The 214,795-nt window shown below is 41.4% G+C and overlaps 1 protein-coding gene across 6 annotated transcripts; it reads left to right on the top strand.

Annotated features, from left to right (window-relative positions):
- Positions 1 to 18,272: 18,272 nt before the first annotated feature.
- Positions 18,273 to 209,643, top strand: DYNC1I1 (dynein cytoplasmic 1 intermediate chain 1). 6 transcript variants are annotated; one of them, XM_082043896.1, is made up of 17 exons: positions 18,273 to 18,522; positions 34,263 to 34,377; positions 36,556 to 36,670; positions 39,048 to 39,138; positions 57,466 to 57,525; positions 61,552 to 61,667; positions 121,188 to 121,277; positions 130,071 to 130,233; positions 131,340 to 131,439; positions 136,378 to 136,503; positions 157,773 to 157,919; positions 162,816 to 162,929; positions 165,702 to 165,835; positions 168,467 to 168,611; positions 183,678 to 183,818; positions 189,971 to 190,096; positions 208,669 to 209,643. In XM_082043896.1, the coding sequence occupies exons 2-17, from the start codon at positions 34,270 to 34,272 to the stop codon at positions 208,777 to 208,779; spliced, it is 1,887 nt and encodes a 628-aa protein (XP_081900022.1). In that variant the 5' UTR covers positions 18,273 to 18,522; positions 34,263 to 34,269; the 3' UTR covers positions 208,780 to 209,643. The 6 variants fall into 6 exon arrangements, with proteins under 6 accessions (XP_081900022.1, XP_081900023.1, XP_081900021.1 ...); XM_082043897.1 differs by having other exon boundaries at positions 34,260 to 34,377; positions 39,081 to 39,138; XM_082043895.1 differs by having other exon boundaries at positions 34,260 to 34,377.
- The last annotated feature ends 5,152 nt before the right edge of the window (positions 209,644 to 214,795 follow it).

Raw genomic sequence — 214,795 nt, 5'->3', positions numbered from 1 at the left:
ATGCACAGAGGAGCTAATTTACCAGTCTGACGTTTCCAAGAACCACTAGTCTTTCATACCCACAACTACCAGCCTGTTTGATCATTACTTTCCTAGAAAGGTTTACATTCCTCTCTGAATGTTTTAGCCCTTTCTTTCCCCCCCAAACATTATATATTTTATTGAATACTAGTAATTTTCATTTTACATCACTTCTGCAAAACCCCCAAACCAGTCAACTCCCAACCAGCAAATGCAGTGAACCAACCCAGAAAGCTCTCCATCCTTTAAGTACTGCTTGTGGTTGGATTTCTGGTGGTGATATTATTCTCATTGACAGGGAAACAAACTCTTTCTGATGTGGAAAGCTTTATGATTAAGCTTTTGTAGAGGAAAAGCAAGATGACTGGCTAGACGTGACATATCTCCAGAAATTATGTCAGATTTGAACTCCCTGGCTAAATATTAGATTTCTGATAATTTTTACAAAACAAATTGGTAGGATGCTTTATATGAATATCATATCACGTAACATAATAGGCAGCACCCAGAAGAATAATGTCAAAATCAAAACTATAAAATTTGAGTTCCTATGGGTTATGAGCAACCTTTGATGTAACAATGTGGTTTCTCCAGGTTCTGGTCTGCTAATAGGTAAAGATGTACCACTGTCAATTTAGCGAACAAGATGATTTTTGAGGATATAATTTTCTGTAAATATGAAACTCACATAAATGCTTTCCTTTCACAGAATGGTGGTGACAACTGACCCTAGTTCTGCAAGGAGCTTCAGTGGAATTGTGCACTCGAGGCACATTGTGGGTAGGACAATGAACAAGGTATCATAGTATTATCTGATTTCCAAGCAAACAGGCTAAGAGCATTTGAACCAAGTCTAGACATAATTAGAATCTGGATTACATCTGCTGCACAATGTAAAAACAAAGCTACTAGCTCACATAAATGGAAACTATTTAGTTTAAGAAAGGTATGAAAGAGGTATAAACATAGATCAGACATATTAATTTTTGTCAGAAGCATGGCAGTTGTGGGTGCTGATTCTTTAGAAACAGCGTATTTATGAAAAGTAGGCAACAATACAACTCTATGCCATTCCTATTTTACTGTGGAAGACAGTATTTAAATATCACTTTGCAGCTGAACATAATCAAATGAGAAGTATTATTTACTATTCCATGAACCTCTCCCCTTCTTATGTCTGACTTTGTTGAAGGCACATTGTTTTTGTCATTGACAAATGTCAGCATTTCTATAACATATGAATCTTTCCCAGCATGGAAAGAAGCAGTTCCTGATTCATCTGCGTTTGTCTGAGAGCTTGGCATGCCTACATGTGACCAAGTATCCATGTGCAGCGTGATTTGTGTTTTGACTTTGAGCAGAGGTGGTAAGGGAAAATATGATATAAGTGTACAGAAATAGATTAGGCTTTTAGGATTCAAAACAAGTCATTGTCAGATCTAATTTAGGCCTCTGGTTAAGCTATACATATTTTCTCTTTTAACACAGACAAATTCTGTAATATTTTGATGGAAAACGCTGCAGAGTTGAAAATGAGAACTTCCATAGGGATTCAAGATTATCCTTCTGAAATTATTCTATACATTCAAGTTTTCCATGTAAAATTTTCAAAGCTGTGCCAGTTTGCACTAACTGGAGGTCTGTTGCTTTGTTTAAATGAATACCAGCTAAGAAATTAATAGGGGAGAGTATTGACACTAAATTTCTGTGTATGCTTCTTGGGCAAAAATGGAAAGAAATGTTTTTAGAACTGACAAATGCCTTTTATATGCCCAAGTTTCTGGAAGTGCAGCTCAAAGCATCTTAAAGGAACAACTGATCCCTCTTTCAGAAAGCTGACTTCCAGACTTAAACTGAGCAACCAGACACTACTGTATCCCAACCTTTATCATTGTGCAAATATCTGCTAGGGAAGCTGCTGCAAAACATAAAGGCTTGTTCTTCCTGGCCCAGAAACTTTCTGCCAAGTGCTTTTAACAAGATTTTAATCCTGAATTGTGGAAGATCTTGGTGTGCACTGTGCAAACATGATTTATGTAGCTGTTAGAAGAAATGTATGTTGTAGGCATTCTTGGTAAATAATCAGAGAGAAAACATGGAATTCAGCAAACTCCATAAATTAATTGTATTCTAATAAATTAAAAAGAAGGAGAATTTTGTAAAAACAGTGTTATTTTGTCTTTAAAGCAAAAGGTTTTGAAACGGACAGTAAACACTGTTACAATGCATGAATTCTGGCTACATTCTTCAAGACATCCCAGCCCAGCAGATTTCTCTGGCAGTGCAGGATGTCATGACAGTAAATGCAGTCTAGATTAGATATGTCTGTGTGGAACTGTCTGAGCTCAAGGCTATTGCTTGCTGAGATCCTGAAATACTTTATTCTTACAATGCTGATCCTTTATTTTGCCTGGTTGCTTTTAGTCATACTTAATACTCCTATTTGCAGATTTTATTTTTATTTGTTTTCATTTTTTATAGTTGATCATTTGAGTGTCTTTTGCTGTTCACCAAAGGATATTTTTTTAAGTTTCTTTGAATCATAATTGCAGATTTCTGAGCAGAAATAATGCATTTTTAATAAAAGCTTTGAGGCTGCTTTAACAATCCCTTATTTTTGCTTTTTACATTCCTGCACTGTGTCACCAGATATACAAAAAAAACCCTGTCATGGCATCATATATATGACCAACAGGTGGTCTTACAGGGTGTGGAAAGTCTGTAATTATTTTGGAGGTGACTTTATGGCAAATTCTAGAAAAATAATATTTCTTTTTTTCTGAACATTTTTCCCATTGTTTCCCTTATTGGTTGCAGGCCAGCTCATGTTTCTGATGGTGGCAGTGACAGCTTAAAATGAAACAGAAATCTTAGCTCCAGCACACATAATACTAAAAATATAGTAGAAAGGGTCCAATCCCACGTCCCAAGTCCAGTCCCCACACACAAAGAGATGACCCTCAGGTAACCTGGCAAAAGGAACCTGGGGTACTTCTGTGGATCCTGCACAAAGGACTGCCAAACCCATGGAAGTCAGTTCATGTCAACAGAATAAAACATGTTGCATAATGGGTTCAATATACAGCACAAATTTAGATAGCAATATCTGCAAAATAATAATGATAACAATGCAGTAGGACATAAACAAGCCACAAGGTTCCTGAAATACATTGATGGTAACTCCCTCCTCTAAGTGACAGAGGAGCCAACAAAGAGAGGTGCTCTGCTGGACCCCAGGCTCCCCAACAAGGAAGGGCTTGTGGGGATGTGAAGATCAAAGGCAGCCTTGGCTACGGTGACCATGAGATGGTGGAGTTCAGGATCCTGAGGACAGGGAGGAAGATGAAACACAAGCTCATGACCCTGGGCTTCAGGAGAGCAGACTCTGGCCTCTTCAAAGGCCTGCTTGAAAGAGTCCTGTGGGATAAGTCCCTAGAAGAAAGCAGGAGGGCAAGAAAGCTGATTAATGTTCAAGGATTACCACCTGAAGGCTCAAGAGTGTTCCATCCCAATGAATAAGAAATCAGGCAAAAATTCCAGGAGGGTCATGGGGATAAAAAAGGAGCTCCTGGCCAAACTCAAACACAAAAATGAAGCATACAGAAGGTGGAAGAAAAGATGCGTAACCTGGAAGGAATACAGAAATGTTGTCTGAGCACCTAGGGATGAAGCTAAAGCCCAAATGGAGCTGAATCTGGCCAGGGATGCCGAAGACAAGAAGAAGGGCTTCTGTAAGTACACAGGTGACAAGAGGACGACTAGGGAAAGTGTAAGCCCATTGCTCAATGAGAAGTGGGACCTGGTTGCACAGGACATGGAAAAGGCTGAGGTACTGAATGCTTTCTTTGCTTCCATCTTTACTAGCAAGACCAGCCTTTAAGAGTCCCAGGTCCCAGAGACCAGCAGGAAAGGCTGGAGCAGAGAAGATGTACCTTTGGTGGAAGAAGATCAAGTTAGTGAATACTTAAGCAAGCTGGACATACATAAATCCATTGGTCCTGATGGGGTCCACCCATTAGTTCTGAGAGAGCTGGCAGATGTCACTGTGAGGCCACTCCCAGTAATTTTTGATTTATCATGGTGACTGGGAGAAGTGCCTGAAGACTAGAGGAAAGCAAGTGTCACTCCTACCTTCCAGAAGGGCAAGAAGGAGGACCCAGGGAATTGCGGGCCAGTCCCTCAGTCCCTTGGAAGGTGATGGAGCAGCTAATGCTGGAAACCATTTCCAGGCACATGAACAATGAGAAAATCACCAGGAATAGTCAGCATGGTTTCACTAAGGGGAAGGCATGCTTAACCAACTTGATAAACTTCTATGATGAAATGATTGGCCTGGTAGATGAGGGGAGAGTGGTGGATATTGTTTACCTGGACTTCAGTAAGGCCTTTGGCACTGTCTCCCATAAGATCCTTATAGACAAGCTGTTGATATATGAGATGGATAAACAGACAGTGAGGTGGATTGAAAACTGGCTGAATGGCCAGATCCAAAGTGTAATGATAAATAGCATGAAGACTTTGCTGGACTCTTTCCAGTATATCCATGTCTCTCTTCTACTGGGGAGCCTTGAACTGGACCCATCACTCCAGGTGTGGCCTCACCAGTGCTGAGCAGAGGAGAAGGATCATCTCCCTTGACCTGCTGGCAACACTCCTCCCAGTGCAGCCCAGGACACCATTGTCCTTCCTTGCTGCAAGGGCACATCACTGGCTCATGTTCAATTTTGCATCTACCAGGAACCCAGATTCTCTTCTGCAAAGCTGCTTTCAAGTTGGGTGGGCCCCTGCATATACTAGTGCATGGGGCTGTTCCTCCCCTGGTTCAGGACTTCACACTTTCACTTACTGAACTTCATAAGGTTCCCATCCAGCCCTTTCTGTCAAGGTCGCTCTGGATGGTGGCATAACCCTCTGGTGTATTGGCCACTCCTCCCAGCTCCCAGACTTGTGTCATCTGCAGACTTTCTAAGAGTATGCTCTGCCCCATCATCCAGATCATTAAAGAAGATGTTGAACAGGATCCCAGTTCCTGGTCTTCAGTTACACTTTGTGCCACGAACCACCACTCTCTGGGCCCAGCTGTTCAGCCAGTTTTCAGCGTACCTCACTGTCTGCTCATCCAGGCCACGCTTCATCAAGTTCTCTGTGGCGATCTTATAGCAGACCGTGTTGTAGGCCTTACTGAAGTCCAGGTAGACAATATGTACTGTTCTCCCCTTGTCTTTATACTTTCTTTATACTTCTTCCCCAATTTCTCTTGGTAACTCCCTCACTATGGTTACCAGGGTGGCAGAGCTGAGTGCACCAGTATACAGAGTTTTCACAAAAGCAACCTTGTCAAAGAGAGGATCAATTCCACTACAGCTTTAAAGCCACTAACTGAGAAGTGTAAGAGAGTAGACAATATTATCACTAAATCTTTGGAGGACGTGAGTAAGAACTAAGTTGGATAACCTGTTATTCTGATGGAATGAATAGTTGCCCTGCCACCTAGTGGCAACACGTCACGGTATCGCAGTAATTCTGATGTTAGCTTTATTATGGTTCTTACACTTCTATGAGGTGTTTTATTTTGCTTTTCTATATATTAAAACCCTTTGTACTGATGGAAGATCAAGCACCAATCAATGTCAAGAGACTTAATGAAAGTTCTTATATGTAATGAGAAGCGTGAATAAATAGGAGGAAAAAGAATACTGAATAGCTGTATTTTACTAGCAGTGTTATCAAATACATCAAAACGCCAATATTTGAAGAAACCCAAAATACAGAGGTGAGTAAGGAAATAAAAATAGTGGTTTTGTAATAAGTAATTTAGGGCTGTTTTTCTTATCTCCTTCATTAAACATAAAACTGTGCTTAAAATAGAATTTAAATGGGAAAAAAATGAAAAATGGTGGCTGTTCCAATCACTCTGGTATATCATGTATATGCTCTACCCTGGAATATACCCATACCCTCTCATCCACATGTCATATTTTCCTGAGAAGTATGGTGATCAATGATACAATGTGTAGTGAAACGATTTCTCCCATAAGAATTAAAGGGATGTGTTTATGGGCTAAAGAAGCATTCATAATGTAACTATGCAGGGACAGAATCCATGGTTTCCATGATGGAGAGCAGGATCGTCAACTGGATGAGATGCTGGCTTTTCAGGGGCTGGTGTTGCAGAGCAGCTCACTCTTCTGAAAGATCCCAGCCACTGCACCTGGGCACTGAATATCCAAGCGCTTCCCACTGGCTGACTTGATTGATACTGACTTATCTGAAGAAGATGGTGATGACAAAAATGTACTGTTCAGACAGAGATACCAAAAGCACTTACATTGGACATCTCTCTATGGGGAGAGATCACACAACATGAGAGAGGCTGCAGCTTTGGGTAGCAGTACACAGAACTGATATCAGCAGCATGATCCGTTTATGAGGTTCCCAAATGCAGGCCTCCTTTTGGCTATGTGAATGGCCATGCCAGACTCATCTCACAGCTCGGTAACCACTTTGTACCTTTGTATCTTGAAGGATGGCGGTCATCTGAAATAAATGCTGAAGCATGGCAGTGGTATGTAATGAAAAAGCTTCTCCTTCAACATGACGCCTAGATGGTGATGCTATCTATCTGGTATGAAGTTTTTCACAATCCATGTTATATGTGCTCTGAGCAAGGAGGATTTTGGTACTATCTTCAGTGTAGTCAGCGTTGTCTCCTACACACAGACATAGGCCCTGGGCTATTCACTGCAGTGTTGCATGCTCACTTGTCCCATGGAGCTCACTCACACTTTTTGCACAGTCTGTTTCACAGGCTACCTATATGCCAGAGGTTTTGAGACAATGATAGAATACTTGTCAAATGTGAATGAAACCCATAAAAATCAAAATATATACTACAAAAGAATAGAACTATCTCAGCATACATTGAAATTCATTGAAATTAATCTTTTTTATAGACAGAGAAACATTCTTCAGGTAAACAGGGAAGATATCATAGTAAAACCTTTAATAAAAAGTAGAACCTTAGCTATCTTTCTTTAGGACAGTCATAAAAAGACGTACATATATAGGATGAAAAAGTGGAAAGCAGATTATCTATCTGGTCATGCCCTCTAAATATGTTTATATTTATATTTATATTTACTGGAGAGCATTGTATGTATATTGTGTAGACACATACACAGAACTACTTTTGTTTTCATCATAGTCATGGTGAGAAACCCATGCTGAGGTGAGGATAGATTTATCTTCCTGATGTGGAGCATGACACATAGTTAATGGTTCCTTTTGCATAGTTTGACATTTTTTCACAGATATTTACTTTTCTATAAACTCTGTATCTCCTTTATAATAATACCACAAGGGGTTTCTTTTAGGGGATGGGGGAAAAGTACTCCATCATAATAATATAGTTATAGTGTAAAATCAGCAGTGACCTTCTAGATCTTTATATGATTTTTTTATTATTATTTTTTTTTTCACCTGTGTAACCCTGGAACAGAATTTCTGGGTTGTGTAATAGTTTGGGGGACAATCACAGCACCTTTGTAAACTTTTTACTTCTAAGCTGTTTACAATGCTTTCAACATAAGTCCGTGTTACCATAACTTTGCCTTGGTATAGTCATATTAATAGGACATTAATAAAAGCTGCCACTGGTGAGTAGGTCTTTACATCTGTACTGTACTGCAAAGCCTGACAGTTAAGTTTCAAAAACTAATTCCTGCTAATGAGTTACTACTCCTGGATGCTTTTGGAGATGCATTAACAATATGTGCCAGACCTGCCAGCTGCGCTGCTAGGAGGTTGTGAGATCCAGGAAGCACACACGGCCTGCCGGCAGCTGACAGGCAATTACGTAAAAGCAGGTATTATAGAAAACACTGCACAACAGGTGCAGCCTAAGGAAGAAGAGACAACACTAGCTGCTGACGTAGAACTGGTAAGGGTTGCTGAGACATGAACTGGTGGCACGTCATGGCTGCCCAATGAAATGCACAATCCCAAGGCTGCAGTAAAACGTCTTCCTTGCTGTTAGCTACGAACGACTACGCAGGAGCAGGCTGTGAGAACTGAAGTGGCTAAAAGCCAATCTCTCACAAGGTGCATTTACATGTTATTTTGCAACGGATGGGTAGAGTTGATGTGTAGCTCATCTGACTAAAAGATGTCATCCACATTTAGGCTACGTGCATCTCCCAAAGCTGAGGCCTGTGTTCAGTCATGCAGCACGCATCTTGCTGCTCTGCTCATGCAGGGGGAAGCTCAGAGGCACGGAAGGCTGCAGGTGGAGCTGTGCAGTGCTCCAGCAGCCCTGAGCTGTTTGCCAAGGCGTCTGCAAGGCAGCCAGTGACCCTCTGCCCCATGTGCCATAGCTCTCCCCCCTCAAAAAGGTCTTGGAAGCCCATGCTCTTCCCTGACATATGGGATCCCCGTGTAACACAAGATCCGGGAAATGCCAGCACCATTGCAGGAATGGAAGGCAGCAGCACTGTTAGAAACAAGCGGATCTTCAGCCTCCTCTGCATTCCCACCACTCAGCCAAATCCCTGCCTTTTGCCAGTCGCACCAGTGGCAAGAAGAAACACCTTATCTCAGGAATGACTGGGGTAGAGTGGGATTGCTGTGAGGTACAGCAGCATCTTGGGCAAATACTGCAGTAGAGTCAAGACAACACTGTCAGATTTCTCTGCTGACACACAAAATGTAATGGGCAAAAAAAATGATCGTTAGTTTGGTTTAAGCGTTTTCCCCTTCCCTATATCCCCAGACTCATGGCACCATGCAGCCAATTAGACCCATGGCAGCTCTGCCTCAGTCCTGGTGGATCATGCCAAACAGCCCTGTTGTAAGCAGGTCAAATAGTGTGCAGGCATTAAATTAGTGCTTGTCTTAGCCTCTCCAAAGCATGGCTTCTGCCTCCTACACCATGAAACAACCCTTTCCAGGAGGTGTGGTGTGAGGCCTCAGAGATGACAGAACTCTGGCAAGAACTCCCTTTTCTCCTCCACATTGGGCATCATGAATAGACAGACAGTCTGGGGACTGTCACATTCCCTGAACTGTGCTCTCATGGTCCCACAAGGAATGTGAATCCATGGGTTTCCTACTGTGGTACCTGACTAGTGCTCCACTCTCCAGCATACAGACAGGGGTGCAGGATGTGATTGCATTGCAGCAGCTAGGGACAGGGTTCATAGGGCAAGAAATAACTAATTTAATACAACTGGTTCCTTCTAGCATGGCCAGCAGTAAGGTATCAATGCAGACATGAGGTATCTACTAGTGACACCTTACTACTGATCTCTCATCACTCAGGCACCACCAAGACAATGCATGGTACTTCTTTTCTGACCAGACCGTACATTTTTCCTTTCTCTGTGCACACCATTGCCAGATGTCTCACAAGCTACATGGGAATATGGCCTGTGGATGGGCACTTACATGATTTGGCCCTCACAGAATCTGGCCACCTTTAGCAGTCCAAGAGGTAAGAGAGACTTATGTACATGGACCTTGACCTCCCTAATACTCACCGCCTCTCCCTAGTCTCCACTGTAGCCTGTCACTCCCAAGACACAGTCTTCCTGCAGAAAGCATACTTCTTCAAAGATGACCTTGGTCTTCTCAGTCAGTGTCTCAGATTTTGCACTGTCTTCTGAAGATGTCCAATGTGCTGCAGAAAACTGAGGCCAGCAACTATTGCACATTAAGATGTGCTGAGGCACCTTGGCACTGCAGCGCACTATTGCAACAGTATGATCCCTCACGGATATTTTTCCTCCTGTCAGTTACTATCCCAGCACTTTCTTAATGATGAACTCTGTCAAGCTGGTGTGCAGAAGCAAAGCCACCACTGAAGTGAGACCCTGCTGTACTTGATGATCACAGTCCCAAAGGTAAAACAAGTTGCCATTATTTGGGGCCATGAATTTCAGGCAGATATCTCCTTTTTCTTGGGTGGAGACACAGACATAGCATCTTTCCTCCTTCCATCACTGTCTCAACATATCTGGGCTGTGCTAGACTCCTAAAGTTGACATCACAGCAGCAACATCTTGGGCTATCACCACCTCTCCCTTCACTGCTCATGGAATGATTGTGCTGTGACTGCTGTCATTTATTCACAGAGAACTTACCCTGGAGCTACCACCATTTCAGCCTCTGCAGCTCCTGCCAGGTCCTCCCTCCCCAACAGGCTTAGGGGTGAGTTCCTCCTCCACAATCCTAGGAGACAAGGAAGGTGCAGTAATCTCTTTCAGACCCTCCTCACTCCTTTGTACTATTGCTCTTGGACCCTCACCTGTATCTTGCAGAGCTGCTTGGTCTGACCCTGTCCAGACCTAAAGTTAATCCCAGGCCTTAACTCTCCCTAGTCCTTGTTTACTCTAATTGACACTGGCTTTACACCCATCTAGTGTACAATTTCCTAAAGAAGCCTTCTTCCTCCATCTCTTCTGCAGTCTCCACTAACCTCTAGGCTAAACAGAGTGGGACAGGAGTTTTTATTACCCGTGGAAAAGATTCATTCTTGCCCCAGCACCTGATTCTAGAGATGCCTTTTTGGTGAAGACGTAGTTCTGTGATCCCTGAAGAGAACAGGCAGGCAGACCTTGAGAATGGCACTGGGCACGAAATGCCTACATCACAGGGGATGAATTAGAGGAGATGTGTCAGTTGTATATACGTGACAGTGACATAGGCATCCCTCAAAGCAAAAATGTTGGAACTGACCTGCCTACCAAGCATAGACATCTCAATGCAGGAGATGGGTGTGTTAAATAATTGTGGGGAACTAGTCAAGATGAATCCTTGTCACACACCACAACGTCTGAAGTGGCATTAGATGCCTGCCTACTTTCAGCCCCAAGTCATAATCTTAGTGTCCTGTGAGCTGAGGGATCCCAAATCACCTCATCCTCTTTATGCCACAGACATTAAGCTCTCTGTTCAGTCATAAAGTGAGGGCAGATAGCCCTGTTCCTTGTGCTATTCATTTTGGCTACATGGAGCAGCCTCCTAACTTGGAATTGAAATGCATAAGTGATCTGATTTTCCAAAAGCCTGGGTATGAAGGCCACTTGTCTGCTGAATTTTAGTTTGCATTGTCTTGGTGGAACAGTCTGTGCTGCCATATCTTTTCCCTTAGGCTTCCTTACTGAGATGGTTTCTGTGTCTCAAAGCTCATCACATTAATTAATAATTTTCTCCAACTCCTCCACTATTTATTTTTAGATTTCAAAGAGAAAAAACATACCCATATACAACTTTAGACACTGACAGCTATTTGGGATCAGAAGCAATGCAAAAGTAATCAGGCTCACACACTGCAACATTAAATTCTCTCAACCAAGTAGCAATTCAAAGCAATGGAACAGGCCCCACCTTGGAACTGTTTTATCAGCTATCTGCTTCTAAGAAGATTAAACTGTTATATTTCTCTGCTGTTGCTTTCATCTTCTCTCTGTGAGTGGCATCCCGGCCCCCAGGCAAGCAGAGCTGCTTATCCTCAGCTGCAGACTTGGAGTCAGGAAAAACAAGGGAGAGAGAGGCAAAAATACTGGCCTATTTGTTAACAAGCAATGGGTATGTATGAGAAGAGGATGGTTAAAGAATGGAAGCTGTGGCCAGGGCTGGATGTCTCAGGCCTGGGATAAGTGGTCTTCTAAGACTATTGAATAAACCCAGAGCTAAGACCATGTTTGGAAGCTTTTGTTGTGCACCGACACATTGACAGCTACTTCTAATGAGGTCCAGAGCACTACTATAATTAGCACCTATTATTGTTTTCTCTGCAAATGGGACATCAAGGCCACAATTTCCTATTAATTTACACCAATTTGTCCATCCAATTCATCATTAAGACATAATGGAGAGAACAGAAAAGATGACTGTCTTGGGCATAAATAAGTATGAAAAATAAGGCGCATTCCAAAGAGACATTTTAGAGAAATATTTTCTTTTAGGATCTTCTCTCAGTGCATTTCTTCTTTAAATCATATGATAATTTGCCATAAGTTTAAATTTGTGGTCAAAAATAGCACTTAGCTGGTTTCATACATTTTAATACATCTTCAAGATGACTTAAATTAATGGATCACCTTGTATGTACTGCTGATTTTAACTTTGACTGGTAAAGCTAAGCTTCAAAATAATATTTGGGGGGGTCTCAGGAATCCTATAAAGAAATGTAGCATACTTTGATGTTAGTAAAATGCAAACTGTTGTTTTAAATCCAGCATGAAAGATTGGATTTCAAACCAAAAGTGATGTGCGGAAAAGAGGCAGCATTTTGTAAAAAGGACCCAATAACTGTGTGCTGCCAGTAATTCTATAAACTCAGCCATTTCTTTTGCTCCCTTCAACGAAGTTCTTGAGTCATCAGGACCTTGAAACAGAGCTGAATAGAGATCTCTGTTTAGTTTGGTTTTTAAGAGAGTATTTCAATGTTCCCTAAGCCACTCATCCAGTCCTGCTACAAGCCCATTTCTCTTCCAGGTCCTACCATACAAGCTGTGGAGCTCCCCTTTTGCAGCTTCCTCAGTAATCCAGAACATGAGCATGGTAAGAGCACAGTAAACCCCTCAAGCCTGAAGTCCTCCACAGGATGCTGAGTCCACAGGACCACTGCCGGGAAGCTTGGGGAGGTGTCTCCCAGAACCTTTCAGTTCCTTCCCAAGGCAGCTCCTTTGCTGCTATGTTTCCAAGCCCTTCCCAGTACACTGAACCTTTTCAAATAAAAGGAACCAGTTTCATTAGGTGGCAAGCACCCACTATTTGCAAAGGAAGTAACAAAATTTCCAGAGGCTTGCTTTCTTGCATGCCATTTTCATACCTCAGTTACAAGTGCAAAACCAGAAGCCTGGGTAGTAATGTGTTTTAATGGGCAGAGTCTCAAACATGAAGTCATGTTCATGATTCCTATTTCAGATGTATAGTACTGTTGCATTCTAGGGCAACACAAAAAAGAGTTTCTTGGAGAATGATGGTTGTCTTTTATGGAAAGATTAAGATTCCTTAGGATGAATTATACCTTCAGAACCAGATTGAATCCACAGTCATCCTGCTTACTGTTGCTCTGCTAAGGTTTGATCAATTTGTAGAAATGTAGCTCTAACTTCCAGCTAATTGCTATTTTAGTTGATGCTTATTATTATCACTTCAAATTTATACTACAGCTCACCAAGCTTTTTCAATCACAGTTGACACATTAATCTACTAACTATTGTATAGGTAGATTGACTGAAGAATTTATAGTCTCATATAAACAGCAAATATAGAGTGTACATCAGTCAAAATATATAGTTAATATTGTGAATGTGTTTAGCTTTTTATTTTTCAAAAGCAGGCTGGAAAGGACGGCATGCTGCTACTCCTCTTGACCCAGACTGAGGTTCCTCTAGAGGGTATCAGGCCATACATTATTCTCCCTTCAGCTTTGTAACTCCACAAGCTAAAGAAGCTGAGAGAGCTCTCAAGGTGAAGTGAACCTGTCAGAGGAGACAAGCCAGGGCTACAGAGTTGTAGCTGTATGAATGGCATGGATGGAGCTAAGGCTTTCTGGGAAGAGAAAAAAAAAGGAAAAGAAAAATAAAAAATCAAACAACAACCAAAACAAAACCCCCACAAAACAAACAAACAAACAAACCCCAAAAAGAACCAAAAAAACCCCACAACCAAACCAAACCAAAAAAACCACAATCAAAACCAAAACTAGCTCCAAATGGTTGTCTCAGATGCTGGGGTCTGTTCGAGCTTGGAAACCTTGTCCTCTGTTGCAAGTACCTTGCCCTCCCTTAATTTCCTTTTCTGTGGCCTGAAGAGCAGCAAAAATAAAATAACACTGCTGCAGCCTTGCTGCTCCTTCCCTGGACACCCCAGACATCAGGTGGGCCACTGCAACTGGGCTGATTTGCAAATCCTTAAACCAATACATTCTCTCTGCTAAATCCCTCAGCTACCTACCCATGGTCCTATAGAACTTTGTTGAAACTATTATCTCCTGTCCTTCTAACTAAAGCCTTTGGTCCCAACATTGTAGGAAAGTGTGGAACAGAGCAAGAAAAAAAATTTAGAAAAGAGCCTGTCATTAAAATCACTTTTTTTCTAAAAGCACACAGTTGCATTATCATTGAAGAGTAAACCAAATCTGGAAAAACATGGAACTCATCCATCTGCCACAGATCCCCCTTTACCTTCTACTTGTATACCACATCTCTTATTTTTGCTGTTTCTTTCTGAGAAATAATTTGTACTTTTTAAAATATGTGTTCTTTTTTATCTTTGCACATGTGTTTGTGCAAAGATCTTAGAACTGGCAATGCACCAACAGCAAATCAATTGTCAGAGGAATTATTTATGACTGTGTAGCAGACACATTTAAACTCTTAATTTATATTCTTGCACCTATTATGCATATTCAGGCTTGCAGAAATATCTAAGTGATCTGCCTGGAGAACTAACTGTTTTCAGGAAATAGTAAGAAAAGCTCTCCAATACTTTAATACTTCAATACTTTAACTTTTTCATAATCAAGTAACAACCCACATGTTTCTTCTAAGACTAACTAACTAGTTCATTTGTGAAGAAAAGATTTCTAAAGCCATATGGAATACTGCCCTGTAGTGATTTTACTGCTGTAACAATAAGCCTGACTTCAGAAGTAATATTCCACACTTTTTCTAAAGTTTGCTTTCATTTTTCATTCTGCCTTTTGATCCTTTGGTTAAATCACTGTATTTGGAAAACTGGAAGGCATTTTGTAACATCCTCTGTTATTTGCAGAGCCCAGGTGAAGCCTATCATGCAAAGTGTCTAAAAAGTGCTGCCATTTCCATTAAGCTTTAGAAATGTCTGCTTTGAAATTCATTTTTAATCTTCCAGTAGCACAAACTTCCAAGAGGATTTGCTTATTTGTTACCACCCTTCGTAGAGTAGGAGTTGCTGATGCCTAAGACAGGGAAATGCAATACACTAGGAATTGTCTCATTTTGCATCATAAATGGTTATTGATTTGTCAGAGCAACTTGTGCCAATCTTCATTAATAACTTACATGTGAACAGCTCTATATGAAGTAACTTCAAAAAGAAACTATGTCAATTTTTTTTTCCCTTGAAGTTTTTGAATCTAGTAACTGACCACATATTACACTTGTTAATGTGCATAGAAACCTCTAAGTTTTACAGATGTGTCTGTAAGACAAAAGAGGGGAGACAGGCAAACATTGCATGTTTGTAATTTTCTCAATAGCATTTTTTTCCACACAATCCATGGGCTGCAATGAGCCCCAAACTTCCCCCCAGTCTTTCAATTTCTCTTTCGATGACAGCATGGTTGCTGTGTCCCCACATCCAACTGACCTCTGCTGGAGAGAAGGCAGCTTGTCAGATGTGCGTAATTGCTCCCTTGATCTAGTAAAGCAATTTGAGGCTACAAGAATGACCTTCTGAATTCACAGAGTGAGAACTTTGAAATTTTGAAAATAATCTTAACTCTGCCCTGCTATACATTCACCTGGTAATTAAGACAGATAAATAATCCGATAATGCCTCCTGGCAGAATGTAACACGTTGGGCAATATTATAGATTTTTGTTTAATGTGAAAATGTAAAAATAGCACACATTCTGCAGTATACTGAAATGACTGGATGTTTTTCATTAAATGCTGTTAAAAATATGTTATTGATCATAAGGGTTTTTTAAAACAAAACTAATATAATCATACCTTCTTGCAATATAAAGATTTTATCCCTCTTCTAGAATTAGTGATAATACAGTTTACATCCTTGCAACAAGAAATCCACAAAAATGTTGAGAGCTTTTGCTGTAGAAGATTAAGGAAGACAATGGTGAGAAAGAGGTCAAAGAGAACAGAGCATCACTTGCAGGAAAATGAGTTCTTCCTTCAGAGAACTCCTGAACTGGTCTGGTTGTGTATTTTTCTTGTGTTCTCAAAGTTTACTGGTCCTAGGATCACCTATTAAGAATATAGAGCAAGGCTCATTTCTTTCCAAATTTCCTTACAATAGTTTATTCTGAGGAGAAATTGTGTATTTTTTATATTACCCTGGCCACTGAAATTCTCTTCAAACTCTTCTGTATAGGATTCAATAATAATTTTTACCAGATCTGTCATTATGTTTCATGAGGTGTTTTTTTACAGTTTTTCCTTGACATTTCCATTTTCATGCTTTATTTTTATACATTGAAAAGATTGGATCACCTCTAGCAAATGTGAATATAACAAATATCAAAATCCTGTCCCACTGAACTGGGGTTTACATTTTTTTTTAAATGTCCTGTATGACTTATTGGTGGAACATGAAATACCATTACTTTGTAACAAAAAAGGTAGGACTTAACAAGACTTATTTATGACATATATCAATGTGCCTGATATCATCATACAATGTGATGGCATGATATAGTGTATGATCCATGTTGCATGCATATGATACTGCAGCATCATGGTTATATGTATATGATAGGATGTGACAATAGCAGAACCTCATCGGGCACTGTGGACAACCAGCCTGATCTGTCAGTTCATGAATACTAAATGATGGCAAGGCTCTCTTGCCAGGAACAATATAAAGGAATCTGCTGAGTTTGCAGGGAATTTGCAAATGATGCATAATCCAAAGAAACCTAAACAAACCCTGTGGGATTTATGCTAAAGCTGAGACTAAGATCAACACTTCCAAAAGCAAACAACAGTTTCTGAAGCTCAATTTTGAATGTCTGATTTTGAAAGGGCCTTATTTTAATAAAGAGATGCAAACTAAGTGCCCCAAACTTGAAACTTTCCAAATCGTGCAATTAAAACCACGGACTCTTTTCCACGTGCTCCAGCCTGCACAAGCAGAAGATGTTGCTCTTTAAGGACTCTTACAGGAGAGCAACATATGAATCTTTCTTGCTTCAACTCAAATTAAATTGGGAAATTGTTATTTCATCACTGTGTCCTCACCTGCAATGGATGCCGTTGTCTTCTTCAGGGTCCTTTTTCTCCCAGGCAGGCGCAGTCCAGCTGTGTCCAGCAGGAACTGGAGGTGAAGTGAATCCTTGATGGCTTTTCAGTTGTCTGAATATACCTCACTCTTCCCAGAACAGGCCCTGCACCTGGAATGACGGTGGCTGGAGACAGTGTTTCCCACCAAAACAAACCAAACATGGCTCCAGGGACAGGTTTCAGAAGGGTACCTTCCCTGCTCTCTTGAACCAGATGGTTGGAGAACAGTGACTCGTATGTCCAAGTCATCATGGTTTTAAAGAACAAACCATAGCACCAAAGGGACATGTTTTCACCACATGTGGGGCAACATACCTGTGTGCAATAAGGAGGGAGAGGTAAGCTGGGTTATCTACATGAGAGGTGGATGTTTTCTGCAGGAATGTGGACTACCTCCAACAGCTCTGCCTGGCTGCCCTCTCCCAGGAGATGGATGTGTCAGTGTGGGGAAAGGAGCAGGTGTGCTTCCAGGAGTCTGGACCTCTACTCTGGTGTCTGTCACTGCAGGAGTGGTATGATGAAACGGGGACAAAACAAAACCTCTGCCTTTGTGCAGCCTTGCCCTTGTCTAACCATGAAAGCTGGGTAACATTTCCCTACTCTGAATCTCTCACTGTTCTTCTCCAAAGGAATAGGGCTTCACCAGGAGCCTGCTGCCCTTGTGACATTTGGCCAGACTGCTACAGGGCTGATGGCCAGGCCATGGCAGGGCTGATGGCTGAGATGCTGTGGGGCTGATGACTGGGCTACAGTGGGTGTGATGGTGCGGCTGGCATGGGGAACATATGTAGACACCTTCAAGGGTGATGGCTAAGCCATTGTGGAGCTGATGGCTACTGCCATAGAGATGGTGGCAAGGATGCTGCGGAGGTGGCAATGGGTGATGGCTAGGCTGTTGTGGGGCTGATGATCAGGTTGTCGTGCAGCTGCCGGCCAGGCTGCTGCAGGGGAAACCTGAGCCAATGTTGGGGTGACAGTCAGGGGTGACAGCGAGGGGACCTCGGAGCAGCCGGGGGAGCCCATTTCAGACCGCAGTTGCCGGGAAGGACCAGACGCGGCGGTCCAGGCCCGGCGGAGCCCCGTGCGGGGCGTCCCCTGCCCCAGGCGCTCCGCCGCTGCCACCTGCTCCACGCTCCGCTGCCCCGCCCCGGCCCCACCGGGCGCTGCGGGGCTGCCGGGCGGCGGCGGGGGTGTCGCTGCCGGGGGCGCGCAGGCGAAGGAAGAGGAGGAGGAGGCGGGAGGAGGAAGGCGGCAGCAGCAGCAGCTCTCGGGAGGAGCCAGTCCAGCGTGAGACAGCACATTCAGCCGGCGGCGGCCGTCCTGCTGCAGCGGCGGGCGGCACGGCACGGCAAGGCGCAGCACCGCAGGGCGCAGCGCCGCGGGCAGCAGCCGCTCGGGCAGAGGGGCGGCCCTGCGCTCTCCCGGCGGCGGGGGCTCAGTGAGGGCTGCGCGGCGCCGGGAGCTCCACCGCATCTCCCGGGCGCCGGCGGAGGTAAGGCACCCGCGGGGGTCGGCGGGGCCGGGACGTGGCTGTGCCGCGGTGGAGCGGGCGAGCGGGAGCTCCCCTTGGGAGCCCAGCTTTGGCGGCGGGGGAGCCTGCCGGGGTGAGGCTCCTCGGGATGCGCAGCGTCCGCGGAGCCTCGGCGCGGCCGCCGGAGGCGGTCCCCGGGCACCGGCGCCGGCTGGGATAGCGGGCATCCCCGGCTGCCTCGCAGGAACCAGCTGGCCCTTGCATGGAAGGAGGGCTTTTCCACCCTGGCAGCTCGTCTCCGAGGTGGGAGCGAGCGGGGAGGGCTGCGGTGAGCCCCGCCGGCCCCAGCGGCACCTGCTCCAGTCCCGGGGGCTCCTCCCGGCACCGGCGCGGCCCCTTGGCCGTCCCGCTGCGCCGCTCGGGCTGCCGCAGGCTCCCCGGCTGCTGTCTCAGCGCCGAGCGCCTTAAAGCAAAGGAGGTGGGAAAAAGTTTCCCATCTTTAATTCTTTGCACAGCGTGAGCAACAGCAGGTTTACTTAAGACTGCGATGACAGCACAGGGAGAATTAGATCTTTTCCTGTTCCTAAGGTGATTCCCTAAAAGGGTGAGAGGAAGAGGGAATCAATATGAGGCCTTTGTCACTCGTAGTCCATCGAAATACATTTTGAAAAGGATGTTATTATGGTTACATCACCCCAGGAATCCCCCTGGGTCAGCAGAGAGCATAAGGCTCCTAGATATTTCCTAGACAAAACCCCTGTTTTACTGTCTGGAAAAAAGTACTTTTTTCTGTCAGTATTGGCATTGTCAGAAAGTACAATTTTCAACTATAAATACATATAAAATAAGGATTTGCAGCAGATCAAGGAATCTAATCTGCTATTATAGGGGGGATGAAATGGAGAGACCTGAATTGAAGTTGGCACGTGGTTTTGGCACTTGCGCCTGGTAATTTATCCTGACATACAGGGTTTTGTCAGCTCTTTGCTTCTGCATGAGGACATTAAATTACCTCTGAAATGCCTCTAAATATCATGAAGCATAGTGCTGCAAAACCTCTTTTTCAATGGAAATGCAAATCCCAGGACCTTCTGTCTCCTGATAGATGGTAGTATCAGAGCCACTGAGGAATTTAATTTCTGTTACTACCAATGTGCTTTGTTGAAGTCTCTCATTGTTCTTGCTAAGTTAATGGGCAGAAGTTATATGTTTTCTTTTCTGACTCTTTTAAGTTCCTCTTTTTACTTTCTTTCCATTTGAGATGACATCTCTATAACAGTCTCCTTACTTAGTTGAGGTCGTTAAAATTCCTTCTACAATTTCTGTGTAGCATTCCTCAGCAAGAATGGGTTTCCTCAACATAAACTTTGAGGCTGCACACAGGTCTTTGCCCCTGGGAGTGCTCACTCTGATAACCATCCTCTGCTTCATTTTGTTTTTCCCAAACCATCTATTTATAATCCATAAAAATACAAAACGTGTTGTTCCTTCTACACGTTCTTCTCTGTACATGGACTGTTTTTATGATGGGGACTTGCTGTCCTCTTCCTTGATATATGCAAGACTTCTGAGGGTCAGGTATGTGGACATCCAAGAGATTGTTGGATTAGCTAGATTTCTCCTGGTTCTAGAAAGGTCTGCCTCAAATTAGTTTACCCTAAAAATGCAGAAACTGCAGTGCTGCCTTATCCACAGTTTAAGAGAGGAATCTTTAAAGGAGCAGCAATAAACCACACCCTCTACATGCAGTGATTATTGAGGATTTGGAAACCTGGCTACTCAAAGAACAGTCAGGCAAATACTGTTGTACCCTGCAGATCTTAAACTAAGAACTTGACCTTCCAGCACTTTCTATAGGAGGAAGGGCAGTGAACTGCCCTCCTTTGTGATGCCTTTCAGTGGCTATTTTTTCATTATTTAAATGCATTTGTTTGTTTTCCAGTTTGTATTTTTCCAGCTTCAGGTTCCAGGTTCCTGTTATGTCTCTCATAGATAAAAGCCTTGCTTTAGCAGCTGTCTTCAGGCTCTTCTAAATGATGCAACAAGAGTTCACTTGCTTTATTTTCAGATAAATTAACAAGTCTCTTGGTCTCCTTTTCTTTTGTAAGACAGGTTTCAAGAATCATTCCTTGCTGCAATCAGTTTTCCAATCTGCAAGAAGAGAGAGAGAGTACTAGACAGAGCTGCATGTGGGTTGTGGTAGAGGTCTCACCATTGCAGGATACTGGACAATGAGGTGAAATGGGCTGGCAGAGAAAAATATAAGGGAGTGAACCAGAAAAACATAAGGGTATAGAAAGGCATTGCTGTTTTTCAAAGCAATGATTCAGGTAATTGTGTGGTATCTTTCAGCTCCTCAAACTTGACTTGTTCTCACAGGGGTTTAAAATATGTTCACAGTCTTTCTCTAGGACTACTCATGCTTATTAACTAGTGCTGCAGCTCAAGTGCCCTGTTGAACTCCTTTGGCTTAGTTTGACCAACAACAGAATTGGTAATTAGGAATCTTTTAGAGTCACTAATGCCTAGTGCCAAAATGAGCTTCTGCTTGGAGGTGGTGGTGGGACGTTAACAGAAAGATCCTTCCTGTCCTACCCATGGGATTTAATTTCCGGGGAAGTTAGAGGGTGCTAACACTGAAATCCTCACTGAGGTGCATGGGGAAATTAATATCTACAGAGGTATGACTTTCTGCTGCTGTAGCCAAACATCATGACCTCAGTGCAATACTCATCTGATATTTTCATATTTTAATTTTAAAAACCTTGAATGTAACAAACCATAATGACTGTAGACGTAGTCTGCATGTAAAAGGGACATTTTCCGGCAGGAATACTGATGGAGTGTGCTGGCAAACTGCCCTTAGTACAGATGCATCTTGTATTAGTAAAACTGTGCTTTTGCCAGTGCAGCTTATTTTAGTTCATCTGAGCAACACAAGTTATACAGGTGAATACACATTTATGTGTCCATAAGGGGGCTTGCTTTCCAAATAAGGGATCTTACAGTCTTCCACGTGGTTGACCTATATAAGCTCCTCCTGAGCTTAAAACTCTACCCCCTCTGTTGTTTTGGGGTTTTTTTTGTTTTTTTTTTCTTCTTCTGTGCCTCTTCAGCATTTTTTGTCTTCACTTTAGAGGCAGAAGCATGCTGGTGAGTGTCCGGAAAGGCACTGTAGCAGCAAGAGCCACAGAGTAGGAATTACAGTTCTGGAAGTGTTTTATGGGCAGCACATCATAACTCCATGCTAAAGTTTGAAGGGCAGAGGTTTCAGACCTGTCACTGCTGACAGTGATAGGAGTTTCTCTGTGACTCTCTGGTGGTGAATCTAGTCTTTAGAGTGATGACAGGAGTCAGCTATGTACATTGTTTGAAAGCCATGAGACAAGCTTGAAAAGTAGGACCATGCAAACATCATGAGGTTCAACAAGGCCAAGTGCAAGGTCCTGCACCTACTTCGGGGCAACCTCTGGTATCAACACAGGCTGGGGGATGAAGGGGGGATGAAAGCGGCCCTGAGGAGACGACTTGGGAGTACTGGTAGGTGAAAGGTTGGACATGAGCTGCAATGTGCACGTGCAGCCCAGAAAGGCAATTGTATGTTGGGTTGCATCAAAAAGAGCGTGACCAGCTGGCTGAGGGAGGTGATTCTCTCCCTCTGCTCTGGTGAGACCCCCCCTGCAGTCCTGCAACCACCTCTGGAGCCCTCACTACAGGAAAGACATGGACCAGTTGGAGGGGGGCCAGAGGAGGCCACCAAGATGATCAGAGGGATGGGACACCTGCTCCATGAGCACAGACTGAGAGAGTTGGGGTTGTTCAACCTGGAGAAGAGAAGGTGCTGGGGAGACTTTATCGCAGCCTTTCAGTACTTAAAGGGAGCCTGTAGGAAAGATGGGGACAGACCTTTTAGAAGGATATGTTACAACAGGACAAGGGGTAATGGTTTTAAACTAGAAGAGGGGACATCCAGACTAGACATGAAGAAGAATTTTTTACAATGAGGTGTTAAAACACTGGCCCAGGTTGCCCAGAGAGTTGGTAGGTGCTCGATCCCTGGAAACATTCAAGGCCAGGCTGGATGGGGCTCAGACCAACCTGATCTAGTTGAAGATGTCCCTGCTCATTTCATGGCATTTGGACTAGATGAGCTTTGAAGGTACCTTCCAACCCAAGATATTCTATGATTCTACGATCTCCAAACTCCATTGAAGCCAATGAGTCTTCATTGACTTAAAAGATTTTAGATGAGGTCCTGTGTAACTGCTGCTTTGACTTGTGTGCAGAACATTGTGTTATCTGATGATGACTCTTGTGATTCTTGGCTATTAACATTAGATGTTATCCTGTTTTCATGTTTAACATGGCTTGCCTGACCTGGAGAGACAGGTTACATCAACCTGAGGAACAAACCTTCCTGGAGTCCTTCTGGACCAGTGCAGCTCTACCCTGTGTATTCCAAAGTGTTGGCTGACTGTCCTGGCTTGGCCCTGGGATAATTAATGAGTAATTTGGCAAAGGAAGAGGGCTCACTTACTGCCACTCAGCAGAAAACAGAGGGAATCTTTTAAGGACATCATAGCTTTTTGTTTCTGGTGATATTTTCATGTCTTCACATTCCTTTTCCTTCTTGCTGTCATTCTCTGAGGCTTATCCCTTTCTCTCTTCCTCAATACTAGTCTTAACACCGTGTTCCCTCCTCACTGGTCTTTTCTTGCCTTTTGTCTTTTCTCCCTGGGATAGAAGTAGTTTTAGTTCCTTGTTCTTTTCTCCCTCCACCTGTGGTGTGGTACAAGTAATTCCAAATCCTGCTCCTCAGTTATCAATTTTTCACTTCAGTCCAGTAGAAAGATGCAAAGTGTTTTGTGTTCGAACAATGGGTAGTTACAATAAAGCAAAAATACAAAGCTGCTGAGTATGATTAAATATAAATAAATATTATGGAGGATATATTTTTTATCTGTTTATATCCATATCTCTGAGCCTTTTCTAAGGCTTTAGTCTAATATTTTCAGGCCAAATTTGACAGTAAAAGCTATCCCCCCACTATGCTATATTAGTATTGAAAGTTAATCACTGCAGGTCCTAGACCACATGCAGGGAAAATATGGATCTCTCTTGCTTTAAACTGTTCAGCCCTTCCGTTCTGTATCCATTAACACAGATCTTAGCTTTTAAAGTGCATAGACATCAGTTTTAAATCCATACTATTCAAGGAATGCCCTTGTTTTGTGTTTTGCACATTAGGCCACCACTGTTAGGATCAGAGTGGTTACCAGGTCACTTGGTAATTGGGGCAAAGACATCTCAAATGATTGCTATTGTATATTTTCAGAAATTAAAATATGTAACAAAACAGGGTCACAGAAAGAAAAAAAAAATGGTTCCTTGTGATTCAACCTGTCTGTCCTGGTTTAAGGACCGTTCCGCTAACCAAGCATTGAAAATAATTACTTCTTTGATTCTCACAGCACAAAGAAAGCTGGGGGACTATCTAAACTCATGTGACTTGCTTCATAATACAGGTTTGTCTTCTCTTTAAGTAATATGAAAGAATCACCGTTTTCCTTAATCACACTATTCGAAGTCATATGACAGTGTTGTTTGTTTTTCATCAGTTTGTTACATTTTGAACAGTTGATGAACCAGAAGTTGGTTTGTATTATAATCGTGAAGGATTTCAAATCTCAGTTTGCCCCTAAATGAATTCTTATTTTATTTGTCTTTTTTAGCTCTGACTGCTGGTAGAGCTTTGTTACACACTCAGAGCAGTTTGTTACAGACTGTCAACTTCTGCCAGTCTTCATTGCCCAGGAACACAAATTACTTCTGCAAAAAATGGAGAAAAGATAGTTCATGTTATATATATGTGTGGGTGTAAGCTGTGTGGTGCATTAAACAATGAATGGCTTAAAAATCTATAACCTTTTGGAATGAAACAAGAAATTTGACCTAAATCATACCCCCTAGTGTGCAGTTAGCTATTCATGTACGTAATCTGCTGTACTTGGCAAAGCCCGTGAATGTTGTATTCTTGCCTTTCACTATCTCCATAGTAGTAATAATAATACAAAAAAAATTGTGCTGATGGAAGAGGAGGGTATTGTACTGGAAACAAAAAGAAAAAAAAACAAACAGTGATGCCCTTCTCTGTCTGCACTGAAAGAGCCTGTGGGAAAACTGTCCCATTCTTTCCCACAATATTTTCTTTTTCACAGAAAGTTGATTAATAGCAAGAAGACACAGGAAAGCCTAGTTTCTCAGCCTTTATGAACCTCTTCAAATATATTAAAAACACCCTAAACTAATTTAGTAGTATTTTTATCTGATAGTTGTACATTTTAGAGCTTTAGGTTTTTTTCTCATGTTTAAATCATAGAACTCAAAAAAATGATGGTAAGTTATATTCTTTGGAAGGGGATAAGATGGGGAAGAAAGGTGTTGCAACCTTACTATGAATGTTCTCCAGACCCTTTACAGCAGTCCTTCCTTTATGTACCTAGCACTTATTGGATTTTATTGTTTACTTATCAATGAATCGGAGGACAGGGAAGTAAAATCTATAGACAGCCACACTGACATACAAACATACAAGTGTTTTCAAACAAAATTATAATCTAATGCAATATTAATATTAGTCAATACTAGTATTGGTTGTAAAGTCTGTAAATGAAGATCATGCCTCCTCAGTGTTGATTCGGTAAACTTTTAATTAAAGTTCTTAAAGTTTAATTACAAGGTCTTCCAAAGAAAGTTTTTAATCTCACTAAACTAGGTGATAAATTAGGAATAGGTGTAATTAAAGTCAGTGCCCATTTTTTGTATTATTTTTTCTTAAACTACCGTATATATCTATAAAGGAATAAGACTGCTGTGCTTTCTCATATCACATACTGTCCATTTTTGCTTAAGGACTAACTGTATTACCTGCTTACTCTTGGGTTCTCCCCAGTTCTCTCTTGTGATGTTGTGATGATTTTTAGACTTTTTACACTACATTCCCCTCTTATTCCTCAAGACTTTCTGTTGGAACCAATAAGCCCTTATGCTTTACAATTTAATGAGGCTGGAACCCAGACATGGACCATTTCTGGTTGCCTTGTGGACCACCGGTGGTCCCATGTTTTGAGAGCCACTAGTAAGAGTTGATTTATTTTCCAAAAATATCTATAGCCCTGAGTTCTTTATTTGGAGAGAACTGATGGCATCTAACTGGTGTCATCGTCTCAAATTCTGGAGCCGGGTCCTGGTGCAGTGGGTCGTGCACTGAGGTTTACCTCTGGAGGAGTCCTGCAGTGCACTCCAGAGATGTGGTTGCCCTGTCATTTCGGCTGGGGACTTGTTTGCTTCTACCCTCGGTCAGCCCATTTGCCAAGTTTCTTCTCTGTGTAAGCCAGGGCATGTCAGAGATATGTGTCTGTATGGGAGAGAAGAGCTCTTGTGCAGCCAGCCTTGCCTTGGTAGGAGGCTGAGCTTAAAGTGCTGAGCATGCCCACATCTTGAACCTGGGATGTGTACCTGAATTCCCCACACTTGAAGTTCTTACGGTACCTGGGAAGCTCAGATAGAACTAGACTGACAAACTGGTGTAGAAACAGAAACCCAAACTGCAGTCCTCAAAAATCTCTGCTTGGCTGTCACCCAGCTCTTGAAGCACATGCAGTCTCTAAAAACTCCCTTTTTCACCCTAGAGTTCTGCTTCTGGATGTGCTCCTACCCTTGAACCCCCAGACTCAACAGCCTGAGTGTCTACTGTCTGCCTCTCCTGGGCTGCTTCATCTGGTTTGCATTTCTTGAGCCGATCTGTCAGACTGAGTGCTCCATGCCCATGTCTCAAGTAATTTTTGCCTTTGCTTAAAGAGATATTTACCTTCATCTATGCTTTAATCAACAAGCTGTGTGTCTTCTGCAGTAGGCACCTTCCCAGTCTGAAGTGTTAAAGATTCTTTGGGTGTTACAAAGCATGTGGGAAAAAGAGAAACGGCTCTTCAGCACCTTACTTCAAGTACTTGGTGAGAAAGAGTAGTGTTGGGCGCCAGATACTAAATACAGCATTGTATTTTAAACTAAACAGTCATTGCTTATAATGTAAACTAACCCTGAAACAAAGACTAGAACCCAGAGGCCTCAGTTAGGGACTAATGTTCGCTCTCCTGCATCTGCTTCTTCTGCTTCAATGAATCTTTGCAGAAAATAAATAAACAGAAAATTGCTTCAATGGTTAAGAATCCAATTTCTGTTCATCTAGCCTTTCTCACCCATTAGCCAACAGTCACCCTAGGGAGGTGGGTTTCAGTCCTCTCAGTACAAAAAAACCTCCAAAACACACAAAACCCGAAACAAAACACAAACCAAAAAAAAACCGCCAAACCATGTTTCTCCAATTTGGGTAGAATACTTTAACCACAGAGGAGATAAACGGAAGACATAGATTTCTTGGTTCTCAGTCCTCTTGCATATATTAAAATTCTTTGCAGTTCTTTATATGTCTTTTAAATTATTGTGTTAGACATCTCCATTTATCATCTTGCCCTTTTACCTACATCTATCTTTGTCCATTTACGTGAATCAACAGGGATGATTGGCTGAGGCTGGCTTTGATTGTTCATCTTGCTTTGTTAGTACAGCCAGAGAAGCCATGGAAAGTACAAAGGGAATGGTAGTGTTATTCCACTTTGCTTCGTTAAAAGTTACGAGAACTCATATGAGATAGTCTGTATATGTCTTACAGCCAGGGCTCTCCCCTGCTTTTTAAATCTTTAGGTGTTTTGACTTCAGAGATGAAATAAATGTGCAATATTTTTAGACTAATTACATCCTTGCGAACACCAGGTGCAAAGCATGGTTTTGTTTTAAGAAAGACATGAAATTTCAGTAAGTCTTCCAGGAAAACCTGTGTGTTGGCAGCATAGCTTGTTCCTTGATGTCTGTCTGGCAGTTGTCATAACTGGGTTAAGAAGCAAACACTAGAGCATGCATTTTTTATGTTTGGGTAAATGACTTCAAGCATCAGTTTGCTGGCCATATACCATAGGGTTATCTCAGGAGGAGGGTAGAAAAGTCAGAGGGGTCAGTTTCACCTTCAATAAGGAGCAGAAGTATGTGTTTTAATGTCTGAAATGTTTTCAGGATGGAGAAAATGAGTCTCTGTTCCAGTTCAGGAGAGACTAGCAGACATTTTGAAGTGAAATTCTATGTTAGGTCTTAGTAAGTAATTAAATATATTCCTAGGAGGTACTGTTATGATGAACCAGATATTTTATAGAGGTTTTGAAGAAATGGTGAAATCAATGATGGCAACAGATATCATTGAAATCTGAGCATTATATATGCAGTTCATACAAAAGAAATTGGAATTAGAAACATGAAATACAGGCCCCTTTGCCCCTTTTTTTCTTTTCTAGAGAAGTGACCTTCAGATTGAGGATAAGATTTTGTCATCTGTCTCACATTATCCATCTCTAAAATCTTATAAATTTATAGCTTGCATTTGGTTCTCTTTGAATGTCAGAAAACTTCTTTAAACTACCCTTCTTGGTCCTGCAGTTCTTCTCTGAAGCAAGGAGGGAAATTCACAGAAGATAATGTAGCACAACTGGTAAGATCCGTTAATGTGTGGGGAGTGTAGAGTCACAAAGATTCAGAATCATGGGAAGTCCATTCCCAGACATATGCAGAACCACATCTGGAGCCCTGTGTTTTACTGTAGACAAACACTAAAAAATGACCGAAGCAGAAGCTGATAGGGAATGAACTGACCGTGAATACCCAAAGACTTTGTGTTCCTCAAATCAAAATGTTGTCAGGCATACAGTTGATTGTTTTGTTAAAAACATCCACTCTTTGTAACTAGGGCATGATTGCTCAGTCAGATCCTGAAGGAGATACAAGTCAATACTGGGTGCATCATTGAGGATCATCTCCCAGCATGACATGTGAGATCACTGTGCAGTTACAACCATCCTCATTAATTCTTATTGAAGAAAACCTAAGACACTTTAAAAGATATTTTTACAATCTAGTTTTCTTGGAGGTGATACATGCAGTCAGTTCTCTCTGTATAAAGGGAAGATACTTGGTGGGAGATGTGCAGCAGCTTTTCTAGAATGACCTGTTAGCGTGTAGTATTTAAATTCATTCTCATCCTGGCTGGAATGTCATGTGTTTCTTACTTTTCTCCAGCGAGTTGGTGCCAGCAGCTTGCTCTCTTCAACCTTGATGTCTCTTCCATGGAACTGTGCTGTTGGAATGGAAAAGGTTGTGTTAAGTTTGACTGAGGGGGCATGAGAGAATGGGGTAATGAGAAAGTGATAATGCTTCGTTGACACTATGCCTGGTGCTGAAAGAATGGGCAATAGTAGAGCTTTGCTCATATACAGCTTTGTAGGGACCCTGTAATTCTGCTGCAACTGAGTTCATTTTGTTGAAGGGCCATTATGGAAGAACAAGAGTGAAAAGATTAAATGGTAATAGATTGTAAGGGATGTATAATTGAGCAGTTATGGGTGTATATCTTACACCCTGTCAGCCTCAAAATAAACAGGCTGGAGATTCACTGACCTGTTGCGTAGCAACCAGGAGGAAGCACAGAACCAAATCTCTGGGTGCTGTGATTTGTAAACCTTCACAGAGGTTTACACAAAGTCCAAGGCCTTTGCCCATCTGTTAGAAATGTTCAGAAGCTGAAGGATAAAAGTGGCACATTCCATGAAATCTAACACTTAACAGCCATTTTATTTATAGATAAATAGACAGATGCAGTGTAAAAAGCTAACTGTTTGCCTCAAGGTTATGTAGGAAAAAATATTTAGTCCATCAAATTTTGCTTGGTGTTTCCCTGAATCCATCACACAGGAGATTAGTTAAAATACTGCAAATGCTAAGTTTTTGCAGCTGCAAATATTTGCCCATTGTTGTGATCTTGTAAACACTGATATGCCTGTTTAGCCAAAGTATTTATGTTATTCAACTGAAGTCAAGTACAAGTTCTGATGCATGATGTAAAGAGGTATGCAAATGTTGACTTAAAAATTGCTGTCAAGAAAATGATTCTAGCCCCTCTTGTCCATTTGAAGTATGTTTCAAACATTATTTTCAAAGGAATACCATGGATTAGAATGCATTTCTGCTAGGGTAGCGGCTCCCTCTGGTTTCTTGCAGACCAAAGATGTTTATCTGCTCTGTACAATTTAATATTTCGCATGCATGTTCCACACTCTTACAAGTCATGGGTAGATCTCATGGGAATTTTTTCTATTGAAAAATGTATAATATCCCTAACTGTTGGAAATGTGTTAGTTTGTACAAAATAGAGGCAAATATGGTACATAATAGAAATGAATCATTTTTTTTTCCAGTAGAGAGTTCCATATGTAACCATTTCAATAGTAATACTACTCTCACTCTCCACACCCATTCTTTAAAATAAAAAATCACTGATTAATGTATTTTATTATGCAACTTCCTTTGCCTTTCAAACTAAAGACATTTTGCAGTTTTGGGCTCAAGAGTAACTGGCTTTTTGTGAAGTGACATGAATAATACATGTACATCTACAAGTACTAGATGCTGCCTATTTATTTTAGAAAAGTATCTTAATGAATCAATTATTTATAATTAGTTCTATGGGATGACTAATGCCATATGTAACAGTATTTAATGAACCCCTTTGGTAATTGCAATGGAAATGATAATGAAAAGGACAACATAGGAAGTCACAAACCGGGAAAGACTTTGAGGCTTATGAAGTGGTGCATGCAGTTCTACTCTGGTGCAGCCTACTGAATGAAGAGCATGTAAAAATCCCTCGAACACCAACAAGAAATAAAATTAGTAGGTTTTTTAATCTCCTACCAGATTTGGAAACAGGTTTCTTTTTAGATGAGCCATGTGATAGCATACAGGCAAGATGCTATTCTAGGCAATATTAAGAACAGGCTTTAAGAGGAGGGAGATGTTATATCTTCTTTTTCTGCTTATAAAAAGTGTGCACTGTAATAATTTTGTCTTTATTTTTATTTTATCATACATTTATTCCTTTATTTTATTCATCATACATCATACACTTTATGCTCATTTTCTCTTATATTTAGTCCAAGCTACATACATGTGTTGCCACTCTTTGTACCTCTGTAACTCTGTGGTCTGGGAAGTACCAATTTATTAGTTCTGCAATTGTGTTAGAGTAAATCTTTTTAGATTCCTGTGACTGTTTCTGCTGTTAAGTCCTCACATAAATGGTTGGAAAAAATATCTGCTCAAATATCGTGATACTGATCATCGATCAGACCTCGTAGCTTATTATAAAACTGTAGTAAGTCTATTGACTTGTACCTGTAAAAGCACTTGCATGGCTTTTAGTCCAGTCAAGAGGAAAATGCTGTTGTTTGCATCTTCCATGCTTGTGTGCTTACCACTGCCACTAATGAAATGGTTGTGGGATGTTACTACCTGCGTGATAAGCTTAGTGGAGTAGTTCTGCGTATGTTCTGTACAGCAAAGAAGTTTGTGCAAACACCGTAATTATATTAAAATTAATCCAAATGGTCTTTCAAAGATCTTCTTTCATACATTGAAAAGCTAGAAGGAACCACTGGGAGCATATTAAGGACAGGATTCTTGTCACCCAGTCTGAGACATTTACAATGGAGATTTCTAGAACTTAACTGGCCTTACTGTTTCCCTCTGACCAATGTCTTTTCCCAGGCTGGAGAAGATTAGGTCGTACATAAGCCTTGGGCAGTCATTCTGCACCAAAGACAATGTTAAAAGTTCATCTTCTTTACTGTTAAGCTTTACCTCTCTTGCTGTGGCATGCCTTTTGGCACTCAATGGCAGTTATTAGAAATTTGTTCCCAGTAATGAATATAAAGTGTTAACTCCACGGTTAATGCCATCTCGAGTGACGAGTATGCTTGCTACATTGCTCACTACTCACTTGCTGGCATCTGAGAAAGGTGGTTACATATCCTTGGTGTTCAAGTTATGCTAAAATTGTAAATAACTAGTTTGAAGGTTGGTAAGCTGTTCAGGGGAATAAGGCACGGCTGTAATATATTCCAGATGAAAGTAACTTGAGATTAATTTTTTTCTATAACTCAGCTCTGGCGACGTTCTTTGAAGGAAATTTAATGCGTCATCTCTGTTGTATGTAAGATCTGTTTTGTTAAAAATAGGGCAAAGTTATAATAGGATTTGATCACCCTGACTGCAGCATTCTAAAGAAGGGGCCAGGTAGTAAACCACTGATGCTCAAATAATGGAAAAAGCTAGTTAGCTTCCCTGACATTAAGGGAACGAATTTTTAGAAAGCCCGTTCATTGATATCTGACAAACAGCTTGAAAGGGATGTCAAACCCTCAGGGTTTCTGTCATGAGCTTTAAAACGCATTTGCATATTTTTTGCATAGAAACAGGAGCTCGCTTTTTGTTGCCAAACTGCAGAACTAAAAGGATGCAAAACCTCTATCTAGTCCAAAGGGCTCTGAGGGGAAACTTCATAATCAGAATTCAAATGTGTGCAACAGATTAGGAAAATGACTTCAAATGGGATTTCAGTCATATTTCTGAGAGACCCACAAATCCTGAGCAGATTGGTAGGCAAAATACTACCTGCTCTGCCATTAAAAAGCTTGTTTTCTTCTCTGGGTATTTATCATGCAAAAAATAGCTCACTGACGTCAACTGATCACACAGATTAATGTTCAAGGTGCTACTGCTTAGTTTTCTTGACATTAAATGCAATTTTTCTCATGTTTTTGATTTCTGTTTCTCAAATTGAAAACAATAGCATCATGAACAGGACCAGAGTGATGAAGGAATAAAGAAATAACAGTCCTCCACATACAGCCAGTGCAACTAGTGGTGCAATTTGTTAGCAGTTTGATGTCCCTCCTAGTTACACCATTCAGTGTGCGTTGTTGTGGATTGAACTGGGAGTCCCCAAGCCTTGAAAGGGCCATGGGGTATCTTGCCAGGATGGGCAGCTCCACTGAAGTGTGTGCAGAATCTGTGATGGTGTGAGCTGCCCTGGTGTGATTCCTGCTGGTGGGCTCCAGCTGGGAGTTTGACTGGGAAATGTTAGCATCTGTGGTGTGGTCCACACACAGATACAGTTGTGCTGGCCCCTCTGACATCTATAATTCTGCTCATCTGCCTGCCATTTTCATTGAATGGCTTCTTCTTATAATTACGCATTTTATTTTTTTCATTCATTAAAGGAAAATGCTTGCAAAGACAACAAAGCTCTTGAGGCTGAGGTTGCATTTAATGTGCAGGTGACGTTGGCAATATCTTCCATATCATGGGCCTATTATGCTTTTATCATTTTGAGGAGGGAGCTGATGACTACTGCAGAATTAATGATGGGTGAAAGTGCCATATAATTTTTAGCATATAGATTTAATCTCCAGCTGTCCATCCACCCAGGCAGTAATATGAGTGGAGTTCTCATTACCTTTAACGGAGAGTTACCATTTAAATTTCCCATGCATCAAGCAAACAATAGACTTCCTTTGCATATACATGGCACTGCCATTGATCTGATTGATTCTGGGTTGCAGTGATGGATGTGGTCAGTGATGTGTGAATTAATAGGAAAGGCACAGTTAAGTCTTCTCGTGAATGTCCATTTCAGTCAGGACTGTCTTTGAAGTAAAGGGCTAATAAGAAAATCAGTATTGATGCAGTTAGATGACAGCCCATAATGATGATGAGGTTAGAAAATAAATAAATTATCTGTGACTTAAGTTATGGATTTGTGCAACACTGTTAGGGTTTAAAAACTGTAGAAAAAGGTTGCTATCCTGTGTTCTTTAGAGATCTGTATGTGCTTCCTGCATGATGTTACCTTATATCTCTTTACCCTTGATTTTCATGGCTCACATAACAGCATGAGTTGAGAGATTTGAAACACAAAGTGTGTATGCGGCTTCATATCACTGTCCTAGAGAGAACCGTGTTTAAGATTAAATGGCAGGATGGTCTTTTAGTAGCTAAGAAGAAATGCTTTTGCCAAGTTTGTTTGATTGGAGTCATATCAGGAACGTTAGGCACATCTCCTGCCACTTGGAAAGATGATCTGGCAGAGTAATGTGATGCTTCATTAAAGAGAAGCTCAGGTTTGCTAGGTTGCCTGGTTTTGTGCCTTGTCTGCAGGCTTTTGGGGGGAATGGCCCAGGTTTCCCTGGAAGGGGTGGAGGAGGTTCCCATGCAGGATGGCCTGGTAGCTCGATGAGGGTGCTCCTCCAGCGCACCAGTGTCACCTGCGCATTAAATGCAACCTCAGCCCCAAGAGCTTTGTTGTCTTTGCAAGTGTCACACTTTAATGAAAGAAAATAATAAAACATGTAATTATAAGAAGAAGCCATTCAATGAAAATGTCCACTGATCCTGAGATGGAGCTGGTGGTCTGTGTGGGGCTGCGCCAGTGAGGCGGGAGGGGTGACGGCTGTTGCGTATAGAATTCTTACTTGCCTAAGATACATGGGGCTGTTTGGGGCAGATGTAGTTCTTGTACGTAAAACTGAAATCCATTTGTGGATCTGGGCCCTGCAGTCTGGCAGAGCTGCTGAAATAAAGGTTGTGAAACAAATATCCTGCTTTCTACAATGTCAGTGTAGTCCAAGAGCCAGCGTTTATATAGAAATAGATTTGTAGCAATGTTAGAAGCACTGTTTTTGATATAATTATATTTTTTAAGTAAATAGGAGAAACCTTTAATTATCTTTTCACCTTGGTTTCCATAATTTTGTTTTCAGCAGAGTCAAAATGTCAGACAAAAGTGATTTAAAAGCAGAACTTGAGCGCAAAAAGCAGCGTTTGGCTCAGATAAGAGAAGAAAAGAAACGGAAGGAAGAAGAAAGGAAGAAGAAAGAGGTAAATATACAAAAGCATCTTTTAGATAGCTCATGCTTGCAGAAGGGGCTTGCTGAGGTTTTGCCATCTCAGCATTTTATACCCCGAGGTACCCGTCATGTGGAATGAGATCCTCAAACCCACATCAGTCTAGCCTTAAAATCAACATGCTTATTTTTAGTTAAGAAAGTCGAGGTGAGGGATTTGCTTTAAAACCAAGGCACTGTCAGGTGACAACAGTTTAGACAACATGATGTGTATGTGTGTATAAAAGGAAAATTGGTTTGCCACAATGCTTTTTCTTGGGCTCTCCTTCAATGGAAAGGGAGTGGAGAGTGGGGAAAGACAGAAAGAGGGCTTACAGTTTTTTCAAGCCATTACAATCTAAATGTGTATTTTGAAGACTAGTTTGATTACTAGCTAAGGTAACAGATTTACAATTATTATTCTCCAGTAAAGTAAAACATAATTGCAATTGCATTTTCGTCTTCTGGCATGGGTGCATCTTTCAGTTCTGTTAAAGTTTGATTGACATATTACTGTATTTGTCCTTGACAATATGCATTAGGTTTTTCATTAAGGGATTTGTACTTTTTTATTCAGTCACTTAGTGGAATAGAGGTGAGAATTGACAGGGAGTGGATATTCATTTTCATGCAAAGTCAGAGAAGCATTAAGTGATTATGTTTCCTTTCCTTCAAATGTCAACACTTACCATAGTTTAAAGCACCTGTTATCCTTTACTAATAACTGGTTTCCTTTTTAACTGACACTTTAATATTGTACATTAATTTCATGGAATTACTGTGGAAATGTGATGTGATCCAAGAAATCAAGTGTTCCAATTTTGACTGTCTTTTAAATCTTTTTACATTGAAACCATTTTTGTGCAATTACCAATACATCCCCGAGTGAGGCTCCTAGAGTCACTAGAGGAGTCCCCTGTAAGCAGAACTTTACATGCTAACATTTCCAATGTTCATTACTAGCCTGTTAATTAATTAGAGGGAAGGAAGCCAAGATAATGGCTCAAGGAAGCTGTTAAGTCCTTTCCTTTGTCCCTTGCCTCTGATTTTATGCCTCGTGGTGATCTTTTGGTGGTTGAAACTTTCAGTTGATCCTGATAGCCAGATCCACCTTGGGACACACAGCTCGACTGTAGCATTTACAGTAGCACTGTAAATGGAAAAGAAAACCTCCCTGTGTGGAGGCTGAGTGGGACCAGTCAATTCTGAAGCAACTTCAGGATCCAAAGTACAGAGGCAGTTGCTGCCAGACATTCTCTGTAAGAACTATGCTGGGATTGCTGTACTTAAGCCATGATAACATTACAGACGTGACTGCTTGCATTTTGTTTTACTTGCATTACTGGTTTCTGCAATGGACTGCAAAGCGGCACATAGGTTCAGTTCCATCTTCTGCTCAAGAAAAAGGCTGCAAGCCTGGTTCTTCCAATGGAGCACTCTAACCACTAGGCTGACGTATTGGTGTGTTCCTTCCACCATACTAAACTGGGGAGTGATGAGCCAAATATAAGGGATTCTGGCTAATGCAGATGTTGCTCCTCCTGTTTCTGGGTCCCAGCAGACCAGAGTGTGAGGAGGCTGATGTGGGGAATCTCAAATGAGCTATAGGTATCTAAGCAAAGAGTGAAGGGTCTTGTGGACCATTAGTTTTGGCTGTTAGTGCCCAGGGCTGCCAAAATCCTGTATTGGACACATCAGTCCTTTCTTTTGCTCCTGTTAGATGTTGACGTTTATGACAAAGTATTTTTATTGCCAACAAGTGCGTGGGACCAAATGTACACCCTTAAGCTACGCTACTGAAGTCCAATGAAATTTTATTTATTGATCCTTGAGTAAGTAGGAAGGGGCCATTTTTATTCAGGGTAGTGTTACTTGTTATTCTAGGTCAGCTTTTACATTACCTGAACAAGTTGCATCTGATGAGTGAGAGGCAGATGATGTCCATTAGTGTACTGTAAAAATCCTTGCAAATATACTTGCAAAGATCAGTTTTCCCATGCATTCAGGGAAAAATATTGCTACTGAAAAGTGGAGTGTAAATTATCTAAGTTATAAATTACTGAAACACAACTACGTGAATTTCAAAGTGTATCTAAGCAGTGGTGCATGTAAATATTTTCCACACAGTTAATTGCTAGAGTTGATGAAACCTTTTTGTTTTGTTTTAACTCAGGCTGATCTACAGCAAAAGAAGGAGCCAGCTCAGGAAGATTCAGACCTAGACCGCAAAAGAAGAGAGACAGAAGCTTTGTTACAGAGCATTGGTATATCCCCAGAACCACCTCTAGGTATTTGAGAGAAGCACACTGTAAAGCATTCAGCTCTGCCACAATGAATGCATTCTTTCTACTAAAGCATGCTTGGCTTTTTGATTTTTGGCTGTATTAGTGAAGTGAACTCTTCTGTTCGAATGCCTGCCATACTATTCACATATACCAGTTCATGGCATTTTCAGTACTTGTCATTGCCAAAAACATCTGTTTCATTTCATCAGTAAATTTTTGTGAATGTAATGCAGGTTGGTTTTGCATACCAGCAGTGATTTCTTTTCTGATGGACTGTTTTATCTTCTCTCACATCTATCTGATGACCCACAAATAATATTATAAATTCTGTTTTTCATTAGCCCTAAGTTTTGTTTCAAAAATTCAGATTAAGCGTTTGCTGAGGAAGGAGGAGCGTAGTCATGTGGGAACTCTCATTGATTTTCTTTTACGATCAAGCAAAACTGGAGAAGGGAAATAAAAAGACAAATCACAACTAGCAAAAAGCCTATAATCAGATCATTACTGTAGATTTTAGATCTGGTTTCATGTGCTCAACCTCTTTTTTGGTTTTGATTTTTCAGTTCTAGAATCTGAAGTCCTCAGATTAAAAATACATGTGGCAAAGTTTATAGTATCTGAATATTGGTTACGTTGATTAAGTTCTCTCTCACTTATTGGGTGGCCCTAAAGTGAGAAATTTCCTTCCTTCCTTCCTAGTTATGATATAATGACTGAAGCTTTTAAATACCACTCCTCAGAATAATAGTCTGACAAGTAATGGTTAGGTTATTTTATGTATCATAAAATATGTTTTGTAAATTATATCATAATGTTATTAAATCAGATACATTTTAATGTTCTAGCATTTAAATACTTGTTTTTATCTAGAAATGATGATATATTTTATTATCATACTATTAACTAAACACATATATTCGGGTTGCACAATATCAATTCTTAGTTACTTATTTTGTGTTTGATGTTATCAAAAGAAGATAAAAATTCACATATGAGATGATTTATCTTAGTTAAACAATAGTATTTTGTCCTCTTTCATTCCCTGTATATACACTCACAATTAATATATGAAGGAGACTTTAATTCTGCCTTCACATACACATATGATACCCAGATCTCACTGTGAATATGGAATACATAAAGAACCACGACATACCTGTAACCTGCCAAAGGCCTGTCATGAAGATGAATTCACTTTTCATGCTGCAGTCATTTCTGTGACAGTTTCTAGTGAGAATCTGCATGAAATGTTTGACCACATGGAAAATCCAAGTCTCTTGACAGGTCTGTCATTATACATTATAGAGCGTAACAAAATAGTTTAAAGTTTTACTCTGCTAAATCTATAAAAGGAAATGCAAGGAAATGATTTAAACCAAATGGGAAACGTTGCTCTTGCACCAAAACTCCTTTTTGTGTTTTATTCAATGGGGCTTCTTTGAAGAGTACTTGCATTAAATCTTGACTGGAGCCATCTCTGCATTTTAAATATTTTTGAGAAGCCATTTTAAAAGAAATCAGGATTTTTTTACTTTGTAATTTATTATTTCCTTGCTGAAGAGCTTTAACTCAGGCTGACCTTGAGCTATGAACTTCCTTTCCTGTTTCAGGAAACAAAACTGCCTTTGCATGAAATACGCTTCAAAAGCCCTGGCAAGCCAAGCAGTCAATCATGTTTAGAACTTGGGCAAATAGCATCTGAACCAAGGGAAATTTTTCCTTGAGTGTTGAAATCATGTCCCACCCAAAACTGAAACTTTATATGACCTAAATTACTTAAGAAAACATGATCAGTGAGCAAACTAATATGTATTCTCACCATCTTTGGGAAATGATTTTAACTTAGCTGGATTTCCTTATTTAGCTTTTATTTTTGATGTTATATCCACACTGCAGCCATAAACCATATCTAATGGACACTGGCTTTTGATTAAAATTCAGATTTTGAAAAGTATGCTTGCTCTATTGCCTACTTAACTTTACCAGAAGAGTTCACTTAGTTTTTTGACAAGACAAGCCCCTGATATTTCTTCATACTTCTAAAATCTTTTGCAAGTCAACTTTAAGCTATACCCAATAAAATAATTACTAATTTATTTCCACAGATATCTCCTCCACTGATTAGCTGTAGATTCCCATTGGGCTTTCAGTCCTGTCTAAATTCATGTCAGTTTTAACACTTAAAAAAGACTTAAAATTCACTTGACTCTCTTCCTTTTCTTTTTCTTTCCTTCCTTATTTGCTTTCACCATTTCAAACTCTCCTACTCATTCATCCACTATCATTTTGGTCCATTGGTTTTGATTTGTCTGACACTGCTCTTCATCAGTGCAGTCGCTGCATGTGTTAACATGGGATACCTGTTATTTTCATTATTTAGTCCCAACCCCTATGTCTCCCTCTTCGAAATCAGTGAGCACACCCAGTGATGCAGGCAGCCAGGACTCAGGAGATCTGGGACCTCTAGGCAGGTAAGACACAGAGTCGATGGTGGCATTGAATAAATGTGTTTTTTTTCACGTTGCTCTTTCCCATTTTTACCTTTGCCTCTGTAAATGAGAAGATGCCATACCTAATGTGTGCCTTTGTTTCTGCATTATCCACCATGTGTTACCATCCAGTAAGACCAGTCTCAGGTGTGAGGTAAATAAATGCATGCAGCAAGCGGCTCTTAAGCTACGAGCCGCATACCTCATATTGGAAGCAAGAGCTGAATTTATACTTCTAGAACGGCCCACAGAAAGCTATTAATTCTGTGTGGATATGGGCTAAAAACGGAGGGAAGTGCTGAGTGGTAGAACCTGTTATTCATGTGCATTATCTTTGTTCACATAACCAGTCCCCTTTGAAGTCCTCCCAGGTCTAAGCTACCAGGCTACCACAGGTTCTTGCGTGGCTGCTCATCGCAGTATGTGTCATGGGTATTGGCAGGGAAGAGCTTGTAGAGAAACAGGCTGACACGCCGTGGGACCCGCTGGAAATTCTGCCTTGGAGACTGTGGGAGTCAGAGTTTTGTGCAGAATGGGAGGGAAGCAGCTCTTCTTCTTGGAAAGGAGTGGTGGGGTGTGTATAAGGGATGGGCACAAGGGCAACCTTCTTGTCTTTGTTCACGTGGCTGAAATAGGAAATGCAAGCGGCAATCACTGAATAACTGCTACTCTGGAGTAGCAGTTTTCCTGGAAAAGGAGGGAGGATGCTGCTGGTAAAGGAGCATATGTTCAAGTAAGAAGAGGTCCAAGCAACTATACTGTATATTTTGAGAAATCTAAAACATTGGTCCCAGTAGCTCTTTCTATATCAAACTAATTCAACGTAAAGCTGAGTTGTCAGCTCATCCGAATCTGTGAGCCAAGACTCTGCTAATCACTTGAAAACACAGTGATTGCTCTCTGCAATTAACAGTTGTCAAAGGTAGACACTGTACCTCTACAGACATCAACACTAATGTCACCATGCTTCAGGTCACCAGATTTCATACGACACTGGCCTTCTGCTTAGAAAAATCATGCTTCTGTAAGGTGAAATTATATTGTGTCCCCGTTCAGGCAGATGCAGTGACTGTGCGTTGTGATGTGGAGGTTGCACAGCTGCTGCTGAAATCCGCTCCACCCTTCTCCCAGGTCTACCCTCTATAAGAAATGGAGGGTGTTAAATAGGAAAGCCCTTGCCTGTAAGATATGGCAGTTCAAAACACAGAAAATAGTATAATGCTTCATTCGTAAATAAATGCAGCAGACTTTAGCAAATCAATGTACTTGCAGCAGAACAAATTTTTTTTTAAGCAAAGTACAGTCTGCTGTTCAGGATAAAGTTATTTCCCACAGTCCTACGTGCAGCCATGACAACACCGGCTGGAGACTTCTGAATTCCTGTTTTTCTTCTAAACCTTACTGGTGTAACTTTTTTACTATTAAAATAGTGAAATACCCTTGGAATAATTTATTTTACTGTGACCTACGCTAGCACTTTGAGTCTGTGTCAGCAATAAGCAAGGAGGGCAGGTGACCAGTGCCTTCACAGAGGAGAATGGTGCTTGTCCCCTTCTTCAAAGCTCACGATGTACTGCATTGTGGGTTTTCTTTTGGGATCAATTTTCTGGGTTGTTGTGGCTATACTAGGAATTCAGTGGCAATCCCAAGACCTTCCTGTGGTCCACCAGTTTGCTGGCCATCCTCTCTGGTATGGAAGGGGCTGTGTCGTGTGCCAGGAAGGCCGCTGGCAGGTGTTTGCCTGGAGTAATTGCTTTGTAGTAATGGAAATTTGATGATGTCTGGTCCAGGCCCTGGGGAATCTCTGTAATCTGTGGATAGTACTAGGTGGCAAATAGTCACTGAGTGCAAGTAGATGTGCTCAGTGTGTGGATGTGTGAACGAGTGCACTCAAGCATGTAGGTATGATAGTGCAGTCAAACCTGGAGAGCAAAATGTTGGTAGGCCTGTCATCACCGTGGTAAAAAGGATGAAACCACTTCCGCTCTTTTCTCTCTGAGAAATACCTAAACCATCTTTCTGACTTATTTTGACTACTGCATATATGAATGCCTGTATATCTGTATGAGGAAGGTTATTCTGCTTCATTTTAACCTATCCTTCCATTTTGCTCTCTATGATAGAGAGAACACTTTTGCTGAATCCCTTCTCATGCCATCTTGCTTGTAACATCCTCCCCTTTTCCCCATTCTGCTGCAAATTTGCTATACAATGGTAGACTGAGCACAGGCATTAGAGGAGAGCAGATTAGTTCCAAAGCTGCTAATGCCTCAATCTCAGAGATCAGGGCTTGGCTGTTGCTGCTGCTGACGCTGCTGCTGAAATAACAAGCTCGCGCAGGCTGGCAGAAATCCTGCATGCAGTCTGGTTATTCGTTGTTGAAGTGTCCTCCAGGGGAAGATATGGATATTAAAAAAAAAGCTGTGAAGTCATAGATTTTGGTTCAGTACAGGAGAGAGGCCCTGTTGAAAGCTTTGAAGAAAGCAAGAATTCTTTGTACATTGCCATTTGAGGCAGCAGTTTCTTGTGCAGAACTACGCTGGGTTATTTTGAGTTATTGGCACTTCTAGTAATTGTCAAACTTAATCTATTGGTCCCAATATCACCGAGTACATCTGAGGTATGTTTTGATTGGCAAGCATGTGATTTCTTACAGAATAGTGAACATAGTTTAGCCAGAAATGCAGGTTTCTAACATGTGCTTTTCAGGAGGACAACTCATAAATTGGTGGGAGTTTGGACAGTGGTAAGTAGTTGTTATCCTGGAACCACAGACATCACTGTACCTTACTTTACAAGATGAAAACTAACTGCTAACTTGATCACCAACTATAATAGTTATATGGGGAGCAAAAGGGCTCCAGCAGACGATGTACAACAGCAGCAAATTGTTTGGTATTGAAGTGGGACAAAAATAAACCAAGAAAAACTTTGTAAAATTGTAATGGTGAGATAAATCACTAAAGCTTTTTACTTAAAGACTCTATTGGATCTTTTATCACTGGACATTTCTCATTAAGGATAATGTGCCTGCTCAACAGACAAATAATAGGTCAAACAATAATTCATTCAGAAAAGTCATACATAATTTTTGTGGCACAGGAAGAAAAGATAAGTGGTCACAATGGTCCCTTTTGCCACACGATTTATAGACTAGTAGTGCTGTTATCCTGAGGGACCATTGTCCTTTATCTCCAGCACAATAGCTAGAGCAACATTGTCTTTTCCCTGATGCCGTTAAGCTTATTAAAAGAAGGTGTGGGGGAGATTGTGTAACATCACTAAATTATGGAACCTGCGTAGTCCAGGTTTTTATGTTTGTTTGTTTGTTTGTTTGGTGTTCTTTTGTTGTTGTTTGGTTGGTTTGTGTTTTGTGTGTTTGGCTGGTTTGTTTTCTGCTTGATCTTTAGTACCAGGTTGCTATTTCTCATAGCCTTTTCACTGGGGGTAATACTAGGCTTCCCAGTTTCCCCCCGAGCTGTGACAGCAACTGTAAGAATGAGCAGATGTTAGATGCATAATGGTACTAGAGACTACTGACAGTTATGTTTGAGTGCATTCACTTGGACAGAGAGCCAACTTTTGTTTTATTTTGTGGTCTTGGGGATCAATTCTGTGTAGGCAGAAATGCATTATACTTTGATTCTGGGAGATTTTACCATAACTGTGCACTTCAGAAACAGGTTGAATATGTGCTGCTCTTGGTTATCAGGCTGCTCTGAACAATCCATTAGAACCCTGTTGTTGCACAGCGAGCAACTTCTGTATCTCCATGTTGCTTTGCACACCCCACTCCACTTCTCTGATGGCAGTGTTGCTTGTGCTATGCAGAAAGGACAGGAAAATGACATCGCATCCAGAATGGATGCCTGACTCTAGACAGATAGGTTATTGGCTCACAGGGCTTTCTGTTATGATGTACTCAGACATGACTCATTTTTCACAAGGCAGTGCTGAAGGATCCCATGAAGATTCTCCTTGGAATACAGTATGTTGAGCTCTGTCAGGATAAGTATTTTGTTTAGGGACATTTATACCCAGTGTCTTGTTGCTGATGGTCAGCTTATGCAGACATGCATAACTCAAATGTAGATTTCAGCTAACTAGATTTGAGTAAATGTTTAGAAGAAAGGGGCTGAGTTAAAGCTTGTCCAGAGCTTTTGTGCTGTAGCATGGTGTGAAATACACATTTGCCTCTACTAGGTTATCAATATGGAGCTGCTTCATGATCACTATATACTTCTCAGCCCTCCATAGCAGGTAGCCTGAACTTTTGCTGCCTTAGGGTGCCAGAGAAGATGCTGTCATAGTACACCTGTCATAAAACAGTGCCTGTGGAGAGACATGTTTTACTACTCAACATACCTTAGACATTTCCTAAATGTCACCTCCTCAGCAGTCACAGCTGTGAACAGCATGTTTGTGTCACCTGGGATGGTACACAAGGACAAACCTGGTACAGTGCCTTGGAGCCAGGCAGAGCAATACCAGGTCTTGTGGGCTGAGCCAGCTCTCTGGAAAAGCCCTGGTGTCCTGTCACAGGCAGAGCCAGAGCACTTGGGTCAGTCCACGCTTTGCATGATGGCTCAACATAAGATAGCAGAAATACATCCATTCTGGAAGGATGTGCTCTTGTGGCTGGGTAGCTCTCGTGCTAATACTAGCCTGCATTGGCATTCATTCTTGGGTTACTCTCAGGATGTCCATGTGTTCATCCTGGTATATTGCACACCTGGAGGGTATTGCCCTTGTGGACCAAGGTGTGATTTATCTGTGTGGCCCATTTTTTCCCTGTATCCTTCACTGCTTCTGTGTATTCCCAGCAAGCTTTACTACCCTGCCGTGGTAGGCTTGCAGAGTAGCATCCCGCTTACTGTTGAGCTGGATTGTGTGAGTGTGTGTGCAGTAAAGTCTCATGTGCGCGGCACTTCCCTGTGTGCATTTTGTACTGGAACTTGAGAATCCCATTAGGCTGTGTATAAGGTTTCTCACCTTCCATCTGCTCAGTAAACTGCACCAGGCTCAGCTGTCTTGGATGTGTAAAGATTAATGGTTGCCTTTCTTTTTGCTACTACTTTTGCTACAGCTTCATCTGTGGTCTTCTGCTTTTGAACTTGCATATTTTGGTGCCCATACATTTAGATGCCTGATTATTTTGTGGCTGCCATAAAGACAAAGATGACAGGAACTATTCTTAGTCTTCTGATAGCTTATTTCAGAGAATGATTACTTCAATGTGGTGTCTTCTCTGCTGTAAAATGATGCACGGTGGATTATTTCATACTATTTATTTCACAGTCCATTGTTTTGAGTGGTTTTGTCTGGCTGCAGCTACTAATTCTATAGTTATTGTTCTTAGTTGGATTAGGGCACTACATAATACTTATTTTAAATGTTTCTTACCCTAGTTATGGTGTTGTTCCTTTGATGTCACAGTTTTTGAGATGTGTTTGCACTGAAATTGGTTATCTGCCTTCAGTGTGTGAAGTTTGCTTGCAGTAAAGCATGGTCAGTCCTTATTTAGATGAAGCTGTAAATATTTAATGAAAGTTCCAGTGAGAATGTTTGAGTGTAGCATTAGATAGCAAAGAAATGAAAAAATAAAGGGAAATCAGAGGTTTTGTAGCAGTAATGTGCCACTTTTTGTGACAGTAATGTGCTATAGAAGTTAGACTCTGGAATCCTGATTGCCTCATTATCACTGCAGTCTTTTATTTCTAGATGAAATGTGGTACATGAGCAATACTAGCAATAGAACAGTTGTCTGTAATGCTGGAGGACTTTTCTCTGAGGAGCAATATCACCTTTGGCTTTGGCTGTTGGCGTAATTGTTTGTCCGCTATGTCAGTCTGTCTTGCAGTTTATGTGACCTCTGAATGTGCTCCCAGTTGTACTCCAGAGAATATAGTAGCAGCTGTCACACTGGGTTGGATGTCCTCACTTGTAGGAAATCAAGAGCATGTCTTCTCTCTCATCCTCTTCTGAAGTTTGCTGACAATATTAGTCTGCATTCACATATGTTTTTATCAGATGTGATTCTGAGTTGCTTCCATCTACCATAGCCACTTAGAGCCATTAATATAAAAGCACATATAACATGTAAAAAGAAATACATTAGGATATGTTTTCTTTCACTGTACTGATGTCCACCCTCGGTTTGTATTGGCCTAATACAGGGAGAAACAGATGTAATTCCAGTCCTTTTTCTCTGCAGCATATTATTTACTCATTTTTCTATAGTTATTAGGTGTTCTGCTTTATAATGCTATAGCTAAGCAGAGACATGAGACTTATGTTAATGCTGCCTTGCTTCATGTCTGACATTCCAACACAAACAATTATTGTTTCTCAAATATGCAATCAAAAGGAAAAAGGTAGTTCTGGAGCATCTGGGCAGCAAGTGGGTCAGAGGATAACATTATTGTATTTACCCTTTTACAGTTTTTTATTTAATCTTGCTCACTCTCAGTCAAGACCAAAAAAAAAAAAAAAGAAAAAGGCATCTCAGTTAAGTGTGTTCTTACCATATGATATTTGCTGAAGTCTCACAAGTGTATCTAAATGTCACCAAAGTCTTTAGGTTGTGTGCTTTTTAGGTTTTTTGCCTGAAAAGTCAGACTTGGCAACTCAGCTTTTATTTTCACTGTTTTATTTTTAAACAGCTAGAATAGTAATATAACACATTGACAAGTTGAAGAAAGGGCATCAGAATGCCATTCACCCTTTTAAATGTATGCTTTGCTGTTCAATTAGACAGATAAAGGATGCAAAGGAAGAAGGTGGATCCTGGGCTCTCTATCATTTATACAGAAAGGAAGGTTTATTGTAGTAAATTGTCTTTTACAGTCCATGCAGTACATTTCGTATCTTGAGCTACAGAAGACATCCCTTGTAGACAGTAACAAAACCATGTTTCTACAAGTTCTGCTAAAAACACTGCTGACATAACCCTATCGCCTGGGGCTTAGCTATTTTATCATTAAGTAAATGTATTTGACAGGTTCTGTACAATAATGCTGTTTCATCACTGCCGCTCGGCTTTGCATCACCAGCATTTCATTGTGTTACTGCCCTCACAAATGAAAGGGATCCTTCTTCAAATGTGACCAGTACAAGTGAGCCTGCGTTGTATTGCCTCAGGAGCAGCAGCCATAGCTGTTATTAGTACCAGATTCTTTTTTTATAGTTTGGGGTTTTTTTTGAGATCAGTTTATGCGTACAAAGTGGCTTTTAAATGGCTGTTTTAGTGGCATATGTATTTCATAAATGGGCTGAGCCAAAGGGAAGCACAGAACAATGTAAAGACTCTAAAGGAGCTACAGGAAAGACCGAGGGAAAATAATTACTTTATGGCAACCTTCACTTGAATGGTGTTTTATTAAAAAAAAGAAGGATTGCAACCCTAGATTGTTATGTAGTGCAGACATGACTCTTCCACAGTGGAGATTCAAGACAAGGGTTTGCTTGGTGGCTAGAGGCAAGCGGGATAACCCATGGGATGCTGGTTTGGGGCTTGGTATGGGATGTTTGCCATTACATTGGTAAGGCAGAAATACACACCCCAGCTGTTAATTTTTTTTTTCCTTATCATTCACTATGACACCATTGTGAGGATCTCTTGGCACAAGTGTTTTATCTTACAGTTTTCAAAAGTGAGGCCAAAATGTGTCTTTCAAAAGTTAAGGCCAAAATGTGCCTTAAGCCTTCTTGACCTGAATGGTGCTGGCGTCAGTGAAGGAGTGATGGTGTTGACCCCGTCCCCTCGCCTGGGGGACCCTGGCTGCCTCACCTACCTTTGCTCTAGGACCTCTCCTGCTTTTTAAAGCGATGCTACAAATCTCTCATGCTTTCCACCGCCAGCCTATTTACAGGACAGTGCCAGGGCTGGCGGGTCTTCCCTCCGCAGAGCATGGCCTGCTTGGTATGGGCATCTGCGCTGAGCTGCTTGCACACCTCATGGCTCTCCCTGTTACAGTATATAAGGCTGTCACAGTATGTGAGGCTGGAGGAAGGCAGGTTTCTTGCAGTCTTTCCCTCCTTTTGTGCCTGCACAAGAAGAACTACAATCCTTCTCGTTTATATTCAATGTATATTTAGCCCTAGATATCTGAAGCTTCTCCCTGCCAATTTATTTTTATTTTAGCCTGTAAACATAAGCAGACACCTTAGGGACTGATTTTTGGCAGTTGCTTTCAAGTGTCTGTATATCTGACCTAGAAAGTAAGAAGTGTTTTTCAGTGTGTGCCAGTTACAAAGTCAGAATGGTCTGTATTAATTAGAATCATCTGCAATCCTTTTAGCATGTGAGCCTGAGCCTGTGGCATCATTAAGGATTTTCATGCTTTCATTCCTGAAGGATGGATAGAGTTCAGTCCTCCAGATCTTTGATTATTTTTCTCATTAGCAAGCATCTCCATGCTATAAATTAAAGGAGAAGGAAAGATTGCCATTCCCAGGGTGCTTCATAAAATGCCTTGGAAACCTGAGCCCCAGCTGCATCCAGAATAAAATGATATTAATGTACAAAGCCCCACTTAACCATTTAGGTTATCAGCCCAGCTGTAGTTACTTCTCTCTAGTTATTTCCAGGCATATCATGCATGTATTTGGTCGAACAATCAAATGATTTTAGGGACTAAAACACTAATCCTCTTAAAAAAAAACAACTTACGTGCTAATGCCAGCTTCGCTTAAACAGTTCTCTTGCACAGAAATTCATCTTGATTTAATTAAATTGTGTGAGATCACCTCCTATGTTAAATTGTTTAACATAAACTGGTACAGTTTGAACATGTAGATGTTTTCTCCTTCACTAGCCTATTACAAAAGATTCCCATTCACAATTTTATGTTTAATTTGAAAAAATAAAACAAGGCTCTGAGTAGCTATTTTAGTAACTAATTTTTAAGGAATTTTCTTCAAATGTGTGAAATTGGAATTGCTGCCACTGGAAAGATATTGATAAAAATCCACATAATTTTTTTTTCTTTTTTTCAGAAAACAACCTAAGCGTTCTATATTAAATTTTTCATAAGTAGAACATTTTGGTTTGCTTTTGAAACTGATTTTGATTCAGAAATTTTACTTACTTTAATAATTCAAAATCAGAATGTAATTTCTGAACTGGTGTGTTAAAAGTTAGATAATTGGGTCATGAAAACTTTTGACATTTTGACTGTTGATGTGAAAAATGTTTGATAACTCTCATACAATGAGGTCTTGTTTCAACCTAGTTATAGCAAAAATCTCAGCCCTTTCTCAAATGATTTGCTGTTTGTAGCACAAAATAAATTGCATAGAGGAAAGGAAGCACCAACTCTTCTTCCAGCCAGTAGTTACGGGATTTTAGCACTAGAGCAAAAATGAAAATTTGCTGAAGTCTTTCACTTCTTCTTCAGCTGAATAATATCAGACCTAGAAATTGTAAATTCCAGCCTTTGTGTTACCTTTGACTCCTCTGAAAGGCTACGGATTGTCTTTCCTAGATTTGACTAATAAATGTAACTTTGTCTTTTACGAGAACTGGGTCTCTTTAGTTTGGAGAAGAGGAGACTAAGGGGGGACCTTATTAATGTTTATAAATATATAAAGGGTGAGTGCCATGGGGATGGAGCCAGGCTCTTCTCGGTGGCAAACAATGATAGGACAAGGGGTAATGGGATCAAGCTGGAACACAAGAGGTTCCACTTAAATTTGAGAAGAAACTTCTTCTCAGTGAGGGTGACAGAGCACTGGAACAGGCTGCCCAGGGAAGTGGTGGAGTCTCCTTCTCTGGAGACATTCAAAACCCGCCTGGACATGTTCCTGTGCGACCTCACCTAGGTGTTCCTGCTCCAGCAGGGGGATTGGACTAGATGATCTTTTGAGGTCCCTTCCAATCCCAAACATACTGTGATACTGTGATACTGTGATACTGTGATTGTATCCAAAGCCTTGAAGTTTATGAGAAAACTTCTCTTGTATGAACTCTGGATCTAAGTGTCCTAATGTACTACAGTTCCTTTAAAGCATCTGCAGGAGCTGATAACATGTAAAACTTCTCCTACCAAGTTCTTTCTTTACATTTGTGATCATTTCAGTTCTATTTTGTCACTCTTGGTATAAAAACCAAGATAAAAATATCATTTTACAAAACCAATTTTCAGGGTTTGCTACAAGAACAAAACAACTTGTGCCTTCCCCCTCCTGAACATGCTTTTTGTTACTGCACTTTCAAAATGACTGTTCATACTCTCCAGCATTTACAGTAAATCTGTGTCAGTCCATAGGCTCAGCAGAAGCTTCTATTTGACCTTCTGTCCTCGCAGATCCAGCCTGCTACTGACAGTGACCCTCCTGGTAAACCAGCATGAATTTGCAGACCAAGATTTCTGTAGCTATAGCATATAAATTGTGAGAATGACAAGGTTCATTACATTGCCAGGAGACTGCATTCTGTAATGCAGACCTGAATCAAAGGACAGACTTTAAATATACCAAATAAGTTCAACAGATTGGATACATTTAACTGCAGATCTCATTAGTGGAATTCTGTGAAAATGGGAATCAACAAGGTGTTGGTCCTGCGATATGTCCTTAAAATTAAAGGCATGCCAGAGTTGTTCATTCTGATTTAAAAGTCAAGTGGATTTTGACCGTTATTAAATACATTCAGCAGCATAGCCTTGATTTTAAAAATAATTTTGAAATATACTTGTTTTAAAATTATTTGTCTGTGTTTTTTTATAAATATACCTTAAAAAAAAGAAAAAGAAAAAGTATTTTAACTCATGCCCTTTTGAGAAGGGCTGTTATGGTTGCCAGGCAGCTGAAAGATAGCGCTCTGCTCTCAGGGAGGTCAGAGTTGCTCTTTTTATTGGTGAAAACTGGAAGTCAGAGGTGTCAGCCTGCTTGGAAGTGTAAATGCAAGCCCAAGTATCTGGCTGTGCTCCAAGAGTGGTGCCAAACTCCTTGTTAGCTGAATGTATTATGGCATTTGTATTTTATGATTAGCAGCCCAGCTCCAAACACAAGGATGCATGGTAAGTCATGGCATTCTGCTCTACGAGCATAAGTGAGCGTCTTGTTGAGAGGCACAAATCCTCCCTAGCAGCTGATATCCATCTTTCTCATAATGTGCTTCAGAAAACAAGCAGCACAAGGAAGGTATTTTCTTTTTGCCAATCCCTTCAAAGTGGAACAGATCTGCAAAACAGAGCACAGATGGCAGCAGAATAGTGGCTTAAATGCAAAGCATCTACTGAGGAAAGTGGTACTTTTCCATCTCTGAGTAGTAGCTTTGAATCTTCTTTTCTTGATGTATTTTGTTTTGGAGACACACTTTAAATGTACGACAAATATCAGAAAGTGAAAATTATAGTGGAGAAAAATCAAGATTATAACAATCTAGAATGAAAGGCATAAAAACAAACAGTTTATCCAGACACATATATGTTTTTAAACATCTGCAGTAATTTCTCACAAACAGTTTCTTAGTTCAGATTTTCTAATTAACACCAAATAGGAGCTTTGGAGAAACTTAACAACATAGGTAGAATTCTTTAAAATTTTATAACTAAATAACTATGCAACATTAAATTATTCTGCCCTTTTTTCAGACATTAAAGGAAGTCTAGATACATGATACATGATTACATACTGAAATTTCAAATAATACTGGATTGTAATTTCGTGACAATATTTGGTGTGGCATTGAAAAAATGCATTCAAAAAACATCTTAAGTGTTGTATTCTACTGGTGATTTTAAAGTAGGTCTCATATCTCACAGTTGTTGAATCCAGTATTTTTAAGGAGATGAAAAGGGGAGCACAGAATCACACACCCAAGAATGACTGAAGTGGAAAGGCACTTCTGGAGATTATCTGGTCCATCCCCCACTGCTCAGAGCAGAGTCACCCTAAGCAGGTTTCTCAGGCTATGTCCAGTTGGGTTTTGAGTTTCTGAGGGGACAGAGACTTCACAAACTCCCTGGTGAACCTCTTCCAGTGTTTGACTACCCTCACAGTAAAGATATTTTTTCTTATGTTTAAGTGGAATTTCCTTTTCTCAGTTAGTGTCCATTGTATCTTGTGTTGTCAACTGGGCACCACCAAGAAAAGTCTGGCTTCACCTTCTTTACTTACCCTCCCAAATCACCCACCCAGGTAAGTTGGGCTGTCTCCAAAAATTATTTGTGGATAACCACATCTAAAACCACGTCACAGTTGGAGTTCAAGCTGGGTGCTCTGAACTGATTGCATGGAGCAATCTCCTGTCATTATGTTCATGAGCAGAGAGCCCATGGTGACATGTTTCATTGCTGGAGCACTTTGCTTAGGTGCCTGAAGATGATGTAAATACTCACTGCGATGTCAAGACTGCCTGCTACCACAGATAGGGAAAATGAAACTAGTCACATTCACATCATTTTAGAAGCATTACTCTGGTAAGCAAAGGTGCTTTGAGGATTTGATTTGTAGTATCAGGGAAGCAGTCAGAACTAAGTTGTCAGCATGTTGCACACTGGTTGAATGAAAAGTGTTGGACTGGGGCACTTACCAGGGCCAAGTTGTACTGCAATATGACCATGATTCCAGATATTAAATATCATTTTATGACGGTGATTTAGTAAGAATATGTATTGGTGCTAATGCCTCACATGTTTCATATACTATCCCTGAGGCCAGAATCAAAGTTGCTTAATTTAGCTGAGAAGTTCGCGTGGATTCCAGACGGTTTCAGATGACAGACTCCATGCTTCATTAATGCATTCCGAGGTTAGGAACTCTCCAAAAGAGTTCAAATTTTTTTTTAAATTTATTTTTATTTTATTTATTTTAGTCTTTTGCGCATTCATAATCTACATAATTGACATTATGCAATCAGAATAAAATCTTCTGGAAGATTCCACAGGTCATCGTAACAGATGGCGGAGTGCCTGGTTTTCCACGGTAGTAATAATACAGAAAAGAGAATGTTTCTGTTCAAATTCCTTTCACCTCCCAGCTAAAATTTTGCAATGGTCTCTGTCCTCTTAAAACTGTGCTCTGAGGATCTCCCTAATGCTTTGAACAAGAATTCAGAATACAAAAGCGTAACAAGTTGCTTTACTATCCAATCCTTTAATAAACGAATGACAACTGGGTCTCTTCCTTCTATTTATTTCTTTCTACAGGTTATTCCCCTACTGATGGGGGGAAAAAGAAGATGCATTGTATCAAAATTATCTGGTACTTTTTCAGTACTAAGAGCCAAAACAGCACCCACGTTAATACTGTCCTAAATTCAAGAAGAAAATAGATTATTGACATCACAGTATAGAGCAAATCGGGAATACTAAAATATGACTATCTAAAGGAAGAGAGTCAAAGCAGATCAGTGTAAAGAGAGGTTATAACACTTGTACCTTGCCTACTTAGTGCAAGATCTAAAAGCCCTCATTCCCTTCATGCTGCTTTAGAACAATTTGTTATTTGATAATAGTTACAGCTTTTTATCCTGCAATCAGCCAAGGGCAGCGGTTGTGCACCAGACTTGTAAAAGAAAGATTGATAGCAGGGCTATTGTTTGTCACTGTGTGGGAGACTTATATAGCAACCAGCTTTGAAACAATGTTGGGTAGTTCTGATTAAAATAGTGTCTGTGCTGTCTGGGTGGTGGGAATGGTCTGATCTGGCTTAGTCCTGACCAGGCTGCTTATGCTGGGTGTGTTTCCAGGGCCCCTTCCCATGCCCTGTGTCCCTGCAGGAGGATGCTCAGCTCTGATGGTCTGCAAGAGCTTTGTGGAAAGCACAAGTGAGCACTGCTTTCCCCCGCTTGGTCTAATGCTTGTCTCCTTTCCCAATAAAAATGTTAAGGTAAAAAGTTTTGTACCTGTTCTCCATAGATCTGTGCCAAAATCCATTTAATCCATTTAGAGGGACATTCACGAACTTGTGCTCTGAAAAGGTCCGGAGTGGGAGCACCTCTGCCTGAGTGCTGACCTACTGATCAAGCAGTTCTCTGGCCCATGCATTTGGCTTTGGGCTCTGTAACGTTACTCCCTCCAACCCTGTCTTTTAGTGACTGGAAGTCTCAAAGCTAATTTCAGTTTTCTTTTATGAAGAAGGAGGGAAGGAGGGAAAGAAGGGAAGGGAAGGAAAAAAAAGGAAAGAAAGGAAAGGAAAGGAAAGGAAAGGAAAGGAAAGGAAAGGAAAGGAAAGGAAAGGAAAGGAAAGGAAAGGAAAGGAAAGGAAAGGAAAGGAAAGGAAAGGAAAGGAAAGGAAAGGAAAGGAAAGGAAAGGAAAGGAAAGGAAGGGAAAGGAAGGGAAAGGAAGGGAAAGGAAGGGAAAGGAAGGGAAAGGAAAGGAAAGGAAAGGAAAGGAAAGGAAAGGAAAGGAAAGGAAAGGAAAGGAAAGGAAAGGAAAGGAAAGGAAAGGAAAGGAAAGGAAAGGAAAGGAAAGGAAAGGAAAGGAAAGGAAAGGAAAGGAAAGGAAAGGAAAGGAAAGGAAAGGAAAGGAAAGGAAAGGAAAGGAAAGGAAAGGAAAGGAAAGGAAGAAACAACGGCACCTAATCCTTTTCTTCATGAAGAAATCTCTGGAGAAAGAACTCACGTGCCAGATTTGAATAGGATTGGCACTGCTTTTTCACTGAGATCTAATGGCATTTCACAATCCCCCCTGAGAACTGTCCACAGGAGAACAAGCATAATGGTGATGCTCATCCAAATGGTCAAGGAATGTCATATGCTATGTCTGCTCATAACAAACAGATTAGCTTTAATTTCCTGGTCTGGATGACAGCACAGGCTATTCAACATTGTCTTTTGGGTTGCTAATCCTCAAAGAATCTTTTTCTGTGTCATTGCCATGGAAACTGGCTAAATTGCAGGTCCAGATTACATCTTTACTGTTCACTCACTTTCATTTTGATCTGCAGACATTCTTCAGGTGCCAGGAAGAGGAAAAGGAGAAATCAGTATTGTTTCTTGAAACATCTAGTCACTCCCTGTGTACTCCAGCCGCTCTTCTGTGAGCACAGCCACTTGCATTTTGTGTCTCCTAGGGCAAGAGACTTAGAACCAGAAGATCTGCTACCTGCAGCCTCATCTTCTGCAGTAACATTGCCCAGCCAAGCTTGACAAGACAACACAGCAGATTTCTTCCTTATCTATTTTTCAAGACATTGCAAGTGGTAACACAACAATGCAAAGAGAACAATTACCATTTGGAGCACAAATCTAGGAAATGTTTTGCAGATGCACTAAACCAGTTGAAAACAGTTGTAATCAGGAGTCAAAGAGAGTTGCTATAAAAAGTATGCATCAATATCAAGACTGGTGAAGACTCTATGTTAGAATCTAGATAATTAAATACTCAAGGCAAGAACATGTCTCCACTACATGTAGGGTCTGCATGTAACAAATGATGGTCTGAACCATAGATGTTGCTGTTCTCATGTTTTGGGGATTTGAGTTTTGTCTTGAGCATGGGAGATCTCTAAATTTATTTTGTTTAGGTATTCAGCTGAGTACAAGGTGAAAGTGCCCTCTCTTGTAACTTGGTCTGGATTCTTGGAGGTCGAGTGTAGGGGCTGTACCTCTTTAGACACCTGTTGGAAGCTCTTGCTTTCATCAGATGATAATAGAGATGATAATAGAGTTCTTTCTGATGGAATAGTCTTTATCCCTTGAGAAATTTTGTAGGTTTGAAAGTGGATGTGGGGCGGGGGGTGGGGCAGAAAACTGAAATGGGTTATGTATGTTTTCTTGTCAGTGTTTGGAAAACCTGGATATGCATGTATAAATAGCCCCTAGGCATCTATTAGATTAGAAACTGGCATTTACACAGCAAGTCCTAATATATGCTGCTGATCTTGGTGACATTATAAGAATCATTTTCACAAAGATACCATTTTTAATGGAGTATCTATAACGCATTGTTCACTGATGCCTTTGCTTTACATCACACATTCAGATCCTTATGTCTACTTTCCTTTCCACTGTACTTGAGCTACAGTCAAGTTACAAGGAAAAAATCAGCATTGGTGAGGCCACACCTGGAGTATTGTGTTCAGTTCTGGGCTCCTCAGTTCAGGAAAGACATTGAAGTGCTGGAGTGGGTCCAGAAAAGAGCAACAAGACTGGTGAAGGGACTTGAACATAAGACCTATGGGGAGAGGCTGAGGGAGCTGGGGTTGTTTAGCCTAGAGAAGAGGAGGCTTAGAGGTGACCTCATCACTCTCTGTAACTACCTGAAGGGAAGCTATAGCCAGGTGGGGATTGCTCTCTTCTCCCAGGCAGTTAGCAATAGGACAAGGGGACATGGGCTTAAACTCTGCCAGGGGAAATTTAGGCTGGGTATTAGAAAGAAATTATTTACAGTGAGAGTGATCAGGCATTGGAATGGCCTGCCCAGGGAGGTGGTGGACTCACCGTCCCTGGAGGTTTTTAAACTGAGACTGGACATGGCACTTAGTGCCATGATCTAGTAAACGGACTGGAGTTGGACCAAGGGTTGGACTTGATGATCTCTGAGGTCTTTTCCAACCCAGTCGATTCTGTGATTCTGTGATTCTGTGATCTGTTCTTTATTACTCTAGTGTTTTGTCTCTGACCCTTTTGTAATGCAGTTTCATTTTGGAGAATTCTTTCTGTATCAGTGTAAAGTCTTTCATGCCAATACACATCACTAGGGATCATAAGAAGTTTAGGGGAATAAGTGCCTTTTTGTTGCATGGAAAAGCACTTTTGCATTGCAATTCTTCAGTCTTTTTGTACATACAGGGTGTTGAGATTGATTCTGTTTCACTCTGACATGAGAGGGTGCACCCCATGCCCTTGTCTGTCTCTCCAGAGAATGAGTTAATGTTGGTAATAGAATGGGTGAGTTATACTAAGTGCAGGAGGTAGCATAATTATATGGCTTTAGGAGATCTATTTTAACCTAATTCAATAACTTGTTGGTTTATATGAGTGATTCATTGGCAGAGGTTGCTATTGTTGCAGAAAGGCTGGTGTAAATTGAGCATGGCTGGTTTTGGCTGAGTCTGGTAATATCATGTTCTCTGTATCCTCAAAACTTGTAGTCAGGAGAAATGAGAGGAGTTTTTAATTTTGAGGACTATCATTATCCAGTGTGTCTACATGACTTGCTTGCTTTAATGAAGGAATGCTCTCCTTTGCTTCAGCCTCTGCTAGTGAAAACAATGCATAATCTAGAGTTCATACTACAGGAAAAGGTGTTCAGGAGCCAAACTTGATTCCTGATTCTGTCACGGATTCTGGCAGTTTTCTTGCATATGAGATCTCTGGAGGTGTTTAAAAGGCATTTAGATGAGGTTCTTAGGGACGTGGTTTAGTGCTAGAGTTAGGTTATTGTTGGACTCGATGATCCTGATGGTCTTTTCTAACTGGAATGATTCTATGAGATGTATTTTCCCAAAGGAGGAAAAATAAAGTAAAATAAAGTGCCAGGGAACGAGTGGGCACTTTTGATATTGTTGGCCTCAATATGTCAATTTTTGTCTTTTTAAATTGGAGGAATGTAAGTATTTCACAGGACTTCAGAAAGGCCCTGTGAGTGTTTGCAAAGTGTTTTAGAGATGGTAGCATGGCAAGTTGCACTACAAAGCAAGGAACATCACTTCAGACCACACCTCTGGAGCATTTGGATGTTTGGCAACATTGCCCCATGACAGCAGTCCATTAAGAGACTGTCACAGATCTGATTTTCCCAGATGTTTCATTCCCCCCTTCCCCAGAAATTTTATCTGGAGGAAAAGAAGAAGAATTTGTTTATTTGTCCAAGAAGCCCTCAGAATACATCAGAGCTCGTGTCATTGTGCCCTTTGTTGGCATAGGCACTATGTGATGTTCGTGCCCAGAGCACTGATTACAGGATGGGTGACCATCAGTCTCAGGAGTGTGTGAAGGGCTCGACTCTTCAGTGGAGTTCATGGCAAATGCTCAGTCTGCCTTATTATAAAAACATGATGACAATAAATTGTGCCTGCACATTTTACTGATTATTGTGAATGCATCGACCATAGTTAAAGAGTTAGAAATCTTTCAGAAAAAGAAAAAAATGTTTCATTAACCAGTATCTGAAAGGAAACACAGCTTCTTCCCTTTGTTTACCAATAATATGTAATTTGAATAAGTTGCCTGCCCTGTCACAGTTTGACATACAAACCTTGTTTGACATACTATGGCTGTCCCTTGCACTTGGAGGTTGAATGTACTACATAGAGCATGTAACTAATGAGATGGGGTTTTGTTCATCCTTTCAGTTAATTCTGTGTGTTCTTTTTCCCCCCCTCCCTTTGTGCTGCACGGCTGATTACCACCCTAGGACCTTGCAATGGGACACAGACCCCTCAGTGCTGCAGCTCCAGTCTGACTCTGAACTTGGGTATATGTCAGCTCTTTTTGTTATTTGTTTATCATTTATTTGCAAGAATTATGTTGAAAATGCTTCCCAGTTGAGCTGGTTTTATATGATTTCCTTTGCTTTGTTGACTCAAAAAGACCATAATTTAAGTTTCCTTTTATTTAGTTTCATCAATAAGAAGCTTCAGCAAAGCCATCTTTGTGGAAAAACAAAACAAACCCAAAAACTATTTAGAGAAGCTTGTGAAAAGATAAGCTGCTATTTCTGTTGCCTGAAACACAATACAAATAACAATTTCATTACAGATGAAATGTTATTATTGTGGCACTTAAATGTGCATGTACAGTTACATTGTTCTTGTTTGTACCTATTGATTCAGACTTTTCTCTCTGAATCATTTGCAAGGTACTTTTTCTCCTCCTTCCTGCCTGCAATAGTTACGCTGTTTCCACATGCAGTAACCATTTCCCCTTTTTCCTTAGGAGCTGTGTATGTGCTTCTAATTGTGCACTTAGATATGATCATAGTCCAAGAAGAATTGCTGTCTTAGTTGAGTTCAGGCTAATCAAGCATTTTAAAAATTATTCTAGAGCTAAAATTAGTATTATTTGGTTTGGGATTGAACTACTCTACCCCAAGCATCTAAAAAAATTAGTTAATTTAAATAATTTAGAAATACCTACCTGCAGAGATATTTAGGATAAACTGTTTCTTTAAAAAAGGATACATAGCAGTCCCTCAAGTTCTTGAGAACTTGAGTTGTAGGCAAAACCAAATCTCTATGTTGAAGAAATTGCTCTGCCTTTGAACTTATGGCCTTACCTGTCTGGGTCTCCAGGCAAGTGTCTTATGCTTTTACTAGTCCACATGAAATTCATTCACCATTCTATAAGAAAAACAACCATTTCCCTTTGACTCCTCATTGACAGTGCTCCCAGCTGCAGTTAGGGATGTTAGGGCTGTTCACCAGGAAAGATCAGGAGGAGTGGAAAGTCTCCAGAGAGCTTTCTAAACAGGGTTTATCCACATCCAGAACTGTTAAGAATGTTTGTAATTTCCACCTGAGTGTGGCTTCAAATAGATCCAGCTTCTACAATTTTACCTGGACCATGCCAAAAAGGTAGAGTTTTTTGGTTTAATGTACAGAAGTTTTAGAAATCTCAGCTATCCTTTCCCAGGAGTTTGGATTAAAAGATGAGCACTGCTGGGAGCAGAGTTCCTCAAATAGCTGTGCAAGGCAAGTTCCTTTGTTTGACTTGAGAAAAGATAGCTCTGTGTATAGCCCCAAGACTTTGATCTTTTATGAGCAGTCAGTGCAAACACAGAAAAGAAGCACACCAAAGAGTAAATCCACAGGTATGCTCTGTAATGGAAGTCCTGCTGCTTTTGAAAGAAAACTGTCTTCAAAACCAAGGCAGAGTCAGAGAGAGGACCAGAATTTCCTCTGGTGCCATGAGACTAGGTAAAAAACAAACAAAAAACCCCATGAAAACCAAACCACAATTTAAAAAAAAAAGTTCTGCAGTCAGCAATTGAATTCTGTGTGTAGCGAAACACTTCTAGCACAGACATCTTTCTTGTGGCACCTACAGACAGGGAAATAAATTTTAATGCATGAGCTTTAGTCACTGTCCTCCTGCTGGCATCCCATAAGCAGTTTTGAAAGGAATCCTTCAAAGCTTTTGTGGTCTCTAAGATGAATATTCAGCGAACTGTAAATTATAAGAATTATGTGAGCACCTCAGATGAAAAATGGGAATGGGAAAGCAATAGGCAGCTTAGTGCTGCCCTAAAAAGAACTAGAGACTAGAACATTACAGTCCATATTTAGTAGAGTCCAGACACTGAAAGGATGCTCCAGTTGTCCCTAAGGGCTTTGGGTCAAGGGCTAGGCCAGCTTTTAGTTACATGAGAACCATGACAGGTTGCTTAATAGGGACAAAAAGAACTAAAGGGCCATGATCCTCCCTGTTTTCACCAGTACTTACCAGGATATGGGTGACACTAGATGTTTGTACAAGCATCAGCAATTCCTGAATTAGAAAAGTTTTAAGTGAAAAATTCCGCACATTCTCTCAGCACAAGGCTCTGGGATGGTTAGCAGTCTACAAAGAGGTTAACTCAACTACCAGTTGTACCCAGCTCTCCATTTGAATCAATGTTCCCCATCCTCAGCAGCTGAGGAGTTATGGCATGACCTCATGGTGGAACTGTTGTTAGAATTAGGTGAGGTTCTAATTAGTCTGGATTAGACACATAATTAGAGATTTTACTTAACCAAGACCACAGTCAAGAAGCTCTTTCAATGCAGAAGGCTTAAGAATCTCAGTAAATGGAACCAGCAGCCTGGGGCAACAGGGAACTGGTTACACAGGGAAGCCTAACTGACCAAGTAGGCAACAGAGATTGCACATCTGGTGCTGAAAGAGGGAAAAGCAATTGAGATTTTGCTGGGGTGAGATATTTATTAAAGCTTGAATTCACACAAACCCTCAGTTAAAGAAGCTACAAAAATGTAATGCTGCTAAAACTTCAATTAGCTGAAGTATATCACAAACTGCAGAAGTTCTTCTGTCCCTGGTAATGGCACAGAAGTTTTTCTGAAGGATTTTCAGACAGTCATAGCTTTAGTTCATATTGCCAAAGTCACAAATGGTTGTAAGGAGGAAGACTTGTTTATTTTTCCTTTTTGAAAAGGAAAAAGACTCAGAGCTGTAACAACTATTTTCCTGCTCTAGTGGTTTGTTATATGATAGGGCTAATTCCTACCAATTACCTGATGAATCTAATTGCATTAAGCTTAATAACAACTCAGCTGGTAAGACAGATTAGAAAAATATATAGCTGATGTAGTATGAACCACATGAAGAGTTCAGTAGGTGTCATCCAGTGATAACAATTTCCTTTTGAGACTCCCATTTCCTTTCAGACATCAATCTTAATTGAATACCTAAACCTCTGTAAATTAATTAGATCAAAACCCCTCTGACCTCTGTTCTTCTGACAGTCTTGAAAATGGAGGAGATATGGATAATGTGTATGAATTTTCTGCTTTTCCAGATTCCTCTCTGTAATGATATGGCAGTTCAGAAACATCATGTCCATTAATTTATTTCCCATAAATGTAAAAGTGTGCTTGCTCTTATTCATCTAGTTAACTGGATTTATGTCGTTGATTTGCATATTATTTTCTCTGCTGAAAGCTGGCATTTTTTCCAGTAAAACACTTGAAAGTAACTGTTTGTTTATTCTTCCCTCCCTACAGACAGTCAAATAATATTCAAGAAATAGAGTTTTTTTCCTCTCACTGTTGAGTGAACTGTGTATGACTAACACTGTTAATGACCACGTTCAGCTGTCTCTCTTCCTTTTCTCTCACTCATTTACAGTTAGTTGGCTTTACTGATTTATTTCATATGGTTTGTTTAAAGTTAGAGAAGTAGTAGAAGAAGAAGGCTATACTTCCATGTTCCAGCTGTGTCTCAGAGCTCCCCTCCAACCCTTGCATTAGGACTCTACTAATCATAAACCTACATCAGTTCCACTACTAATGACACCTGTAGAAGGGAGAATCTCCTTTATAGAAATCACCTACCTTGCCAGTTAAAGGCTCTATTATTGCTCTCAGGTGAACATCTGACAGTTCTAATCCAGCCTGGTTTACACCCACCATACCCTTTCCAGTATTGTGTATCTCAGGCTGAGGATTAACTCTGAGCAGGCAGAACATTGCAGTAATGATGGTATGAAAGGGAATCTTGTTGCATGTTACAAGGGGCAAAATCTGGTCATTTCTCTCTCCCATTTACAGTCCCTCTCAGCAGCATGATCTAGAGGTTCAGTAACTGTACTTTATTATGGCAAATGGTTCCCAGGTCATTTTTCTTCACTGCAATTAGGTACTTCTCATGCACAGTGTATTGTGTTTTATCTTAGCAAACACTGAAGTATTTTTTTTACCCTATTCATAAAAGCAAACACTCTCATTCTTGCTTCTGATTTACATTTAACACAACTAACCTTTTGATGTCATGTATTCCATCTTAGACGCAGACTGCACAAACTAGGGGTGTCAAAGATTACCCAGGTTGATTTCTTACCTCGGGAAGTGGTATCATACTCCAAGGAGACACAGACACCTCTTGCCACGCATCAATCTGAAGGTAAGATTGTTAGTACTTTTTTTCAAAAAAAACCATTTTCATAGAAAATAAGTATTTGAGTAAGAGTTAAAGAATGTAAGAAAAATAATAGTAAATCATAATATAGCTACCTCTCACATATTTTCTGCAAGCCAGGTATTGTTTGTGTGATTAATGACTGTTCTGGTGAGAATAATTATAATAATGACTTTAAATTCGGGTGGAGCCAAACTACTTCTGCCTTACAATGGGCTGTGCTTAGATAACAGTATAATGAGAGCATATTTTCAAATAAATCATTATGAATATAATTAAAATGGTGCTTTATTCAATTTTTCTTGGTTTCTCAAGGAAGTTATTCATTCTGTGCTTTGTAAAGAGGCTGTGACGGGAAGTTGCCCTTAGATATTTGATCAGTGTAATTGTGTCCCCCTCCAGTACATGAATCTTAGGACAAGTTACAGTTTAGTTTTGTGTGCTGAAAAAGGAGGTTTACATATTTGATGTGGACAGTCCTGCTTTCTCTCTGCTGACAGATACATATCTTTCTTTGCTGCTCGGCTTTCCTGTTGACAAGTAAACATGTGGAGTAGTTAGTAGGGGAGTGCTGATCTGTCTGTTCCTTAGACTACACACTTGCCAGTGTTGTACTGCAGAACACTGATTGCAGGTCAGTTGAAACCATTTTAACTGAATGCAAAAATGTACTTTAGCCTGATGTAATTTACACACTATAACAAAGCAGGTAGAAGAAGTACTGAAGGCAGTCTTGACTCTATTTTTTGCTGTTAACAATGAAGGATGAAGAAAAGTTAAACAATTAGGTGCTTTCCTGCAGTAGATAGTGTAGAACCCCACTAGGCTCCATACAGAAGAAGATTCATGTATGTTGCAAAAGGTGTACAACAAAATCTGTCTAAACATAACTTACTGTCAAGGAAGATACAGTGATAAACATAGCTAGGTTTTTTTCTGCAACTGGGTTACCAGGTCTGCCTTTACAAAACCAGAAATGAAAACTGCTGAGCTAGATACTCACATTCTGCTTTCCCAGACCACAACTTTACTCCGGTCATCTCTTGTATGAAATAGCACCTTCAAGCATATACAACCCTATTGCTTGGATGCTGCTTCTTGAGCAGCATGTCCTGACAGCTTTGCCTTCTCAGACGGAGAGGCTGCCTCAGAAGCCTCCCTGGTTCAACCCGGATAACCTCTGCTCACCTCTCTGAGGACTGCTGAAGCTTTGAGATGGGGTTTACCCCCAAGGCCTTGCCTTCCTGGCTTGAGACCAGTAGGTGCTCAACCCTGCAGCATTATCCTGGAGTCATTGTTATATCAGATGGAGATGATGCCCTTCCTCCCTGACACAGGGCCTCTATTCACTGTAAGAGCATATGGATACAGGGAGTTGAAGACACAGCTTCGATGTGTTCACCTCTCTCAGTCCTGCAACTCCAGCACTCGGTAGCTGACGTGCCTTTCTAAACAGGCCAACCTCTCTTGAGGAAGCAACTTCTTCCAATAAGTTCTTCTTTTTCCAAGGAGCTCTTCAACTGTTACAAAATCCTTTTCTTGAGTAGACAAGAGGACAGTCACCTACCTTTCAAGGAAAACAAAAAGAAAACAAACAAACAAAAAATCCCAAACACCAACAAAAACCCCAAACAACCAAAACCAACAGTGTGCTGCTGTGGAGCCTGGCAGTCAGGACAGCAAGCACAAAGGGCAGTGTGGCTTGTCTTGGTTCTCTCTTGTTCCTTACTTGGATGAAAGAAGATAAGTGCAAACATAAAAAGTGGTGGACTTTAAACTGCCCAGGCCAAACCTGTGATGGGAAATGTCAAATGGTGATAAGTGGTTTTGGTGACTGGATTTATTATCTTTCGTATTATCTGTGTCATCACAGGCAAGGAAAAACATCAACAAAAGTGAAATTTTAATACTTAAACACAGAGAAAATATCACCCGATCGCTTGTCTCAGATTTGTGGTGAAGGGAAAGTTTAACTTACATTTCCTTTCAAATCTGCTGCTGGGAATTCTCTGCACATAACTTGGACATGAATATGGCCCTGCATCAGTAAAGGAGAGCCAGGAAACTTTGGTTATTTCATTGAAATGGTATTTAATTGGAAACTCTCTAGGGGGTAAATAAGCTCTGTGATTTTCGTCTCCCAGGTCTGATGGAAATGACTTCTCAGGTTTTCAGTCTCCCAAGTCTCTTTGTGAATGCTGAGCCCTTCATGCTGTCACTCGAAACATGAACAGCAAACAGAGGGAATTCCTCAGGCGAGCAGTTTTGAGAAGTCTCTACGCTGTTCCTATGCATTCGTGTGATAAAATATAGCCATTATCTTTTCAAGATAAATTATTCAGCCATTACTATGGTTATGTGCTCGGTTATTCAGTGTCTGAAGATTTAGAGTTTGAGAAAAGAAAAAAGGAAACCACTTATTTACTTAGATAAGTCTGACTTCAGCTTTCAGAATTCACTCTTTCACTGCCTGCCTTGGACACTGGAAATGTCAAAATGTGGAATTTTACGATGAGATTGTCACATGTTTGCTTCTGGTTTGGAAGACGACTAATGAAGGGTACAGCTGGATAGAAAGACCTCTCCTGTATGATTAAGCCACTGAAAGAGGACTTTGAATCCATTCAAAGTTCTGCAGCTTTTTTGAAATGTCAGTATCAGGTTTTATGCACATTGCTTCTCTAGAAAGAAAGTCTGAGGTACCTTAGACCTACTGCTGTTCTGGAGTTCGGTGAATGTAGGCCTTTGTGGTAATGGCTATTCCCCACCAATCCTTGTAAAACTGGTAAAAGTAGACCTTCATTGTGGTAAGTACAGTGTGGTGCCAGAGAGCCAGATGCTATGAGAACTGAAGTCTCAGCTTGTCAGCTGCTAATTTTAGAAGAAATAATGTGGCATTATTCTTCACTGTGTAAAAACAGATTAACTCCTCTTTTCAGAATAGGTAAATCACTTTATTTCAGAGGAATAATGACATGTCATTTCCCCCACCCACTCTATTATTTAGGGAGATGTGTATATGCATCATTCAGCCCTTTGATCACAAGTACCTAATTCTTTTGCTTTATTTAGGTCACAGTAAGCTTCAGCCTTTTCTATTCTTCCTTGTAGGATGACTTCAAAAACACCCAGATCTTGGCTCTGGAGCCTAAGAAAAGAAGTGCTCTTTACTTTTCCCCTCCTCCTTCTATAATTGGACTTGAATTTAGGTATTCATAGGCATTGAGAGACATTTCACTTGTGCTGCTTTTTCCATTCTGGAGTTGATTAATACCTAGACTATGCCAAATGTTTTCTGAGTGGTCTCTGTGACACATTCGTTCACAGTACAGAGACTGTCACATTGCCCCAGAATGGCAGCCCCACATAGCCTGGGATGGTTGGACCCTCCGAAGCACTGCAGTGCTGCCCTTTGCTGAAGGCACACCTAGGAGAAAGCAGGAACAGGAAAGCCATGCCCTGACCTCTGCCAGGGTGGATCCCACACTGCTGTACAGTAGTGCAAGGAGGTCTATATGTCTGCCCACAAGCTGCCTTTGCAGATAGGAAAACAGCCTATACATTCAACTCTGCTGGCTGCCCACCTCAGCTCCAGCTCACTGTTCTCCTGCTCTCCAATGGGCCAGAATGTAAAATCTCGGTGAGGGAAACATCACACTGTACCTGCACTGAGAAGGGAGATCATCCTCTGGGAGAAGGGAGATCTGTCTTCCCTCAAAACCAAAGGGGGCAGCAAGAAGGTGAAGGTCTGTGAGCTCATTGGCTTTGCTGACCAGTGTCAGGGATGTTGTTATTCCTCTTCTGTGAAGCACAAACTACTTCTTCATCAATAAAATGAGATATTATAGTTTTTCTGGCTTACCAGACTGTCACTGCAAATAGGTTAGTTTGAAATGCATTTCTGAAAAAGTGGATCCCATATACAGGGGAAGAAGATCTGCCTTTCTAGAACAATGGAGGTCCTGTGTACTTCACCTCTTTATAATCTTCAAAAGATAGTTGTTCATGTGGGGAAAACAAATATGTTGTCATACTCACCTCCTGAGCAGGATAATCTTATCCTACATCACAAACGTTCACCCAGTTCTGGTAAAGAAAGCAATTCAGGCCCATGCTCCATCTGCTTATCTGCTGTACTCAAAAAATGAGGATGTTTTGACTATTAGGCAAAGAGGAAAAATAAGCCCTCTACTCCATTTGGAAGTGGACTGGAATGAAGTGGCAAAACAGAGGTGAAATTCCAGAAGCTTGGTTGGGTTCTGCATCTCTCTGACACTGTAATTCTCTGACCTAATGTTCCTGAAAGGTATCCTTTTTAAATCACTGAGGGAGGAGAGTTCTGCTCACAGTCTAAGACTTTTGAGGCCAAGATACGCGAGTTTAGGTATTTGTTTGTGATACCAAATGTAAGTGACTACTGTAGGGTGAACCAAAACTCTCTCTAGGTGCCATTGACTGCATTGACTGGTTCTTCACTGGCTAGCTTGATAGCAGAGCACTTCATGTAGGCACAATAATGTAGGTTTCTCATTGCTGAGTAAACTGCATATGACTAAAAGTGTCATACACTGACACCATGTGAAGGCTGTGTCCTACTTTGAGTTTTGGTAATCAGATGAGGAATTACATGTGATTAGGACTGAGAAGCCCCCACGCTGTGAAAACAAGTCAGGCATCTGGAAGTTCAATGATTAAATCCATAGATAAAGGTATTTTCACTTTGATTGTTAGGGACTGAGATTTCCAGGTTTAATCAGTGTGGAGCTCTGGCTCCGTCTTGTCCTGTAAGACAGCAGACCTGTAGCACAGCAAATTCTGCAACAGACCTGCTGTGCCTTCCCATGTCTGAGTGTAGCTCAGCTCTAGCTCTGTGAATGCATGCTGTACTTTACAAAAGCCAGTCCCAGAACTAAGCAAGATCATACTTGAGCTTTCTCATGCCCAATCTGTCTAGAGCTCATGGATCAGAAGGTGAGGGTTAAGTTAAACAGCTTATTTCGGCTTTTCCCTTCCAGAGAATCTTAGAGCTCAGATCCAATCTGAAAAGGACAAGACAAGTCTGGACCCGTTGAATAGAAATGCAGATGAACATTTGTGCATCACCATGCATGCAACATATGCGTCAAGATACGTGAAAATATGTGTGATGGAAAAGCATTGGATATAATTGCGGGGGGAGGGGAGGTGTGAAGCAGAGATCCTCTGTTGTAAACAAAAGGTGGTGGAAAGCAGAGCAGAATTGGGACAGAAATCACTACTCAAAAGAGGATACAACCTAAACATGAATCAGTGTTAAAGCAGAAGTTCTGTTTTTAAAGAGACAGAGCCTTATTATTAGTACTGATGAACACTAATTTTGTAAGAAATATTATAGTCTGTCCTAGGAAGTATCATGTATCACTGAGTGGTTTTAGTTAGCTATAAAAATCTAGTTTGCCTTTTCATCTCAAACCTTCATCCATCGGGGTCGTACTGTGGATCTCAATAGCTGGCATAAACACTCTAATTCAAAACTGCTTTGTTTGATTAAACCAACAAAGCTTATTTTGTACGGTTGTACCAGACTGTACAAGATTGGATGAGACTAGAATGAAACAGAAGACAGATTTGAGGTATTGCACTATATAACAGTCTTTCAATAATTCCTCTTTATGCCCGTCACAACTGCATCCTCTTTTCTAAACATGGAGATTTCAAAGGTGGAATATTTATTTATTTTTCTAATTTAAATTGGGCAGAAAAATCTTTCCAAGGTATTCAGACAGCTCCCTCTGGTGTTAAAGTGATGAACTGACTCGTCATCCCAAAGGGATGCTGGAGGAGAGGGAGGGATGCTGGTGTGACCTGCAGCAAAACACTCCCCTCATCTTTTGTCTGAAGCAAGAACTATACTTAATAGAAGATACTTGAGTCGTACCATTGAAAAGCTGTATGAATGTAAGTGCTGATGAAAGAAGTGTGAGAAGAGACCAAGTTGAGGAAAAAGATACTATCTAGAAACGTTTAAAAAGCCTTAAAAATTCAGTTACAGGCATTATGACAAAAATCCAGGGGAATAATACACTAGTGAAATCAGCTGCAATCCCTTGTTCTTACCCATCCCTTCTTGAAGTACAATTTGTAAAGTACAGTTTGCTAAAATACATATTCTCCAGGACAGCCACATCAGGCAGGTACCAGGTGTGGTGGATCTCTGTTCCACTCCTTGCAAGCTACAGACATTAGGTGTATACTGATAAAGGATTTCTTCGCCAGCTGGCTCATGATAATTTTATGTAGTACAGAATTAGGATAAGGGCTTGGCTTTGAAAAATGTGTTTCTGTGGTTTTGGTGTGCAGAATAATGTATTTGACACTGACAAGGGGTTCTTCTGGGACGAAGAATGAAGAGGCCATAGTCTGTGGTCCTGCACATTTTGGTGTTTGAGGGCAGGAGGAGACATCAAATGACTAATCTGAAATATGTAGCATGCATCAGCTAAAATAGGATTTCTATAAGACAATCCCACTCCATTCCTAAAAGGTGGCCTGTTTCCATCCACAGTCTACGAGTATATTTACCAGCGATCATTGCTGCAGTATTTGTTCCTGTTCTCTGTCTCTCCTCCCAGGTCCTCTCTAAAGACTTCTGGATGAGGGTTTTTCTTATAGTCAAGATGGTTTTCAGATAGTTTTCAGCAGAAAGCCTTCTTAATACTAAATGGTTTTGAACAAGCAGATCTAAGAATTTATTAAGCATCAGTAATTCTCAGGGGATTATCTACTAAGAACTGATTTAACAGAGGGAAGATTGGACCTGGTCGCACACAATAGGAGGTCTGTGGAAGAAAAACGCTTTAGGGATCTTAGACTTCGTCCCTGATCATTTCATTACGCAGAGACAGAGAAATTTGACTCTTTGCAGCTCTTCCACAATCCTAACAAAATCCTTGGAAGGTCTCCTGAAAACCAGACCCACATGCATGAGAGTTTCCTGCTCCGAAGTGGCCCAGGTCTTCTGCAGAACCTGGTTTCTCTTGCATGAGGTAGCTCTGCGTTAAACGCAAGCCCAGGAAACACATCTAATAGTTATTTGCAAGGCTGGAAGGAGAACAACAGACTTGTCACAACTGCCCTCACACCTTCTCTAAACCATTCAGGCTCCGGAAGAAGAGGAACAAACCAGAAAGGTTAACTGCCTTTCTCAATGAAACGAGGAGCCAGATTTTAGGTTATGGCTGCCTTGGAGGAGACTGGTGTGCAAGCGCCATTCTGTGCATGGAAGGAATACCGCTTCAAAGCCTCTGCAGACAGCATGGGGAAGATCCATGCTCTACCTTCCTTCCTTGCAGATCCTGCTTGATCGTCATGGATGATCCTTGCTCTGTGCTTTTGAGCAAGTGGATCCCATCCTCCACCCAAGAGAGAGGAGGCTAGTCTATCCTACAATAAACCAAAAATGTTGTACTCAGCCTCTTTGTGTGGAACCCAACCTGCTCCTTTAGTTGGCAGTGGGAAATCTGTAATTGAATACGATCCTGGTACATCTGGCGTCACTTGGTGGAAAACAAGAGCTCTGGTGTTAGCAGCCTTGACCTCAAGCTCCTTTAACTACCTGCAAGTCATCTCACAGTGCCTTTGACCCGTCTTTGTGTCCTGACATCTGAAACTAGCAGTGATCCATTAATTCAGAGAGAAGCCCTGTAACACCTGTATGCAAATGGAATCTTTTGTTGGCTGGAAATGAAAACTTTCCTCTAAGTCTTTCCTCTCTGGAAAAGATCCCAGCCATGTTTTACACATGAACAACTGCTGTATCGAACTGATTTGTTATGTGTTCCCCTCAAGCAACCAAATCACTGTGTTACAACTGAGCTTTAACATGAAAACAGAAGGAGACTCACTAATGAACAGCACCGTGATTTCTTCAGTCAGCAGACAGTGAAAAGACAGCGGCCAGTTTTTCTCCATTTGCCATTTTCACATGTTCCTAGTTCTTATTTTACCATATGTATCATTTCAGTTCTATTTGAATATGCTTTGAATTAACAATGTGTTGTACGTATTCCAGTGCTCAAATCAGAAGTTATAGATATGAAAATGTAAAAAGGGGGAAATCTGGATTAACAGTGCTTCTAACAGAACAATGAAGACATAGCTTTTTGTTTTCTTCAGAAACAAAGCATGCTTTTTCCTGCCATGCCTGTAATTCCTTATTTAGCCTGAAGGATGGTGCCTATTCAGTATATACCAGAAAACTAATGCCCAGCTCCTTCTATTACGTGTTTAGTAACCTTTGGCAAACTCTGGCTTTGTAACATGGACCAATCTCTGCTGGAATTAATGACAAGATTAAGAAAAACGTGCATTGCAGAAGTAGCAGTTATTAATCCTCAGTGGTCTAAGTAGCACTTAATCTTTCTAATCCTGTAAGTAGATATAAAATTAGGGCTGAAATAGACACAGGCCATAATGTGGAAAGCCCTTCATTAGTAGTGTTAAAAAGATGTACAAAAAAAAACAAAACAAAAAACAAAACAAAACAAAAAACCCCCACTGCTCTGTTACTTCACATTTCTCAATTTATTTCTTGGCACTTGTGGCTCAAAGAAAGGAAAAATATTCACATGTCAAAATCCCCTCCTCTGTTTTAACCCACACTGCTAATGTACTGGGTCAAAAATTATGCAGCCGAAAATTCTCCTGTTCATCACCTCTCTATCTTCAATTCTATAGCTGAGCCACAGCTTAAGAAGCTGGCTGATTGTGCCCCTCTGTAGTCTCCTTTAATTGGCTCATTGTCATAGGAGAGGCCACCTGCCTGCCTTGGCTGGAGGAGTGTCAGCTGCTTGCCCTCAGACCAACTGGAGAGGGAGCCAAATGGCTGGATTGGGCAGAATGAAGGGGGTTTGGCACACACCACATTATTACCCACCATAAAGCTGAATGGGGATGCATCCCAAGCTGGGTCTTTGTTCACCAAGTGCATCTTCACAGCCTGACCCCAGCACCTGGGCAGAGCCCTCCAGTGGCAACCCTGAGCTCCCCTTCTCCCTCCCCAGAGGCACTCCCAGGGTTGTGTAAAGCCATGCTGTATTTATGATAAAGATTAATTGTAGATCTCATCTGAAGTACTTGAGAATCCCTCCTTCAACATCAATGGTAGCTGGATCCTTTCTGGAGAATCCCTTTGCTTGTTCACACACATTAATAGTTACTACAAAAACTGAAGAAAGCATCTGTATGAAGAAACTTTTAATGAAATGGATATGTCAGTGAAGTTAAAGTCTCAGTGTGAATTCCCACTGGCCACTATTAATAGAAAATGGAATTCTCTTTCGCTGCAATACAATAGACTGTCTCCACAAATAATGTTACTTTTCAACCAGACCCTGGCAGCCACTTGCCCATCTATCTTATTTTAAATAAACTTAGAATAATTCACTCTGAGCCACAATTAATTTAGATGTATGCCCTGGCCGTAACCTCCAAAACAGTGCTAGCTCTTCCTGCAAGTGAATGTCCTACTTAAGGCCCACAGGAAGTGAGAATATAATAGTTATTCTTCTAAAATGTGTTACACTCGAGCCATGAAGTTTCACACTTAGTTTAAGCCTACAACTGCATGTTGTTGCTGTGGATACTCCTTTCTTTTTTGCTTTCCTCACCCTGCTCACATTCTGAAGTTTGCCACATCAGAGCTCAAAATGGGTCCAGCTCCTCAAAGTTTGGCACAGGCAGATCCCTGCACTTATAAATAGCACCACTGGTCTTGGTAGCAGCTGCTGGATTTTGAGGACTCTTTCAGATCTCACTACTTGGTTTGCAGGTGAACCTTTCCTGAAGGTCTGTCCCCAACTGCAGAGCTGGAGAATTTTTGAAATTTTGGCCCTTAATCATGGTTGTTACATATTTTGTTTCTGGTTATCTCCACCCAGATGTTCAGGTTTTGCTCTCCCTCTCCTAGGCACCAGATACTCAGCAACAACATGCTCAAAACAACCATTCATCTGCTATGAAACACAGAAAACACTGAAGATTTTGCCTGTGACTGTGTGAAGAGCTCTCTGTGTGCTGAGGCTGCATCACAGATTGTGTGCAGGTTGAGAACTCAGCTCAAACCAACCTTCAAGAGTGGAGTCCCAAAATTGCCTTGACTTGTTGACTTCACAAATGAAAGCTGGGGGATATATACATTGTGGTGGGATTACTTTGGTCGCCAACCCAGCCACTCTCTCACTCTCCCTTCTTGAACAGGGTAGGGCAGAAAATGAGATAATAAAGCTCATGGGGTGAAATAAGGTCAGGGACATCACTTACCAGTTACTGTCATGGGCAAAACAGACTTGGCTTGGGGAAAATTAATTTATTGCCAATTAAAATAGACTTGGGTGGTAAGAAGCAAAGGCAAAACTGAAATAACACCTTTCCCCCTTCTCCTTTTTCCCAAGCTCAGCTTCACTCCTTCAATCCCAACTGTAATATCTCCCCTCTGCCCGAGTGGTGCAAGGGGATGGGTATGAGGGGTTGTGGTCAGTCCATAGCAGCTCCTCCCTGCTGCTCCTTCCTTCTCAGACTTTTCTCCTTCTCCTCTTGTGTCCTGCCCACTGGCTGTAGTCCTTCAGAGTAAACCTACTCCTGCATGGCTTCTCCATGGGCCACAGTTCCTTCAGAAATATCCACATGCTCCTGTGTGAGCTCACGGAGGACCCTCCGTGAGCTACAGTGTGGATATCTGCTCTTGCATGGTCCCCTCCTTGGGCTGCAGGGCAGTACCTGCTTCACCATGATCTCTCCACTGGCTGCAGGGAATCTCTGCTCCAGACCCTGGAGCACCTTCTTTCCCCACCAGCTTCTTTTCTCATGCTGGTGCTCACAGGGCTGTTTCTCACTTTTTTTTCCTCGTTCCTCTCTCTACAATGTGATGTTTTGCCTTTTCTTAAATATTTTTTCCCAGAGGCACCAGCAGCGTGGTGGATGGGCTCAGCTCTGTCCTGTGGTGGGTCTGCTGTGGAAACAGCTGTGTTCAAGACAGGGCAGCCTCTGGTCTGCTCTCACAGGGGCCAACCCTGCAGCCCCTCCAATACCAAAACCTTGCCACCTACACCTCATACATACACGTATTCAGACAAATTGGTAGCTTAGTAGCCAAAATTCAGATGTTTCTTGTCTGACAGGCTTGGGATCAAGTCTTTGCTTTGCCAAATAGGTGAATGCTTTAACCAGTAAATTGTTGGGTGATTTGGGATAAGTTATTTGTTGGAGCAGGCACTAGAGTGTAGTGCTTAGTATTCTAGCTGAATGTTTCTTTATCATCATGACATAGGACTGATCTGTCTGTATATCTAGAGCAATCATCCTATCTTACCTTGGTATTTATGGATCTGAGACAAGGGCTTAAAGGCATTGGGTAATTTGGGTCCCTCTGGTGTTTTCTGGCAATAGAAAATCTGGTGATAGACTCCTTACTTTGGAGGAGATCCATTGCTGAGGATGCTGAGAAGCAATGGATGCTTGCCTATACCAGAAGTAGGAACTTGAATCTGGTCTGGTCAGCTACACAGGCTGTATTTTTCTGGTGGTGATCCCAGGGAATGATCCATGATGCCTGTGCCAAATGGTGTGGATTGAGTCATCTCACTTCCCATGTTAAGAACTCAGTTTCTCTTGGAGCAGCCAGTTGACCCCACGTTGCTTCTTGCTAGACTCAAAGCATACTGTGGTAGCCATCCTGTCAGCAGCTTATACAAGACAGCACAAACTCTTCTCGCATGCATTTTACAGCCTTCTTACCTGCGAGAGTGAGACATGCAAGGATTCACTTAAAGGGATGATTGAGGCCAAGAAAGCTGAACCCAACACAGCCTTGTGAAGCGGAATATGGACCCTAGCCCAGACTGTCCTTCAGTCTGTGCCCAGGTTTCCAGACCGATGGAACTACTTGATTTGATCCAGATGTGAACTGGGCTTGGTATAACATGCTTACAGTTTGGACTGATGAGAAATAAGGAACTCTTCTTTTTTACTCTTTGCTGGACTGTGGAAAGCTTGGATTCAGAGCTGTGGATTTCCAAACAGGCAGTGTTCCTAGGAGTTAGGCACTGAGGTGTTTGCATGAATTTTAAGAATGTAAGAGCTGCTTAAGTAAGTTAAGACACAACAAATTTACATCTGCTTCTCAATTATGCAGTCATGAAAAGTTGTCTGGTGAACAAAGTGAGGGCCTTTGGGACAGAGCAATGGAGTGAATGTCAGGAGTCTTATCTTTGTTACAGTCTACATGTGTAATTCAGATGAAATCACTAACTGAGCTACAGTCACCGCAGAGACATAGGTATCTCTCTTCATTTACTCCTAGTGGAGACCAGTAACATTTAAACACGAACTAAGTGAACTCACGGGAGCCAAATTTACTAGGATTTTTAACTGTCACAAGCTGTCTGATCTGGTAGCATGATTGATGCTAGTATCCAAGCTAACTAGTTGCATCCTTCTGTAGCTAATTCAATATTTCAGTGCAATCACATGCAATAGCTCTACTGTGAGGGACCTAGCCTATTTGTGTAAAATTTCTATGGTCAAAAGAGTGAGACAGACCCTTCCAGAAGGCAATTTACGCTACCTGTTGTATTTACCATGACAGTGAAATAATTGCCTTCTATTTGTCTCCATTTGTCTCCATTGCCTACAGGCCTTAGCCAGTACATTTAAATTGTAAGCTTCATTTTTAGATGTTGGAGGCTAGATGAGGTAATTCTCACAATTTTGTGATGGGAATATGGGCAAATGCATTATGTGGTGTTTTTCTGTTAACCCCTGAAACAGTTCTGGGACTATTATTGTTGCTATTTCTTGTTTTTCAGCTCCTTCGTCTCTTAGCTATTCTCCTTTGAAGTTGCTTGTTGTGCCTGTGTGAAAGCAAAGTGAAAAAGCAGGCATCTTGTTTTCCTCTGAAACTTATGTAATTGAGGACGGCACTTCTACAGCTGACATTTAAAGGCAATAGGACAGCAAACAAATAGAAAAATGGCTTTGCCATTTTGTTTATTTGGTTAAATAGTGTTTTCAAACTAGTAGGAATATTTCGTTGTGCAGATTCAATACTACAGCTTATGTGCTAACATTGATTTTGATCCATCAAGCTAATTTTTGTATTGTGTAGTTGCTCAAATGCATGTTTCTGTCACATTTTGTTCAAGGCATGTGCCTTACAGTAAAGACAGAACTACAGCCTGTCAAATTCCTTGCCCAAGGAGCACTGAGCATCGAGTGGATACAGATATAAATGTAAGATTTATAGCACTGTGACTATGAAATGGACAAAACCACACGTCTGTTTGCTGAGGTGTATATACACTTTTGTCTGCTCTTTCCTCACTTTCAACCATATCACACAGGTTGTAGGACTGTTCATTTGATGTGATGTTTCTTGTATCAGAGAGACTTGACGAAGTATGAAAAATTAATACCCAACCCTTATGTTTTAGCTGTGCAAGGAGCATGTTTTCAGATATAATTACTGAATTAGTTAGTACTAGTTTACAATTATCCTTAATAAATCTGTATTAGGAATGGTAAGTAAAAGTAACTTTTCTGTTTCACAGTTCATCGGCTTTAGATAATTTAGTAACAAAGGCTCATGTTGCAATCAGGGAAAGGATTCCCACCGGCTTCAATGGGACCTGGACTAGGACCAAAATTAAGTGCTTGCCATGTGTCTAAATAGCTGGCATTGTCACTGACTCATCATGTGAGCCCTTCAGTACATTGTAGAATCATTTTATTTGGATTTGATTAAACATAAAAGTATTTTGCAAGGCTTTCCAGCTTTGAAAAACAAAGTCATTTACATAAGAGCTAAGCAACCACATAGCTATCCTCTTTTAGCCTGGTTAGTAGGCTTAATCCTGCAAATATTTATGCATGCTCTGTACTCATGATTAGTCCCCTGGCAAATGTGATTGTCTGCCATTAGGCGTGTATGTGTGTGGAGGAAGAGGTCTGGTGCTGTAACATCTATTTGTTGTATCCTGCTTTGCTGATAGACTGCAAGCTCTGAAGGGCAGGAAATATAATTGTATATCATACTTACCAGTATGGGTCGTAGAAGACATTCTGCAATGAAATAATGATCATTTAAAATGTTTATATATATGTATATATGTTTAAAGGGGAAAATAAGGTCAATTCACTTTGACAACTGCTAAAAATGTGCATTTTATTACTAACACCTTTTATCAATCCAATGAACAATAGAAACAGCAACTCTGCTCCAAGACTGGCCACATCTTGCAATAATTTATAAATGTCCATATCAAAAATAATACACTTACTCCAATTTTTTCAAAATGTCCCAGGGTGAGCAAATGCTTTTGTATTATTATTAGTTTTGACAAACCTGACTGTATGCTGGCCATTGTTAAAGGGTTCTATCTGCCTCCAAACTCAATGAGAGACAAAGAATTTTTAACGAATTTAATTAAAACTTTATGTGGTTTATGGTGTTCACCTCCAGCTGGTGTGCCATTCTTCTCTGGTGAATGAAGTTTCCTCTAATGCATAATGATGTGTTTTATATGAGGGATGTTTGAACCCCCTTCCTCGTAGCCCTGAGGTAGTTTCCATGGTATGACACAGTGGTGAAGTATTTAAAAGCAGGTCTCTTAAACTTAAGTGAATTATGTATATGGTTAAATGCACATGCATGAAGACATGAATATGAATCTTAAAAATAAGTTAAAGAATTTTTTTTCCCAGAAACAATCCTTGTGGTCTTGCTTTTATGACCCATGCTGCTGAGCATTTGTCTGTACAAATGGCACATTTGACATGAAAGGGTCTTGTTATTTAACTGCTTATATTGGGACTAGGAAGTTGGATAATCCAGTCCCCTTTGGTTAACACACTGAAAACTGACATCTGTACCAGGCACAAGGTCCCAATATTGATGGACACTCCTAGTGCTGCTGTAATAAAAATGAACAATAACATGCAGATAGTCCTGTTAGTAAATGTTACAGTGTGTTTTATGAGACATGCTGAGACACTGCAATGAGCTGGGCCGTTCCCATGGATGGTTAGAGTTACTGATGGAATTCTAGTCTACTGAATCTCTCGTGCTGGTGGGGCTTTTGTGCAGGGTCCCTCAAAAGGGCAATGGCCTGTCTGCTTTCCTGCAAGCTGTGCTAGGACAATATTTCTTCTGTCTAGAAACAAGACCTTTCAAAAAGAGGTACACTGTTGATTTGTTTTAAGCACTTGCTTTTCGAAATCTTGGGCCGGGGTGTGACCGAACTGAAATACAGAGCTGTCTTTCTGTGGTTCTTTGGATGCTGAGATCTCAGTTGTGCAAGAATATTGAACAAGTTCCTCAGGGAAGGAATGAATGAAGCAAGATGTCTTGGACCAAAGAAACAGGGCTTAGAAGAACTCACATCTCTACAGGGAATAGTGTGATCCCTGGAGCAGTCTCAGTAATGGAGTCTACAAACTTCCAGTGGTTTTGCAGACACCGGAAAAACTTAGATGAATGTTGAAAGGCATCTTCATAAAAGATTCTTCTTGTTCTAATGATTGTGAGGAGTTGGATAGGAAACTGGTTACAAAATCACCATGTGCCAGCATCACTCTTTTATATCACTGACCAAGTCACTGAGGCCGGGAGAGCCCTTTACATGGCCCCCTTGGAAGTTGACTAAGAGGAGATGTTTTCCGGGAGGCGAACCTTCAGTGTATCAGCTGGAAGACTGATAATCAGTGGTTGTCTGGCGATAAGACCTTTTTCTTGGGGAAAGGGACTTCAGCTTCTGAATCCACCTGTGAGCTTTAACACAATTTTCCAAGGGTTAGCCAATAGTAAATCACCATATGTCTTGTTCCCGAGCTGATGAAGAAACAAAATCATGCAGGAGAGGACCCACCATAAACTAAATCAGAAAAAGTCTTTGGAGAAAATAATGAAAAAGATAACATTTGGCACTTGGTAGGATGGCAAAGAACTTAAGAGATGTAGGAGCATTGTAAGCTAAGGAATAACTCCTGGCAATAGGGATGGACAAAAAAACTCCAGATTAATAGAATGAGCAGGTGGATGAATAATAGATTGTAAAGAATGAATAAATACTGATGAGGAAGTGGAGGAGGTCCTGTAAACCACAAAGACATCTTTGTGTTTTCATAAGAAATTAAGAGGATGCTCCTGGAGGTGACAGAGGGAAAGGATGTGAGGAGCTGACATCCTGCACTGGAAGAAGTCTGACCACGGACTAGTGAGTCATTTTGTTGCATTGCTCCTGATTCCAGATGCTCTTATTGTAGTCTCCACTGCACTTTTGCCTCCTTAGGGTAAGTAAAAAATAAATTTGGTCTGATGAGCTGCGATGTACCCTTCAGTGAAGGCGAGGCTTCTCTCAGTCAGCACAGAGAGCTCTTGGACTAAATGTACCAGCAGCTGGGTGTCTGGTCATGTCCTGTCTTTGGGGTTATCTAGTGGAGTAGATCCTGTGCAGTATAAATCAGAACAACCCTGATTTAGGCTGGGAGGGAATGTGGCAGTCTCAGAACTGCCATCCTGTGCATCCCAATATGGGAAGTCTGTCTCTGGAGGTGAGCAGAGCCAGAGGAAGGGAAGATCACACAGTTACAAAGTCATAATTTAATTATGCAACATGGGGTGTGCAGTCTACTAAGCAGTATCAGTCAGTACATCAAAGGCTCTACAACTCATCTCCTGGTAAATCAGTGCTGCTCTTCACCTTTGGTTAATGTTGTCAAGTGATCAGTTTTTGAGGGTCCTCTCTGTATTCCTCTGGTCTCCAGCTCTAAAACAACATTATGCTTCACTAGTAACCTTTGTTCCCGAATCACTTTTGGCAAGCACTGTTTGGAACAAAGTAAAAGAAACCTGAGAAGGACTAAAGCTTGAGACTCCAGGGGTTGAGTTTTAGCTGCATATGCCAGTGATGCACAGCTAGTATTTCATCAGCCTGTGAACACTGACACTCTTGACAGTGGACCAGTGGGTTCTTTGCAGGCACAAGCAGAAAGGCAGGGCCATATGAAAGTGTTGGAGTCCAGGTGGTGGTTGTAGTCTTACTGTTAAAAGCAGAGAGAAGAAATCAAGCAGGAAAGAAGTAAAACCACTGAAACCAAATATTTATTTCCATGGTTTGTAGATACTTTGCACTTAGTGGCTATTTAACAAAGGAAGAAGATGCATGAGAGTCTGATTTATGGGAGGGATTATTTGCACATGAAACTGCCACAGCGACACTGAGGACTGAAGAATGAGCTTAGCTTGAAAAAGGGGAGTTTTCTCAGTTCAGCTGAAGGATGAAATGCAACCCAACCTGCCACAGTCCTTATGCAGAACAAGGGCATTGTATCATACGGTGCTGCTAAGAACACTGGGGTAGGTTGTCAAGGTACAACCAAGGTACATATCCAGGGATGTGCCATGGAAGACACTTGTACCTTCAAGGTACATTTCTAGGTGACCTGAGTGGGGAAACTTCTAGATTATTTGGGCCAGTGATAGACTTTGGAAGGAGATCTGTGCATGTATGTTCATAGTAACTGTTGGCAGGACGATACTGGGGAACAGAAACAGGAAATCTGTGCTGCTCACACTTTCACCCATTCTATGGACTTATTGAAGTACAAAGTGATTTAGTGCTAGAGCAGTCATTAGGAGGTATTTTATATACTTCTATATATGTACAAATGTCCATTTATTTTTCCTTGCTTACTTTAAAAGTGTCTTATGACTCAGCCCTACTCTTAAAAAATGAGTTTCTCACACTCTTCTAATCTTACTGTCACTGCCATATATATTGTTGCAGGGCAGCAGTGTGTGATGAAAGTGATTTTTGGTGCATTATTTCATAGCTTTGCAGTTGAAATATTGCACAATCATTTGAAAAGATATATATCTGCATGTACATAGACTGACATGTCATTTTAAGGTGAAATACTGTCATGATGAAGAATATGGACAATTAGTAAGATATACTATAGATAGCCTTTAAGTGTTTTTGGATTGGAAACACTGATTCTATCAGAACATAAAGAGAATCTTATAAAGATAAAAAATAATAGAAACAGACTTACAAAAATAATGGGCATTTAAGAAGTCTGCCTGTATTTTGCTTTGTCTCTGACTTCAGGCCAGATTATCCATGTGTGGAATGTCCTTAAAAGCATAAAGAAATTATACCATATTTTCTTCAGAAGAAATATGAGATTTGGCTCCTGTATCTTCCTTACACGCTTGAAAATCCCTGGATCAAAGCCCACAGAATCTCTCCTGAGGAGAGATTTGAATGTGGATAATTATGCAGGAAACTATGAGGACTTTTATGTTTTAGCTTCATGTACTATTTAAGTAGAAGTTAAAATGAAATAAAAAGATGTATCATGTCTTATCTTGACAGTCTTTTTTTCTTTGTTTTGGAATCCAGTGTTCACACTGTCTCCAAAGACATAATGAAAATTTTATGTAGGATTAGTTTAAGTCTTTCCTTCAGAAGTCTTTTCATTGAAAAATATTCTATTTGAAAAGCAAAACTTTATCAAAGCTTGCCACTATTGTCAAAATGACATACTTTTTGGTCACCTTTGCTAAATCTGCATAGTACTTTTGATTATTTTTTTCTGCAGTTTAGAAGATACTGTCCTATCTGTGTCCATGTGATGGGCAAAACTCAGGAGCACCTCCTTTTCTGATGGCAAATTTTTCTCTCCAGTACTTACCCATCCCTCTAAAAACCACAGCCTTCAGCTCTGAGCCCTTTGACACTCTTGGTCATTTCAGTGAAGGGACAGCAGGAAGCTGTTTAACAGAGGATATAATTCAGTTGTGGAGGATATAAATCAACTATCCGTGTAGGATATGAGTCAATCACTTTTTGGCAGCTCAAGACACTTCTTCGGTCACTTTGAATTGAATGGCACTTGCCACATCTGATTTACCTACTGCAGGCGTGTGTGATGTAAACAGCGAAAGCCATTCCCTTCTTGGACTCTAGGGCAGAAATACTCACTGAAGTACTCACAAAATCTTCATAGGCAAAGGTGAGATCAAGGATTTACCCCAGGGATCAAAATCTCCTGCACAGCCAGGCTGCTTTGCAGTGCTGTGTCAGACCATAAATCACATTTACATTAGCTTTAATGCCCTTCTGCAGTCCCAGTACCATATAAAACAACTTCAGTGCACCTGAAAATGAAACCAGAGCAATTTGCATCCATGTGAATGATTTGCCCTGAAGTGTCAGCCATGTGAACCATAATGCTGCAGTAGGAAAAACAGGAACCTAGCCTGAGAACTCCTGTCCCTGCTTGCCCCAGCTCTACCATCCCATTCCCAGACCAGCTTAATTAGGTTCTGCCTTAATAGGGAACACGGAAAAGCACCTAACCCTATAACTGAAGGAAGATGTTGGGTAGACTCCGAGTCTGCACCCTACAGTAAGAACTTGGTATCAAACAGATCTTCAGGCTTCCTCCCAGTGCACCACTGATTCATCTCAGTGGTCACCATTTACAGCGTGGGTTAATGAAGAAAGGCAATGTATGTATAATGATTAAAGTGCTGATTGTTCTGCAGCCTAAGGCTGACTCAGGAAATAAAGGTCTCTTTGCCTTGCTGCTGGGATCTCCTGCTTTATTGAGGTAGACATGCATGGGCTTCATGTCATTAGGCAGTGCTGTGTTCTGGAGTTGTTATAAATATGCTCGTTTTGGGTCAAGATTAAAAAAAAAAAAAAAGAACAGCGGTCTCTCTGATTTGTTGTAATGACGGTGTGCTGTCTGCACTGTGTCATTTTCTTTACCCTTGTAGTGGGATAACGTACAATTAGGGACTGATGTCAGCCTGTAAAATTTTGGTGTAAAATTTTGGTTGCACCAAAATACCATACTTCTTAACAAAGCTGGCAGACATGTCCTTTGGCAGCAGCTGCTTGCCATGTGATTTAAAACTTCCTGTCACTATAATTGATGTGTTTTTATTCTTTCCACTTCCTGAAGCCTGATCAGAATTAAAATTGCTGTTGGAATTTCCTGTCAAAGCAACTCATTTATTCGCTGAGCGCTGTACTGACAGTACTTTGATTGGACATTGCCTTCAGCTATTCTCGGGCAGAGAGATTGCTGTGAATTACGCTCCTTGCCCAGGTTTGACTTCCCTGCATGCCACATCTGCAAATATATACAGATTGTCCATCATGTGGTAACCTTGTCCTAATGAAAACTCCACATGTAAAATGTTAATGATTTGAATATCAAACTTGGCCACCTGCTGGGGCCCTGGCTTTTCTGTTTATTTAGGAAACCCCACAGAGTTTTTCAACTGATTGTCTCACCATAACTTTCATGTCGCCTACCAAAAAGAGCTCTGCTATATTTCTACACTAAGGAGAATTCACACTCTTTTCCAGTCTTCCTTTTAAACAGCTAATGTTACTGTGTCTTTTTTCCTTCAGTTTTCTGCTTCAGTATGCTATCTGCATTCCTTCCCAGAGGTGGCTGTGTTAGGCTGCCATGTAGCAGTCCTCAGTTGTTACTGCAGAGAGTTTGTCCAGTGCTTTGGGATCATTTGGGGTGAAAGATGCTGTATAGATGCAAGTCGTTATTATTTGCAGTGTGAGTGCAATGTGGTGGTAATTCTGCCCATTAAGAGAATACACCGTTAAATTCACTGAGGGATGAATCATTCAGTTGCCCTGTTTGTAACTTCATTTTCCTGTTAGAATTGCGTAGGGAATTACAGGTTATTTTGGGAAGCTGAGTAATGGATAAGTATTGGATTGTTCTGCAGTTCTAACTGACATAAAGTCATGGTCACCTCAGAGTAGAATAGATATCATGATACTTAACTGCCTTTGTAAAGTGTTTTGATAACCTAGGTTGAAAGGTACTTACAACCCTGCAAAGTATTATTATTTTTATTATTATTAGGGGCAATATATTATTTTTAAAGTTTTAACTTACATTATTTTGAGGGTGGAATGGGAGTCTAAATATTCATGTGCAACCTCCTTTCCTTGGCCAAATTGGGTGCCAAGTACTCTTCCAGTAGTTTAAGGAAATGATTGTGACTGTTTTGGCTGGTAGTGGTGGTACGAGATGTCTCTGGATGTGATTTGCACTTTACCTGCAGCTAATAGAAACAGTTCCCACTAGACTCTAGTTGGTGGTATAAGCTACTGTTGGGGGTTTACAATACTTACGGTTTCCCTACCTTAAAAACCAAACCAAACAAAACTACACAAACAAACAAACAACAACCATAATGAAACACCACGGGGTTTTTTTTCCAAATATTTGCCCTAAGAGTAGACTTGCCTTGTATTCATTATATATTCAGGAACTTGACTTTTCACCCAGCACAGAGGCAACTAAACAGCTTGCCCCCTTCAAGCCTCTGCAGTGCCTGGAGGAACTGAGTAGCATCCCTGGGCTTTCCAGCTGAAGAAGTGGGAATGGGGATGCAGGTGTTTCATGGCTGTGGGAGAGTAAGATTACAAAGCAGGAGCTGTGGAAGGGAGTGGGTTACAGGGGAACAGAAGTTCAGGGGGGGACAGTGGGGCAGCAGAGGAATGGCTTTGCTTTGAAGACCAGCACCTATCTCCACCCCACAGACAAAGTGTCAGGTCTCATTTGTATTCAGGGTCACTCTGCATTTAGATAAATTTGATATGTAGAAGAAAATATTGAGTAATGTGTTTGAAAAAATATGCCAAAAAGTAAGGTACAAAGTCAGTAACAGAAGTGTCCAACTGTGGGAGGCAGAAGCACTAACAGGACCACGAGGTTTCACTGACCAAGTGATACAGTCAGAAGACTGGAAAATTTGTATTTTACTGAAGGAAAGCAAAGGCAAAATTCTACTGGGAAAAGAGAATTGGCTCCTGCTCTGAGGGTCAGGGCAAGGCTAATGACTGCTAATGACTCATTTTAGTGCAGGATTTAAGGAAGACTCAAGCAATTCAAAGGTTGGTCTTTTGGGTAGGGATGCACAGATGAAAATTCTCACCAAAGGGATGCAGAGGGAAACATCACATTAAAGAATTTCAGCAGGTCTCTCACCCTAAGTAGACACCAATTTCTATATGAGAAGCTGTTGAGATGAGGCTACACATTGCAAAATGTTTGACAAAAAAGGTTCAAAGCAAGTCTCCAGCTCTGGGCTGGACTCCTGCCCGTGATGCTTGGCAAGGGAGGAGTGCGGGCAGACTTCTGAAAAGGAGGGGAAAGGATAGTCAAACTGAGCTCAGTTCTCCTGATGTGGGTTGTGTTGATTTTTGTTTAGGTTTTTGGGGTTTTTTTTTGTTGGTTTTGTTTGTTTGTTTTTTTTTTTCAGAAGGGGGGCCAGGATAAAGAGTGAAGTACAGTAAAAAACACAAACAAATACACTTGGTATGCTGCTTCTTCAGCCGCCACGTCAGCCCAGCTGTAAATGCCCAGTGTAGGAACAAGCCAAACCACCAGTGCCGAAGGCTCCAGGAAAGACATAATGCTGACACAACAGTAACTGAGTTCCCAACTGATTTCAATCACTAGATAAATATCAGTTTCAGCCCTAAATGATACTCTCAAGTAATTGTCCAATGCCCAGTTGGGCTGGAATGGTGTTCCTCTGGAACCAGCTCGGGCCAACTTTAACTGTTTGGGAGTGCGTGGCCAAGAGCAGACTTATGTGCTGGAGCCTGAAATGCCATTAAACAGGCTGTAGTCAAGAGGACAAAATGCCTCGTGTGTTTAGTCTAATGCACCCTGGGACTTGTTTGCTACAGTTACAGTATTAAAGCTGTAATTATAGTCAGTGAACCGCAGATGTACTGTAGCCATAGGGTTTAAACGGGGTGTTATTGCAGCAGAAACCACTCTCAGTAGGTTATAAGTTCAAAGGGTCATTTTTCTCTCTCTGTTTAATCAGATACTCAAGCCTACAAACTTCTTAGTAATCATCATCAGGTATTTAACATCTCAACCTGCTTTATGCAGTCCCCTTGTATTGATTTTAGGTTTTTGTTTCAGTTTCAAAAGTAGAGCATAATGCTTGCATATGACTTTGTAGTAAGTACTTAGTGTGAAGTGAAAATGGAATACCATTTTTATGATGTGGTGGTTAGACAGAGGTATGCCACCCTGCTGCAACACTGAGACGCAGTTCTCAGTAAATAATGATGTAGGTGCTTTGTACTGGAGCGGAGATGATTGAAAATAACAGCAGAAAACATGGATTTTAATGCAGGAAAGAGCAAAAATAATCTCTTTGAGACAGTGCAAGTACAGCATATTTGGAGATGGTATTAAAATATGATTTTTTATAATGTTAAAGCAAAGAGATTTGGAGTTTCTGACACTGACAGTGCCATTGCATGGTGGCAGTCTGTAGGGAAATGGTCTGAACATGAACATATGCATTACACTAGCAGGTATAGGTGTCAAGTCTCGAAGTGACACAGGAAAAATGTCAAAATTCATATTCTTTTTGCTGCCTGTGCTTGACAGACAAAATTTCATATTGAACCTAAAAGAGATGATAGCTGTATATTGACTTTCTATTTTAGCAGTGAGCATAACCTTTTTTTTTTTCCTGATTAAGCAGGACCGTAATGGTTACCATGTAGGAAAATATAAGTAATATTAAACTGAAATATGTCTGTCTAGGGATCCATTCATTTCCCCAAAATAGCTAGTTTCTATTTATATATGAATGTCTGTATGTTTATATATATTTAAATGCCCCATTTGCTACACTGGTTTTAGCTTCTTGTTAGCATCACTTCTTGTTAGCATGATGTTCTACAGCACAAGGCAGCTGGAAAAGTGAAACATGTGTTCAAGAATTTATGCGGTGTCTTTACTTTCTTTCATTAAGAGAACTAACAATAATAGGTGCATATTATAAGTTAGCAGTGTTAAGCAGTATGTTATAGCCATGTCTGACAGACATGTTGTTTACATTCATATTTTATATTGGTGAAACTGTAGCTTTTTTATCAATATGACATTTTTCAAATGCAATATTTATACCTCTTCTTCCATACAGAGGAAACTTAGTCATCTAAAAACATGATACGTTTTAAATCCATTTGTCTCCTTTTCAATAAGAAAATATTTCCAATTATTTCCCCAGCAAAATACATAAGTCAGCATGTTCTGTATTCCAGGCCTTCTATTAATTGACGAGGGGAAAATTTCTCACCTCGTACCAACAATAGCCCATCTTATTTTAACATGGCAAAAACCTTCTCTGTGGGTATGCACAGCCCTCCCCTGTTCCCCTTAGCAGTTTCTTTGGGGCTGTGTGTACCCTTATTTTGTATTTGCTGTCTCTGCCACTGTCCATGGGAGTTGTTCAGACCGAGCAGGGGTGGTGGAGCACATCCTACCATTTTTCCAGAGGAATAACCTTCACTAAACTGTCTGAACTGTGATCTCTCTGGCCCTCGGAGACAGCTAAAAATGCAAAATCTTTTCTGACCTACATGTAGCCCAGGGAGATCATGTGATAAGGAGCTCCAAAGTCTAATTGCAGTTTATGTGAAATTAATGTATATGTGGCTTGAAAAGACATTTCTGACACTAGAGTAAATAAATAAACAAATAGTTAATTAATTCATCTGAACATCAAGTCCTTAAAGAAACACACATTGCACACAGGATTATCTGACTGTAGTATGCAATCAGCAATACAACACAAAGCAGATATTTGGTAACATAAATGCCAGTCTGGATCAAATCTGTGATCCATCCAGTGTAGTGCTTTTATTTTCAACAACATCCAAAACGAGGTATTTCAGTGGAAGGTTTCAGCAGCTCAGAGTCGGCAGAGGTGGATAATTCCTCCCTCTTTTCATCACACTCAGAAAAGATCTCTCTTAGTAAATTGAGATTGCTCTAAATCCTGAAGCATAAGGTTTCATTTTTGTTCTCATACTCTTCTTTTTAGCATTAACTATTACAACCCTGGATATTACTACTGTTTCAGTACATGCTTATTCTCTTGTAAGACCACAACCCCAGCAACATCCTGTCGTAATGAGCTCCAAGGTCCAATTACACCTTATTTGAAAAAACTATTGCCTCCTTTCAGGTTTGAATTTGCTGGTGTTCAGTTGCACAGGCTATTCTCTTGTTACAGGAATTTCAAACTGCAGTATAGCAGCTCTGTGTTATAGACACGCCAATACCTGAAACATGCCCTCATTGTCAGCTGGCCCCCCAAATGTTGTAGGCTTTTCTCATATTCACCAGTGGATCAAATCCATGTAGATGAAAGTTCCAAGAGACAAGAACTGCTACTCATAAGAGGAGAATAAGAATGATGATGCCCAGCAGGGAGTATTCACCAGGTCAGTGGTTACAGTAAGAGAAGAATCTGAGGTGGGATGAGCTGTCTTCGGGGGATGCCTATCTCGGCCTGTTGACCACATGGAGAGCCCCGATAACTTGCTTAAACTGGACTGAATTTAGGTGGGAGCAGATCCACTCCAGACCAGCAGGCAGCAACTGTGGCAAGCCCAGCAGTGGTCATTGGCTCACCAAGACCACCACCGTGTTTTATTACATGTTGTCTGGCCGGCTCTGCAGCAGATGACTTATTTGAAAGATGCTTTGGGAAAGAGAAGGAATATATCTGTGGAACCGACTGTTTGCTTAGTAATCAGTTTCCAGCAGTCAAAGTTTTCTTCCATGCTTAGGCAACATAAGTAATGCTAGATAGCCCCTCTGATTGCTTCCGATTTCATAAAATTGCAGGTTGTAGCAACATTTCTGTTTTGCTGTGCTGCTGTTTCCTCAAGATTTCAAAAAAATACTAGGTCATAAGACAGAAATAGGTCCATGCATTTTTGACAGTTATTAACGTGTAATTCTGAATCTATTTTAGCAGAATATGTTTGTGTGTGTTTGATGATGAGCTGATGTGATAACTAGATTCAATCTCTACATTGTCAGGTTTTTTAAAGTCCTAAAGGGGAATTTGGTGACTCCGTGTATTGCAGAATTTCACTCAGTGATTACACAAAAAATTATCTGAACAAATTTGATAAAGAAACAGTAAAAGTTACAAACAATGCAAAGTGCACACAGCCTGTTTCATTTTCATGTGGTTCAGGCAATCTATTAATTAGAGTGGAAAAAGTATAAGCATGCAGAGATGTTAGTAGTAAGAGGTAAGTATATAAAATGGACTCACGCAATATTACTGTTGGGCTTAGACAAAGAAGAGAAGGAAATTAGTGAGCAGGAACTAGGAAGAAAACCACAGTGGCTTTGGTCATTGCATAGTTTTATAGATCTATTTTGTTATAGCCTTTTGGTTCTGCTTTTGAGGTTATATTTTTGCACATTGCATTCTTTGTAGTACTGAACTAAATGCAAAATCTTCCCTTGAACTGCTCTGCACAGCTTATTTTACCACAAAGTTACACATTTCTTCTGGATATGAAAAAGACATCAATAAATTAATGAAACTAATTTTTCTCTAGATGTACATACCGAACACATTTGATCCTTATCACATCGTTATTCTTTATAAACCTTCTCTACCATTTTATCCTGTTTATTCTGTTGTTAGACCCTTGCTCACAGGAGCATTGACCACATTTTTTCTGTAGTTCAGCAGTCAACTCCTTTGTGTTGCTCATTTAGACCTATGGGAAGTACCTTAATTTCAGAAACAGTGAGATGCAATGTGATTTCAGGAGATGCTTATATGGTCAAATGGCTTTGACACACATACTTGACATGGGAGAGCTGTTTCTGACAAGTGGCTCTACCAATGGTCCCTACCATCTGACCATTACACTTGGCCTGGTAACAATGAAATATAATTCTTTCTGGTGAGAATATGAAAGGAAAAAGGACTCTCAGATGTCACTCACACTACTCAGTGTTCCACTGAATAATGCATGAATGCTAGAGTACCATGGAGATGCAGATTATAGAAGAAAAAATAGAAAAGCAGCACATCTCTGAGAGGAACCCAGGGTTCTGGATGACATCCTGCTAGGACTCAGCCAGATTTAGAGACACTTAAAACACATATAATGGGCACAGTGAATTCTACCTTTGTAAATTTAGACTGATTGTAATTGCCATATAAAAGGAGACTCCTTGGGCATCCCACCTTCACTATTATATTTATAAGTATCTATTCTGTTAATTGGTGCCATTGGGATGTGCAGAGTCTTATGCCATGCAAAGTCCCCTGCTGGGAAGGCTCCGAGAGCCCGTCTCTGAGTAGGTCCCCTTTGCTGGGAAGGAACGCAAAGCTGGGAGAAAGTTGTTTTCTGAGATGAATTGTAGTTGTTTCCAGCCAGAACCTGGCCTTATTTTCTGTGAGTAAAATAAAAACAGCTGAATTAGTTTCTGGATATGAATTCCTTTGGCACGCTAAAAATCTTAGCTGTCTCAAGCCAACCATTCTTCTGAGCCCATTATGGAGATACGTCAGGGGAGAAGGTACAATAGATTGATGCTGTAGCCCCCCAGTTAGTTCTTTGGGAGATAATATTAACTAAAGTAATTTAGAGCAGCCCTGAGGCTCCTCTAAGCCATGAAACACGTACATTGGTTCCACGGTTTGGGAAGGAGGGAAGGCATAAGGGTGAATGAAAGGTATAGGAGCGTGGTTTAGGATCTGAGCCAAAGTTACTGCAGTCAGGGGAGATCTTGCTATTGACTTCAAAAGGTTTTGAATCAAGCCCTAAGGACAAAAGAATTGAAGTCTGACTGGTTGAATTATAATACTAACAGGATTTAACTTCTCTGACAGGGGTAAATTTCTTCCCTCCTTAGCCGTGAGACAGAAAGCAATGTGTGAAATATGTCGGCTGCCCCAAAGATGCCATCCTCCAAAAACTATTTTACCTGTTTTCCTGTGGTACTGTCTATTATCATATATGCTCTTGTATACAGTGGTTTCATGAAGCAAGCTCTTGTCCTGTTTCCCAGATGAAAGAATGGTACTCTATTCATAGGTGCCATTGGCTGAATGTAATCTCTTGTGAACACAGAAAAATAAACTTGAAATTCTGTTGAGAACTTGATAAAGAGGAGTTCAGTTTAGTGCCATTTATAAAGAGTCAGAGGTTTGTGGAGATGATATTGATTTGTTTTCATATAAACTAAAAATCACAACTGCACATAAGAGCCAGTTTGACTTTCAGTGACCCCGGGGAATTGTCTCTTTCTCTGTAGAATAAAAGCCTGGAAGTCTCTTGCAATCATGTTGTCTCTTTTGTAGACTCTGTAAGAGTTTAGTTATATTTCTCCACCTGCAAGCAAAAAAGGCAAAATCATGTTAAGTGAATTTATACTAAAGAAATAGTTTATTCATTAAAATGTTTTTGTGTAAATATGAACAAAAGTATTCACAGGATCTAGGGGTTTTGTTACTTCCTTTTTTTTTTTTCTTCCCCCTTCTCACTTAATTCTATGTATCCAGTTAGGAAGTTCCTTTTAATAGTGTTATAAGTAGCCTGTACATAAGCAAAGCTGTAGTTGGGGAATGAAGATACATTCTTTTTGAATTATAGAGAAGTTAGCATAGAACTGTGATACGGAAACAAAGATACCTGTAGTGGTGAAATACTACAAATTGTTGCATAAAATGAAAGTTACAGATTCATTTCAAACTATTGCAGTACACTAATGACTACTGATACTTGTTTGCAAAGCCAATGTTTTTTCTTTAGGAGCTGGGATTCCTTTTCTTCTCTTAAAAAAAAAGCAAAGTTAATGTATTTTAACCTGAAAGAAGAATTCACTGTGCATGACATTCAGGCGTGTGTGATAGATTTCAGTATGCAAGTTGGTTTTTTTAACAGCAACATTTTTTGAATGTACTGAATCGGTATATTTTGAAAGGAAAAACACTTTAAAACGATCAGTTGCATGAAACTGGATTCTGTGTACTGGGTGCTAACAGCAGAAACCTCACACAACACTGGAGCACCAGTTTGACTGTTTCTTGTGGTCTAACACACAACTTGGCATGTAGGGCATATGCCTTTGAGATGGACTTTTGATCAGAGTGAATGACATCTCTTTGTAATGTACTCCATGCAAAATCAGCAAAATAGCAGTCTTCAGTTTCATCAGTCATATACTTTCCAGGCAAAATCGTGTATTTGCACAGACACAAAACTAAGGAACAGAAAAAGTTTAACCACAAACATCTTGATAAGTATACAGACATGCATTCTCCTGAGATTGTGCTGCGCTAAAACGTGGAAGAATCTCGAACAACCGAGCTGCTATGAAAGATGAAATTTAAACCTCTACGACTGTATTTTCATTATTAATATAGTAACAACAGCACTGATACTCTCTGTGTGTGCCTCTAAACTGTGAGTCCATGTGCTTTGCAATGGTTGGTGTCATTCTCCTTATTCTTTTAACATGGAAACTGCAGTGCTGCAAGTGAAGTCATTTAGTCATTTACCTTGAGTAACATGAGCCAGTGGCAGAAGCAGAACTTGCCATCCATGTCCTTGAGTTTTCATTTTTTTTTCCAGCTGCTGTCTGTGATTGTATCAGTGGAACAGTAAAATATACTGATTTACAGAAATACTTAGGGCTTTGTCTAGAAAACTGCAAGGAAACAGCCAGTAGAGTGTGCTGCTCTCTTAGGATGAAATGAAAAAAAAAAATTCATTAGTTGTTGGTTTGCTAAAAACCTCCTGAATATCTTTTACTTTTATTATCTCTTAATGTAAAATTATTCTTGCCAGGTTAGAATTTACATCCCTTTACCACTGCCTTTTCTGGAGTGGCACTCAGAAAATTGACAGGTAAAACAACTTTGAGTCATGTAGAAGACACTGTGAACCCCAAGCCAGAAGTACAGTATAGGAGAGCCATGGAGTCAGATTATCTCATTTTTCTTTCAGCTTGACATTCCCATTCTGAGAGTCCCATTCATGAAGGTCCAAAAAAAGTGTTTACATTCCCCCTTTTCCAGCTGACCTTACCAGTTATCCTCTGACCCTATGTTATGATCTCAAAACATCTGTGAAACCCTGGCAACTTCAGCATTTGGGGGAGGGATGGGGAGAGGGAATTGATGTTGTACAGGATCTTTCATCACCTTTTCCTTCGGTTATACAGACTTTGCAGTATTTTCATGCCAGAGCTTGCATAAGAATATTTAAAGTAGTTTAATGAATTGTTTCTCAAAGACTCTGTGACACTGTTATATTATCTTTTACAATGTTGTCATAAGGGTTTGTTTTTCATTTGCTTTTTTACAAATAACTTATTAGAAACAGCATTTCTCCATGTGTCCAAACTTTTCCCTACATGGCACTTTCCTTCCAACTGGGAATGGAGGTGATGAGCATCCTTTGCAGCTGGTGGGTGCCACTCTTGGCTGGCTGATTAGCTGGCACAAGATGTATTGTGACAGCATGAAAAATGTCGTGCGTTGGCAAATGAACCCATGTCTTCTACCACGCATGCTGCTTTTGGACTGGGAGTTCAAAAGAAAAAAACATGAGTCATACCTCAGAATGGATGAGTTTTGCTGTTCACTAAAATTTGAATAAGCCTCTATCTTTAATAAAAAGACTAGGAGAAAAGATTCAAATAGCTCTTAATCTTTATTTCTGGTAAAAATCAATAAACAGAAAGAGGGCCCATATCTTCCTAGATTCCACATTATCGGCTTTACAATTCAGCTTGTTTTCAGACTTTTGTGTAACGAGAGAGGATCTCTCCAGATTACTATTTTGGCTTTGTATCAAAAAATATTGTCTGTCATTAAAACAATCTTAAGTATTTAACTAGAAACATGAAGCACAAAACATGAAACTAGAAACATGATTTTTTTCTGTGTTTATTAGCACAGAAAAAAAATCAGGCAGAAGAAATGTGATTTTAATGTTAATGAATTGAGATTTCTGGAAATGATGGGATAAGTGACCATAGTTAAAAAGATGGACTAAATAGGTAAAACTTCAAGTGTGTGTGAGATCAAAAGAGAACAGTACCCTACTGCAGACAGCTCTTTGTGGCTTGTATAAACAAGTGCTCCTGTTGTTACTACCTCTGTTGGAGCTGCAGGCATCATAATGATCACAGAAAACACCATGGAAAAGGGCAGATTTAGCAAATGCCTAAGATGACTGAGGGAAGATCACAGCTTTCTTAATGACATTTGTGTAACTTTTCCAACCATATATTTAGCAGGATAGGAGAGGGCTGGCTTAAGCCTTGATGAGCCTAAGGACTTAAGTGCATCAGTGCCAGAGGACATGGCAAAATCAGTGTGAGGGTCCATAGTGCTTCATGCAAGTGCTGTTTCTATTATCATAGAGGGGAAATATTTCTGGTATGATTTCCTATAAATACTCTAGCCATGGCTACACATTCAAAATTAGAAAAGTCAAGATTCTCCTATGTGCTTTACAGCAGGGAAAGCAATACAAATAGGGCATGAGACTTCTCTGAAACTTTGCTGGCTACATCTGTACCATTTGTGGGCACCTAGGGCAGGGGCTGAGCTGTAAAGCACAGCACTCTCCCTCACCTGTGTTCTCTCTATCCATACTGTGCACCTTGGCATGTATCGAGGGCAGCCATGCCCTCGGGGGTTACAGGAGCTCAGGCTTCAGCTCCTCTATGTTCTGGGTCATATACAAACGTGGCTGCACGGGGAATTTGAGCAGACCCAGGGACTCTCGTCCTACTCTTATCCCCTGCCTACTGTTAGTAATGTGCCAGGTAGGTGTACCATGATCAACTCCTTGCCAGAGACAGAGTTTACGTATCTCTGTTTTGACCCCAGTCTTGCTCTGAGTCTTTGTGACAGCACTTCATTCAGGTGTCTGGGCTAGAAAACTAGTCCAATTCTTTCTGCACCCTGTTAATGCAACAAGTTTTCCTTCGTTTCCCATCCTAAAACCAAAACAAAATAAAAACACAAACAAACAAAAAACCAACCAAACAAACAAATCCCAACACCAAACACAGATGCACACATGTAGATGCCACTTTTACTGTAATCTGTGGGAGGTGCACAACTGCCATGAAGATGGGATTTCATAGTGCTTTCATTTGGGGTACTGCAAGAATTGACTATATAAAGCTTTTGCAGTATTACTGTGTATACATATGACAAGAGTTCATTACACTAGAACAAATTGTATAGTGTTCAAGAGACATAATCAACCCTACCCAACTTAAAGTATTTAAGTTAATTAAAAATATGATGGAGCAAAATATACTAGATTGCTAAGTGAAGGTAGAATTTAGTACTGTAAGGATCAGTCAGAGAGATCATCTCAAATCCTGGCATTTTCTTCAGGGAGAAAGAAAATGGAAAGAGAGCATGCTTTGTGTGCTTGTCCTTTGCCTGCGTGCCTTTGTAATATAATTACTAGGTAAAAATGTAACAGCATAAGAAAAAACATGGCGTGTCTGAATTAAGTACAGCCTACCACATACATACATAGGAACAGAAGCTTCTGTTAAATTCCTGGTATCCCTGTGCAGCTTGTGAAGTAGGTGCATAATTTTTATTTAGCAGCGAAGTCCAGTACTTGTGGTGAAGACTCAGATTCTGCAACAGATATCAGCATGCTATAGTTGTTGCTGTATTTCTTAAAAAGTTTGTGAGAACAAATGTTCCTGCAGTACATGCTTCTAATAACACCCACTGTCTTTTTCCTTGGCACTTCAGCTTTCCCTTTCATATGGCTTGCTCTTGTTTAAAAGAACAATATATGTTTAGTTTGTTGCCAGAGCTATGCTTGAGTAATGCTGTTTGAGGTGGTAGACTTGAGTTTCCAGAGGAGAATCTGAACATCAGCCTCATTATCCCAGATGTTGACACAACAGTCACCTATGCCAGACAAAGGAAAGATGTCACATGAAGTGCACGGCCCTTACGGCAGCTGTACAGTAAGACTAAACAATGCGGAACACTCCAAAATTTAGAGAGAGAAGGGCTGTGGTATGCGTCTTTTACAAGGAAAGTGTGGTTGAACAGTGATCGCACATTGAGGGCTCTGATGTTCTGAGGTGGAAAGTCTGCTCTCTCCCCAGCAGGCCATTGCGTTAATGTGGTCAAGGTACAACACACAAAAGAACTTGTGGTTAAGTGCGGGTGGCTTTCGGCATCAGTCCAGAAGAACTCAAAACCCGTGTCTCTGTATGCATAGCAAAACACCTCAACTGCTAGGCTCTGTGTGCTCTCGTAAACATCTCTTATTTATATATGTGCATTTGCATGCTCCCAGTGTACAGGTTTTGTCCGTGTGAATGCCAGTATTTGCATGCTGGAGGGACAGTGTGTAAAAACTGCACCCACAAAATTATGTGTGTCTAAACCAGGCTATCTTGGTCTTTGAAAATGTGACATTTGCTCTTTACAGAGATGTATTTTATCATCAGAAGTAAGTGCAAAAGTTATGTTACTGCAGTGGGATCTTGGATTTCTAATAAGACCATGCTTTTTTGACCCGTAGGAGACTGTATAATGAACAGATTTTAAGACATTTATCAAGCTAAGTATAACTAGATCTGTGACAACTATCTGAAAAGATTTACCTAGGTTTCTCAGCACAGACAATTTACATTTTAACTAGCATATAGTTATATATATTTTTTTTCCCCAGGTTTAATCATTAAACACTGAAAATCTTAATTTCATCAAATGCAATCAAAGAATTTTGTATAGTAGCAATTAAAAGTATAAAACTAGCATTTGAGCTACAGCAAATTAAACAGCTGCACTGGAGTATTTTTAGCAGTCATACCAATCAAAATGCACAAAAGCTTTTTACTTTTTTAAGGAGTATCTGCTGGGTCTAGCTCTGGTTTCTGTAATTCAGCAACCTAAATATACTCATGTACTTTTAAAAATTCGGTTACTGATAAGCAAGAAACTGTATTTTTTCTACAAGGCAACTTGGGTGAAAAAGTTCAGAGGGCTTGTGCTGACTGAGTTGCTTTTGCAAAAGGGGAGCTTCCAGATGTAGTTGAAGTGTTTAAATAAGGAAACCAAGAGCTACTTTGTTGTTTCTGTTACTTTTACTGTACTTCATGTGTGGCATTGAGTTTTCCATATTGTAAATGCCACACATGAAGCCAGAGGACCTTGTTTCTCATCATTCCTAGCTCCTGCCACATTGTGGCAGTAGGTCTTTTTATTTATTTTCCTTTTTTTAACTGAAATGCCCAAGCTTTTGTGTGTAAGTCAGCCATCAGAGCCTTACATAATCAGCTATATAATTAACCAAGTGGTAGTTCTAAGCTTCAAGTACCAACATGTTCCACATCCCTACTCTGCTTGGAGACTGAATGAACAAATTTAGAGGAATTTTAGAAGCCTTTGCGATTCCGAGTTGCACTGTGGGAATTTGCCGGCACCCCCCCTATTCCAGGAGATTTAAGACACCCCAGTCTTCTTATGTGATGATACCTAGAAATACAGAAGGGGTCACAAGTTTGGCTTCTGTCCTGGCCTCTCTGGAATCTTTTGACCAAGTGCTTGAATACAGGATATAAGCAATATACTCAGAAAGGAACAAAGTGGGTCCAAGGTGTGAGTACAGAAAGAAGTTTTGGAGTAGAAGGGAGAAGGAGCTGGGTGGGAAAAGTAGAGATGCACGAGTAGCCCCATTAGTGTATGTGCTCATGGAGAAACCTCTGGCCCACCTCCAATACAGCCATGCAGTGTGGTGTAACTGTGAGGTGGGTTCACAGCTTCTCTGCAGTCTGAGCAGAAACCTGATAGCTTGAGATATCTTCAAACTGCTGTTGGTCAACAAAGACCATTTGAGCCATGGTATGTGAAATAGTCATAAACTGACATGGTTACATATCCAGTTCTGCCCTCAGCTTCTCCTTTTTTTTTTTTTCTGAAAACAAACAACAAAAAAAGAACATGCTAGGCGCCCATTGGGACAGAGATCCTACTTTGTCTCATAAACACTTACAGAACCTGCATCTTGTTCTTTTGTGTTGCCAGCCCTGTGCTCAGAGGCAGTATTGCCTTCCATTCTTCTAGCTTTCTCCATATTCCTTTGTTTAACCCTTTGCTTCATCTGGGTTTGGGGAACTCCTGATATTTTACAGATCATTTCTTGTTAATCAAAGCTGTTCTCCCTCCCCTAGTGATTCAGTTTGTTGTTTATCATGAAATGCATTAGCTTCAAGTTAATGAACTTTCACTAGAGCTCTTTCCTATTACTTGCTGCCATGAAGCATCAATCAGTATCACATCAGTAACTGCTAGTTTAGTGTGGATGACATCTCCAGAAGGAGCGATGCAGCTGAGGAGGTGAAGGGAAGTGGCTATTTAGAGCTCAAGCCATCAATTAAATTACTCAGTGATAAAGTCACTGTCTTGTTCTTCAGTGATGTTCATGTCATGTTGCTGTGTGGGGAGGTGGTGGCGCATCATTGTGCTCTAGTGCTTTGTGATGTTGTACCAGCGCTGAAGATATTTTGGGACAGTGCCAATATTCTGAAAGCTTTATAGGCATGAGATGCTATAATGAACAAGAGAAATAATTACCAAATCACTCCTCCCCTTACACTGGGAGCTGGAACTGGAACTCAGCTTTTATTTAGTGTGTTTTCCAGCGACAGGGATGGCCTCCTCACTGCTACCAAAAAGGCATTCTCTGGCTGGCTGGAGAACATGTTTTCATATGTCTTTATGCCTGCTTCAGGAAGTGACATTATTATTTTTACTGCACTTTTGAAAACTTTCAATCAATACTATAAATAAACAACACTAGTATTGCTTCTTGTTGTAGGCTACTGTTATCAAGCTGAGAGCCCTCCAGACCTCAGCATCGCTGTTTTAATCCCTGGCATCTGCCTAAAACTTTATTCTGACTTGAAAGGAACGGACAGGGTGTCATTGACAGTTCCCCTGAGAAGGTTCTGCAGAGGAAGTATTTTCTCAGAAGGTGTTTGGCAGCAATGGTGAGAACTGCAGAGCTGGGAAGATATGGACATTCATAATGGGGAGTAACCAGAAGGGAGGGACTCATGAGCCCCCAGTTTACTTCATGAACTGACTTGCTGCACCACACTGTCTGGAATGGTAAGCCTAGAAATATTAGTGAGGCTGCTCCTAGACACCTCTCTAGGAAAAAACATCTGTGCACTGTCAGCCAGTCTTGCCCGTAGCAACATACAGTGTGTTGTGTTCACCTGGATTCCCATGATTAAACGTTTCTCTTGCCCAAGACTGCTACTTCTGACTTTTGTAGACTTACGCTTTTGGTACCTGTAGCATGCACTGGAAACCATTTTGCTATTAAGTATTGGCATGAAAATACCATCCTAAGTATATGGAACACATGATTACAGTGGCATTAATTAAAAATATTTATCAGTCTACCCTGCTGCCAGTGCCTGAAGAGATTTCTGAGGGATTTCACTGGCAGCACTGTAAATTATTTGTCAGTGAATGATGAACACATTGGGTTGCTTATACTTCAGTGATACCCTCTTAAAAAGCGACTGCCTGCCATTGCTCTTAGGTTTTTTTTTTGTCCCCTTCAGAAAGGTGTCTAAGGTTAGACTCCACTGTGGGAGTTAAGATATCATGTTTATGTTTCAAAAAGCAAGCTGAAGCCCTTAGATTTCATCTCCAGCTGAGTGAAGCACACATTTAGAAATTACAACATTAGTATTGGCTATCTGGAGTTTTAGGAAGTGGCTGAGAGCTGGCAGTCAATTAAAACTGGGCTGGAGTTCAATATCAGAGTTATGCTGCCTGTTTTTGTAGGATGTGTTTGAATCCCAGGCTATGCTGCAATATGGTTTTGATGTAGAAGTATGTAAAAAGGAAATGTAACCCTTAAGAAGCTGTCTGCATTTTCTGCTATAGACAGGTTGTTCTACATAACTCCAGTTCAGGACCATATTTGGGCTGGAAAGCTGCACTCCACATACTGTGGTGCATGTTCTTATCCCATTTTTTGAGGTGTAAACATGAGGTAAAGCTGTTAACTTTGCTCCTCTGAGCAAGGAGCTGTGTTATGTGAATATCAGAGTGTGACTGAGGTCAGTCTTTCTGTCTCTATCTGAATGCTGGCTCTGGTATGCGTGCTGCGCGGTGGCAGAAATAAGAGATCCTGCCTCTCTCCAACAAGGAAAGATGTAACTTCTTCTTTCTGATTTTTTTTTTTCCTACTTCCAGAGGTTAGTGTGTTATTCTTCACTCACACAGATCAAGGTCCTAACTGTAATTTGCCTTGTCTGCTCACTGTGAGTGAGGTGCCCAGATCTGTTAGCACAGTCACATTTGGTGCTCACTGGAATATTCTTGCTCTTATCAGACAAAGTAGATCAGGTTCGTATTCCAGAGACCTGTTATTTTTTTTTCCCCCAGTATGGTTTGGGGCTTGTAATAGGAGTGCTTGGGAGCATTCGCAGCACTGTTGTGTATGCATGAAAAATACCTCCTCCCGGCCCCATCAGTTGGAGAACAAGTTTCAAAAAGGAATATTTGCCTTAAGGGCCTTCCCCAAAGACAGTGAAACTAATTAAAAGTCTCCTATTAACTTCAAGAAGTTTTGGATCCGATCCCCGGTGTTTTTGTTTTTGGAGAGCTGACTGTAGCCGCGGTTTTCAAGCGGTGGTGCGAGGCGGCTTAGCTCCAATGGCGTTCCCAGCAACCGATGCCCCTTGGAACATGCCGCAGATGTGTAAAACAGATTCTCCTGTTTACAAAGCCATTCTCAGATGAAACCACTTAAACTCGCTTTAAAAAGAAAGGAAATAATTGTTCCATTTGCTTTAAGGGTTAATTACACTGGCTAACTAGACTATGCAATAAGGAAAAGATCCAGGGATCTTAGACCTAGGAGTGAAGTCATGCCCCTGACCAGTAGAGAAAAGAATGGTAATTGCCTGCTGTGAGTACGAACATATTTTGCTGGCTAGCAAAGAAATGGCATTGACAACTCGCAAATCCACTCTGCTGAGGAAAAAATGTATTTTTGAGGCAGGCACACAGCCAGCGTTTTCATTTGGGAAGTCTCATAAGTGGAATCAAAACTCTTGCGGAGGTAACATGAAACTGTGCGTTAGAAGGTTGTTTTTTTTAATCCCACATTTAATTCTGTCAACATTTCATGCTGGAATAAGAAAAATATTCCTTAGGCTGGTTTTAGTCAATTCCCCTCATCTTTTTTTCCCCCCACTCAGTTTCTTTCTCCAGCCCTCTCCTCAAGATTTCTTTCAGCGACATGCTTGTTTAGAAAGCAGTGGTCCTTAGGAAAAGGACCATATGGTCTACTCTCAGACATGCCATGAGAACAGCAGCTCACACTTTGAACTTGGCCCCGATTTGAGGGATGCTGAAGACCAAGGATTCACATGGAAGGGATGGTCTGCTGGACGACTGGTGGGTCTGGGAAGCAGCAGCCCATCCAGTGTGCCTTTGAAGCACCCATGTCTTCCACAGCCCTTCCTGCCCTCATGGAGTGAGGGCAGTTTTGCAGTGGAATAAGAATTGCAAAGCCACTGTGTGTTTGTGAAATTCACTGGAGAGGAAGGGGCAGAGCAGAGGCCTCAGGGATGGGGCAAGTCTTATGCAGTCAGTGTCTAACAGTAGCAGGCACAGATATTAACTGGTTTAGTGTATTTCAGGATACAGTCCTAGGGTCTTATCTTTAAATACATTTAGGCCTTATTTAGGTCTAAGATAAGCAGACTTTGTAACTGATTCTCTACAGGCCTCAACATGGCTGTACTGGGAGTTCTTTGGTATTGTGGTCTTCTGAAAATCTTCTCTAAAACATAGATTTGCACCTAATCTTTTTTAATCTAATTAAGAACTGAACACTTCTGAAATAGTAACCATCTGCTTTTGTGCTTAAGGATTTATAAAGAGCTGGAACTTTGGCTCGTAAATCAGTATACATGTACTTAAACAAATAGCCTGGTTACCCAAAGTGCTGAGCACTCCACCTTTCCGGCTGATTTTCTAGGGTTTGGCCTAAAAAAGGGCTATAGAGCTGAGCTCCCATTCTTTCCCTTCCTCCCACACTTTTTAGTGGTTTAAACTGTATTCCTCTCTATAGGGCTTCACTTTGCAGCTGTGTGTGCTGCATTTTCTGTATGCCATTTGCAAAGCGAATCGCTAAACTCTTGCATGCGGAGTTTGAAATCACAGGTATCCTGCAGTTGCTAGAACATGATGTCCTTTTTGTACCAAAAGATTCATTTCAGTAAAATTTGTTGACAAGCCCATTTTTAGCTAAACCTTTTGCTCCTCTTTGTGCTTATCCTGGTCTCCTAATGTGTCAATAGACAGCTGACATTTGGTGTGTGCTTTTTGGTATTTGTCTTGTAGGAATTAGACTAAGGTCACCTTCTGTGTATACTCTGGTGAACAGCTTTCAGTTTGCAGTTCCTTCTTGTCATCTGATAGAATTTGATCCATAGAAGTGAAAGTTCCCCAAGTTCTTTGTATCATTTGTTTCCCCCGTTATTATTCTTCCTTAGAACTTGAACACCGCAACAAATGCTCTGTTGTTTAAGTTTTAGCTTTAGAAGTCCATTATGTTCAGTCTTCTGATCTATGTGGATGCTGTTTGGTGTGGTTCTTTATCACAAAGAACCTTAACCTAGGAGAAACAAAATAAGTATCTACTGACATAAATTTCTAACGGAGCATCTTTTTTTTTTTTTCTTTTTTTCCTTTCTGTTTTTAAGACACTTCGTAAATGAAATGAGCAAACTTGTTGCCAGGAAATTTGTTTGTTCAGGCTTTTCTATTTGTTACAGAACAAGTAGCATAACAAAGTACAAATGTACTACAAAAAAATATGTAAAAGAGTGGAAGAGATTTTGGAGCAGGAGCTATAGAAGGCATTAACATGGCCTTATTTATGGACAAAGTTTAAAAAAAAATATTTAGAGGCAGGAAATAAGTGTCTTATTTTCTCTAGAAATGATTTGCTGTTGTGTTAGAGTTTTCTGATCTGGCAGTTTTCTGATGGCACTGCAGTGGCAACACCAAACAAAATAAAAATTCCTGAAATTCGTAGAAGAGTGAAAGAATCTCAGGTGATTGATAGTGCCAGAAAGAAAAAAAAAAATAAATAAAAAAGAAGATAATTTAATAGTCTGTCTGGATTTCCTCTAAACAAAGATGAAAGTCATTGTGGAGGGAAGTCTGCTTAGAACGGATCGAGATTTTTTGCCCTACATTGTTTTATAGTACTGCCAAAAAAATGTAATTGATGGAAGTAAGTACTAAAGATAAAATATATTTGTTGTTAACTCTGGGAAATATTTTTTGTCTTTTTACAAAAGCATGTATAATAACTTTAATGGGATGGAAAAGTGAGGGGCAGACAGAAGTCCCCTATTGAGTCAGGGATACAGTGCACCTGCCTACCATTTTATTTGGCCTGGTTATAAATAGAGGGCTTTGGACCAGGTTGCCATTAATCTCTCATCTTTGATTATTATTCAGTAATATAATCCACAAAATACTTTAAGTGGTATATTTTGATCCTTTGATTTCCAAATGATTTTCCTTGCAGATCTTTTTCTCCTTGTGTGTTTATTGCATTCCTGTGCACGTGGAAAGCCTGGGTCTGCTAGCAAGGCCAGGGCAAAGCTTTCCAAACAGAAAACAGTTCACCCTCATGTTTGAATTGTAAAGTACTTCTAAAGGGAGGCTGGGCCCTTTTAAGCAGCAGAGGGGAACTGAGCGTAAACAGCCTTCGCAGGGCTGAGTCCTTCAGAAGCAGGCCTGGCTTTGTGCCTGAACTCGCACTCACTGAAGTTATGAGGGAGGTGTGAAAAAGAGCCACGCTTGTGGTGTGTAAAAGAGGCCTCTGAGTGGAAATGAAATGTAGAAGGAGGTTCTAGATATGTTTCATTATTGCAGGCTCCAGAAGAATTATGGAAGTAAAAGAACAGCACTTTTCACTCTCCCCCCAACTAGATACAGAGAACTGCAACTACAGGTAGGGGACACTGGTGTCAGGATATCAAAAAGGACAAGGCAGAGACTTCAGCTACAAACACTGTGAGGGCAGTTGTTTGTTCAGAAATATATTGAGCATTTTATTAGTAAGTGGTGGCAATGTTCAAACTAAAAAATCCCACAGATTCATCTTCTGTCCAAAATTCAAACAACTTTTATTTCTGAAGACCCAGTTAACTTCATTATTAGTCAGTTTTCACAGAATCACAGAATGGTTGAGGGTGGAAGGGACCTCTCGCAGTCATCTCCTCATCATTTTCCTCCAATACCTTTTGGGCTTGAGCAAGCGCATGAAAATACATGTGATCAAACTGCAAAGTACTGTCTCTGATCTGGATGAAACCTGAATGATGTAGAGGTTTGAGAGCAAAAAAAATTTTCTTGTGACATTTCCAGTGTATTTTCAGAAAAAAAAAAAAAAAAAGATACTGGAATGAAGTCCTGTAAGCTTTGGAGAAACATCTGAATTCCGGGGTAGTCACCAAAACCAGACTTCAAAAAACAAAAAAGAGCATTGAAATGCAATGAATGTTTATGAAAGAGGCAAGACTGACACCTGAGGAGATCAAACATCTCTGCTTAAGAACAGAGCGGTTGGCAGTGTGGGTTCACATGCTGCCAGTATTCCTCAGTCAGGGCTGAGGTGGTGCTTTTCTTCAAATGAACTGTGTGCCCTGTGTCTACAACCTTTTAATTCTTCCATTCTGCTGAAGGATCACTCCAAAAGAGTCTCAACATTCCCTGTCTAGAGTGTTGGAAATCGCTACGTGATGAATTTTATCATTGGCATCAATGGAAATTGTGATTTAGTTATCAATTTCCATTCCCCTTTACTCGTGCCTTTCTCAAAACAAGTATTATTTTGGTATAAATCCTCCTGCAAGTCAGCTGGTACAGTACACATGATGGCTGGGTAGTTTCACCTCTCAGTTTGACCTCTTGCGATCTGTGGCCATGGCTGCTTCTCCTCACATATGTGTCTAGCGTTTGGGGCCACCTGCTCCAAAAATCATCTTTCTTCCCACCCAAAGCGCTTCATAGATACACCTAAACTTTTGTAGAGGAAGCTTGCATCTAAGAGGCTAGTTCAAGATCTTGTCCTTTTCCTGAGATGACCAACCCATGTGTCAGCTAGTAGAAACACCTGTCCCTTAGGCTTGGAGAGAGAGACTGAGCTCTTCACCTCATTTCATTGCAATCCTCTGCTGGAAATAGATTATGGACCACTTTAATAATTGGTGGGTTTTTTGTTGTTTGGTTGGCTTTAGTTAATAGGAAAAAACAGAAACATTCTAAACCAAGTTCAAAGGGATCTTGGTCATCTCACTCAGGAGAAAAGGGGTAAAATCTGTTTTGAATTTAGCTATCAATCTAGAAGTAAATTGAATTAAATACAAAAATGTTTGAAAGCCGAGTTGTATTTCATTCCAACTGCACTGCTGATTTAAATGGGGTGGCGGAAGGGGGAAAGGACTTAAATATTCAGCGTTTTTATGATTAAGTATCCCTTGTGCTCCCACCACACCTCCTCTGAAAACAAAACCCAAAGCATGTTTGGAACAGCTCATTACTGCTGTGCTTCAAGGCCCTGATGGCTGTTGTATTAAAGCATAGCCCAAAGCAAGGTGAAGAGCTGAGCTGCACCAGCGCATGTTTGCACCGTCTGTTTGAATGTGCGTGTGTGTGCTTGCACGTGCACAGCAGGCATTGTACAAACACATCACAAGAGCCAGAGCCCATGCTTTATACATGTTACTGTGGGCTTCCAAGGCAAATGAAGGAAAAGAAAAAAAAAAAAAGTTTCCCGAATTAAAAAGCATGCTAGTGGAAGAAAATGCCATTTGAATGATCAGTGGGCAGAAGAATAATGCTATTTAGAGTTTTCCAAGGGCAGAGAAAGAAAGCAAGTCTGGCCTTTAATTCTGAATTCCATGAGCAGAACAGGGAAGGAAGTGTATCTCTGGTATTTATTTCATGTAAGGATTTTGTACTCTACAAGTGGTCTGTGTCACTAATTTGTGTAGAATATTCTTTGGTTCTTGCAGTGTCAGGCAGGCTCAGCAGGATGACTGGTATACCAGTTGAAATGAGAAAAATGACATGCATAGAGATGAAGGCTGCTATTCACCAATGTGTAACAAAAGGTAATAGTATGAATAAGCATGTTCATATTCAGCATAGCCAGGAAGTCTGGCATTAACAGCAAAGCTGCCATCGTCCTGGTGTAGTCTTCAGGTAGTAGTACTGATGAAAACTCATCAGATCTTATTTGCTTTCCTGGTGCTAAAGACTTGGATTTGGTCACTCATACAGATTTTTGTGTAAGGCTTCAGATCAAAATACAGAGCCCTGGTCTCAGTTCTTATCTCCGACACTTGGGCTATGTCTCTCTGTTGTTGTGAGGGTTCAAAGTTTGAGGTCCTGCTCCAGGCTGCATACCTTGATGCTCCGTGTTGCCTGACTCTTGACTTTGCAGTGTGGCACAATGGTGAGCCAGCTGTGACCTCCAGGTGGAGAAACTCAGTTGGGTGGGAACACAGCAAGCCACATGCAAGCCAGGAACATGAGCAGACATCCAGACATGGCTGAATAGGAAAGGGTCAACACATCCTGAAGTGGTGATCTGTGAAATGGGACATGACGAACAGACAGGACAGGCAAAGCATTAGGCCAAATGCTGAGGCATGGACCAACTTGTATCGAGGTCTAGGTCTGGCCGGAAGGTAACGCAGGGGCTTGTGAGGACTACTGCAGCGAGCACTACAGGAGGAAGCTGGGGTGGTATTAATATTTATGTGCTGTCAATGAAGCTTATTTCCTTAACATTTGTAAAGAGCTCTGGAGCACACTATCTGCTAGATTAACCTGCACTGATTTTGCATCCATTTATATGGGAAGACATGTATTTTTAACATTAATTCTGCTGCATGTTTAAATGAGACATGCTTCACAATGTAATTAAGAAACCTTTCTTTTCACACAATTGTCAGCTCGCACTTTTCCCACTTTGCTAATGCCTTCAATGCACAAAAGCCATGAAGAAAATCTTTCCGTGACATGATGGCATTACCAGCTCTTTTCAAGTGGGAGGACTGTACTCCTACACAGCAGATTTTCCCTGTGTTGTGGTATTCATGCAGCAAAGAGCTGTACTTCTGAAGGGTTTCTTGTTTAAGCTCTTTCATGCTTCTTGCCTTGGAGACTTCTTTTAGACTTGTAGCCAAGAGGAGGTCAGGAAGTGCTCCGTGCTGCAGCTTCTTTTTCTGTATATGTTTCTATGTGGTTCTCCACAGCTCCGTGGAACACATTCCCTTCCATCTCTCTCCCTTTCAGAGTAGTTTATGTATCATCATTTGCAGATGGAAAAATGACAACTTGACAAACAGGGGAGGATCTTTTTATTTAAATCATGGTCTTCTTTCAGGCTCCCATGTAATGTAACAGGGTGATACTGGGAGTGCAAAAACTGCTTGGATTTTATTTGCCCAGTGCATGAAAAATGAACTTCCGCACGCATTTCCATGTGAGGTTATTTTTAGCTGTCATTCTGCTGATGGAATTTGCCCATCTTTGTGACTTTCCAATTTGGCCAAACTACTGATGCATTTACAGATGATGTTACTGCCTTTGATTTTATGGGGCTGAGTTTGGCTTTATAAGGTCTATATTTTCATCTCTTCTGTACTTCTTTTTTCACTGCTAAGCACACAGAATAACAACGAGGGATAAATCTTGAAAAAGCCACTAGGAATTCAGCAGCCCAAACCATCCCATCTAACCCAAGACACACAAGCTCCATTCCCCAGTTTTGTTTATTCTTTTTTTCCTACCACAATTTACAGCCAAAACACACTAGCTGTGCTCACTCCTCATATCCCAATCACAAAACCAGGAAAGACTTTCTTGAACTAAGCAGCCCTGCTAAGCCCTTGTCTCGCCATTTCAGATTCATTTAACTGTGAGCACAGCGTTAATTAAGTTTCACAAAGATGTGGGTGTGATCTCAGCCATGTTAGTAGGAGCCCTGAAAAGTGGTGGAGTTTAAAGTGCAATGTCCTACCCGCTGTCTGTGCCAACCTTCTCCTCTTGTACGCCTTTCCCTGCTATTACATTTCAGTGCTATAGGGGAAATGAAACTTTGAGACAGCACAAGGCCACCAGCCAGAACTGATTCAAAATTCTTTGGTGGCATATGCAAAACCAAGCGGTGGGGAAAGATGGGACAGGCTGAGGGAAGAGCCTACCTCAGGCTGGAGTGTCCACTCAGGGAACTGAAGATGGGCACCAGCTGGCATTACTGAAACCATCACTCCTCCATCTTCTACTGTTGCTGGGCTGCCCATGGGAAAGGGCAGTCCTTCCACTTTTCTCCCCCTGAGTGCAGGGCCATTGACTGGAGTGCTTCCCTACCCACCTGGCTGAGCTTCTTGTGCCTGAAGCCAGTCTGCTCCCTAATGCTGTCATCAGGAGCTGCATCACAGCAGTGGGGCTGGCAGAGCTGAGCTCAGGGGACATCGATTAAAGAGGGCATCCTTCTGCCTTTCTGCACTACTGGCCTTTGAGCACAGTGGATGATCTGACCACTGAGTTCACTATTTCATTTTGCATTTGTGTCTTCAATAAGAGATATAGTACACCCAGAGATCTCTTCCAGCATCCCAGTTTTCTAGCATAGCAACTGAGCTTTGAAGTGACTTGTGTTCCTGAAAGCAAGTAATTACTTCATAGCAGCCTATACGGTCATGAGTCTGTACTAAGAGCCAGGAGCAAAACCCTAAACTTTCCTGTATCCTATCTTGTTGAAATAGCTGTTTTTACAGAAATTGATGTCATGGAATCAAAACAAAATGCTTCTTTTTTATGTGTGTTTTGATCTGAATCATGGTTTTTACTGCAGCATAACAGAGTTCTGCTGTTATCTGCCACCTCCCCCCTCCAAAAATCAACCCATAAAAAACCTGTCTGGATTTTAGCCACCTGGTTATAGTTACTTTCTTATTGTAAAAGAGCTTTCAAAATAGATCAGACATTACAACGTTAAAAACAATTTTCCCTGTAGGTATTGAATATCAGACAGGACTCGTAGTAATAACTGATAGGTATCTAGAATAATCTTCAGTATGGACTGAGACTACAAAGATCTGTCAATCACTGCATTTAACTTTAAACACAGATGATTTGAATTCATGTTAGCAGCATGAGGAAATCAAAAAGATGGAATGGTGCTGTCAGAGAAGAGATGATAGGATTACCTCTGCTGTTCACCTTTTCTGGTACTTGTTTGAGATACTAAATCAAGGTGAAGTTTATGAAAAAGGCTACAACAGGGGTTTCTAACTCTTCATTCCTGCTGAGATTTTCATATTATAAATCTGCTGTCAGAAATAAGTGCTTTACTTGTGGCTTAATTTTATGCAGGCACAAACACCTTGGTTCAACACGTTTTGCCAGAGACAGTCTTGACTGTCTTAATGCAACAGAGTCCTCATTAACAGGGACCTGTGAAAAAGAAAAATGCACACATGCTCTTTTGTCATTGGTCATTCATGAGCAGTCCGATGAAAACTGAAATAAACCATAAATCCCGAGGTGGCGTGGAGCCGGTGTGGAGACATGGGTGTTTGAATCACACAGCTTATGTGAATTATCCATCTTGAAGAACATTACACTCCACCTTTTGAATGAAGTTTCATTAATGTGGTGGAAAGCTCACAGTTTATATTCGTTCTGCTGTGGCTGCTGAATTCAGCACTAGCCCCGGTGTTTACCCCCAAAGCAAACACCTCTGTTGTGGTGATTTTTCCTCTTTTTATCCAACTATATAATAGTATAGGCAACTAAGACAATGATTTTTGAGAAGCTCATCAGACCTGCTTGGGCAGTTCTTTCTCCATGCCAGGGCTATCAAGACAGCTCGATAGTACTTTGCTGGCTTCACAATGCATTTGTCCCATTTCATTTGGAGTTCTGCCTGCAAAAATAAAAAGTCAGGATCAGGCCTCGAAAGTGATAAATGCCCATTTGTGTGTTTATTCCTAATTTTGGCACTGTCTGATGTACTGGGCTGTGTTTCAAATGCGCAGCGAGTAGATTTGTCACTGGTGTCTGTTATCTTGTTCTCAGGACATGGATGTGAAATTTGCCTTCAGGCACTAAGTACTGGAAGTATGACTCTAAGTTTATCCTGTCTAAAAGAAATTATTAACCTGAAGTCGTAGGAGAGGGAATCTCAGATCACAAGAAAAGAGATCTTGTCGTTACTGTAAGGAAAGACATGCTTACCCCCAACCTAGTGTGTGCTTCTGTGTTGCTTTAATATCAGATTTTAAAATCCTCACTGGGCTAAGACTGCATCCCTTAGGCAGTCACAGCATTAAAGTCAGGCCCAGAAGGGATCCCTTCGTCATGCAGTGCTGTGAAATTCCAAATTTCAAAATACGATTTTGTTCCAGGTTGAAAGAAGACTCTGATATACTGTACCTTAAGTAAAATTTTGCCTTATTTTCCGTCTGGTCACTCAAAACATGAATGTTTTAAAAAAACCCAAAATCTTCTCATTTTCATTTGCTGCTTCTCATGTTTTAAAATAGTCTAAAAGTAAAAAAAAAAAAAAAAAAAAAAAAATGTACTTTTTAATGGAAAGCCCCCAAAACCCATTCAGAAAAAGTGAAAACGAGCCATTTTGATGTTGTCAGAACTGTCTCCTCCTCTTGCTTTGTTTAATCTCCCCCCTTCCACAAAGCAAGTGGCACCATTCTTCAGAAGACTAAGATTTTACAGAGCTGCATCTTTTTCACAGAATATGTCTCTAGTGTTGCTGGCTTTTGTGATCGGCTGTAGATGGAATAGTCAACTGATGAAATATAATGTGCTTTGAATTATCTCAGCAAAACGCTTCGCTTGCGGTGAATTCATTGGCATGTATGCACATCATGTTTCCTCAGATCAGGATGACAACCTCATTGCTGGCTGGCTTGTGGCATCCCGAGTTAACACATGTAAATGTCGCAGCTGTGAGCTGTGTTACAACCCAAAGGACGTAGGGGCTGAAACCAGCAACTTCTTTCGTTTTCCTCTAAAAAAAAAAGTCTATGCAAAGATGCTTCTTCAAGTAAAAGACTATGAGGTGGCATAACCCAGTTTGTTTTATCTCTGTTTTCATGTGGTTCTCTTGACTTAATGCCCCAATCTATAGCTGAGAGCTACTAAAAGCTGGCTGAAGAGAAGGGCTTTACTGTGTTTCGGGAGAAAAGGGAGGATTTTGTTTTATGGGCAGCCTGTTGCACAGCACTTCAAAGCATCCATTTCCCAAGGTGTGACATATAAAGTAGCCACAGAAATTATTTTCCTGATGAATCTCAACCATGAAGTGGGGGAAGGGACACATATTCCAGTGACTGATTGCAGTGCAGTTTAATCTTCCCATGTACCCCAACTGCAGATGCAGTCTTGCCTGTTTAGACATCTGAAGCTGCTGAAGTCTGTTGAGCTTAAGCACAGAAAAACGTACCTGATCCTCCAAGCTGCAGCAGATAAGCTGGGTTTTAACCATAGCAACTGGGAACTTGGGGTGTGGGGGCTGGTTTTCATTGTTTTTTGGGTTTGTTTTGGGATTTTTAAATGAGTATCTTACAACCAAAGTTCTCAGAAAAACCTTGAAGTGTTCATCTGAGAATCCAAATCAGAGGGCAATTCTGTGTCAGACAGGTATCTGCAGGTGGGTACAGCTCTCGGTGTGCACAAAGCCTCAGATTGCAAGTAGGGGATTTTTGATATCTGCTTCAGGAAGGGCAATGCCAGGGCGGCTGGAGAGGGGCCAGGAGGAAGGAAGAGGCCTTCCTGGGAGGCGGGAGGCTTTGAAGTGTGACCCCGAGCAGAACCGGGGTGGGAACGGAGGCGGGGGGCGGCCGGGGCGGGCAGCGGGGTGCAGCGGCTGCGGAGACTGGGAGGGGAAGGCGAGGGTCGGGGGACAGGGGGCTCCCCGCGGCGGGGACAGCAGCGCTGGGAGCTGGGTGCTCGCCAGACAAGTTGCAACAAGCAGTTGGGGGAAACCAGTTGTGATTTTAACAGCTGGTTTGACATAATGAAAGCTGAGCCCTGATCACATGCCCTGGGGGAAGCAGTGGCTGAAGTATCAGCCCAGGAATCAGGAGATCAGGGTTTTGTTCCATCATCTGCAACCAGTTGAGAAGTGACTTTGGGTGAGCCGCTGATGTGCTTGTGCCTTGTTTTTCCCACTGACAAAAGGTGTTGCTCACCTCGATACCCCTGAAACTGAGACACTAGAAGAAGAATCCTCTACTCTCCCAGTGTGGTAGGACAAAAACACTGAAATTAAAATATGGCAAGTTCAAAACTGTCAGAGGGAATTCCTTTTCCTCACACGCTGATGCAAATCAAGGCTAACACCAGTGACTAAGCTGAACTGGCGTCAGTGGGAAACAGAATTAAGTGGGGTCTGTTCAGTGCCTATATAAGTAATAAGCACACACTCATAAGGGCCCTGATCCAGCTACTCTTCTGTAGTTTAATTTTTTAATGAAACAATTTTTTGCCTGCCTTTTTAAAGACAAATGTTGAAATGAACTTTGCTCATGTAAAATGCATTTACAATATGATTAATGGTTATTTTTAAAATGCTGAGCAAAGTGTATGCATGTGTGTGTCAGGGAGACAAAGAGATGGAGTCTTTGTGTATTTGCTGTGGTAACTGTTTATGAATATAGCTGTTTTTTCCAATTATCCTTGTAATGCATCAGCAGTCTTGTCTCCACTTCTCTCTGTTGAGGTTCATGTATAAATGTAGAGATTTATGCTCTCAGATATTTCAGTTACAAAAGTATATGTTACCTCTTAAGCACTGATTTTTATTCCTAAAGTGCCATAGAACAGAGAGAGGGTGATTTGTGGAAAAGATGGAGTTAAATGTTAAGCCTTGGTCATGCAAACAACTATGTGGCCATATGGCTCATTTCAGGGCCTTGGACTGAAATGTTATTTCATATCCGAAAAATAAAGGAGAAGTTCTGAAAGGCCAGAACTCATGCTAATGCCTGCAGGAGAAGTTAAGCCCAGAGTCAGGGCTGGATAATTTGACCTAAAGCATATTACGTGGTGTGGCTTCACAGACAGAGACACAGTATGGAAGTGGAGAATTCATTTCTTCCACAATAGCAAGATTTTGTAATCTTGCTCAAGCAAAAGCATGATGGAAAATAGGAGAGGTGGCCTGCAGAGTATAAAGTCATTTGCACTTGGAATAAATGAGTTTACGAGATAAGTCCTAGCCCTTATGTGTCAGCAGTAAAAGTCCCACAGACTTCAGTTGGTCTACGTTGTACTTAAGGTTTTAAGCACCTAGTGCCCAGCTGTGGCAACCGTCTCCTGTCATTGACCTCCAAATCGGGCACTGTGTAAATGCCAAGAGATATCATCTGTGTGTGTGTGTGCGCGTGTGTGTGTGTTTAATATGAAAGCAGCTTTTGTTTTACAATTACTGCTAGTGCCATAGGTTGTGGGGACTGTTTTTCATTAAAATACTTAGGCTTTTGTGATTTAACACTATTAAATGATCTGAGTGTTTGAAAATTACTTGAGCAGGCCCAGTTCACAAAGTCTGCCACGTGTCCGGGTGCCCTTTCCCAGGGCAGGAGTCATCTCATGCTGCTGGCACAACGTGGTTTCTTCCAGCGGCACAGCAGGAAGAAATCCTCACAGGTTCCAGAGGTTGTGAAAACCTGATGGTTTAGCAACCTCTTCTTCATCCACAGAAACAGAAGGGTTTCTGTCACCTTCTTTCTCGAAGATAACACCAGCGCAGTTATACTGTAAATATTTTAAATTTATGCTATTTTTTTTCAAAGCTAGAGGTCTGCAAAGGCCGTTGTAAGGCTCTGCTGTCTGACCATTATTTCATGTTGGCATTTTTTATTTGAAGGCCCAAACATGGCCAAGAAAAGGAAACTTCTGTACTTTTCTTTTTGTGTTACATCTTCCAGCTGGAATATTTTCAAGCACAATAGAATTGAACATGAGCTTTGGGGAGTGAGGAAGAGGAGAAAAGGGAATCAGCTAGAGGAGATGATGACTCCACTGGCGTACTCTGCAGTTTAGTTCTCTGGGACTGAAAAATGCTTTCAACCAGTGTGATGTTGCAACAGTCCAAAAGAGGAGAGAAAAAAATCCACGTCTGGTCTAGACCGACCAGAAACTAAAAACAAGGGACACTTTGAATTCTGAGACTCTCGCCACAACTGAAAAATGTGCTCAGGCCAAGTAGCTGGAAAATCAGTTTCTTGGGTTAGAGAAATGCTTCCCTGAAGAATCAGAAGCAGCTTTCCATTTTAATTGGTAAAGAAATGATTATATTCTAAAGCATTGATTCTAACACTTGAAGCAGTGCAAAGGTTTTCAATCAGGGCTGTGAAGTAATTTGGATAGTTTAATTTGGAGCTTAATTAAATGCTGCAGTAAAACAATTTTTTCTGTGACATTTTCTTGCCATTTGGCTGTGATAGTCTATCATTTGTCACAAAATGGAAAAATAAGATCTATCTTCATAGTGTACCAAAGGAAGTCTGACTGCAAACACCAGTCAGGAAGAGGCATAGGGACTGGAGCTGAGTGGTGAAACTCTAGATCAGGAGATGGTTATGAGAAATCAAATACCAGGAGACCTGAGAATCCCCTGAACAGGAGTAATTGAATGTGGTAATTGTTAAGGAGAGCTTTAAAAACAAATGTTGAGTAAAAATTACTTACGGGGTGCTTGTTTTAAGAGGAAGTGTAGTAAATTTCAGGACAAATTTTTAAGTGGCAACAGTACAGGCATGGCCTATGCTGCAGGCAAAATAAATTTTCTGAACTAAATGAATTCTCTCAGTCAGTCAGGCTACAGTGTTTGTTTTCGGGTTGAAATATGTACTTCCTTCATTGCACTGGTGGAAGGATGGCTGAAGCCTGAGAGGAGGACTCTGGGGATCTGGTTGTAATGCCTGGCAATACCACCTGCTCCTTATGGGACGAGGGGTGAGCTTTGCATTGCAAAGCAAGGGGTGGGATCAGAAAATGCTTCTTGCATGTGACAGAGATACGTGAGCAGTATTTAGTTTTGCAAGAGACAAGAAAACTTAAGGTTTTTTCTCCCAGTCCTGCACTTTTAAAACTGGTGTGTTATTACTAGTCTACTGGCTCTGGAAGGTGTAAGCCTAAATATGTTAATTTCAGGGAAAAGTGACCTGCAATCTTCTGGATTAAATTGATATATACGTGTCAAATATTATTTTATGATTAAATTTTAAAACAATATTTTCTTCAGAAAGCTTCAGTCGATATACTTGAGTCTGGTGAAAGTAACATAACTCATACAGACTGCATTTTATCAATATGCAAAGCCTCTCTTTTACAAAAGAGCAACATAGCAGTTTAAGATAAAGAAAAATCCAGGGAGTCTGAAGATGCTAGGCAGTCTTTTCTTGTAGTGCTGTAATTTATTCTTGCTCTTGCAGAACTGCAATCGAAGAAGATACAGACAGACCATTTTTTTAAAACCAGTAGAGATGGAAAGTGAAGGAAGAATGGCACGTGCTTCTGTTGAAGTCCTTTAAGTGCTGCAGCTGTATGATAGTTCCAGAATTAATTCATCCAATTTTACCCTTTCTTTTCATCCTGTTCCCTCTTCATCTGATGGCCATTAGAAAGCACAACTTCTCTGTACTAGTTTATAAGGACAAGGTGATGTATTGGGAATGTGCCATACCAGGCATGGGGAACTCTAGAACGATGACCCAGAACTTTTTAGTGTCCCTGCAATGCACCTGCAAGTATCTCTCTGGGAAGGGGGCAGAGATCCCTTGCATGCCTGTGACGCTTGCAAGCAAATGTCCTTGCAAGCTCAGACTCACAGGAAATTCTCATCTGAAATTTGTCACACAGAGCTTAGGCCAAGATCTCACCTCTGTTTTTTTCAGTATTCAGCATGGAGTGGTCTTCCCTGCTTTGGCTAACTGAAATACATTTTAGGAGGCAGCTAGCTATTGCCAAGGAGAGCCTGCATGAAGAATATTTCCATCTGGGATGACTAACATGTGCCCAATGTACGTCCAGTCTCACATCCCACTCTGCAAACAAAATCCACTGGTGAATTAATTCTCTTCTCGCTTCAAAGGGCAGTCAAAAGATGAAAGTGAAAAACTGGACATATTTCAAAAAATTACATTATATGAAAAATAAGTCATTCAGCCAGATTGCAAATTGTAGATTTTCAAAAATGTGAAATGTCAAGCAGCCCTATTTGAAAAGTATGTGTTTCCTTGCTTGTTACATATTTTGCTAGTGATGGAAAGACTGAATTCAAAAAGGAAGGACAGTGGTTTAACTCCTTCTCAGGATAATGCCAAAAATACTCAACTTGTTTGATTCAGGCTTATATCAATATAAACACAATGCATTTATCCTTGCTTGGTTTGTAATTCTTTTATAACAGAAACAGCAAAATAAATTTGAACAGTAAACATAAAAGTGATACAACAGTTTCTGGTATTTCATAGTTGCAAATATTAAGTCTGCTTCTTGTGAAGACACTTGATTTTATTGAATGTGTCATATGCACTGCTGATCCTTCCCATGCACGGAAGGAATGTCAGTGCTGATATAAAACCCCATATAATAACGCACTGGCTTCTCATATATCATTGACTCAGGCAATAAAATATATAATTGTGGTGCTAATTAAATTGCTATTTTAAAGATATGTCTTTAATAAAGGGATTGTTTGTACCTACCCAGAATTAAAAACAGAGCTGTCAGTCTAATTCAGTATATCTGTCAATACAACAGTACACAGAAGCTCCAACTTCTTAGCTAATCTCAGAGGTGCAGGTCTGAGGAGGTGTAAATCCTCCACCCAAGAGGAATGCACAACATGCTGCCCGCTGTTTAACTGGTCGCACATATGTTAGCAAAGCAGAAGCCTGTAATTACACAAATCCTCAAAAAGTTAGCTGTTTACTAAACTGTTTGAGCAGTACCAGTGTTAACTGCCTAAAACTGTCAATCCAAAACTCAGACAACGAACAAAGAAAATGTTGACCCAAGCATAACAGTATTCATCTCAAGAATTAAAACCCTAAGCCAGTGTCATGTGCAGTCCTCTCAGATGTAATCTTTGTATTCTAGTTTGTCCTGAATGTGCTCGGTATGTTTTTGTATGCTATAAAAATAAATACAGTGATTTAAAACCCTGGAAAGTCCAAGCAGGTAATAAATAGTCCAGCTCTGCAGAAATGTGGGGTCTGACTTTCTGAGATGATCAGTGCTCCCTGTGAACACTTGATCCAGTTGAGCACATCTGGGCATTTCTTCTGCAGGTGTCAGGGGCTTCGCCATGTGTTTACAGCGCTTCCCCCTCCATTTACTGCAATTGCGAGGTGGTGATCCACCCTTGTGGAGGCCAAGGCAAAGGCCAGGTGTAGAGCAGGCTCATTGGAGCTAGTAGTTGATCAACGTTCAAAAATTAGTAGTTTGCATATAGACTAAACAAAACCAGGTCTGTATGGAGAGGTCATATTTTTTCATTATAGCAACTTCTATAGTTGGAAAAAAGAGGCAAGCGTGTAGACAGAAGTGACCACTTCTGGTGTGGAACAGAAGCAGGAGTGTTCAACGCTAAGTACAAGCTGAGAATGATTGCTCTGCTTTTACTTCATCATGTTAAACAAAGCACTGTTAGGACTGATTGGCCGACTCCTAGGGCCTGGAGAGCCATTGAGCTCTGAGTTAAGAAGAAACGGTGTTTGGTTCCACTATGTCAGTCTGTATCAATCCCACATATGGCTCCCTCAGGTTCAGCAGACAAACATCTTTAACCTAGGTATTTAATGATCATTTCCATTGAGGAATTGTGTCTTTACAGTAACTACGGTATTACAGGGTGGCCTTAGTGGGCAGGTCTCGAGGCTGAAACTCTGAAGTCAACCCTCTATGCTTCACTCAGCTGCTGGTCTGCTGAGTGATCAACGGTGAGCAGATCTGTCTGTCAGCTTCTGCGTGACACATGGGCATAATAAAACTGGCCTCCTGACAAAGTACTTTGAGATCTACAAAGGAGAAGTGTTACACAGCAGCTATACACTTCTTCATTACTAGCTCTTTTTCATGTGGTTTCTTTGATAGACATTTGGGTTCTGATTTAGATCTTCTGAACAGGGTGTAACATTACTGGTGCTAGTAGCAATTCTGAGTTTGCCAAATGTGACTAGAAGACTTCTAGTACTGTGATGTGAGCAGTTAAAAAGTTATTTCTCTAAACCCCCCCGTGTCAGATATACTCTTAAATAGCGAAAGGCTATTTGTGCTCAGGAACTACAGAACTGTCTTCACCTCTCTGGACAATTACTGCGATGGCACATCCAATCTGAGTAGGCACATGTGGAAACAAAGAACCATGTAGATGCCCCCAGATTCTTCAATAAATATACAATAAATGCTATCTTTTTCACATTTAAGTAAAACACAGGAAAATGAATGCTGACGTGTTTACCGTTATTCTGTAAGGTACATGTCTGTACACAGTCAAATGTACAAATACATAACCATACTTAGGCACAATAGCACTATGAACATGTGTAAGTATGTATTCATTGGCATTAAATAATGTGCAAAATAAAAAAGAAGGCAAATAAACATTCAGGTTGCAAAGCCAAGCAATACTGGATGTTCCAGAATGCAGGTTTCCTGGGCATCCTTAATTAGCCCTTTTAAATATGTGTGATGATACAGTTTGAATTACTTTATAATGTGTAGGGGTTTTTTTTCCTTAACAGATTTTTGTTTCAAACAGTCAATGAGGAGTCAGTTTTTTAACTCTTCTGGTTTTTATCTTCTTCCATTCAGCACTCTAGCCTCAGCTCTCATGTTAATGCACATGGTCCAAGTTTTACACTGAACACAGAAAACATTAATCCTCTTCCAAGCTTTTGTTTCTCTGGTGCTCCCACACAGCATCTTAATATGCCCCAAATCCTGACAAACGTAACTCTGCGACACATCTGCGCAGGGTGGGAATAGTATTATCTTCACAGCGCTATTGCCACCGTGCATAAGCACAAGGAGAGAAAGGGCAAAAATGTCAGAATGAAAACGTCCAGCGAAAGCTAAAAGTGAGAGATGTGGGAGCTTTCCCATGCATAGCATTTCCCCAGCACTTTCTCTACTCAAAGCACAGGCCCACTTGACTTTCAGCTCTCAGCACTTCTGCGTTTCAGGCCCCAGGTGTCTCTTGTTGTGCACCCAGAACATGAGGCCAAGCACTCAAGAGGGAGGAAATTCCAAAATGATGTCATCATGCCTACATGTGGGGAGGGGGAAGGAGCTAATCATGCCCAGGCAATCCAAATTCTGGCATTTGCTAACATTTTAGCGTTTGGCTCACAACCACATCATTCTTTTAGCTGAGATTCTCTGTGTATGTGTATACATTTCTTTGTAAATAAGTAAGGACATCTGAACTGTGCCTAACCTGCTAAAAACTCTTGCACTGCCTTCCCAGTAAAACTAATTTATTGATGTGTGTGCTCTTGGAAAAAAAAAAAAAAAAGTATGGCATGTGTTGTAATAACCTTTCCTGCTGCAATTAAATTGAGAGAAATCGATGGAAACTTGGTTTTGATTGTTCCCAGAAGAGGAAGGAAGGGAAGAAGATCTACCTTAATAGAAGCCAAAGTATCAATACACCCCCACTGCTCCAGGTGTGCCTCTGCCATTTGTTCCTTCTCTGCTTTAGAAGCAGGAATGAACAATAGGCAGGCAAACAATTTGGCACGCAAAATCCAGGAGATCAAGCACTTCTAGGGGACAGCAATCACTTCAGTTTGAAAACTTCCTACTAAATCTCAAGTTCTAAATTTGCTACATCATCTCTATCCATTACCAAATTACAAGTGAGACATTAAAAAGCATAACATGCTGCCTTAAAAATCCAAAGATTTTCAGTTAAATACTAGTTTATTTTTGGTTTTCTTCCTACCAGTTTTCTCAAACCATTCCCCTTTTGAAACTTCCCTGCACAAGCAGACAGGTTGGAAACAGGTTAAAAATGGAAGCTGAAATCCATATGTAAACAGCTGGTTCCAAGACCTGGTGCTCTAGGGAATGAAAACTTGTAATGCAAGACTCACGGAACTCTTGTGGGAGTTGGCTTCGTTAGGTATCTACCATAAGCGTGTCTGTGTGCATATACCTGTACACCGCTGTGATCCTATCTGTATATGCACATGTACCTGAGGTTAGCAGAATATTCACTCCCTGCTGCACCCGTCACTCCTCTCTCTTCTCACACTTCTCATCTGCTCTTTCAAACTGGGAGTGCCTCTCTCTCTTCTGCATCCCTGTCTCCACCAGTGCCGCAGACTAATGGCAGAAGGACCCTTTTTTTCCCCTTCCCGTATGTGTACAGCAGGTGATCTTTTCTCACTGACTCTCTGCTGACTGTGTTAGATGTTATCTGTATTTTGGCCAATGGACAGGGCAATGTGTGTACTCTGCTGAACTGGAATGCCCTGGCTTGCTCTCCAAAAGCTCTCCTCTGTAGCCCTTCTATTATATATAGGGTACCTAGGGAAAAATAATTGCTAAGTGATGCATCAAAGGTAGGCATCATGAGTACCCCACCCTTATCACACTCCGAGTGGCTGTTTCCTCTCATGTTCTGAAAAATCCCTGATAAAGGGGTGGCATTCATTAGTAGTGCTTTCAGTTCTGAAAATGCCTCCCCATCCATGCTGGATTCCTCCTCCCTTCCCAGCCTGGGGAGCACGTTGTTATCCCTCCTGCCTGATGGCTGCGGAGCCGAGCTTTCCCTCTTCTCCTCACTGCAGCTGTTAGCGGTAGGGGAAGCGATGGCAGATCTTATGCCAAGATTTCCTTTTTTTCCCAAGAGGAAAAAGCATATCTGTCCATGCAGATGACTGTAAAGTATGCGGCTAAGCCATGCTCTCCAGCCAAGATGTCAGCTAGCAAGATGTGCTCTGTGGGCTTCTGGGTGGAGAAGTCCTAGGGTAGGCAACATGGTGGGAATAGTATGGTGCCTATTACGTTACTGAAAACAAAATACAGCTGCATGTTACTGTTGGCTGAATGCAACCTGTCAGCACCACCATCTCCTCAAGAAGCCAGGACTGATTGCAGCCAGCCTTCTCAGGAGAAGGTGCCAGTAGCTGAGCTGTTGAAGAAACATGACATGTTGCCCCCTGCCCACTTCCAGGCCATGTGAATGCAGCAGTGTTAGAGCAGGGAGTGTGCCTGGAGAAGCGCCATGTCCCAAGGAACCGTGTGGTGACAAGCAGATTGCTCAGAAAACCCCAAAGGAACTGCAGCGGTTTTGCTGATGGCTGAATGCCCCGGGGCTGGAACAACATGTGTTCTCTTACGCGATGGACTGACCCAGGGAACTGGTAGTGCTTCCTATGCCTTGATGGTACATCAGGCTCCAGAATCACTCCAGAATAATTCCTCCATAGCCCAAAGGTTTGCTTATCCTCATTGTTAGTCACTGCAACTCACTCTTGTAGGACCAGGTCTATTTTCAGTTTTCGTAGTTCACTGAATCTAGAAGGCTGAGCATCACTGCCCTCTCGTGAGTGTGAGTGGGTTGGGTGCTGGCCCTGGGCACTGGAGAATGAATCATGTTGTTCTAGCTGGGAAGAAGTAGTGAAGGTCAGGTAGGTTTTGAGCCATTTTGATGCATCACTGTCTTGCTAGCTCTGCTGTGTTATGTTTTGGTCTGGACAATCAAAACCCTTGTAACTTCAGACAGACATCAAGAAAAGGAATGAATCGTTTGCCCACCTGAATAAAATGAGAACATGGGAATGCGGGGAGAGAGGGGAAGGGAGAGAGTCATTTGCATAGGTCAGGGAAGGTCATTAAAACATCTGGCAGTAGTAACTGACATGTGTCAAATTTTAGTGTTCATTAAATTCGTATTAATGCAAGAATGGTTTGTGAGCTCCAAAGGCCTTTTTTGGTTTCCATGTTCCCCCAGTTGATGGTGATGACTTTTCACAACTGTGCCATGCTTGTTTGCTTGCTAGTGGCGTCTGACCTGAGGTCAGATTTCTATTTAACCCCTTCCTGTAGGTCAAAAGACAAATTAATCTGGTGAGAATTGAATTGGAAATGAGGTGTCTGGGTAGCATGTGTCCTAACCATGGAATAGCTGCCAGGCTGAAACATGTTTGCATCTGTTTCTTATGCCATCCAAAAGTCATCTCCGAGGTCAAGGAGATATTCAGCTGACATCTGAGATAGCAAGTTGCCACAGGGAGGACAAGTGGCAGGTGCCCTGGGTTAACAGATTATCTTGCAGTCTGGGTGGAAATGTCTGAGAGCGTCATTCTGAGTATAAATGTAGATGTTTCCATTTATTGTGCACTTTGATTTACCTGTTTTTACTACCAGTTTATAACTGTAAAGAAGATACATGATTTTCTTCCCCCTTAAGGAGGCGAATCTCACAGATCTTTTTATTCCTTTTTTTTTAGAGGATGAAGATGATGAAGAGATGGTGGAGCCAAAAGCACAGGATGACTTGGAGACGGAAAATCAAGACCAGAAGCAGGAAGTGAAAGAAGGTACTTTAAAAATGAAAAGGAGTTTGTTACAGCTTTAAAGGACTGAATCCTGCAAGTAGTTATTCTTATAGGTAGTTTCTATTATTGAGAATACAGCAAAATCAAAACAGTCACCAGTTTTATAGGTTCAGAACCACATGAGTGGCATAAAAGCAGAAAATATTATCCCAGTGACCCAGCTGGTATGTCTGAGAGGCTTGTGAAAGACACAAGACTCTGGCTGTTTAGAAGAAGCAACACAGCCTCATAATTTGGGAACAAAATAGAGATTCTTGGATTCCAGGACTGGTGCTTACTTGTCCTCTGGCTCAAAAGAGACTCCTTACATGAAAGATTTAAAATACGAATGCCAGGCATTCCAGCAGCTGCATAGAGTTGGTTGGTCTTCAGAGATACTTAGAGCCCGTAACTGTCCGACTGCTTGAGAGGGGCAAACTTAAACCTAGTGGTGGTCAGGAATCCTCCAGCAGAAAACTGTTTCGTTGGAAAATGTTGACTGTCAAAACCAAGTTATTTTGGTAGGAGCTACCCCCGGGGAACTTAAGGTCAAGGCTGAAGCCAGGCAGGTCCAGTCCTTCTATGCATTTCCCTGGATTGAGACTCTCTTGGTTTACAAGAGACAAAAATACAGGTTACTACTTCTTTATGGTGCATACAAGAGACACATGTCGAAATGGTGCATGTCAGCACTGGACACAGTAGATATACTGAGTGTCTCCTGTTTTATTTTCTTGGACTAGTTCTAGGTTTCATAATTAGAAGAGGGCTGTTGAATTTGGTCTTCTTTATGTGAGAATTCATTAGAGTATTAGCTATTCTAGTGTGTCGCCTTGAACAGAGAAGCCCATGAAATCGTTAACTGTGAATACAGCAGTGAGTGCTCCTATCTCATCCAGGGGAGCCTGGCATGGTTTACATCAGTGTCCAAAAAAACCTGAGTCTGGTGTATAGTGCCCACATTCGCTATCCCCACACACTGAAGTGAGTTGCAGTACCTGCCATGCTGTTTTGATTATAAATTGATCTTTCTTCCTTCTTACGAGAATCATAGCAATCACCCATGTCATAAGTCCTGCAGTGTCTATTACTCATTAGATCCTTGTAGAAACATGGAGGGGGAACACACTTCTGCTCCTCATCCTCCTGCTTCTTCCACCGCCCCCAGCCACCGCTGGGCAGAGGGAAACAGTGGGAGCAGTGACAACAGGAGTCACAGAAGAGTCTGCAAAGGCAGAACAGAAGATGTGAATGAGAAACATGGCAACATAAAAAAATTACTTTTTCCTGAAAATTGCCCTTCCTCCCAAAACTGTGGCGTGAACTCACATACGGGCTCTAGCAGTCACTGGACCTAATGCAGTATCTTTTTACTGGTGACAACACAAAGACATAAAACCCAATATCACTTCACCCAATGCATAAGCACTGTCCTGAGTTGCTGAATGTCCCTCTAGTATTCAGCTTACAGCTGATCCCACCCATTTCTTTCCACATAAAAGTAATGTTAGCACTAATACATGGGGAGAAAGCACAGACTCCTGCATGGAGAGACAAAGAAAAAATCTAAATACATTCCTCAGCTGATTTGTTTCACTTTTTGGTGGCCTTTCAAGTTAGCCTTTTATGTACTTTGCTGACCAAGCATCACTGCCAACATCTTGTATTTCTTTGTTGTGTTTTAGTCTCGGGGCAGTGCTCCCCTTCCTTGGCTAGCAGACCCCCCAGGAATGGGAGATCAACTGGGTTAGTTTAGCACTAGTCTCAGCCCCAGGAACGGCAGGCTGCAAAAGCAAGGCACAGCTTGTTTTAGCAGAACCGGCTTTGTGAGGTGCTAACACTTGACTGGGTGCAAGGAAGAAGAAAACATGCTCATTGCATGATAGAAAGTGAATTTGACCTGCAGTACATGTTGTGACAGATAAAATAGGGCTGTGCTGACGACTGGCATTAAATGCTATGATTCAAATGAAGTAGTCGTCCCCAAATTGACAGGGAATTGAGTCCCATTTTTCAGCGTTTGGTGTCATTCTCTCCCTGTTGGCTTTAGCCCTTTCACCAGCAAAATCCTGTTTTCCTCTCTGTTGTAATCACCCTTCTCAAGTTCTGAGCAACATTCAGAGTTTGAAGCCATCGTTTGTGTTTCATGGAAGTGATTAAAACCATGTTACAAGTCAAACGGGAGTTTAGAAGAACATTTCCTGTCGGTGCTGCACCCTGTGTGCCTACTCAGAATTAATAGCTTTTCTGCAAATTAGCACATAATGGGTTAAAAGCATGTTTATGTTGGCATTAAGTACTCTGGCTTCTTTTTCTCTGCAAGGCAAGACAATATTTTGCAAACTTTTTAAAGAATCTCTAATAGATATTATAGTGGCGCCATTCACACTGCTATATAGTAGTTAAGGCTGTGTCAGCACTTCCATTAGGAATCCTGTTTTTCAGGGATTTATAACCCAGCCGTAAAAATTTGCTCTGGGCTGAAATTTGGTTTCAGCTCAGGGAGCACATTTTTTAACAGATTAAAAAAAATCAGCATGGCCTTTTTTGAGTTATAGGAGTGTAAGAAAAAAAAAATGGGAGAAAGAAGTGCAGGGAGAGAAAGGCAGACTTTTTTTCATCAATATAGCTCAAAAATAGGTCAGGATGAAAAATAAAGCTTGGATCCAGGCTGTTCAGTTTCCCCCTCCCCAAACCAACAGGACAGGAGGGCACTATTTTTATAATGGTATTTTAAGGGGAAACATTATTTTTTTTTCCTCTGTGGTTAATAGGTATTCCAACTTAATTCTACAGACGTTTATTGCATGCTTAATTTCCTTGTCTTCCCCCTGCACACCCCAGAGTTGCTCTGTGGGGTTTGGTGGCTGTCATGGCAGTCATGGCTGTTTACAGGGTCTGACTCCGCTTCTGGACCTGTCTCAGCGTCACTGTAAGGCACACAGTGCACCTGCAATAGGGCAGCCTGTTTGGCACAACACCTCTTGGTGGCACTTCAATACCATGGAGGTGCTGAGGGCAGAGGCGCAGCTTGAGCCCCCCCAGAGTGTTTCTGGAGTGGGAGACAAAAACCTGGCTTGTTGACCATTTGAAGTGTGTGAAGCCTTGGGACGCCCTTGTGTTTCCTCCACGGGTTTGCCTTTTGTCATCCATGTCTCAGGTGCATGGTCTCCCCATTGCTCTTAGAAGAGCCAAGTGGTGAACTGAGCTGGGATCTGACTGTTCCCAGCCTCTCCTGACCACATAAACAAGAGACTGGTCCCAAACTGTGGCATCAAGTGGGTTGGGGCTTTCCACTGCCAGAGCTCTGGAGCTCCACCTAAGGCGCCTCTTTATGTCAGTAGAAACCACATGAACAGTGGGACAGGCTGGATCTTGAAAGTGGGCCTCAGCCTGCATTTATCTGAAGCCGTGGATATATCCACAGAAACTTGCATGAAAGGCTTTGATGGGGAAGGCTGAGGTCTGCAGCTTCAGAGACATGCTGTGCCCCGCTCTTGCCCTGGCCTTGTGCATGGGACTTGGGTGTCCATGAGGCAGGCTGTGGTGGGGGAGATGGTTTAGCTCTCAACAGCTCAGGCACGAGTATTAGAGAAGCAGGACAGGTTGCAGTGGGGTTTGTAATTGCCTGTAACACCACAGTTTCACTGCCACTGACACCACAGTGAACTCGGGTGTGCTGAGACACATCCTGATAGTCCAGCCCAGGTGTAGGCTCAGCACAGCCCCTGGAGAAGCACAATCAATAGCCCTGCCTGGCACAGATTCTAATTTAAGGCTCTGGAACCTGCTACTTCAGAGCCAAAAAATTCCTAAATGCACCTCAAAATTATGCCGTGCAAGGGTTTGCGATTTATACCCAACACAACCAAGATATGACGTATATCAAACCACATAGCGATAGAACAAGGGGAAATGGCTTTAAACTGAAAGGGTGTAGATTTAGATTAGATATAAGGAAGAAATTCTTCTCCATGAGGGTGGTGAGGCACTGGAACAGGCTGCCCAGAGAAGCTGTGGATGCCCCATCCCTGGAAGTGTTCAAGGCCAGGCTGGATGGGGCTTTGAGCAACCTGGTCTAGTAGAAGGTGTCCTTCCCATGGCAGGGAGGTGGAACTAGATGATCTTTAAAGTCCTTGCCAACCCAAACCATTATATGATTCTATGAGAATCCTACGATATGGCACATATCAAATCAGGACATTGCAAATATCAAGCCTCACATTAAAGTGAGGAACGAAAAAGAAGAGGATTGCAGGCTATCAACAGGCAAGGACTAAAAGCTGCCGAGAGCTGCTTAGCACCTTGTGGTTCTCACACTGTACGTTTCTACTGTCCTCAGTCATCAGCACATTTAAAGTTTAGATGGTTTAAATATACACTGGAAGAAATAATACAACTTTTAAAAGGGTTTTGCTAATCACCTTCTGTCTCTCGTTATATCTCTTGGCTCATAACAAGGCTGCTTCCTGCTTTACTGTTTTTATTAGTTTGCCTTTTCTTTCATTCTCCTACTCCTTTTGTTCTTTTTTTCTTTTTTTTTGCTTTTAATGGACTTCATTTCTCTTGTCAGGTTTTTACAATTGCTGAGGTTGCAGGAGAATATTTTTTATGTTCTGTTATACTTATTTAAATATGAGTCTTTTTTCTTTTTTAAAAAAATATAATTTTGGTTCTCTTGTAAGAATACTTGAATCCTGGTATTTAAATATTTGTGAATTTGATCCTGTACTGTCATCATAACTATTAATATTGTATTTACTACAAACCTGCTTTTGCCAGATAGGAATATGTCTGCAGCACTTTTTACTTCAGTTCCTAAAGGTCCAAGGAAATGTTTTAATATAAATTATTTTCTTCTGTTTTGTGCAAAGAAATTTGTGGACAAAGGACCAGATGCAAAATACAGTGTTTCTGAGGATCATATTAAATCATGTGAAATAATAAAATGCTCTTATTTTTCATAAAGAAGTGTTGAATAAATGAGTTGTTTCCATGTCACATTCAATTTTTGTACATATGCTAGACCTTTTTGGTCATGCACAAGTGTACAATGTCTTTGATTATGGATATACCTGCCGTGACCTCCGTGCATATACAACTGCACGGTGTTTTAATTTTAAATGTAAATTCAATTTTATTTGGTACAGTATTATACATTAACATGAGTGCAGAACTTCTTTGATCCATGTTGTTGACCTCATAGCCCCAGAGTTGCCCAGACAACACTCTGCTTGTGGATATGCGGCTCCGCCGACATTTCAGTGGGTCCATGGATAGATGTGGCCCTGTTAGGCAGAACATGGTGGCTGCATCATGGGTCCTCCTGCCATAAGCTGTGTCCAGCTCCTCTGGGTGGGAAGCAGAGCACAGGCACAATGGTTCATTGCAAAGCTACAGTACAAAAAACAAGAGCAAAGTATGGGTCTTCCTTTGCAAGAGCTTTTATTGCACACCAGGCAGTGAGCATGTAACTTTTAGCACTGGTAAGCTAAGCATTGCACTAGGCTTTGTTAGACACAGAAGGTTAGATGTGGTTTCTTTAGTTTTTATGCCAGGGAGAGCAGATACTTGAAGGCAAATGCCGTATTCTTGCAGGGAATTTCTGAAGATATTGTCACATCACATAGGTCTCCGTGACAAAACAAAACAAAAAATACTTTGATCAGCTACTTAGGTTTCTCAGAGTTTTCCTTGAAGAGAGTCTGTGTCTCTTGAAAGCCGAGATCAAAGTAACTGTAAGCTCCCAGATAGGAAGAAAAATTGCAGAAAATTACAGAGATTCTTTTTATTTTATTCAAGATAATGGACAGACAAGGAGAAGGAACAAGGGGGAAATGGAAGTGGCTCTGAAAGATAAATGGTTAGAAAATCTTCATATTTGAAAGAGCAAGCCTGTCTGTTTGGGTTTTTTCTGCTTATACTTCATGTATTTGCAGTAGTTACAGCAATGTTTTAAACTGGAAAAAGTAATGATGTTAACATTCTTGTAAGAAGAGATTGCCTCAAATAAAACTTCAGAGGCAGCCGAATGAAAGAAGAAAATAAGGTTAAAATATGAAGCTTGATATCGCCAGGGGGCATCTGGCGTGTCAGTCAGATGAATGAGGTAAGCTGATTTATGCCCTACAAACTTTAGCCAAGGTGTTTCTGATGCCGAAGAGGGTTTAATAGGCTGCTGGCCTCCCACAGATCATTGCAAACTGCAAGGGAGTTTTTGCTGAGGTAGAACTGCAATTGTGTGTCTCCATTGCATGTGAACACCCCACAGCTCCCAAGCTGTTTATTTTTTTTGCCTTTTCGCTTTCTATTGATTTTTGGTTGTATTTTCTTTGCTAGTTATACTCGGCAAATGGCCGAGTAATAAATTTATATTTCTAAGCTGTAGAGAAGATTTGATTTAGCAAGTAATTTTTACCATTTGGAGCAGTTTAAAATGAGTTTTCCAGTTGCCTTTGCAGTTATTTTCTCCCCTTTTATGCCATTTTGCTGCATTGTCATGCTTGTTGTCTTTGATTCTCGGAAAGCGATGCTTTAGTGGTGACAGTGGGATATTGCCTCATTACAGGCTTCTTTGCCAGATGAGTTCCCTTAGTGCCAATTACTATTCAGTAGTGGATGCTGCAATGGGTCAACCTGTACTTTTTGCTAGTCATTCCTTTTTTTCACATGCATTGCTTCTGTCTAAAGCACTTAGAGGCAAATTGTGCTCCTGCCTTGGTAATTTTTGCTCTGCTACTCAGGGGGACCATGAGGGAGGACACAGATGTTCTCTGGATGTGTGGAGCTCCACAGGGACCATTAACCTGGTGGCAGGAGGCATAAGGCCAAGGCCAGAGGAGATCATCAAAGGCTAAAGTTTCTAACTTAGCTGCTTTGTCTCCTGAGGGCCAGGTTGCTCCTCTACCTTTTGCATTTTTCCTACTCTCTATATGTAGCCCACGTGTAGTGCAGAGATTTTGTCTTCCAGAGGTAATGCTTTGACCAGCTGAAGCAAACCTACGTGTGGTGATAACAGCTTCTCCTGACCACAGGGAGTGCTCTGAAAGCTGGGGGAGCTGAGTACTACAGTAATGCTGACCGGGTCACTACTCCTACCTGCTCTTGTGCCTTTCAGTCTATCCTTGCCCCTGGGGCTGGTGCTGGTGTTGTACTTGGGCACCAGGGCTTGTCATGAATCTGGTGTGAACCACGTGAAAATCAGATGGTGAGCAAGGGCTACATCACCCTGATAGCTGAAAGTAGCTGTGTTCCAGTAGGAACTGGAAAATAATTTCAAACTGTGAATTTAAACTGTGCCACACATTTAATTAAATATTAAGATATGTATGACAGGGCTTGAAGTTAAATGCTGATGTATACTGGAGGTTCTCTGAGGCACCATGCTGCATTATCTTTTTTAGCTGCTGGTTTTTTAACCCAGTATGGGCTAGAGAGACTGCAAGGTCATTTTCACAAGTAAACACCTCAAATCTGTGATGTAAAGCCAAATGTAGGGGACCTTTGATCAAAAGTTTGAGCCTCTGTAATTTTGCAATAAATCTGTTTATGATATTTTTTTGGTGTACCTAATTATAAATTTGGAACAAAATTCTCTGTTAGCATAATTCCTGTGATGTCAACTGAGCTTTTCATGCTGGCAATGTAAGCTGTTATAGTTGCAAGGTTGGTTTGGTGTAACTGTGAAGATACTAACGGCATTTTTTGAAATACAAGTAATTCTGAAGTATAACTAAAATGATGATTTGAAAGCACATGTGGGCAAAGGCATAATTGGTATAGAACATTGCCACAGCATCAATATGACCCTGGTAATGTAATTGAGAACAGAAATTTGCATTGTAGCAATTGCAGCATCCCAGTTTCCTTTGCCTCTGATGCTCACGTCATTAAACTGATGGAGACGTAGCACTGGTGTATCCTGCAAATACGGTATTTTTCAAATGAAGGGCTGTACTGGAAATATTGGTTTGGAAGTAAAGGTTTACATCTCTGCATACACATAAAGAAGTAACTTCATCTTTCAGGAGCCGGGCTGTCCTGACTGGTGCCAGAAGCTTCCCCGAGGCAGCTCCTGCTCCTCCCCAGGGCAGCTTTGGCCATGGCTCAGTGACATTTCTTGCTCCAGCTCTTAGGATTCCTCCACAAGGAATAAAACTGCCTTAAAGAAACTGGTGTTTGGTCAGTTGCTTTCTATTTTGCTGCCTCAGTGAATGTCTTTCGCTATTTACTTCAGTGTTTCACAAAAGCTCTAAAGCAGAGACAGAATTTATCAGTGACACCAAGGAGAAATGGGACTAAGTGAAGGGAGAGATTATGTGAGCCCTTTTAACACAAAGAACTGTAGTATAAGTTAAGAAGATTATTTTATCTTTGGCTCCTCTGACAGGTCCCCTGTTACATAAGTGTTCTGCTTTTTCAAGTTAGGTATTGCCTAAATGTCAGTCAGAGCCATTTCCTGAAATAGGAACACTGAGTTTATTTAATTTGGGGGTTTAAGTATTTTCCATTTCAGAATAATAAATAATTCAGAATAATAAATATATAATATATATATATATATATAAATAAATATATAAGGATCTCTTCTATGTAAATGCTACATTCTAGAAATCTACAGGAGTATGTTTAGATTAAAAAAAGATTCTTAGTCATGATTTTAAGAGTAAAGCTTTGATTTTCATCCTGCCATTGCTACAACAAGCTTTCATGTCAAAAGAAACCCACTGAAGATGTTGATTCATTGGGAAAGGGGTGAAATGTCATACTCTTAACTACATCTTTTTGTTTTCCAAGCTCCTCCTAGAGAACTGACAGAAGAAGAAAAACAGCAAGTTCTCCATTCAGAAGAATTCCTGATATTTTTTGACCGGACAATACGTGTAATTGAGCGAGCTTTGGCTGAAGATTCAGACATCTTCTTTGACTACAGTGGCAGAGATGTAGAAGAGAAAGATGGGTCAGTTTGGGGTTTTTTTTTGCTTTTATAAAATAAGCTTTAATAAAAGAATTCCAGTGATATGAAGCCTCAATTTTAAAACTAAATTAATCCTTTTTATACTTAAGAAAAGGTTTAAATCTCTCTTCTCTGTTTTGTTTTGTTGTTGGTTTTTATGTATTATTCAGGTGGTTTATTTTTTTTGTTTCATTTTGGGGATTAAATTTCAAACTCTGAATAAATAATTGAAATGGATAAACGTGTGTATAGACATGTATATGTAGATGCGCATGTGTACATTCCGGTGGTGTATGTCTGCATACTTATATCATTATATTTTTACAAATTCAAATTACTGTTGTTTATATTTGACTACTGCCTCAGGTCTGTAATGGATCCTGCTGTGCTCTACATTGTATAGATGAAAATGATGGTCTCCCAAAGTGTTTGCATTCTAAATGCTAAGACAAGAGGTGACAGGTTGTGTATTCAGCAGTTGATAGGGGAGTAGAAGCAGGAAAACTTCTTAGTAAGAGAGGGAGTATTCAGGTTTCAACAACTGCATATCCATTGCAGCCTCATGCCAAATCAGTAGCTGTGTCACACTGAAGTTACTTACTGAAGGTGACTCTAGAGTATCACCCCTGTGGACCCAGTGTGGCAGCGCTTGGGCCAGCACTGAGCTTCAGCCCATCCTAATGGTGGCCAAAGGCATCTGCCGTCTCCATCACTGGGAGAAGATGCTGTACCTTTAAGATTTCAGGAGTCAGAAATAAGAGAGATTTGGTTATAGCTTGGAGGTGAAGATTCAGAAAAGGGGGAGCTGGATGACAGGGCTAGGTTCAGTCCTGAGAGACAAAGGTGGCAGAGGTGACCCAGAAAAGTGAGCCAGAAAAGAGTCAGGTAGACAGTGGGAAATTAAGAAATGTGGGTTTGTGAAACACATGTAAAATTTGTTTGTTGGTGCGGATTTGTTACTCTCAGCAAGACAATGAGAGCAATTAAATCAAGGTGGCAGACTTCCCCGGCTTGGGCAGACTGGAGAAGCAGTCAGGAACTTTTGTGTTCTTTTTCACAGCATTTGAATCCTGGTACTTCAAAAAGTGTCACTTTGTTTGAATTCACAGAGATGTTCAAGCAGGAGCCAACCTTTCTTTTAACCGTCAGTTTTATGATGAGCACTGGTCAAAGCATCGTGTCGTCACCTGTATGGATTGGTCTCTTCAGGTAAGATTTGAAGCTGGGATATCTGTTTCCATACACCTTCCAACTTTTCCCTAAAAAATACAGCCAGTGTCATTTTGCCCTTTGTTTGCAGAGTATGACGTTATTTCTTAGCTAACAGCAGGGCCTTGAACAAGTGAATGCATGTTTCTCCATAAAGAAGAGCAATAATGAAGAAGGGCAATAATGAAGCCATCATTTTTTCATATAAGTTACATCATCTTTAAAACCAGGATGTTGTGCTAAAACTATAGATTAACAAACCTACTATGATGAAGGAGTCTTTACTTTTTCTCTCCCCTCCTCTCCTTCAGCACATGGAAATTTTTTTACGACCAAAGGTTTAAAATTAAACCAGATAAAAATAATTTCCTAAATATGTAGCGGTTGATTTAATAAATAGTTGTACATAATAATATATATAAAAAAATAAGAGTAGTGAGAAATAAAATTTATTTTTCTAATATACTAAAACTCAAAATGTGAAAGTATCTGAACAACTTGAAAAGATTTAAAAGAAAACTTTTGAAAAATGCTGGGTTCTTTTTTCAAGTCGTGGAGGAGGATGCTGCAGCTGGTCAGGGGGCATGCTAAAGCAGCGTGCCTGGAGCGTATCCAGCTTCTGTGCACCACAAAGCATTGTCATATTGCAAAATAAAACTGATGGTAGAGCTGCTTAAGCTTCCCAAAACCAATACAGCCACATCAGCAAAGCAAAGAAACCAGGTTAATTAGTTGCTCCGTTGGAAAGCTGTGATTAGTGTGCACACACATCACCACAGGCCTGTCAAATTCGTTTGGTCCCAGTTTCACTCCAGTCCCCCCCATCATCTCTGCTTTTTCCCTGTTAGCCTGTTCCGCAGTTACTGCCTGGAGCAAAGCATCTGGTTTCTCTGGGGAGGAGACCAAGGAGATTCTGTTCCAAGGTCCATGATACAGATATAAAGAAACTGCTCCAGGAGGACATAAACTTGAAAAATGTGAACACAAGGCAGTCTACCTAGTTGGCCCCAAACCCAGTCTCAGGCGTGCCCTGGTGTGTCCGAGCCCTGATGCAGCCTGTTGAGAGTAGCAAAGATGCTGTAAATGTAGCTCAGGCCAGTGCAATGAACAAGTTTTGCTTAGCCTAATCTTAGGAGCAGCTGCTCTTACTCCACCATGTTAGGTGTTGCATGTGGGGACAGCAAGTGTTTAAGGCCAAGTACCTAAATGGTGCATGCAGGTTGGAAAGAGGCAGTGGGTGAGGAGCACAGTGACTCTCGCATCCATCCTCTCCTTCCCCTTGAAATGGCAGCAGGGCTCCTTCTACCCCCCTGGGTACTTCTCAGGTAAGGTGGCAGCTGACGGCATGGACGTCGCAGCATGCAGCAGGGAGGAGCTGTAGAGTCTCATGAGCATCACTGGTAGGCTGTGCAGATCTGGCTGTCCGACCAGGTACAGTGCACAACAGCCAGCTGCAGAGAGGCTTCTTGTAATATCCAACTCACACCCCATGTGTGAAATGAAGGATTTATCCCTTTGCTTTCATACAAAATACCAGCTTAACAACAGGTATGCACTGGTGTGACGTGGGTGGCCTTTAAGCACATATGGATTTCCACAGAAATCAAATATGAGCCTGAGGAAACACTTATCTTAGGTTGTTCACTTGTTCAGGGGCTGGAAATTACATGGAATTCTTATCTGATATTTTCCTAACAGGCAGCTCTTACTGTATTCCCAGGGCAGCAAGAAAAAAAGCCGCCTCAGAAGAGCACTGCCAAATATAATTGCTCAGCCCCTGGGGCTCACAGGCATGTTCTGCTTCCCACCTCTTTGTTCCAGGGTGGCCCCTCCTGCCTTCCTCTCCATTAATTCCTCACACTCAGCTCCCTGGCACCCCAGTGAGGGCTTCTCCGCCCCGGCTTCTCTGTGCCGGGGGGGTTCTGTGGGCTGCCCCGCACTAGCTTGGGAGGAGGGATTTGCCTCCTCTCTTGCCTGCTTTGAGAAATATGTGGCAGGAGCTGGAGCCAGATGGAGGTATTTCCCCTAACTGCTAGCTCCGCTTCTCAGCCACACTCTAGGACATGGCAGTGTCCAGTATGCTGAAGGATAACTTGAATAATCATGGGAACTGCAGAACACATTGCTCAGTTTTCTGCGATAAAACTGTTGCTGCAAAACAGCCTGGAGGCAAATAGAAGCTTAATCAAAGGACCTTGATGCATTGATTAAACAAGGAATTCTGTTCCCAGTCACATGTAAAATATGGTCCCAAACATGTGGGATCATTCAGACCATTAAAGCTAACCCGCTAGCCCCTTGATTCTTTTGCAGAGCAAAGGGAAAACAGCTTAGATGCTTCATCAAGGATCTAAGGGAAAGGCTCAAGAGACTGAGTGTAAACACAGAGAGTGGGATCACCTTGCTCTGTCCATGAGGAGGTAACTTAGCTTATCAAAAGCCAAGAAAACCACAGTCTCAGGGATACTGCTGTGTCTTTCTGACTCTTGGGCAGCAGCCTTGAATGCTGTTTCCCGCAGTACTGTTTCCATGTTGTTCTCAGTTGCAGTCACAGGACAGCTGGGAACCTGCTGAGGACTAGAATTGTGTAAATGCAAGTAGATGGAGTGAAGCAGCAAGTGTGTGATGCCAGTGCAGATTTAGGTTGCCTCCCTTGGCTGTTTTTTAAGAGTCAGAAAGCCTTATAATGGTGTTGCCCAGCTAGATATGACCCCAACATCTGTACTTGAAACTGCGCTTCCAGACAGATGCATAAACTGTGATTGCAAAACCTACATATAGACCAGCAAGATTCGAGTCGGTATTTGCTTATGGCTGGATGTTCTGCCAACCAGAACATAATTGCTAAACTATCCAGGAGCATGAACCAACCCCAGAGTGCCTCAAAACTGGTACTTCAGACCTGGTTGCACACCCTAGCTGGCTGCAGTCACGCCAGTGGAAGGGCTTGTCACTTCTGCTTACCAAGGTATCTGCCTCTTCACAACTGCGGGCTCAGCTGCTCGCCTGGATGGTACCTAAGCTGTTCGGCCAAAATGAGGTGCACTGACAAGAACCTACTGTACGTGGTGTTTACTTGGACCTGGGCCAAGGTGGGATGAAAAGGTTCAAAAGAGAAGCTGAGCTTGTTGTTCAGAAGTGGTGGTAATCTTTGTTGTGGGAGAGAGAAAGAAAAGAGGGCAGGTGAGATGGATGGGAGCACTGGCACAACTGTGGCCAGAGAGGTAGTGTCTCAGGTGCGGGATTAAACTCCTTGAGGAGGAAGAATAGGTGGTTGGTCTGCTGCATGGTCTAAATCCCATGCAAGTGATTTGGGTGCTAAACTGCCCTTACAAGGTACATCAGCAGCCAGGGTCTGCTGGGATGTAGGTACAACGCAGTCAGAGCCACCCCAAAACGCGAAGGAGGCAGCTGTGGCAGCCACATGTTGCTAGTTCGCCTACATGTGGGTCCAGGCTCATTTGGAACAACAAGATTGAACAGAAAAATCATCAGCTCCATGATGTATTATCCATGGAAGTGTACACAAAGTGGGAAAGAGCAGCTGCTAATGGCAAAAGTTATAGCTGTATGCATTATTTTTTCCAAATGGATTTTGAGAGCAGAGAGGTTCAAACCCCAATAATAATGATATAAAGGGTGGTGGTTTTTGTTTTTATTTTTTAAATGCCTGGTTTGGACTAAATTCACAGCTCCCAATAGCACTATTGGCAGCTCCTTTGTCCCACTTCCTTTACATCTACCAGCTGCACTATTCCCCTATAAAGGGCTGAATAGTTTGGCAGGAATTTACCTGGGAACGACAAAAAGTGACAACGATTCGTGCAGATCATTGAGAAATTTTGAGGGAAAGCATTTACAAGAGGAGGGTATGGGTCCTGTGGAACCTGGGCTACTGGCTCATTGGTCTGCAGAAGCCATGTGCTTTTCTCTGGACATGCCATAAAGTCCACTGCCTTACTTCAGCTATTTAGAGTGAAGGACAGAGGCTGCCAGAGGTGCCTAGTGTCAAATATATGAGAGTGAAGAACTCGGTGCTGTTGTATAGGCAGAAAGTAATTGGTGTTTTGTGGGCAAAGTTTCACTTCTTATGGTGTTTTGAAATGATACAAGGCCATCAGCAGAATGTGAAAATCTGATTTTTCATGTATGATATGGTGTGTGTGTATATGTGTATACACAGAGCAAATACATAATGTGTGTATTGCATGTCTACTGCTGTATTTCAGTGGAAAATGGGTATACAAGAAAATATGGATCAGATTTTAGAGTGCTCATTGCATCAATCTTACTGAGTCAGTGGAATTCGAGGTCATCCTGTGCTTTACAAGATGACCTCAGCATCTTGCAAAATAGAGCTTCTGTGAAGAAAATGTTTTGTTTGCTATTTTATCAAGAAGAGCTTTTAAGTTGACTCTATGCATAAGTGAATAGGAAGAGTGCATAATGAAATAAGAAAGAACAATTTTCAGGGATGTTGAAAAAACTGTGAATTTCAGAATAAAACCAAGCCAACACTGTGATCATAGTGTTTTTTCATTATCAAAATCAATTAAGATAATGGTTTGCCCCTGAATAAATGGTTAAGCAAATGAGTTAGAATTACCCAAGCTTTCAGTTTTTCCCTCTTCCTTGCTTTGCATTCCCTTTCTGAATATCCTGATAGTTGTCTTTTCTGAGAATTATCTGCAGAAAATAACATTGCCTTTGTGGTATCTGAGAATAATTGCTAGAGAGCGAGGAACTGGGAATTTAAGGATGTCAGGGACGAGTAAAATATAAAACCAAAATGAAGCTGAATACTATGATTGGAGTAGCATGTATTATAATTAAAACCAGATATTGCACTTCTAGTGTAGATTATTTCTGTCTCATCTGATTGTGCATAGGTTCTTCATCATCTGTCTTATTTCATTTGCTTTTGCTTTTTCTTTATAGTACCCTGAGTTGATGGTTGCATCTTATAACAATAATGAAGATGCTCCACATGAGCCTGATGGGGTAGCCTTGGTATGGAACATGAAGTTCAAGAAAACCACTCCAGAATATGTTTTCCATTGTCAGGTAAGACTGAGGAAGCCATTAATTTCATGCTAGACAAAACAGATTTAGTACATGGTGCATCTTCCCACTGTTTATATGGAGAGGCTGAGGTTAAAAATAGGCATTTTTGGAAAAAGTACAAGTGGCGGTCCAGTGTTTTTAGAAGGCAACCAGCCTTCTCAAACAATGCTGAAAGCCTGTCAGGGCTGCATGTCATTCTTTGTCTATTTAAAACAGTCCCTAGGAGATTTAGTTTATAAAGCCCTTGCACTTATGAAGTAACTGTGGTGTACCACTTCCTCATCCAGGCAGCAACATATGCTTTCCCACCCACGTTCGCTTCCTCGCATGCTCTGCACTCCAAGCTGCCTACCCTTGCCTTGGTTCTGCTCAGTACCACTTTTTTTCTTTAAAATTGGGAAGTACACTTTGCATTTCTGGGTATGTGTCTTACTTACAGCTTGATAAAAACAGTCTTGATTATAAGGACTACTCCACCCATTCCTGATTGAGTGTCCCTTAGGTTAGCAAACGAGTGATTCGCTTCACTCAGTGCTACTTTATAACCATGCTAGTTTAGAAGTTTATGGACAATTCAAAATTAGTTGGGTATTTTATTTCTATAGGTGTGTTTATTGCTCTTTTGCCACTGCTTTTGTGTGTGAAATGGCACAGCCTCATATTGACAGAAATGTTTTGCTCATTGGCCATATCTCTATCAAACTGTCCTGTGGGACAGGGCTTGGGCCTAAATATCCAACCTCTTCATTAATATTCTTCTGTGGTAATTAAATACAGGACAGTGGTATTCAAAAAGCCATATGGAAAAGTTTCAGCAAGTAAAATTTAACAATCAGAGATTAGTAAAATGCAGATTATTCTGTGGTAAAAATTGCTTCTCTTGGAAGGATATGTATTACCTGGCTAATTGTGTAAGCTAAGTGTCATTTTACATTCAAGGACCAAACATCTTTTTGAACTAAGTTTATGTTTGGACTTGGGTACATTATCAGATGTAACATAGTGGGAGGGAGTTGCTGGAATTGAAGTTACTGCTTCAACCCGATTAAGTAACCTTTAATTCCAGGCATGTTTTTCTAATTTGCTATACTGAAAAACAACTTCACAAGGAGTCTGGGCCTGCACAGCAAATATGCCATACAGATTTATATAAATATGTGTGTGTGTGTGTGTGTGCGCGCGTTACCTTTGAAATGAGAACTTGTATTTTTTGGAGATCATATTCGGCAGACTGATGTGTTCTTTCGGACTGCTTAGATCTTAGCTCAGATGCCATGTTCAAATTCTTCTAGGATGTACATGCAGCTTAATGTTTTAAACAAAATATCCAAGAGATTGCCCATTGTATTTTCAGGACAAATAATCCTTAAACTAGATTGATTTTGCAAGATAACAACCATATTTAGGGTAGTCCTGAGTACACAAAGGGGAGATTGGCTACAGACATAACAATGTGCTCTGTTAATTAAAAATTCTATCTATTTTTAGAAGTAGGTACAGTTAAGCAGGAGAGGTATGACTCACTAAACTGAAAGCACTGAGACAGACTATGCTTTCCATCAGAATAACACACAAAGGACAAAGTGGTGGCCTGGCTGAGCTTCTGTCTAATTCTCCCATTACGCTGGATGTCCCCCTTTTTAGATCTGGAACCTAAAACCTGTGCATTGAGAGACACATATGGCACTGTGCTTTCACATGCACCCTGGATTCATCATCTTTCAGTTAAATGACATCAGTTCTTCTGTCCATGGGAAATATTTATTTTCTTGGTCAAACTGTCCACAGATAATTTACATTATAATTCCATTAAGAGTTGGAACCATGTTTCAACCACCATTGTGAGGCTTCTGACATGTGGAATATCTTCTGCATCTCAGATCACATGGGGATACCAACATGAGACTAAATGGGGAAGCAGTAAGCATGAGACTTGGTCTCTTGAACACAGGTTTTGTTCTAACTGACTCAGATGGAAAATAAGGGAAAAATATTATCTTAGCTCAGAGTCTGGAATTCAGTTCAGTAGATCATGATGTTATTCTGTTAGTGGAAACCAACTGTATTATTAGTCAGCCCCATATCATTTATATTACCATTTTGCAAGAGAAACGTTCCTTCATTCAGTCCTGATTCAGTCATTCCTCTAGGTCTCCTGTGAGACAAGCCCAGTTTTTCTTCTGCCATACGTGACCTTATAACAGTCCAGCCCAGCAGCTAAAGATGAACACACACCTTATCATTACAGCTAGGTTGCCTAGATATGACATAGTACTTTGAGCGTATTCTCCCAACAGACCTCTATTTTGCTTTCCAAAGACTTTCTATAAAAACGTGGCCTTAATAAATACTATATGGTGCTGACTAATGTACCTTTTGCCTTTCAATTTTTGAGCTCACAGAGCAAGATACAAGCAAGTAGAAAGTCACTTCAGGTGTGACTGTCAAGGAACTCATGCAAGTCACTTCTGAGAAGTCAAATCAATAAATAGATTTATGCAGCCATTTCTGAGGGACTTCTAAGAAATTCCACCTCAGGAGTTCTGATAACATCAATAGAGATAGATATGTGAAACATCTCTGGACAGCTAAAGAGCTGGGCTGGCTCAGCTTCAGCAGGTAGAACTTCGGATACCTCTTGTGCACATTTGGTAAATTCTTGAAGTTAGCAACTGTAATGTTTTTTTTGTCTTTCCTGATATATTGTACAGATTTAAGTGAGATGATTACCAAGAAATTTCTTAATTTTCTTACCTCTTTCTATGAATTTTCTTAATCTTACATAGGATCATTTAAATTGTCATAATCAGAACAACAGGCTTTGCTGATGCCTTTGCTGAAAGTTACCAGAACCCAAATGCTTCAACTAAAGTTGTCTATCAGCCATGGCAGACAATGATGCAAAAAGTCTATCAGCAATGATGTTTCCTAACTCCAGTCAGCAAAATGTTTTATTTTAGGTCTCAAATGTGAGGGATGATATATTCTGTAAATACAAAATTCTTGCCAAATTTAAAGCCATATTAGGTTGTTGCTCATTAATACAGTGTAGGTGGTGGTAAATGTCATAGCTCTACAGTATGTTTTGCTACAAATACTGAGTTCAATTTTAGTTAATGTGCATTAAGGGAACAATTACTATTAGCCAAGTGGACTTGTTTACTCATTAATTAATGTAAAGTGCCATGTGATCTATCAAATCCTTTCTAAACAAAACTGTCCTACTGGCTTCTACTCTCTTCTCCTGTAGTATATTTATTTTCTTATACTTGTCTTATTTTTCCCCTTCTTTGGGTTTTTATATTTCTACTTTACCCAGTGATGTGCTGACAGTATTTTATCTGGGACTCCCACCAGATTTTTTTCCTCTATAGCTCATCATACATCTCCTTACCGCAAGGTTAGAAATGGGAACACAAGGAAGAGTGAGGGATTGGGCAATTTGTTTGTTTGTTTTCCTATGCAAGCAAAAAAATGTCTCAGAAGCAAAATCAAAGTGGATGGGCAATACCATTTGCTAAAGGACTGAACGCTCAATGCTTTCCTTAGGCAGTGAGGAATAAACTGAGCACGCAGTTAATACTGCAGAGTGCAGACTGGGAGTGTCCTTGTAGGGAAGAGTCAAAGATGTCTTCTTCCCCCACGCTGGAGTATCACAAACTCTTGGTGTAACCCAGTGCATTCCAAAGGCAAAACCCAAGCCTTTCAGAAAGACTTTATGAGACACTGTGGTGAGTCATCCCTGGTTGGGTTGGTTTGGCAGTATCCAGAGAGGGAATGAATTCCAGCAACGACATAGAAATCACATTGAGTCTCCCTCGGTTTGGTGAGTGAATTTTAAGCAGTGGTTCACACTGCTTCTCTCAGCTACTGTTGGTCTCTGTTTAGGTGGTGGTGACAAAAATGAAAATAGTATGGCATGGTTATTGATGATGTGACTCAACATGAGCTCAGTCCTGTATTGCTTTATGCAATGCATGGAGCTGGCCTTGTATGTGAACATCCCTGTACTATTGATTGGTAGTGTCAATGATATTATTTCTCAGTGATATTTCTCAGTCTTACTCTATTTCTTAGAAAGCACTTATATGTCTGTAATGTGTTTTGTCACTGAACAAACAAATAAAAATCTACATTACCCATTAATTATGAGGATTATTTGCAGTGTAATGCCCATTGTTTATGTACTGCTTGTCATCTCTGCCCATGATGTTGTTTCTGTTTCCTGGTGGTCTGATCTAAGCTTTCTAAACCCAAGTGACCTGAAGAAGTACCCGAAACTTTGCACCAACATAATCTGTTTGAGCAAGGCAGATGGGAACTCAGATTGTGTTTGCAATAAATTGGCTACTTGAAGTCTGAGCTACTGTTCCTTTCAGCAGGGCCTGTTAGCATGAGCACAGCACTGCTCTTAGACCAGATCTCATAGCTTTTGCATTAGAGCAGATGATCTGCAGAGACACAAGCAACAGAAATAATCAGTGGATCTAAGGGACTTTAGGATATTACAAACCATTTCCTTTCTTCTGGAACTAAAGAGGGGTTATTAAAGTTGGCTGAGGTATCTGGATCTCAGCTTCAAATATCCATCACTTCAGGAGAGGAGTAGTGGGGGAAGACAGCTGGAAACATTAGTTGCATGCAAATAAACCAAATTGAATGTTACTTTCTAATTTGGAGGACTCTGCATTGTGTTTGGAAAATGTGATTAATACTGTTTTACTATATCCAAACTAATGATAGCAGCAACAACAAAAAAATGACTACATTGTCTGCAATTTGATTTATTATAGATTATTTCCTGATCTATTAATTTCCTCTTTCTCAGCTTCATCTTTTCCAAATGTCTCAACAGGGCAGTGAGAGGTACAAATCTGACACTTAGAAGTAGCTCCTATCAGCATATTTTTAAGGAAGGAGAGCATGTGTGAAGTAGCTTTTATTTGAGGAAGTAATAACCATTTAAGTGTTCTTTCAAGGAGTTAGATCAACTCCTAGCATAATCACAAAAAGATTTCAGCAGTATATCACTTTTAATAGCTGCAGCTATTTCTGTCCTTTTCCTAAAATGCCATGCAGTCAGATTTACTTGGTTGGTTCCATCTCTTTACTAAACTGTCAGGTTTTTGTGGGATATGGGACTTGTGTTTTCTATTTTAATTCCAAGAAGAGCTGCCCATGCTTGGAAAATATTGGTGGATTGGGTACGGAAATCAGCCACTCAGCCACACCACAAAATGTTTCATTCTCCCCTAGCTTTTTTGTAGTGGCTTCTATACACTGCCACTAAGTTATGTGTTTGACCACTCTTCATTGCTTATCCTGGTGTGGTCTTTTGCTTTTCAACTAAATATATGGAGTCAGAAATGCATATCTTAGAATTAGATGCACTGAGGTAAGTGAAGGGCTATATTTAGTGGCTGGTATTGGCCCGCGTTGCCTTTTTTTTCCTGGTTCCTTTGGTTCCTTTGTTGTTGTCTGCTCTTTCAAAATCAACATAAATTCCTTCAGATGTGCTTCTTGCTCCATAAGCCTGCCTTCTAAAGGTGCTGAGCACCCAAATCCATGAGACTTGTGTGTGGAGCAGGCTGAGGTAACAGCATGAATGACTAATATCTTCTTTTCCTCTTGTCCTTGAGTTTCTTTCTCTGTGGAAACCAGACCAGAGCTCAGTCCCTCCCAAACTTTAAAAGAAAAGAAGTACTACAACAAGTTTAATTGTTGAGAAGGTATGGTTGGAATACTTAAAGAAAAATTTCTCTGATAATTACATTGGTGTTTTTCCACAAAGGCTTCCTCACTTTGTTGCTGCAGCTATCTAAGTTTCAAGAAAACATTCAGCTCTTCAGAGTCATAAAATAAATGACATACCCTAAGCTCCCTCCAAGCTTCCCAGAATTTCCTAAGTCAAATCAATCCAAAGAACCAGCAGTATGGCCCTTCCCAGAGCTGACTTGTCTGGTTCCCCAATTTCCAGTGAGAAGGGGCACCTGTGGTCAGTCTTTGAAGTGCTGCAAATCTCAGAGAAGACAAGTATCTCTGAGCTGACTGCAAATTAAAAAACAAGCAAACTCCAAAGCCTCCTTTGGAAGAGAAAGTCTTTTCCAACCTGATTTATCCTGTGACCCTATGATCCTAAGCATGAATCAGATTCTGCCTGTTTTCATAGTAGTTCTCTGCTAAGTGGACCTCTGAATGTCTGCCTGTGAAGATGCTGAGGCAGTTCCCATACTGGGAAAGCTCCAGCACTCAGGAACGCAAATTTGTTGCAGAATCTTTGTAACACATACCAAAATGTTGTAAAATTGAATCCAGTAAGGCTTCGTCAGAGACACAGAGGTTGTTTTGTTTTCATTTCTGTTTGTTTCCTGCTGTGCATCATTGGTAGGATGATCTCTCTGGAGCTGCATAGAGCTCTGCTGTGTCTGTTTTCCAGGATTCTTTGTTGTTATTACATTTGTGACTACGTGGTCATTTGCGCAGTGTAATAATTCATGCACGTGCATAGGTGCTCTATTTTGAATTAAAATTTGGGGGAATTTCAAGCTATGCTGCTGGGGGCGGAGAATACTTTGAGCTACAACTTGTAATAGAAGGATATATTCATTCTGTTCTCATTTTATAACTTTTTTCCTCTGTCCTTTTGTGTTTGTCCACACTGGAACCTAGAAACACAGAGCACAGTTTGTGCTGTGAAGATTTCAGTAAACAAGAGCTCATGTCTTGTCTTTTAGGTTTTGTTTTAGGTTCTTCCTGCTGTTCTGAGCTGATACCAGCTGTCTTTTTTTGCTCCTCTTATTGGAGCCTACACCACTTCTAGCCTCTGGTGATGAAAAATAACTATCATTTGGCCTAAGTTTAGTGCTCCGATACTTGTGGAGAGATTGTGTGTGAGTCAGAAGAAGTTACACCCACACATCTGAAGGCTGAATGTAGTATTTGGAAAATGCTTTTTGGTGCTTTAGGCGAGAGGAGAAACCTGGGTCCAGGAGATTTCTAGAGGCGGCCAAAGAGGACCAAATATACAAGAGGCAGTCTCCTGTCTCCTGGATGCTGCTGAACTCAGAGGCATCAGTGGGAGGAGGACAGAAGAGGCACTGAAACTGTGAAATTGTATTTTCTGTCTTGGGTGTCACAGTGTCTTGTCCAGTCCTGAAGTCATCAGTATGAAATGCTCCAAGTTCTGCTTTACTGCTGAAATGCCACAGCTGTTAATGTGGCATCTACTATCATCTGCAGCTCAAGAAAAAGTATGCCATGTTTCCCACAGAGCCTTTCAGTCCTAAAATCCCTTAAAATTGACTTTATTTTCACAGAAAATCAAATAATTATATTTTTCATAGCAAGCTTGGGAAAAAGAAACCTTCCAGGCAAGGCTGGAGAGAAACTAAGCATGGTTATTTAGACTAAAGGGATGTCAGTTGGATTCACAGAGTTGTATGCCTTCACTTGGCTTTACCTCTATCTTTCCCAACCCTTAGCAAAGCTCTTTTTCCCATGATGACTTGGATCTATTGCGATCTTGTGCAGAACCCCAAAGAGCAACACACCCATCAAACCCTATGTGTACATTATAACAGCATAATTGTATGCCATATCCCATCTGTCTGTAAAATTACTGCTAATACAAAAGGTGGGTATGGTTTTCCTATTAGTAATTAACATTCTGAATTACATGAGGATTGTGTTTGTATATATTATACAAAGTCTGCTAGCAACAAAATGCTGCTTTGCTTAGAGCAATGCATAAGATAGATCATCTCACTCATTTGAAACTGAGATTTCACTTACGAACCAAATAAGTAGAAAGTGACAAATTTGCCTGTCTTGGGTAGAAAATTTTAGGTGGTTCCTGCTTCTAAGCCTTTTTTGGAGGGGGTAAATTATCATACACTTAAATGATATGCTGTCACTACTAGCAATAACATTGTGCTTTCTGTAGGTGTTAAAATAGGGATTTGTAATGAATCTGTACTTAAAGATGCTGTTTCTCTTGTTGAAGCTCATGTAGTCTTCCTTTCAGACCAAATGCAAAGAATGTTTTGGCCACTCGATATGGCAGGCATTTTAAGTTTCTTTGTTTCAATGATAACTTGCATTGTATCTTTGTGAATAACTGGCATCTAATACACAATATGCAAATGATGCAATTTGAAGAAAACCTAACCTTTGAATTTGTGGAGTTAGACATGCAGTATTTTTAAACTTTAGCTAGCTAAGGCAAAAAAAATCTCAGTCAAAAACTATACTTCATAAGAGAAAATTATAGTGATATTGATGGTTTGCCAAAACCTCAACCAGTGACAAAATCCACAGTGTCCTGAAAGAGATGCCTTTGCAAAACCATTCCCTTGCAGATGGCTTAGATTATTGATACTTATAAACACATGACATTATTCGTTCAACTCAGAATTTTGAAAAACTCTGTTGATAAAAAATGCAAATTTGTCACACTATCCCAAAATCACGGAGAAAAAAGTCACCAAATCCTGCAGTCATTCCTGAGGGTGTTTTATAGTTTATGAGTTGTTGATCTGGTTACATTTCAACATGACCTAGTGTAAAATATTTTAAGAAAAAGGGAGGAAGGAAGGGGAAAAAAGAGCATAACTTTCCTTTGTTGATGTGAACATTTCATTATATAGTTTCTCTCGTTTATCTGAAACTCCCAGTGCTAAAAGGGTTTTGGGTGAACAAAAAATGCGGGATCAGATGTGAAATCAATAAGTCAGTGGGATCCTTCCACGGAGTTTTTTTTTTCCATAAAGGATATAAAAAACCATGCAATTCCCTAGCTGCACTCTGAATGATGGATAAACAGCCATAGGCATGACTTTTCTGTTTGTGTTGTGGAACTGTTCACAGTGCAAGCTACTTGCAGTGCAGAGTACATTTGGTCCGAATTCGAGAAAATTATTTCACCTCATGATTTTTGTCTCTGTGGGAGCTCTATGTGAGGAGTGAAGCCTCTTTCTGTGTTACCTGGAACAAAATATAAAACAGCTACTCTTCTAAAGTGCTGTAATAGGCCCCAGGAACCAAGGAATCCATCATTACAGCCCAGGATACAACTGTCCTCTGCCTTAGGTCTAAAATCAACAGTTTTCCACCCTCTGCCCCCACGGCTGGATGACTGACAAGTACTTCCCTGAAAAGAACTTTTGTATATGGGCAACATTGATTTAAGGATGATTAACGCTCCCTGCTTCCCACAAAAGGAAAGCAAAAGCACGTGCTGACTGGCTGAGATACTGATATTATCCTTGCAACATGTTCCCGTGGGGCAGAGAGTCTTCTGGAAAGCAGCAAAAAGGGGAGTCTCTATCAGTGCCCTCAGAGACTGCCCAGGAATTTGTATTGTAGGAGCACTACTCTGCATAATAGTATTGTATTTGCTGTTGCTATAATGATGATTATAAAAAGTGAGCCTCTGTTAGTAGTAAGTGCCTGTAAGAAGTCATTCGGAGTGTTTGGTGAAAATTTCACAATCCATTATGTAACATAATAACAGAATATGAATGATGACAAATACCATAGATTTAACTCTCACAAAGCAGGTGAAATGTTATTAAAACAGGATTGTCTTTATCATGAAAAGTTTCAGAGAAGAAAAGCTGAAATACATTTATTTTAGCATGAAATGACAAGCAAATGTCCCACACGCAAGAAGCAATATAGTTTTATAAACTTGTCATATTGAAGAGATCAGAGCATTTTCATTATCTCTACAACAAAATGTGCCAGAGTGCATTAGGATCTATGATTAATTCATTTTGATTGCACTTATAACAACGTTTAGTATTTTTGTAGCTAATATCATTCTACTTCAGTTCTGTATTGTTCATGAACATACACTGAATCACCAGTCATTTCATGGCAAGAAGAACATGGTTAACATCTGCTATCTCATGTTTACATCTGTAAATAAATAGACTAAGCCAAATTTGGACTGAGTTAACAACGTATAGGAGTTGTGCAGAACTGCTGTTTGCCATGAGTTGTCTGGTGTAAATCTATTCTTCCTGGCAGGATAGTGATGCATTACAAAAATATCCCATCACTGCTGAAAGTGATGACCCAGGCAAGCTGTTTTTTGAGCAAGATGTGCTCCTCTATTACTACAGGAGACATGAACGGTGCAAAGGCAATGCGTGTTCCCATCCTCATTCTTAAATACACACTTGCCTGTGATATCTTCTGTGTTTCCACTAGATAGCTGTTTATCTGTGCTTCTCAGTCTCTCAATTCTCACATCTATGTGCAATCTTTAATTAATTTTAAATTATTTTCAATTATGTAGTGACACTACTTATAAATGTTACATCAGTGAAAGTGATGGATTTGGGCAAATATAATAGCCTGTCAGTCTTCACTAGAAGCTACAATTAAATAAAAAAGATAAGAAAAGATTACTGTAATTATTTTGACAGTGAACTGATAGAAGTTTGCCCAAGTGACACAGACTATAGAGTACAAAATGCCAATTGCTTAGAAACAAGTAAAATAAGATAGTGTTGTCCCTTTGCTCCTATAGGACTTCCTGGTGACCTGTCTCCAGGATCAGGTAGAGCCGCTTTCAGTCAAAGACTTGTAGGGTCCTTGATAAGTAAAGAGGGGTCCAGTAAGTAGAGATTCACTCAGTTCTGGGGTCCCCAGTGCAAAAGAGACTTGGACATATTGGAGTGAGTTCAGCAAAGGGCCTCTAAGATTATTTAGATCATCTCTCATACAAGGAGAGGCTGAGCGAGCTGGCACTGCTCAGCCTAGAGAAAAGGTGGCTTGGGGGCATCTTATCAATGTGTATAACTACCTGATGGGGGAGTAAAGAGGATGGAGCCAGGCTCTTCTCAGTAGCACCCAGTGACAAGAAGAGAGGCACAAAATGAAATATAAGAATTTGCATTTTAACATTAAAAGAACCCTCTTTTACTATGAGGGTGACTGAGTAGTGGCACAGGTTGCCCAGAGAGGTCATGGGGTCTCCATCCATGGAGATAACTCAAACCCCGGCTGGACACTGTCATGAGCAATCTGCTCCAGCTGACCCTGCTCTGAGCAGCGGTTGGACTTGACAGTCTCCAGAAGTGCCTTCCAGCCTTGGCAATCCAGTGAGTCTGGCACTTCATGTTCCTTTTCCCTTCCCTGTCTCTGAGGTTATGCAGAAGTCTGCTGGGCTGTGACTGTCTCTAATTCTACAGAGTCTTCCCAGAACCAGCTTTATGTCAGGGTGTCCTTCCTTCCTCCCTGAAAGGTCACTGGCTCTCAGATGTCCTGAATCAAGAAATTGCCTGTGTAGGAAAGCACTTACTGTTTAGTTTGGCTGTGAGTGTGCTTTTGAGTCACTGAAGTCATGGGGAACTTAGAAGAATTAAGTTCCTGGACTTCTAAGGAAAGGTAGACATATATATAGTTCTTTCCCCAGCTGGGGCCCTAAAGTGTTCTTGGTCTGATATGTTCAATCTTCTGACTGTGCCTGGTTTCTCATGGCCTGTGCATTTATTGTGGGGATTTGGACTGACTGCTACACTTGAGATTTATTTGCAACTCTCTTATAAGGAGCTGTGACTACTATGCCAAACTTCACAGGCTGAGCTGCATATAATTGTTCTTGCAGCATCTGTACTAACTTCTAATTCAGCTGTGGCTTCACTTAGTTTGATTGATCGAATGCGTGGTTTGAGGAACTGCTGCCATAGAAACCACCAAGCTACCACCACAGCTCAAGAACAACTTGTGTTTCTATTCTGAGTCTGGAATTTGCTCTCTCTGCATGCTCTGTGAAGCCCAACTCCGGTATTTCCAGAACTTGCCATCAAGTGATCATCTGTTTTGCTTTCTCTGTGTGGAGGAGAGTCCAGGGCACCAGAATGACAGGCAAGCCTAGCCCATACCTCACTCTTTGGAGGATCTCTTCTACTTTTGCAATGTGCTAGATGGGGAGTCTTGAGTCTAGCTCCTGAGACTAAGTCGTGGATCCAGCAGAAAGCAGACTCTGCCTGGAGAAGAGGTGTGCAGGAAGAAGAAGCTTAAGTCCTTAGACCAATGGCTGGGCTAGTTTGTGAGCCTGGGGCTGAGGTGACAAGACTGTATTTGTATTTTGTATGAGATAATATCAGAAAATATGCAGAAGTCATTCAAAAAAGTGACCAAAACTCCTGGACTTGTCCACCCCAGCCAGGTTCCCCAGGCACTTGCAAGGCAGAAATTCCTTAACCTTTGTAGATGCTTTTGCCTGGAGTTGCCTAACTGCAATACATAGAGAAGGCTTTGGTTTGTGTGATGTTTTGCCTATGTGCTTCTCAAGCCGTATCTTTCATTTTGCAATTTCATTATTCCTACCCCCCCAAAACCTGCAGGAATGCAAAGAGTTAGATTGACCAAAACAGGCTAAACTGAACTCTTCCTCTTTTTACTATGGACTCTAATCTTGTTATATCTATTCTGCCATCCACATGCATGGATAGTAATGCAGGAAAATGTAACCAGTGCTTTAAGGCTATGCAGACAGAGATAGCTTTTGAGAACTTGTCCTCTAATAAATACTTCGCCTCTTTCAGGACTTTCTGGCACTGAATGCTGCCATCTCTGCCCTGCTTGCCAAAATAAGTGCTAAAGAAAAAGCAAAAAGAATTAGGGAAGCATCAGTTTTCATTCTTTATTATATTACCAGCATATATATATACAGTAAATTTAATATGTACACAGCAGCTCGTGCATAGGGTATAGTTTTCAAGACAGTGCATAGTATTAGGGGTATTTGCTACAGCAGTTGTTGGTGGATTAGTTAAACTGTCCCTAAAATTCTGCAAAGTCTGTGTCCCTAAGCATATTTCTTTGGAGTCTGTAGGGAATGGACAATTAAGCATTTCAGTGGAGCTGAAAAGCTGAGTGTAAAATCTTTTCTTTCTCTTCATTATTGTCCCATCATGAATTACTGCAGACTGTTCATTTTAACTTATCTTACTGATTTTCCGAGTCCAGATGAAACCCAAACACAATTAAGCTAACATGCAGATTGCATGACCACTTCCATGGGAGGGCGGTCACACTAGAGCAAGATGGAGGTAATGGGGTTCTTTATTTGGGGTAGCTATCTCTGTTAAACAGCCCTTTCATATTAGAAGTTCAGTCTAATAAGCCCTTTTCTGAACAAAAAGAAAAAAAAAAAGAGGGGTGATAACTGCAACCTGACATTATTTGCTGTTGCAAGGAAAACTGTACACATTGTCCATAGCAAATAGTGTGCAAGCTGAAAATAGAAGACTCGCATCTTCCCCTGAATTCGCAATGAAATACAGTTGGGAATAGATTGTTGCTGAATCTGAATTTTGGCTGCTGGTACACCAAAGCTGTTAAGACATTAATTTATGTTCCAGTGATGTTGAGCTAGATTTACAAATGTGGTTAGGTGTCTAAAGATAAAGACAGGCAATGGGATTTGCCAGTGCACTTTGCAGCACCTACACACCTTTGTCTCACCAACCAACTGGTGTGTGGATAGACACCTTTTCTGATTGAGATGCTTTAAAAAAAAAAAAGTGACTAAACGTAAATGTGTGCAGAACATTAAGGAGGTTTCATCACTAGAAAGTTATTCAGGCTGTTATTCACCAAAGATTTTAACTTCTAAAATCTCTTGGATTTTCCCTCTGTATGAAAACAGCAACCACTAGTTAACAGAATCAGAAGTGTCAGTAGAAACACATCAGACAACTTCTGTTTTGTCATGTCCCATGTAGGTGATGACTTATTTCTAAAGGATTTCTGGTAGTTGGTAGGAACATTCTGCCACCAGCCCCATATTTTCAAGAAAGGAAGTGAACACTCTTCCGTGTAAGAACCACTTCTTACCTAATGGCATTTCTGATCTTTGCGCCAACTAAATTTTTCATGTAATGTTGTTATTTGGTTGATCCTAGCGGCCTCAACCAGACTGAGATGCCTTGGAAATTAATTTGTTACAAACCCATCTTAACAAAGCAGTGTCTGTCCTAGAGAACTGGCAGCTCTACTCAGGGGTGGTGGCAACAGTGACACTGTTACCGGTGCCCGGAGCTGACTGGTGGCCAGCAGCTCTGGTCCAGAAGCCTTTTGCTAATACTGTGCTGAACCCAGTGAGCCCTGCTGCCTGCAAAGAGAGCACCGTGCTCGAGCTGGCACCTACTATCTGCTCTAAATTCCGGCCAGCCCGCAGTATGAGCAGAGATGGCTGGAGGTCTCTGAGCTCCATCCCCAGACACATGCCCTGAGGCACCAGGTCTGCAAGGGTGGTGCAGACCCATGACTTCAAGCTTATGAATAATTTCATCAAAACAATTAAGGGTGCTATTGTATAGCTGTTAGAGAATCATGAACTAAATAAAACAGATAAACCAAGAACGTGCTTGCTTCTCCAACATGCATGTTGAGGATTTGACCCTGCAATTTGATAAGCAGCCAGGTTCTAATCAGAGAAAACAGACAAATTTTGGTACTTAGCATGTAAGCAGCTGGCTGGAAAGAAAACTCGATTTTTCTCTGCTCTTGTTATGAAATTGCTCCTTATTTCTCCAGGCTTTAATTCTCTTATCATCAGTCTAACAAACAAAGTATGATACTCAGCAAAGACTGCATTCTTAGCTTGCACATATGTATAGTAATTCAGGGTTACCAAACTGATTGATTGTTGCAATAGCTAGAGGCTGGCAGGATCTCCTTGTATCGTATTTGAGAAGTATCATGTTTATTTGCTTTTGCAATCCAGCAAGCAGTTTTGCTGCTTTTCTGAGTCATCACAACACCACCAAATGAATATTAGCAAATGCACTTTCCGAAAGGGCTGAAGTGCAGATGTCCTTTTGACAAGGCAGCTTGTGGACTTCCCTCTGCTTATTTTATTCTTGTAGTTACACAGGCTGAACCTGCAGTTACAGAGTTGAAAGTAGAAAGCCTCAGCTTTCTGCCCAGCTTAAAATGAAGGCATGAGGCTGGGTATTGCCTTTCTGCAGACTTGGGCAGAGTGCTCTGGTGCTGCTGCAATGCTCAGATGTCAGCACTGGCATTAGATGTCAGAGTTACCTACCCTGTAAACTCGGCTAAGAAAGAGCTGCATTTCCTGACATACTCTTTTCCTTCTTTTTAAGGACTTAGTACTTTTTCAATAAAAATAAATTTAATTTGTGGCTACATTTCAGCTCCATTGGCTTGATGGTATAAGTGGAGCAATACCAGCTTTGGATTTAGAGCAGTCGTGTGGCTGAGTCTCTCTGTGCAGCTTTCATGTGGTTGGGTGAGACATTCTTAGAATCCCCAAACATTTTTGAAGATCCTAAACTGGAGACATTCACAATTCTTCCCTCCCTTTCTACGATTAATCCTTCATGTTTTAACAAGCACTGAAGTTAATACAGCCTACACTCTTTCCTGTCACACTGGGCCCCCCTCCTTCCTTTCTTTCTCTTGAATAAAGCAATCTGTTCTTTCCAGTCCATACTCCAGTAAATCAAAGGGATAGATGTCGACACACACCATAACCAAGCATAAACTTCCCTTTTTTAATTAAACAAGCTTCAGACATTTGGTTTGAAGAAGTGTTTGTTTGGTGTTTTTTTTTTCTTTTATTTTTTAAATATGTGAAAGATGTCAACTGCTTTTATTTTATTTTTAGTAGAAGATGAATTTTGGATGGTATGACAAATAATATCTAGCACAAAATCTTTCAGATGTTATTTCATAGTTTAATAGAAAGAGCGTTGGGAGGAGAAATACAGAAGTCTTGACATTTAAAGCTTTTAGAATTAAGAGTTAACCTCTTTGGTAAAGGTTTCCATACACATAAATCATGTTTTAGGTACCTTTTCAAATTTAAGTGGGAAAAACAGTTGTAATTATGTTGCTATCCTCTCTGTCGTTTGCTTATTACTATTAATTATAATCAGACATTTATGTGAAACACAGAAATATCCAGATACATAATAGCTGATACTAAAATTAAGCAAGACTCTTGGAAGGAACAGTGTTGTTTCAGTGTACAAATCCAGGTATCTCAACAGCCAGGGCAAAGTCCCCCTGGAATTTAAGGTATCTCACACCTTCTATTGTAGCGCAAAAAGGATGTAATAGGGCACTCAACCAGACAAACCAGCATTCGGATCTGATACCCCTACTTTCCATGCTGATTCTCAGTCCTCGGCCTGGCAAGAAAAAAGGGCTTTATTTAGTAACTCGGTTGCTGTTTTGTTTCTAGACGATGATTTTAATTCACCTTTGCAGTTGAGGTGTATCATCCATTTCTGTTCTGGGGCCATGTATAAGTGTGTGTAGCAATGCAAGCATGAAGAGCTGGTCTCCTGGTTGCCTGGCTAGAAGAAGATAGGGCAGCTCTCAGAGGGACTGGAAGTGCTTAGAATGTTGATGAGCGGAGTAAGAACAAAAGGTTGTGAGTAAATGCTATGTGTACTTTTGGCCTTTATTAATTTATTCCTCAGAAGGGCAGGCATAGGTCATCAGAGGTCCAGTCTCTATTTTTTGGTTTCTATGGACCAAGGACTATGAGTTTGACACCTTTTCATGGTTCCAGCTCAGCGGCAGTACCACAGCTTTTTCCCTCTGCTCTCAGTCCCTCAGTTCCCTCAAGCATGGAAAAGGATCTGCCTCTTAATCTCAGCAGCAGTTAATTTTATTGCCCGCTGTTGTCTGTTTTATGCTGACCTATAGTAGCATGCCACAAACTGTGGTGCTTTTTCACATGTGTTTGCTCAGCTAGAAAATCTACCCAGGAGTTTCCTGAGTGCCTGCTGCAATATAACCTGGTATTTTTGAGTCTAGAAGTGCCTGTGAACTCCTCAGATCACTTCTTCCCACTGACAAAGTATTGTTTTGAGACTCATCTGGTGTCAAGTGTAGGCATATGGCACCAATATGGCAGCGCTGCCTAAGGGGGTGGTTTCCTGCAGAAGAGGTCTTGCTGAACGCAGTAGTTGTTGCCTATTGAAAGTCATTATTGTTTAGCACCCAGGTCTCTGTGAACTTGTTCAACTGGTGGCTGGGCAGAGTGCCATTGAATCTATGGACATGAGCACAGACAGCTGAGTCTCTGGGGCCTTACACACATCAGATGTGGGTACTGAGGTCAGGCTTCTCAGCAAGGAGAATCCAAATTACTGTCTGTCATGAGCATGTGTATCTGTGGTTGAAGGGATATGCCATCATTAATCCAAATCTGGGCTGGATTAAACTTCTAAAATAAAAACCAGCTCTGCCAGCCACTTGAAGAGGGCTCGGGGCCTGTTTGAGTCGAGTGCATCAGCAGGAAGGGAGGGAGGGATGGGAGGGTGGAAGGAGAGGCAGAGGCAGCTGAGCAAAGTCACCATCCCCTCAGCCCTGTAGTGCTTCTCTTCCTACAGGCTGTGTCCACTTTGTCCCTTTGACTGCAGGCCCCTCCAAGGGCTGGACACGTTTCTCTCTTTGCCCTGATAAGAGAGCAAACATTTCATGCTTTGTTTCTTAATTATGTTTTCAATGTGGTTCTTGGTGTTACAGCTGGGAGCAGAAGCTTTAGCACTCAGGGAGTGGGATCGCTCGTTTGCCAGACAGAAATCTCAGGTTTATCAGCCTAGGCCTGGCTCTCCCTTTTTCCTGGGCTGTGCTCCCACCTGGAGCTAATTTGGGATCCCTCATCCAGCAATTCGTGAGCTGCTCACCTTCATGGACAGGCAGAGGACACACGGGGGAGAGGCAGCAGCACTAGCGTGGTGACACCCACCAGAAAGCCATCACAAAGATAAAGGAGTACAAAACCTGGGTGGAAGATCACAAAGCCAGAAGTAGCAGAAATTCTTTAGTAGGGTCGCTGAGAAAGCTAAGGAGAGATCGAGAAAGCTAAATCCAGTAGACTCTATCTACATAGAGGGGGAAAACAGCAGAGCATTAAGCTAAGGTAAATGATTAAATGAGTCACTGCACAGAGCAATTCAGAGAAATGAAGGCGACCAAACATGGGGGTGTTCTTGTCTCTTGTGGGTCGCAACAGCTTGCAGACACAGATGCTCTGTGGCACCCATAGAAAGATAATTCTGGGAACCTTATATCCTAATGCCACTTTTATACTGTGTACACTAAACTCCTTTTGGAATTGCCCTCTGACATGATCCCTCTTGCATTTCTTTACGCACTGTTGCCATATACTATGAAACCAGCTGCCTCTGTCTCCTGCAATGAGTAACTAAGCACCTACAGTGTATAAAATATGGGTAACTGAAAAACTGGGAAGCTTTACAGTAATTATTGGAAAGTGCCGTGAGATTTCCCTGGAAAGGTGTGGTTAGAAGTGCAAAGAGGGATATGCTGTTATTTTAAAACCTGACCATGCACTGGTTCCTCCTCCTTTGAAGTCAGTGGCAAAACTCTGTTTTAGAGGAGCAAGACTGCTTGAATCGACAAACAAGAGGCAGCCCAGAGGCAGAAGAAGTTTACAGGGAATGGTTTCTGCTGCTCTCCTTGAGCACAGAGATGTTCAGACAGACTGGAGACCTGTCTGCTGCTCTCTCCCATTAAGGCTGAGAAATGAATGCTTTCAAAGTTGTTAAATGAATGGGCTGGATCTTACAGCCCTTACTCATCTGAGTACTGCCATTAACTTTAAGAAAATAATCACTTTATTAAGTGCTATGGAGTGGAATCCTTAAATTGTTAAATTCTAATATTTGACATAAGTTTATTCCTTGGTAGAAAAATAATATCAGCATAAATAAAAGGATGTATATGTTTCATCAGTTGAAGAATGCGAGTTACTCTGGAGCGATACGTAAAACTAGAAGCAGCACAGAGGGCTTAAGTCCGTGTCATGTCTGTAGGTTATTTTTGAACTTTATGAAAAACACACTTCAGCAGTTTATATCCTGACCATACAACTGTATTCTGGGATTCTAAATTCAAAAACATGCTAACCATGAAAAACACAACATATAAAAATACACTGTCCACTTGGCAGAATTCTTCATCCTGCTTCAGAGTCTCACAAGTTTGTTTCGGACGAACTGAGAACTTTGTTGTGGAATGACTGTTTGAATTGGGGTTTCTTAAAATACATGTGGAGCCTTGTAGCTGCTGCGGGATGCACACAGCGGTGGAGCTGTACTATTTTAAAATCATCTGACTATTTCACTTCATGTAAGAATATCTGTCAGCTTAGTTATAAGGAATGAGAGGGGTTGATTAAAACAACTCACGAAGCCATTAAACAAAGAGATAAAATGTAGAACATGTGCTGTAGGGTCGTTTTAATTATAATGTATGGGGGATCTGTGGAAACCGGATGGCAGCTGCATTGTAGCTGAGTTCTAAGCCCCTCTTAGCAATACCGAAATTTGTTACTCAGAGGTGGGTTTTCTGATCTGTAAAACTAATAAGTCCTTTGGAAACAGTGTTTGGAAGCTACGTTTTGTTGCTATGACTGACCGTGGTATAATTACTACACTCAAGCGCTTAGATAGATATGAACTAAAATAGGCAATTATGTATACTAATTATCTTGTCACTAGATACTACACCATATAACATCAGAGAAATGTAGGCAAAAGCTTTAGTCAAGAAGGGAAGAGATCAAAGATGTCAAGTGGACAGCCACAAGAATCCAGAGAGAATGGTGAAAAAAAGGTAGTGGCAGATTATTTCATTGTCTTGGCAATCTTATTAGGTAAAAAAAAAAAAATGTATTGAATGTACTTCTTATGCTATAGGTATGTCTACTAATTAATTTAGCTATAGATATCAGAAAGACACATTAATTCAGTAAAAACTATTTAAACTTCACATTTTGCTTTATTTTTATTAACCTAGTTAGAGACATCAAAAGTTAGCATAATTAATTCTATTCCTATCAGAACAGGTTTAAAATCTCTGGTATAAGAGTTCAAACCAGTCTCTAGCCACTGGAAATCAGGATGAGAAGCAGTAACGAAAGAAGACAACACATCTGCCCAACTCCATCCACCCCTGCCAGAGACTGGGTCTAGTTCAGTTTGGCAGTTTCTGTGTTCCCAGTTCAACAAAGTTTATTTAAATATCTGTAATGCTTTTTATGCAACTGAACTATGGTAATTTAGTTAACCTTTTTTCATTGAGTAAAATGGGTTCACACAGAGGAACGTCACCACTTCAAAATACCCAGTCACTAAACTATAACAAAGATTTGTTACTAAAACTGTTTGGAAACAGAAAATGCATTTTTAAGAATGTGACCGATAACAGTGAATTTAACTTTCTGATTTTAATTGCCACAGCAGTTCAAGTCTTTCTCTATGGCTTCTAAGCATCATTAAAATTGTCAATGAAAAAATGACATTTGCTTCTGTTTGCAAACTGTATTTATTAGTATGTGAATTCTCAGGAAATTGTATGAATGCTGTAACTTTTGCTTTCCAATTTGTGTAAAAGAAAGACATAACATCCAGGGCCAATTATATAAAAATGGCAAATAATTCCTTAGAAAGGATGGAGGACTAGAAGGAATAAATTGTTGACACATGAAGGTTCTGGGGGCTGTTCCCTTGAGGACTTAAGATGTTGTATGTTATGTTAAAGATACTGGAAGGCAGTAGCTGGGATAGATACCTATCTCCATATTGGCTTGTGGGGCACTCTACCAGATAGCCAGGGTAACTGCTGCACCAGTCTAGCTCCTCCACATCCCTAGCTAAAGAAAATGTAAAAAGGTAACTCGGCTGTCATTCAAATGAGGAAAAATTCATTTCTGCTCAAACAGTGTTAGGGAAAGTGTGATTCCCTCTGCTACTAGAAGAGGACCTCTTTGTAGCAGAATAATCAGTCATTGATGCTGTGAAGGCAGCACACCTTGAGGTGAACTTTGGAGTGTCTCTCACAAACTCAGCTCAAAAAGAAAAGCTAGAGGGGAAATCATGGGACAGGATGCCAACCTCTGCTGGGCTGGTATCTTATTACTTGAAGTTCTCACTTTTGGAAATTAATCACTTTCCCATCACTGTTATGAAGAGGTTATCATCTCAGGTTTTTAGCATTATGCTAAGACTCATCCTATGGTCCCTATTTTCCCTGCGACCAATGGAGCTACATGGTTTAGGGTCAAAATTAGCTCTTTGCATGTGTCCTATTTACTTTAGCAGAATTACTGATGTGCAAGGAATATGAATAGAGCTCATACAGCGATTTCTAAAATACAAAATGCTAATTACAATATACTTCCTTAAGGAGAGAACTGAATATGACTGACCATGTAACCCCTCTTTTCTTCTCTACCTGTTTTACTCCAGTCCTCCGTGATGTCTGTCTGTTTTGCCCGCTTTCACCCAAACCTGGTTGTTGGAGGAACATACTCTGGCCAAATTGTCTTGTGGGATAATCGCAGTCACAGGCGCACCCCAGTTCAGAGGACTCCCTTATCTGCTGCTGCTCACACGGTAAGGATAAAAATCACCTCATCCTTTCTTTAGAGGAAATGGTCAGCAGGGAGGTGGAGCTGCCTCGTTGTGTCTACACAGATGAAAACATAAGTGTGGCCCTTGAAGTTAAAGAAATAGATGAGAGAGATGTACAACCACCTCCTGTAAGTGCTTAACCATCACACTTGATATGGTCAGGTCAGGAGATCATTCTCCTTTCCAAGGAAGACAACAGGATCAGTTACAACACTTGAGTAAGACACCTTTGTCCCAGCACAGTGGCACTGTGACTCTTGCTCTCCATAGCCTGTAAAGAGAGCCAGGTCACTATAGGGACTGTGTGTCTGCCAGTCCAGCATGGCAGGCAATTTCAATCATTTATTGTTGACTTGTTGTACACAAGCTTCTCTTTTGAACCAGATTAGGCACCTATGGTGGTCTCAATAGGGTCTCGTAAGTGGACAGTGGTGCCCTTGAACAGCATGAGGCAGTTTGCTTCTGTTTCCCTGTAGAGTAATACCCAAATGCTTCTCATGGTCTCCTACTCCAGACAGGGCCACAGGGTGGAGCTTCCACAGTGAGGGGGAGTTTGTGTCAACAGAATGATGTGGAAGAGCATTTTGCCAACACACACATGTACCTGCAGATACAGTGATGGTGGCATAGAGCTCTGGTCATGTCTGAGAGGTACACAGGCAGAGCAGCAGCACAGTGCCTGAGAAGGAAGAGTTTCTTTGTGATACGAAGATGATGTCTGTGGTAAAGCACTCATACTGTGCTGGAGGAAGAGACAAGCCTGGACTGCCTGCTAAAGTGTCCTCACTCTGCTATAGCACTGACATCCAGTCCATCCTGCACTAAGATGTTGTGCATTCTTGAGCTCTTCTCTTCCAGAGTTTGGGTTCGGGCAGCTTCTTCATAGGAGCTATAAGGTATACTCTGTGGATGGTGAACATTATCTCATCTTGGGAGTGGGCTTGGGACCATTCCTGAGTGGGAAGCAGAAAATACAGCTGAAAGGAGGTGAAAAATGTAATAGTATATGAGATGAGACTGCAGAAAAATGTAAATTTCCTGAAACATAAGAAACTGAACTACACAAAGCACTCTGAGAGACAAGATAATAATCTTGTTCTAGCAGATCGAAGGATCAGATGAAGTGATAGGTCTTTTGCACCTTCAGCTTTTATAATTCTACGATTCTTATCTTTGAAATTTGCAGATCAAGGTTCGGCTTTTAGCTGACTGTGACAACCTAATCCCTGGAGTTAAAAGACAATGTCTAGAAGCCCTCCCACATGAATTAATGCAAAAGATTCAGCATGGGGCCAGTATTATGATGGCAACTCTCTTATATTAAAAAATGACAGGTGTGCACAGACATACTCAGTGGGCCAGGCAGTACAAATATTGTTCCCTAAATTTCCACTATCATGATGTAATAATCTAATGATCTGAGCCATGGGTTGCAACTTCAACATTGTTTTTCATTTCCCTAATGTTTTTGCTCATTTTTTCACCAGTAATGTTGTTTAATCTGCATGAAAAGAAACAGTCTCTCCTGGAAGTGCAATTTAGAGATGTAGCAGACCAGAAAACAAGTGGCAAGCTGACTATCACTGAAAATTGAACAACTGGGACTCAAAATCTAGTGGAAAAGGAAAGATTAATGGGAAGTAATTTGTTTACACTCAAAAAACGTTTAAGACAAAATTGTACCTCCTGGAATTATATATTAAACTGGTTTTATTATTGCAATAGAACAATATGTGATGTTTTGCTTTTGACATATAAATAAATGTCTTTCAGTTGTGGATGGGCACTTTATGTGCTGTCATGAATTGGTATAAATACGTGTTTACACAGTCTAACATGAGGAAGCATGATGATTTAAGGGGTGATCATATTTTACTGTAAAACAGCACTTTATGTTCATATGTAGGAATCATGTCATGGTTCAGCCTGAGCCAGCAATACAACCACGATAGCCACTCACTCACCCCCCTTGCCACCCCTCCAATAGGGGAGAGAATCAAAAGGGAAGGGAGAAACTTGAATTGAGATAAACACAGTTTAACAAAATAACAAAATACAAATACATTACTAGTAAATATATCTATAAAATAGAAACAGAATATAAAAGATAGTCAATGCAATTGCTCACAAACTCTGTCCACTCTGAGCAGCCAGTCCCAGGCAGCAGCACCTGGTCCCGAACAGCTGATCCCAAAGAGAGAAAAAAGGAAAAAAGGCAGAAAGGCCCAGAGGCCTCTGCAAAACGGCAAAAGGTCAAACTAAATGTCCCAAGCAGAACTCCCCTGGCTCTGACAAAACGAGCAAAGAAGGCAAAGAAGCGAGAGAGAGAGTGAGAAGAAGATCCCGACTCTCCTTAAATCTGGAGCATGACGCTGATGGATGGAACGCTCTTATTGATCAGTCTGGATGTCAGTCAAGCTCTGCCCCATCCATGCCCCCCTTCCTCGGTGCCTCACACCTGTGGGCAGAGCACTCAGAATGTCCCTGGCTCTCAGACCAGAGCAATTAAAAACATTAACTCTGTGCTGGGGTGTTATCTCTTGTGTAAGTCCAAATAATGACCAAGCTAGCTATGAAAAAGAAACATTTCTAACTGCACGAAGAAAATTCACTAATTTGCAGTCAAACCAGCACAAATCACTTAAATAAACTGTAAATGAAGTCTTGGTTGCTAAAGGCTGGCTTGGATCCTAGATGCAAAGAAAAAAAATAAATTAAGACAACTGTGGCAATGTTACTTTGTATACTGTTGGATACATGAGTTGAATACTCATTTTAAAATTTGAACTTAAGCCATATGTGAAAAAAGGAATTTTCTGTTTTATTTCTCTCACTTCGTTTATTTGAAACAGCTAGAGTGGGTTGTTATCACTGACTTAAACCTTCCTGAAGTTTAGTCTCACTGATTGCTGCCTGGATTCACCAGGAAAGAGAATTCTACCCGCAGCTTACTCACTAATTTCCTTTCACACCCACCACACATCTGCACTTGGGACAACAGGAAATTTTAATTAAAACAAAACCCTTTTGCATGATGATTTCATTTCCAAAATAAATAAAAGCAAGCTGGCAGCGACCCTTTGAAAAGAAGGGGCCTGTTTAGACTTTCTGTTACATACAGTTGGTTGTCTTTTTCATGCATGTTCTTTAAGTCTTTTCATTTCTGCCCTGAGTTTTATTGTGCATGAAATTGATGGCTGGTAACCCTGATTAAAGCCAGACCTGGCACACTGAGGTGCTGCTGGAATGACATGGCTCAGTCTCTCCCTCCCCGCTAAATACTCTAGATACTCCACCACTTGCTTTGGCTTCCTCCCACCCCTGCTGTCCCCATCCATTTGGACTACTAGTCAAACACCCATTAAAAAATAGGACTGTGCTTGTTTCACACATCAGTGTGTGCTAATCATATTTAGCACTGTGGTCATTAGCTCACCGCTAAGCAGCAAGAATGTCCATCGTACGAGGGTAATAGTGTGAGACATGTGAGGGACAGACTGGGGCCCACTTGATGATCTGTGGGAAAGCAGGTGCCTGGCAATCTGGAGAGAAAGAGAAAACTCAGCATCAGATTGGGCCTTGTGACTTACTGGTGTGTGCAGGTGGCCTCTGAGCACAAGGTGCCATTTCAGCAGCAATAGCTGAGTGCAACTTCAGTGTGCACGCAATCACACACGGTGCGTTCAGATGCTGCCCTTTCTGCACTTAAGGAGGGGGCATTTACCACCCCGGTATCAGACCTGAGAACTAGCCAGTGCCCTGGAGATTTCTGCCTTTCCCTACTGGCTGGGTAGGTGCCCTGCAGCTGGATCTTAGTCTAAAATAAGTGGTAGTTCTGCCATTCCTTTTGGCAGAAGCAAATACCAGGTTTCTAACCCTACATGGAGCTGGCTTAGAAGCTCTGTGTGGATCTCCTGTAAGTTGGTCCTAATTTTCTTTAAATAAGGAAAGCATTACTTGAAAGTATTTTCCTCTTTCTGGAGACACAGGTCTTCTATTCATTGGAAAAAGAGGCAGAGAAATATAATTTTTCTTTGCTTGACTTGGTAATATGTCTTACCCTTAATTCAGCAGTTATCACTTGTACTGGTCAAAAAAAATTAAATCTTACTGTTTGGTCTGACTGATTTTTCACTCTGGAGATTGCTGAATGTGAACCATCCCTTATATGTCACCATGAGATATCAGATGACACTTCAGGCTCAAAATGTTACCAGGTTCCTTGGAAAAGGAACAAGCCAAGTTTCAGAATTGCATACCGAGTGGAATTCAGCCTCCATGGAATGACTATACTATGGTGAACCAGGTGTAACACCCTAAATTTTGTCACTCCACATATATAATGACAGATTTAAAAAGGTATATTGGTCAGTGCTGGAGAACGCTGATGGACTTTTTTGTGTTTTTCTACTGGAGTACATTTGCAAATATGTAGTATGCAAGCCAATTCTGGAAAAGTTCAAGTTTTGTGCAGCTGTTTTCTTGAATAAAGTTTTCATTTTGATTCCATTTGGACAATTCGTCTCTTTCTGCCAGTTATTTTCAGTGTCAAAAGCCATCAGTAGAATGCTACATGTCCCTCTGGGTGAAATCTCATCCACATAATACAGTGTTTTCACAGCATTACTCAACTGGGCTGTTGTATTATGAGGAAAATGAAACTTTGAAAACATTTTCACCTTCATAATGTACCTCTTAAAATTTAAATTAAAACAAAACAAAACAAAACAATTTATGTCTGGCAAAAGCCGAGTCCTGTATTTTCCAGGCATAATGCGACTACTTAATCATTCTTTAAAATAGCATATGAGAGGTTAGAAATTTGTTTGTGAAGATATGAGAATGGTTCTCTGATTTCCAGTGTTAATGTGTTTTCAGCATCCGGTGTATTGTGTGAATGTAGTTGGAACACAGAATGCGCACAATCTCATTACCGTCTCTACGGATGGCAAAATGTGCTCCTGGAGCCTGGACATGCTCTCAACTCCACAGGTGGGTTTGTTTTCACCTATACAGGGCGGGGGGGGAAAAGCAACTTTGGTAGAGCAGGATACCTGCTTAATGGAACATTGCTCCTAAGAGCCAAAACCTCACGTCCTGTACAAACTAAAACCAATGGATGCACTTGAAAGAGTACAGCTTGCTTCCAGCAGTCTCTGCTAAGAGCCAAAACCCATTTCCTTTACCACAAATCATGTAATTATTGTAATACGTTAATACATAGGTCAGTTTCAAGTGAAAATGAAATAATCCATTTTAAAGTACGGTAATTACAGAAGTCGCCTGTGGTATATATTGTACTTACTCTACAGCATTGTTTAACAAATATGGACTAGATTGCAATGCACCCTAGGCACTACGGGTTTCCAAGGCACACAGTCAGAAAGCTTACTTTGCTGCCTGCCTTCAGTAGCCAAAGGAACAAGCAATGCAAATTAAAAGTTTTAGAACTGATTTCCCCCTCTGAAATGTTTGCTACTATTGTCTTTGCCCCCACCCTCCCCACCCCCCTGCCCCAGCTCCTCTTCTTTGTATCAGAAATGAAAGGAAATCCAGGAAAATTGTCCAAACCACTAGTGATTATAATAACGGAAACTAAACAAAGAATCTGATGCTGAAATAGATCTGTGGATCTTTTAAGTGTTGTCTTCTGGAGTAGTACATTTTCTATTTTGAAACATCACTGATTTTTTTATACATAATTTCTTGGAAAAAAATACTTTGGTATCATTTTTGCTAAACATCATTCGATCTGATCTTGTTTCAAAAGGCTATGTAGAAACTCCTCTTAATGATTCCATTAATCATGTATTAATGTGCAAGTACTATTGAATTATTTACTTTTCAGTGTTGACACAAGAGGTGGGACTCCTCTATCCTAACCTTAGCCATCTAAAAGTTACGTCTGTGTCGAGTCTAGGCCAGTCATTTCAGTTTCCTTTACAGTTAATGTAGAGAGAGACTGGGTACTTCTGGAGGAGGACTCATCCCATCCCAGCATGAAATAACATTTCAGATACCCTGCAGCACAGAACTGTCAAATCTTAGGCTGGAAGTGGCTTCTGGAAGTCATCCCATCTAATCCTCCACTCAGAGTGAGGCCAACTTCAAAGTTAGATCATGTTGCTCATGCTCATCTTAGGCAACAGTATGGATCTGGTAGTTGCCTACTGGGACTACAAGAAACCAACACTCTTCCGTAATAAAAGTGGAGGCATATAAAATTACATCTATGTTTAGGCATCTGAATTCCTTCCCCAATTTCTCACTTAAACATCAAGAAGATAAATCCCACCCTTATGTATTCAGTTACTGAAATACTAAATTCTGAAGCAGAGATTTGTGAACATCTCAGTTCCAGTACTTCATCACTCAGATGGAACTTCCCCGCTCCAAAACTGGCTTTCAAGAAGGATGGGAACACACCCCACATTACACTGAAGTTTGGCGTGCGGCTCATGGTGATCTAGAAAAGAAAGGCACAGGACTTGACGTCAAGCTCTATGCCATAGCTTTAAATTGGGAGGAGTAGAGTGTTGCTGATATGTGTCAGTCTGAAACTTTCCAAAGATAGAACCAGAACGCTCGTGTACAGCCATGGTGTAGGCGCTGGGAGGAGAACATCCACCATGGTATCTGGCCATGGCTCCACAGAGACACTAAATGATGATCTCACCCCAGATCTCACTGCCAATGCATTTTCCAGGTCTTGGTTTGCATTTTTAATAGAACCAAATATATTTCAAATAAAAGTGTAAATCAAGCAGAAGTACTTCTCTATGAATTTGCAGCCCTCTCCTCTCATGGGGATGCCCACTTTCTTTAACTACAGGAAAAATCCCTTCTGAGAAAAATGTTACAGACTTTGGCTCTAGAAGAATAGCAGCTTAGACATTTTAAACACAGAAAACATACCCACTTAAATAGGTACAAATGAAAATTGCTAAATCATTCAGCCATTTTGTGGATTCTTGGATTACAGCATTTAGGCTGCACAACCAAGAAGTTAAGAGTTGTGCAAAATCTGCTCAAAGCATATGCATCTTGCTACAGCCACAAACTGTTCATGCTGGTTGTACTTGCAATAGCAAAAATTGGCAGGCTGACTTACTTTGAAGTACAGCTACCAAATAAAGAATGAAAATACGTTTACTGTTTTGCAGCTTGATGGTGGAATCTAGAGGGAGTGTTTATGGTTACCTCTGAAAATGTCTGAAAATCAGTGCTTAAAATGGTGGTAGTGACAGTACCCCAGCTTTTAATTTTGTTCTGCAAAGGGACAAATGGCATGCTCTGAAAAATGCCTCAGGACCACAGGATATTACGCCTTTCCTGACAAACAATTGGTTTCAAAAATGTTTGTAAATATAAGGGTATTGAATGTTTCATTAGAGCCTGGGGCTGGAAAGTGTAACCATTAAGGTATTATCTTTAGTTTCTGCACCATTAGATTTTAAATTCTCACCTGTCATCTCTGCTGATTTAAGATGATGTAACAAAGACCAGTCAGTGCCATCCAGCCACTCTCAAATGTGTGACAGACAGTGGAGGGAATGGCAGGAGCAGTGCACCCTAGTATGTGACACTGCATCTTCTCACAATGCCCTGTGTAGAAAAAGTCCTCTGGCTGGGTCAAATTATTTCTTCTTCCCTTCCAGCTACCCTGTGTAACATTTAGAAATTAATTAAAAGAAAAAAAAAAATAAATCCCAGCCAAACAAAAGGATAATAATGAAGAATAATAACCATGACCTGTTTTGGTAGGAGAGCATGGAGCTGGTGTACAATAAGTCCAAACCAGTGGCGGTTACCGGAATGGCTTTCCCAACCGGAGACGTCAATAACTTTGTCGTTGGCAGTGAAGAGGGAACAGTCTACACAGCCTGTCGTCATGGAAGGTGATGTTCAGCATTTTGTACTTAAATGAGGTTGTGTACCTGTGTTGGCGTGAGGTAGCCAAGTGTGTGGAGTGTGTTTAATTTCTTTCTCTTGAATCAACAGTGTCTGTGCTGTTCTGCTTCACACAGCCAGAACAGGAACCGCCTGACTTTGGGCACCTGTGGAGAGCAATGAGTGCTCTTAGGGTTCGATTTTGCTTGCCTTTTTCAGACATCTGCTTGAAGAAGGGGTGACTGGCACCTCAGAAATGCCTCTTTCTCACCAGAGATCTAGACAGCTAGTTGGGATGTAGGTGTCTGTGTCTGGGCAGGTTGAATCAGGCCCTAGGAGATGGTTTTGTTGCAGGGTAATCAGGCCTAAACCACTTGGAAGAGATGGCAATCTGCTTTATTTTTTACCATCCTGAGCTCCATCTTCAGTCTCCATGGGCATACATCAGAGAAGAGCCACCATGGGCACACGTGTGTGAGGAGTGGAGCCGGCAGGTTCCAAGGCAGGGACACCCAGGGCATGGCCAGGCGGCACCAGGCCAGGCTGGGGACCGAGCCCCGCCAGTCCCACGCTTGGTGGGCTGTCTGGACGTGCCCACCCTCTCCAGAAGGGTGAGAGGGTTTTGCTGTACAGACATGAGCCGTGTCACAGAGTTTGGCTTTGATCTGGGCTGCCACCAGGTTTATTTGCTTCACCGTGCCAGGTGTGCACACGAGCTCTGGCTGACCCACTCCCATGTACCCTGTGCTCCCTCACACACGGTGGTCACATCCCTTCCTTGCTCGACCACGACTGCTATTTAATACTGCAAGTTCCTTATTTTGCACTCTGTAAATCTGCAGGATAATTGTGTGCACTGTTAGCTTCTGGTAGCAGTTTCTTCCTCTGGGATGCTTGAGTGGCTTCTGTAAAGAACAAACTTTTTCACCGATTCATTTAAAGCTCACCCCCACACTTCAATAGTTTGAAAATTTCTCTGAATTATTTTATTTTATTTTATTTTATTTTATTTTATTTTATTTTATTTTATTTTATTTTATTTCATTTCATTTCATTTCATTTCATTTCATTTCATTTCATTTCATTTTATTGTTTCCCTTGACCAAACAGACATCGATACACTAGTTTAAGATTGTAAGGCTTCTTGTTATTTTTACCTTTATTACACATTCCTAATGTTGTATAAATACCATTTTGAATATATTTTGTTCAATTTAATTTTTATTTTAAAATATTTTTATTTTAGCCTGATTGCTGACAGTATTACAAACGTGTCTTATTGAGGCATTACAGTTACAGGCTATGTGGCAGCTGATGGTTTGAATGCCTTTGGGTGCTGGGATAAATAAAGCATACCCATGAGCATTTCTCACTTCTGATCTTTCAAATATGCTTGGCTTGTTCCTCACAAGAGGATGAAGGTGTCAGATCCTCTGGTTAGCCCACTTTTTCAGCAAACCTGCTGACCACTGACCAATGCACTCCTTTTCTGCTCCTGACTGTCTTTCCTAGAGCTTTTTTTCTGTCATCCCCATTTTGTTTCCAGAGGCTCCTGTGCCCTTCAGCCCAGCACAGTGGAGAGCCCTATGTTATTCTGTAAAAATGTGTGTTGAAGCACAGCAGGTACACAAGTGTTCTCAGGACTCCAGAACCCACCAAGTGCAGGGCAGACAGACGGGACAGCCTCAGAGGTGTGCTTTGTACCCAGCCCTGCAGCGGCTCTGCAGAGCTCAGCCCCAGCTCCAGCACACACGGCCAGGGTGCCAGAGGAGCCCAGGGGTGGCCACGCTGTCATTGCCAACAGCAGAGAGGAGGGGACACACCACCAGCAATGTGAGGGACCCATTTGCTCCAGTGCAGCTTCTCATCTCTTTGCATACGCTGCATTCACGCTGGCACAGCCTTGCCAGAGCTGTGGATATTTTTAATGCATTTTCTTCCATTTACAATTTCTCTATAATGTTAACTAAGATGGTAATTTATGATTCCACTTTCTGTATACACTATGGACAGTACTGACAATTGGCTTCCAGGAAGAAGAAAACTGTGGATATTCTCTCTTACATAGCATTGTATTTTTCCTTCCTAATAGCTATTCTAGCCTCAGGCTGATGAAATGCACATCTCCCCTTGTTCAAAGTAATGACTGTGTGATACCTGATCACAGGAACAGTTCCTTCACTTTTTTTGAAAATTTGCTTCCTAGTGACTTGATTGACTGCTGTGGAAAGTTATTTTAGATATATAAGAGAAAAATAATTGCTTATGATAAGTCATTAACATATCTGCATTTTTATTTTAATGGTTATACCTTATGATAATGACTTTCTCAGAGGCATAAGCTATAGTATAATTTAGAATTATCTTATAATTATGCATAAATGTTATTTCAAGCTACAGTAGTAGATGGTGTATGTAAAAGTGAGTTAGGCAAGTCTTAAGAAGTAAGAGAATGTCTCCCTGTGATGGATCCTGAGCATTAATTGTGCCCACAGCAGTAAATCTCTGCAGGCTATGACTTTACTGAGGGGAGAGAGATTTACAGATTAAATGGAAACAGGAACCTAAGAGTAAATGAAAACATTAAATCACCAGATGTTAAATCACTCTCAGAATGCAAATGTCTCTTCTTCCTGCAGTAAAGCTGGCATCGGTGAAATTTTTGAAGGCCACCAAGGACCTGTCACAGGAATCAATTGTCACATGGCAGTGGGTCCAATTGACTTCTCCCATCTCTTTGTCACATCATCATTTGACTGGACAGTCAAGCTGTGGACCACAAAGGTGAGAAATCCAACTTGGCATGGGATGGGTAGTGCTACTTGTGAAAATGCCATTGTCAGAAATATGTCAGTATTGTCTATATCAAGTCCTAAGTATCCGTTAAGTGAAAGGTTGTGCTTAGAATAGGTGTAGTGATAAAATTGTAAGTAAAATATATATTTAGTGTAACTGTGTCAACCATATTCACCCTGGAGCATAACCTGCCCTTTAAAAGAAGCTTCAGCTGGCCTGCACTTTGGTGTTAACGCCAGTGCTAAGCGATTTCACTAGGCAAGGAGATGCTTTGTCTTGCAAGTCATCAAACAATCTGTCAAACACTCCCTGTGCAGGCTAAATTGCAGGGCTAATACTGTGCACCACGGTGGTGCAGCGGCAGGAACACTTTTTTCTGCTGAAGCAACAGAGGAAGCACACATACAACTTAATGCAACCAATATCACTCATGAAATTCATTGCTGTAGGAGGCAAAAAGTATGAATTGTCCCAATGACATTAGACACCGATGGCTGGAAGCAGGGAGGAAACATATGCTGGAACTTACATTCATGACCACTGGGGATCTGTTGCTGACTACTATATGGACGTGTCCCTGTGATGTCTTATAGGGAGAGTACTGTGAACAAGACAAACGAATACGCAGTCTTGTGAAGCTTTTAAATCCCAACACTCCATAGAACTGTAGGAATACAGGGTAGTGACAGCATTAGTGAAAACTGTGAGACAGACTAAACACACCAACGTAATTTCATTGTACAGGCTGAGTAAAACAGAAGAATGAGAGGTAAAATCCTAATTATATAAGTCATCTAAGCTGTCATTTTTGTCATACACCAGAATAGAGAACTGCCTTGCAAATGCCAGTCTTTTGTATTGTTTTTATGCCTCCGTTTGGTTCCCATCTTTAGCTGCACCCAGCAGAGTTCCCATACTGGAAGCTGACCCCAGCCAGGAAGTGTCTCAGCATGTGTTCCTCCAAGACATCAGTGCTTGGAGATACTGAGACAGATGCACAGCAAATGTAAATACAAAAGTGATCAGAAGGGCTCATGGGACAGCCTTGTGCTGGAAACAGAAGCACAGTTACCTACATAATAACTTGGATCAGCTTCCAAAGTAGCTTCACAATGCGTTTGTCAAAGGCCTGATCCAATCTGCATGCTAATTAACAGGTATCTCTTCCAGGAAACTCATTATAAGAAAGGTGCATAAATTACCTAATTCACATGTAACCATACATATCAGTGGACCCAGCCTTAACTGAAGCAGAAGTGGTCCTGGGAGTGGTCATGGGCAGCCCAGAACAGGTCTGGGATGGTTCCTAGGTGGTAAATGTTAAAAAAGGCTGCAAGATGACCAAGTTATGGAGAGTTCAGGTGTTAGCTGGTTGGGGATGGCTAGGCCGTTTGGTGTCTGAGATAAGGGAGTCCTGGACAGTGGTAACTGGTGGCAAGGGAGGGTTGAAGCTGAAGCTGAATAAGGAGAAAAGAATTTGTGGGGACTGGAGGGAAGATAAAGGCAGGTACTGAATTCCAAACATACATGTCCAGAAGTCTCAACCATCTGCAGATTCAGTGACATATTATATTATATTATATTATATTATATTATATTATATTAGGGCATAATAAGGCCTGGGTTTTTTTTTATTTTAAACTCTGGGATTTTAGAAGTTAGCAGTAACACTAACACGGCATATTTTGGGCACAGACACTGCAGTTAGCAGTATGCAGTTACCCTTGTGGAAGAATTCAGTGCTCAAATGGTTAGGCCAGAGTCGGTTCAATACAGTCAGTTTTCAAAGAACCAAATAATTTAAATTTCTAATATCTATCGAGCTGTGGCTCAGCTGGCAAGAGGGGCTTCCTGAGAAAGCTGTATGCCCTAGTTGATGTGAGCTGTGGCATGCACGTGACACACCACACCACCACTGAGAGCTGGAAGCTGTGTTGCTTTATAGGATCTCTTGCTTGCTTATGGAGCAGGTTTGAGCAGCAGCAGCCCCAGGCTGCTGCACCACCAGCCACTACCCTGTGGAGACATCCTCTGAGACATTAGACAAGTTCTTGAGCTGTGATGTTTCCTTTTTCTTCCAATTTGACTCCTACAGATGTTTCCTTCTGTACCGTCTGGATAATTCTCTTGGATGGAGCTGTTACATATTTAGGGGTCTCTTTGTTCAGTTCCCATAGTCAGGGTCAGTCAATCAGTGGGCTTTGAGTAAACTCATCAGCATGTTTGATTCTCTGAAACAAACAGTGGATTGATATGAAGAACTAAGTGCTACTGCTGGTTTATGAGAGTTCACTCAGAATTGTTTTATTCCTTTGGTTTCTTATTTGTAGATTTAATCTCTCTATCAGCATCTGATGCCGTATTGCTTTCCTGCTTCCACCAGTGCTGTCTACTTAATTCTGTGCACATTATCCTCTTTAGTCGTGAAATTCAATTCCTTTCTGTTTCACGGGTTCAGAGTCAATGTCCAATTGTAAAGTGAACTATAAAAGCTCTGTGTTTATATTGTCTATTGATGTTGTGTAGCACCCTGGGGTGCTTACAAGAAAGGCACTTTCATTGCAGGCATTTGAGTGATGGATTGAAAGCACCATCTCTCTTAAAAACTCTGGCTTGACATTTTATAGTCTGTTTCTGTGGTTAACACATTTTCTATCTAAAGAAAGTTCAACCAGGTGACTGGGAATAAGGTTGTAACTAAGGGAAGAATGAAGGTTCTGTAGATAACACTAATACAAGGTTCACATTATTACCCATCACATTAGTCAATAATTAGATCCGTGGGTGAATAGTAAGCAATCAGAAGCAACAGGAAAAGAAAAGGAATTTGCAAAGATGATAGTCACTTGATAGCCAGGGCATTACCTGGTTCCTGATGGAGTCAATAGGGCTTTCAACTTGAATTCATGCTACACCATGTGAGCAAGTCTTGGATGCAGAGCTGTCAAAGCCCTCATGTGAAGCATCTGTGGAGCTCTGCCCTTAATTAGGTATTGTCTGTACGATGCTTTGAAGAGGTAAAGTGCTAAGTGGAAATGCTAAGTGTTGTTAATTAATTAAGCATTAATCCTCATGAACAAATAGCATGAGGTTAAATAATGAAATGTAAGTATTGTTATTATTACAGAAATTGCTGTTTGGAGTGCAAATTTTTAGATATTGTGTCAAGGGACAGGAGCTAGCTTGGAATTGTTAAAGCGTAGCAAAACATAAGCTAGTTTAGCTAAAGCATACAAGATGGCTCGTTTGCTGCTGAGGGAGTTAATACAAGTCTGGATAGTGAACTGGATTTCGTTAGCTCTTTCATCCACATTTCCTTTATCTCTTATCCTGCCATTGAGGGGAGGTGCTAATGACTGTTTTTCTCCTCTTGCATCTCTGTGCAGTTGGCAAGAAGAGAGACTGGAATAACTGTAACAGCATTGCTGTATCCCCATCCATACCTGTCTCCCTCTTTGCCTAATGTTTAAGTAACTGTGGTAAATGCCATAATCAGGAGTGACAGAGGTGAGCAGACTGGTAGTAGGACCACCATCATAAGCATTAGCAAGGACTAATTGAGCCAGAGGATATGTGTGCCTTCAGCAATAGACAACTTACTTCTGTGTCCATGCTCAGTTTTGCTTTACTAGCATGTACATCAATAGTAGCTAATCCTAATCCTAATCCCTCTCCTTTGTCTTCTCTTTCTTATGCTCCTCACATGCTGCTCTTCTTTTTTGGTGTCCGGTGTTGTTCCAGTATGAAGTTTGTTATGCTTTTTGAGAAACTACATTTTAAACAGCAAAAAAATCACATTTCTATGCTATGTGCCTTCACATATATTTCTGTACCTCCAATATCTTATGCCTATCTGTTTGATGATTATCTGGGTGTGAGCCAGTCCTCCTGCTCTTGGAGTAAATAATTTTACCTTGCACTTTCATATCTTCCTATGAGCATATAACTTCCGGCTCCACTGTTTTTAATTTGGTCTAGAGGTTGAACACCATCTCCTCAGGGGTCAAGCTGAAGCCTATCACTAGAGCAATGCAAAGAAGCATGTGGTGGTGGTGTTGCTAAAGATAGGTACCTTTACCCCCCAGTCCCAGTCCCCAAAAACCTGGCTGATAGGATCCGACAGGATCAACTTGATAAAGCAAACTTACTGTGAGAGAAAATGGTGTAGCAGAATGAGTCAATGCATTGCATGATTGCATAGATTAGTCACCAAGAAAACAATGCACTCACAAATGGGCGATTTTAAAAGTCTATTAAAATAACAGAGTCAGGTTGTCGCTCTTTCAAGATTAAGAACTTACTATTTTTACATTACAAATACCATGTATCAAAATATCTGGTTACTGGCTCAGCCTTTTTTTCTAGTATAATTTCAATCACATTAAGTGGGTGAGTGAGAGCCTCTTCTACTATAGATAGCATTGCTTGAAGTTAAAGATCCAAACAGAAACATAGTTCAACATTTAGTCATGATAAAAGGAGAGTAAGCTTAGTGAACTATTACAACAACTTGGTGAATTCTCCCTCATGAAAACTGCTTTAGCTGTAATTGGAAATGCTGAAGTTAATGACTTGATTTAGTGAGATCCTGTGGCAGGTGATAAATAACATTCCCCTGCCTTACGGAAGATGTTCCTATCCCAGTGAATATGCAATTATTTATGAAGAGTGTAGGAGCTCCACGAGAGGATCCTGTAAGCCAGGGGTTTGGGCACTAAGCCACGCTGCAAAGGGCTGCCTGAGTGGGACTGGAACATGTGTCTTCCCTCAGGGGAGGAAATGCTGTGAAGATCTTGCCATTTTGCCCTGAGCTGTATCTTGTGCCTATGAACAACTCTGGTTTCACTGCAAGTAGGATCTTCTCAGACTGAAGCTTTGATTTTAATGTGCTGACGCTTCCTGATGAAAACCAGTTTTGTCCACTTGGGGCCAGGTCTACTTCTCCAGTTTGTAACAAGATCAGACTGGTCTCCAGCAGTGAAATGGACTGGTGAAATGCAGAGGTTGCTCACACACCTTATCTTGCATACACGTAAGTGTAGATGAGAGCTGGACTCAGTGAAATTTATGAAGTACCACTGTTTTCTATCTTGAACCTGTTCATTCTTAATATTATTTTCTAAGCTTTCCTAAATCCTTTGGGCCATATTCAGTCTTCTTACATTCTAGATGACTCACTGCATATGAAGTTGGATCCTCCTGGATCCTTTATTATTTAGGGCTTCCATACTTTGGTTTCTTATGCAGCCACTGGAAAGAAGTAATGGCAATGCATACATTAGACACCTTTTGGAGGTATCACCATTACTTGCCATCATTGACTATACAGGTGCAGCTTTAGATAAACAGTTGTTGGAGCTTCTGATGGCTTTCTTGCATCTGGAAAGTCTTAGGTTGCATCTGAACTGGCAGATGTGGCAGCACTTCTGATCTCCAGAGTCTGCCTTCTTATTCTGGCTTATCCCAAGCCACTACCAGGAAGGAATCAGCCTCTTTATCCCGTGCCACACGCAGAGGGTTATACCTTGATTCTGCAGCTGGAAAAGCTAAGATACAAGCTGAAGAAAGCCAGGGTGTGCTCTGACCAGATGCTAAACCAAACTATAGGGTGTCAGGACCTCTGGCTTTCTGCACCCACCACCCCACTAAATCTGGATGCAACCTGCATCTGCCTCTAGTGCCATGGTGGATGATCTCAAAAGGCCCTGGAGAGTTTAGAGAGGCATAAGAAGTAACATCAAGAAGAAAAAGAGAGAAGCAATAAGGTACTGTGAGGGAGACGAAAACTTCAGTCTATTTTGGGAGTACAGACAGTTCTCCCTATTTTCTTGTCTCTGTGGAATTCTTTACTAATCCCTCCCATTGAGTCTGGAGGGGCTCAAACATCATCTCAGGGGCTGATTTAACCCCTCTTATTTTGGATACCTGGCTAGAACGGTGCCCCCACTGCTGTGTTACACTACAGACTTGCTTCCTGACTCTGCTCATAAGGCAATCACCTTCCTTGACAACCATGCATTTCCAGTGCAGGCTTTTCTCTGTGACAAAAGCAATTAAAATGATTAATCTGATTAATCACTGTCCAAATGCTGTTTTTATCTGATTATAGAGAAAGACAAAGGGTGATAAAATAGTGTGCTGGATTTCATGAAAACGGTCTCTCTGTGGTGTGAGTTCAGAATCTTGAGTTTTGTCCAAAAACAAGGCAATGAATGAATTTGCTTCAGAGCTCACTTTTGTCAAAAGGCCAAGCTGACTTGGGGAAGAGGGTGGAGTTGCCTGTTCAGACAGGATTTTTTTAGTTTTTGCCCTTTACCTCTGGAGCCAGAGGTCTGGCTCTCATCCAGCTGTACAAAAAAGATTATGGTATTTTCTAGGTAATTTTAAAGAGCAAAACCAAAGTGAAGTCAGGTGGCTTGAAATCAGCCCCAAGTTCTTCACATGAAATGTTTCTTATTATTTTGGTCTTCGGTGTAGCCATATTTGAAAAGTGATAGGAAAATACTCTTCAGCTGGCCGACACACTTCATTTACTCACATGAACCATGCTGCTTCTTTTTGAAATGTTTTGTGAAGAATGGCACACACACATACACAAAAATAAAACAGTCATCTGAAATACCAGGGCTGTTCTGAAAAACTCAGTGGACTAAAGTCCATTTCAGAAAACCCTAACACAAATCCAGCTGTAGACAGTGAAAGCTTTATTTGCACATGGAAAGCAGAATTCGATTTTGGGAGCTGTAAGAAACAAAGTCATGATTCCTTTTTTCCCTGAAATCAAAATGCAAACCTCCCACTGACTGTTCTGTTGCAGAATTACGCTGGAGGATCGGGCTCACATATAATAGTGAAACATTTCAAGAAAATTATCAATATATAAAGCCTAGAACTTCTTCCCTAATGGAAATTTTCTCCCACCTGCTTCATGCAGCCATCCTTTCTCTGCTATGTGAGAGACTTCTGTTATCAGTAAAAAAAAGGAACTGTATTCAAAATCCCACAAGATGGATTTCTTTTCAGTAATAATTAGCCTCAAAATCATTGCTTGCTGATCCATGAAAACTCTGTAGGCATCCTGGTGGCAGCAACTACAAATACTAATCTTGACTGTTCAGCAGACGGTGCTGTAGCATCAGGTCATGTCAGCCGTCCTGCAATGTTCCCTCTGCTCCTGCCTGTGCTCCTGGCAGCTGGAACTGCAGCAGCAGAGTCACTTGAAAGGCTGGTAATTCTCCAAGTCCACATGCAAGGCTGGGCTGGGTACCCTGTGATGAAGCAGCATTTTCCATTAAAAAGAAAAACTGAATTTTCAGAGGCCTCACACTGCATGTTCCCATCAGAGTCACAGGGGTGGGAAACAACCCCCTGAAACATTACCCTGCTCCCCTCCTCGCCTCGCAATTTGAGATAAACTGCCTCTCTTTTAACAACCTGAGGCCCAAAGTGGGGAGACTAATCCCACTAACTCCAGCAAGCGCCTGCTGCTGCCTCTGCTGCATGACGGGACAGCATGAGCACAGTGATCCAGCATCTCCCAAAGCATCCTGCTCACCCCCAAGCTCTGCTTTCCGGTCCTGCCTATGCAGGATATAAACAATAAACAGTAACAACTGGAGGTAGAAGACCCAATCTGCCCTTCTTTGGTGTTTCAGTCTCTGTTTGGTGTTTCCTCTGACCAGAATTTGGTGATTCTTCTGCCAGTGTAGCAAAACTATACCTGGCTCATATTTCTCAGCAAGGCCTCCAAAGTGCTTCTCTGAAAAAAATCCAGGGAAACAGTAATATAAATGCAGGAGTATGAGCTACAGAAACTGTGAATCAGATTGCTAGTCAGGGATAGTAAGACCTTCTACAGTACTTTGAGCTTCTTAAAAGAAGAAATTGAGCCATCTTTATAAGTAGGTGGAAGTTCCTAAAGAAAATGATAGTATTTCTAAAGAAATCTGGTGACTGAAGTGCATACTTAATAGCATAGGAAGAAGTGCTGGCTCGCTTAAAGCATGTTTTAAATAAAAGGTGGAAAACTTGATTAACATTTAGCGATGAAGTCAGCAGTCTCAGGAAATACAGAACAAATGGCAAATACCTGTACAGGCTTCTCCACTGTTGCCATCACACTGCATCCAGCTTGATGTGGGCGAGTACAGCAGAACGTGTTAAACCCCAAGCAGGGGAAACCTGTAGGCACAACTCTCACAAGTGTGAAGTAAGAGGGGCTCCAGACTGGAAATGAAATGGCATGGATCTAAACACAGAAACAGGCATACACCAGCCTCGCCAGCAGGAACTGGGGAGAAAAGTTTGTTGAGGAACACTCTCCTCCCTAGTGCCTCATTATAACACAGTCTGCATATTAGCTTCTTCATAAAATCTTTCTTAAGCCTGTTTTGTAGAGTGTCAAGGCCTTACATACCTTCTTATGTTTGTAAAGTTCATCCATGCCAAGCAGATATCATTAATTCATTTAAGTTTACATTAGACATCAAGCAATACGCATTTTTATCAAACTCACTGAAAATAGTTCCTCAGCTAATATGCAGTGGTGAAGAGGAATGCCATACTGTCTGCTTTTTTCCTTCAGAAAACAAAAAGGTCTTTTTCCATTGAGTAAGTGGAAAGGCAGGGTAGAAGAGAGCTGGAAGACCAAAGCAGACAACTGAAGTCTAGCAGCACAGCCCGAAGGTGTCGCATCTCTACAAAGGACTTAAAACAGTTAAGTAGGATTAACAAAATAAGCAGTTTACCTGTCAGTGTAGCTTCCAGGCTATCTCCATAGACCCCAAAAGCTCTGTGGTCTAACTTTCCGATGCTCCTGAAAGTCAGGTGATGTCTGACTTCCCAAGTTCTTTTATGTTTTTTTTCTCCATGCCACAGTATTAGACATTAAGATCGGTTCTCATTAAAACCGCCTGTGCCAACCATCAAATCTTTTTTCCTTTGCTTCCTTCTTGTATGCTGACCCGTGACGCTTTGACTTTGAAGGAAACCACAAAAATGTAATCATCATGTTATCTCCAGACTTGGTCCGCTCTCATAACCCCTTTCCTTTCGGTCTCACCCTTGTCCCCTCCTCCATCTATAATATTTGCCACATGTTTATGCAAAAATATTGAACTTTCTTTTATTGTTGACAATTAAAGGAGGCAACAATTTCAGAATCTCTCCAAGACCAATGATTTCTAAAAGTGACCAGTTTTCTGCCTTGACTGTCTGCAACTTTTAGAATGCCAAAAACCAATCAGTGTAGTAATACTACAGTACTTCAATAAAACAGGGCTGTGAAGAGTGTAAGGATCACTCTAACAATGAAGCCTGTTCCCTTGCTCAAAAATGGAGTTTAGACTTGATTCAGTGCCCTACTCACCATCTGACAGTGAGATGACACACGTACCAAGTTCACAGCCCAATGAACTCTCCTTTGAGCACCAGAGGCTCACCGGTGATTCAGCACTAAATCTGACTGCCAGGAGGAATGTAAAGACAGGGAGAGGAGTTATTATGCATGTAGCTCAATTTAGGGCACTTCAGTTAGCCAGCAATGTTGGGTGGCTAAAGAGCATAAACATCCCCCTTTTGCTTTCCCATTGTCATCCTTGAACGTCTGGCTAGTTCTGGAAAAGGTGGAGCAGACTGCAAGTTGTGAGCTGTATAGTATCGGGGTCTGTGGGATAATTACACCCTTCAGGGAGAATGCAGACAGGCTTTGCCGACCCATCAGGGATGTACCTGTAACTAGTGCCTCTGATTTATGGCATCTTTTAACAGCTCCCAAGACTGCTGTAGCTCTTAAAAGCTAGCATAAGCTCAACTGTGTCAAGTCCCATAAGTATAGTTTTAAAGTAGGAACTATTGGATTATCCTAAATTATCATAACTATCAGAAAACAGATATGGGGAGAAACATGGCAGTCCAGAACTGGCAAAATTCCCATGTAGATCAATCAGTCTGAATGAAAAACAGGATGTCTTTGACTCCATCCAAATGGAGAACGTGAAGGCTTACAAAAGTAGTAGAGCCTTGTACACAGTGGAGAACTGACTCCTCACCACAAGAGCTATGCACAAGTAACCCCAAACAGCTGACATTTGGTGACCCAGAAGGAGACTGTTGGAGGAGTAAAGGTCAAGACCAGGGTAAAGCTGATTTGAGGAGTATTTGCCTCAAAATTCCCAGCAGCTTTTGGTTTCTGCTTATACTCTCTGCTTATACTCTCTGGGTTGGCCTGGCTAACTGGCAGGATCAGAAAGGAAAAGATGGGCACGGATTTAGCAAAGTGGTAAGATGTCTCTCTCAAGGTGGAGAAGACTGGGCATAGCAGTAAGAACGGTAAAAGAGCTCAGAACCCGAAGTCCTACAATGTGCCCTATCCTGGTTTCTTTTGCATCCCTTTTTCTTGTCAGTGTGACACTGTTAACACTTGCTTTAAATAAAGACAGCAGAGTTTTTCTGCCCTATGAATTATCTATGCCAAAAGAGATGTCTTCCTTTGACACCATTTTGTAGGTACTTTAATGCATAAAGGCTATTTGTACAATTTTTGGTCCCATACGAGCCAAATTAATAGAATCATAGAATGATTTAGGTTGGAAGAGACCTTATAAATCACCTAGTTACAGCCCCCTGTTCCCTGGTTTGTTCAAGGGCCACACACAAGAGCAGCCACTCTGCTCAGGACCACTCTGGCTCTGCTCTTTCCAAGTGCCAGAGAGATGGAGCTTGAGCCTAAACAAACACGTCAGCTTGTTTGGAAAGTTTCCATGCCAAGGGCTAATGAGTCCATTGTATTTGCTGCACACCTAGAAAAATCAAAGTAGCTTGGATCAACTTATAATACCACACAACACTCATGGCTGTTGATAATACAGTGTGAGCCAGAACTATGGGTTTGGCTTATTGTCTTTACCATGGAAGACAATGGGGAGACAAGAGAGTATGTGGTGTCACCGTACATCTGTACAGTCCAGGTGGAGCTGACACCCACAGAAATTGTGCCAACGTCTAAAATGCTCCTTCAGTGAAACAGGCAAAGCCAATAGCTTTTTCCATGGTTTTTCACAAGTCAGATGCTAGTTAAAACCTGTGGATACATATACATTCCTTTGTATGGATAATTAGCTACTTTATGTGTGGCGCCTTCTGGATTAAAGACAATTCTTCTATGCAAATAAGAAGTGGAATAGACTGGTCAAATTTATATGTGGAAAAAAGATATTTTTTATATAAATATATAGTATTTATTTAGGTGAGTATCTTCTTTCATAGACAAGTGCTAATTCCTAGACAGCTCCCATGTATTTAAAATGTTCACTCAATTGTTCTTTTAAACAATGCCCATATACAAACACTGAGGATGAACAATAGATTTTGACAACATGCTTAAATAAATGAGACAAAAACATGTGTCTTGGAATTGGCTTTTTCACTTTTTCCAGTAAATTCTCGAATCCTGTCCTATTGAAATCAGTGGCAAAATTCCACTAGGGCCACATTTTCACCCCAAACTCTCTTTGTTAGTAATAAGTAGATGTGGCCCAAGTTTGTCTGAAGATACTGCTTTAAACTATTTCTTCTGTTCTATTGAATAACAGAGTGGCTTGATACTTAAGAATGAAAGCTCATCAAGTTTAAATTTCAGTTGTTTTATAATAATAGCCATATGTTAGTTATAGATTGTGTAAGCCTGAAGTTTGGTAATTTAAAACTGCTTTAAAGTGACCTTTACATGGTTCCACATTTCAACATTTTCTAAAAGTGGTTGGTATCGGTCCTTACTCATAAATCCTTACATTAAAAGAATCTGCTGGCCTGGGCCCTTAGTTAACAGGCTTACAGTAAGGAAGTCCTGCAAACATTTATATATACACTTAACCTTACAAATCGAGTATTCACAATGAAATCAACAGAACTGCTCTCAGTGGGCAAAATCAGACCAGGATGAAATGTCAGCTTTAAAGAAAGATCAGTCGCAAGATGTGAAGCAAGAGCGACCTCCGGCCTGGCCCAACACAGTTGGGAGGTTCTTCTGTAGTTAAAGGGTGCAAACCAACAAGACATAGTATGGGAAATACTTTATTTTTCCCCATTGAAAGCTATTTGAGCTGAGAGGGCAGATGTACGGGGTGCACTATGGGGGCTGTAGCTCAGCTCCACCACTGCTGCCTGGCAGTTCCATACCCCTGGTCTTTCTCCCTGTTTCTCCAAACACACTGCAGCTGATCTTGCCTTTTGCTTGGGCTGTTCTCATGGCTGCCATTTCTTATTTCATTACAGTGCTCCACTCCCTATTCATCTCCATTCACATCTCACTCCTTGCATGTCTGAGATCTTTCTCAAAAGCCATATTGTTCCTGTTGTCCAGATATTCCCTCTGACTTCCTATCGGACTGAATATTGCCACTGTCACGGTAAAGGCAACACAGACTGCATATCTGCTATGCTGTTCACCTCAAACACCAGCACTCCGAAAATGCTTTTATTTTGCTAACAGGGAAACTGAAGCACACCAGCTAAAACTATTTGCCATGGACTATATAGCATGTGAACCCCAAGACATAGCCTAGAACCAAATCTCCTGACCTTTCCTTCTAGCACCCTGGTATTTAGGCATGAATTGGAAAATAAACTAAATAGAGCATTAAAAAGGTGTCGCACTCAAGATAAGGTCAAAACAAGTTTTGATATGTTGACAAAAAACAAATGCTGATTGAAATCTGCCCTGGGTTGATTAATATTTTAATAGTCCTCCAAATTCTGTTACTTCTGCCATGACATTACATGTTAAAGTGCTACATGAGCAGCAGATTTCCCATGAATAAGGAAAATCCCAGCCACCTAGCTGTGGACCTGATTTCCTTTGCCTTTGATATAATACTGTGTTCAATGCCCATTTTTCCAGCATTTAGATGGTTGAAGTGTTTGAACCTAAATTAGATGTTTTCAGTGAAAATACACAGTACAGCAGGTAGACATTGTGGATCCATATGGCCCAGTCCAAATACTATTTCCCAGCTCACAGCTGAAAAGATTCACTTTGAAATTTCCTACAAAATACCTCTGCCGCTTCAAAAGCTTAGTCTTCCTTTGGCTCTCAACCCTGCAAATACTTTAGCACAGGCATGTAAGTCAGTCCACTAACACGTGTAAATAACTCCACTGGTACTGATCATATACTAAGCAGATACATATATTTGGAGAACAAGACCTTGTTTAGGTAAGAAAACATTATTGTAATTTTTTTTTTCTTTTCTTTTGCAAAACTCCAGCTTTGGAAAAGAAATAAAAATGTTACGTAAATTTGAGGTAACAAACCCAAGCTCTAATTTCATTTTATTGTCACACAAACCAAAATGTTTCTATTCTTAGGAAATGTGCAAAAAACATTAGGCCAGTTGTGAAAATCTGTGACCTGGTCCTGTAATCATTCAAAATGTCTTTTATGAATTCAAAAACTGGCCTATAGAACCTGATCCCTTTGTATCTTCAGTCTGTTTTCAAAGGATTAAATCTCCAGATACTTTTTATGGGATTTTTTTGTACTACCTGAACAGAAATACTTCTTAAATTATTTACAACACAGTACTGCAATAAGAACAGGACACGCGTGTACTCGCCAGCACAGCAGTACAGAGATGGGCCTGCACACACCCCCCTCCACGTGCGGAGCCGCCGCACTCGCACCCCCGACACCCAACGAAGCACCACGTAGTGCGGGAGGACCGAGAACAAAACTGGTGGTATTAAACAGATCGCTTTTATGCTTGAAATTAATAATATACAAACGAAAAGCGATATAATAATTGCAATCAATTACTCCGCCTTTTTTTTTTAAATAATACACGGCGACGCAATGCACTGCAGGCGTTCCCGGCAGCGGTTCCTTTGTAAAATCACAGAATGTTAGGGATTGGAAGGGACCTCGAAAGATCATCCAGTCCAATCCCCCTGCTGGAGCAGGAACACCTAGATGGGGTTACACAGAAATGTGTCCAGGTGGGTTTTGAACGTCTCCAGAGAAGGAGACGCCACAACCTCCCTGGGCAGGAGTGCAGTCTAGAGGGACCTGAGCGAGATATCCCATAGGTAGGACTCGGACGCTCAGAAGGGCACCCCGTGTGGCGCTGTGTTTCTCGCAGGAGTCCCCGGAGGGACCGGCTGCTGCTGCGGGCGCTCGCCCGGCTCTCCCGACCCCGCTTGCCGAGAGGCAGCTGGCGGCGAAGGGCGGGGGTGAGACCCTCGGAGAAGCCCCATTGTTTAGATTTCTGTCACAAGCCATGAGACTACTTAATTTCTTTCATCTCTGGAGTTTTCATTATCATTCAAATTTCATTTTCCATTAATTGATCGGGGATTAGCGAAGCCATTATGCAAAAATTAGTCAAGCCAGAGGCGATGAATAATTCATGACAGACAATTACACTTCTGTTCCTGCGGTACTTCCTAACTTCCCTCCGACTTCCCGCCCGCTGGAGGGGGCAGCCCTCGCTCCCGGCCGCGGCGGTGGGCCCGGCGCCCCGGCAGCGCGGCGGGGCCGCCCGGAGCGAGGCCCGGCGAAGGGAAGCCGGGCCCTGCGGCGAGACGCGGGGCCGGGCCGGGGGGTGCGGTGCGGGCGGTGGTCCCGCCCGCCGCTAGGTGGCAGGCGCCGCCCGCGGTGCGCGGAGGGGCCGCGGGGTCCCCGCCGATCTCACGATCGTTATCGGGTGCGACCGCAAGCGCGGTTGGCTCGGGCGGGCGCGGCGGTGCCTGCCTGCCTGCCTGCCTGCCTGCCTGCACCCCCCGCCCCCGCGACGGGGTGCCGGTCGGGAGCGGGAGAGGCCGCGGGCGCTCCCCCCGCCCCGTCACCCGCGCGTCCCACACCCCTCACGCCGGGCATCTCATTTATCCCACCGGACAGTTGTTGCCCCATTAAAGCGCAGTCCCACCCTTCGCGAGGACCTTTCATCTGGGGAAGTTTTATGACACTTTGTAAATGTGCAAAGTTTTTAATTAGACTCGCCAGACAGCCCCAGGCAGCACTAGCGCCACGAAGTCTTCATGCTTCTCTCTGCTTTACAGCACAACAAGCCGCTCTACTCCTTTGAAGACAATGCCGACTATGTCTACGATGTCATGTGGTCGCCAGTGCATCCCGCGCTCTTCGCCTGCGTGGACGGGATGGGGCGCCTGGATCTGTGGAACCTGAATAACGACACCGAGGTGAGGCGGCGCGGCGGCCCGACGGCGGCCGGTGCTGGGAAGGCGCGGGCGGGCGCCGGGCGAGACCTTAACCCTCTGAGGGCCGGCGGCGCTGCCGAGCATCCCCTCGCTACACCCCCCGCCGGGGGTCTGCAGGGGCGCCGGGCTTCCCTCAGGGCGCGGAGAGCCCGGCGTCGGCTGCCGCCCGCGCCCCGGGGCGCGCCGGGGAGGGCAGGTCCCGCTGCCGGGGGCGCCTGACCGCCCCCCTCTACCGCCCGCCTTCCCTCCCGCCTCCCTCTCTCCCTCCCCCGCGGCGGCGCTGCTGCTGCTCTGGGTACCTGTCGGGCATGGGGAGGGCCGGCTCCGGCACCCCCGGCAGAAAGCCAACACAAATAGCCGCGGTGCCGGAGTCTCCCTTCCCTCTCTGTTATTTCAAGGTGCAGTTTTAAACCGCGCCCGTTTTCTAGTTTGGGGTTTTTTTTTGCCCCCCCCCCCCCGCCCCGTTGAGCCAGGAGCTTCAAACGCGGCGTTGCCGCTGCCTCCCCTCGCCGGGGCGGTCACAGCTCGGCTGCCCTGCCAGCGGCCTGGGCCCGGCGCCGGGCAGCCCCGCTGGCCTCCGCGCTCCCGAGCTGCCTCGTCAGAGGCTTCATTTCCCTCCCTATTTACCCTCTGCTCCGAAATCTCTGGAGATTATAACTTGCAAGCCCCGTCCCGGAACATCCTGCGTGTCAGAAACCCAACGTGCCCGGGTCCCTTCCCTCGCTTCCTGCCTTTCTGAGCCGCTGGCAACGCCGCTTGAGGTTTTTTTTAAGCACGGGGCATCTCTCTCACGTTATTTGCGATTTCACACCCTCACCTTTTTTCTTTTTTAAAATTTGCAGCGAAACTTAACGGCGTAAATGCAAATGAAAAATAACAAGTTTTCTTCCCGTTGCTGTTAAGTAAATAACAGGGACCATTGGGAAGGAAACGTCACATCTTTGAATTTTGCTGATGAGAAGGGATTAATCAGCTTTTTTCAAAGACTGAGAATGATAAATACTGTATTTTTTAAAGTCACTCTCTAGACGTGCCAAACACCCCTTTTTCCTCCCATTATTTCAGTTTTTTTAAAATGCTGCAGACTTACATATATATATATATATATATAAATATATATAAAATTTATTTTTTAATTTGAATTTCCTTTGAAAATGGTTTTGAGAAAACCCGTCACATTGCTGGAGGTCAGTCTTAGATGTCCAGCATCAGTGTTCAGCACAAGAATCAAAATATTTTTCCACATCCGAAGTCTTGTGTATTTTCACTTGATGCCACGTAAAATTAAGAACAAGTGAGACTTAAAAAAGTCACATATTAACTGACAGCTTCTTTGTATTTGCAAAAAAGAGAAAACCAAAGAGCAAGTAGCAGTATTTCCCCCCATACACCTTTTTACAATTTGAATTATTTATTTTTTTTTTTTAAGATCAGTTTGATCATTAATATGCCCTTCATGTAAACATGCTGTACATTTCACACAGAGTAAAATACGGGCGCCTTTTATGGCTTCCAGTGAGTGGTGTGTGCCATAAATAAGCAGAGACAGGTAAGAGGAACCAGCACCGGGCACTGCATTGTCAAGGGGAGCAGAGAGGCCTTTTGAAGTGCTCTGAGCAGGAAGCTGCACAGCCTTTTTAATTAGAGCACATACAGCTGGAGGATATACAGGAGGAGTCTCCTCAGAATTTATTTTGGGAAGGGAGGGACATATCCTTCAGGTGTTCTCATTAATGCAGGCTTAAACACAGAGCATAAAACCAGCATTTTAAGAAGAAAAAAAAAAAAACACCCTTTCCCCCCAAATACCAGGACTGAAATTCTGCGCTGCTTGAAATCTACTGATGTCTTGCCATTTAATTCAATGAGACCACAATTTCTTTCCAAAAAGTTACTATGGACCGCTTGATCCCGTTCCCATCAATAATAAGGCTGTATGTGGAAAACTGCTGATGTATTTTCAGCATGTTTACATATAAATACGTAGAAACATCAGAAAAAAAAGAATAATTTCAAGCTTGATCCTGCTTTTATTCTGCATGCAGGGCCACCCCTGATTTCAGAAATGATTTTCATTCTGAGAGGTCAAAATCAGCTCTCGTGTAAGGATCAGGCTGGAATTATTTCCATGGTATCCGAGCTTTGTATTTTTATAAGAATTGAATTTGTGTCTCTGGAGGCAGAAATACTATTTGGTTTCCTTACTGAGCACTGATGAAACAAATTAAAAAATCTCTGTAAATGATAAACTGGCAGAATCTGAATAGACATGAGGTTTTGTTATGTGGGAGAAGCAGCAAAAGTACCACTGAAAGAGAACTGTAAGCAGTTCTTTTAAACATCATAACTGAAAGTGATCGTTGTTTGCTTTTACCCTCTATCTGGTAGGTCATAATTAGTTCATAATTTTCAAGCTTTCTGTAATTGATTGTGCCGTTTAAGTCTGCACTGGTATTTGCTAAGAAAAAGTCCTTGTCAGCACTTTTGTCTTTGTAATAAGAAATCTTGAAAGACCTATGTTTTAGATTATTATTAATTTTAGATGTCAGATATATGATGTCAGAGTATTTGTGAAGACAGTAGAAAATGACAGTGATATGAATGTGTTTAACTGCTAGCTATTGATAAATAGCTTTGCATAAAAACTAGGTCTGATTAATGAGACTGGGTTTTGTTTAATTTGGGAAATAAGCCATATCATTATTAAGGTATTATTTTGTAAACCAATGAAGAAAATACCTGGTTTTAGTTACAATATGCTACCTTCACATTTTTAACTCTGTGTTACTCCCCATATTTATTAAAAACATTTCTCCCAAGAGTTAGATGCTTTCTAATCAAAACAACTAAAATCAGATGACTGTACTGTGGATTTAATCAATCTAATTATTCTCAAAATCTCACGGTAAAGTAACAAGGGTATCGGTGTGCTTCATGTTTGCCTGTGGATACCAGAAATTCTTTTCGTAACAGCAATGAAAGTCATCCTGTTTTATTTTATCTTTAATAAATGAATATAAAACACTTTAAAAAAAAACCTTCCACACTCCTTCACTCTTTTGCAAACTGAATATCATTTTTATGGATCAGTATAGTGAGGTTTGCAGATCAAATGCTGATTTCTTATTTTTGAGTCTGTAACATTTCTTTTTTGATCAAGAGTGAGAGTCTCCAGGTTATTGACGAGTCTTATTTACCTATGAACTGATATTAAACTGACTTACCAAATTGCTTATTTCTGCTGTGTTGTATCCCATTCATGTGTTTGTTTGGTGTTTTCTGCACCAAAGCACCTAAGCTTTGAGAGCATGAATATGGTGCCTATTTCTAGAAATAGATAACAGATGTATTTGCAAGCAGGTTTTGACACTACATAAGCAGCAAGAAAAGTAAAAAAAAAATAAAAGGTATATTCTTATCATGCAGGTTTTTCTGACTGCGTCTTTCTTAATTGGTTACCTGTTAAAATCTCATTTCAAAATTGCTAAAAATCTGACAAGCACCAACTTCAGAGAATTTATAAAGTATTTCAAACATGATTTTAAAAACATAATTCTACCATTATAAACTAAAGTCTTATCTTTGAAATCTAAAATAAGCATGTGTAATTTAACCTATCACTATTGAGAGCAGACAAATCTATTTTAAGGTACTATAGTTTGACTATATTTCTGTGTCACCGGAGAAAAGGCTTTTTATTTAGATTTTTAAAGACTGTTTCATTATCGCTTTTTTTTTTTGTTAGGTAGCTTTGTGGAATAATAACAGGATTTTACAAAACCATTGGGTTTTGAAAAAAAGCATGGGTTGTGTCTGCAGCATGTGTGCTGCTTATTTTTATGTGGAACACTGGAAGAACGCTGTATTAACAAAAAAATCCAGTTCTAGAGTTATGTATTTCAGCCTTCTGAAAGATTTTGTGAAAATTCAGTGCCTTATATACACGCCGTGTGTATTTGTATATGAAACAAATATCTTTGATCTGCACTTTTCTGAGAAACATAGCCGGTTAGTGGATTAGTGCTCTAAAATGTGGCATTTAGTTGTTGTTTGAAGAAACCCATTTCCAAATGTTATGAAATATATTTTGGCTGGAATGAAAATAGCTTTTTTTTTTTTTTTTTTTTAAGGAATCGGTGATCGCAGGAGTGAAATTTGCTTGTTTTCTCCTGTGATTTTTATCATGGATTGATGACCCATGTCACGTTTAGGAGACTGGCGACTGGCTCAGGCCCACTGAGCAGTACCAGACTTGGGACGAGGAGTCAGAGCTTTTCTGGGCAGTGCTGCCTTGGACAGGACCCAGGCCTTGCACAATGGCGAGATGAGTCCAGTGGTTGATTTGCATTTGAATGACTTCTTAAAGCGGGGGGAGGATGGTATCTGCTTTCTGATTGCTCTCCAGCATTATTTCTACATCATTCTGCAAGCAAAATCTTCTTGCATGTCACAAGTGGGGCTCAGGTCACTACCATGAAGCCCTTTGCAGAGGTGATGCTTTAGCTTGGCAGGCTCATGCTAGAGGTGCCCGTTTGGTTTTGCACCTTGTGTTGGGGTGGGTGAGGAAGAGGAGGAGTGGGGAGTCTCCAGGGGAGAGGGGCCAGGCAAGTGGCCCTGGTTCCACTTCCTACTGGCACTCGTGACAGAATGAAGGTGTTGGGGCTGGGAAGGAGATTGGCACGGGAGCTATAAAATGTTTGCTGTCAAATTATTTTTCTCATGGATCTTCGGACCCCTCTCACAACTACAGTATAAAGCTATAGCCAGAGAACCGAGGTGAAGTCAGCAAGACACTGGTTTTGTTAATCTTGTCAGTTTGTCAATGTTCAGACCAGGCCTTAATACCACCTTCAAGCTGCTTTTTTTCCTGTTTCTGCTGCAGTGTGCCCACCACAAGGACAGGAGGGAGTACCTGTCATCTCTCCAGAGGTAGCCTGCACTCTGGTCCCTGCCCAACTACCTTTTCTCGCCTAGACTGCTTTCCAGTTCCATGTTTATTTATAGATTCTGGGACACCCCTTTGTCCCCATCTCACCATGTGACCCAGACCTGTTCCCATGGATCGACCTGGTGGAGGAGCTGCTTTTGCAGCTATCCTATCCCATTTGCCCTGACACAAAAAGCATTAAAGCTAAAAAGCCTTGTTTGGAAGACTGTCATGCCAAGCTGCAGACTCCTTGCTCAGGCAGGTTCTCCTATGAGAGGCAGCTGGGTGGAGCATTAGCAGACTTGCATGTTACCGTCATTTGTCTTACGAGGTGACCTAAATCAACCAAGTGATCTACCTATCTGGGACAAACACCCACACAGTTCCTTCCTCCTGCAGCATCTTTTGGTGCCCCCATTCCAGTATAGATTACAAATACTTCTCCTGAGATAGTCTTTGTAGCTTTATTCATCCCACGCATTAACCAGAATCTTTATGTATTCTTGTGGATCACTTATTAAGTTGGTTGACTTGGGGCAGGGAGAGGGGCTGGAAATTAGACAGTATCCAGGTGTATTTAAAGCAGAAGTCCCTTGGGGATGTAAAAGAGAATTGTGGTAAAATATTGTAGGTGTTCCTAAATGTCAGCTCAGCTGTTCTTATTACTGCTGTGTCCTTGCTCTGAAGTGATTAGCTCAGGATTTTTCTGACATAATACCTAAGTTTCAACCTGTGCATCTAGCCACAGAGGTGTGTATGGATCTAAAGGATGTGTCAGCATGAACACAGGGATGTGTCTGCTGACCATCAGGTTATCTGGGCCAGAGTCAGAAGCCAGGGCAGGACTGAAGCCAGGTCCTACCCTCAGCTGGTTCTTGGTCATAAGTCAGTGACTTTTAAGACGCAGATGTGGTTTTGCATGTCTCCGAGGTTAAGGGGAAAAAACTGTTTCATTTACTGCCCTTTACTGTGGAAAAGTCTTCCCTGCTCATTGCAAGCAATCTCTTACTCTTACCTCATTTTAGCACATGTGATTGAAGAAACAATGAACCCTTTTTTTTTCTCCCCCTGGCGAGCTTTGCGTGTTACTTCCCGCAATGCCAAGGGACTTGTGACTCACCCAGCTAAGCAAGACATTAAAAACTGACCCCCTGGGTTCACAGGCAGTGTGATTTTATTGTCCTTCCTGTTCCTATTGTTTTGACAGGTTCCCACAGCCAGTGTCACCATCGAAGGAGCTTCTGCCCTCAACCGTGTCCGCTGGGCCCAGGCTGGGAAGGAGGTAGCAGTTGGTGATTCAGAAGGCCGCATATGGATCTATGATGTTGGAGAGGTATTATTATTGTTTGAGGGTTTTTTTTTTAAAAAGCTTGGCTCCTACATCCAAGTTTGATAAAAGACCATGTATTGTAACATGAGTAGGACACCTCCAAAGAATAAGCCAGACCTCTTTCAGTGGCATCCCCGTTGATTTTGTTTTGCCAACAGTGTGTTAGTTATAAAGCTACCTTGCAAAAGAGTTAACTAGCTAAAGTCTCATGAGAGAAGTCTTTTTTGAAAGTTTTCAGTGTTTTTAAAGCTTTTTTTAAGTGGTTCTGTGGATACAGTTGGAAAAAATTACAAAGGAACATGAAGAGGAAAATAGAGGTGCAAAAAGAAGCTATGTTGTTCTAAAGCTGGTCCTGAAGGGTTCACCTTTTACACTCCAGAATCGCTTATTTCATGACGGGCTTAATGCTGTAATTTTTTCTTACTGTGACATGTACAGAATACATCTTTTAATACTGAATAATGCTGAATATGTCTGAATAAATGCAAAAGTACTAACAGGAAGAAATGAGAGGTGTCACTGTGGAGGATGGTAGGTGTATGTGTGATAAAGAGTATGTAGGTGCTGAGAAACAGCAGGATGTATATTCTGTGTCTAAGGCTGCTCTCAATTCACTCTGCTACATCTTATAAAAAACATCTAAACTGCAGTGTATTTGGCACTGATGGAATCTACCTCTTTGTTGATGAATACAGTATAAAGTGTTCTGTCGGCATTACAATCCCTTGGAACAGTTGAGGGTGAATCTCTGAGCAATCAGCTTTTATGTAGAGAATTTGTTTTTCATCATTATCTATGATAGGATACTGAGATATCCATCTCTACACAGTAGGGAAACATTATAGAATACATACAGAATTATCTGTAACTCTCATAAAGTGATTTTATGGCCCATAGCAAAATTGCTTGTGCATGACTCATATTTTTGGATTGCATTCACTTGTGCGGGAATTGCCTTTCCTCATAAATGTTTGCTGAAACTTCTTGCAGTATTGTTAGCATAATTTCTAAATTGTCTAAGGTTACTGCTTTCAGATTTCCACTATGACACTGGCAAGTCAGGCTGTTTGTATTTATTTTTCATTTTTGCATGACTGTTCTGAAAAGGTGTGTTTTCTGTCTTCCAAGTGATACGACAGGCTATGGAAATGTCTTTGATGACAGCACAGTCTGATCTTGTCTGGGAGTCTAGACGGGCTGTAGAAATGTCTCTTTTTGCATATCATACACCAAATCATTCATAGGGTTGTTTAGCCCTGCAAGCTCACCCAGGAGAAAATAGATTTAGTGTTCTGTGCAGAAGAAGTAGTATTTAAGTTTTTGGCCTTGCCTCTGTATAATCAGACTTCAGCTTGCAAAGTGAGTCACAGTGATGTGCTCAGATCGAAAAGAAAGACAGGCTTCTATTACTTGAAAAGGAAGAGATGGTCATTCAACAGTATTTAGTTGTGTGAGTCCAGATCAGTGTTACACAGAGTGTTCTGCTTTGTGGGTGTTGTGCACCCTGCCCCTGCAGAGCCCCAGAGTCTCCAGCTCAGCTCCGTACACACACAGATGGATGTCCATCCACATGGCTGCTGACAGGTCATGGGCCATTCCCTCCCCTCCCCTCTTCAGCAATGAATGGAGGAGCTCATTAATTTGTTGCCTGGTTCATTCTGGCAGCATCAGTCTCTGCAGTAATTCCTGTACCAAATTTAGGAGAGGGGTCTGGGCTGCAACAGCTTCAGATACTACCAAGCCTGCTGTGTTTTTAATGGCTTTTTTTCTGGTTTAAAAAAGAACAGCGCTGATGTATTCTGCACCACAGCTCTTCTTCAGTGAGATGCAAAAATACTTTGCAGCTCAAGAGCCTGGAACTGAAGGCTCACACAGTGAGCAAGAGCCCCTTCAGTCTTTAACCCTCTGTGCCAGTCCATAAAGAGCTCTCTGAGTTATTCCGTGCTTAGCTGCCCTCAGGCATGACACACAGGGGATTCACAGCACACACATGCACTTTTGGAAGTGTCTGGCAGAAATATGGGAGCCTTTAGGGCTCTCTCTTCAGTCTGCAGACACTGGCTCGTTCCTTGGCTTAGCTGAGGTCCTCCTTTGACTGTCCTCTTTGTATGGGATTGATTCTGGGCTGTGACAGGGCTGGTCTGGGAGTTGAAAAGGGGCAGTCCTTCTCCTGCTGCCCGCCCTAGCCATTCCCTCCCTGCCCAGTTTTTGTGCTGGCAGCAGTGCTTGTCAACACCCACATTGTGGGGAGGGAGCTAGACCAGCAGAGAAGTATTGATTTATTTCTGTTTTGTTTTGTTTTGTTTTCCTGGGGTATTTTTCTCCATTAACTCACTCAGTGTGAGAGTAGATGAGTGAGCATGTGGCTGGGGATGCAGGGCTGGGAGCTGGACCATTGGCACCTGGTGGGACCTACCTTACCTGTTGGACCCAGCAGTATTTGCAAAGCCTGACACTGCGCTGGGACAGCTGACCTCTCAGCAATAGCACTACAGCATCGACTTCTGAAAAGGCTTCACCACTGCAAGAACTCATCCCCGTCTGACTGATAACTCAGTACTGGCCACTTATTGGAAGGTGCCATCTCTATGATGTGGGAAGATGGGTGCGATTACTTGAATTAAAAAGTCAGCAGGACACTTTACAAAGACCCTAAATACACTCCTCAAAACCATTAGTGCTGTACTTATACTGCACCCTTTTAAAAACTTTTCTCATGACCGTTCCAAATATCGCATTAAAACAGCTGTAAATTCATACAACATTAGTTCAATCAGAACAATGTTATGATTATATTTGTATTATTATAAAGCATATTTTTTTTGAATTTCACTTTATAAGCAATTTTTCTTACCTGTTTGAACAGACAAGATTAAGTCTATGAATTTTGATCAGAGCAGGATACATCAGGGTATCAAATCATTAAGGAAAAAATAAAGTGATAGAAATTTTTACTTTGGTAGATTCATCACAGCTTCAAGGAACAATTCTAGAGAACAGTAAAGTTTACTGCTGCTGTTAACCCATATAGTGCAAAGAGAAAACATTATATGGCCTAAGTGAAATAATACGACACAAGGCCTAACCTTGCGTCCTTTGTGATGGCACTGTTGTTTTGCTTGCGTAAGAATTTAGGATTTGTGGACCTTTGTGATCTGTTATCCAGTCATAGTCTTCATGACACAAGAAATGGCAGAAATACGAAGAACGTGACAGGGTCCATGACCAGGGAGTTAAAAATAATGGTGACATTTTCAGTTAGGCTATATAATGTTATCTCCTTAGAGTATGTACTTTTAGTTGTTTGATTTCGGCATCGTGTCTGAAAATAACTGAACACATTTATTTTCACAGTGAGGGGTCTATTTTCTCCTCAATGCATGTGCTTTATGCCCATTAGCATTAATGGGAGTTATACACACACTTCCAGGGGAGAGGAGACTTAAATAGTCCATATAGATGTACTCTTGTGGATCAGTAACCGCTGATTTAAAGAATGTAAATTATAAAATGAAATAAAAACCCAAACAAACACATGAAAATTTGGTTGTTTCAGTGTGATGGGATCTTAAACCTATATAACTTAACCACAGAATATGAGTCATTGTAAATACACTTTATTCTAAGATCTAAATATTCAGACCTTTCCTTGTCCAGTACTTGAGTAATTGTGATAGTATGTATAACATTTTAGCTTCTGTGGTCTTACGGCTTATTTACTGGGCAGCAAGTTTTCTGTATGGTCAAAGTTGATTTTAACAGAACATGGACCACTGACTATAGATTTATTCACGTGTCCAGATGATTGATAGTTAGACCTAACTGCATGTCTCTTTTGTAGATATATTTTCTAGAAAGCTTGCTCCCATTGTGCATGCTTCAGTGATGTTACACAGTTGCCGCTGTCATAAATATACTCTAACAACCACGTTTGTTGCTTACCTGACTTACTGAGAATGCTCTTTGCACCTTTGGTTGTGAAAGAAGCAGCTTCTCATCCACCTTCCGTTCTTTTTTTTTTTTTCCTTTCCATTAATCTGTTCCAGGTCATATTCTGCTTGCACTGTGAATAGATAGCAACTGTAAATCATTTATTATTTGATTGCAATAAAATATAAAGTAAGTTTGCAGCACCGGATTGGAGAGTTTGAAATTGTAATCATAAGGAGCTTATTACTGTCCATTATATTAAACCAGTTACAGGACAAACTATTGCATCTGTTTGGCCATCTTTCAGACAGTTCTAGTCATATATTTAAAGGGTGACTAGTATGACAGGTGGAACTGGAGTAAAGTAAGAGGTCTTTCCCTAGACCATCTAGGAGAAACTGCTATGCCAAGAAAGCAGTTATTTACCTTTACACAGCTATTACCTCTGTCCTCGTTTCCTTGCAGTGAAATCAGAATCATATTGATGTTTATGATATGACTTCGTTAAGTTTCAGAGTTAATATCTCCCTCAGCCCTTTTAGGGCTGCTGCATTAGGTTGTTTGTGTACTTCCCTGTTTGCTCTGTGATGAACGTTAATCTGTATCTCATTTTCAAGTACGTGACCAGTGAGGGAGGAGCTGGCAACTGCCTGAAACATGTGGATGAAGTGGTACAGTAAGCAATATCCCACTGATGCCTATAAAATAATTTCCTTTGTTTTCAGCAGCCTTTGACAGCTGCTCTGAGGTTCTTGGGGTTCTAGACAGAGAGAAATGTGTATTTGTGACCAGCTCTCACATTCCAGCGTGGCTGTTGAGTCACTTATTTTTCTGGGTAGAGTGGAGAAGAGTTGGTACTTTGTGCTCCTGTCTTGAGACCCCTGTGTTTCACTGTGGATTTCATACAGAAAACATATCTCGCATCTCTTTAATGCAGTTAAAACTTGCTGTAGCTTAGAGAGAGAAATAGGAAACTAGATTTTGTGTTGTGTAGTTACCCAGGTAGTTTTTCTAGTAGGTTTACTCTGCCATCATAAAGCTCCTGTAGAGCATGTATTGAGTTGGGAAATGTTTTTGCCACAAGAGTAGAGTTGAGACTCGCCATAAAATATTGTATTTTAAAATCTGTGTTGATTTACAAGTATTCTTGTAACACAGATAAATGACTCACACACATATTGAGAAGGCAGATTTGAGCAGTAATAAGGGGCTGTCCTTACAACCAAGTTTTATGCAAAAGCGCTCAAAGATAAAGTAAGATACAGTAGTTGCAACAACACACACAATCCAGGCATAAAGGATGATTAAATGGATTGTGAGGTAGTGCCTTAATTTCACCATTTGATACTTACACCAGGGAGGTTGGAACACTGGCCTCAGAGGATTTGAAGTGTGTTTTAACAAAGCAGAATCTCTTAAGAATTGATGGAAAATGTAAAGAGCTAAGGTTTTGATTTGATTCCCCTCCACCCCAGTTTTATAATGTTTAGTCCCGAGAGACTTTTAAAATTGGAAGCTCTTAGACATGACCAAACGAAAAAGGAAGGAAGGAAGGAAGGAAGGAAGGAAGGAAGGAAGGAAGGAAGGAAGGAAGGAAGGAAGGAAGGAAGGAAGGAAGGAAGGAAGGAAGGAAGGGAGGAAGGAAGGGAGGGAGGGAGGGAGGGAGGGAGGGAGGGAGGAAGGAAGAAAGGAAGGAAGAAAGGAAGGAAGAAAGGAAGGAAGAAAGAAAGAAAGGAAGAAAGAAAGGAAGAAAGAAAGAGAAAGAAAAGAGAGAAAGAGAGAGAAAGAGACAGCATACTGAGAACTCCAGCTTTTTACTTGAATAATAGCTGAAATATTGAACAGAACAAGCTCTTCATCCCTCATCATGTAAATTTTGACTGATACAGACAGTATTCACAAAGTGATTTTTGAAGTAGGTTAAATAAGAACTCCCTAATGAAAAAAATGCACTAGTTTGAAATCAGTCAATTTAATTACTGTGTTTTATGAAGGCCATTACCCATTGCTGATTACTAGGGTGATAAAATCTTTAAGCTTTGGTAGCCTCCATAGGGGGTGAGCCGATCTAAGTAGAGCAAAGTCCAGTCATTATCACCCCAAATACTTGTGTTTCTCATTACAATATTCATTACTTTAGGTTACTGCAAATGCTTTGAGGTCTTTATGTAAGCACTGGTTTATGCTGTAGAAAAACAATGTTGTTATGTTGATAAGTTAAAACCAAGCAGTTACATACTTTTACAGTTTCAAATGAGGCTTGGCTACATCCAGACATAGAAATAGATACATTTATGCCTCTGAGTACGCATATTCATGGCTCTGTGCTTGTTGGTAGGGAAAAGCATGAGAGTTATTTTCAGCCTGTTTTGATACTTAAATAAGCTGGAAGTTCCAGGGCGGGTAGGGACAGTGGGACAAGCAGCCTCACCAAGTGGAGCCTGTCAACGGGTTTTTGTGATGTTCTGTGTGATACAACAATGGGTGGCACTTGGTGTACAGGGTCACTCTCCTGCCTGATGCCATGATGTACGCTTGTTCTTGCTAGTCACAGTTTCTTCTGTTTCACTATATATATAAATGAAGTTCCACTTTCATTTTATTACTGGAAGTACCAGATTTTTAACAACTCATTAGAATGGTTTGGGTTGGAAGGGGCCTTAAAAATCACCTAGTTCCAATCCCCCTTCCATGGACAGGGACACCTTCCACTAGACCAGGTTACTCAAAGCCACAATCAACCTGGCCTTGAACGCTTCCAGGGATGGGGCATCCACAGCTTCTCTGGGCAACCTATTCCAGTGCCTCACCACCCTCATGGTGAATAATTTCTTCCTTATATCTAACAGAAACCCATCCTCTTTCAGATTAAAACCATTACCCCTTGCTCTATCACTACACATCCCTGTAAAAAGTCCCTCTCCAGCTTTCTTCTAGGCCCCTTGAGGTACTGGAAGGCTGCTATAAGGTGTTCCTGAAGCTTCCTCGTCTCCAGGCTGAACAACCCAAACTGTCACAGCCTGTCCTCATAGGAGAGGTGCTCCAGCCCTCTGAGCATCTTCATGGACTTCTCTGGACTCACTCCAGCATGTCCATGTCTCTCTTATATTGGGGGCCCCAGGACTGGTTTCAGGTCTCCAGGTGGGGTCTCACCAGAGCCGAGTAGAGGAAGAGAATCAACCTCCCTCGACCTGCTGGTCACGCTTCTTTTAATGCAACCCAGGATACAATTGGCTTTCTGGGCTGCAAGTGCACTTTGCCAGCTCATGTTGAGCTTCTCATCAACCAACACTGCCAAGTCCTTCACCTCAATCTATTCTTTACCCAGCCTGTATTTATATTTGGGATTGGCCTGACCCATGTGCTGGTCCCTTCTCTCAGTTTTTGATTAGACAGTAAAATTAAATGGGCATTAGTGAAAACGGAAGGGACAAATGAAGGTGTGAAGTAGTAATCCTAAATATCCAGTTGATTGTTTTTCCTTACCTTCCGGTTGCTTATGATGAAATATTACAGTAGTTCTCCAAAGACAGCTTACTAGCTCCCCAGAGAATTTCATAGGGTAAAAAGACATGAGTTTCCAATATGATACAAATATATTTTATAAGAATTCCTGAAGTCCTCATCATATGAAATAAAAAGCTTAAGAAAACCAGCCAACCAACCAACATCTGGCTCCAGTCCCTTTTATTCATTTGCACTCTACTTTTAAAGCCGACGTATGTTTCCTTTTCCCTTGCAAAGGCCCAGATCCTCCCCCTGCAGAGAGGATCAGAGAGAACAAGCCACATGTGACAGGAGTTAATCATGTAGCTTAATGCACTATTAGAAGGCACTCAGATAACGAAGTGATGAGAGCAGCAGAAGAGAAGCCGTAAGAGATCATTCCCTTTCTGCACAGTAAAGCCTGCAGGAGGGGGAGAAGGCAGAGCTGGATCTGACAGTCTTCCTGTGGGTGCTTTGCTGCTGAGCTGGGAACTGGTGTGAAGGGCAGGAGAGAAAGGCAGGCTCCAGATCGGACATACCAGTCTGTCTGCTGTATGTTTAGCCCCTCGGCACTACCAGTGGCCTCACTGCTAACTCCCCAGTTACTGCTTCTCCTGAAGACCTTTCAAGAGGCTTAGTGGAAATATAATGTGGGTGCAAGCTTTCCATGGTAGGTACAGGTGAGGCTGTGGAAGCTGAGCGAGTGCTTTAGCTGGTCTGCCAGGTCCTGACCCTGCATCCCACAACACTGGTGGGGACAGAGCTGAAGTCAAGGCATGTTAATAGTGTCATAGAGTATGTATTTTAAATATCTAGATAGTGTGTTGGCTGATACTTTCTCTGAAAGTTTTTACCCCCTTTCTGATGTAAAAAGCGTTACTGAAAAATGTTCATAGCTTTTGGTAACAGAGTATGGAAAGGGAAAAGTAAAAAATTTAGTTTAAGCTCGGTTTGTGTGCAGCAATTTGTGAATGTCATTGAAATTTGTGTGTTATCATTGTGGTGTTAGAACACTTCTGAAACAAGAGTTGCTTTGTATAATTGATTTTCTGGATGACGCTCCTGTGGTTTCAGCCTATCACATCCAGTAGCAGTTCTCATTTTGAGAATACTTAATTACATTTTTAATCATTTTTTATGGTTTGCAAAATGGTCTGTATTTTGAACATGAAAAAGAATTTAATTTGTGACTTGGAAGGTAATGGCTAAACTTAAAATATCAACTGAGGATAACTCTGGGCCTCAATATATCCTATTCGGCAGATAAAATTCCATATACAGTGTTTAATTTAGATGTAGAATGTATCCTCAAGTGCCTTATATTATGGAAAAATCTATGTCTGAAATGAAAACAAACAAACCAACCAAAAACCCACCAAAACAAACCCCCTGATATTTCATGGATGAGCTTATGCAGCTAATGGAATGTGTACAAAATCTCAGGGAAGGCAACAACTCTCCTGGAAACTGAATTCTTCAAACAGTTTATAAGCTACTTTTGGTGAGAGTCCATTTGCCAACTTAGAGCCAGAAAGTTGCAGCAGAAGTCCTTTACAGTTCCTGTTCCACCAGATTTCCCAGCATGAATCATGGCGTGGCCATGGCTGGCTTGGGTTGGAAGGGAAGCAAGTGGAGCTGAAGACACCAGGATTTATTTCTTCCCTGAGGCAATAGTCCTGCACTCAGCTAAACATCCAGGGAGGCACTTCTGCTGGTGCAGCCACCCCACAGGCTGAAGCTCTAGTGTTTCAAGTAAAAATGATGGTACGATTCTGCCAAACCAATGTAATTGTCAATAAAAAAAATATGTAGATATTGCAAAGAACACTAGGTTGAACGCTCCTTACCTTCTAGATTTGATCCATTTGCTAGAGGAGGAATTCTCCTGGTGGCTTAGCTCCAAGCGTTAAATGTCCTGAAATTCATGTAAAAATTACAGGAGTTTTCAGTGACTTTGAAAAATGGCAATCAAAGCAGGACTGAAGTCCCCATGGGAAATGAATGGCAGGCAGTGTGCCTCGCTGTTTTTCTTAATCAGTCTGTAAACTGATGACATTATAGAAGCGGTGGAAAGGTAGGAACTGCGAGAACTTTGCTGCTTAGGGCACCACCTCTTTTGAAGCAATAGTTAGCTTTTCTGAAGCAAGACAGATGTTCTTTCTGCTCCTGTAGCTGATTAATTGTATTAAATCTCTTTTGTTTCCCAGGCCAATACTCTCTTAGTCTCTGCCACTGAAAGTCTCACTCGAGTCGATCTGTAGGAGGGGACCCCCACAGCATGACTGGCAGAAACGTTCCGGTGTGCTGAAGAACAGGCCATAAGCTTATAGCTTAATGTTTGCATTTTAAAATTAAGAGGTGATCTAAGGAAACAAAAGTAATCTAAATTTCAGCTTGCAGTTATCTCTTTCAGGATGACTTGTGATTACTCAGTATTTTATCCTCTGTAGTTGATAGCAGGTCCAGTATTTTGATACATTAATTGAGGGAAGAAAAATCTGTTTGATAGCTCGGACATCATTCTTTCTGGTTAATTCAGGAGAGCCTGAGCCAACTCTGATGTTCTAGGTGGAACTGTAGCACTGTCTACAATTAAAGATACTTTCCACTTCCTTGTTCTCTTTTCCACCTTTTCAAGTTTTAATCCTCAGGCTGAGGTTTTCCATAATTGATATTTACTTCTAGCACAGGTTTTTTTGTTGTTTTTTTTTTTTTTTAATTTTTGATATTAAAGGCAGTATCATAATGCGAAATAAATAACATGCTCAAATTGAGGGAGTTAGCCTTAACTCTGACATTTCCTATCTTTGAAGTGTTAGAGTCTGCAGTCTTAGTGTTGTGTTAACATGCATTTGTGGGTCATGTATGTATAATTCATGGACTAAATTCTAGTCTGTTCTCCTGTTAGACTGGCATCGAGATGACTGCTGCAGGCAGAGGAATAAGTTTAGAAGTGAATTCATGGGCATTGAAATGCTTGAGTTCCTGTGTAGGCCCTTTATACAGTGTATCTTTGCACATTACATGTAAATTATTAAAATAACACCATTGTTTGTTTGGTATTCTGAATATAATTTATCATCAACTGCGTAACAATTCAGCAGCTACTGTTCTCTGTAGGAGAAAAAGTCAGTTTGCTGAAAATGGATTCCGTTTCTGTTTGAAATTAAGGATTTTTTTTTTGTCACATAAGCTAATATTTTGTCTTCTTTTTACTATGGCAGCACTAGTTAAATCAGACCCTGCTGGTGAATTGCAAAGAAATAAATCACAACAGACATTAATCTAGATGAGGGCTAAGTAATTAACTTCATAGAAGGGTGGCATATACTGTGTCTCTGACACTAGACTGACTGCTGTGCATAGAATAAATGCAGTATTTAGGCTGCCTATGGTATTCCACCCCTTCAATTAAGTAAACAAATATATATAGAGCTACTCTGGAGTGTATCCTTTGTGGTCTAAACACTGTATCTTATTAAAATCATCTGCATGCAGTGTGTGGGGTTTGAGTTCCTGCCAGTGGTTTCATCCATTGTTAACAGTGATGCTCGGCTCTCCCAAGAGTTAAATACAGTGGTAGTGTAGTTATGTGAAAAGGGTGCTCTTGGTTACTTTGGTGGCCATTTCCTTGCATATTACCTCCCACTTTGTTTCCATCCATGTGTGTGGCATAGGGTGTTGCCTGGAAAAATATAGGCTTTTTCAGGGAAAAAAAAAATAAAAAATCCATATAGGTTGAGAAAAATATCAAAGGCGGTCTGTAGTTGAATCTGGGGGGCAAGACTGGGGCCAGAATAGGTGCTTGCCTGCCTGCCTGCTGTATGTGTGTGTAGCAAGACATTTAATATTTACATTTACATATCTGGTTTTGCCACAGTGACAATGATAAAACATGTGTTGAACTCCGGAAAATAGGATCAGTCATTTAAAAGCAAACTATAACTCTGCTTTTTCGTTTGTAAGCATTATGACCCTCATCCTACAAGTGCTCTCTTTTACCTGTAAAGTTAGAATGGTAGCCTGTTCTACTTTTTAGAAAACATCAAGCTGAAGTAGTTATATTTTATCATCATCAAAAATATTTTTACCTACAATGTAATAAATGCATTCAGATGTTAAAGTATTACACAAAGTATTTGTAGCAGACTTCTTTTCAATACAGCACTTAATTTTAGAGGGTGATATGGACAATATAGGTTGATAAAAATTCTACTTAGAGAAAATAGCTAAAATTATATTTGCCTGAAGCTACGTTTATTTGATGATGCTATTAAATTGCAGGAATATAAAAATGGTGAGAAACCACATTGAGAAATAACTTAGTGTGGAGTCTGACATTTTAGTCATTCAAGTTAGTTTACTAGGCTTGCTGTTTTCTACAAACTCAAATTAATCTGAATATTTTCTAAGCTTTAATTAGCTGTCTCTTCAGAGAGTGTTTAATTTGCCCTTCTCAAAAATTATAATAGCAAGAGAGTATTTTAGAAATGAGAGGAACATTAATTTTCATATAGTTTTTGTTTTCCCTGCTGGATATGAGATTTTTTTGCAAACACGGCTGTGTTGAAGCAGAGAGAAGTAAACAGGGTTGTCTAACATAAGATCAGCCTTTGCCTCCAAACAGCAACAAACCCAAATGCAACGAATAAAAGATGTGTGCTAATCAGAAGGTTTCTGATCTGTAGGAGCGTGGTGACTAGCTATAGGAACCCATCAGCTTAGATCAGAATAAGGTTTTCTATGTACAAAAATAAGAAAGCATTGCACTTCTATGAACTGTGTTTGAATGGGTCGCAGGTTTTTGTCTTGGGAACTGCTGTCACCCTTAGAGTGTGTGTTGGACCACCAAGCAGGCTTGTCTGCAGACGTCTAATTGGAAGCAGTGTGTGGCGATACGGTTGCATGGGCCGGCTGCAGACCACATACTTTGGCAGATCGTTCCAAGTCGTGGTGTGACGGTTCATTTTCAGATTCTCCTTTTACACCTGCGTCCAGGGGACGTGTGTGTTAGGAGCGATTGTAGACCCTTCTGGTTGGAAAAATTCACCCCTTCACAACAACCCCTCGGTCAGAGACAAGGTTGAGGAAGTTCTTCCCATGGCTGTTTTTTGCTTTGAGGCATCTGAAATCTAGGTGAAGACAAAACAAGAAAAAAAGGGTGATTATTAGCAATACCTCTACTAGTAATCAGCGGTGCAGGTTATGAACCAGTGTCTCAGTGACAGGTAACTTAACCCACGAGGTATGGTCAGTAAAAGGAAGTGCAATAGGTTGAACACAGATGACTGTGGTCCCTTTGGGTGTTATGGGACATTGGTTCCTCCAGAGTGGAGACTGCTGCTGAAACTGCGATTGCATTTTATGTCCTTCTCAGGAGAGTCCCCAGCTGTGCTGAACACGAGCATGGAGGGATAAAGGCAGGAAGAGGTGTCTGTTCCCATCCCAAAGATTTAGAGGCTCCAGGGAAGGCAAGGAGCCAGGAATAAGGTGAAATATCCTCAATGGATAATTCATTTGCTGGAAAGTGGTTTTTCAGGGAAACGGAATCTATACAGAGATGTGGACAAAGTGAGCTGAAACACTCTCAGCCATAAAAAAGATGGATAGGAATGGAATATACAAAAATATTGAAATATGTTGTAATATCTTATTTCAGCCTTCTGGATAGATTCTTTTGAAAGGCACATGCGAAGTGTTTTTTTTTTCTTTTGGTCTCAAAATCATTTCCTTTTTTTTTTATGAACGTAACTTAAAAGACTGAGTGTTGCTAGAATGTGTTAGATAACCTGAAAAGAGTGTCTTCAGGCACTGGGTTTTGTTGCTTTTCTGCTTGCTTGGGGAGCCCCACGCTAGCTGGCATGAATGGATCCTGCACAAATGGCAAAGTTGTCTGGTCCCGAGCATCTCCTTTTCCTGAGTTCTGTCTGACCATTTGAAGAGAAGGAGTGTTCGGTGAAGCTCCTGATAGCACAGTTTCTGGGAGAATATGGGAAATACAGTTTGCATTTGTAAGATACCTGGTGTATGGAGACACGGAGATGGAGGAGGCTGTTCCTGGTGAAACTCCCATTCATACTGCTATAAAACCTGCACCTGGCTGACCTGATGGCCTCGGAGGAAGGTGGATCTCGTCCTCTCTTGCCAGATGGACAGGAACCATCTCCTTGGTCAGTACGAGCGTCTTGGGAGCATGTGTTTGTGCTTCAGGGCTGGAAAGTCAACAGGAGAGTGAGGTGGTTGTCTAGAGTCATCACCCAGGAAACAAGGAGAAGCTTCAGAAGGCTCAGAAATCCAAGGGCTTTGTGGTGGCACCTTGAGATACAGTCTTCTTGTGCACTGCACAAATCACATAGAATTGTGACACAGTGGCAAGGCAAAGCCAGGTGCTTGTCACAAAGATCCTGGGAGTCATTTCCCTTGGGTCTGGTGATATTGTTCTTTATCTACAGTGGAGAACAGGCAAAAGTTGGAGCAATGTTACCTTTCAACTTTACAAGCCTTGTTGTAACCCCCTGACTCTGAAAAATGAACTGGTGGGACCTACTGTGGTTGACATATGTGGTCCAGCTAGACAAGTCCCTTCTTTCCAAATCTAGGTGATATTTAGTTCCTTTTGAGTCTTGAAAGCACAGCTCAACACATCACCGCAAAAAGAAGAGGGTGAGAATGATACTAGAAACAAGGGGCTTCTAGCTGGTGAGGAACCAGCCACCTCTAGCAGATGGGAAGGAGAACAAAAGGACAGGGAGATCTCAGCTCCTAATTTACAATCCCTTTGCTGTTACATCTCATCATCTCTCTTTCTAAGCCTTTTGTATTCTGTTCTGTCCCACCAAGAGTCGCCTTCCCTTGGGATACCTATGTATGGCAGATCAGGGTAGCACAGGCTGGGAAAGAGTCACATAGGTGTAATGTTATTTATCTATAAGAAGATAATGGAAAACTGTAATGCCTCACAGGGACAGACAGGAATCTGTTTAGTGCTCCTATCTGGAGGCCACCCCTGGGTTATCTGATGTTACCAACCCACCTCTTCAGTGCTTAATACTAATGTGGCTGCCACATCTCGGCCCTGGTGTTCAGCACGCAGCCCGTCGCGGTTTGGGCGCTGGGCAGAGCTTGCTGTGCGTGGGGCCTGCAGTCGGCAGGGGGGTTCTCCTTTCCCAGCCACGGTATTTGTGCTGCACCGTTCAGCCTGGAGGAGCACACTGGAGAGTTATCTTCTCTTATCCAAAATCTCCATGTGTAAAATCATAGTAATGGAGCTGGTGGACAAATTAGTTCTGAGAGTTTGCATCACATAAATCAGTGTTTTAATGTTGGCAAGGAGAACAGTTTGTGAATTAGTTTAAATGATGAAATCTTAAATGTATCTATTATTTATTATGTTACATGTCTTTGTTATTTGTTACACATTATTGGTCATGTAGGAAGCAGTTGCAGATACTCACAGATACTGAGTGCTTTTGGAATAATATGAAAGTCAGTTGGGAGAAGAGATCTAAAAAGTCGATAGTGATATAGAGAAAACAGATTTTTCTTTTTTGAATGAGAGGCCCCAATTGTCCTGGGTTAAATATCTTAGAACAGGTTTGGGTTGGAAGGGACCTTTAAAGATCATCTAGTCCAACCTCCCTGCAATGAGCAGGGACATCTTCAACTACCATGAGGTTGCTCAGAGCCATGTCCATCCTGGCCCCAATCAAAAATAGGTCACCATCCTGACATCTTCAGAAGATGTTTTGCTGTACTAAATTCTCACTCCTGTAGCCATGTAACCATCTGAGCACGTGTAACTTCACAAGCAGAGGCAGGTTTATTTGGATGCATAAACGTGCAGTCACACTTGCAGCTTGGTACACTTGCAGCCTGAGCTCTTTTGATGTTTTAAAAGCCAGACAGAAGACAAGTACCCCTCTTCCAGCAGCTTCACAGACAAAGTTTGGCTAAAGTTACCACCTTGCTTTGATAATACTGGTTTTCCTCATTAGAATTAGTATCTGATGCAACCTAAATGTACCCTGGTATTTAAGTTAAAGCAGTGTGAGTAATTCAGTCAATTAATTAGGTGTGGGTAGTGCTTACGTTCCATTGTGAAGGGATCAAAGGAGAACACTTAATAGCATTTATTTTCTTGTTCTGCTCCGTACCTTAGTGTCAGTTCATTCAAATAACCTTCTGACCCAAATGTTAATATAGGTTATTATATTATTATGCTTTGGGGAATATTTCTACTCTGCATCGATGTAATGACTTCTGGGACTCGACAAGTGCTGCTTTGTAGTAACTGGAAGTGGACAGCAAAATGGCAAAAACACCTAACGAGCAAGGAACCCCCAAATAGACAGACCCAGGCCTCCAGCACTTGTGGGTGTCAGTGGGCCCAACTTGAATGGAAATGACTGGAAGGGGAGCATTCATTCAGACAAGAATTCGAATTGGAGTTTGTGGATGCTTTTGTTTTTATTTGCGAACTTTTACTGTATAACTATTGTGATTTGGTATTAGGGCCTTCACAGAAAGAAGTGTGGGGGGAATAAAAGTCAGTTTGTTCTTTGACTTGATTGTTGCCGAGGTTTCCCTCTGCATCCCTAAGGAATTTATTCTAGAGAGGTTTATTCTACTGACAGTCTATTAGCAGAATTGGCCCCTCATTGAAAGCGTAATGCAGCGCGTGAGATTCAATAATGTAAAATAAGTTCTAAGTAATTAGATTGCGTGGGGGCACTGAATGTTTTCACCTCGGCGCTAAAGGCATTCACTTCAATCATGAATTGTTTTGTGAACTGAGTCATTAAAAATGGCCCAGGTCTTGCTAACACTGTCCACTAACAGTAATGCGTGTAATGCATACATTTATGGGGAGAATCTCAAAGTTTGAGATACCAAGTTACTTTAATAGGCTGGACTTTGTTTGTCTGTGGCCATGCTGCGTAGTAAAGGAAATTAAATGATCTCAATGTCATAAATATATTTCATTTTTTTGTTCAGAATGACATATTGTCTTCCTCAGCCATTTAATACAATGTAATGCTGTTTAGGACTTTAAAAGACAAGGAGAAATGAGGTTTTATTAAATTCAATAAGTACTTTTTCCAGATATTGTTCCACTTTAATTCTTTGACAACGTGAAATAAGTGAGACTCATTTAATGTTTTCATTCAAGAGTTTGATAAGTAATAGTGCCGTACACATCACAAGAAATAAAATCTTTTAGGACACAAGCAATAGTAACAGGGAAGTTGCTACACAGCTGGTTTTGGTTGCACCTGTGACAGAAGGATCTCTGCACTGTCCCTTAACTTAGATAGAGCAGCTTGTGTAGGTGTGTGGCTGTGACCAGCCTGGGTGGTGGGGCACTGACCTCCATTCTGGTGTTATGCTTCCTTCTGCTGAAGGGTTTTGAAAGAACGGAGCTGGCTTTCAAACCAAGACCATAACAGATCCACAGGGGTGCGTGTGAGCGGGAGAGACAGCTGTCCCAAGTGATTTGCTGCTCTAACTCTGGTCTCCATTCCTGGGAGAAGTAAAGGAGGAAAATGCAAACAGTGGGAGATGAGGGGAAAACCCAGAGAGTGCAGCGACATCTATTATTGAGAGCCGAGACGGCTTTCACACAGATTCTGTTTCTTAGTCTGTAGCCTCAGTAAATGCTGAACTGTACTATATTTGGTGTTTCAATACGCAGAAAACAAACTTGGTGTACACTAGCCCTTCATAACGTAACTGAGTCACTGATACGTGCACTAGACATATTTGTCCCCAAAATACTGGATGTAGAGGCAAAGTTAGATACAAAACAGTCAAAAAACTCATTGGTCCAGTGAGATATGGAGGAGATATTTAGAACCAGTATTGCACATTCCTGTCCTTGCCATCAACACTCAACTTGCAGCAGTGTACGTGGCACTTCTGCTGGTTTTTTAGAAGTGAGCCAGTACAGATGGAATATTGGGTACCGCAGACCAGATAAGCTGGGATCATACCTGTTCTTTAGTCAAAGACATCCATTTTCTAAGATGGACAGCAGCTTTTTATATGCCTCATAGTATATCTCACTGCTTCTTGTTTCCAAACAGTTGCCTTCTTCATGCCAAGCATAATCTTTAAAGAGTTATTTTTTCGTATTATATGTAGGACACAATCACGGGGCTTCAAGGTGGCAGTAAAAATGTGCGTGTTTCATCTGGATGTTTGTTGCTGTCTTATGGAATTTGAGTTAATGAAAACAAAATTTGAAAAAAAATGCCTTTTTTTTTAAAGAAAAAGAAAAGTTAATCAGCTTGCATTATCTTCCAGAAATTACAGTGTTGGACCCAGCTGGAAATGACTGCAACATTATTTTGCCATGGCTCTAAAGCATTCTGTCTGGACGTTCAGCTATTTAGATTGCATGTCCCTCTTGAAGCTTAATGTTCAAGAGCTCTTCATTAGAAACATCAGTGGTATTAAATGGAAATAGATTTTGCATGATGATATAAAAAATCATACCAGTAATACAGTATCCAGTTGATATAACATTTCTGTCATAATGTGTTTCTTGTAATTGTGAATTCCTTAACATAGAGGAGAGTAACTAAAACAACACAATATATTTATTTTACTACTAAGAGCTCTAATGAACTTCAGGAAAACAGTTTCGATACAGCGCTGTAAGAGCTCTGTTGCTTTGCACACATTGACCTCAGTCCTGCAGACAGTTACACTTGGGCGCTGGCTGCAAATGGCCACACGTGTGTGAAGTTAAATGTAGATTTAGATGTTTGTAGGGATCAAGGCCTCGCTTTAGTTTGGAAAATCTGAAATATTTTAACCAAGGGGTAGATTTTGCAACAACACTCTGACAAAACACTTTGCCTTAAAATTAAGTAGATCAAGTAAAATCAAGCAATTTTTTTCCCTGCCACTGACTGTAAAAGCTCCTTCCTACCCGAGTAGGAACCTGCCAGGCTTGTCCTGGGAACTTGGCGTCACTTTACAGCTGTATAAGTAGCTGCCCACGGCGGGTGGGTGAGGTCCAGGCCTTGGTCCTTCACCGTGCACAGCCACCCTGACTGCGACAGGAGCGCCGCTCCGAGGTGGGGCTGCGATTTTGGGCCAGAGGGGTGGCCGGCCTCCCCTTCCCATCTCCTAATTCCCTGTCGCTTTCCCCCCAGCTGGCTGTTCCGCACAACGACGAGTGGACCCGCTTCGCTCGGACGCTGGTGGAGATCCGCGCCAACCGAGCAGACAGCGAAGAGGAAGGGGCGGTGGAGTTGTCGGCCTAGAGGAAGAGGAGGAAGAGGAGGAGAAGCAGCGCCCGCCATTGCCAGAACAGCAGCTTTCCCCCACCGAATACGCCGGTTTTCAGTGTCAGAGTCAGTCTTGCTGTGGCTTTTGATGCCAGTGTACGTGCCAGTATTGCTCAAAGCATTCCATATTAATCACGCTGCTTTACACAAGGCTGAAAATATCCAGAGCGTTTTCATACTTTATATTTCTGTCTGAAAAGTAAGAAAGAAAACACAAATCAACCCTTTATGGGTTTAGTTGTTGCCTTTTAACTACTTAGTAGCTGTATTTAATAGCTAGGAACCCCTGGTTAAACTTGTGCTCACATTGCCCTTCTGGCATAGTCCTATTAAATCCATATGAAGCCAGATATGATTATGTGCAGATGTGGTGTGCTTCACTGTATGGGACTGGGCCAAGGACTTTAGATGTGGTGTTTCACATGGTGACTTACATTATGAATGGATGTACTATACGAAAGTTGCTGCTCCCTATTTATTGCGGTGTGCTGCATGGAACATATTTATTTGAAAGCATTAAAATAAACGATCCTAAAGCATGTGCATAATGAGAGAACTGCATTGTCTGTGTGCTGCTGTAGAGGTTACATTAAAGGCCACATAACAATTACAGTACATCAGTTGTGCTTAAGATGTAAAATCTATAAAGGTTGGCTTGAGTGGATGGAATGAGTTTCCTTTTTTTTTTTTTTTAAGATGCCTATTATTTCTAGGCACTTTAACTATATTTCAAATACAGTTGGTCACTGATACTTGTCATGCAAGTTAACACTAACAGTCTGATAAAAGGTTCCTGAGTATGACACTGGTATTGCCAATAAAATGTATCAAGCCCGTTCTGTCGCAGTGTGGTTAATCGCTCCTTGCCAGCAGCGCTCAGCGTGTTCATTACCGGGCACTGGGAAAGTCTGACTGCACTGACACGCAGAATGAGGCTGCTATGTAAATAGGTACCTTTGGCTATGAGGACTGGCCGGTGATGGACTTGCACACATCACATCCTGCTACAAATTTTACACGAGCAGGCACTAAGCCATGTCAGCTTCTAGGCCTGATTTATTGTATTTTTTTTTTCCTCTCCTTTATGACAAACTGGTGGCTTGAGCAAAGAAACAGGGTACAAGCTGATCTTCTTGCATGCTGTGCAGCCCAGAGGGACGTGGCTGAATGCTCACCGTGGTGGTGAGGCTGATGGTTGTGTTCACATCACAGTGTTACGCTGAGCCAGGGCACGGCTCTGACACCTGGGTTTGACAGTGGTTCACACTTGGGCAGGCAGGTGAACTATTGCGGCAAGAAACACTGAAAGTCAGTCAGCAACAAAGGTTTTGTAGGTAAGATTGCATCATCTTTGGGCAGTCACGTCGAGGACTGTATCATTTAATGCTCTTCAGAGCTATGGTCAGAGCCAGAGCCACTGGGAAGTCTGCACTGCTAAAAGCCAGAGCCAGCTAAGAAAACAAATCCTTTGGAGAAGCTGGATTTCCCTTATCCTCTTGGTGGTTAGAAATAACTCCCAGTGAAAGAGCATGGGCTAGTTTCTTCTTCATGCTGGGAACTGAAGATATGTCCCAGTGCCAGCAGACACAGGACCTGAAGCTGCCTCCCACTGCCTATGGAAGCAGCAGCTTAGACATTATCTGTGATTCTGTTATCATCTTGGGGTTGTTTTTTCCCCAGTTTCATCTATGTGGGCAAAGCAGATTGATCGCTCAGTGGCTGGCAGGGCACGCTCTGGCCATCGGTGTGCCACGGGTGGGACCAGGCGCCGGCACAGACACACAGCACATCCGTGCTGTCACAGAGGAGAACAGGCCGGTCGCTCGCTGCCCATCAGCCCCCTACGGTAACTCCATATCTGCAAGAGAGGGGACACGGTGCCAGGGTGCGGCTGCGGCATTCAGCTGATGGTCTGTTGTCTCCCAGTCATCGTAGACAGTGCTGGGGAAACTTGGTCCCACTTTTTCCATACTACTATTCAGTTTTTGGAACCTAAGTGGGGATGGGCTGCATGTTCACCTTCCAAACTCCCTACTTTATGGCATTAACAGCTTGTAAAATGGTTTTAAGAGCAGCCTCAGAAGACCTTCAGCGTTTGCTGCTGTGTGCAAGTGAATATGACCAAAGTCCCTTTTTTTTTTTTTTTTCCCTCCTCCTTTTTTCAAGTGGGGTTCAGCAGTACAGAGCAGGAACAAGATCTGGATTTCCACAGAAGTGACCAGGGTTGCATGTACAGAGCAACACCACAAAAGGGTCATTTCACACAGCTGAAGCAGATAGAAGAGAACCCAACAACAACAAAAGGTATTTAGGCCCCTTCTGCAATGGTGACTGCCAGGTGGTAAAGTTTCTGACCAGCCTTTGTTGCTGCCCTTCCAGGAATCTCCAATGGTTTTTGTTTGATTTTCCTGTTGCTAAACATCTAGCTCCACCTTACTGGCTTTCCAAAAGAGCCTGTATGACAAGATGGTCCTCAGGACCTGCTCGGTAGGGAAATAAATATAAAGCTACTCTATTTTTGGCAAAGCAGCAGCATCTTCTCCAACACCTTTTGCCTGCAGACATCCAGAGAACAGAAGGACGAGCACAAAGCGTACGCACCGTCGTCTAGCACTGCTGGGATGCTGCCATGCCTGCTGCGGGCATGGAACAAGTTAGAAAACAGGCCTGGCTCTACTCTGGGGCCATCGCAGGTGAGCCTTCTGTGACGTGAAGGACAAAAAGTGTCTGCTCAGACTGCGCCGGAGAGCACATCACAGCCAGAAGGTGAGACAGCAAACCCAACCAGGGAAGAAGCAGGCAAGCGGCACATGAAGATGAGCAACGTGGGCTAAAGAGAGGCTGAATTGAGGTTTAGGATGTGAGATGGATGTGGGAGAGACAACTGTCCTGCGCTTGCTGAAGGGAAGACCAGAGGCTCCCTTCATGTGAGTGCCAAGGATCAAAGCCACACCAGCACAAGTGAGAGGTAGAGGGATGGCGTGGCCAGGCATTTGTTCTGAAAGGAGCCACAAAAGAACACAGGGAGACAGAGTAGGTGGCACTGGGGGTGGGAGCTGAAGGCATCAGCTAAAGTGGAAGCAGGGTTACCTCACCTTTTCAATGTGCTCTGTTCAAGAGACCCCTTGGTAACAGAGAAAGATGATGATGGCCAGGGCACATGGAAAGAGCACATGCATAGCATTGGTCAACCTGGAATCTGGCCAGGACACACCAACCCTCCATGGGGCTGGAATGCAAGGCCCACAGACTGCAGAACTCATTGTGTAAATAGCGGTATCTGGACCAAATGAGTGTTTGAAAGGTGAAAATGAAATGGGCTCCCTCCTGGGTCTGAGAGCAGCACAGACATCTCCAGGGAAAGGCCATCAGAACAAGCATTTGCTGCTTGAGATTAGGCTCAGCAGTTGCCACAGGCTTGTTACTTCAGAGACAAGGCAAGTGGGACAAATGGTGCTGGGTCGCAGTGATTCAGGAGCTGCAGTGTTTTCCACAGGGTAATCTGCTCCGTGGTGAATCTTCCAAGATGAAAGGTACTTCCTCCTGCAGCTCAGAACCAACGCCCCAAGCATTTGCTTCTTCTGAAAACATAGGAGCCCTTACCATGTCCTGGAGCATCATGAGATCTTAATGCAAAAGACAGCCTGCATCCCTAGTGCTACGGGAACAAATGGGAATAGGTTCTTTCACACGAGACATATGGAAAAAGAAGCTCTCAAGAGTTTTAGCAACTTTAGATACAAAGCAAACACAGCAGAAGACTGAAAAACCCCCACAGAGCAAGAGGGCATCCCGTGTCATGTGGGATTGTCCCCACTGACCAGTGACAAAGGAGACTGCTGTCACCAGGGCAACATCAGTCCTAAGCAAGGACTTGGCACCTAATGGTGCCTCTTCCAGGAGCAGCAGCTTGTCCTTAGGGCACTTACAGGACTGGTTCTCCTTGAAATTCATAAGCAGAGCTAACCTCTGTAGTAACACCACGATGCCCATTGTGCACTGGTTGCACAGCCGGGGGTGTGGGCGAGCACGGAGGGAGCCCGGGCAGCCCTTCGCAATGTAACTGGAGCAACTGGAACAAATCTTGCACGCAATGGTACTGCTTCCCAGGGCGATGAGGAGCAGTTAAAATGAACACGCATCTTAAAATGCCATCTCTGTCTGAAGGGCCAGACACCCTGATGACATCCCTGCGCTCAGCACTGGGAGAGGCTGCCTGTGCTCGCACCTGAGCCCCCGCTGCCCACCGCGCAGGAGGCAGAGCTGCCCTGCGGCACACGGCGTTGACCAAACCCCTTCATCCCAGGCTGGTTCTGTGTTATTTGCAGTGTTTGACGCTCTCTGGAGACACAATACAATGTCTTGTGATGTTTATATTCTCAATCATTAAATAACTTAAAAATCATCACTGCCTCTGGAAATTGTCTTCTAGCTTACGCAAAAATGGCACCTATTTCAACCAGAGTCTGAATTTCACAGCAGTGTTCAAAGAGCAAAGGTTGGATGACTCCTGTTGGGGAGAGCAGCTCAGCAGCGTGCCGTGCCTGTACATCGGGCGGCGTATGGCAGGGACGTTCCTGAGCAGGCTGTCCCTTCCTAAGAAAGATGCAGAGTGGTTTGTCAGGTTTCGTATTTTTAGCAGGTTCAGAAAAACCTGCCCAAGTTATTTTTGAAGCCTGTGGTATGTTTGCTCACAAAAGCATCCCTGCAAACCGTCAGTATTAAGTCAGCTTAAACCCAACCCATTCCCTGGAGACCAGGCAGAAAAGCATCCCTTGGCTTCTGTTGGACCAAGAAACACAAATATGGGGTAACTGCTTCAGAGACACCCCCACCCCATTCTGACACCAAGAGGGGATATCGCGAATATTTGATTTTTTTCTGTAAGTCCTGCCACAGGGAGTTAGCTGGGCTGCAGGAAGCAAGTGAGGTTACAGTTTATCCTGTTCCTCCCACACTTTGCATAACTCACCCAGAAACCCAAAGCGGACAAACATCTAAAGATTGTCCTCCGGGCCTTTTGTTTGTTTGTAAGGCAATCTGACAATTTCTTGGCCTGTAATCGTTTCAGAGCAGGAATGCATCCTTTTGTGTCTGGAGGAAGCCGACTGTGGGCACAGATCTTCCCCAAGATCTCCGGGCACAGCTCTAGCGTGCTTTGAAATGTTTTGAACTGGGTTGCATGTTACTGAAGCAGTCACTGGCTCTTCAACACTTCTGCCCCTGCCTCCATCCTCTACTGGGCCTGAAAAGAGGACAGAAGCACCCACAAAAGACATTAAATGGGGAAGTGCCACCATGGATGGCGGGGAGGTGTCAGTCCAGCCTTGTTCGTCAGCCTGCCAGGGAGAAGATGAAGGCTGTGGCCTTCTGAGATGGACTTGCCATAGGACAGCTGCACCTGAGCTTTGTCCCTTCACCCTTGGGATAAAGGCCAAGTCATAAATACACTGCCAGGCCTGAAAGAGAGCGCAGCAGGAGACAAGGGAACAGGCCCGAGTTATGGTTTTCTTTATAAAACACAAGCAATGGCCTTTATCACACGAGCCAAGGAGTTGTGCAAGTCTCACAATAACCCAGCTCTGATTCCTCTCCCGTTGCTGGCTGTGAGGCCCTGGCTGTGTTGGGCTTGGCCTGAGGCAGCGCAGGGACGTGTCCCGGCCAGCACAGCCCGGCTGTCCCTCTGCAGGCCGGGCAAGGGGCGCAGCTGCCGGCTGAACCCCACGTCAGGCCGGGCGCTTCCTCTCCCGGAGCAGGGAAATGTGCAGCTCAGTGCTCAGACACCTCCCCAAGCTGCTCTTTTTCCACATAAAACCTTGACAAGGTACATCAGGTAAAAGTGAGGGATGAAGTGTAAAACCAGCTCCTAAATAGCCTGACATGTCAAGTGTGTAGCACAGGTAGCTCCGGGTGAGAAAGTTTAACTTTTATGACAAGCCTTAAGCAAAAACCCTGGCAGTTAATTTTCAAGTAATGCAAGGGGCAGCTTTTT

This window comes from Streptopelia decaocto (assembly GCF_964273445.1).
Source record: "Streptopelia decaocto genome assembly, chromosome: 2".
NCBI classification, from domain to species: domain Eukaryota; kingdom Metazoa; phylum Chordata; class Aves; order Columbiformes; family Columbidae; genus Streptopelia; species Streptopelia decaocto.
The sequence above is the reverse complement of the archived record's forward strand: the minus strand, read 5'-3'. Positions and strand labels throughout refer to the sequence as shown.

Bases quoted from the DNA above. Each gene is read 5' to 3' on its own strand.
- DYNC1I1 (XM_082043896.1), top strand. From the start codon at position 34,270: ATGTCAGACAAAAGTGATTTAAAAGCAGAACTTGAGCGCAAAAAGCAG. The intron at 61,668-121,187 runs GTAAGATTGTTA...CTTTTTTTTTAG, and splicing joins TGCCACGCATCAATCTGAAG to AGGATGAAGATGATGAAGAG. The intron at 190,097-208,668 runs GTATTATTATTG...CTTTCCCCCCAG, and splicing joins GGATCTATGATGTTGGAGAG to CTGGCTGTTCCGCACAACGA.